Genomic DNA, 224328 nt, shown 5'->3' with positions numbered 1-224328 from the left:
AGATATGATTATATATGAATATCATTAATCATTAGTTTGTAGCAATTACTCTTTATCCCAATATTATAATAATCCTCGCTCTATAATCATAACCTAGGGAAAACCAGGCCATACAGAGATAGGAGCTGAGGAGACATAGTGAGAAGTGACCACAAGACAAGAGTGCGAGGCTTCTGTTATGCCCGGACAGGGCCAGCAGAAGGGCTCCTTGGTCTAGCGGTAACGCCAGCATCTGGGAAGACGCCCGTTGCCAAGTGGACCATGGTCTAGCGGTAGCCTCAGTGTCAAGGAAAAACACCCGCTACTTAGCGGACCAGGAAAGGGAGTCTCCCTTTCCCTGGGGGAGTTTAGAGATGACTCTGCTCCTCTACCTCTTGTGGAGGGCCTGACATTAGTCAAGCTGGCCCGCAGTTATCCGGAGGCCTAACCGTCTCCCTGTGATGCTGTGCTTCAGCGGTCATGCTCCTGTTTCACTTTCCTGTTCCACTCTGTACACCTGGCTCCGCCCTCTAGATAGCAGTAGCAAAATCAGTAAAAGTACTAAAAGTCTCTGAAATGCAGAAATAATGGCATAAGCTGTCTCCTCTCTCTCTCCACCTGGGCTGCCAAACAGGGAGGGGCCCCCTGTCCGGTGGAAACGTGACTCGTGTGACCTTATCAATCATTGGAGATGACTCACACTCCTTACCCTGCCCCTTTTGCTTTGTATCCAGTAAATATCAGCGCACCCAGACATTCGGGGCCACTACTGGTCTTCGCGCATTGGTGGTAGTGGTCCCCCGGGCCCAGCTGTCTTTTCTTTTATCTCTTTGTCTTGTGTCTTTATTTCTACACTCTCTCGTCGCCGCACACAGGGAGAAGCCCACCGACCCTGTGGGGCTGGTCCCTGCACTGTTAGGTTCAAAAGAAGCCTCAGGATGAGTGGTAGCAAATTTGAGGAAAAGCAGTTTATCTGCCATTGAAGTGCTTTGTTTTATGCTATTCTCTTCCCAGCTCCCTCAGGGACCTGTAAGTAGAATCCTGTCAGTTTCTGACACATACAGACGCTGCTCGCTACAAATCAAAAGGCTTTATTCCTTATATAAACCCACACTTAGAAAAAATAAATAGTTAATAAATTATAGGCAAACCAGTTGGTCTCAGCCACGCCTCCCACTGAGGTCCAGGGCAGCCGCTGCAGCAGCAGACGAGCGGGAAGGCGTGGCCACAGCTTGGCTCAAGGGCGTGGTCTGGACTGGGGACGTAGGGACAGAGGAGGAAGGCGAGGTCTGGGTGAGGGCAGGGATGGGGGCTAAAGGTGGGTTCCTGAGGCGTGCCCAGGCTCTGGCCCGGGCAGCAGGGGTGAGGCAGGGGTTCAGCTCCTCCTGGGCCTGGGCGATGCGGCGTGCGAAGCGGCTGCGATCCCGAGCAAGCTGCTCCCAGGGGCCCTGGCGGGCGGCCTGGGCCGGCCCTGCCCAGACAGCCAGGAAATGGACAGTGACCTTCTCGGAGAAGTGCACCTGCGGGCAGACATGGGGACACAGGCAGGAGATGCACACAGCCACGGGAATCCGGATGGGGAGGGCGGGGAAGAGAGAGAGAGAAGCAAACAAAAATTAGTTATGACACAAAAATGCTTTCTATCTGGCTAGTCACTTGCCTGTCACTGTCACGGGATTCTCTATCTGACTCACTGAAGGAAGAGGTGGTTTCCTGGGGCTGCTGTGAGCCACAGCTGCTCCCTCCTCCCCCAGGGGCCTGGCCTCTTACAAGGGATTGCGTGACAGCGTACACAGCCTTCTCCATGGAGATGACATGCAACCCTCTGCAACATACAGGGACCCAGAAGTCTCGGCCCCCAGCCCCCTTCCTCTCTAAGACTCAAGAATCTGGGCTGTCAGCCAGATGTGGTAGCTCACGCCTGTAATCCCAGCACTTTGGGAGGCTGAGATGGGTGGATCACGTGATGTCAGGAGTTCGAGACCAGCCTGGCCAACATGGCAAAACCCCCGTCTCTACTAAAAATACAAAAAAAATTAGCTGGGTGTGGTGTCATGCGCCTGTAATCCCAGATACTCCAGAGGCTGAGGCACGAGAATCGCCTGAACTTGAGCGGCAGAGGTTGGCAGTGAGCCAAGATCGTGCCGCTGCACTCCAGCCTGGGTGACAGCCCAAGACTCCAACTCAATTAAAAAAAAAAAAAAAAAAGAATCTGGGCTCTCAGCACCTACCTTTCTGGCCTTTAGGGGAGTCTCAGGGTCTGGATCATGAGTAGGGGTTTCTGGGCGCTTGAGCCGCCTTTGCAGTCGGAGGGGCAGCCTAGGAGGAGCCCAGGGAGGTGGTGGCTTCTCTCCAGGTACATAGATGGCCACTCGGAAGGGGCAGGGCTCAGCTTCTCCCCAGTCCTCAGCAGCTTCCTCTTCCTCTGTCTCTTTTCCAGGTCGATATCCCCAGCCCCTGAAGTGGGCACTCTGGTCCGGGTGGGAGGGATGTGGGTCTGACTCAGCTTCTCCCAAGGCTGCTTCTGAATCATCTTCCTTATCCTCACTATCCACATCCTCATGTTCCTCCTCCTCCGTGTCCTCTCCTGGCCGATACACCCAGGCCTTCAAGAAAGCACTTGCAGGGGGTATGGAAGCAGAAGTCTCAGCTTCTCTTTCATCCTCGGCTGATCCTGTATCACTGTCCTCATCTTCCTCCTCCTCTGTGTCCTCTCCTGGCTGATACACCCAGGACTTCAAGAAAGCACTTGCAAGGGGCGTGGAAGTGGAAATCTCAGCTTCTCTTTCATCCTCAGCTGATCCTGTATCACTGTCCTCATCTTCCTCCTCCTCTGTGTCCTCTCCTGGCTGATAGACCCAGGACTTCAAGAAGACACCTGTAGCAGGAGTGGAAGAGGAAGCCTCAGCTTCTCCCTCTTCCTCATCTGATCCAGAGTCACTGTCCTCATCTTCTTCCTCATCTTCCTCTTCCTCTGTGTCCTCTCCTGGCCAATACACCCAGGCCTTCAGGAAGGCGCTTGGTGGGGGGATGCAGGGAGGACACTCAGCTTCTCCATCCTTCTCAGCTGCCCCCAAAGCCTTGACCTCACCCTCCTCTTCATCACTGGGTTGGCACCACCAGGACTTGAGCTGGGGCCTCTGGGCTGGGGCTGAGGATTGCGGCCCTGGGGCAGCTTCTCCTTTCCCAGTTTCTTCGTGTGCCTTTTCCTCCTTCTCCTCGAACGCCTCTCCTGAACGATACTCCCAGGACCTGGGGTCGGAGCCTGAAGATGGGGGGGACACGGAGGTCTTCCTGGCTCCTTTACTTCTTTCTGTTCTTTTATCCTCCGTGGCTTGATTCTCTTCCTCCCCTGGGCAAGACACCCAAGTGCTGGGCTTGGATCCTGGAGACAAGGCAGAAGTAGCGGTTCTGCAAGCTTCTTTCTTTACAGCTTCTTCATTGTCCTCCTCCTCCACGGCTGGACAACACTCCCGGTGTGATGGTGGATAAGAGAACTTGTTAACTCCCTCCTCTTCAGCAACTCCCTCTTCCTCGGCTTTCTCCTCCCCTGGGTTCTTATCAGAACCTTGCAGTGTCCTTATCAGAAGGCTGGGAGACAGGGGAGCACACTGGCCATCTGCAAATTGACTTCCCTGCCCTCTAGGGACACTGGTTGCCTCTCGCTCACTATACATGTCATCATCATCATCCAAAAGTCCCCAGGCTTCAGGAAGGGAACTGCTGGTTTTCAGCCCCAGTGTTTCTCTGTCCTCTCCAGGGCCTCCACTGTCTTCAGCCTCCTCTTCAGGGCATCTGCCCCAAGGGGTATGGGGGATTGCCAGAGGAGTCCTAGCTTCTCCCTCCAGGCCAGCTTCTACCAGAGCTGCTCCTTTTACTGCTTCCACCAGCCAGTGCTCTAGAGGTCCCAGGCCCCTCAGGCGGCTCCAGGCCCGGCTGAGGAGGCCCATCACTGGGGACAGGAGGAAGAAAGGGTGGGCATCCCTCCATGGGGTAGCCTGATGGGGTGCTTGGCCTGGGGCCATGTGTCTGGGCTGGAAAAGGGGGAGAAAAAAATAAAGTTTAGGGGCCATTTAGAGGATGGCATCTGGGCATGACTATGAGTCATAGCAACGGAAATAGTAACACAACTATTGTAAATAGCAACGCGAGAGTCCCAAATTCCTTTCTGATCTCAGCCACGCCCATCTCTGTCCCTTGGCTCTGTTCTTATCTCTCAATAGCCAGGAGTCTGAGCCCCTAGTTCTGCCTTAGATCCAAGGGTCCAAGCCCCCAGCCCTCTCTTTCTTCAGACGCAGAAGTCCCAGTCCCAAGAACCAAGAACAAAAGTCTTTACTTGCTTCCCTTGGCGACAAAGTCATAGTCCCTAGCTCTCTCATTCTGCTGAAGATTGACAAATCAAACCCTCACACCCTCCTCCCTCGCAGACTGAAACATTCTGACCCGACCCCCAACTTGGCAGATGATTCCTTCACGGGGGACCCAAGAATCTGGCTTCCAGATCCCTCCTCCCTCAGGCTCAGGACTCCAGGCTCCCAACCCCTTCTCCTTTCTAAATCCGGGTCCCCAGCCCCGTGGGGACCCAGGCGTTCCGACCCCTTACTCACCGGCTGGGGGCTGCGCGTCACCCCGGGGGCAGGAGCGCCGGCTCGGTCTGCCAGAAGCGATCACAGGTCCGGACGGTTAGGGAGGCCAGCGCGTTCATCTCACCCTCAGGCGTCGGGCTCCGGGTAACTCAGAGTATCTCCGGCTGCCTCAAGTGCAGTGGCGACAAGCGGGCGCGGGGTCGTGCAGCGTCTTGCATAAGATCAACAACTGGGATGGGAACCGATAAGAGCAGCGAACACAATGGCCACTAGGCTTTTATAGCCTACCGCGCCCGGCGTGCTGACGTCACGAAGAGAGGCGGGGTTTCGAGACCGCAACCCGAAGGGTGGGAAGTGGAAGTAAGACAGGACTTCTCGCGGAGATTCCAGCTTTTGCAACGTCACGGCGGAGTTTCCGAGCGTGACCACGCCCCTCCAACAAGCGAACTGTCAATCAAATGCGTGGCCCTGCTTCAACAGCGAGCCAGTTCTCTCTCAGCTCAGGGCCAATGCCTTCCCACCCCAATTTATTTATTTAGTTAGTTAGTTATTTTGAGGCGGAGTTTTGCTCTTGTTGCTCAGGCTGGAATGCAAAGGGGCGATCTCGGCTCACCGCAACCTCCGCCTCCGGGGTTCAAGCGATTCTCCTGCCTCAGCATCCCGAGTATCTGGGATCGCAGGCATGTGCCGCCACGCCCGGCTAATTTTGTATTTGTTTAGTAGAGACGTAGTTTCTCCATGTTGGTCAGGCTGGTCTGGAACTCCCGACGTCAGGGGATCCTCCCGCCTTGGCCTCCCAAAGTGCTGGGATTACAGGCGTGAGTCACCGCGCCCGGCCTATTTATTTATTTATTTATTCATTATTTATTTTTCTGAGACGGGATTTCACCATGTTTGCTAGGCTGGTCTCGAACTCCTGACCTCAGATGTTCTGCCTGCCTTGGTCTCCCAAAGTGCTGGGATTACAGGCGTGAGCCACCACTCCAGGCCTATTTATTTATTTGTTATTATTACTTTTTATTTTTTTATTTTTTTTTGAGATGGAGTCTCGCTCTGTCACCGAGGCTGGAGTGCAATGGCGTGATCTCGGCTCACTGCCACCTCCATCTTCCGGGTTCAAGCGATTCTCCCTCTTCAGCCTCCGAATAGCTGGGATTACAGGCACGCACTACCACACTCAGCTAATTTTTTGTATTTTTAGTAGAGACAGTGTTTCGCCATGTTGCCCAGGCTGTTCTCGAACTCCTGAGCTCAGGCAATCTGCCTGCCTGGGCTTCCCAAAGTGTTAGGATTATAGGCGTGAGCTACTGCACCCAGCCTATTTATTTTTTGAGTAGGCGTCTCACTCTGTCGCCCAGGCTGGAGTTCAGTGGCGCCATCTTGGTTCACTGCAACCTCCACCTCCTGGGTTCCAGCGATTCTCCTGCCTGAGCTTCTGGAGTAGCTGGGATTACAGGCATGTGCCACAATGCCTGGGTAATTTTTGTATTTTTAGTAGAGACAGTGTTTCGCCATGTTGACCAGGCAGGTCTTTTTTTTTTTTTTTTTTTTGAGACGGAGTCTTGCTCTGTCGCCCAGGCTGGAGTGCAGTGGCACGATCTTGGCTCACTGCAAGCTCCTCCTCCCTGGTTCTCGCCATTCTCCTGCCTCAGCCTCCCGAGTAGCTGGGACTACAGGCGCCCACCACCACGCCCGGCTAATTTTTTTTGTATTTTTAGTAGAGACGGGGTTTCACCGTGTTAGCCAGGATGGTCTCGATCTCCTGACCTTGTGATCCACCCGCCTCGGCCTCCCAAAGTGCTGGGATTACAGGTGTGAGCCACCGCACCCGGCCGACCAGGCTGGTCTTGAACTCCTGACCTCAGGTGATCTGCCCGCCTTGGCTTCCCAAAGTGCTGGAATTAGAGTTGTGATCCACTGTGCCCGGCCTCCTACCCCAATTTAGCCCACAGGCCCCAGCCTAGAGTCTCCCATTTTCTTTTTTTTTTTCTTTTTTTTTTTTTGAGACGGTGTCTCACTCTGTCACCCAGGCTGGAGTGCAATGGTGCGATCTTGGCTCACTGCAACCTCCACCTCCCGGGTTCAAGCAATTCTCCTGCCTCAGCCTCCTGAGTAGTTGGGAGTACAGGAGCTCGCCACCACGCCCGGCTAGAGTCTCCTATTTTCACATGTGGTTGGTTTCCTCCCCGAGTGCGAGGGTGTCATTGTTCCCATTTCACAGATGGGGAAACAGGCTTGGAAATGAAGCCACTTGACCAAGATAGTCACAGCAGGGTCCAGATTCCTTGCAAATGAGAATGAGGATGTAAGCACTATGAGATCAGGCACTTTGCTGGGCTCAATGCTTTTCAAAAAAAAGTAATTAGGCTGAGCGCGGTGGCTCACGCCTGTAATCCTAGCACTTTGGGACGCTGAGGCAGGTGGATCACGAGGTCAGGAGATCAAGACCATCCTGGCTAACACGGTGAAACCCCGCCTCCACTAAAAATACAAAATAAATTAGCCGGGCGTGGTGGTGGGCACCTGTAGTCCCAGCTACTCGGGAGGCTGAGGCAGGAGAATGGCGTGAACCTGGGAGGCAGAGCTTGCAGTGAGCTGAGATCGTGCCACTGTACTCCAGCCTGGGCGACAGAGCGAGACTCTGTCTCAAAAAAATAATAATAATAATTAATTTAGGCCCGGTGCAGCGGCATGTGCCTGTAGTTCCAGCTACTCAGGAGGCTGAGTCAGGAGAATCGCTTGAACCCGGGAGGCGGAGGTTGCAGTGAGCCGAGATCACGCCACTGCACTCCAGCCTGGCGACAGAGCAAAACACCGCCTCAAAAAAAAAAAAAAAGAAATTCATTTTCTAAATAGAGACAAGGTCTCGCTATGATGCCCAGGCTGGTGTTGAACTCCTGGTCTCAAGCGATCCTCCTGCCTTGGCCTCCCAAAGTGCTGGGATTACAGGCGTGAGCCATTGCACCCAGCCAGGGCTCACTGCTTTCTTCTCAGTGGCTGCAACAGACAGTGCCTGCACACAGTAGGTGCTCAACAGGTGCATGGTGAATGGCAGTTAAACCGAAAGCTCGGATTCCTTCCCGGTCACAGGCACAAGGCTCCACTCCTGGGTGTCATCTGCTTCAGACTTAGGCAGTAGCTCTGCCCCCACAAGCCGCGATTCTGCCTGGGTGGCACTCTTCGTGCGGGTGGGGGCGCTTCTGCTACAAGTTCCAGGCCCTGGGTGACAGTTCCAGCCCCCCGCTCTCCTCCCCTGCCTACGGATGCATAATCTTGTTCCTCAAAATATACCAAGGAATCATGTCTCTCTCCTGAGGGAGTTGTCCTCAGTCTAGAAGAGAATTCTCACCTGGATCTGAGGTGGAGGCTTGGAACTCTCCATTTCACCCTGCCCTACTGGGACCATCCCCTTTTCTCCCTAGGGGACCTGGACAAACCGTCCCTGGCCCCTTCCAAGCACAGCCATGTTTCCAAACCCCCAGCTCTTTCATGACTCAGGAGTCCTGACTCCTAGCTCAGACCTTCTCGGGCACCCAGGAGTCTGGATCCCTAACCCATTCCCTCCAGGGCTTTGGAAATCTGAGTCCCCACCCCTTGCAAGACACAAGCCTCCTCCGTTTAGGACACCAGTGGCCCAGGCCCCCAACCACAGCAGCAAACCCACGGGGGCCCTGGAGTGCAGGCCTCAAGTCCAACTCTCCAAACGCTGAGAAGTCCCAACCTTGGTCCTTCGGGGACCCGGGAATTGGGGGGCCCAAGCCCCTCCCTTCAGCTATGGGGGCAGCTGAGCCAGAGGTCAGGCTGTAGTTGGGAGGCCAGAAGGGGCGGGGACAGCCGGGATTGGGAGGGGAGAACAGCAGCGTGGGCGGCTGGCAGAGGCAGGGAAAGACCAGCAGAGAGGAAAGAGAAACTGGGAGAGGGAGGAAGGGAGAAAGTGAGAAGGGAAATCGGAAAGAGAAAAGGGAGGAAACGGCAGAGCCAGAGAGAAAGAGGAAGAGACTGAGTGTGAAGGAGAGAGGACACAGGGGATGACTGACAGACAGAGAGAGAGAGAGAGAATGAGACAGAGACTTAAGGAAGAGACCCTGTGAGTCTGACAATAAAAGATTTGGACAGAAACAGAAAGATTGGAGAGAGAGAGAGAGGGAGAGAATGAGTGAGAGAGAGACTGGAAGAGACAGAGATCAGAGGGAGACACAGAAAGTGAGAGTGGGGAGAGAGGTAGTGTAAAAGGAAGAGAGAGAGGGAGAGACCGTAAGAGACGGGAGACAAAGAGACAAAAAGTGTGAGTGAGCAGGTGAGGAGAGAGATTGACAACTATGAGAGACAGCAGCTAAGAGACAAAGGAGGCGGGAGACTGCCTGGGTGCCGCAGCACCCACACTGTCCTCTTGCCTCCTGTCATTGGGACCCCAGAGCTGGGTAAGTTCCCTGGCAGGGCTGGGAGGGGCTCTCTGGGTTCACATTCCTGGTGCCGCAGGGCTTGGCTTGGGGAGTTGGCAGGGGTGGTTTGGGGGTGCGTGTGGGAGGGCAGGAGACAGGTAGCCTGGGGCAGCCGGAAGGAGGCAGGGAATGGGGGGTCCCTAAGCACAGAGAGGGTCAAATTCCTGGCCTGAGTGCAGTGGGCAGGAATAAAGAAGCCCCTATTCTCTGGCCCGGGCTGCAGACAGCTGCCCCCTCCCGCAGCTGCCAGGGCCGCCTACCTCTCTTGGCACCACTCTTGGTATGTGGTCACGGGCCATGGCCTCCCCCAGCCCCCCAGTCCCGAAACAACAGGCTCTTTCTCTGCAGCCTCCTCCGACCTCCAAGCCCCTGACCCCATCTCTGTCTCGCACCCGTCACTGCAGAGACACAGCCCCTTTCTTTTCTCTCCCCCAGCCCTTGATGGAGGGGAGCCGACCTCGCAGCAGCCTGAGCCTGGCCAGCAGCGCCTCCACCATCTCCTCGCTCAGCAGCCTGAGCCCCAAGGTTTGAGCTTCCCGGCGGGGATGGGGAGGAAGGTGGGGCTCTGGGCCGCCCATCCTTCTGTTTCCCCAAAGACTCTGGTTGTTAAGGACAAAGATCCTTAGCAACGGGGTCTGCCAGACATAGTAAGGTCCCAAATTGCCTACCAGCCGCAGCTAGGAATTCAGAGGCACTCCCAGCTCTGTCCCCACCCTTTGTATTTTCCTAATTCTAAACCAGAGTAACAACCTCCCTTGACCCTGGTTGCTAAGATAAAGCCGCTCCCCAGCTATGAGGCCCCTCGAGTTCTGAGAAGTAGTGGCTGCTCTTGATTAGTGCCAGAACTTGCTGTCCTATCTCTCGCCATCCAATCTACCCACTAATGAAATCCTATAAGGAGAGACCCTTCTCTGACAATAAGACCCAAGGGGCCTCCAGATACTTGAATCCCAAATCGGCATCCCAGCCAAAAGCTTAGGGAGACACTCATTTCTTTTTCCTCCTGCCATTCCACACATATTGTTTCTCAAGTTCAGAGCCCAGAGATCTGATCTCAGCCTTGGTCAGTACCACCGCTTCCAAGGAAGGGCATATTGTCGGGACCTGGCTAAGGATGCCTGAGATATCTGTGGGCATCAGGAGATGGGGCTCCATCTGGGCAGGATGGAGGGATTTGAGGCTTCCTCTCCTTGGACTTGGTTGCTAAGGGGTGTGACCGCAGGGCACCAGGGCATCCTTTGATTCACTGGAGACTCAGCGTGAGAGTTCCCCCTGATTATGGGGACCTCCCAGCCCATAGTCCCAGTTCAGATCCCAAAGGACCTACTACAGCTCTGGCTCTGGTGGCCAAGGGCATCTGCTTCTTGGCAGTGGACCCTTGATCCCCAAATTGCTTCCCTACAGCCTCTTCCTTGCCTCTGAACACCTCCCTCTGCCCATCAAAAAAAGAGTCTCGGCCCGGCGCAGTGGCTCACGCCTATAATCCCAGCACTTTAAGAGGCTGAGGCAGGTGGATCACCTGAGGTCAGGAGTTCAAGACCAGCCTGACTGACATGGCGAAACCGCGTCTCTGCTAAAAATACAAAAATTAGCCAGGCGTGGTGGCACGTGCCTGCAATCTCAGCTACTCAGGAGGCTGAGGCAGGAGAATCACTTGAACCTGAGAGGCAGGGGTTGCAGTGAGCCAAGATGGTGCCACTGTGCTCCAGCCTGGGGGACAGAGCGAGACTCTGTCTCAAAAGAAAAAAAAAAAAAGAGTCTCTCCCAGCCTGGGCAACAAAGTGAGACCCCTGTCCCCTACAAAAAGTAAAAAAATTAGCTGGGCATGGTGGGACATGCCTGTGGTCCCAGCTACATGGGAGGCTGAGGCTGGAGGATCACCTGAGTCCAGGAGGTAAAGGCTGCAGTGTTTAGGCTACTGCACTCCAAAGAGCCTGTCAAAAAAAAAAAGTCTCTTAACTCTGCAATAAGAACACCTCCCAATTCTGATCTCCAACTTCAGCCCCCACCTTGACCCTTTTCTTTCTTTCTTTCTTTCTTTTTTTTGAGACGGAGTCTCGCTCTGTCTCCTGGGCTGGAGTGCAGTGGCGCGATCTCGGCTCACTGCAAGCCCCGCCTCCTGGGTTCACGCCATTCTTCTGCCTCAGCCTCCCAAGTAGCTGGGACTACAGGCGCCCGCCACCACGCCCGGCTAATTTTTTGTATTTTTAGTAGAGACGGGGTTTCACCGTGTTAGCCAGGATGGTCTCGATCTCCTGACCTCATGATCCACCCGTCTCAGCCTCCGAAAGTGCTGGGATTACAGGTGTGAGCCACTGCGCCCGGCTGGTCCTTGACCCATTTCTCAGGGCAGCCAAGCGAGAGCCTACGGTTGCCTGTGTCAACCCTCACCCCCTCCCAGGACCATCCTAGGCTCTCCCTGTTCACTTCTGTCCCCTTCTCTCCTCAGAAGCCCACCCGGGCAGTAAACAAGGTCCACGCCTTTGGGAAGAGAGGCAATGCGCTCAGGAGGGATCCCAACCTTCCCGTGCACATCCGAGGCTGGCTTCATAAGCAGGTGGGGTCAGTAGGAGAAGGAAAAGGACACTGAAGTCTGTGCCCCGGCTGTCCTCTGTCTCTCTCCTTGCAAGTCCCCAAATAGGCTTTCTTTTTCTTGCTATCACTGCCCCTCCCCTTAGTCTGTCATTGTTTGTTTGTTTATTTATTTATTTATTTTTAAGACAGAGTCTCTTTCTGTCGCCCAGGCTGGAGGGCAGTGGTATGATCTCGGCTCAATGCAACCTCTGGCCTCCAGTTCAAGCAATTCTCGTGCCTCAGCCTCCCGAGTAGCTGGGCTTACAGGCATGCACCATCATGCCTAGCTAATATTTGTATTTTTAGTAGAGATGGGGTTTTATCATGTTGGCCAGGGTGGTCTCAAACTCCCGACCTCAAGTGATCCACCCGCCTCGGCTCCCTAAAATGCTGGGATTACAGGCGTGAGCCACCGTGCCTGGCCCGTTCATTCATTCTTTCTTGACTACTTCTTGAACACTTACAGTGTTCCCAATCCCAGGGCACACACCATGCAAATAACACAAAAGTATTTATATTACATTCCAGATTGGGTGGAGCATGGGTGGATAATAAATTAGTAAATAAATAAATGGACTTGGTAATTTCAGATCGCAGGATGGGCTATGAAGAAGTAACATAGGGGCCAGGTTCAGTGGCGGAACCCCAGCATTTTGGGAGGCCAAGACAGGAAGATCGCTCGAGCTTAGGAATTCTAGACCAGCCTGGGCAACATGAAGAAACCTCATCTCTACAACAAATACACACACACACAAAACCTAGCTGAGCGTGGTGGTGTGCGCCTATAGTCCCAGCTACTCGGGAGGCTAAGGCAGGAGGATTGCTGAAGCCCAGGAGGCTGAGGCTGCAGTGAACTGTGTTCATATCACTGCACACCAGCCTGGGTGACAGAGTGAGACCCTGTCTCAAAAACAAAAACAAAAAAACGGAATATGATGTGCTTGAACGTGGCTGAGAGAGGAGAACTTCAATTTGACATTTGGTCAGGGAAAATTATCTCTGAGGTGACATTTGAGCTGGCTGAGCATAGTGGGTCATGCCGGTAATTCAAACGCTTTGGGAGGCTGAGGCAGGCGGATCACCTGAGGTCAGGAGTTCAAGACCAGCCTGGTCAACATGGCGAAACCCTGGCTCTACTAAAAAATACAAAAATTAGCCGGGCCCAGCTTGGGGGTGCTTGTAATCCCAATTACTTGGGAGGCTGAGACAAGGAAAATTTGAATCTGGGAGGTGGAGGTTGCAGTGAGCCGAGGTTGCGCCATTGCACTCCAGCCTGGAAGATAGAGTGAGACTCCATGTCAAAAAAGGAAAAAAAAAAAAGATCTGGAGGCAGATCGCATCCAAAAGGAAAAGGCCTGCAGCAGGCAAAACCTTGGTGTCGAGTGAGGCCAGGGGAAAAAGCCAGGAGGAGCAGCAGAGCAGTGGTTCTCAAAGTGTGGTCCCAGACCAGCAGCATCAGTGTCATCTGGGGACTTGCTAGAAATGCAAATGATGAGGTACCATCATAGATTTGCCAAATCAGGAACTCTGGGGATGGGGCCCCAGAATCTGTGCTTTAACACACCTTCCTGGTGATTCTTATGCACCTTCAAACTCAAAACTCCCTGCAAAGCAGTACATGGGCTGGGCGCGATGGCTGACGCCTGTAATCCCAGCACTTCGGGAGGTCGAGGCAGGTGGATCACAAGGTCAAGAGTTCGAGACAAGCCTGGCCAATATGGTGAAACCCCGTCTCTACTAAAAATACAAAAATTAGGCTGGGCGTGGTGGCTCACGCCTGTAATCTCAGCACTTTGGGAGGTCGAGGTGGGCGGATCATGAGGTCAGGAGATCGAGACCATCCTGGCTAACACGGTGAACCCCCATCTCTACTAAAAAATACAAAAAAAAAAATTAGCTGGGCGTAGTGGTGGTCGCCTGTAGTCCCAGCTACTTGGGAGGCTGAGGCAGGAGAATGGCGTGAACCCGGGAGGTGGAGCTTGCAGCGAGCCAAGATCATGCCACTGCACTCCAGCCTGGGTGACAGAGTGAAGAGTCTGTCTCAAAAAAAAAAAAAAAACAAAAAAAAACCCTAAATTCGCCTGCATGGTGGCAGGCACCTGTAGTCCCAGCTACTCAGGAGGCTGAGCCAGGAGAATCGCTTGAACCCGGGAGGCAGAGATTGCAGTCAGCCGAGATTGTGCCACTGCACTCCAGCCTGGGTGACAGAGCGAGACTCCATCTCAAAACAAAACAAAACAAACAAACAAACAAAAAACAGTAAGTGATGGTAAGAAATTTGAGACTGAATTTTAAGTGTTCTTAATTCTCTGTTTTGAAAAGGGGACACATGTGATCTAACTTATAATTTTAAAAGATCATGTGGGCTTCTATGGGAATGGGTTGAGGAGAAGAGGCACACGAGGTTGGAGATAGTTAGTGGAGTAGTTCAGGCAGAGGCGATGAGTAGTTCAGGCAGGTGGAGACGCTGCATTTGGGTCATGGCTCATTGCCACCTTCCTGGCCTCTCTGTGTCTCAGGCTCCAGAATAATTGGACTAAGTCTCTGCAGCTAAAGTCTGCCCATATGTGGTCCATGTCTCATCCAAACCTCCCTAAAACTTCTCAATCTCCAGCGGATAGACGAGAAAACATGAAGGTGGATTCTAGGCGGAAATGACTTGTTCCAGAGCATAGTTTGAAAGTGGGGGCTGGGTGCGGTGGCTCACGCCTGTAATCCCAGCACTTTGGGAGGCCGAGGCAGGCGGATCACAAGGTCAGGAGATCGAGACCATCCTGGCTAACACGGTGAAACCCCGTCTCTACTAAAAATACAAAAACAAAATTAGCCGGGTGTGGTGGCGGGCGCCTGTAGTCCCAGCTACTCGGGAGGCTGAGGCAGGAGAATGGCGTGAACCCGGGAGGCGGAGCTTGCAGTGAGCTGAGATCGTGCCACTGCACTCCAGCCTGGGCGACAGAGCGAGAGTCCACCTCAAAAAACAAAAAAAGAAAGTGGGGGAGGCCAGACGCAGTGGCTCACGCCTGTAACCCCAGCACTTTGGGAGGCCGAGGTGGGTAGATCATTTGAGGTCAGGAGTTCAAGACCAGCCTGGCCAACATAGTGAAACCCTGTCTCTACTAAAAATACAAAAATTAGCCGGGTGTGGTGGTGCGTGCCTGTAATCCCAGCTACTCGGGAGGCTGAGGCAGGAGAATCATTTGAACCTGGGAGGCAGAGGTTGCCGTGAGCCGAGATCATGCCACTGCTCTCCAGCTTAAGCTACAGAGCAAGACTCTGTCAAAAAAAAAAAAAAAAAAAAAAAAGAGAGAGAGAGAAAAGAAAAGAAGTGGGGCTACTATTCTATTCTATCACGTTCAGAGGGCTTCCAGCTCTCCTTCTTATCCACTCCATTGCCCCAAACATGTGTCTCTGTCTCTTCTGTCTCTCTGGGTCTTTCTCCTGTGCCTCCACCCCACTCCCAGGCTCAAGTGATCCTCCCTCCTCAGCCTCCCGAGTAGCTGGGGCTACAGGCACGCGCCACCACACCCGGCTAATTTTTTTTTTTAGTAGTAGAGATGGGGTTTCGCCATGTTACCCAAGCTGGTCTCAAACTCCTGGAATTGAGTGATCCGTCTGCCTTGGCCTCTCTAAGTGCTGGGATTACAGGCGTGAGCCATTGTGTTCGGCCTCACCCCACTCTCTTGATCCCTACTTTATGTCTCTGTTCTCCTCTCTCCAAGTTTCTTTCTCTCTCTGGCTCTCTGTCCCCATCGTCACTGCCTTCATCCCCTTTTTCTGTTTCCCTTTACTCAGGCCCCTCCTCCCATCTCTCTCCCCAGGACAGCTCGGGGCTCCGTCTCTGGAAACGCCGCTGGTTCGTCCTCTCCGGCCATTGCCTCTTTTATTACAAGGGTCAGTGGCTGGCTGGCTGGCTTGGGGTGGGAGGGCCCCCCCGCCCAGTCTGCCCTTCTCTCTAGCATCTTGGCCTTCTGATCCCTATGTGATCCTTGACCCCAGCCCCTCTTTGCAGACAGCCGCGAGGAGAGTGTCCTAGGCAGCGTTCTGCTCCCCAGCTACAATATTAGACCAGATGGGCCGGGAGCCCCCCGAGGGCGGCGCTTCACCTTCACCGTGAGTCCATCCATCCATGTTGTGCACCAGGCGATGGGAACTGGAGATGAGGGCGGGTAGATATCTGTCGAGGAAACTCCAAGTCCTAGCAAGCACTGGAATATCCATTACTGGAGATAAAAGGTCTTGACAAGCGTCAATTGCATCCTCATTTTGTTTTGTTTTGGTTTGTTTTTTTGTTTTGTTGTTTTTTGAGACAGAGTCTCACTCTGTCACCCAGGCTGGAGTGCAGTGGTGCGATCTTGGCTCACTGCAACCTCCGCCTCCTGGGTTCAACGGATTCTCCTGCCTCAGCCTCTGGAGTAGCTGGGATTACAGGCGCACGCCACCACGCCCGGCTAATTTTTTGTATTTTTAGTAGAGATGGGGTTTCGCCATGCTGGCCAGGCTGGTCTCAAACTCCTGGCCTCAGGTGATCCGCCTACCTCAGCCTCCCAAAGTGCTGGGATTACAGGCATGAGCCACCGCGTCTGTCCAGTCCTTTCCTTTCCTTTCCTTTTTCCTTTCCTTTCCTTTCCTTTCCTTTTTCCTTTCCTTTCCTTTCCTTTTTCCTTTCCTTTCCTTTTTTTCTTTCTCTCTCTCTCTTTCTTTCTCTTTCTCTCTTTCTTTCTCTCCCTTCCCTTCCCTCTTTCCTTTCTTTCTTGACGGTCTTGCTCTGTCACCCAGGCTGGCGTGCAGCGACGCAAAGTGCAGTCTTCCTGCCTCAGTCTCCCCGGTAGCTGGGACTACAGGTGCGCTCCACCACGTCCGGCTAATTTTTTGATTTTTTTGTAGAGACGGGGGCGGAAGGAGGTGGAAGGGGGTGTCTCATTATGTTGCCTAGGCTGGTCTCAAGCCATCCTCCCGCATCGGCCTCCCAAAGCACTGGGTTTAGGTGAATGAGTCACCGGCCCGGCCTGTCCTCCTTTTTACAAGGCCCGGGAGTCCGGATTCCAAGCCTTCTCTTCCCGCAGGCAGAGCACCCGGGCATGAGGACCTACGTTTTGGCCGCTGACACCTTAGAAGACCTGCGGGGCTGGCTACGGGCGCTGGGCCGGGCCTCCCGTGCGGAGGGGGACGACTAGTGAGTAGAGGTCCAAGCCATGCTCCTGACCCTACACCCTGAGTCAGTCTCGTCATCCCAACTCCTCCCCTTTGGGGCCCTGCCCCCTTGAGTGTCCAATCACCAGTCTTCTAGCTAAGGCGCCTCGTCTTCTAGGCCCCACCTCTAGGGAACTTTTCCAATCAGCAAAAGTCTTTCTCCCTTAAGTTCCGCCCACCACCTTGTCCGTCCCCGCCCCCAAGCTGACCCTTCAGGCACGCACTCAGCTCTGCTCCAGGAATGATCAATATTGCACACTCTCTGATTGGCTCCTTCTGAAGTCCCCTGAGCTGCCACCTAAACAATGCCAGGTAAAAGATAGTATCAGATTTTTAAAAAATGTCAGACTATCTCTTAGGCTCTGACATGGCCTGCGCCAATTATCAGGCTGGAAACTGGACTACCTGGCTGAGTCTATCCCATATTCCGGGGCATTGGGTCCAGCAACCTGGATAGACGTTGTGGCCTGGCGCACAGGTCAGTTTCACATTGGAGGCCTCAGTTTCCCCGTCTGAAGAAGGGGGACGATGATTTATAGTGCACAACTTTCCTTTTTTGGGTGCATCCTTGTGTTCTCACCTGTGACAAGAGAATAGGGCTGTTATGAAGTTCGAAGGAGTGATATCTTGTCTATGTCCACTCGCTAGTGGGCAACCCAGGTCACCTGCACGACCCCAGCCCGGGGAGGGCCCCGGCGGCCCCGGTGGTCCCCCGGAGGTGAGCAGAGGGGAAGAGGGGCGCATCTCAGAATCACCGGAAGTGGCTCGACTCTCCAGAGGTCGTGGTAGACCCAGGCTGCTCACTCCCAGTCCCACAACCGACCTCCACTCTGGACTCCAGATGCGGAGGGCGAGGAGCCCCGAGTGAGTAGGGAGGACATGGTTGGGGGCGTGGCCTAAGAGAAGGGCAGGGCCGGAAACTGGTTGGGGGCGGGCCTTAGCGCTTTCTGCTTGAGTGTGTGTGACTTGCTGGGGCTCCCGTGGGGTTCACAGCCTGTCGGGGAAAAGAGTGGAGGGGAAGATGCCACAAAGCGGACATTACTGAGGATTTGGACAGTAGAGGAGGATTCTAACCCAGTGGGACAGTAAGACACAGTGAAGTGAGACATGTCCTTGAGGCTGACTTGATGGGTAAGGAGGTGGATGGAGAGGGCTCTAGTTGACTCAGTTCCCCGATTCTCTCTTCCCACAGCCTGTTCACCCCCCTCTCTCGCCCTCCCTCGCCTCTGAGCCTCCCCCGTCCCCGTTCTGCCCCTGCGCGGCGACCCCCTGCCCCCTCAGGAGACACAGCACCCCCTGCCCGACCTCACACCCCGTTGAGTCGCATTGATGTCCGACCTCCTCTGGATTGGGGCCCCCAACGCCAGACCCTCTCCCGACCCCCTACTCCCCGCCGAGGACCTCCCTCTGAGGCTGGGGGAGGAAAGCCCCCCAGGAGTCCCCAGCACTGGAGTCAGGAGCCCAGAACACAGGTGAGCAGAGAGGTGAGAAGGAGGGGACTACGTCTCCCACAGGCCTCAGGGCTGTCTTTCCGTATTCTCAAGGCCATTGCTCCCTGGGTGTCATGGGTATTGTAGTCCGTAATGATTTCAGCTGGGCTCAGGTGAGAGAGAGCTTGAACCTATCAGGTGTCCAGCTCCTATCAGGTGTCTGGGCTGTCTTTCTAGGCTGGTCTTCAGCCATTGCTTTTTTTTTATTTATTTATTTTTATTTTTATTTTGAGACAGAGGTCTTGCTCTGTCGCCAAAGTTAGAGGGCAGTGGCACGATCTCGGCTCACTACAACCTCTATCTCCCGGGTTCAAGCGATTCTCCTGCCTCAGCCTCCCGAGTAGCTAGGATTACAGGCACCTGCCACCACGTCTGGCTGATTTTTATATTTTTGGTAGAGATGAGGTTTCACCATGTTGACCAAGCTGGTCTCGAACTCCTGACCAGCTGACAGGTGATCTGCCCATCTCAGCCTCCCAAAGTACTGGGATTACAGGCGTGAGCCACCGCGCCTGGCCCAGCCATTGCTCTTTAAGCATCATGGGGATTGTAGTCCTGGATACTCTGTGCCAAGACAGTGCGGTGAGAGGTTTGCATCTCCCTTGTGTCCCCAGTTCACCTTGCAAGTTGGTTGCCTGCTGTTTTGTCTGAGCATCATGGGACGGTAGCTCAGAATATCCACAGCTGACTGCAAATCTGAGAATGAGAGTAGCAAATTCCATCATCTCGTGGGGCTGTTTTGCCAGGCTGGTGCATTTATTATCACCCTCTGTGTCCCCACAGTGGCACACAGCTGGAGAGCAGGTAGTTGAGGAAGTTGAGAGGGCCCAGTTCTGAACCTCAAAATATCTCCTAAAGCACTTCAATTATGGACACGCCCACTCTACTATTTGTCACTAAGACATGCTAGTTTCTTTTTTTTTTTTTTTAATTATTATTATTATTTTTTATTGATCATTCTTGGGTGTTTCTCGCAGAGGGGGATTTGGCAGGGTCATAGGACAATAGTGGAGGGAAGGTCAGCAGATAAACAAGTGAACAAAGGTCTCTGGTTTTCCTAGGCAGAGGGCCCTGCGGCCTTCCGCAGTGTTTGTGTCCCTGGGTACTTGAGATTAGGGAGTGGTGATGACTCTTAACGAGCTTGCTGCCTTCAAGCATCTGTTTAACAAAGCACATCTTGCACCGCCCTTAATCCATTTAACCCTGAGTGGACACAGCACATGTTTCAGAGAGCACAGGGTTGGGGGTAAGGTCATAGATCAACAGGATCCCAAGGCAGAAGAATTTTTCTTAGTACAGAACAAAATGAAAAGTCTCCCAGACATGCCAATTTCTAAACATCTCCATTTCAACGTTCCTCCCAGGCACCCTCTGGCGCCTCCACTTATCTCCAGCTCCCCCCACGGCCCCCTGGGACCCGGGCCTCCATGGTTTTATTGGTAGGTATCCGGGAGTACCCCATATCTACCGGAGCCCCCTCCCTTCCTTTCTTCTCTATGAGGAATGTCATCTCCTGGCCTAGGGTGCCTAGAGAACTGTAGATATTTCAAAGCCCCTGGGTAGGTATTAGATTCATGTGGTTGCTGTAACAAAGCACATGGCCGAAAACAACAGAAATGGATTATCTTGCGGTTCTGGAGGCCAGAGGCCTGGAGTCAAGGGATTGGCAGGGCTATACTTCCACTGAAGGTTCTAAGGAGGAGCTTTTATTGACTCTCTCTTAGCTTCTGGTGGTTGCCAGCAATTCCTGAGGTTCTGTGGGTTTTTTTATGGCTACATCTTTGCCTCCATCATCCCATGATGATCTTCCTTTGTGTTTTTGTTGCTGTCCGTCTCCTCCTATTAGGACACCCCATGACATCGTCGTAACTTAACTTAAATCCACAAAAACCTCTTTCTTTCTTTCTCTTTCTCTTTCTTTTCTCTTCTTTCTTTTTTTTTTTTTTTTTGAGACGGGGGTCTCACTCTGTCGCCCAGGCTGGAGTGCAGTGGTGCGATCTCAGCTCACTGCAAGCTCTGCCTCCCAGGTTCATGCCATTCTCCTGCCTCAGCCTCCTGAATAGCTGGGACTACAGGCGCCCGCCACCACGCCCGGCTAATTTTTTTGTATTTTTTTCTTTGTTTTTTTCTTGAGACAGAGTCTCGCTCTGTCGCCCAGGCTGGAGTGCAGTGGCGTGATCTCGGCTCACTGCAACCTTCGCCTCCCTGGTTCAAGCAATTCTCCTGCCTCAACCTCCTGAATAGCTGGGATTACAGGCACGTGCTACCATGCCTGTAGAGACGGGGTTTCACCATGTTGGTCAGGCTGGTCTCGAACTCCTAACCTCGTGATCCTCCTGCCTCGGCCTCCCAAAGTGCTGGGATTACAGGCGTAAGCCACTGCGCCTGGCCCAATTTTTTTGTATTTTTAGTAGAGATGGGGTTTCACTGTGTTAGCCAGGATGGTCTCGATCTCCTGACCTTGTGATCTGCCCGCCTCGGCCTCCCAAAGTGCTGGGATTACAGGCGTGAGCTACCGCGACTGGCCTGCCTTCCTTCCTTTCTTTCCCCCTTCCCCTTCCCCTTCCCTCCCCTTTCTTTCCTTTCCTTTCTCTCTCTCTCTCTGTTTCTTTCTTTCCTTTCTTTTTCTTTCTTTTTTTTTTTTTTTGAGAAGGAGTTTCACTCTTGTTGCCCAGGCTGGAGTGCAATGGTGTGATCTCGGCTCACCGCAACCTCCGCCTCCTGGGTTCAAGTGATTCTCCTGCCTCAGCCGCCCGAGTAGCTGGGATTACAGGCACCCACCACCATGCCCTGCTAATTTTGTATTTTTAGTAAAGACAGGGTTTCTCCATGTTGGTCAGGCTGGTCTTGAACTCCCGACCTCAGGTGATCTGCCTGCCTCGGCCTCCCAAAATGCTGGGATTACAGGCATGAGCCACTGCGCCTGGCCGCCTAGCTAACTTTTCCTACTTTTTGTAGAGACAGGGTTTTGCCATGTTACCCAGGCTGTTTTTTTTTTTTTAATTAAAAAAATTATTTATTTTCTTGAGACAGAGTCTCGCTCTGTCACCCAGGCTGGAGTGCAGTGGTGCAATCATGGCTCACTGCAGCCTCAGTCTCCTGGGCCCAAGCGATACTCCCACCTCAGCCTCCCTAGTAGCTGAGACTACAGGTGTGTACCACCATGCTCAGCTTATTTTATTTATTTATTTATTTGAGACGAAATCTCACTCTGTCACCCGGGCTGGAGTGCAATGGCATGATCTCGGCTCGCTGCAACCTCTGCCTCCCGGGTTCAAGTGATTCTCCTTCCTCAGCCTCCCAAGTAGCTGGGATTACAGGCGCCCGTCACTACGCCTGGCTAATTTTTGTATTTTTAGTAGAGACAGGGTTTCACCATGTTGGTCAGGCTGGTCTCGAACTCCTGACCTCAGGTGATCCACCCGCCTCAGCCTCCCAAAGTGTTGGGATTACAGGCATGAGCCACCGCACCCGGTCCTATTTTTCTATTTTTATTTTTTTTGCAGACACAAGGTTTCCCTGTGTTGCCCAGACTGGTCTTGAACTCCTGGGCTCAAGTGATCTTCCCTCTTTGGCCTCCCAAAGCTTTAGGATTACAGGAGTGAGTCACTGTGCCCTGCACTTTGTTTTATTCTTAGTCATAAATGTCTAAATTTCTCCATTAATTATAATATTTGCCATGGCTATTTGATCAAGAGCCCATTATTGATCTTTCTGAAGCCAAGAATGTGGAAGTTGGTCTACTGAAATTTGCTAATGCTTAGAAGGAAGCTGATAAGGAGAGGGGTCGCTAGGCTTGGTGGCTCATGCCTGTAATCCCGGGACTTCAGGAGGCCAAGGCAGGAGGATCATTTGAGATCAGGAGTTCAAGACTGGTCTGGGTGACACAGTGAGACCCCAGCCCTAAACACAAACAACCAACCAACCTTAGCTGGCACCGGTGGCTGGCATCTGTTGTCCCACCTACTTGGGAGGCTGAGGTGGGAGGATCCTTTGAGCCTAAGAGTTCAAGGCTGCAGTGAGCCATGATCATGCCACTGCACCCCAGCCTGGGTGACAGACCTTGACTCAAAAAAAAAAAAGGCCAGGCATGATATGATGGTGCATGCCTATAATCCCAGCACTTTGGGAGGCTGAGGCAGGACGATTGCTTGAGCCCGGGAGTTTGAGATCAGCCTGGGCAACATGGCAAAACCCCATCGCTACCAAAACCAATAACAACAAAAATTTTAAAACTACAAAAATTAGCCGGGCATGATGTGTGCACCTGTGGTCCCAGCTACTCAGGAGACTGAAGTAGGAGGATTGCTTGAGCCCAGGAGGTTGAGCCTGCAGCGAACCATGATCGCACGACTACACGCCAGCCTGGGTGACAGAGCAAGATCCTATCTCTAAATAAATAAATAAATAAATAAATAAATAGTGCAGTACCTATCAGTAGAGACAGGGCATGGCTCAGCACTGAGTTACAAGAATGACCAGCCTGTCCCCTTTGACCCCTGACGTTTTTCCTTCTCTTCAGCCGGGTCCTCCCCTGGAGTCAACTTTCCACCAAAGCTTGGAGACAGATGTAAGTTCTCACTGATCTAATCCTTGCTGAGTTCCCAGAGTTGGGGAGAGAATGTTCTAGATGATGGGAGGAGCGGCAGGGGAAGAGCCAGATCTGGACCATCAGTAGCTCCCGCTCTCCTTTCTCCAGACGCTGCTGACCAAGTTGTGCGGGCAGGACCGGCTTCTGCGGAGGCTGCAGGAGGAGATAGACCAGAAGCAGGAGGAGAAGGTGCGGGGCCCTGGGCCGAGGACAGGGCGCCTGGCCTCTCTGCCTGCCCTGAGCCCTTCCTGACTGCGGAAGTCAGGATGCTGACTGGACGTCCAGGACGTGAAAGGACATCTTTTCTTTCTTCTTGGGGCTAGGCATGGCTTCTGAAGTCTAACCACCTTCTGTCTTGGTGCAGGAGCAACTAGAAGCAGCTCTGGAGTTGACCCGGCAACAGCTGGGCCAAGCCACCAGGGAGGCTGGGGCTCCCGGCAGGGCCTGGGGTCGCCAGCGCCTCCTGCAGGACCGGCTGGTCAGTGTGAGGGCCACCCTCTGTCACTTGACTCAGGTGAGCACCTGGGAAGGGGTCTGCCCTCCTAGGAGGGCTATGCAAGTCGTTACGAAGGGGACCTGCCCCAGAGGGCTCATAGGAAGATCGTTCTTCAGAAGTCTACACTCCAAATTTTATTATTTTTTCTCTCTCCTCATTGTCTTGTAACCACTCTAATTTTTTTTTGGGGGGGGGGGACAGAGTCTTGCTCTGTCGCCCAGGCTGGAGTATAGTGGTGCCATCTCAGCTCACTGCAACCTCAGCCTCCTGAGTAACTGGGATTACAGGCATGTGCCACCACACCTGGCTAATTTTTATATTTTTAGTAGAGATGGGGTTTTACCATGTTGGCCAGGCTGGTCTCGAACTCCTAACCTCAGGTGATCAGACTGCCTCAGCCTCCCAAAGTGCTGGGATTACAGGCATGAGCCACTGCGCCCGGCCTTAAGTAACTCTGAGAATTATTATATGTGATATGTGAAAATGAGTGAATGAATGAATGAATGAATGAATGGATATTTAACACTTAAGGTACTTGGTACTTGGTAAAGCAATACTTAAGTGTCAGTTATAATTATTATCTGTAAAATGGAGACAATAATAGTAACTACCTCATAGGAATTAAATGAGAGCTGAGAACAATGCCTAGCACATGGTCAGTGCCCAATAAGTGTTAGCTGATATTATCACTGTTATTGTTGGTATTGGCAAGGAAGTTTCTGCTGCCCCAGGGTGAGTAGGTGCTGTGGTTATTTTTTTTGAGACGGATTCTTGCTCTGTTGCTCAGGCTGGAGTGCAGTGCCTGGATCCAGGCTCACTGCAACTTCTGTCTCCCTGGTTCAAGTGATCCTCCTGCCTCAGCCTCCTGAATACCTGGGATTACAGGCCCTTGCCACCATTCCTGGCTAATTTTTGTATTTTTAGTAGGGACGGGGTTTCACCATGTTGGCCAGGCTGGTCTCGAACTCCTGACCTCAAGTGATCCGCCCACCTTGGCCTCCCAAATTGTTGGGATTAAAGGCCTGAACCACTGCGTCTGGCTGGGTGCTGTGGTCTTTTAACTGTCTAATGAAATTCATTAGATCTGTAGACTCTGCTACTTAGGAGAGAGCAGAAGTAATCCTGGGGATTCAGGGAATGCTGTTATTTGTCTACACTAGCAGTGCACTGGAATTGCAGGTTCCATACAGACTTTGGGGTTCCCAGTAGTCCAAGCAAAGAGGCCCATGGGAATTGTAGTCCATATGCCTGCAGGGCTCCAGGGACCAAACTCCCTTATCTCCTCCTTAGCTGACAAATGATGGGGTGGGGAAGGATCTGGTGGGAGAGGGACCTAACCTATGTCTCCCCCTTTATGCAACCTGAGGAGCGAGAGAGGGTTTGGGACACGTACAGTGGCCTGGAGCAGGAGCTGGGCACCTTAAGAGAGACGCTGGAGTACCTGCTGCACCTCGGTTCTCCCCAGGTAAATCGCTGCTTGGAGACCCCAAGACCCACCCCCAACTCCAAGTTCTGCCTGGAAATCCTTTCAGCATTTAATCTTCGCCCACAGAATCGAGGCCCCGCCCAGTTGACCCTTAGCCTCCTTTCTGTCCTTTCAATCTAAGCCCCTTATTTTAGTTAAGACCATGCCCTTTAGGGTTTTTTTTTTTAATTCTCTCATTAAAATTTTAATTAAGCTTCAATTTTGAATGCCGTTTTCTCGAGCTGTTATTTAATTTCTGCTGTAAAGTTGTTTATTTGTTTGTTTTTAAGCCAGTCTCACTCTGTCGCCCAGGCTGGAGTGCAGTAGCGCAATCTTGGCGCACTGCAACCTCTGCCTCCCAGGTTCAAGTGATTCTCCCACCTCAGCCTCCCAAGTAGCTAGGATTTCAGGCACATGCCACCATGCCCAGCTACTTTTTATATTTTTAGTAGAGACATGTTGGTCAGGCTGGTCTTGAACTCCTGACCTCAAGTGATCTGCCTGCCACGGCCTCCCAAAGTGCTGGGATTACAAGCATGAGCCACTGTGCCAGACCTAATTTCTGCTGTAAAGTTGGCTATAATTTTACAACATTTTTTTTTTGGGGGGAGGGGGACAGAGTTTAACTCTTGTTGCCCGGGCTGGAGTGCAGTGGCACGATCTCAGCTCACCACAACCTCTGCCTCCCGGGCTCAAGCGATTCACCCACCTCAGCCTCCCGAGTAACTGGGATTACAGGTGCCCGCCACCACGCCCAGCTAATTTTGTATTTTTAGTAGAGACGGGGTTTCTCTATGTTGGTCAGGCTGGTCTTGAACTCCCGACCTCAGGTGATCTGCCTGCCTCGGCCTCCCAAAGTGCTGGGATTACAGGCGTGAGCCACTGCGCCCGGCCTACAACATTCTTTTTAAAAAATGTATTGTGGGTACATAGCAGATGAATATATTTATGAAGTGCATAAGATATTTTGGTACAGGCATGCAATGTATAATAATCCCATCATGGAAAATGGGGTGTCCATCCCCTCAAGCATTTATCTTTTGTGTTACAAACAATCCATTATACTCTTTTATTTTTTATTTTTATTTTTATTTTTGAGACAGTGTCGCTCTATTGCCCAAGCTGGAGTGCAGTGGCACAGTCTTGGCTCACTGCAACCTCCGCCTCCCAGGTTCAAACGATTCTCCTCCCTCAGCCTCCCAAGTAGCTGGGATTACAGATGACCGCCACCATGCCCGGTTAATTTTTCTATTTTCGGTAGAGAGGGGGTTTCACCATGTTGGTCAGGCTGGTCTCGAACTCCTGACCTCAGGTGATCCACCAGCCTCGGCCTCCCAAAGTTCTGGGATTACCGGTGTGAGCCACTGTGCCCGGCATACTCTTTTATTTTTATTTTATTTATTTTATTATATTTTTTGAGATAGAGTCTCGTTCTGTTGCCCAGACCGGAGTGCAATGGTGCAATCTCGGTTCACCGCAACATCCGCCTCCCAGGTTCAAGCAATTCTCCTGCCTCAGCCTCCTGAGTAGCTGGGATTACAGGCATGCGCCACCATGTCTGGCTAATTTTGTAGTTTTATGAGAGACGGGGTTTCTCCATGTTGGTCCGGCTGGTCTTGAACTCCCGACCTCAGGAGATCCACCCGCCTCAGCTTCCCAAAGTGCTGAGATTACAGGTGTGAGCCACTGCACACAGCCCTTCTATTTTTTATTTTCTTTTTTTTTTTTGTGAGACGGAGTCTTGCTCTGTTGCCAGGCTGCAGTGCAGTGGCACAATCTCGACTCACTGCAACCTCCACCTCCCAGGCTCAAGCAATTCTCCTGCTACAGCTTCCCCAGTAGCTGAGACTACAGGTGTGTGCCACCATGCCCAGCTAATTTTTGTATTTTTAGTAGAGACGGGGTTTCACCATGTTGGCCAGGATGGTCTAGATCTCTTGACCTCATGATCCGCCCGCCTCGGCCTCCCAAAGTGCTGGGATTACAGGCATGAGTCACGGCGCCTGGCCGCCCTCTTATTTATTTATTTATGAGATGGAGTCTCGCTCTATTGCCCAGGCTGGAGTGCAGTGGTGCGATCTCGGCTCACCGCAACCTCTGCCTCCTGGGTTCAAGTGATTCTCCTGCCTCAGCCTCTAGCTGGGACTACAGGCGTGTGCCACCACGCCCGGCTAATTTTTGTATTTTTAGTAGAGACGGGGTTTCACCATGTTGATTAGGCTGGTCTTGAACTCCTGACCTTCTGATCCGCCTGCCTCGGCCTCCCAAAGTGCTGGGATTATAGGCATGAGCTACTGCGCCCGGCCAATGCCTTTCGTTTTAATACCTACTTCAGATCCAGAGCTGCTCTCTCCCCTCGTTCTAAATCTCTCCTCTTGTTGAAGACATGCTCTCACCAGCAAAACTCCAACCCTCAGCCTTTTTTCCATCTTGCAAGTTCATCTCTTGCATCCTGCATCCTGACTTTTGCTGTTAAATTTATCCTCTGGAGTTCCAGTTCTGAACCCATTCCCTTAGTGCAAGCTCTGCTCCTAAAATATAAACCTCATTGCTTAGCCTCAGACCTGCTTTTTCACTCTAAATCTAGCCATCAAGTTCTAAATCATGTATCTTTAAAAACATTGACACGGCCGGGCGTGTTGGCTCACGCCTGTAGTCCCAGCACTTTGGGAGACCAAGGCAGGTGGATCACTTGAGGTCAGGAGTTGGAGACCAACCTGACGAACATGGTGAAACCCTGTCTCTACTAAAAATAGAAAAATTTGCTGGGCGTGCTGGTGCACGCCTGTAGTCCCAGCTACTCAAGAGGCTGAGGCAGGAGAATCGCTTGAACCCGGGAGGCGGAGGTTGCAGTGAGCTGAGATCGTGCCACTGCACTCCAGCCTGGGTGATAGGGAGAGACTCCATCTTAAAAAACAACAACAACAACCCCAAAAAACAAAAAACCATTGATGCCTAGTTTTAAATGCATCTTCTCAGTCTAAGCTGCTCCCACTAGATCTACAATCCAGACTTGGCAAAAGCAGACCCATGCCAGCTGCAGTGGCTCACACCTGTAATCCCAGCACTTTGGGAGGATGAGGCAGGTGGATCATCTGAGCCCAGGAGTTTGAGGCTAGCCTGGGCAACATGGTGAAACTCTGTCTCTACTAAAAATAAAAGTGAAAAAATTAGCTGGGCCTGGTTGTGCACGCCTGTGGTCCCAGTTACTCAGGAGGCTGAGGTGGAAGGATCGCTTAAGCCCAAGAGTTCGAGGATGCAGTGAGCTATGATCAAGCCATTGCACGCCAGCCTGGGTGACAGAGGGAGGGACTGTCTCCAAAAACAAACAAAAAGAACAGACTCTCATATTCGTATGGTCACCTATTTATAATAGATGTAACACAGTAAAACAACATAGAAAGAAAAGACAGTTTTTTCTTTTTCTTTTTTTTTTTTTTTGAGACAGTGTCTCGCTCTGTTGCACAGGCTGGAGTGCAGTGGCATGATCTCAGCTCACTGCAACCTCCACCTCCTGGGTTCAAGCAATTCTCCTGCCTCAGCCTTCCGAGTGGCTGGGATCACAGGCATGCACCACCACCCCCGGCTAATTTTTTTTTGTATTTTTAGTAGACACGAGGGTTCACCATGTTGGCCAGGCTGGTCTTGAACTTCTGACCTCTGGTGATCCACCCGCCTCGGCTTCCCAAAATGCTGGGATTACAGGTGTGAGCCACCACGCCTGGCCAAAAGACAGTTTTTTTCAATTCAACTGGATAACCACATGGGAAAAAAAATAAATCCCAACTCCATAAATATAGCCCAGCTGATTTCAGACCTTTGCAGGGGCCTATTAGCTGAAACCCTCCTGCGTTTTCCCACCTTTAAGTAACAAATTCCTTTCCTCCCTGCAGGACAGAGTGTCTGCTCAGCAGCAGCTGTGGATGGTGGAAGACACGCTGGCAGGTCTGGGTGGCCCCCAGAAACCGCCCCCACACACTGAGCCTGACTCCCCATCTCCCGTGCTCCAGGGCGAGGAGTCCTCAGAGAGGGAGGTAAGACGCACATAATTCCTCCCCACCCCAAGCTTCATGTCCCACCTGTCCTTGACTCGGTCTATTCCCCACCCACCTCTTTAATTCTTCCTTGATCAGCTAACCCACCTGGTGCAAGTGTCCTAACCTCTGGAAGCCTTTGTTTTCTTTTTTTTCGGGGGGTTTTTTTGAGACATAGTCTCACTCTGTCATCCAGGCTGGAGTCCAGTGGTGCAATCTTGGCTCACTGCAACCTCCACCTCCTGGGTTCAAGTGGTTCTCCTGCCTCAGCCTCCGAAGTAGCTGTGATTACAGGCGCCCACAACCAAGCCTGGCTAAGTTTTGTATTTTTAGTAGAAACGGAGTTTCACCTTGTTGGCCAGGCTGGTCATGTACTCCTGGCCTTGAGTAATCCGCCTGCCTCGGCCTCCCAAAGTGTTGGGATTACAGGCGTGAGCCACCTCGCCCAACCAGGATTTTTTTTAAAAGATGGGATCTCATTCTGTCGCCCAGGCTGGACTGCAGTGGTGTGATCATGGCTCACTGCAGCCTCGAATTCTTGGGCTCAAGCAATCCTCCTGCTTCAGCTTCCTGAGTAGCTGGGACCGCAGGCTCGTGCCATCATGCCTGGCTAATTTTTGGTTGTTTGTTTATTGTGGAGATGGAACCTCACTTTGCTGCCAAGTCTGGTCTTAAACTCCTGGCTTAAAATGATCCTCCAGTCTCAGTATTCCAAAATGCCAGGATTACAGGAGTGAGGCACGGCACGCAGCCCTAATATGATTATATATATAATGCACTTAGACACCAGGCAGTGTTCTAAGTGCCACATATATATGGACTCAATCCTAATATCAAAAAGTAAAATGTTAATGAGCCAGGCACAGTGGTGCACACCTGTAATCCCAGCTACTTGGGAGACTGAGGCAGGAGAATCGCTTGAACCAGGGAGGCAGAGGTTGCAGTAAGCTGAGCCAAGATTGCACCACTGTACTCCAGCCTGGCTGAAAGAGCGAGACTGTGTCTCAAATAAAATAAAATATGGCTCAGGGAGGTAAAGCAGCTTGCCGAAGGTCACACAGCTAATAAATGGCACAGTTGGGATTTGAAGCCAGGACATCTGGCTCCTGGTTTACAGTTTTTTTGTTTTTTTGGAGACAGGGTCTTGCTCTGTCACCCAGGCTGGAGTGCAGTGGTGCCATCACAGCTCACTGGAACCTCCATCTCTGGGGCTTAAGTGATTCTCTCACCTCAGCTTCCCAAGTAGTTAGGACTACAGGTGTCTGCCACCATGCCCGGCTAATTCTTTAACTTTTTTGTAGAGACGGGGTCTCCCTATGTTGCCTAGGCTGGTCTTGACCTCCTGGTCTCAAGTCATCCTCCCATCTCGGCCTCCTAAAATGCTGGGATTACAGACGTGAACCCACTGTGCCCAGCCTAAAACGTTTGTTTTGTTTTGCTTTGTTTTTTGAGATGGAGTCTCTCTCTGTTGCTCAGGCTGGAGTGCAAGTGGCTCGATCTTGGCTCACTGCAAGCTCTACCTCCCGGGTTCACGCCATTCTCCTGCCTCAGCCTCCCGAGTAGCTGGGACTACAGGCACCTGCCACCACGCCCGGCTAATGTTTTTTTTTGTATTTTTAGTAGAGATGGGGTTTCACCATTTTAGCCAGGATGGTCTCCTGACCTTGTGATCCGCCTGCCTCGGCCTCCCAAAGTGCTGGGATTACAGGCATGAGCCACCGCGCCCAGCCTTAAAAAGTTTTTAAGGGAAGGGGTCTTGCTATGTTGCCCAGCTGGTCTCTAGCTCCTGGCCTCAAGTGAGCCTCCTACCTTGGCCTCTCAAAGGGCTGAGATTACAAGCACAAGCCTCCATGCTCAGATCTGGTTTATAGTCTTTTTTTTTTTTTTTTGAGGCAGAGTCTTGCTCTGTCGCCCAGGCTGGAGTGCAGTGGTGCGATCTCGGCTCACTGCAACCTCCAACTCCCGAGTTCAAGCGATTCTTCTGCCTCAGCCTCCTAAGTAGCTGGGATTACAGGCGCCTGCCACCACGCCCAGCTAATTTTTGTATTTTTAGTAGAGACCGGTTTTCACTACGTTGGACTAAGCTGGTCTGGAACTCCTCAGGTGGTCTGCCTGCCTCGGCCTCCCAAAGCGCTGGGATTACAGGTGTGAGCCACTGCGCCCGGCCTGGTTTATGGTCTGAATCCTATTCAGACTGTATTCCAATGCCTAAATGCTTGCCAAATGTTAATAATAATTATTATTATAATGATCATCATTATCCCCCTTTTCTAATCCCCGCAGAGCCTGCCAGAGTCCTTGGAACTGAGCTCCCCTAGGTCCCCCGAGACTGACTGGGGGCGGCCTCCTGGAGGCGACAAAGACCTCGCCAGCCCTCACTTAGGTGAGCATCCTGGTTGGGTGGGACTTTACGGAAATTCCCGTCCTCACCAAGTCCCGTTCTGTCTTTCCAGGTCTTGGGTCTCCGAGGGTCTCCCGGGCTTCCAGCCCTGAGGGTCGCCACCTCCCTTCCCCACAGCTGGGAACCAAGGTAAGCTGTAGGTCCATCCTGTAATCCTTGCATCTGACCATCAGGGACCCCCACACTTCTGGGAAACAGCTAGGAGTAGAGCGTTCTAAGGCCATACTCAGAGCAGAGAGAGCACTGCTTGTTAAGAGCATTGAGATTGATTTTTGTCTCTGTCGCTTCTAAGCTGTGTGACTTTGGGTCAGTTATTAAACCTCTCTGTGCCTTCATTTTTTCTTCTCTAAAATGGGGCTAATAGCAGAACCTACCACCTAGAGCTGACATCAAGATGAAAACTAGATGAATGAGGCCAGGCACGGTGGCTCACGCCTGTAATCCCAGCACTTTGTCAGGAGTTCCAGATCAGCCTGGCTAACATGGTGAAACCCCGTCTCTACTAAAAGTACAAAAATTAGCCAGGCGTGGTGGTGGGCGCCTGTAATCTCAGCCACTCGGGAGGCTGAGGCAGGAGAATCGCTTGAACTCGGGAGGCAGAGGTTGCAGTGAGCTGAGATCGCACCATTGCACTCCAGCTTGTGCGACAAGAGCAAAAATCTGTCTCAAAAAAAAAAAAAAAAAAAAAAAAAAGACACCCTGAGTGGAGCAGAATGCTGATCTCATGTGGCCCTGGAGTTCAGAAACTGGTTGACTTCTAGCGGCAGGAATGTTTAGGAATTGGTTGACTTTAAGCTGTGGAAGCTCTGTGCTCTGTGTCTGTTGCTGATTGGCTGGTTTTCAGAAGCATGGAGCTATCAATGATTGGCTGATTTTCAGAAGTACGGATCCATCACTGATTGGCCAGCTCTCAGAAGCATGTGACCATCACTGATTGGCTGATTTTCAGAAGCTTGGCTCCATCACTGATTGGCTGGCTTTCAGAAGTCTTTGGGGTACCTGTTGGGATTACTTGATCAAATAGATTTAAAAGCACTTCTTGGGGCCGGGAACCGTGGCTCGTACCTGTAATCCCAGCACTTTGGGAGGCCGAGGCAGGCAGATCACTTGAGGTCAGGAGTTTGAGACCAGATTGACCAACATGGTGAAAACCCTGTCTCTACAAAAATACAAAAATTATCCGAGCGTGATGGCGGGTGCCTGTAATCCCAGCTACTCGGGAGGCTGAGGCAGGAGAATCGCTTGAACCCAGGAGGCAGAGGTGGCAAAGACCCAAGATTGCACCGTTGCACTCCAGCCTGGGCAACAGAGCGAGACTCTGTCTCGAAAATAATAATAATAATAATAATAATAATAAAATAAATAAGGCATTTCTTGGCCAGTGGTGTTGGCTCATGCCTGTAATCCCAACACTTTGAGAGGCCAAGGTAGGTGGATCAGTTGAGTCCAGGCGTTCAAGAGCAGCCTGGCTAACGTAGCAAGACCCATCTCTACAAAAAAATAATAAAAAGTTAGCTGTGGCCGGGTGCAGTGGCTCACACCTGTAATCCCAGCACTTTGGGAGGCCGAGGCGGGTGGATCACCTGAGGTCAGGAGTTCAAGAGCACCCTGGCCAACGTGGCAAAAACCCATCTCTACTAAAAATACAAAAATTAGCCGCGTGTAGCAGCACGCACCTGTAATCCCAGCTACTTAGGAGGCTGAGACAGGAGAATCGCTTGAACCTGGGTGGCTGAGATTGCAGTGAGCTGATACTGCGCCACTGCACTCCAGCCTGGGTGACAGAGCAAGACTCCATCTCAAAAAATAAAAAAATAAAAAATAAAAAGTTAGCTGTGCGTGGTGGTGCCCACCTGTGGTCCCAGCTGCTTGGGAGGTTGAGACGTGAGGATTGCTTGAGTCCAGGAGGTCAAGCCTGCACTGAGCCATGATTGCACCACTGCACTCCATCCTGGGCAACAGAGGGAATCCATGTCTTTAAAAAAAAAAAAAAAGAAAAAAGACTGCGTGCGGTGGCTAACGCCTGTAATCCCAGCACTTTGGGAGGCCAAGGTAGGCGGATCACAAGGTCAGGAGTTCGAATCCAGCCTGACCAACATAGTGTAACCCCGTCTCTACTAAAAATACAAAAAAATTAGCCAGGCGTGGTGGCACATACCTGTAATCCCAGCTACTCGGGAGGCTGAGGCAGGAGAATCGCTTGAACCTGGGAGGCAGAGGTTGCAGTGAGCCAAGATTGTGCCATTGCACTCCAGCCTGGGCAATAAGAGTGAAACTCCATCTCAAAAATAAAATAAAATAAAATAAAATAAAATAATTAAAAAAAAAGAAGGCATTTCTTGTGCTTACTTGTTATCATGGATACAAAAGCAATCGAGCCTTTCCTAGGAAGAGAGGAGAGGCACTTTTTGATTCTCAGTGGTGTGTCATGGGCATGGGTGATTGGAGCCTGCTGGGAACATCACTTATCTTGGGACATGCTCCTCCCTCACCCCAACCGGGTGGTTTCAGGGGCTGCCAAGGTCCAGAGCACAGGGGTGGTCTAGTGAGTTCCAGGGATTTCAGGGTTTAGCAAAGAAAAAGCTATGACCACCAGATGGCAGTAGCACACAGGAGCTTTATTTGGTGGACACTGACAGATTTGTCTATGGGGGAGTCACACCCAGTGTGAGACCCTCCAGAGGTTACTGTGTGAGGGTGAGGACCACTGCACAGGAAGGGAGGAAGGCAAGGGAGCTCCCAAGAGAAAGGGACTGGAGAAGGGGCTTACGTCTGGGTGATGCCAGCCACCAGCATGTGGAGGGTTCTCTGGATCAGAGAGGTCCAAAGAGCAGCAGGGGCTTGGGGCTCATCTTATCTATGGGTAGCAGATGTTGGGCACAGTTTCAGGGTATACAAAGCAGGCAGACTGCATGGCTAAAAATACCTGCTTATTAAGACTATGTTTAAAACAATTGGATGTGTAGAAATCTGAGTGTGCTGCTACCAAGCTTTTAGGCCAATGGTCTGGCCTGCTGTGAAGAAATTAACAACATTGGCTGGGCGCGGTGGCTCACGCCTGTAATCCCAGCACTTTGGGAGGCCGAGGCAGGTGGATCATGAGATCAGGAGTTCAAGACCAGCCTGGCCAAGATGGTGAAACCCTGTCTGTACTAAAAATACAAAAAAATTAGCTGGGCGTGGTGGCGGGTGCCACCTACTTAATCCCAGCTACTTGAGAGGCCGAGGCAGAGAATTGCTTGAACCCAGGAGGCGGAGGTTGCAGTGAGCAGAGATTGCGCCACTGCACTCCAGCCTAGGTGACAAAGCGAGACTCTGTCTCAAAAAAAAAAAAAAAAAGAAAAGAAATTAACAACATAGGGTAATATACAGTGGCCACTGGCCATTTATATAAACAGGACTCAGGATTGGTCAAAGCAGAGGAAACTGCAGGGACTGGTTCTACAATAAGCACAGATCCATGCTATCTCACTGGGATGTTTAACTGGAAGCTTCAGCAATGAGTGCTCTCTCTGTCTTTACTTTTTACTTTTAGATACGGGATCTTGCCCTGTCGCCCCGAGTGAGGTGCAGTGGCACGATCATAGCTCCCTGAAGCCTTGAACTCCTGGGCTTAAGTGATCCCCCTGCCTCAGCCTCTTGAGTAGCTGACAGGCATCCACCACCACATCTAACAAGTTTATTTTTTGTAGAGATGGGGTCTTGTTATGTTGCCCAGGCTGGTCTCAAACTCTTGGCCACAAGTGATCCTCCCACCTCAGCCTCCCAAAGCTCTGGGATTACAGTCACCCACCACTGCACCCGGCCTTCTCCCTCTCTCCTTGTTTAAGCAATATATATATATATATATATATATATATATTTGAGACAGAGTCTTGCTCTGTTGTGCAGGCTGGAGTGCAGTGGCGTGATCTCTGCTCACTGCAACCTCCACCTCCGGGGTTCAAACAATTCTCCTGCCTCAGCCTCCTGAGTAATTAGGATTACAGGTGCCTGCCACCACGTCCAGCTAATTTTTGTATTTTTAGTAGAGATGGTATTTCGCCAAGTTGGCCAGGCTGGTCTTCAACTCCTGACCTCAAGTGATCCTCTCTACTCAGCCTCCCAAAAGTGCTGGGATTACACGAGCCACTGTGCCTGGCCTAAAGGTTGGGTCTTGGGACGTTTCTCGCCTCCCTAGGCCCCGGTGGCCCGGCCCCGGATGAGTGCCCAGGAGCAGCTGGAGCGGATGCGCAGAAACCAGGAATGTGGACGGCCCTTTCCTCGCCCGACCTCCCCCGGGCTTCTCACCCTGGGAAGGACACTGTCCCCAGCCAGACGCCAGCCTGACGTGGAGCAAAGGGTGAGGGGAGGAGGGCTGGGGCTGGGCGGTGGGGTGGTAGTAGGTCCTCTTCGCCTACTTTGAGTCCCTTTCTGTAAAATGGAGATAATCTCTACCTCCTTCCTCCAAACTGGATTTCTGAATTTACCCCAGTTTGTACTTGTGCTAGAGTCAGCTTCCTCGCCTGGATAGTGGTGGGTGGACAGGAGTGGCAGTGAGGGGAGGACAGTGGGTGGGGGTGGGGGTCACACATCTGGATTGGAAGCCTAGTTTTTCTTCTCAGTTGCTATGTGTTGTCAATAGCAAGAAAGCAAAAAAGAAAATGTAAGCCAGGAAGAAAATTGATTTTATTCATGCCCTTTCAATAGGAAGAACGTCCCAGATCTGAACATCAGAGTGTCTCAGATATCTCAGGATGGTTTCCCCTTAGACGTTTTCCTTTTTCGGCCGGGCATGGTGGCTCACGCCTGTAATCCCAGCAATTTGGGAGGCCAAGGAGGGCGGATCACCTGAGGTCGGGAGTTCAAGACCAGCCTGACCAACATGGAGAAACCCCGTCTCTACTAAAAATACAAAATTAGCTGGGCATGGTAGCGCATGTCTGTAATCCCAGCTCCTTGGGAGGCTGAGGTAGGAGAATCGCTTGAACCCAGGAGGTGGAGGTTGTGGTGAGCTAAGATTTTGCCATTGCACTCCAGCTTGCGCAACAAGAGTGAAACTCTGTCTCAAAAAAAAAAAAAAAAAAAGATGTTTTCTTTTTTTTTCAGGGACAAGGTCGCCCAGGCTAGAGTGCAGTGGTGCGATCTCCACTCACTGCAACCTCTACCTCCTGGGTTCAAGTGATTTTCATGCCTCAGCCTCCCGAGTAGCTAGGACTACAGGGATATGCCACTACATCCAGCCAATTTTTGTATTTTTAGTAGAGACAGATTTTTACCACGTTGGCCAGGCTAGTGTCAAGCTCCTGAGCTCAAGTGATCCTCCTGCCTTGGAAGGAGGTGCTAAGAATATAGGTGTAAGCTACTGCACCTAACCTCCCCTTAGATTTTTTTTTCCTTTTTTTGAGACAGAGTCTCCCTTTGTTGCCCATGAGGGAGTGTAGTGGTGGAATCTCGACTCACTGCGACCCCTGTCTCCCGGGTTCAAACGATTCTCCTTCCTTAGCCTCCCAAGTGGCTGGGATTACAGGCCCATGCCACCACACCCTGCTAATTTTTTTTTTTTTGTATTTTTAGTAGAGACGGGGTTTACACCATATTGACCAGGCTGTTCTTAAACTCCTGACCTCAAGTGATCTGCTCACCTCGGCCTCCCAAAGTGCTGGGATTACAGGTGTAAGCCACCAGACCCGGCCCCTTAGACTTTTATAGAAAGGATTTAGACAAGTCACAGGTGGTGGTGGTGGAGGTGGGATTTCTGAACTCATGTGCTGCTTTATAGGAACACAGGTAAAGTTAAACATTGTCAGTCACTGGGTGCTATGGCTCACCCCTGTAATACCAGTACTTTGGGAGGCCGAGGCAGGAGTAAGAGACCAGCCTGGGCAACATAGCAAGACCTTGTCTCTACTAAAAATAAAAATAAAAATAATTAGCCAGGCATGGTGGTGCGAGCCTGTAGTTCTATTTACTCAGAAGGCTGAAGCAGGATTAGTCCAAGCCTGGGAAGTCGAGACTACAGTGAGTTATGATCACACCACTGTACTCCATCCTTTCTAAAAAATGAATAAATAAAATAAATTAATTTTTAAAAATTCAGTGCCTACAGAAGCATAGGAAAAACAAAACAAAACATTGCCAGTGTTTTTGGGCAATTTCATTCTCTTTTGGAGCCCCCTTCACTTCACCCTCAAAATGAGAACGTGGGGCTTCCAGGTGAGGAGTTCTAATGCCCCAATTCCTTTCCAGCCTGTCGTAGGACACTCGGGAGCCCAGAAATGGCTCAGAAGCTCTGGGTCCTGGAGTAGGTAAGGAACTGGAGGGCGTATCAAGGGAGCAGGAAAAAAAAATTTGCAAAAGCAAAGGGGAGTAGCATTATTATTAAAGTCTCCTGAATATGGAACTACAAATCGCAACCCTTCTAGAGATGCTTAAGTTCCCGGGGCATCTGCAACAAAACCAGAAAGCCCTAGATCCGTAGTGATATCTTTAGTTCCCCAAATTCCCTTGGTCAATAGCAGATCCTACTTCTGCGTCAAGGAAATTGGGTGATAGTGACGCGCGAATGGACTACAAATCCCATAATGCATGTGGGCGGTATGAGGGCGGTGCCATGTTTAACATCTTTTAGAGACACGTGCTAGGAACTACAACTCCCAGAAAGGCACGTGCGGTACCCGGGTCCCCACTGTGCCAGCTGTTTATTTTTTATTTTTATTTTTATTTTTTACTTTTTTTTTTTTTTTTGAGACGGAGTCTTGCTCTGTCTCCCAGGCTGGAGTGCAATGGCGTGATCTCAGTTCACTGCAACCTCTGCCTTCTGGGTTCAAATGATTCTCCTTCCTCAGCCTCCCTAGTAGCTGGAATTACAGGCACCCACCACCATGCCTGGCTAACTTTTTTGTATTTTTTGGTAGAGACTGGGTTTCACCATGTTGGCCAGGGTGGTCTCGAACTCCTGACCTCAAGTGATCTGCCCGCCTCGGCCTCCCAAGGTGCTGGGATTACAGGGATAAGCTGTCGCACCTGGCCTGCTTTTTTTTTTTTTTAATTTTTCATTTTTGTTGGTACATACTAGGTATACATATATTTACGAGATAATTGAGATGTTTTGATACAGGCAGGCAATGTGAAATAAGCACATCATCGGGAATAGGGTATCCATCCCCTTTCAAGGATTTACCCTTTGATGTATAAACAATCTAGTTACACCCTTTAATTTATTTTAAAATGTACAATTAAATTATTATTGACTATAGTCATTCTGTTGTGCTATCTAATAGTAGGTCTTATTCATCCTTTTCTTTTTGTACCAATTAACCATCCCCCACCTCTCCCCCATGTACACACCCCCACCCCCAATCTTCTTTTTTTTTCTAGTCCAAGGAACACCACCCCTTACTTGCCGACTTCCGAAGGTCACCGGGAGCGGGTTCTCAGCCTCTCCCAAGCCCTGGCTACTGAGGCGTCGCAGTGGCACAGAATGATGACAGGTGACTGGCTGGGGATGTTGGACTTCTGGGTTTTAGGGAGGAGAGAGCTGGAGACCTGGAATCCCAGGTCCTGGAGAGGAGGGGTCTGGGGGCCGGTGGGAATTTTTTATCTTGGTGAGTAAAGAGTTGGGCAGGGTTTGGGAGTTTTAGGTCTCAGGCAAGAGGTGACTGGGGTCCGGGACACTTGGGAGGAGGGGAGGAAGAGGTCAGGGGGCGGGGAGAGGGCCGACAACTGAGTCTCAAAGAGGACTGGACTGGGGTATCCAGACTCCTGGGTCTGAGGGAGGAGGGGCTGGGGGCCTGGACTCCTGGGTCTGAGGGAGGAGGGGCTGGGAATCCGAAGTCCTGGGTCTGAGGGAGGAGGGGCTGGGAATCCGGAGTCCTAGCGCTGAGGTTTGCCATTCTCATGTCCCACTCATCCTCTCCAGGTGGAAATTTGGACTCCCAGGGAGACCCTCTTCCCGGTGTGCCGCTGCCTCCTTCGGACCCCACGTGCCAGGAGACCCCTCCCCCCAGATCTCCCCCGGTGGGTAATTCAGGTTCCACGGGGTTCTCTCGCCGAGGGAGTGGGCGTGGAGGAGGTCCCACCCCCTGGGGGCCCGCGTGGGATGCCGGGATCGCCCCTCCGGTCCTGCCACAAGACGAGGGGGCATGGCCTCTGCGAGTCACTCTGCTACAGTCCAGCTTCTAATCCGCCCAAAAGCGGCAGCCAATCGGAGCGCGAGGACGTGGTCTGGAGGTACCGCCGGAGATCTGGGACCACTCAGGGCATCAGGGGGCGTGGTCTGGTCCCCATTGCGGGCCCGGGAGGGGAATGGTTTCTATGGCCAAAGTTTGGTTTTCTCAACACTGTCTAAATTTGGATTAAAACTTTGAACTTTTAGTCAATAGCTTTGTTTCTGTCTGTTTGGGGTTGTGGCACTGGGGTCTCTGAGGGGCAGAGCTGGAGTCGTGGACTCCTGGGTCCTGAGAGAGGAAGGGACAGGGGGCTTGGACTTATAGGTCTCTGGGAAGAAGGGATAGAGAACCTGATCCCGCGGTCTGAGAGTGGAGGGGGCTGGGCCAGGATTCCCGGGTCTGAGGGAGGAGGGGCTGGGACCCTGACTCTTGGGTCTGAGGGAGGAGGGGCTGGGAGGCTGGACTCCTGGGTCTGAGGGAGGAGGGGCTGGGACCCTGACTCCTGGGTCTGAGGGAGGAGGGGCTGGGAGGCTGGACTCCCGGGTCTGAGGGAGGAGGGGCTGGGAGGCTGGACTCCCGGGTCTGAGGGAGGAGGGGCTGGGAGGCTGGACTCCCGGGTCTGAGGGAGGAGGGGCTGGGGGCCTGGACTCCCGAGTCTGAGGGAGGAGGGACTGGGGCTTCTGGATTCCCGGGTCTGTGGGAGGAGGGACTGGGGCTCCTGGATTCCTGGGTCTGTGAGAAGAGAGGAGTGTCTGAGGGAGGAGGGGCTGGGGACAAACTTCCAGGTCTCTAGCCTTCCTGGCAACGCCCCCCGAGGCCGGACTTCCAGGATCCAGCCTCTATTGAGGATTTGATGCGACGGCCTCACGGGGCTTTGGAGGTGAAAGAGGCCCAGAGTAGAGAGAGAGAGAGACCGACGTACACGGGATGGCTACGGGAACGCGCTATGCCGGGAAGGTGGTGGTCGTGACCGGGGGCGGGCGCGGCATCGGAGCTGGGATCGTGCGCGCCTTCGGTGAGCCGGGTCTGACTGCTGGGAGCTGTGGAGTGTGAGAAAGGAAGGATGGGGGCGGGGTGATGGGGGCGGAAAATAGGGACTCCAGTACTGCAGCCAGGATTCTGATATTATAAAAGCCAATTTGCCGGCTAAAGTAAGTGTGTGGCGCTGTAGGCTAGGGCTGAGTCTGACAGGGTCTCCGAAGGCAGTGGCCCCTTTCTCTGGGTCTGTTGGTGTAGCTACAAAACCAGTGGTTTGAGGAATGGCTCTGTCAGTCGTGGAGTTTGCTCTGGAAGCCACGAACGGGGGTTCAGGAGCCTCAGCAGAAACAAGGCAAGGAGAGTATGTGTCAAGGCGTCTGCCCTCTGTCCTATGGGTGATCATGAGACTGGGGTCACGAGGGGAGAGGGAGATCAGCCCCAATCCAGGTGGCCACAAGAGGGCGGCAGAGGCTTTAACCAAGGCTCGGAGAGTAACCTGTTCCCTTCCTATTCTCAGTGGACAGCGGGGCCCGAGTGGTTATCTGCGACAAGGATGGTGAGTGACGGTCCCTCAGCCCTCACCCTGGCCCTTCCTCCCTCAGACCCAGAGGTCCAGACCCCCAGCACCTCCTCCCTCAGACCCCGGAGTCCAGGCCCCCAGGCCCTACTTCCTCAGACCCAGGAGTCCAGACCTCAGCCCCTCCTCCCTCAGACCTAGGAGTCCAGGCCCCCAGCCCCTCTGCCCTCAGACCCAGGAGTCCAGGTCCCCAGCCCCTCCTCCCTCAGACCCAGAAGTCCAGGCTCCGGCACCTCCTCCCTCAGACCCAGGAATCCAAGTCCCCAACCCCTCCTCCTTCAGACCCAGGGGTCCAGGCTCCCAGCCCCTCTTCCCTCAGACCCAGGAGTCCAGGCTCTGGCACCTCCTCCCTCAGACCCAGGAGTCCAGGCCCCCAGGCCCTACTTTCTCAGACCCAGGAGTCCAGACCTCAGCCCCTCCTCCCTCAGACCCAGGAGTCCAGGCTCCCAGCCCCTCCTCCCTCAGACCCAGGAGTCCAGGCCCCCAGCACCTCCTCCCTCAGACCCAGGAGTCCAGGCCCCCAGCACCTCCTCCCTCAGACCCAGGAGTCCAGGCCCCCAGCCCCTCCTCCCTCAGACCCAGGAGTCCAGGCTCCCAGCCCCTCCTCCCTCAGACTCAGGAGTCCAGGCCCCCAGCACCTCCTCCCTCAGACCCAGGAATCAAGTCCCCAACCCCTCCTCCCTCAGACCCAGGGGTCCAGGCTCCCAGCCCCTCTTCCCTCAGACCCAGGAGTCCAGGCTCTGGCACCTCCTCCCTCAGACCCAGGAGTCCAGGCCCCCAGCCCCTCCTCCCTCAGACCCAGGAGTCCAGGCTCCCAGCCCTTCCTCCCTCAGACCCAGGAGTCCAGGCCCCCAGGCCCTACTTCCTTGGACCCAGGAGTCCAGACCTCAGCCCCTCCTCCCTCAGACCCAGGGGTCCAGGCCCCCAGCCCCTCCTCCCTCAGACCCAGGAGTCCAGGCTCCCAGCCCTTCCTCCCTCAGACCCAGGAGTCCAGGCCCCCAGGCCCTACTTCCTCAGACCCAGGAGTCCAGACCTCAGCCCCTCCTCCCTCAGACCCAGGAGTCCAGGCCCCCAGCACCTCCTCCCTCAGACCCAGGAATCCAAGTCCCCAACCCCTCCTCCCTCAGACCCAGGGGTCCAGGCTTCCAGCTCTTCTCTCCCTGCAGAGTCTGGGGGCCGGGCCCTGGAGCAGGAGCTCCCTGGAGCTGTCTTTATCCTCTGTGATGTGACTCAGGAAGATGATGTGAAGGTAAGCCGAGTTCCTGTTCCTACCCCCATCTCCGCTAATGACCAGTTCTTTGTTCTCCTCCAGCCATTTGCATATGCCTTTCCCTCTACTTTTCCTTCCTCTCCTGGCTCCGCTGGACTCGTCAAAGGTTTCCACCCAGTGTCACTCCACACACAAGGTCTTCTGTGACTGATGGGCAGGTCACATGTTCCATCTGTCACACCTCTCCAAGGCTCTTAGCACATTTAACATGTGGATGGAAATGAATAAGTCCCTCAAAGTGGGTCAACTGGAACTGATTTTTCTGTCTCTTTTTTTTTAAGTGTCACTGAGGCTGGAGTGCAGTGGTGTGATCTCGGCTCACTGCAACCTCAGCCTACCGGGTTCAAGCCATTCTCCTATCTCAGCCTCCCGAGTAGCTGGGATTACAAGTGTGCGCCACCATGCCCGGCTAATTTTTTTTTAAGAGAGTTTTGCTCCTGTTGCCCAGGCTGGAGTGCAATGGTGCAATCTCAGCTCACCGCAACCTCTGCCTCCCAGCTTCAAGTGATTCTCCTCTCTCAGCCTCCCGAGTAGCTGAGATTTCAGGCATGTGCCACCACACCTGGCTAATTTTGTATTTTTAGTAGAGACGGTGTTTCTCCATGTTGGTCAGGCTGGTCTCGAACTCCCAACCTCAGGTGATCCGCCCGCCTCAGCCTCCCAAGGTGCTGGGATTACAAGCATGAGCCACCGTGTCTGGCTAATTTTTGTAGTTTTAGTAGAGACAGGGTTTCACCATGTTGGCCAGGCTGGTCTCGAACTCCTGACCTCAGGTGATCCGCCCACCTCAGCCTCCCAAAGTGTTGGGATTACAGGTGTGAGCCACTGCACGTGGCCTGTAACTGATTTTTTCTCCATTATTTCTGGGTTCCTATTTCTTCCTTTTAATCAGTATCTCTCTGTTATCTGCCCCCCTTGGGCAACTGTCCCCTACGCTCTCTCTGAATCCTTGTCACCCCCCTGCCCCACCCCCGACCCTGGGTGTGACGACTGCAGTGTGGCTCTGACCAGCCCCCTGTCTCCTTCCTGTCTCCTGCTTGCCTGCTGTGTCTGCTGATCTCGGAGTCCCCTCTTCCTCTAGCTCTTGTCCCCTGACCTGGGAGTTCAGCTTCCCCCTCCTGCCTTGCATTTGGGAGCCCTGTCTTCTTTATGGCTGGACACCCCATCTACTGCTCATTCAAAGGACATTTCCTGGGCTGGGCGTGGTACCTGTAATTCCAGCACTTTGGGAGGCTGAGGCGGGTGGATCACTTGAGCTCAGGAGTTTGAGACCAGCCTGGCCAACATAGTGAATCCCTGTCTCTACTAAAAAGTACAAAAATTAGCCGGGCGTGGTGGCAGTCGCCTGTAATCCCAGCTACTTGGGAGGCTGAGGTAGGAGAGTTGCTTGAACGCAGGAGGCTGAAGTTGCAGTGAGCCAAGATCGTGCCAATGCACTCCAGCCTGAGTGACAAGAGGGAGACACCGTCTCCAAAAAAAAAAACAAAGGACATTTCCTTTCTCCTCAGATCCTGGTTTCTGAGACCATCCGCCGATTTGGCCGCCTGGATTGTGTTGTCAACAACGCTGGCCACCGTGAGTTGTGAGACCCCAGGGCCATTTTCCACCTCCTGCCCCCCAACTCTGTTTCCTGCACCTCAGTTTCCCCACTCCCTGCCCCTGATTCCCTCATCCTGCCTCATACCTCTTTCTAGCCACTTGGACAGGAGAGTAAAGCAATGGAAGCCCCCCAGGCCTGTGCTGAAACTGTGGCCCTGTTCCATCCCTCCTGTGTGTCCCCAGGGCTGTGCCCTCACTTGGCCATGTCTCTCTTCTTTTCTTTTCTTTTTTCTTCTCTTCTCTTCTCTTCTTTCTTTTCTTTTTTTTTCAGATGGAGTCGCACTCTGTTGTCCAGGCTGGAGTGCAGTGGTGTGATCTCAGCTCACTGCAACCTCTGCCTCTTGGGTTCAAGCGATTCTCCTGCCTCAGTCTCCCAAGTAGCTGGGATTACAGGCGCCCACCAGCACGCCAGGCTAATTTTTATATTTTTAGTAGAGATGGGGTTCATCATGTTAGCCAGGCTGGTCTTGAACTCCTGACCTCAGATGATCTGCCCACCTCGGCCTCCCCAAATGCTGGGATTACAGGCATGAGCCACTGCACCTGGCTTTTTTTTTTTTTTTCTGAGATGGGGTCTCATTCTGTCGCCCAGGCTGGAGTGCAGTGGCTCGATCTAGGCTCACTGCAACCTACACCTCCCAGGTTCAAGCAATTCTCCTGCCTCAGCCTCCTGAGTAGCTGGGAATATAGGCACCCGCCACCACACCCAGCTAATTTTTGTATTTTTAGTAGAGACAGGGTTTCGCCCTGTCAGCCAGGTTGGTCTTGAACTCCTGACCTCATGATCCGCCTGCCTCAGCCTCCCAAAGTGCTGGGATTACAGGCGTGGGCAACTGTGTCCAGCCCCCGTCACTTTTCCTCTCTCTCTCACCCCCCACTTTAGACCCACCCCCACAGAGGCCTGAGGAGACCTCTGCCCAGGGATTCCGCCAGCTGCTGGAGCTGAACCTACTGGGGACGTACACCTTGACCAAGGTGAGGGCTGGCGACCCTGCCGCCAGGCCCGAGCAGCCTCCTGATAGGTGGATTGTGTGATGCATTTTGTCTAAGAGCAAAATGTTTTCCGTTCTTTTCATTTGTTTGTTTGTCGGAGACAGGGTCTCTCTCTGTCGCCCAGGCTGGAGGACAGTGGTGTGATCTCGGCTCACTGCAACCTCCACCTCCTGGGTTCAAGCGATTCTCGTGCCTCAGCCTCCCGAGTAGCTGGGATTACAGGTGCGGGCCACAAAACCAGCTAAATTTCATAATTTTTGGTAGCTATGCTTCTGACTGCAAGTGATCTGCCTGCCTTGGCCTTCCAAAGTGCTGGGATTACAGACTTGAGTCACCACGCCTGGCCATCTATTTTCTGTTCTTTAGTTTAATCTCCTTATTCCAAAAGGAAGATAAATGACTGCGAATCTCTACATCCAGCAAAAGCTACCTTTGTAGCTACATAGCCCAGTCTTAGGAACCTTCTAGAACCTTCCAGACTGGTGGTGGTAGGAGGGGATGTTAAGAACATATTGGGGCCAGACACAGTGGCTCACACCTTTAATCCCAGTGCTTTGGGAGGTCCTTGTGGGAGGTTCACTTGAGGTCAGGAGTTCAAGACAGCTGGGGCAATACAGCTAAACCCCCCATCTCTACAAAAAGTTTTAAAAATTAGGCGTGGTGGTGCCCTTGTAGTCCCAGCTACTCAGGTGGCTGAGGTGGGAGGATCGTTTGAGCCCAGGAAGTCAAGGCTGCCATGAGCTATGTACACACCACTGCACTACAGCCTGGGCAACATTGCAAGATGCTGTCTCAAAAATAAATAAATAAATAAATAGGCCAGGTCTGGTAGCTCACATCTGTAATCCCAGCACTTTGGGAGGCCGAGGCAAGAGGATCCCTTAAGCCCAGGAATTCGAGACTAGCCTGGGCAACATAGTGAAACCCTCGTCTCTACAAAAAATACGGAAATTACCTGAGCATGGTGGTGCGCCTCAGGTACTTGGGAGGCTGAGGCGGGAGGATTGCTTTGTTGTAACCGAGCGAGTTATAGAGAAACGCCACACTCTGAGACAAGATCAGGAGTCCTTTATTAGCCGGCAGCTGAGAGACGGCTAGCGCTTAAAATTCTCTCGGCCCCGAAGAAGGGGCTAGATTTTCTTTTATACTTTGGTTTAGAAAGGGGAGGGGGGGAGTCTAGTTAAAACAATCTTACAGAAGTAAAGCAGGCAAAAAAAGTTAGAAAGATAAATGTTTACAGGAAAGCAGACAGTTCCAGGTGCAGGGGCTTTAAACACATCACAAGGTGATAGACGCTGGACGTTGGGCGCTATCAACCAGACAGAAACGCGGGGGCTTAGGGTACTATTAATCGGGCGACTGCCTGGGAACTGCGGATATAACTTGCCACAGTATCTTATCAGTAATTGCATTCTTTGATGTGCTGGGAGTCAGCTTGCACAAGTTAAGTCCTTGAAGAAAGGGGGGTGGGTAAGGGGCTGCAAGTGAAAGAGCCAGGATGGAGTCTGTCTGGCTCGCTCACCTAAGGGAGAGTCAATTCATGTTAAAACAAGGTTAGGGTATCACAGCTTGAGCCCAGGAGGCGGAGGTTGCAGTGAGCTGAGATCGTGCACCTGCACTCCAGCCTAGGTGACAGAGTGAGACCTTGTCTCAAAAAAAAAAAAATTCATTAATTAATTTTTAAAAAGAGCATGGAGTCCAGGCATGGTGGCTTAAGCCTGTAATCCCAGTACTTTGGGAGGCCGAGGCAGGCGGATCACCTGAGGTCGGGAGTTTGAGACCAGCCTGACCAACATGGAGAAACCCCATCTCTACTAAAAATACAAAATTAGCCGGGTGTGGTGGCACATGCCTATAATCCCAGCTACTCAGGAGGCTGAGGCAGGAGAATCACTTGAACCTGGGAGGCAGAGGTTGCAGTGAGCTGAGATCGTGCCATTGCACTCCAGCCTGGGCAACAAGAGTGGAAACTCCGTCTCACACACACACAAAAAAGCCAGGCCTGGTAGCTCATGCCTGTAATCCCGGCACTTTGGGAGGCCAAGGCAGACAGATCACTTGAGGTCAGGAGTCCAACATGGTGAAACCCCATCTCTACTAAAAATACAAAAATTAGCTGTGCGTGGTGGCAGGTGCCTGTAATCCCAGCTACTCAAGAGGCTGAGGCGGTAGAATTGCTTGAACCTGGGAGGCGGAGGTTGCAGTGAGCTGAGATTGCGCCACTGCCCTCCAGCCTGGGTGACAGAGTGAAACTCTTTCTCAGAAAAAAAAAAAATTAGCTGAGTATGGTGGTGCTCCTGTAATCCCAGCTACACGGGAGGCTGAGGTGAGAGGATCGCTTCAACCTGGGAGCTGGAGGTTGCAGTGAGCCGTGATTGTGCCACTGCACTCCAGCCTGGGCAACAGAGCGAGACCTTGTCTTAAACAAGAACTGGGGGAGAGCTGGGGAGGGAATGAGAAAGAAAACAAACCTTTTTATCTGAGAAAGGAGAGCCCCTTTAGATGATCAGGATCAGGCCCAGAGGGGCTTTTTAACAACTTTTTAAAAAATTTATTTATTTATTTTTTGAGACAGAGTCTTTTTTTTTTTTTTTTTTTTTTTTTGAGACGGAGTCTCGCTCTGTCACCCAGGCTAGAGTGCAGTGGCGCGATCTCGGCTCACTGCAACCTCCGCCTCCCAGGTTTAAGCAATTCTCTGCCTCAGCCTCCCTAGTGGCTGGGATTATAGGCACTCACCACCACGCCTGGCTAATTTTTTTGTATTTTTAGTAGAGACGAGGTTTCACCATGTTGGCCAGGCTGGTCTTGAACTCCTGACCCCGTGATCCACCCACCTCAGCCTCCCAAAGTGCTGGGATTACAGGCATGAGCCACTGTGCCTGGCCTTTTTATTTTTTAATAGAGGTGGGGTTTCACTATGTTGTCCAGGCTGGTCTCAAACTCTTGGGCTCAAGTGATTCTCCTGCCTCAGCCTTTCAAACTCCTGGGATTACAGGTGTGAGCCACCGCGCCTGGCTCAGAGGGACTTTATAAAAATGTATTTTAATTACTTTTTGAGACAGGGACTCACTCTGTTGCCCAGGCTGGAGTACCATTATAGCTCACAGCAGCCTCGAACCCCTGGGCTCAAGTGATCCTCTTGTATCAGCCTCCTGAGCAGCTGGGACCACAGGGGTGCACCACTATGACTGACTAATTTTTAACTTTTTTGTAGAGACAGGGTCTTTCTGTGCTGCTCAGGCTGGTCTCGAACTCCTTGCCTCAAGCTGGGATTACAGGCATGAGCTACTGCACCCGTCCAATAATTACCTTTTGAGGCTACTTGGTTTCCGGACTCTAGACGACCTGATACCAAGTAGCTCTAGAGTGTCACACACTCTATAGTTCAACCATGTATAGCCAATCACTAATCAATGTGATGTCTGTAAACCAATGACAATTCCTGATGAACAACTTTTGTAATCACCGCCTCTCTTGATTCGTCCTTTTTTCTTTAAAAAGTTGAGCCTTTGGCCAGGCGCGGCACCTCATGCCTGTAATCCCAGCACTTTGGGAGGCCGAGGCGGGCGGATCACGAGGTCAGCAGATCGAGACCATCTTGGCTAACGCGGTGAAACCCCATCTCTACTAAAAGATAAAAAAAATTAGCCGGGCATGGTGGCAGGTGCCTGTAGTCCCAGCTACTTGGGAGGCTGAGGCAGGAGAATGGCGTGAACCCAGGAGGCGGAGCTTGCAGTGAGCCGAGATTGCGTCACTGCACTCCAGCCTGGGCAACAGAGCAAGACTCCGCCTCAAAAACAAAAAAAAAAGTTGAGCCTTTTTTTTTATTATTATAGAGTTGGGGTCTTGCTCTGTTGCCCAGGCTGGTCTGGAACTCCTGGCCTCGAGCCATCCTTCTACCTAGGCCTCCCGAAGTTCTGGGATTACAGACATGAGCCACTGTGCCTGGCCTGAGCCATTTTTTTTTCTTTTGCTCTCTGGAGCACTCCCCAGTACAACCTGGAAGTGTGTCCCAGGCGGCAGGGGACACACTTCTATATTAATAATCTCCTATATTAAAAAGGAAGAAGGTTCTCAGCCTGCCGCCCGGGACACACTCCTGTATTAAATAAATTCTTTGTTGGGCGCAGTGGCTCACGCCTGTAATCCCAGAACTTTGGGAGGCCGAGGCAGGCGGATCACTTGAGGTCAGGAGTTTGGCCAACATGGTGAAACCCCATCTCTACTAAAAATACAAAAATTAGCCAGACGTTGTGGCACACACTTGTAATTCCAGCACTCAGGAGGCTGAGGCAGGAGGATCACTTAACCCTGGGAGGTGGAGGTTCCAGCGAGCTGACATGGTGCCGCTGCACTCCACCCTGAGTGACAGAACAAGACTCTGTCTCAAAAAACAAAAATAAATAAATAAATAGGTAGATAAACTCAGTCCTATATTAAAAAGGAAGAAGGTCTTGAACCTGCAGCCCAGAATACATTCCTATGTTAATCATCTCTTCTTATATAATCTCCTATATTAAAAAGGAAGGAGGCCAGGTGTGGTGGCTCACACCTGTAATCCCAGCACTTTGGGAGGCCGAGGCGGGCAGACCACAAGGTCAGGAGATCGAGACCATCTTGGCTAACATGGTGAAACCCCGTCTCTACTAAAAATACAAAAAATTAGCTGGGCGCAGTGGCGGGCTCCTGTAGTCCCAGCTACTTGGGAGGCTGAGGCAGGAGAATGGCATGAACCCGGGAGGCGGAGGTTGCAGTGAGCCGAGATGGCACCACTGCACTCCAGCCTGGGCAATAGAGTGAGACTCCGTCTCAAAAAAAAAAAAGAAAAAAAAAAAAGGAAGGAGAAGGGTTGGTCACGGTGGCTCACACCTGTAATCCCAGCACTTTGGGATGCCAAGGGGGGTGGATCACTCATCAGGAGTTCAAGACCAGCCTGTCCAATATGGTGAGACCCCGTCTCTACTAAAAATACACAAAAAATTAGCCGGGCATGGTGGTGAGCGCCTGTAATCCCAATTCCTCGTGAGGCTGAGGCAGGAGAATTGCTGGAACCTGGGAGATGGAGGTTGCAGTGAGCCGAGATTGCACCACTGCACTCCAGCCTGGGCAACAGAGCAAGACTCTATCTAAAAAAAAGGAAGGAGAAGAACACACATCAAAGCCTTTCCCTACACCCTTGCTTATGCAACAGCTGCACACAAACATCCACTCTCCATAACATCTTTATTCTCCGCATAGCACTTTTTAATTAATTAACTCAACAAATAGTTATATAGCACCAGCAACGTGCGGAGCCCTGCGCATACAGCTATGAACACACAACAGAAGAAAATCCCTGTCCTTGCCAGGCACGGTGGCTCATGTCTTTGTAATCCCAGCACTTTGGGAGGCTGAGGCGGGCAGATCATGAGGTCAGGAGTTCGAGACCAGCCTGGCCAACATGGTGAAACTCCGTCTCTACTAAAAATACAAAAATTAGCCAGGCGTGGTGGTGGGCGCCTGTAATCCCAGCTTCTTATGAGGCTGAGGCAGGACAATCTCATGAACCCAGGAGGCAGAGGTTGAGGTGAGCTGAGATCACACCACTGCACTCCAGCCTGGGTGACAGAGCGAGACTCCATCTCAAAAAAAAAAAAAAAAGTGGGGTTTTAGGTTTGTTCTCCCCACCTCCAGCAACTGAGCAACTGACTGGACAGAGCTGCCATTCACTGTGGCAGGAAAGCCTGGGGAGGGCGCTGTTGAGCATGAACTGCCTGGTGGACGTCCTGGTGGGAATGGGCATTGGGCATGAGATCGTGGAGGTGGGGCTCTGGAGATACCAGCTTGCAGCTGACCAGTTTGAGGCTGGAGGAACTCAGGGGAGCAAGAGTAGACAAAGAGGGGAGAGGCCTGGGGGCGGGCCCAGTGTCCAGGAAGCTTCAGGTGCTGACTCTGAGGTGGCATCCAAGATCCAGGTGAAATGTTCCTGGGACATTGGGCAATCCCCTGCTCAACCAGTGAACCCTGGCTCCTGTTCCAAATTTGTGTTGACTTTCTAGGATTAACCCAACACTAAAAACACCTCCACACATAAAACACACCTACACCTCAGCCCATGAAGAGTTAATATATGTATATATATAATATATATATATATATTTTTTTTTCTTTTTCTTCTTTTCTTTTACTTTTTTTTTGAGACAATCTTGCTCCATCACCCAGGCTGGAGTGCAGTGGCAGGATCTCGGCTCACCGCAACCTTGACTACCTGGGCTCAAGAAATTCTCCTGCCTCAACCTCCCGAGGGCCTGAGACTACAGGTGCCCACCACTACGCCCAGCTGATTTTTGTATTTTTTGTAGAGTTGGGGGTCTCACTATGTTGTTCAGGCAGGTCTCAAACTCCTGAGCTATAGCGGTCTGCCTGCCTCGGCCACCCAAAGTGCTAGGATTACAGGCGTAAGCCACCATGTCCGGCCTATCTTTTTTCATTCATTGCCAACATTTCACAAGACAGATTTCACATAAACCACCACATTTCTTGTTTCTCTTAGAAAGTTGGTCAAGTTGGGCCAGGCACGGTGGCTCACACCTGTAATCCCAGCACTTTGGGAGGCTGAGGCGGGCGGATCCCGAGGTCAGGAGATCGAGACCATCCTGGCTAACACGGTGAAACCCCATCTCTACTAAAAATACAAAAAATTAGCTGTGCGCGGTGGCGGGTGCCTGTAGTCCCAGCTACTCGGGAGGCTGAGGTGGGAGAATGGCGTGAACCCAGGAGGCAGAGCTTGCAGTGAGCCGAGATCACGCCACTGCACTCCAGCCTGGGTGACAGAGCAAGACTCCATCTCAAAATAAATAAATAAATAAAGTTGGTTAAGTTGGTCAACAGGACCTGCGGGGCAGAGAGGCAGAAATAACAAGTGGCTTGTTTGCCTAAATTCTCTGCCACTTCTTACCTGCAACGTCATGCAAGTTACTCAGCATTTCTGCTCCTCTGTTTTCTCACCTGTGAAATGGGGCCAATTGTGACAGAGTTGTTCTGAGGATTTAATGAGATTAGATTAAATACCCATGAAACCCTTATCAATATTTATCATGCTGCAATCTCAGCACTTCGGGAGGCTGAGGTGGGAAAATCACTTGAGCTCAGGAGCTCAAGACCAGCCTGGGCAACATAGCACCAGACCCCATCTCAACCAAAAATAAACAAAATTAGCCAGACAGGGTGGCACACATCTGTAGTCGCAGCTACTCAAGAGGCTGAGGAGGATCACTTGAGCCCAGGAGGTTGAGGCTGTAGTGAGCTATGATTGCGCCGCTGCATTCCAGCCTGGGCAACAGAGTAAGAACTTGTCTCAAACAAAACAAAGCAAGAATAACTTGCTCCACCCATTGACTCCTGCCCCCGCCCACCACCCAGATCATACAATTTTTTTTTTTTTTTTTTTTTTGCGACGGAGTCTCGCTCTATCGCCCAGGCTGGAGTGCAGTGGCACCATCTCAGCTTATGGCAACCTCCACCTGCTGGGTTCAAGTGATTCTCCTGCCTCACCCTCCCAAGTAGCTGGGACTACAGGCACACGCCACCACACCTGGCTAATTTTTGTATTTTTAGTAGAGATGGGGTTTCATCATGTTGGCCAGGCTGGTCTGGAACTCCTGACCTCAAGTGATCCGCCTGCCTCGGCCTCCCAAAGTGCTGGGAGGCGTGAGCCACCGCACCCAGCCCAGATCATACAATTTTATCAGTAGGAACTTCATGCGTACCATACCACCAGTGTATTAGAATGCTTTTTATTTTTATTTTGACATAATTTAAGACTTACAAAATATTCCTAGAATAGTACAGATAATTCATGTATACTGAAACTCCCCATTGTTCTTTTCTTTTCTTTCTTTCCTTTTTTTTCTTTTTTTTTGTCTTTTTTTTAGACAGAGTCTTGCTCTGTCGCCAGGCTGGCATGCAATGACACGATCTCAGCTCACTGCAATCTCTGCCTCCCGGGTTCAAGCTATTCTCCTGCCTCAGTCTCCCGAGTAGCTGGGATTACAGGCACCCACCACTACACCCGGCTAATTTTTTTTTAGTAGAGGCAGGGTTTCAGCATGTTGGCCAGGATGATCTCAATCTCCTGACCTTGTGATCCGCCTGCCTCAGCCTCCCAAAGTGCTGGGATTACAGGTGTGAGCCACTGCGCCCGGCCCTTTCTTTCTTTCTCTCTCTTTCTTCCTTCTTTCCTTCCTTCCTTCCTTCCTTCCTTCCTTCCTTCCTTCCTTCCTTCCTTCCTTCCTTCCTTCCTTCCTCCCTCCCTTCCTTTTTTCTTTCCTTCTTTCCTCCTTTCCTTGTCTTCCCAGCTGGTGAGCAGTGGTGCCATCACAGCTCACTGCAGCCTTGAACTCTTGGGCTCAAGGGATCCTCCCACCTCAGCCTCTCAGCCCTCTGAGTAGCTGGGACTACAGATACATGCCACAGCACCCGACTAATTTTTTTTTTTTTTTTAGTTTCAGTAGAGAGGAGGTCTTGCTATGTTGCCCAGGCTGTTCTTGAACTCCTGAGTTCAAACTGTCTTCCTGCCTTGGCCTCCTAAAGTGTTAGGATGACAGGCGTGAGCCACCATACCTGGCCTTCTTTCTTTTTTTCTTGACTTTTACTTGTGGTTCAATGTTTAACTTTTATTTATTTATTTATTTATTTATTTGATGGAATCTCGCTCTGTTGCCCAGGCTGGAGTGCAATGGCATGATCTTGGCTCACTGCAACCTCTGCCTTCCTGGGTTCAAGCCATTCTCCTGCCTCAGCCTACCAAGTAGCTGGACTACAGAAATGTACCACCATGCCCGGCTAATTTTTGTATTTTTAGGAGAGACAGGGTTTCACCATGTTGGCCAGGCTGGTCTTGAACTCTTGACCTCAAGTGATCTGCCCGCCTTGGCCTCCCAAAGTGCTGGGATTACAGGTGTGACCCACCATGCCTGGCCTCAATGTTTAACATTTTTAAAAAAGAAAAATAGGCCGGATGCAGTGGCTCATGCCTGTAATCCCAGCACTTTGGGAGGCCTAGGCGGGCGGATTGCCTGAGGTCAGGAGTTCAAGACCAGCCTGGCTAACATGGTGAAACCGCGTCTCTACTGAAAATACAAAAAAAATTAGCTGGGCAGGGTGGCGCATACCTGTAATCCCAGCTACTCGGGAGGCTGAGGCAGGAGAATCACTTGGACCCAGGGAGGCGGAGGTTGCAGTGGGCTGAAATTGCGCCACTGTACTCCAGCCTGGGCAACAGGGCAAGACTCAGTCTCAAAAAAAAAAAAAAAAAGAAAGAAAAAAGAAAAGAAAAATATAGTAGTATAATAAATACCTATATGCCCATCATTTGTATTAGCATTTATTCACATTTTGTACACCATATATATGTGTCTGTATATACATAAATGTATATATTTCTTTTTGTCAAAGTATTATAAAGTATATTACGACACAATGACAGTTCATTTCCAAACACGTTAGTAAGCATCTCCTAAAAATAAAGCGTTATTATTATTATTATTTTGAGATAGTGTCTTGCTCTGTCACCCAGGCTGGAGTGCAGTGAAATGATCATGGCTCACTGCAGTCCCGACTTCCTAGGCTCAAGTGATCCTCCTACCTCAGCCTCTCAGGTTGCTGGGACAACAGACATGCACCACCACGCCCAGCCAATCTTTTATTTTTTTGTAGAGACAGAGTCTCACCATTTTGTCCAGGCTCAGGCCTTTTTTACATAACAAAAATACCATTATATCACCTAATACAATTAACAGAAATGTCTTAATACCATCTCATATTTAACTCTATTTAAATACACCCAGAAGTTCCCAAATGTTTTATTACAGCTAATTTGTTCACACCAGGATCCCGACAACATTTGCATATTGCCTTTGTTTTCCCTGAGGGCAAAGACTTTTGTCTGCTTGTTCATGCACTTGTTGCAAAGAAATCTTGTGAACACTTGTGTCGCTGCCATTATCACCATCGTTATTTCCATCACCATCATTACCATTGTTACCACCCTCACCATCATTCTCACCGTCATCCTCACCATCACCATTTTCACCATCACCACCATCACCATCAACACCATCTTCACCACCATCACCATCCCCAACCTCACCATCATCATCACCATCATTACCACCATCATCACCATCAACACTGTCATTACCACAATCATCACCATCACCATCAACAACATCAGCATCACCATCATTGCCACCATCATCACCACCATCATCACCATCACCATCATTACCACAATCATCATCACCATCACCACCACCATCATTACCACAATCATCACCATCACCATCCTCATCATCATCACCACCGTCATTACTAAAATTTACCATCACCAACATCACCACCATCATTACCACAATCATCGCCATCACCATCGTCATTACCACAATCATCACCATCACCATTACCACCGTCATCACCATCGTCATCATCATCACCACCATCACTACAAATACCATCGCCATCATCACCACCATCACTACAATTACCATCACCATCATCACCACCATCACTACAATTACCATCACCATCATCACCACCATCATTACCACAATCATCACCATCACCATCAACAACATCAGCATCACCATCATTGCCACCATCGTCACCATCATCACCATCACCGTCATTGCCACAATCATCACCATCACCACCATCACCATCCTCATCATCATCACCACCGTCATTACTAAAATTTACCATCACCAACATCACCACCATCATCACCATCCCCAACCTCACCATCATCATCGTCACCATCATTACCACCATCATCACCATCAACACTGTCATTACCACAATCATCACCATCACCATCAACAACATCAGCATCACCATCATGGCCACCATCATCACCACCATCATCACCATCACCATCACCATCATTACCACAATCATCATCACCATCACCACCATCACCATCCTCACCAGTATCACCATTATCATCACCATTACCACAATCATCACCATCATAACCACAACTGTAACCATCATTACCACCGTCACCATCCTCACCAACATCACCATTATCATCATCACCATCATCATTACCAAAATCACCATCATGATCATCACTATCATTATCATCATCATCCTCACCATCTTCACCATCACCGTCACCATCATCATCACTACCATCATCAGCATCTTCACCATCATCCTTATCATCATCCTCATCACCATCCTCACCATCACCATCCTCATCATCACCATTATCACCATCATCTCACCATCACCATCATGACCACCATTATCATCACCATCATCACCGTTATCACTATCATCACCATCATCACCATCACCATCAAAATCCCATAGAAGCTCTCTTTTTTTCTCTTCTCTCTCAGCCATGTGACTTTGGAAGCTCTTTAAATGTTGATTCTGGGGCCCCTGCCCAGATCCCTTGAATTAGAATCTCCAGGTCTTTGGCCTTCCTGGTGGATTCTGATACAAGCCAAAGTTTGTGACTCCCTAGGCTAGGGAAAACAAGGGCAGGATTAAGGATATTTAGATAGTCAAGGAAATTATATTTTGTGGGCAGTAGGGATCCACAGAAGGTGTTGGAACACAGGGGTTTCAGTTGTAGTCTCTCAGAGCTGGATTGTTCCTTAAAGATCTATCCATTCTGAGGCCAGGCGCGGTGGCTCATGCCTGTAATCCCAGCACTTTGGGAGGCGGGTGGATCACGAGGTTGGGAGATTGAGACCATCCTGGCTAACATGGTGAAACCCCGTCTCTACTAAAAAATACAAAAAATTAGCTGGGCGTGGTGGCGGGCGCCTGTAGTCCCAGCTACTCAGGAGGCTGAGATGGGAGAATAGAGTGAACCTGGGAGGCAGAGGTTGCAGTGAGCTGAGATCGCGCCACTGCACTCCAGCCTGGGTGACAGAGTGAGACTCTGTCAAAAAAAAAAAAAAAAAAATCTATCCATCCTGGCTGGGTGGGGTGGCTCACGCCTGTAATCCTAGCATTTTGGGAGGCCCAAGCAGGCAGATCACAAGGTCAGGGGTTTGAGACCAGCCTGGCCAATATGGTGAAACCCTGTCTCTACTTATTTATTTATTTTTTTATTTTTGTCTTTTTTTTTCTTACTTTTTGTGGAGAATGGGGTCTCGCTATATTGCCCAGGCAGGTCTCGAACTCCTGGGCTCAAGCCATCCTCCCACCTCTGCCTCCCTGAGAGCTGGGATTACAGATGTGAGCCACCGCGCCCAGCCGAAACCCTGTCTATACTAAAAAATTACAAAACTTAGCCGGGCGTGGTGGTAGTCCCAGCTACTCGGGAGGCTGAGGCAGGAGAATTGCTTGAACCTGGGAGGCAGAGGTAGCAGTGAGCCGAGATTGCGCCGCTGCACTCCAGCCTGGGCAAGACAGAGTGAGACTCCATCTCAAAAAAAAAAAAATAATAATCTATCCATTCAGTCCTCTATTTAGTCAAGTATTGACCAAGCCAGGCAACATTCTTTTATTTTGGAGATGGCGTCTCACTCTTTCACCCAGGCTGGAGTGCAGTGGTGCAATCTCGGCTCACTGCAACCTCCACCTCCCAGGTTCAAGCAATTCTCATGTCTCAGCCTCCCAAGTAGCTGGGATTACAGGTATGTGCCACCATGCCTGGCTAATGTATTTTTAGCAGAGACAGGGTTTCACCATATTGGTCAGGCCGGTCTCGAACTCTTGACCTTAGGTGATCCACCTGCCTTGGCCTCCCAAAATGCTGGGATTACAGGCAGGAGCCACTGCACCCAGCCTCAGGCAACGTTCTTTTTCGGTTTGTTTTTTGTTAGAGATCGGGTCTTGCTGTGTTGCCCACGCTGGAGTGCCATGGTGTGATCATAGCTCATTGAAGCCCTGACCTCCCAGGCTCAAGTAATCCTCCCACCTCAGCCTCCCGAAAACCTGGGACCACAAACGCACACCACTATGCCTGGCTAATTTTTGTATTTTTGTTGAGATGGCTGCGAGGGAGTCTCACCATGTTGTCCAGACTGGTCTCAAACTCCTTGGGCTCAAGTGATCCTCCCACTTCAGCCTCCCCAGATGCTGGGATTACAGGCGTGAGCCACTGCACCTGGCCCTGGCAGTGTTATAGGTGCTGGAGATATGGCAGGGAGCCAGGTACACGTAGGCTCTGTCCTTGGGGAGTTTACAGTCCTGGGCAGCCAGGTCTTCCTAAACAGAGACATGAGTTCAGAAGAGTATGTTTTGCTTTATGAGGGGGATGGGTGTGGTTCTGGGAGAGTGTGACCTGGAGGCTGGCCCGTTCAGGGAATGTAGCCAAACTTACTGGAAGTAATGAAATCTGAGCAGCATTGACCAGTGGAGGAGGTGGAGAAAGAGATGGCAGGGCGAGGGCCTGGCAGCGAGACAGGGTTTGGTGCTGCTGCCAGCTGGGCCCAGTGAGAGAACGGGATGTTGCAAGAAGAGATTGGGGTGGGAACCAGATCAGGCAGGGCCTTGAAGGGCATGCTGAATCATCTGGTCTTTATGTCAAGAGCAATAGGGAGCTGTGGCAGGTATTTGAGCAAGGGAGTGATGTGATCCTGTTAATATTATTAACAGATCATAGGCTCTGGCTCCTGTAGGTATGAGGGACAAATCTGAGGGTTAAGCGTGAGAGTGGGAGAACCAGTATTAGGAGTTGATTGCATTTGAGCTGGGCATGGTGGCTCATGCCTGTAATCCCAGCACTTTGGGAGGCCGAGGTGGGCAGGCTGCCTGAGATCAGGAGTTTGAAACCAGCCTGGCCAACATGGAGAAACCCTGTTGCTACTAAAAATACAAAAATTAGCCAGGTGTGGTGGTGGGCGCCTGTAATCCCAGCTACTCGGGAGGCTGAGGCAGGAGAATTGCTTGAACCTGGGAGGTGGAGGTTGCAGTGAGCCGAGATCGTGCCACTGCACTCAAGCGTGGGTGACAGAGCAATACTCTGTCTCTAAAGCAAACAAACAAAAAAAGGAGTTGATTGCATTTGTCCAAGGGAGAAGTGGGGGCCTTCAAGGCCTCGTGATCTGGCCCCTGTTCTTCTCTGACCTCACCTCCGGCCACACTGGCCTCATTGCTCCCAAACACAACAGGCCTGCTCCTGTCTCAGAACCTTGGCACTTAAGAACTGGGGGTCTCAGTATGTTGCCCAGGCTGGCCTTGAACTTCTGGGCTGAAGCGATCCTCCCACCTCGGTCTCCCAAAGCACTGACATTACAGGTACCTGCCACTGCACCTGGCCCCCAGCGGGTCCTTGATATAGAGCAGGTGCTTAGCAACCTTGAGGGGTGCGGGGAGAAGGACACTCAGGGAGTGTGGGACAAATATTTACTGAGCTCCAGCTGTGTGCCTCGTGCTGGGGTGAGGGTGGCAAGATCCGTTTCTCAGCCCTGGTGAGACTCACGTTTGCAGGGTCAGGTGGGGGAGGAGATTAAACAGCAGGGCAGGTGCACAGACTGAGAGAGAAATGGAGCAAGGCGGGTGGGGTGGGCACTGGGAGGGAGGGAGGGTGTCACGGCTGGTGGGAGTGAGAGGAGGCGAGGATGAGAGGTTCCCTGAGGAGGAGGGCAGAGGCTGGTCAATGCCCACATCATTCACGTTCATATTAGAGCATGGTTTCTCTTTTTCTTTTTCTTTCTTTTCTTTTTTTTTTTTTTTTTGAGACAGTCTTTATCTGCTGCCTAGGCTGGAGTGCAGTGGTGCGATTGTGGCTCACTGCAACCTCTGCCTCCCGGGATCAAGAGATTCTCCTGCCTCAGCCTCCCAAGTAGCTGGGATTACACGCACCACCACACCCGGCTAATTTTTGTATTTTTAGTAGAGATGGGGTTTTGCCATGTTGACCAGTCTGGTCTTGAACTCCTGACCTCAGGTGACTGCCCGCCTCAGCCTCCCAAAGTTCTAGGATTACAGGTGTGAGCCACCGTGCCTGGCCTAAAGTTCTTAATACTTAGAATTGTGAGAAATTGTTGTTTGTTTATGGGTTTGGGTCTCAGCCTGTCCAGCAGCAAATGCTGGTGCTGTCAGGTGTCACGTGATGCCCTGTGGGCGTCAATCATCCCTCCATTCCTTAGTCTCCTCGCTTGTGAAATGGGACTCTCAGCTGTACCTCCTTCTTGTAGGTACAGGAGAATGTTAGAGGGATGAAATGAGCTAATCCATGTAAATTGCTGAGGACAGGGCTGGACACATACCAGGTCCTCCATTCATTCATTAATTCACCCATTCATTCATTCAAAGGATATTTATGAAGCATGTGCTATGTGCCAGGCACCTTTAGTGCTGGGGAAGAAACAAAAGAAATCTTGACCATCCCTCATAGGTTTCTGCATGCTGGTGGGAGAGACAGAACATGAACAAACAAGTAAAATATATATGGCCTGTCAGAAGGGAGTGTGTGACACAGAGAAAAGACATCTGAAAGAGGGAAGGGGACCCAGGGGTGTGGGAACTGCAGTTTTATTTTATTGTTTTATTTTTGGGCCAGGCGTGGTGGCTGACGCCTGTAATCCCAGCACTTTGGGAGGCGGAAGCAGGCAGATTACTTGACCTCAGGAGTTCAAGACCAGCCTGGCTAACATGGTGAAACCCCATCTCTACTAAAAAAATACAAAAATTAGCCAGGCATGGTGACACATGCCTGTAGTCCCAGCTACTCAGGAGACTGAGGCAGGAGAAGGGCTTGAACCTGGGGGGAGGAGGTTGCAGTGAGCCAAGATGACATCACTGCACTCCAGCCTGGGCAACAGAGTGAGACTCTGTCTCAAAAAATAAAACAAAACAAAAAATATTTTTTTGTTGTTAAAAAAAATAAAGACAGGCCAGGCACGGTGGCTCAAGCCTGGAATCCCAGCACTTTGGGAGGCCGAGCCAGGCAGATCATGTGAGATCAGGAGTTCGAGACCAGCCTGGCTAATATAGTGAAACCCTGTCTCCACTAAAAAAAAAAAAAAAAAAAAAAAAAAAAATTATCCTGGTGTGGGGGCACATGCCTGTAGTCCCAGCTACTCGGGTGGCCGAGGGAGGAGAATCGCTTGAACCTGGGAAGTGGAGGTTGCAATGAGCTGAGATTGCACCACTGCATTCCAGCCTAGACAACAGAGCGATACCCTATCTGAAAGAAAGAGAGAGAGAGAGAGAAAGAAAAGAAAGAAAGAAAGAGAAAGAAAGAAAGAAAGAAAGAAAGAAAGAAAGAAAGAAAGAAAGAGAAAGGAAGGGTCTTGCTAAGTTGCCCAGGCTGGCCTCAAACACCTGGGTTCAAGCAATCCTCCCTCCTCGGCTTCCCAAAGTGCAAGGATTACAGGTGTGAGCTAGTGATCCTGGCTTGCAGCTTTAAACAGTATAGCCAGGGAAGGCCTCACTGAGGAGGTGACCTCGGATCAGGGTTTGAGGGAGCTGAGGGAGTGTTTACCCAGGACCGTCCCCGTTTAGCATTGACACTGTGGACTGAAAATACCATGTCCCCAAAAACCCTTCAGTCCTGGGCAAACTGGGATGGCTGGCCACCCTAAGAGTGGGTCATGTGGCTCTCTTAGGAAAAGGCAATCCAGGCAGAGGGAACAGCAAGTTCAAAGGCCCTGAGGTTGGAACACGCAGGGTGTGTCGAAGATACAGCACAGAAAAGGGTGGAGGTCGTTTTGGAGGGGAGCAGAAATGGCTTGAAAGAGTCGGTGGGGGGAACCGGGCAGGGAGCTCATTTAGATTCCCACTCGGAGAGCCTGCTAGGGGTGCCGCCTTGTACCAATTAGTCTTAAGTGGCAGGAACAGGCCTTGCCTGGCCAGCTCAGCTTTCTAAGGCAAGCGAGATCAAAGATAGAATTTGAGTTTATCCAAGGTCATGTGTAGTCAACGAACACACACGCACACACACAGAGAGAGTATTTAGGGACTTCCCAGGTGGCCAGGGAGTTGAATTGCAGGAGAAATGGTGGCAGGAAACAGTGCATTTCTTTTTTTTTTTTTTTCCTGAAACGGAGTCTCGCTCTGTTGCCCAGGCTCTAGTGCAGTAGCGCGATCTTGGCTCACTGCAACCTCCACCTCCCGGGTTCAAGTAGTTCTCCTGCCTCAGCCTCCCAAGTAGCTGAGATTACAGGAATGCACCACCATGCCTGGCTAATTTTGTATTTTTAGTAGAGATGGGGTTTCATCATGTTGGCCAGGCTGGTCTCAAAATTCTGACCTCAGATGATCCACCCACCTCAGCCTCCCAAAGTGCTGGGATTACAGGTGTGAGACACTGTGCCTGGTCTAGAGTGCCTTTCATGAAGGCCTCATAGAAACCATCTTCCCCTCCATGGATAAAAGAACTTCCTGGCTGGGTGTGATGCCTCACGCCTGTAATCCCAACACTTTGGGAGGCCGAGCGGGGAGGATTGCTTGAGCCCAGGAGTTCAAGGCTGCAGTGAGCTACGATCGTGCTACTGCAGTCCAGCCTGGGCCACAGAGACTTCACCGGAAAATAACTTCATCCCATTTTTGAAAAATATGCAGCCTTCTGGATCTCTCATCCATTTTCCTGTCTTGATATGGACAGGAATTTGAGTAACATACAAAGACCAAGGGAGAAGGGAACAGAGATAGAGACGAAGAAAGAGAGTCAGAGACTGAGGAGAAGAGAGAGAAATCCCTTCCCGCCAAGGAGAGACTCCTTGAGTGCTGAGACCCAGCGACCCCAGGGCAAACCAGAGAGGGTGTTATGTTAGATGCCGTCTCTAGCAGTCACTGAGATCAACTAGGAACACGCCAGGGAGGTGGCCGTCATCCCAGATGTCAGGATGGCTGTAGCTGTGTTTCAGTGGTCTGGGAAGATGCAGGGCTTGTGTAGCTTACTTGGCCTCTTGTCTCCCTAGCTCGCCCTCCCCTACCTGCGGAAGAGTCAAGGGAATGTCATCAACATCTCCAGCCTGGTGGGGGCAATCGGCCAGGCCCAGGCAGTTCCCTATGTGGCCACCAAGGTATGGCAGCCCCTACCCCTTCCTTCCCTCCCTACTCCTTCCCATGGGCCTTGGCTTTGAGTCCAGACAACTTAGGAGCTAGACCTAGCAAGATCTTGGCCCTAGAGAGTCTCACACCTAACTCCCAGATTCAGCACCCAGGCATAACTGCCTGTGACAGATTTCTGTTTTTTCTTTTCTTTTTTTTTTTTTTTAAAGATGGAGTCTCGCTCTGTCACCAGGCTGGAGTTCAGTGGTGCAATCTCAGCTGCAACCTCTGCCTCCTGGGTTCAAGGGATTCTCCTGACTCAGCCTCCCGAGTAGCTGGGACTACAGGCGCACGCCACCGCACCCAGCTAATATTTTTTGTATTTTTTAGTAGAGACGGGGTTTCACCATGTTAGCCAGGATGGTCTCGATCTTCCGACCTCATGATCCGCCTGCCTTGACCTCCCAAAGTGCTGGGATTATAGGCATGAGCCACCGCACCCAGCAGATTTCTGTTTTTTCTTTTCTTTCTTTCTTTTTTTTTGAGATGGAGTTTCGCTCTTATTGCCCAGGTTGGAGTGCAATGGTGTGATCTTGGCTCACTGCAACCTCCGCCTCCCGAGTTCAAGTGATTCTCCTGCCTCAGCCTCCCAAGTAGCTGAGATTACAGGTGGCTGCCACCACGCCCAGCTAGATTTTTGTATTTTTTAGTAGAGACGAGATTTCACCATGTTGGTCAGGCTGGTCTCGAACTCCCGACCTCAGGTGATCCACCCGCCTCGGCCTCCCAAAGTGCTGGGATTACAGGCGTGAGCCACTGCGCCCGGCTTTCTTTTTTTCTTTTCTTTCTTTCTTTTTTTTAGATAGGGTCTCACTCTGTCACCCAGGTTGCAGTGTGGTGGCATGATCTCAGCTCACTGCAACCCCTGCCTCATAGGTTCAAGCAATTCTCACGCCTCAGCCTCCCCAGTAGCTGGGATTACAGGCGTGCACCACCATGTCCGGTTAATTTTTGTATTTTTAGCAGAGATGGGGTTTTGCCATGTTGGCCAGGCTGGTCTTGAACTCCTGGCCGCAAGTGATCCACCCATCCCGGCCTCCCAAAGTGCTGGGATTACAGGTGTGAGCCACCGCACCTGGCCTTCCTGTGACAGATTTCTATGCCAAGTTTCTCCCAAGAAACCAAGCCTGGTGCCTCTGAAGGCAGCCTTCAAGGAGGGCATGACTTCCCCATTCTGATGCCCCCCTGGCTGGCAGGAGACAATGGATGGCAGGGACCCCATGTCCCGGGGACTGAACTTTCTTCCCCGCTCCATTTTCTGCAGGGGGCAGTAACAGCCATGACCAAAGCTTTGGCCCTGGATGAAAGTCCATATGGTGTCCGAGTCAACTGGTGAGCTGCTCTGAGCAGGCAGAGAGCCTCCTGGGGGAACTGGGGTGACTGGGAGTGATCCCAAGTGATTCGAGACAGATTGCTTTGATCCCCCCTCTCCCTTCCTCTAGTATCTCCCCAGGAAACATCTGGACCCCACTGTGGGAGGAGCTGGCAGCCTTAACGCCAGACCCTAGGGCCACAATCCGAGAGGGCATGCTGGCCCAGGTAGGAGTGGGGTTCAGATCCAGGTGGTAGAAGGTGGCATGGGGGTGGGGGGCATGGCGATCAAGTGGGGCTCCTCTTGACCTCCTTCCCCCCTCTTTTCTCCCCAGCCACTGGGCCGCATGGGCCAGCCCGCTGAGGTCGGGGCTGCGGCAGTGTTCCTGGCCTCCGAAGCCAACTTCTGCACGGGCATTGAACTGCTCGTGACGGGGGGTGCAGAGCTGGGGTACGGGCGCAAGGCCAGTCGGAGCACCCCCGTGGACACCCCCGATATCCCTTCCTGATTTCTCTCATTTCTACTTGGGGCCCCCTTCCTAGGACTCTCCCACCCCAAACTCCAACCTGTATCAGATGCAGCCCCCAAGCCCTTAGACTCTAAGCCCAGTTAGCAAGGTGCCGGGTCACCCTGCAGGTTCCCATAAAAACGATTTGCAGCCAGAAGGAGGAGGATATCGTTATTATTTATTTCCCATCCTTTAGACGAGTCCTTCTGCCCCACTTAGCCCTTGCACCCCAGACACACAAGTTGCCTCGACCCTGAAGGACTGCAGCTCCCCCCGCCCCCCAACCCCAGGCCTTGCAGCAAGCAGGTGCCTGATGTTGCTAGCCCTGTCGCTGTCGCCAGGGGCTCCTGGGAAGGGTAGAGCGGTTTGGCTTCACCAGCGCGCTAACTAAAGGCCCGCAGGGGAGAGTAAATTAAGCGCTAATTAGGAGGTAATGGAGGGGGAGACGCAGAAGGCCCTCTTACTCTTGGCCCTCAGGGAAAAGGAGTTTTCCTCTCACTGCCTGTAGAATAGGAAGGTGGCTGGCAAGAAAAGTCCAAAGGGAAGAGAAAGTAGGGGGTTGAGACATCTGGATCAGAGGGAGGAGGGGCTGAAACTCCTGGGTTTTGGTCCGCAGGGCACTGGGGGACGCAGACTCCCCAGCTGGACCCAGGAGGGGCGCAGGGCCCGGGTGCGCTGGCGTCCCCCAGGTGAGGGGTGGAGCTGCAGGGCTGCTGCGGATTGGCTGTGGCCGGGGGGGCGTGTGCACCAACCGCTGATTGGCCGCGGCGGGGGCGGGAGCTGTCAGTGGGCCCCGACCCTACAGCCCGGGGCTGGCGGGTGGGGCAGGAGGACTGGGGCGGAGCGCAGAAAAACAGGGCGACGCCCTGTGAGGGAAGGGTCCCGCGGTTTGGCTGTTTGGGCCTGTGGCTGTTAGGGGTGGCAGGATAGTGACCCGGGGACAGGACTTGGGGGCACTGTGGGGGTAGAATTTGGAGACAGAGTGTCCCAGGGTAGGATTGCCGAGACACAATGGCCGAGGGATACGATTTTTTTTTTTTTTTTTTTTTTTAAATTTGAGACGGAGTCTCACTCTGTCGCCCAGGCTGGAGTGCTGTGGTGCAATGTCGGCTCACTGCAACCTCCGCCTCCCGGGTTCAAGCGATTCTCCTGCCTCAGCCTCCCGAATAGCTGGGATTACAGGCCCCCGGCACCACGCCCAACTAATTTTTGTATTTTTATTTATTTATTTTTATTTATTTATTTTTTTTGAGACGGAGTCTCGCCCTGTCACCCAGGCTGGAATGCAGTGGCGCGATCTCGGCTCACCGCAACCTCCGCCTCCAGGGTTCAAATGATTCTCCTGCCTCAGCCTCCCTAGTAGCTGGGATTACAGGCGCACGCCACCACACCCGGCTAATTTTTGTATCTTTAGTAGAGATGGGGTTTCACCATGTTGGTCAGGCGGGTCTTGAACTCCTGACCTTGTGATCCGCCCACCTCGGCCTCCCAAAGTGCTGGGATTACAGGCGTGAGCCACCGTGCCTGGCCTTAATTTTTGTATTTTTAGTACAGACGGGGTTTCACCATGTTAGCCAGGATGGTCTTGAACTCCTGACCTCAGGTGATCCACCCGCCTTGGCCCCCAAAGTGCTGGGATTACAGGCGTGAGCCACCGCGCCCAGCCGGGGACCTGATTTGAGTGCCACAGTAACCCGCAGGTTTTGGGGGCACAGTAACAGAGGAGCACAATTTAGGGGCCGGTGCCGCAGCTTTGAGTTGCTAGAGGTCAGAGGCATCCTGAAGGGCAGTGATTGGCTAACTCTGGGGTCCTGATGCTGTGGAGACACTCCTGGAGGGATAATCAGGAAGCCCTGCGCTGGGGACTATTCACCGATGAGTGCAGGATTGACAGTTTTCAGGCTTCTCAGATGATAAGGGACTGGAAGGAGCCCTGGTGAACCGTGTGTGTTTTTACCTCTTAAAGAGTCAAGCCAGGCGTGGTGGCTCACGCCTGTAATCCCAGCACTTTGGGAGGCTGAGGCGGGGGGATCACGAGGTCAGGAGTTCCAGACCAGCCATGGCCAACATGGTGAAACCCCAGTCTCTACTAAAAATACAAAAATTAGCCAGGCGTGGTGGCAGGCGCCTGTAATCCCAGCTACTCAGGAGGCTGAGGCAGGAGAACTGCTTGAACCCGGGAGGCGGAGGTTGCAGTGAGCCGAGATCGCGCCACTGCCCTCCAGCCTGGGCTACACATACATCTTTTTCGTTGATAGGAAAAAATATTGGAACAGGGCAGTATCCAGGCTGCAAAGTGAGGCTGCCCTTTATCCCTACCTGCGGCCCTCTTCAGAAGCCCTTCTCCAAAGCACCATTCCCGTTCCTGTGCATTGACGTGGTGTCCGCGTCGCTGATATTTAAGATGTGCTTTTCCCTTTCACGAAGGGATCGTGATACACGGAATGTCCTGCTCCTTGCCTTTCCCTTTCTTTACCTCGTGCTGCTTATGCTTGCCAGCGCTCCGCGACAAAAAATGCATTTTTGCTCCCAAGGAAATGCTTTTTTGAAAACCGTTGCATGCACGTTAGTACCTGGCTTGAGTGTGGCTGGAACACAGCCTGGGTGGGGATCGTATTTCTTTTTTTTTTTTTCTTTTTTTCTTTTCTTTTTTTTTTCTTTGAGACGGAGTTCTGCTCTTGTTGCTCAGGCTGGAGTGCAATGGCGCCATCTCGGCTCACCGCAACCTCGGCCTCCCGGGTTCAAGCAATTCTTCTACCTCAGCCTCCCGAGTAGCTGGGACTACAGGCGTCTACCACCACTCCCAGCTAATTTTTGTATTTTTAGTAGGGCGGGGTTTCACCATGTTGGTCAGGCTGGTCTCGAACTCTTGACCTCAGGTGATCCGCCCGCCTCGGCCTCCCAAAATGCTAGGATTACAGGTGTGAGCCACCAAGCCAGGCCTTTTTTTTTTTTTTTTTGAGACGGAGTCTCACTCTGTCGCCCAGGCTGGAGTGCAGTGGCATCATCTCGGCTCACTGCAACCTCTGCCTCCCCGATTCAAGCAATTCTCCTGCCTCAGCTTTCCGAGTAGCTAAGATTACAGGCGCCCGCCACCACGCCCGGCTAATTTTTTGTATTTTTAGTAGAGACGGGGTTTCATCATGTTGGACCAGGCTGGTCTCTAACTCCTGACCTCAGGTAATCCGCCCGCTTCGGCCTCCCAAAGTGCTAAGATTACAGACCTGAGCCACTTCGCCTGGCAGGGACCGTATTTCAAGTCCTGCCCTCCCACCAGCGCCTGCGCCCCGCAGCAGTGTCTGGCTCCCTGCCGACGCCCTGGAGCTGGGACGGCCTGGGGCGCTGGTCGGCCGCCTTCCCCCAGAAGGAGGCGTGAGCGGGGCGTGGCCGGAACGTCTCTCTTCGGGGCCGCGCCCCGGGCGGGCGCAGTTACGCGCCGCACGGATCATGGCCGCAGCCGCTCTGGGGCAGGTGGGTTCGCAGCCCCGCGCCGGGGTCTGTGAAATAACCGGGGGAGGCGCACTTCCGGGAAGACCACTGGCCTGCAGCCGGTCCGACTCGGCGCCGCTCTTCCCGCCCTGGGGTTCCGCTGCAGGGCGCGGAGGAGGATGGCGCCCTTTGGAAAGGAGCACGAGGCTTTAATGGGGTGAGGGGGAGCAGGTAGACGCGGATGAGGTGGGGCAAGTAATTGGTGGGGAGGTTAAAAAAAAAAAAAAGGGAAACATGGTGGGGGACCCTGTAATGAGGGAGGCGTGGGGGTGGGGAGGTTGTGATTTGGGGAGCGGAGCCCTGGGGTGCGGTGGGGCATCAGCCTGTGCGGGAGCTGGAATAAAGGGGCCCAGACCTCCAGGGCCGGGTGCAGGTGAGGGCAGAGTTGGACCTCAAGTCTCAGCTCTGGGAATTGGACTCAAGGTCCTATTTTCTTGGAATGAAAGTTGAAAAAAATAGAGATGGGGATTGCTGTGCTTCCCAAACTCCTATCTGAAGCTTTGCACCTGGATTGGAAATCGAGGCAGCGTCTCATGGTCAAAGTGACAGATGCTGCAGGCTGGCTGAGACGATCCCTTCTGACTGTGCGATGTCAAACAGCAGCAGCGTTTCCCAGAGTCTATGATTTCAGAGAACAAGGTTTCTCAGTGAGGAAGGAAACAGCCAAAGAAAGGGGTCATTACAAGCCTTCACAGCTGCGGTGTAACCTTGGGAGAACTGTCTGTTAACTTTACACCTGACTTTATTTGAGTCTCTTATCCTAGCTGATGAATGTCAGGGCAGAATTTCACTTTTTTCGGCTCTTAGTGACTGATAGGGATAGTCCTGGGATACCTGGGGTATGTGGGCAATCTGGGCTTTAGTGGTGACATTCCTGGACTGTGGTGGGGCAGTACTGGGCTTTGACAGGTCCACTTGGGACTGATGTGGACCGTCTCATCATGGCACAGTTCTGGTGTCATAGAATGGCCCTGAACTCATGATGGGACATTCCTAGGCTCTGATGAAGATAGAGATATCCTGTAATGGAGATAATTGGGCTGAGTCCTCAGCTGTGATGGGGACAGTCCCGGGGTGTGGAGGGGACAGTGCTGGACCATGGTAGGGACAGTCTGGAAGGTACTGGCCTAGACAGCAACATAGGGATAGTCCTGGGGATTGAAAAAGACAACAATGGGATTTTTTTTTTTTAATTTCAGACCTGGTGAATAGGAAATAAGCCCTGATATTTGGCAGAGACAATGCTGGTTATAATGGGGAAAAGTGCTGGGCTTTGGATGGGGGACATTCCTGAGCTGTTTGGGACAGTACTCGGCTCTGGTGGGGACCAGTTCTGATAAGTTACAGGCACAATCTGGACTTGTGATGTGGAGCATCTTGGGCCGTCATAGAACAGCCCTGGTCTGTGATGGGGGAGAGTCCTGGGCTATAAAGGGGGCAGTTCTAGACGTGATGGAGTCATGTGTGGGCTGTGACAAGGGCAGACTGCAGTATGATGGGGTCTCTCCGGGGCCGTGATATGGGGACAGTCCTGGAGTATGGAGGGCATTGCTGGGCTTTGACAGTGACACTCCTGGTCTTTGATGGTGATACTCCTGGGCTGTATGGGACATAATGGAGGTTCTATCACATTATAGAGACCTGCCCTGTGAACCCCCAAACGTACTTTATTTCTTTGTCTCGTCTTTTCTTTTTGACCGAGTCTTGCTCTGTTGCTCAGGCTGGAGTGCCGTGGCACGATCTCGGCTCACTGTAACCTCCGCCTCATGGGTTCAAGCGACTGTCGTGCCTCAGCCTCCTGAGTAGATGGGCTCAAGCGATCCACCTGCCTCAGATTACAGGCGTGAGCCACCATGCTGGTCTTTTTTTTTTTTTTTTTAGAGAGACACTCTATCACTCATGCTGGAGTGTAGCAGTGTGATCATAGCTCACCACAGCCTTGACCTACTGGGCTCAGGTGATCCTCCCACCTTAGCCTTCTGAGTAACTGGAATTACAGGTGTGTGCCACCATACCTGGCTAATTTTTAAATTGTTTGTAGAGACAGGGTCTTGCTATATTGCCCAGGCTGATCTTGAACTCCTGGCCTCATGCAGTCCTCCCACCTCTGTCTCCCAAAGTGCCGTGATTACAGGCATGAGCTACTGAGCCAGCTGCCTACTTTCTTTCTTTGTTTTTTTTTTTTTTAATTGAGACAGAGAGTCTTGCTCTGTCGCCCAGGCTGGAGTGCAGTGGCACCATCTCGACTCACTGCAACCTCCGCCTCCTGGGTTTAAGCAATTCTCCTGCCTCAGCTTCCCAAGTTGCTGGGACTACAGGCGCCCGCCACCACGCCCAGTTAACTTGTATTTTCTGTAGAGACAGGGTCTCCCTATGTTGCCCAGGCTGGTCTTGAACACCTGGCCTCAAGCTATCCTCCTGCCTCGGCCTCCCACAGCGCTGGGATTACAGGCGCGAGCCACTGCGTGTGGCCTCTTTCTATGATTAGATCTATTTTGGCATCTCTTGTTTCTTGGCGTCAATTTCTGGTTTTGTTTTTTGTTTTTTTTTCTGTTTGTGCGCCCCTTTCTGTGTTTCTTTTTCTCATCCTTCCTCTTCCATCTCTTACTCTCTTTTTTTCATCTTGGCTCTGAGGGCAGCTCTCCTGCCCACAGGCTGGCTGTCGCACTGTGTTTGTCTCTCTCGTACTGTGGGTGTCCTATCCCTCTGGGCAGAAGCATGGCTGCAAGGCTGAGCAGTCTAGATGTCGCCACCCAAAGGCAATCCGGGGACCCACGCTCTGATCACCCCGGAATCCCTGGAGCCTCACACCAGCAAGACCATGCTGCAGGCCCATCTCCCAGCAACTCACCTAGCGACAAGTGACCACGCCCATTCACGTCCATCTTCCAGAATCAGTACCAACTCACCCAGCTCACAGGGCAGGCCAGGCCAGGCCACTCTGTCTCTCTCAACCTCACGCCCCAACGCCTCCCCACAGGGCTGGGGAAAGAGGCCTTGTGAGGTCAAAGGTCACCAGAGAGGGCCCAACCTGCTGGACACAGCCAGACCTGCTCTTCCTACTCCCCTCTGGGAGGACCCGCCTGAGCCTCATGCAGTGAGGACTGCAGTGGCTCCCCAGGCCCCTGTAGCTGCCCCTCAGCCCCAGGGGCTGAAGGGAATTGGAGTCACTGCCAAAATGGGTTTGGGTTTCAGGTAATCAGAGCCCAGTTGATCGAATACCTTCAGACAATAAGCACCTGTACTCTTGGGTCTGGCGGAGGAGGGGCTGGGGACCTGGACTCCTGGGTCTGAGGGAGGAGGGGCTGGGGGCCCAGACTTCGGGTCTGAGGGAGGAGGCAGCTAGAGTCTGGACTCTTACTTAGGTCTGAGGGAGGCGGGCCTGGGGTCTGCACCCCTGAGCTCTGGGGGAGCAGGACCTGTCGGTCCCTTGGTCTTCTAAGGCCTGTCAGCACTTGAGTACCCGGAGGCCTTCACTTACCTGTGTGCCTTCCCTGGTCGTTTTCTTGTCTGAGCTGATCTCCAGGCTGCGACCAAAGGTCTCTGGGGTGGGAGGCGCTTGCGTTTGACTTTGCCCCAGCATGGAGGAGGGGGCGGGAGCTGACTCAGCTCTTTCCAGGGAGTCCTCGTCAGGGCAGGGAGGGGACTTGGCCTCCTTCAGGACCACCTGCCCCTATCTAGAATGGACTGAAACTGGGACAGAACAGGCAGGCCAGTGGGACCTCCAAGTGCAGGAGGTGGTGAGCGGGCTGCCAGGGCCCCTGCTGTGCCCCACTCACCCCCTCTCTCACTTCTTTCTCCACCCAGATCTGGGCACGAAAGCTTCTCTCTGTCCCTTGGCTTCTGTGTGGTCCCAGAAGATATGCCTCCTCCAGTTTCAAGGTGAAAGGAGGGAACTCGATGCTTGGCTCTGAGAGAGGAGGGGGCTGGCAGCTGGTTTTGGGCATCTCCAAAAGGTCCACAGCCCAGAGATGGCAGTGAGTGGTGGTAGCTTAACACCTGCCATTGGGCCACTGACAAGGGATGAAACTGCATGTCCCAGAATCCTCCAGGGTGACAGTTCCTTCTTCTCTATGGGTCTGAGGCCCAGGGCTTCATGGGAGTTGTAGTTTTTCAGCTGGGAGGTTGTGGCCAGATTCTAGGATACCCCTGTCTTTCCTCAGGCTGCAGACCTGCAGCTGGAAATGACACAGAAGCCTCATAAGAAGCCTGGCCCCGGTGAGCCCCTGGTGTTTGGGAAGACATTTACCGACCACATGCTGATGGTGGAATGGAATGACAAGGGCTGGGGCCAGCCCCGAATCCAGCCCTTCCAGAACCTCACGCTGCACCCAGCCTCCTCCAGCCTCCACTACTCCCTGCAGGTGGCATGGCGGCCGGCCTCTCTCCCTGTCCCTGTCTGCATCTCCTCCTCCTTGCTGTGTCTCTTGCCAGGTGCACCTCTCTTGGTTTGTTTGTTGTGTGTTTCTCCTTTCTGTGCATTCACCATTTGTTTTCTGAGGCCTTCCATGTTCCAGGCTCATGCTTGGTGATGTTGGGTTCCCCGAGATGAGCAGACCCGGTTCCTTCACTTGGAAAACCCCATGCTGTGGGCATAACTCAGTATGATCTGTGCTCTGATGGAGGCCCTGTGGAGGCCAGTAGAGACCCCCAGCCTCACTTGAAAGAAAGCATGGCTTCTTCTGGCATAGAGGGAAGCTTAGGGCGGGATGGTGGGAGAGGTGACAGGGTGATGGTAGGAAAGGGGACAGCCGGGGGGCTGGCGGGAGAGGGACAGCCAGGATGATGGCGGGAGAGGGGACAGCCATTGTGGGGGGAGATGGTGGGGGAGGGCACAGCCAGGGGGATGGCGGGAGAGGGGACAGCCAGGGGAGGGATGGCGGGAGAGGAACAGCCAGGGGAGGGATGGCGGGAGAGGGGACAGCCAGGGGAGGGATGGTGGGAGAGGGGACAGCCAGGGGAGGGATGGCGGGAGACAGACAGCCGGGGGAGGGATGGCGGGAGAGGGACAGCCGGGGGAGGGATGGCGGGAGAGGGACAGCCGGGGAAGTGATGGTGGGAGAGGGACAGCCGGGGGAGGGATGGCGGGAGAGGGACAGCCGGGGAAGTGATGGTGGGAGAGGGCCAGCCGGGGGAGGGATGGCGGGAGAGGAGACAGCCCAGGGGGGATGGCGGGAGAGGGGACAGTTGGAGATGGTGGGAAGGGGGACAGTCGGGGGGTGATGGCAGGAGTGGAGACAGCCAATCCAAACCCCAAACGGGAGTAGAGCCTGGTACATGTGGGAGAAATTGCGGTGTTGGAGCATGGTTAAGGAGGCTGAAAATGTCAGGGCCATGGAGGAGCTGAGGGGCTGGGGCCTTGTCCAAGGGTGCTGGGAGCCACTGAGGGCTCTGAGGAAGGGAGGGGCAGGGCCATGTCTGGGTATAGTAAGAGCCCTCTCAGGCCATGTAGAGGGCAAGAGTTGCAGGCTAGGAAGCCGGGCTGGTGACCAGGTAGACCTTGGGCCTGTCCCCACATGGGGACCCAGGAGGAGGAGCGGCTTTGTGGCACCTGGTGAGCCTGAGATACTGTGAAGTTTCTAGGAGACAGATCCAGGAGGCATTTGGTTTTAGGACTTATAGCTGCGGCTGAAAGCAAAGTCTTCAGGAGGAAACTTTGGTTGAGACAAGATTTAAGTGAGCATCTTACAGCTCCAGTAACTGGTTAGCAGGTTGGCTGATTTTAGTCCTCCAGGGCACAGTTCTGTGGCATGAAGACTTTTATTCCATTCCTTTCTTTCCTTTCCCTCCCTCCCTCTGTTTTTTCCTTTCTTCCTTCCTTTCCAGAATTTTAAGGTTTTGTTTTTTCCCCTCTCCCCTCCCACTCTGGACATCTAAGCAACACCAGTCGATTCTGTACAGAGCACACACACCTCCAATCGCAGCCAGACACTCCTGCCAGGACATAAGCGTGATGGGCAGGATTCCGCCTGCTGAGCCCCCAGGAAGCTGGTTACTTGGAGACCACCACACACTTCTCCCTTCAGCCCAGCACAGCAGTTGTCCTCTGGCTGGGGACCCAGTACTTTTTCTTCAGTTGAGTGAGAGCAGAGGAAGCCTGTGGCCCTGGCAGACAGAACGCACTGCTGTGATCCCGCGGGTCCAGGGGGCGGAAGGGGGAGGATGAGGGAGTAGGACAATGCCGTCCCTATGTCACCCACACTCCAGGGCATGTGTGGATTGCAGGCCGACCACGTGTATTATTTTTTATTTTATTTTTTCTTATTTATTTATTTAGAGACAGAGTCTCACTCTGTCCCCCAGGTTGGAGTGCAATGATACAATCTCGCTCACTGCAACCTCCGCCTCCCGGGTTCAAGTGATTCTCCTGCCTCAGCCTCCCCAGTAGCTGGGATTACAGGCGCCCGCCACCACACCCGGCTAATTTTTGTATTTTTAGTAAAGCCAGGGTTTCACCATGTTGGCCAGGCTGTTTTCGAACTCCTGACCTCAAGTGATCTGCCCACCTCAGCCTCCCAAAGTGCTGGGATTGCAGGCGTGAGCCACCATGCCTGGCCTTATTTTTTATTATTGTGGTACTAATACACATACATAATAACACACAGCATCAAATGTGGGATTCCAACCATTTTATTTGTTTATTTATTTATTTATTTATTTATGAGATAGAGTTTCACTCTTGTTGCCCAGGCTGGAGTGCAGTGGCACAATCTTGGCTCACTGCAACCTCTGCCTCCCAGGTTCAAGTGATTCTCCTGCCTCAGCCTCCTGAGTAGCTGGGATTATAGACATGCACCACTATTGGCTAATTTTTGTATATTTAGTAGAGACATGGTTTCACCACGTTGGCCAGGCTGGTCTCAAACTCCCGACCTCAGATGGTCCACCGCCTCATCCTCCTGAAGGGCTGGGATTACTGGCGTGAGCCACGGCGCCCAGCCTCCAACCATTTTAAAGCCCATAATTCAGTGGCAGGCAATGTTATGCAACCATCAGCACCATCAAGGTTCAGAACTGTTTAATCCCCCATACCTATTAATCAGTACCCATTGTCCCTCACCTCAGCCCATGACAACCATTAGTCTGCTTTCTGTCTTTGTCTACCTGTATTTGTTTATTTATTATTTTTAAATAATAGGGATGGGGTTTCACCATGTTACCCAGGCTGGTCTTGAACTCCTGAGCTCAAGTGATCCACCTGCTTCGGCCTCCCAAAGTGCTGGGATTACAGGCGTGAGTCACCAAGCCCGGCCACCTGCATTTTTGTTGTTGTTATGACTCTTTTTTTGAGAAAGGGTCTTGCTTTGTAGCCCAGGCTGGAGTGCAGTGGCATGATCTTGGCTCACTGCAGCCTTGACCTCCCAGGCTCCAGCGATCCACCTGCGTCAGCCTTCCCAGTAGCTGGGACCGCAGGTGTGCACCACCATGCCCAGCTAATTTTTTTTTTTTTTTTTTTTTTAGGGATGGGGTCTTGTTATGCTGCCCAGGGTGATCTCAGATTTCTAAGCTCAAGTGATCCTCCTGCCTCAGCCTCCCAAAGTCCTGGGATTGCAGGCATGAGCCACTATATCCGGTGTATCCGGGCTCTATTTACCTGGGTTTTGTTTTGTTTTGTTTTTGAGACGGTGTCTTGCTCTGTTTCCCAGGCTGGAGTGCAGTGGCATGGTCTCAGCTCACTGCAACCTCCGCCTCCTAGGCTCAAGTGATCCTCCTGCCTCTGCCTCCCGAGTGGCTAGGACTACAGGCACACACCACCTTGCCCAGTTAATTTTTAAATCTTGTGCAAAGACAGGATCTCACTTTGTTGCCCAGGCTGGTCTCGAACTCCTGGCTTCAAGCAATTCTCCCACCTTAGCCTCCCAGTTCTGGGGTTACAGGTATGAGCCATCATACTGGGCCTGGAAATTCTTCTCTATACCTTAAAGCTTAAAGAGCTTTTTCCATCTTTCTTGCAGCCTCATGCTGTATCATCCTAACAATGCACCTCCTTAGGCAATCCCCTACTGTTGGACACTTAGGTTGTTTCCAGTCTATTATAAACAATTTTGCAATAAAGAATCTAGTACAAGGCCAGCTGTGGTGGCTCACCTGTAATCCCAGCACTTTGGGAGGCCGAGGCAGGTGGGTCACCTGAGGTCAGGAGTTCAAGACCAGCTTTGCCAACATGGTGAAACCCCATCTCTACTAAATATACAAAAATTAGCTGGGTGTGGTGGCGGGTGCCTGTAATCCCAGGTACTCAGGAGGCTGAGGCAGGAGAATTGCTTGAACCCGGGAGGCGGAGGTTGCAGTGAGCCGAGATTGCGCCACTGCACTCCAGCCTGGGCGGCAGAGCGAGACTCCATCTCAAAAAAACAAAAAAAAAGGAATCCAGTACACACGTCCCTTCTTTAGTCACTTGTTTAAGTGCAAATGTATCTAGAGGCTCAATTTCGGGAACTGTAGGTCAAAGGATATGTATGCTTGTAATCTTGATACGTATCGCCACATCTACATCTACAGGGTGTGTCAGTTTCCACACCCACCAGCAGAGCCTGTTTCCATACCTTGGACAACCCTTGTCCAAGTTTTAGATCTTTTCCAATCTCCCATGTGGTTTTAAAGGTATCTCAAACTAATTTTAATTTGCATTTTTCTCCCTAGTGATTAATGAAATTGACTATCTTCTCACGAGCTTAAGGGCCACCTGTATTTTCTCTTGTCTGAACTGTCCATTTGCTAGGCTGATTTTTCTATCAGGTTAGGTTTTAAAAAATTCATCTGGGGCTGGGAAGAAGAGGCAGGGGGATTGCTTGAGCTCAGGAGTTCAAGACCAGCCTGGGCAACATAGTAAGACCCTATCTGTACAAGAAATTGGAAAAAAAAAAAAAAAAGTCCAGTCGTGGTGGCTCACGCCTGTAATCCCAGCACTTTGGGAGGCCGAGGTGGGCGGATCACCTGAGGTCAGGAGTTCAAGACCAGCCTGGCCAACATGGTGAAACCCCGTCTCTACCAAAAACACAAAAATTAGCCGGGCGTGGTTGTAGGCACCTGTAATCCCAGCTACTTGGGAGGTTGAGGCAAAAGAATCACTTGAACCTGGGAGGTAGAGGTTGCAGTGAGCCAAGATAGAGCACTTCAGCCTGGGCAACAGAGTGAGACTCCATCTCAAATAAAATAAAAAATAAAATTCCCAATTCAAGATATAAAACAGTTATTTTTGTTTCCTTCTATAGCTTTTATGGTGTAATATATATATTTTTTTTGTTTAGACTTTTAATGCACCTGGAATTTTTTCTGGTGTGAGGTGTGAAATCGAGATTCAACATAGTTTTTCTCTAGATGGATATTTGGTTATCTATTCCATTATTCAGTCTGCCCACTCATATAGCAGTGTCACTCTGTTTTAAGTATTGTAGATTTATAATCTGTTTTACTACCTGATATGGCTACTCCCTGCCCCTGCCCCATCTTGCCCCTCATTTTTGTGGTGGTGGTTTTTATCCCCCCAAAATATTGTAGCTAGTTTTGCTTGTCTTCCATTCATTTATCTATTCATTCATCAAAAACCCACTATGGGGAAAAAAAAAAAGTCTGGCTGGGCGCAGTGGCTCACGCCTGTAATCCTAGCACTTTGGGAGGCCGAGCCGGGTGGTGGATCAACTAAAAATACAAAAATTAGCTGGGCGTGGTGGCGGGCGCCTGTAATCCCAGCTACCCAGGAGGCCGAGGCACGAGAATCACTTGGACCTGGGAGGCGGAGGTTGCAATGAGCAGAGATCATGCCACTGCACTCCAGCCTGGGCGACAGAGTGAGACCCTGTCTCAAAACAAAACAAAACAAAACAAACACTCTGTGCCAAGCACTGCCTACCCTGGTGCATGGGACTGCAGGAGAGGCTGTCTGGTAAACGTGTCAAGGGTAATCCCTGCCTTCCAGGCTCTTCCACTCTGCAGTGGAGCAGATGCTGAACAAGCAAACTTGGAACCATGGGGCAGTGATCAGGGACAGAGTCTCCAGAAAAAAAAAAACCAGGTCCCAGGCTGGAGTGCAGTGGCATGATCGTGGTTCACTGCAGTCTCAAACTCCCAGGCTCAAGTGATCCTCCCACCACCTTCCAAATACCTGGGACTCCAGTCACGTGCTACCACGTCTGGCTAATTTTCGTATTTTTGGGTGGAGATGGGGTCTTGCTATAATGCCTGGGCTGGTCACGAACTCCTACACTCAAGTGATCCTCCTGCCTCGGCCTCCCAAAGTGCTGGGATTACAGGCGTGAGCCACTGAGCCCGGTCGTGTCCTTTGCTGTCTTGAGTCTCCGTGTGTCTCTGCCTGTTTGTCTCTCTGTCTATATCTGTCTCTTTCTCCATCTCTCTGACCCAGCTGCTAAATCTCCCCGGTGCTCTCCTCTTGGCCTCCATCTTTCAGTTGTCTGTGTCTTTGTGTATCTGTCTCTGTCTGTCTTGGTGTCTCTCATGACTGTCTGGAGAAGTCTCTGAGCCTCCCCGCCCGCGTGTCCCCGCAGCTGTTTGAGGGCATGAAGGCGTTCAAAGGCAAAGACCAGCAGGTGCGCCTCTTCCGCCCCTGGCTCAACATGGACCGGATGCTGCGCTCAGCCATGCGCATGTGCCTGCCGGTGAGGGGTCCCGGTCCACCGGGGTGGGGAGGAGGGCTGGGGCCGGGGCAGCAAGGGCCCCTTGACTCATTCAGAATCCCACCCAGAGTTTCGACAAGCTGGAGTTGCTGGAGTGCATCCGCCGGCTCATTGAAGTGGACAAGGACTGGGTCCCCGATGCCGCCGGCACCAGCCTCTATGTGCGGCCTGTGCTCATTGGGAATGAGGTGGGCCCAACTCCAGGGCTGGGAAGCTGGGCTGCGGGGGTTGGATTCCGCAGGGCAGGGGTGGGGTCCTGGAGGCCTGGGCCTGGGGACGGGAAGGGACTGGGGGCCTGGACTCCTGACGCTGCCCCTTTGCCCGTCGCAGCCCTCGCTGGGTGTCAGCCAGCCCACGCGCGCGCTCCTGTTCGTCATTCTCTGCCCAGTGGGTGCCTACTTCCCTGGAGGCTCCGTGACCCCGGTCTCCCTCCTGGCCGACCCAGCCTTCATCCGGGCCTGGGTGGGCGGAGTCGGCAACTACAAGTTAGGTGGGTAAGTAGCACCCCCATCCCCAAAACGACTGGCGCACTGGGCGTTGGAGACACAGGGACCAGCGTGCGTGCTTTCGGCCATGCCTCTGGATGTCACACGAAGGTGACATCATCAGCACCGTGCAGGGCTCAGTGCTAAGTGACCTCCCTGGTCCCTGAAAACAAACCATGGAAGGAAGGAGGAGGGGATTATTTTTCAGATGGACAAAAAGGCCCACAGATGGGAAGGCATTGGGTGGAGGTCAGTGGGGAAACCAGGACTGGTCCCTGGAAGCCTCCAGGAGTGAAGCTTACACTCAGCTCATTGGCTTCTCGCCCCAGAAGCCTCCCCTGATCCCCCAGGCTGGGCTGTGCTCCCCATACCCAGCTCCCACAGTCGTTTGAGCCTCCAAAGCCCCTCACCCCCGTGTGGACTTTCTGTGTAAATCTGTCTCCCAGTGGCCTCAGCTCAGCAGGGCAGGAAGGAGACAGCTGGGTCTCCTGGGCAACCAAGGCAGAGGGTGGGCACTGGCGTGTTGGGACAGGAATGTGGCCCCAGCTGGGGGTGCATTCAGGTCCTTTCAGCCACATCGTGTGAGGTCTCCTGAGGGCCAGGCCCTGTGCTGGCAGAAGCTGGGGACACAGATAAGTCAGCCCCGAGCCCTGCCCTCCTGGGTCTCCCAGGCTGGTGGGAACCCCAGTATTCGGAGCTGCATGTTCTCTGGTGAGGTGACCCAGGGCATTGTGAAAGCCTTCACAGAGGCCAGAGGCGGTGGCTCACGCCTGTAATCCCAGCACTTTGGGAGGCTGAGGCGGGCGGATCACGAGGTCAGGAGATCGAGACCATCCTGATTAACACAGTGAAACCCCATCTCTACTAAAAATACAAAAAAAAAAAAAAAAAAAAATTAGCCGGGCTTGGTGGCAGGCGCCTGTAGTTGCAGCTACTCAGGAGGCTGAGGCAGGAGAATGGCGAGAACCCAGGAGACAGAGCTTGCAGTGAGCCGAGATCGCGCCACTGCACTCCAGCCTGGGCGACAGAGTGAAACTCCATCTCAAAAAAAAAAAAAGAAAGGTTTCACAGAGGAGGCGACCCTTCAACTTCTGATGAGGAGGGAGGAGGGGGTTTCCTGGGTACAAAAGTCAGCAAACTGTTTCCAGTCCTGGGAACCATGTGTACAGGGACAGAAGGAATAGGATCACAGAAGATGTTCAGGTTACAAAAATAAGTCTGGGTTTTGAAAAATGCTTAGCAGGTATTCATTAGACCCAGGCAGGCCTGGAACACCGGAAGGAGGCTAGGGTCTTGTCTTGGGGCACTGGGGAGCCATGGGAGGCTTGTTAGCAGCTGAGGGGAGAGGCTATCTCTGGGAGAGAGATTCAGAAAGTCATCCAGGTAGCCCAATTCACTGGGGGAGTCCAGGGAAGGTCCAGCACCCAGCCTGGAGGTCTGGAAACACCTCTCGAGGAGGTGACAACAGAAATGGTTATGGAGCCAGGCGCGGTAGCCCACGCCTGTAATCCCAGCACTTTGGGAGGCCGAGGTGGGCGGATCACTCGAGGTCAGGAGTTTGAGACCAGCCTGGCCAACATGGTGAAACCCTGTCTCTACTAAAAATATAAAAATTAAGGCCGGGCGCTGTGGCTCACTCCTGTAATCCCAGCACTTTGGGAGGCTGAGGCGGGCATATAAATATAAATGTAAATATAAATTAGCCGGAAATGGTGCTGCATGCCCCAGTTACTCCAGTTACTCAGGAGGCTGAGGCACGAGAATCGCTTGGACCTGAGAGGCGGAGGTTGCAGTGAGCTGAGATCGCACCACTGCACTCTAGCCCCAGCCTGGGCGACAGAGCAAGACTCTGTCTCAAAAAAAAAAAAAAAAAAAATAGGGTTTTGAATGACAGCTGAGGATTTGGTCAGTATGAAATGGGTGAGGGCTGGGCGCGGTGGCTCACGCCTGTAATCCCAGCACTTTGGGAGGCTGAGGCGGGCAGATCACCAGGTCAAGAGAGGCTGAGGCAGGAGAATCTCTTGAACCTGGGAGGCGGAGTTTGCAGTGAGCCAAGATCGCACCACTGCACTCCAGCCTGGGTGACAGAGCGAGACTCCGTCTTAAAAAAAAAAAAAGAAAAGAAAAGAAAGAAAAGTGGGAAGAGACAGGAGAGAGGGGACATAACCATTTAGGGTCCTGATGCCAAATGAAAAGTCAAGGATTCCATCTCAGGGGAACTGGGGAGCCCTGCGAGAGCTGTGAGCAGGGAGACGGGAGAGAGTAGGATGAGCCTCCTCTGGGGCTGGGCTGGGGAAGGATGGGGCTCCCTTGCCCCACCCAACCAGGCTGCCCTCCACCAGGAATTATGGGCCCACCGTGTTAGTGCAACAGGAGGCACTCAAGCGGGGCTGTGAACAGGTCCTCTGGCTGTATGGGCCCGACCACCAGCTCACCGAGGTGGGAACCATGAACATCTTTGTCTACTGGACCCACGAAGATGGGGGTAAGCCCACCCATGACCCAGCCCGAACCCTGGTGGAAGTGGGTGGCACCATCATTCCTGGCAGGTTACAGGCCCCAGGGATTCTGGGATGGGGGAAGGGGGTGGCTCTTAAGATCGGGGTGCTAGGGGGTGAGAGGTAACATCTTCCACCCCTTACACCTGCTCTAGTGCTGGAGCTGGTGACGCCCCCGCTGAATGGTGTTATCCTGCCTGGAGTGGTCAGACAGAGTCTACTGGACATGGCTCAGACCTGGGTGAGGACATGGCATCTTCTGGTGATGGGCGCCATGTGCCAGGGGCCAGGGCATCAGAGGGCTGGGACTGGGGCACACTGGCATGTCTCTGCCCCTTCTCCTGGGTCTGTCTCTCCCGTTAGGCCTCTGTCTTTCTCACTATCCTCAGGGAGGGAGAGGTGGAAGTCTGCAGCAGGGCAACCCTCTGGGGACACATGTGTCTCTGCCAACTGCCCTGCAGGGTGAGTTCCGGGTGGTGGAGCGCACGATCACCATGAAGCAGTTGCTGCGGGCCCTGGAGGAGGGCCGCGTGCGGGAAGTCTTTGGCTCGGGCACCGCTTGCCAGGTCTGCCCAGTGCACCGAATCCTGTACAAAGACAGGGTGAGGCGGGGCTGCCATTGTGGGTGGGACGGAAGGAGGGGAGGGGCTTGGTCCTCACCGCACCTTCTGTCCCAGAACCTCCACATTCCCACCATGGAAAATGGGCCTGAGCTGATCCTCCGCTTCCAGAAGGAGCTGAAGGAGATCCAGGTGAGCTGCAGGGAGCTGGGGAATGGGCTGGGAGCTTGTTCCCTGGAGAAGTTGGTGTCCCATGAGCCCCTGGGCTAACAGCCAGCCTCCTTCAGTAGTACCAGGAACAGATAATGGCCTTTCTTATTGAGGCCCTGGAGAGTGGGCTTTCCGTGCTGCTCTGTGGCCTGGAAAACCCCTTGGGGCTAAATCACCCTTTCCTGGGAGCTCCCGGAGCCCTGGATATGTCTTCAGCTTTGGAAACCCCTTCCTGTGATCCTCTGCGGCTCCTGGGTGCCCTGGTAGGAGAAACCCCCTCTCCGTGGGCCTCTGAGGCCCCTGAGTGCCCTGGTGGGAGAAACTCCCTCCCTGTGATCCTCTGCTGCCCCGGGTGCCCTGGTGGGAGAAAGGCCCTTTCCATGAATCACTGAGACCTTAGCCAGCCCTCTGGCCATCTCAGAGGTTGGCCTCCCAAGATTCCCTGGAGCCCTGGGCTATCCCTTTGGCCGGAGAAAGCTTCCTCCCATGAGCCTCTGGACCTTGGCCCCTCTCTGGCACCAGACTGTTTAATCCCATAAATCTCTGGGGGTATTCCTGTCTTCTGGGCCAAGATCTCTTTCCCAAGAATCTCTGGGCTCCTTTCCCAGACCTAGAGCTACATTTCTGTAAACTTTTGTGCATCAGGACCTAGAACTACACATCCTCTGACTATCTGGGCTTTCTGAGCTGAAAGTGACTTTTTCCAAGAGCCTTAGAGGCCTGGCCATAATTCCTGTCTTCAGAACTACATCTCCCGGAAGCCTCTGCGCCGCCTTAGCCTTGATTCCCCGTTCCCATCATTGTTGGGGGCCCTCTGGGAAGTGGACTACATTTCCCGTGAGCCGCTGGGGCACAGCTCCGTAGGCACTCGGCCTGGAACACCCCAGGGCCTACTGGGAGTTGTAGTGCAGCTTCCACTTCACGCACTGCCTCCGTTGTTCCGCAGTACGGAATCAGAGCCCACGAGTGGATGTTCCCGGTGTGAAGCTGCAGGCTGTGCTCCAGATCCACCGACCCGTAGCATCTCGTCACGCCAGCACTCGCCTCCCTACCAATGACTCACCTGAAGTGCAATATGAAATAAAAGGCCAGCGGGCGGCGTCTGGGTCTCTGGCGCCCCCATGTGGTTGCGACACTCCCAAAGCCGTAAGGGCCGACCCAGGCATCTTGGCCCCCAGCCCCTAGTCGCGGGTTCAGGTCCTCCCATTACTCCTTGTCGTAAGGTCAAGGATACACCTTGGCCCCGATTCCGGATCTCTCCGTTCTCAGGCCAGACCCCTGGTGCTGCCGTTGATTTTTTTTTCTCTGTCTTTGCTGCAATTTTGAAATAAAATGCCAAAGAACACACATTGTCGGGCTTCTTCAGTGACGTGACTCTGGGGCTTTAACCCAGGAATCCTGCTTCCTCAGCCCATTTTATTCTGAAGGACTCAGTCATCCGAGCCCCCAGTGTTCTGATGGTTTCTCTAACCTGGGGGAGCATTTCATGTCTCCGACACTGAACTTACTATCTGCCCCCCACCAACCAGCTCCTCCCCTACTTTCCTGTCTCCCAGTCTCTAGGCCAGACCCCTAGGTGCTGCATCCTTTTCTCTCAAAGCCCACGAGGCCCCGATCCCTGTTCCTCCTGCCCCCGACTCTGCTGTCCGTTCCCCCGCCTCTTTGTCCCCTAGGCCCTGGCCTCAGCTCAGCTGTTGTCTTCTACTGGCACCCTTGTTCCAGCCTACAGTCTGCTACCTGGCCCAAAGGGTCTTTTCTACACCCAGACGTGGCCCAGTGCCCTCAGCCAGGACTGTAGTCACGGGACCCTAGTGGGTGTGGAGTGAGGCACGATACTCTCACCTGCTGGAGGGATTAAACGTGGAAGAGTTTAGACTGGGTGTGGTGACTCCCACCTGCAATTCCAGCACTGTGGGAGGCTGAGGCGGGAGGATTGCTTGAGACCAGGCTGGGCAACACAGTGAGATCCCATCTGTACAGAAAATACAAAAAATTAACCAGGTGAGGTGGCATGTGAGTATAGTCCCAGCTACTCCAGAGGCTGAAGTGGGAGGATTGCCTGAGCCCGGGAGGTTGAGGCTGCAGTGAGCTGTGATTGTGCCACTACACTCCAGCCTGGGTGACAGAGCAAGACTGTCTTGAAAAAAAGGCCAGGCACTGTGGCTCATGCCCGTAATCCCAGCACTTTGGGAGGCCAAGGTGGGCGGATCACCTGAAGTCAGGAGTTCAAGAGCAGCCTGGCCAACATGGTGAAACCCCATCTCTACTAAAAATACAAAAAAACCAGCTGGACGTGGTGGAGGGTGCCTGTAATCCCATCTACTTGAGAGGCTGAGGCAGGAGAATCACTTGAACCTAGGAGGCAGAGGTTGCAGTGAGCAGAGATCATGCCACTGCACTCCAACACACACACACACACACACACTTTATTTTTTTCTTGAGACAGAGTCTCGCTCTGTCGCTCAGGCTGGAGTGCAGTGGCATGATCTCGACTCACTGCAACCTCTGCCTCCTGGGTTCAAGCGATTGTCCTGCCTCAGCCTCCCCAGTAGCTGGGACTACAGGCGTGCACTACCATGCCCAGCTAATTTTTGTATTTTTAGTAAAGATGGGAGTTTTGCCATGTTGGCCAGGCTGGTCTCAAACTGCTGACCTCAGGTGATCCACCTGCCTCGGCCTCTCAACATGCTGGGATGATAGGCATGAGCTACCCAACCTGGCCCACATATACCTTTTCATATTATAATTGTTATGTGGAGGTGTAGAGAAAGCCAGGCATTCAGATGGACGAGGCACATCCTCTTGCAGATTCAAATTCACAGACTGCCTTGGTTATCGGCTGGCTGTGTGACCTCGGGTGGGTGTGGTGCTTAATCTCCTTGATCCAATTTGCTGGAGGGACACCCTGTGGGACTATTCTGGCAAACATGATCTGTGGCCTATCCAGCAGCCATCGGCGTTGACACTGAAAGTCCAGTTTTTTACGGCGTCAGCAGACCCATTACCACATCCTCTCATTTCCCTTTGTCAATGATCCCTCAAGGAAAGGTTAGAGGCCAAGGGGATCCTAAGGGAAACTTGCCTGGAGGCCTCTGGGAAGCTTTCTTCCCTTGATAAAACAATCCATGTGCTCACTTCGGCAGCACATATACTAAAATTGGAATGATACAGGGAAGACTAGGATGGCCCCTGTGCGAGGATGACACACAAATTCGCAAAGCATTCCATATTTTTTTGTCCTCAGTAAACTAACACAGGAACAGAAAACCAAACACCGGTCTGAGCACAGTGGCTCACGCCTATAATCCCAGCACTTTCGGAGGCCGAGGTGGGCAGATCACTTGAGGTCTGGAGTTCGAGACCAGCCTGGCCAACGTGGTGAAACCCCATTTCTACTAAAAATATGAAAATTAGCCAGGCATAGTGGCACACACCTGTACTCTCAGTTACTCGGGAGGCTGAGGCACAAGAATTGCTTGAATCTGGGAAATGGAGGTTGCAGTGAGCCAAGATCACACCACTACACTCCAGCCTGGGTGACAGAGTGAGACCCTGTCTCAAAAAAATAAAGAAGCCGGGCGCGGTGGCTCACACCTGTACTCCCAGCACTTTGGGAGGCTGAGGCAGGTGGATCACGAGGTCAGGAGATCAAGACCATCCTGGCTACCACGGTGAAACCCTGTCTCTACTAAAAATACAAAAAAAATTAACCGGGCATGGTGGTGGGCGCCTGTAGTCCCAGCTACTCGGGAGGCTGAGGCAGGAGAATGGCGTGAACCTGAGAGGCGGAGCTTGCAGTGAGCCGAGATTGCGCCACTGCACTCCAGCCTGGGCGACAGAGCGAGACTCCATCTAAAAAAAAAAAAAAGAAAAAAAGAAAACCAACCAAACACCGCATGTTCTCATTTATAAGTGGGAGCTGAACAATGGGAACACAAGGACACGGGGAGGGGAACAACATACACTGGGGCCTGTTGCAGGGTGGTGGGGAGGGAAAGCATCAGGATAAATAGCTAATGCATGCGGGGCTTAATACCAGGTGATGGGTTAACAGGTGCAGCAAACCACCATGGCACACGTTTACCCATGTAACAAACCTGCATGTCCTGCACATGTACCCCAGAACTTAAAATAAAATTAAGGCTGGGCTTGGTGGCTCATGCCTGTAATCCTAGCACTTTGGGAGGCCAAGGCAGGCTCGTCACTTGAGGTCAGGGGTTCCAGACCAGCTTGGCCAACATGGGGAAACACTGTCTCTACTAAAAATACAAAAAATAGACTGGGTGAGGTGGCTCACGCCTGTAATCCCAGCACTTTGGGAAGCCGAGATCAGGAGATCGAGACCAGCCTAGCCAAAGTGGTGAAACCCCATCTCTACTAAAAATACAAAAATTATCCGGGCGTGGTGGTGGGTGCCTGTAATCCCAGCTACTCGGGAGGCTAAGAAAGGAGAATCGTTTGAATCCGGGAGGTAGAGGTTGCAGTGAGCCGAGATCACGCCATTGCACTCCAGCCTGGGCAACAAGAGCAAAACTCCGTCTCTAAATAAATACATAAATGAAATAAAAATACAGAAAATCGCCAGGCATCATGGCGCATGCCTGTAATCCCAGCTACTTGGAAGGCTGAGGCAGGAGAATCACTTGAACCCAGGAGGCAGAGGTTGTAATGAGATGAGATTGTGCCACTGCACTCCAGCCAGTGTGACAGAGCAAGACTCTGTCTCAAAAAGAAAATAAAAATAATAAAATTAAAAAAGAATTCACAAGCGTCACCTCTACATATATATATACACACGTATATCTATAGGCTGGAGTACAGTGACGCATTCAGTGTACTGCAGTAATCACTGCAGCCTCGACCTCCCAGACTCAAACGATTCTCTCACCTCAGCCTCCCAAGCAGCTGGAATCACAGGCATGTGCCACTATGCCTGCCTAATTTTTTATTTTTATTTTTGTAGAGACAAGGTCTCAATATAATGCCCAGGCTGGTCTCAAACTCCTGCGCTCAAGTGATCCGCCCATCTTATCCCCCCAAAGTGCTGGGATTACAGTCATGAGCCACTGCACTGAGCCTAATTTTATTATTTTTTATTTTTTGTAGAAACAAGGTCCCACTAGGCTGATCTCAAACGATCCTTCCACCTTGGTCTCCCAGTGTTGAGGTTACAGGCACGAGCCACCACCCCCAGCCTAAGAGACTATCATCAATGATTCTTTTTTCTTTTCTAGAGCAGGTACAATGTAATCAATTATTATTATTATTATTAAGACCGAGTCTTGCTCTGTCGCCAGGCTGGAGTGCAGAGGCATGATCTTGGCTCACTGCAACCTCTGCCTCCTGGGTTCAAGCAATTGTCCTGTCTCAGCCTCCCGAGTAGCTAGGACTACAGTTGTGTGTCACCACACTCAGCTAATTTTTTTTTTTTTTTTTTTTTTTTGTATTTTTAGTAGAGAAGGGGTTTTACCATGTTGGCCAGGATGGTCTCTATCGCTTGACCTCACGATTCACCTGCCTCGGCCTCCCAAAGTGCTGGGATTATAGGCGTGAGCCACCGTGCCTGGCCATCAATTTATTATGATGATGATGATGATTTTTGAGATGGAGTCTCACTCTGTCACCCAGGCCAGAGTGCAGTGGCGCAATCTTAGCTCACTGCAATCTCTGCCTCCTGGGTTCAAGCGATTCTTTTGCCTCAGCCTCTCGAGTAGCTGGGATTACAGGTGCCTGCCACCAAGCCCGGCTAATTTCTTTCTTTTTTTTTTTTTTGAGATGGAGTCTCACTCTGTCACCCAGGCTGCAGTGCAGTGGCGCCATCTCGGCTCACTGTAAGCTCCGCCTCCAGGGTTCACGCCATTCTCCTGCCTCAGCCTCCCGAGTAGTTGGGACTACAGGCGCCCGCCACCACGCCCAGCTAAATTTTTTGTATTTTTAGTAGAGACGGGGTTTCACTGTGTTAGCCAGGATGGTCTCGATCTCCTGACCTCGTGATCCACCCACCTCGGCCTCCCAAAGTGCTGGGATTACAGGCGTGAGTCACCGCGCCTGGCCTTTTTTTTTGTATTTTTAGTAGAGATGGGGTTTCACCATGTTGGCCAGGCTGGTCTGGAACTCCTGACCTCAGGTGATCTGCCCGCCTCAGCCTCCCAAAGTGCTGGGATTACAGGCGTGAGCCACCATGCTCAGCCTCAGTGATTTTTGAGAATGTGAAGGGGTCTTGGGACCAAAGGGTTCAAGAACTGCTGTCCATGAGCAGTGCTGGGCACACAGTGAGTAGGTGTGAGTGTTGGTGCTGCAGCTCACTTTGGAAAATAACTTTGTGTTGGTGCCTCATGCCTGTAATCCCAGCTTTCTGGGAGGCCAAGGCAGGAGGATTACTTGAGCCCAGGAGTTCGAGACCACCCTGGGCAACATAGTGAGACCCCCCCCTCCTCTACAAAAAATAAAAAAATTAGCTGCATGTGGTGGCGTGTGCCTATGGTCCCAGCTATTCGGTAGGCTGAGATAGGAGGATGGGTTTAGGCCAAGAATTCAAGGTTGCAGTGAGCTGTGTTCATGCCACTGCACTCCAGCCTGGGTAACAGAGCAAGACCCTGTCTCAAAAAACAAAAAACAAAAAAAAAAAGAAAGAAAGAAAAAGAAAAAAAAGAGTCCAATTCTGTGAGAAAATGAATATCTGCAAATAATTTTTTTTTTTTTTTTGAGATGGAGTCTCGCTCTGTCACCCAGGCTGCAGTGCAGTGGCGCCATCTCGGTTCACTGCAAGCTCCACCTCCCGGGTTCATGCCGTTCTCCTGCCTCAGCCTCCCCAGTAGCTGGGACTATAGGCGCCCGCCACGATGCCTGCCTAATTTTTTGTATTTTTAGTAGAGACGGGGTTTCACCATGTTAGCCAGGATGGTCTCGATCTCCTGACCTTGTGATCCTCCCGCCTCGGCCTCTTAAAGTGCTGGGATTACAGGTGTGAGCCACCGTGCCCAGCCAGATTAAATCTTTAATTATAATTTAATTATATAAGACTTAGGGTACTATAGGCCTTCATGGCTTTAGAAAACTTTTTTCAAAATATTTAAAGACATTTTCATGCTTAAGGATGTCTTCATTTTAAAATAACAAACAGGACTGGGCACCGTGGCTCACGCCAGTAATCCCAGCATTTTGGGAGGCCGAGGTGGGTGGATCACCTGAGGCCAGGAGTTTGAGACCAGCCTGGCGAACATGGCGAGACCCCTGTCTCTACTAAAAATAGAAAAATTAGCCGGGTGTGGTGGCGGGCACCTGTAATCTCAGCTACTCTGGAAGCTGAGGCAGGAGAATCACTTGAACCTGGGAGGTGGAGGCTGCAATGAGCTGAGATCACAACGCTGCACTCCAGCCTAGGCAACAGAACAATACTCTGTCTCAAGAAAAGTAAATAAGTGTGTGTGTGTGTGTGTGTGTGTGTGTGCCCAAGATTAGGACACAGAGAATCACACAGAGGCATAATGGGGCCTAAAAACTGTTTTTTTTTTTTTAACTGTTTTTTCTTTTTTTTTTTTGAGATGGAGTCTCGCTCTGCCGCCCAGGCTAGAGTGCAATGGCGTGATCTCGGCTCACTGCAACCTCTGCCTCCCAGGTTCAAGCAATTCTCCTGCTTCAGACTCCCGAGTAGCTGGGACTACAGGTGTGAGCCACCACACCGGGCTAATTTATGTATTTTTAGTAGAGACGGGGTTTCACCATGTTGGCCAGGCTGATCTTGAAGTCCTGACCTCAGGTCATCCTCCCGCCTCAGCCTCCTAAAATGCTGGGATTAAGCCATGAGCCACTGTGCCCGGCCGTTAAACTGTTTTATAAGCTGTGTGTGTGTGTGTGTGTGTGTGTGTGTGTGTGTGTGTGTGTGTGTGTTTAAGACAGTCTTTCTCTGTCACTTAAAAAAAAAAAACCTGGTAAATAGCGGGCCCTACCTTTCCTACTGAAAAATAAATAAATAAATAAAATAATAAATCCAGGTAAATACATCTCAGCTGTAATAACCCAGCCACAGCGTGCTGTGCTTCAGGCCACGCTGTGATGTGCCTGCAGCACCATCTGGTGGTCAGTGTTGAGTATAAAGTCAAAGGCCAAAAGAGGAGAAGGCCGGGCGCAGTGGCTCACACCTGTGATCCCAGCACTTTCTGAGGCCGAGGCGGGAAGATCACTTGAGGTCCGGAGTTTGAGACCAGCCTGGCCAACACAGTGAAACCAGCCTGGCAGGAGAATCCCTTGAACCCGGGAGGCGGAGTTTGCAATGAGCTAAGATTGAGCCACTGCACTCCAGCCTGGGTGACAGAGTGACACTGTGTCTCAAAATAAATAAATAAGCAAACTAAAAATAAAAAAATGGAAAACTAAGGAAAGAGGCAATTTACAGAGTGAGTCTCCAGATACAATTTCATCAGTTAGCCATGTGTAAAAATTAAAGTAGAGCTTCCTCTTCAAAGAGACTTTACTCCTCGTCTACTTAGGAATAAATAGTAACTTCTCTTAGACGCAAAATGTATTCAAAGACCTGTGCTAACATTCTTAAATATCTGCTAGCCGTAATAAAGAAATCAGTGTACTTTATGTTTTTAGCTCCCACAATTTACCCTAAATATTTGCCCTGGCATGCTTATACTGGTCCAAGCAAGCATTAGGTCACAGCCTGTTCCTCTTCCTTATTTGAAGGTGTTTTTACCTTTCTCAGCATTCCACAAGTCACTTCCCCCTTCCTTTGTTCTCTTCTGCCTTTGCCTCTTTTAAAAAGTTCCAAGTTGCTAGCCAGTTGGGACAAATACAGAATGTGAGGTCCCGTTCCAGCCAATGGAAACCCGACACGGCAGTAGGGTGGATGCGTCAGGTTATAAATGACCCTGTCTCCTTTGTTCGTTGTACTCTTGTGGCAAAACTGCTGGCGAGTGTACCTTTTCTGCAGAAAGTAAAAATGGCCTTACTGGCCGGGCTCGGTGGCTCATGCCTGTAATCCCAGCACTTTGGGAGGTCAAGGCGGGTGGATCACCTGAGGTCAGGAGTTTGAGACCAGCCTGACCAACATGGAGAAACCCCGTCTCTACTAAAAATACAATATTAGCCGGGCGTGGTGGTGCATGCCTGTAATCCCAGCTACTCGGGAGGCTGAGACAGGAGAATTGCTTGAACCTCGGAAGCCGAGGGTGCAGTGAGCTGAGATTGTGCCATTGCACTCCAGCCTGGGCAACAAGAGTGAAACTCCATCTCAAAAAATAAAAATAAAAATAAAAATGGCCTTGCTGAGGAAATTAATGTTCAAGTGCTATGTCTTTTTTTTTTTTTTTTTTTTGAGGCGGAGTCTCACTCCATTGCCCAGGCTGGAGTGCAGTGGCGCGATCTCGGCTCACTGCAAGCTCCGCCTCCCAGGTTCACGCCATTCTCCTGCCTCAGCCTCCCAAGTAGCTGGGATTACAGGCACCTGCCACCACGCCTGGCTAATTTTTTTTTGTATTTTTATTAGAGACGGGGTTTCAACGTGTTAGCCAGGATGGTCTCGATCTCCTGACCTTGTGATCCACCCGCCTCGGCCTCCCAAAGTGCTGGGATTACAGGCGTGAGCCACCGCGCCTGGCCTCAAGTGCTATTTCTTTATGGCACCAAGGAACAAGCATTTCTAACAAATGTGTGAGTGGTTAAAACCATTTTTAGGGCATTATACAAGTTTACAAACATCTCAAGGGATGAGTGTTTGGAAAGACTCCCCTGAGGCGATGTAACACTGGCTGGCTGATGACGGTGGCTCAAGTTTGTAATCCTAGCACTTTGGGAGGCCGAGGTGGGTAGATCACCTGAGGTCAGGAGTTGGAGACCAGCCTGGCCAACATGGTGAAACCCTGTCTCTACTAAAAGTACAAAAATTGGCCCACTGTGGTGGTGGCAGTAATCCCAGGTACTCAGGAGGCTGAGGCAGGAGAATCACTTGAACCCCGGAGGCACAGATTGCAGCGAGCCGAGAATGTGCCATTGCACTCCAGCCTGGGCGACAGAGTGAGACTCCATCTCAAAAAAAAAAAAAGAAAGAAAAAAAGGAACACTGGCTTAGGCAGGGCGCGGTGGCTCACATGTGTATTCCCAGCTTTTTGGGAGACCGAGGCAGACAGATCACTTGAGGTCAGGGGTTCGAGTCCGGCCTGGCCAACATGGGGAAACCCTGCCTCCACTAAAAACACAAAAATTAGCCAGGCTTGGTGGCAGGTGTCTGTAATCCCAGCTATTTGGGAGGCTGAGGTGGGAGAATCGCTTGAACCCAGGAGGCAGAGTTTGCAGTGAGCCAAGATCACACCACTGCACTCCAGCCTGAGTTAGACTCCATCTCAAAAAAGAAGAAAACAAAACAAAACAGAAACACTGGCTTAGGCATTTATGAAAAACCCACAGCAAACATCCTACTCAATGGTGAAAGACTGACAATCAATACACAAAAGAAAGAAAGAAATTCGTAACAGACATAAATGGAAAGACATCCTAAGTTTATAGACTGGAAGACAATAGTATTAAGATGACGATGCAGCTGGGCACGGTAGCTCATGCCTATAATCCCAGCACTTTGGGAGGCTGAGGCAGGAGGATTGCTGGAGCCCAGGAGTTTAAGATCAGCCTTGGCAACTGATATGGTTTGGCTCTGTGTCCCCACTGAAGTCTCATTATGAATTATAATCTCAGCGGGTCCAGGGAGGGACATGGTGGGAGGTAACTGGATCGTGGGGGCAGTTTCCCCCATGCTGTTCTCGTAATCATGAGTGAGTTCGCACAAGATCCGATGGTTTGAAACTGTGGTGGTTCCCTCCTCTAGCTCTTTCTCCCTCCTGCCACTATATAAGACGTGCCTTGCTTCCCCTTCCCCTTTTGCTACGATTGTAAGTCTCCTGAGGACTCCCCAGCCCTGTGGAACTGTGAGTCAATTAAACCTCTTTTCTTTATAAATTACCCAGTCTCGGGTAGTTAGTTTTAACAGCATGGACCTGGTCTCTACAACAACAACAACAAAAACTTAGCTGGGTATGGTGGCACCTGCCTGCAGTCCCAACTACTGAGAAGGCTGAGGTGGGAGGATTGCTTGAGCACGAGGTCGAGGTTGCAGTGAGCCATGGGGTCGTGCCACCACACTCCAGCCTGGGCAACACAGTAAGACCCTGTCTCAAAAAAAAAAAAAAAAAAAAGATGATGCTTTTGAAAGTGATCTAGTAACTCAATTTAATCCATATCAAAATTTGAACATCTGGCTGGGCGGGGTGGCTCACAACTGTAAATCCCAGCACTTTGGGAGGCTGAGGTGGGTGGATCACCTGAGGTCAGGAGTTCAAGACCAGCCTGGCCGACATGATGAAACCCCGTCTCTACTAAAAATACAAAAATTAGCCAGGCATGATGATGCCTGTAATTCCAGCTACTTGGGAGGCTGAGGCACGAGAATCACTTGAACCCGGGAGGTGGAGGTAGCAGTGAGCTGAGATCGCACCACTGCACTCTAGCCTGGGTGACAGAGAGAGACTCCATCTCAAACAAACAAACAAACAAAACGTGCAGAATGCTAAAGACTAAGCAAATAAGTAATAGCTACCATGTCCAGAGGCTTCCTCTAAGCCCGCTAGAAGGCACTGCCCTACAGTATTTCTCTCGTTTCCACTTGTGCAGATAAGAATACTGAAATTCAGAAGTCTCCTGCCCCTGGTTACTCCAGTAGTAAGAGGTGGGGGAACTCAGGCTCTCTCTCTTCATTGCCCACATCCTGAACCACTGCTCATGTTATATGCCCATATTTTGCATGTAAATTCAAAAGATTTAGGCGTCAGACCCCGATCCTTTAACCCCTGGTTACCAGTCCCTGTTCTAGTCCACCCCTCAGGAGGAGGCAGCTGGAGTATCTGAGGTTCAGTCACACGTGCAGTCTGCCATGCTTACATGACCAACACTTGTTTAAAATTTTGTTCCCTGGACTGCGCACGGTGCCTCACGAATGTAATCCCAGCACTTTGAGAGGCTGAGGCGGGCAGATTCCTTGAGCCCAGGAGTTCGGGACTAGCCTGGGCAACATGGCAAAACCCCGTCTCTACTAAAAATACAAAAATTAGGCCCGGCATGGTGGTGGCTCACGCCTGTAATCCTAGAACTTTGGGAGGCCGAGGCGGGCGGATCACAAGGTCCAAGAGTTTGAGAACAGCCTGGCCAACATGATGAAACCCCATCTCTACTAAAAATACAAAAAGTAGCCTGGCATGGTGGCGGGTGCCTGTAATCCCAGCTACCCAGGAGGCTGAGGCAGGAGAATCGCTTGAACCCAGAAGGCAGAGGTTGCAGTGAGCCGAGACTGCGCCATTGCTCTCCAGCCTGGGCAACAGGGCGAGACTCTGTCTCAAAACAAAAAACAAAAAACAAAAAACAAAAATTAGCCAGGCGTAGTGGCGGGCACCTATAGTCCCAGCTACTTGGGAGGCTGAAGCAGGAGAATCACTTGAACCCAGGAGGCGGAAGCTGCAATGAGCCGAGATCACGCTGCTGCACTCCAGCCTGGGTGATAGAGCAAGACTTCGTCTCAAAAATAAATAAATACATAAATAAATAAAAATTAAAAAATTAGCCAGGTGTGGTGGCGTACCCTTGTAATCCCAGCTACTCGTGAGGCATGAGAATAGCTTGAACCTGGGAGGTTGAGTCTGCAGTGAGCCGAAATCATGACACTGCATTTCAGCCTGGGTGACAAAGCAAGACTCAAAAAAAAAAAAATTTTTTTTTTTTCATCCTAAGATCTGGGGCGAGACTCCCTGGTTGGCAATACTGCATGCGTTTTGGCACACGTCATTACTGGGAGAATTGAGCACTGTCTAGAACTCCACTGGGTGAGGACATCTGAAAGCTCACGCCTGGTGTCTCCTGGACTCTACCCCATCCATGTTTTCCCTTGGCTGATGATGATGATGATGATGATGATGATGATGATGATGATTATTTTGAGACGGAGTCTCGCTCTGTCGCCCAGGCTGGAGTGCAGTGGTGCGATCTTGGCTCACTGCATCCTCCGCCTCCTGGGTTCATGCCATTCTCCTGCCTCAGCCTCCCAAGTAGCTGGGTTTACAGGCGTGTGCCACCACGCCCAGCTAATTTTTTGTATTTTTTAGTAGAGACGGGGTTTCACCATGTTGGTCAGCTGGTCTTGAACTCCTGACCTCAGGTGATCCACCTGCCTTGGACTCCCAAAGTGCTGGGATTACAGGCGTGAGCCACCACGCCCGGCGTACAGTTTAAATTTATAAACATAAAAGAATTTGGGGGCCAGGCGCGGTGGCTCACGCCTGTAATCCTAGCCCTTTGGGAGAACGAGGCGGGCAGATCGCTTGAGCTCAGAAGCTCGAGACCAGCCTGGGCAACATGGCAAAACCCCATCTCTACAAAAAATTTAAAAATTAGCTGAGCGTGGTAGCGAGTACCTGTAATCCCAGATACTCGGGAGGCTGAGGTGGGGGATCGCTAGAGTCCAGGAGTTCCAGGTTGCAGTGAGCAGAGATCGCGCCACTGCCCTCCATCCTGGGCGACAGAGTCAGACCTTGTTTCAATAAATAAATAAATAAATAAATAAATAAATAAATAAATAAGGTGAGGGGGGTATTTCTGAAATGACGTGGAAGCTCGGATTCTTTTTTCCAGAAGCCTCCGTTCAGAGTCTTTTCCAAGGGCCGGTTGCGGAGTTTGAGGATAGAGCACTAAGACCACCCAATAGGAATGACTGAAAGCCCATGACGTCACTAGTGGCTGGGCAACAGCTCCAGAGTGCCTCTTGCTGACCTGCTTCGGGAAGTGGCCCCCGGTTCGCGTCACATGCCAGCCCCTGGCCTGCGTCACAGACCAGGATACACACCCAAATCCCAGGGGCCAGGAAATGTGTTCCCCGTGAAACCAAATTTAGCAAAGGAAAGAATGCATCAACTTTTAAACTCATTAAAGGCTTCCTGGCCGGGCGCGGTGGCTCACGCCTGTAATCCCAGCACTTTGGGAGGCCGAGGCGGGAGGATCACAGGGTCAGGAGATCGAGACCATCTTGGCTAACACGGTGAAAGCCCGTCTCTACTAAAAATACAAAAAATTAGCCGGGCGTGGTGGTGGGCGCCTGGAGTCCCCACTACTCGGGAGGCGGGAGGCTGAGGCAGGAGAATGGCGTGAACCCGAGGCGGAGCTTGCAGAGTCGAGATCACGCCACTGCACTCCAGCCTGGGCGACAGAGCGAGATCTGTCTCAAAAAAAAAAAAAAAAAAAAAAATTGTGTTCCCCTTCCATGGATCTTATCTAGAAAAAACCACCTGTTTTTCTCAGGCTCACACTCAACACTTCTGTGACCAGCTGTGTGGGGTTTTTCCCACGCTGACAAATTCTCCTACCCAAGCTGGGTGTCCCACAATTCAGTCCAACTCTGACATTATCTACCTGGAGATAGCATCGGATCCCACAGGTGAAAGGCTCAGTACCACGAGGCTGCCCCTTGGGAGATGCCAATCACAAGTCCACGTGGTCTCACCCAAGCTTCTGACTGACTGGCTAGGAATGGGGGTTCCCGTGACTCCCTCCTTAGGCTCAGAAATTTGCTACAATGCTTCACAGAACTAAGGAAAACACATTTATCAGTTTATCATATAATAAAATAAAACCTGTCAGATAAAGAGGTGCAAAGGGCAACATCTGAACGCCTCCCGAGCACGGGAGCACAGGATGGGTTTGGGGGAGCTTCCAGGTTGGGCGTCTCCATGAAGTTGGGGTGCTTCCCCACCCGGAACTGTGGGCAGAGAGCCACCCAGGTGCTGAGGCAAGAGATTGAAGGCACATACTGTTTCAATATAATAAAGAAAATACTTAGAATAAGAAAAGTTATACTAGCAATAGGATATAGAGATGATTATATATGGATATTATCAATTATTAGTTTTAGTATTAATCTCTGTTTTATTATTATAACTGAGGAAAAACCAGGCGATACAGAGTCAGGAGCTGAAGGGACATGGTGAGAAGTGACCAGAAGACAAGAGTGAAAGTCCTCTGCCACACCCAGATAAGGGCTTAAGGACGCCTTGGTCTAGTGGTAGCGCCAGTGCCTAGGAAGGCACCCGTTACTTAGCAGACCGGGAAAGGGAGTTTCCCGTTCCTTGGGGGAATTAGAGAACACTCTGCCTCACCAGCCTCTTGTGGGAGGCCGGACATTAGCCAGGCCTGCCCACAGTCATCTGGAGGCTTAAACATCTCCCTGTGGTGCTGTGCTTCAGCGGTCATGATCCTTGTCCACTTTCATGTTCCGCCTGTACACCTGGTTCCTGTTTTAAGTTCCTAGGAGATAGCAGTAGCAGAAATAGTGAAAATATTAAAGTCTTTGACCTCTCTGATAAGTACATAGAAAAAATGCTGACGTATGCTGTCTTCCCTCTCTGCTTCGTCTACCAAAAAGGGAAAGGCCCCCTGTCACATGGACACATGACTTGCTTGACCTTATTAATCATTTGAGATGACTCACACTCCTTACCCTGCCCCCTTGCCTTGTATACAATAAATAGCAGCAGTCCAGGCATTCGAGGCCACTAATGGACTCCATGCACTGGTGGTAGTGGCCCCCTGGGCCCAGCTGTCTTTCATACTCTCTCTTAGTCTCATGTCTTTCTTTCTACAATCTCTCATCTCCACACACGAAGAGAAAACCCACAAGGCCCTGTAGGGCTGGACGCTACAAGGAACCTCTCCCACCCCCATACTTTAGGGACTTTTATGGAGACTTCAGCGCATAAGTAGGATAGATTAGTAATTCCAGCTCCAGTTCCCTCTTCTTCCGGAAAGATGTGGAGTGGGATGGGGCTACAGGTTCCATGCTTCTAATATTGACTGAGTCTTGCTGGTGATCAGCCCCCATCAGGAGCCCACCAAGAGTCACCTCATCACCTCATTAGAAAAAAAGGTGCTCTCAGCTGGGTGTGGTGGCTCACGCCTGTAATCCCAGCACTTTGGGAGGCCAAGGGGGTAGATCACCTGAAGTCAGGAGTTCCAGACCAACCTTGCCAACATGGTGAAACCCCCGTCTCTACTAAAAATACAAAAATTAGCTAGGCATGGTGGCGGGCACCTGTAGTCCCAGCTACTTGGGAGGCTGAAGCAGGAGACTTGCTTGAACCCAGGAGGCAGAGGTTGCAGTGTGTGGAGATTGCACCACTGCACTCCCACCTGGCAACAGAGCCAGATGCTGTCTCAAACAAAAAAAAAAAAAAAAAAAAAGGAAGAAGAAAATAAAAAGAAAAAAGAAAAAATGATGCTCCCATTACTCAGGAAATTCCAAGGGATTTAGGAGCCCTTTGTTGGGAACTGGGGTCAAAGATCAAATATTAGAACAAAAGATGCTACTGGCATCCCTAACATTGGGGAAATTATAAGGGGTTTCAGAGCTCTGTCCCAGAAACTGGGGGGACAGAGACCAAATATATATTTGTTATCGTGTGACAGTGCCCCTGGGGGGATTATATCTCCCAGCACCCCTTGCAAGTCACTGGGGTTATGTGAGTGGTTCTGGCCAATGAGAAGAGCCCTGCCTCACTTCCAGCCACACCCATTAGGGAACTTCTAATGTGCCCTCTCTCTCTTCTCCACCTGCCGGTTGGATGCAGATAGCAGTGTAGTAGTCATCTATTGCTGTCTAACAAATTACCCCTGAGTTAATTCCTCACAGCTTAAACAACAAATATTTATTGTATCACATAGTTTTTTTTTTCCCTTCTCTCTCTCTCTCTTTTTTTTTAGTAGCTGGGATTACAGGCACCTACCACCACACCTGGCTAATTTTTTTTTTTTTTTTGAGACGGAGTCTCGCTCTGTCACCAGGCTGGAGTGCAGTGGCATGATCTCTGTTCACTGCAAGCTCTGTCTCCTGGGTTCACACCATTTTCCTGCCTCAGCCTCCCAAGTAGCTGGGACCACAGGCACCCACTGCCACGCCTGGCTAATTTTTTGTATTTTTAGTAGAGATGGGGTTTCACCGTTTTAGCCAGGATGGTCTTGATCTCCTGACCTCGTGATCCACCTGCCTCGGCCTCCCAATTTTTGTATTTTTAGTAGAGATGGCCCTGAACTCCTGACCTCAAGTGGTCTGCCTGCCTCGGCCTCCCAAAGTTCTGGGATTACAGGTGTCAGCCATGGCGCCTGGCCTTCTCACATAGTTTCTGGAGGGTCAGGAATCCAAAGCAGCTTGGCTGGGTGTTCCTGGTTCAGGTTTCAGTCAAGCTTGTCAGCCAGGACTGCAGTCATGTGAAGGCTCGACAGAGGCTGGAGAACCCTCTTTTTTTTTTTTTTCTCTCGAGACAGAGTCTCAGAGTCTCACTCTGTTGCCCAGGCTGGAGTGCAGTGGCACAGTCTCCACTCACTGAAACCTTTGCCTCCCAGGTTCAAGTGATTCTCCTGCGTCAGCCTCCCGAGTAGCTGGGATTACAGGCACGTGCCACCACACCCAGCTAATTTTTTGTATTTTTAAGTAGAGACGGGATTTCACCATGTTGGCCAGGCTGGTTCTCGAACACCTGGCTTCAAGTTATCCACTTGCTTTGGCCTCCCAAAATGCTGGTATTACAGGTGTGAGCCACTGAGCCTGGCCTATAGAACCCTCTTCTGAGCTCACTCACAGGGCTGTTGGCTGGAGGCCTTAGTTCCTCGCTGGCTGTTGATGTCTGCATGGGCTGCTTGGGCATTCCTCGTGTCTTGGCCACTAGCTTCTCCCAGAGCAAGTGATGAAAGAGAGAGTGAGTGAGAGACCACGATGGAAGCCGCAGTCTTTGTAGCCTAGTCTCAGATGTCACATCCCACCATTCCTTTTTTTTTTTTTTTTTCTTGAGACAGGGTCCCCCTCTGTCATCAAGGCTGGAGTGCAGTGGTGCGATCATGGCTCACTGTAGCCTCAACTTCCTAGGCTCAAGTGATACTCCTGCCTCAGCCTGCCAAGTAGCTGGGACCATGGGCACACGCCACCACACCCAGCCAATTAAAAAATTTTTTTTTTATTTTTTGAGACGGAGTTTTGCTCTTATTGCCCAGGCTGGAGTGCAATGGTGCGATCTCAACTCACCACAACCTCCACCTCCTGGGTTTAAGCGATTCTCCTGCCTCAGCCTCCCAAGTAGCTGGGATTACATCCCACTATGCCCGGCTAATTTTGTATTTTTTTAGTAGAGACAGAGTTTCTCCATGTTGGTCAGGCTGGTCTCAAACTCCCGACCTCAGGTGATCCGCCCACCTCTGCCTCCCAAAGTGCTGGGATTACAGGCATGAGCCACTGCGCCCGGCCTAATTTTTAAATTTTTTTGTAGAGATGGGGGCCTCAGGCTGGTCTTGACCTCTTGGGCTCAAGTGATCCTCCTGCCTCGGCCTCCTAAAGTGCTGGGATTATAGGTGTGAGCCACTGCCTGGCCCATCCCACCACTTCTGCCCTGTGATATCCATCACAAAGGCCAACCCTAGTGCAATGTGGGAAAGGAATGCACATGGCATAGATACCAAGAGGTGGGGATCATTGCGGTTCACCTGGGAGCCTGCGTCCCACATCCAGAGAGACCTTGGAGGCCACGTGTGAAAATGGCAAAGCTGGCCGGGCGCAGTGGCTCATGCCTGTAATCCCAGCACTTTGGGAGGCCGAGGCGGGCGGATTACCTGAGGTCAGGAGTTCGAGATCAGCCTGGGCAACACGGTGAAACCCCGTCTCTACTAAAAATACAAAATTAGCCGGGCGTGGTGACACATGCCTGTAATCCCAGCTACTCGGGAGGCTGAGGCAGGAGAATCGCTTGAACCCGGGAGGCGGAGGATGCGGTGAGCCGAGATCGCGCCATTGCACTCCAGCCTGGGCAACAAGAGTAAATCTCCATCTCACCAAAAAAAAAAGAAGAAGGGAAAAAAAAAAAAAGAAAATGACAGAGCTGCTATCAGCCTGAGTCCTTGACCCTCTGTCTTTCTACTAATTCGACTTTACATGAATAGAAACAAAAATCAACTGTAGGGCCAGGTGCAGTGGCTCACACCTGTAATCCCAGTGCTTTGGGAGGCCAAGGCAAGAGGGTTGCTTGAACCCAGGAGTTTGAGACTACTGGGCAACATAGTGAGACCCCCATCTCTCTGTAAAAAAAAAAAAAAAAAAAAATCAATTAGGCCAGGCACGGTGGCTCACGGCCACTCAGCACTTTGGGAGGCCAAGGCCGGCAAACCACGAGATCAGGAGTTCCAGACCAGCCTGGCCAACATGGTGAAACCCTGTTTCTACTAAAAATACAAAAAATTAGCTGGGCGTAGTGGCAGGTGCCTGTAATCCCACCTACCCCGGAGACTGAGGCAGGAGAATCGCTTGAACCCGGGAGGCAGAGGTTGCAGTGATCGCACCACTGCACTCCAGCCCGGATGAAAGAGTGAGACTCCGTCTCAAAAAAAAAAAAAAAAAATTGTTCAAACCACTGATATTTTAGTGTGGGTCCGTCCCAGTGTTTCACATTGCTATAACTAATTCAGAGATCAATTACCAATGGGACAGCATGGGGAAGGTTAAACTGAACACGTAGCACTGTGTGACTTTACTGTGTACATATATAACTTTGATAAAAAAAGTAAATATGAAAAAGCGGGAATACAGAAAACCCATTCAATCCAAGTGAAGGAAGGAATAAAAAAATAAAAATAACCCACTGAATAAACTCCAGATGGATCAAAGTCTTCAGTATCAGATAGGAAACCATAACGAGTGAGAAGTAAGCATTGGAAAATTATTTTATAACATGGGCATGACCGTGACTCAAACTTCAGAGGCCAGAAAAGAAAACATTGATATGGTCAAATACATTAAATAGAAATCGGCATTCTTCCCCTTCCCTAAATTTGTCTTCCTGAACGATAAAGTTCTAAGGTTTGAGGTGGGGCAGGCAAGGCCAGCTTGGGGTGTTGGGGGCACAGTGGCCCAGAAGTGGGGTGTCAGGGCCTTAGTGGGGTGAAGGAGGCATTTACTGATGTGAGCAGCTCAGCACAGTGGGGGGCACCCAAGTAGGAAACATAAGTCCCCCAGGCTAATAGGATGGGGGGCTGTAGCTCAGGGAGTCAGCCCAAGCTGGGTGCAGAGGGCACAGGGGAGGTGGAAGGAGGGGACAGCTGTGGAGATGAGAGATGGCTAACATAGAGGAGAACTGACCAATAAGGAAATTAAGAAAATGAAGTCATATTTCTCACTGTCAGAAAAGGCAGATATAAATATGGAAAGGGAGAGAACTAGAGGTATTGAATTTGTCTTTATTTATTTATTTTTTTGAGACAGAGTCTCACTCTGTTGTCCAGGCTGGAGTGAAGTGGCATAATCTTGGCTCACTGCAACCTCCACCTCCTGGATTCAAGCGATTCTCCTGCCTCAGCCACCCGAGTAGCTAGGATTAGAGGCCTCCAGCACCACGCCCAGCAAATTTTTGTATTTTTAGTGGAGACAGTGTTTCACCATGTTGGCCAGGTTGGTCTCAAACTCCTGACCTCTAGTGATCTGCCCGCCTTGGCCTCCCAAAGTGCTGGGATTACAGGTGTGAGCCACGGCACCCGGTCTAGGTGTTGGATTTCTTTTTTTTTTTTTTTTGAGATGGAGTCTCACTCTGTCTTCCAGGCTGAAGTGCAGTGGCACCATCTTGGCTCACTGCAGCCTCTGCCTCCCAGGTTCAAGTGATTCTTCCACCTCAGCCTCCTGAGTAGCTGGGATTGTGGGCGCCTGCCACCACACTCAGCTAATTTTTGTATTTTTAGTAGAGATGGGGTTTTGCCATGTTGGCCGGGCTGGTCTCAAACTCCTGACCTTAAGTGATCCACCCACCTCGGCCTTCCAAAGTGTTGGTATTACAGGCATCAGCCACCATGCCTGGCCAGATATTGGATTTGAATTGGATGTGTCGTTCTCAATATGCAGAAATAGATATGGAAATATACAAATGTATACATACCTAATATATGTGTGTCTATGTATACACACCTCCTATGTAGATATATATACACATATATACATAACATGCACAAAATAGATATAATAGATATATTACATGGTGGATATATAATATACAATGTGATATCTGTAGTATATAATGTAATATATGATGTACAATGTGATATATACAATATACTACACACATACATGTATATATTTGTTCGTTGAGACGGAGTGTCTCTCTGTTGCTCAGGCTGGAATGCAGTGGCACGATCATGCGTCACTGCAGACTCTGCCTCATGGGCTCAAGCGATCCTCCATCCTCACCCTTCTGAGTAGCTGGGACCACAGGTGTGCACCACCACGCCCGGCTAATTTTTTAATTATTAGTAGAGACTGGGCCTCACTATGTTGCCTAGGCTGGTCTCGAACTCTTGGGCTCAAGCAGTCCTCCTGCCTCAGCCTCCCAAAGTACTGAGATTACAGGTGTGAGCCACTGTGCCTGGCCCCACATATGTGCATGGTGTGTGTGTGTGTGTGTGTGTGTTGTGTGTATGTATATATATATATATGTAATCCGTCCCCTGAGAGGATCCATTAGCAGACAAAATTCAAAAACAAAAGCAACGAGCCCTGTTAGTGTTTGGATCTTGGCTTCCCATTCTAAAAGGAACCAGGGCTCCTTGGAGAAATGGCTGATTCTAGAGCTGGTTTAGAGAAAGAAAAAAAATGAGCCTAGAACATTTTGCTGTACCAGAAATCAGGAATGACTCAAGTGTGACTAATGGAGGCCTGTCAAAAATGCATACTTTCCAAGCCCTTGAGAGCTGATTAAAACAAACAAACAGGCTGGGCGCGGTGGCTCACATCTGCAATCTCAGCACTTTGCGAGGCTGAGGAAGGCAGATCACTTGAGGCCAGGAGTTCAAGACCAGCCTGGGGAACATGGTGAAACCCCATCTCTACTAAAAATACAAAAATTAGCCAGGCGTAGTGGCGCATGCCTGGTAATCCCAGCTACTTGGGGGGCTGAAGTGGGAGGAAGGCTTGAGCCTGGGAGGCGGAGGTAGCAGTGAGCCGAATCACACCACTGCACTCCAGCCTGGGTGACAGAGCAAGACCCTGTCTCAAAAATAAACAAACAAACAAACAAAGCACATAGCCACCAGCTTGAGGGGGCTCCCATTGGGAAAATAGAGGACTAAATACAGAGTACCCCAAAAAGTAAATAAAGAGCCGGGTACGGTGGCTCACGCCTATAATCCCAGCACTTTGGGAGGCTGAGGCAGGCAGATCACGAGGTCAGGGATTTGAGACCAGCCTGACCAACATGGTGAAACCTCGTCTCTACTAAAAATACAAAAAAATTAGCCGAGTGTGGTGGTGCACGCCTGTAGTCCCAGCTACTCAGGAGGCTGAGGCGGGAGAATCACTTGAACCCAGGAGGTGAAGGTTGCAGTGAGCCGAGATCGCGCCACTGCACTCTAGGCTGGGTGACAGATGGAGACTCTGTCTTGAAAGAAAAAAAAAGTAAATAAAAAGAGCATCAAAATAAATAAGTTTGAACACCAAAAATAGAGAATGATATAACTGATTATAACTCATGGAATAAAATAGGAAACCATGAGTCCATACAGACATAAATAAATCCATTAATAACTGGAAGGGCCAGGCATGGCATCCTGCAGTGATGTCATTCTGTTCCCAGCTACTCAGGAGGCTGAGGTGGAAGGATCACTGAGTCCAGTGAGGTCAAGGCTGCAGTGAGCTGTGATTGCATCACTGCATTCCAGCCTGGGCAATAGAGCAAGACCCTGTCTCTAAAAAATATAATTAAAAAAATAATAACTTGGGTCAGGCACGGTGGTTCACACCTGTAATCCCAGCACTTTGGGAGGCTGAGGTGGTGGATCACTTGAGGTCAGGAGTTCGAGACCAGCCTGGGCAACATGATGAAACCCCGTCTCAACCAAAAATACAAACAATTAGCTGGGTGTCATAGCGTGTGCCTGTGGTCCTAGCTACTTGGGAGGCTGAGGTGGGAGTCACTTGAGGCTGGGATACTGAAGTTGTAGTGAGCCAAATTGTACCACTGCACTCCAGCCTGGGCGACACAGCAAGACTCCATCTCAAAAAAAAAAAAAAAAAAAAAGGGCCAGGCGCAGTGGGTCACGCCTGTAATCTCAGCACTTTGAGAGGCCAAGGCAGGTGGATCACGAGGTCAGGAGTTCGAGACCAGCCTGACCAACATGGTGAAACCCCATCTTTACTAAAAATACAAAAATTAGCTGGCTGTGGTGGCATGCGCCTGTAATCCCAGCTACTCAGAAGGCTGAGGCAGGAGAATTGCTTGAACCCGGGAGGCAGAGGTTGCAGTGAGCCAAGATCGCGCCATTGCACTCCAGCCTGGGTGACAGAGTGAGACTCTGTCTCAAAAAAAAAAAAAAAAAGAAAAGAAAACAAAAAATCCTGAAGATTTCCTGAGGAATGTGATATTAGTATAGTTTCAAAGCTCTCATTGCTTGGCAAGGACAAGTCCGACTGATGCCACTTGCATCATGTGACTGAAGCAAATGTCATCAGAAACTGGAGAGGTGGACGCCGCGAGTGACCTGACTTCCAGTGAGAAACACACATGATCTCAGTCGTTGTGCTGCCAAAGAATCTGATCACGAGGAAACATCAAATAAATCCACACGGAGGGAGAGACGACTCGATAACCGGCCTGTAATGTTCCAAATGCCAAGGTCATGAACACCAGGGAAGACTGAGGAACTGTCCTTCCTGACTTTCAAAGAGACCTGCCCTCAGAAGCAGTGCATGACCCTGAACTGCATTCTTTTTTTGGCGGTGGGGAGAGCAGAGTCTCGCTTTGTTGCCCAGGCTGGAGTGCGGTGGTGCAATCATGGCTCACTACAACCTCCACCTCCCGGGTTCAAGAGATTCTCCTGCCTCAGCCTCCTGAGTAGCTGGGATTACAGATGCCTGCCACCACGCCCGGCTATTTTATTATTATTATTATTGTTATTATTATTATTTTTGAGACAGAGTTTCACTCTTGTCATCTGGGCTGGAGTGCAGTGGCACGATCTCGGCTCACTGCAACCTCCTCCTCCAGGGTTCAAGTGATTCTCCTGCCTCAGCCTTCCGAGTAGCTGGGGTTACAGGCATCCATTTTTGGTAATTTTTGCATTTTTAGTAGAGACGGGGTTTTGCCATGTTGGCCAGACTGGTCTCGAACTCCTGACTTCAGGTGATCCGCCCACCTTGGCCTCCCAAAGTGTCGGGATTACAGGCGTGAGCCACCGCGCCCGGCTCTGAACTGCATTCTTTTGCCATAAAAAGCATCACTGGGACATGTGGCAAACATGAAGGAGGTCTGATGATTCCAGAGTAGTCGTGGGTCAAGGCTACTTTCCTGATTTTGGCAGCCCTGCTTTGGTTGTGTAGGAGAATGTCCTTGTTTGCAGAAAGTACACACTGGAGTATGTGTTAATGTAGTGATGGGGTTTCAAGGGCACATGTGACTTTCAAATGGTTCTGGAAAATAAGAATTGCTTGTACTGTACTTCCAAATTTTTAAATGTTTGTGACTGTTTCCAAGTTAAGAAAATTTATTTATTTATTTTTAGAGACAGGGTCTTGCTCTGTCACCTAGGCTGGAGTGCAATGGTGCAATCATAGCTCACTGCAGCCTCAAACTCCTGAATTCAGGCGACCCACCCACTTCAGCCTCCCAAGTAGCTGGGACTGTAGGTGTGTGCCACCATGCCCGGCACATTTTTGTATGTTTTTTTAGAGACGGTGTTTCACCATGTTACCCAGGCTGGTCTCGAACTCCTGGGCTCAGGGAATCGATCCTCCTGCCTCGGTCTCCCAAAGTGCTCGGATCACAGGGGTGTGCCACAGCGCCTGGCCCACTCTTGAAATTTTAACATGCATCCTTAAAGTGACCAAATGTAAATATAATCATTCTGTCATATTCCAGAATAACAAAAGATTTCAAAGCATTCTAATCCTGATCACCTGCCACCTGTTTTACAGGTTTTAATTGGTCTTTTTTTTTTTTTTTTAAGTTTTATTATGAAAAAACGGCGACTATGCAAACCAAATAGACCTCTAGGGAGTGGGCTGCAGGCAGCGGGTCTCTGACCTCCAAGAGGGCGTGGCCTAATGGAGGCTGGGACCTCTCTCTGAGGGGCCTGGAAATCTACTTCCGGAAGAGCAGAAAGTAACAGGAAGCTGCAGCCATTGCTGTCCCTGGCTCCTGGCAAGACGCCGTGTGGAACTAGGGGCTGGTGAGAAATCCCTACAGCCCTCCTCCTGCCAGCCAGCGCCCTGCCAGGGCCCCGTGCTGCTGGTGCCAGCTGCCAAGGGGGTCACAGAGCTGGAGGGTCAGCTTTGTGGCAGAGACAGCGGCGAAGCTTCACCCAAACAAGTAGAGGAAAAATGGGCTCACCCTGAGTGTGTAACAAAGAGGAAACGCCCCACACGTTTCCCGAAGAAGGTCCTGGAACAAACAGCCGTGAAATAATCTCATGTCCCAACCTATTACAATACTATGACTTAGAACAAGTTTTTCAGGCTGTATTATAAAAATAAGACACTGAGTCGACTGGGCGCGGTGGCTCGCGCCTGAAATCCCAACACTTTGGGACGCCGAGGCGGACAGATCACCTGAGGTCAGGAGTTTGAGACCAGCCAGGCCAACATAGTGAAACCCCGTCTCTACTAAAAATACAAAAAAATTAGCTGGGCGTGGTGGCGGGTGCCTGTAATCCCAGCTACTCGGGAGCCTGAGGCGGGAGAATCATTTGAATCTAGGAGGGGGAGGTTGCAGTGAACCGAGATCTTGCCATTGCACTCCAGCCTGGGTGACAAGAGCAAAACTGCGTCTCATAAATAAATTAATAAATAACCCAATTCATGTGGTTATGACAAACTCTAACATAACACGGGCTTTGCCCTGGAATGTCGGCTTGGTGAGAATTGACTTGGAAGAGGGCATTCAGGCTGTTGTAACAAAAATACCACAGACTGTGTAGCTTAAGGAACAAATATGTATCTCTCATAGTTCTGGAGGGTGTGGAGTCCAACATCAAGGCAGCAGCATATTCTGTGTCTGGTGTGGGCCGGTTTCCTGGTTCATTGCTGGCACCTTCTTGCTGTGTTTCCACTTGGTGAAAGGGTAAGGGAGCTCTCTGGGAGGGTATTTTTTGGGACAGAGTTTCGCTTTTGTTGCCCAGGCTGGAGTGCAATGGCGTGATCTCAGCTCACTGCAACCTCCGCCTCCCAGGTTCAAGTGATTCTCCTGCCTCAGCCACTTAATTAGCTGGGATTACAGGCATGCGCCACCATACTGGGCTACTTTCGGCTAATTTTTGTATTTTTAGTAGGGACGGGGTTTCACTATGACTTCAGGTGATCTGCCCACCTCGGCCTCCCAAAGTGCTGGGATTACAGGCGTGAACCACCACGCCGGCCATATTTATTTATTTTTGAGACAGGGTCTCTCTCTATCACCCAGGTTGGAGTGCAGTGGTGTGATCACCGCTCACTGTAGCCTTGACCTCCCCAGCTCAAGTGATCCTCCCACCTCAGCCTCTTAACTAGCTGGGACTACAGGTGCGCTTCACCACACTTGGCTAATTTTTTTTTTTTTTTTTTTGGTAGAGATGGGCTTTTGCTATGTTGCCCAGTCTGGTTTAGAACTCCTGGGCTCAGGTGATCCTTCTACCTTGGCCTCTCAAAGTGCTGAGATTACAGGTGTAAGCCACCTTGCCCAGCCTTCTCGAAAATATTTAAAGCATTTGTAAGAATCTGGTATATCAGACTTGTGAAAAGTATGACAGAGTATATTACTGTTTTTCTCCTATTCATGGCATTTAAAGGAAACCACAATATCAGATTTGTGAAAAGTTCACTGATTAAATGTGCAATCACTGTTCAAATATTTAGGTGAAATCTACAATTGTGAAATTTGTGGCTTGTTATTTTTAGCTGTAGAAGTAGTCTGTGAATGTTTAAAGGAAAGATAATTGTTTAAAAATTCATTGATCATTAACAAAAAAACAAATTGTTGTGAATTTTCCTGTCCATGTACAAAAGCTTCTCAGTCATTCAAGGAGCTCACCACCATGTTTTCAACAAATGGGGCTGGAAAAAGTGGCCAGGAGCTGAAGGGAGGAGAATTGGGGAAGTGGGATTTAATTGTGGTAGAGAGTTTCAATTTTATAAGATGAAAAAATTCTGAAGATTGGTTGTGCAACAATGTGAATATACTTAACGCGACTTAACTGTACACTTAGAAATGATTCAGGTGCCGTGGGGTTATGATACAGATTGGTTTTCGGCCAGGTGCAATGGCTTACGCTTGTAATCCAACACTTTGGGTGGCCGAGGCGAGCAGATCACTTGAGGTCAGGAGTTCGAGAGCCACCTGGCCAACATGGTGAAACCCTGTCTCTACTAAAAATACAAAAATTAGCCGGGCATGGTAGCACAAACCTGAAGTCCCAACTACTTGGGAGGCTGAAGCACGAGAATCTCTTGAACCTGGGAGGCGGAGGTTCCAGTGAGCCCACTGCACTCCAGCCCGGGCAACAGAGCGAGATTCTTTCTCTAAAAAAAAAAAAAAAAACTCCAAAAAATTAGCCAGGTGGAGGCACCTGTAATCTGAGCCACTTAGGAGGCTGAGGCAGGAGAATTGCTTGAACCTGGGAGGCAGAGGTTGCAGAGAGCTGAGATTGTGCCACTGCACTCCAGCCTGGGCGACAGTGACCCTGTCCCCCTCCACCCCCCCCAAAAAAAGAAAAGAAAACAAGAACAGTAGTCAAATCTCTAGGGGCTCCAGTGAGTAGGTGAGGATAGGGTGCGGTGGAGAAGCTGAAAGATGCTAAATAGCCTGGCTCCCCAGGGATCTGGGAAGTGCTCATTCAGTAGAACCTCCCTCTTGGAAGGACGAAGCTCCACACGGGTGAAAACTAATAGAGAAACAAAACCCAAACTGATCTTGGCAGACGCTCAGAGAGTAAAGCAGAGGGAAGGTTCTGATAATGGTGGGGGCAAGAACCAAGGAGATAGAGTTTGCTCCTGAACACTGGAGAGGTGGCTGTGCTGAGTGGTTATATATTGCATACAATACTGTGGGGAAACAGCAAAGAGTCAGCCTATTTATTTATTGTGTGTGTATATATATATATAGACAGAGAGAGAGAGAGAGACAGGGGCTCGCTCTGTCGCCCAGGCTGAAGTGCAGTGGCATGATCTTGGCTCACTGCAACCTCCGCCTCCTGGGTTCAAGCGATTCTCCTTCCTCAGCCTCCTGAGTAGCTGGGACCTCAGGTGCCCACCACCATGCCCAGAGAGTTTTCTTTTTCTTTTCTTTTCTTTTTTTTTTTAGACAGAGTCTTGCTCTGTCGCCCAGGTTGGAGTGCAGTGGCACGATCTCAGCTCCCTACAGCCTCTGCCTCCTGGGTTCAAGAGATTCCTGTGCCTCGACCTCCCGAGTAGCTGGGACCTCAGGTGCACACCACTGCACCCAGCTAATTTTTGTAATTTTAGTAGAGGCAGGTTTCACCATGTTGGCCAGATTGGTCTTGAACTCCTAACCTCAGGGGATTCACCTGCCTCAGCCTCCCAAACTGCTGGGATTACAGGCGTGAGCCACTGTGCCTGGCCAAACTTAAAAAAAAATTTTTTTTTAATTTTGTGAGATGGAGTTTACCTCTTGTTGCCCAGGCTGGAGTGCAGTGGCGCAATCTTGGCTCACCACAACCTACCTCTGCCTCCCAGGTTCAAGCGATTCTACTGCCCCAGCCTCCCGAGTAGCTGGGATTATAGGCATGCACCACCACACCAAGCTACTTTTGTATTTTTAGTAGAGACGGGGTTTCTCCATGTTCGTCAGGCTAGTCTCAGCCAAACTTTAAGATTTTTAAGGCTCAGAAAGCTATCCTGGCCCACCCTAGTGCTAACTGTGCAACTTTCTCCTAAGGGTACAGCTCACTTAAATGTGAGAAAAAGAAGAGGAGTGTGAGGCTGGCCGTGGTGGTTCACACCTGTAATCCCAACACTTTGAGAGGCCGAGGCAGGCGGATCTCCTGAGGTCGGGAGTTCGAGACCAGCCTGACCAACATGGTGAAACCCCATCTCTACTAAAAATACAAAATTAGCCAGGCTTGGTGGTACGCGCCTGTAATCCCAGCCACTCCGGAGGCTGAGGCAGGAGAATCGCTTGAACCTGGGCAGCGGAGGTTGCGGTGAACCAAAATTGTGTCATTGCACCCCCGCCTGGGCAACAAGAGTGAAACTCTGTCTGCAAAAAAGAAGAAGAAGAAGAAGAAGAGTGTGACCAAATTTATGTAGAGCTGTGCACTGAGGGAAAATAGTGTTCTGGAAGCTTCAGGTCTACCTGAAACCTCTGAATGTGATCTTCCTGGGAAATAGGGTCTTTGTAGATGGAATCAAGTTAAGGTGAGTTCATACTGGGTTGGGGTGTGTGCTAAATCCTATGTGACTGGCGTCCTTGTAGGAAGAGGGAAATCAAGACCAAGAGTCAGGCGCAGTAGCTCACACCTATAATCCCAGCACTGTGGGAGGCCGAGGTGGGAGGATGGCTTGAGCCCAGGAGTTCAAGACCAGCCTGGCCAACATAGTGAGACCCTGTCTGTACAAAAGTAAAAGTTAAACTAGCCAGGGCCAAGCACAGTGGCTCACTGTGCCAGTGAGCCCCTGTAATCCCAGCACTTTGGGAGGCTGAGGTGGACGGATCCCCTGAGGCCAGGAGTTGAAGAACAACCTGGTCAATAAGCAAAACCCCGTCACTACTAAAAATACAAAAATTAGCCAGGTGTGGTGGTGCGCGCCTGTAGTCCCAGCTACCTGGGAGGCTGAGGCAGGAGAATTGCTTGATCCTGGGAGGCGGCGGTTGCAGTGAGCCGAGATCATGCCACTGCACTCCAGCCTGGGCGACAGAGTGAGACTCCGTCTCAAAAAAAAAAAAAAGAAAAAAAAATCATGAGCGAAGGCTCTATTAGAAAGAGCACGAGAGGAAATAGACACAACAGAGGAAAAAAAATTTTTTTTTAGGTGGAGTCTTGCTCTGTAGCCTGCTTGTTCTGGGGTGCAGTGGAGCCGTAATACCTCATGCAGCCTTGACCTCCTGGGCCCAAGTGAACCTCCCACCTGAGCCCCACGAGTAGCTGGGATTACACCTGGCTAATTTTTCTATTTTTTGTAGAGACGGGAATCTCGCTATGTTACCCAGGCTGGTCTCAAACTCCTGGTCTCGAACAATCCTCCCCACTCAGCCTCCCAAAGTGCTGGGATTACAGGTGTAAGCCACCATGCCTGGTCTAATTTTTTATTTTTTAGAGACAGATCTCACTGTGTCGTGCAGGCTGTAGTGCTGTGGCACAGCCACCATCAATCTTCCAGGCTCAGGTGATCCTCACACCTCAGGCTCCAGGGTAGTTGAATTTCTTTCTTTTTTTTTTTTTAAATAGACGGAGTCTCGCTGTGTCGCCAGGCTGGAGTGCAGTGGCATGATCTCGGCTGACTGCAACCTTTGCCTCCTGGGTTCAAGTGATTCTCATGCCTCAGCCTCCCAAGTAGCTGGGATTACAGGCACACGCGACCACACCCAGCTAATTTTTGTATTTTTAGTAGAGACGGGGTTTCACCATGTTGACCAGGATGGTCTCCATCTCCTGACCTTGTGATCCGCCCACCCTGGCCTTACAAAGTGCTGGGATTACAGGCGTGAACCACCGTGCCTGGCCCGAAATTTTAATTTTTGTAGAGATGGTGTCTCGTTATGTTGTCCAGGCTGGTCTCAAATTCCTGGCCTTAAGTTATCCTCCTGCCTCAGCCTCCCAAAGTGCTGGGATTACAAGCGTGAGCCGCTGCACCTGGCCAACCTTTACAAAGGATTTGGGATCCAGATTTCACTCAACCAAAGAGCGAACTAGAGTCACTCCCAGCCCCTATAGCCAATGCTTGAGTGTGGAATCTCTGTCAATAAATTCATCCCAATTCAACATTCAATTGCTTCCATCATGCCCCATCATTCCCCAGCGATCCCGTCCCAGACCGGCTTCTCAGTGTGGGTTCTGTCAATATCAGTGAGCAAGGTCTTGCAGTTCTCTGGGTGCATATGGCAGCCCCTCACCGCCCACACCCTGCAGCTCATCCTGTGCAACCTGCTGGGAGCTGAGTCTGGATGCAGGTCTAGAAGCATCAAGAGCTGGTGGGCTTGACCCTGCGGAGGATCCGTGGTTCCCTGCGAGACAGCAACCTAGGACAGGCTTTGCAGACAGGGGACCCCAGACTGTCCAGATGAGGAAAGGGGCTCCTTCTACAGGAAGTGGGTACAACAGGGTTGGGAGTTCAAGGTCCTCAGGTACAGTGAAGTGTCCCCATTTGAACACATTTCTCAGCTTCCCTGCCTGCCTTTCCTCTCTCTGGGTCTCTGTCCCCCTCTGTCTGTGGGTCTCTGTTCCTCTCTCTCTGAGTCTCTGTCCTACTCTCTCAGTCTCTGTCCTACTCTCTCTCTGGGTCTCTGTCTCCCTTTTCCCTGGGTCTTCTCCTCCCTCTAGGTCTCTGTCCTCTCTCTGGGTCTCTGTCCCCCTCTCTCTGGGCCTCTGTTCCCCTTTCTCTCTGGGTCTCTGTCCCCCTCCCTCTCTGGGTCTCTGTCCCCTCTCTCTCTGGGTCTCTGTCACCCCCCCCCCGGGTCTCTGTCCCCCTCTCTCTAGGCCTCTGTCCCCCTCTCTCTCTGGGCCTCTGTCACCCCCTGGGTCTCTGTCCCCCTCTCTCTGGGCCTCTGTCCCCCCTCTCTCTGGGCCTATGTGCCCCTCTCTCTCTGGGTCTCTGTCCCTCTCTCTCTGTGTCTCTGTCCCCCTCTCTGTGGGTCTCTGTCCCCCTCTCTCTCTGGGTCTCTGTCCTCCTCTCTCTGGGTCTCTGTCCCTCTCTCTCTGTGTCTCTGTCCCCCTCTCTGTGGGTCTCTGTCCCCCTCTCTCTCTGGGTCTCTGTCCTCCTCTCTCTGGGTCTCTGTCCCCCCTCTCTGTGGGTCTCTGTCCCCCTCTCTCTCTGGGTCTCTGTCCCCCTCTCTCTCTGGGTCTCTGTCTCCCTCTCTCTGGGACTCTCCCTCTCTCTCTGGGTCTCTGTCCCCCTCTCTCTCTGAGTCTCTGTCTTCCTTTTTCCCTGGGTCTCTGTCCCCCTCTCTCTCTGGGTCTCTGTCCCTCTCTCTGAGTCTCTGTCTTCCTTTTTCCCTGGGTCTCTGCCCCCCCCCCTCTGGATCTCTGTCCCCCTCTCTCTCTGGGTCTCTGTCCCCCTCTCTCTCTGGGTCTCTGTCCCCCTCTCTCTCTGGGTCTCTGTCCCCCTCTCTCTCTGGGTCTCTGTCCCCCTCTCTCTCTGGGTCTCTGTCCCCCTCTCTCTCTGGGTCTCTGTCCCCCTCTCTCTCTGGGTCTCTGTCCCCCCCCTCTCTGGGTCTCTGTCCCTCTCTCTGAGTCTCTGTCTTCCTTTTTCCCTGGGTCTCTGCCCCCCCTCTCTCTGGGTCTCTGTCCCCCTCTCTCTCTGGGTCTCTGTCTCCCTCTCTCTGGGACTCTCCCTCTCTCTCTGGGTCTCTGTCCCCTTCTCTCTCTGAGTCTCTGTCCCCCTCTCTCTCTGGGTCTCTGTCCCCCTCTCTCTCTGGGTCTCTGTCCCCCTCTCTCTCTGGGTCTCTGTCCCCCTCTCTCTCTGGGTCTCTGTCTCCCTATCTCTGGGTCTCTGACCCCCCCATCAGGTCCCTGTCCCCCCTTCTCTCTGGATGTTGGGCTCTTACCTTCCCTCTGGGTCTGTGTCTCCTGGTCTCCGGCCTGGCATGGCAGGCGGATGGGAACCGGGTCAGGATGGTGCCCAGTGCTCCCTCCTCTTTCCACACTGGCCACCTCGCCTTTCCTTGACAGCAGTATGTGGTCTCTTCTGACAAAGAACTTAAGTCTCACCTGAGTCACCCCCAGGACCTAAACCACTTCTCGGGAGCTTTGGGTAATTTCAAATTCTGTTTCCTTCCCTTGACTGAGCCAGGCTTGTGTGATCAGAGTTGAAAACTGCACTTTCTACAAATGGTGACTTTCATTTTTTCTGGGCATCGAGTCCCTCCAGTGACCCTCGGCCACCCACAGTTAGGGCCTTTTGACTGTGATGTTTCTCTCACTTGAACTTTGAACTTAAAATGAAGGGTCCAGGATGACAGCTCCCACCGGGCTGCAGCAACCGGGGCTGGCCCAGGCCAGCTTCCTTCCTACCAGGAAGTGGCTTGAAGAACAATATGGAAATCTCGGTTGTGTGAGGGGAGCGAGACTGGGCAACTTGCTTGCCGGGACTGGAATCTATGACGCTCATTACATAAGGACCCCCATGGAAGGAGTCCCAGCTGAAGTCCAAGCCGGGAGGGGTGGCACACACCTGTAATCCCAGCTCCTCGGGAGGCTGAGACAGGAGAATCGCTTGAATGCAGGAGGTGGAGGTTGCAGTGAGCTGAGATCGCACCACTGCACTCCAGCCTGGGTGGCAGAAAGAGACTCTGTCTCAAAAACAAACAAACAAACAAATAAATAAATAAAAGTAAACGCCGGGTGCAGTGTCTCACGCCTGTAATCCCAGCACTTTGAGAGGCCAAGGTGGGCAGATCACTTGAGGTCAAGAGTTTGAGACCAGCCTGACCAACATGGTGAAACCCTGTCTCTACTAAAAACACAAAAATTAGATGGGTGTAAAAATTAGCTGGTGCTGCCTGTAATCCCAGCTACTCCAGAGCTGAGAATCGCTTAAGCCCAGGAGACAGAGGTGGCAGTGAACCAAGATTGTGCCACTGCACTCCAGCCTGGGCAACAGAGCGAGACTCTGTCTCAAAAAACAAGCAGCCAGGCGCGGTGGCTCACACCTATAACCCCAGCACTTTGGGAGGCTGAGGCGGGCGGATCACCTGAGGTGGGGAGTTCGAGACCAGCCTGACCAACATGGAGAAACCCCATCTCTACTAAAAATACAAAATTATCCGGGCATGGTGGCACATGCCCATAATCCCAGCTACTCGGGAGGCTGAGGCAGGAGAATCACTTGAACCCAGGAGGCGGAGATTGTGGTGAGCTGAGATTGTGCCATTGCACTCCAGCCTTGGCAACAAGAGTGAAACTCCGTCTCAAAACAAACAAACAAACAAGCAATCAAACAAACAAACGGGCGTGGTGGCGCTTGTCTGTAGTCCCAGCTACTCGGGAGGCTGGGGCAGGAGAATCGCTTGAACCCAGGAGACGGAGGTTGCAGGGAGCCGAGATTGTGCCACTGTACTCGGGCCTGGTGACAGAGCGAGACTCCATCTCAGAAAAAAAAAAAAAAAAAAAAAGATAAATAAATAAATATTAAAAAGTTCATAAGGACCCAGATGGAAGAATTCCAGGTTTCAGCTCCTTTTTCTGAGAACCCAAACTCCCACCCTCCAGCCCCTTTTTTCTCAGACCAGGATACCTAAGTCTGCAGTCCCCAGTTCGCCTGTGATCCAGGTGTCCAGATGTCCAGCCCACTGATTCCCCAGAACTTGGGTGTTACACTAGCCCCAAACCTACTCCAGGACCCAGGAGTCCTTGTCCCAGATTTAAGGCCCAACAGATCTCATTCCTGCTGCTAAATGATGCCAGAAAACTACATCTCCCATGAGGATGTGAGTGTGCTGTGTCATCTCGTAAAAGCTCCCCTGTTATTGAGGTAGCTCTATGAAATAGTTACACAATGCTCACACAAGTTGAGGGGTTGTAGAAAGAAGTCCTGCTCTTTCATTTTATTTTTATATTTATTTATTTATTTATTTTTGAGACGGAATCTCGCTCTGTGGCCTGGGCTGGAGTGCAGTGGCGCGATCTCGGCTCACTGCAAGCTCCGCCTCCCGCATTCACGCCATTCTGCCTCAGCCTCCGGAGTAGCTGGGACTACAGGCGCCCGCCACCACGCCCAGCTAATTTTGTTTTTGTATTTTTAGTAGAGACGGGGTTTCATCGTATTAGCCAGGATAGTCTCAATCTCCTGACCTCGTGATCCACCTGCCTCGGCCTCCCAAAGTGCTGGGTTTACAGGCGTGAGCCACCACGCCTGGCTATTTGTATTTTTTAAATTAACTTATTATTTTTTTGAAACAGAGTCTTGCTGTACTACTCAGGCTGGAGGACAGTAGCACGATCTCGGCTCCCTGCAACCTCCACCTCCCAGGTTCAAGTGATTCTTCTGCCTCAGCCCCCCCGAGTAGCTGGGACAACAGACGCCCACCACCACGTCTGGCTAGTTTTTGTATTTTTAGTAGAGATGGGGTTTCACCGTGTTGGCCAGGCTGGTCTAACTCCTGACCTCAGGCAATCCACCTGCCTTGGCTTCCCAAAGTGCTGGGATTACAGGCGTAAGCCATGGTGCCTGGTCTCATTTTATTTGTTTACTTATTTATTTATTTTGAGACTTTTTGAGTCTTGCTCTGTCGCCCAGGCTGGAGTGCAATGGCTCAATCTCAGCTCACTGCAACCTCCACCTCCGGGATTCAAGCGATTCTCCTGCCTCAGCCTCCCAAGTAGCTGGGATTACAGGCATGTGCTACCACGCCTGGCTAATTTTTGTATTTTTGGTAGAGATGGGGTTTCACCATGTTGGCCAGGCTGGTCTCGAACTCCTGACCTCAGGTGATTTGCCCGCCTGGGTCTCCCAAAGTGCTGGGATTACAGGTGTGAGCCACCACTCCCGGCCAGTCTTGTCCTTTCAGAGAGCAGGGATAGTCCACAGTCCCTGGGGACACTTAGCAGAGTAGAAAAGTGAGGCTGGGCTGGGCACAGTGACTCAAGCCTGTAATCCCAGCACTTTGGGAGGCCAAGGCAGGCAGGTCATGAGGTCAAGAGATGGAGAGCATCCTGGCCAACATGGCGGAACCCTATCTCTACTAAAATTACAAAATTAGCTGGGTGTGGTGGCACACGACTGTAATCACAGCTACTCGGGTGGCTGAGGCAGGAGAATTGCTTGAACCTGGGAGGTGGAGGTTGGAGTGAGCCAAGATCGCGCCACTGCACTCCAGCCTGGGTGACAGAGCGAGACTCCGTCTCAAAAAAAAAAAAAGAAAAGAAAGGAAAAAAGAAAAGAAAAAAGTGAGGCCCAGTGGGAAGCCAGGACCCTAGGACCATGTGAGGGGAGGTGTAAAGGGGGTTGTCCGGGGCAAGGGAGACAAAACAGCTGCCATGTCTTCCCTCAAACACTCACACATGCTCATTCTTATCCTCCTCTGGAACTCTTTATTATCTCAAGTAAGAAAAATAAAAAAATAAATAAGATAAATAACCTAATAAATAAAGAGGAGATGTCATAGTAAACAGCCTCTGGCTTCAGGAAGCGTAGCTGGGGCTTCGGCCCTGGGAAGGTCCCACCATGCTCAGAGGGTCCGAGGAGCCCACATCGGGGGGCTGGGGGGCCAGGATTCCGGGTGGCTCCGGGGGTGCGGGGGGCAGGCCTGGTAGTGGCAGGAAGCGAGCTGGTCCTCGGGGTGCAGGGTCCCGGTGTGGGGACTTGTTCCCCGGCAGGTGCAGCGGGAGGCCGTGGGCCTCGGACTGGTAAACATTGTATCCGTCCTCAAGAAGCAGCTCCCGGAAGCTGCAGGCCTCAGGGTCAAAGTGGAGCTAGCGGACAAAAACAGGATCAGAGACAGGGTTCCTCTATGTTTTCCTGATGTAAGACCCAGGATCCAGGCCCCAGAGCCTCCTCCCTCAGACCCAGGATCCAGGCCCCAGAGCCTCCTCCCTCAGACCCAGGATCCAGGCCCCAGCCCTGCCTCCCTCAGACCCAGGATCCAGGCCCCAGCCCTGCCTCCCTCAGACCCAGGATCCAGGCCCCAGCCCTGCCTCCCTCAGACCCAGGGGTCCAGACCCTAGTCTCTCCTCCATCCGACCCAGGAGTCCAGGCCCCCAGCGCCTCCTCCCTCAGACCTGGGGTTCCAGGCCCCAGCCCTGCCTCCCTCAGACCCAGGATCCAGGCCCCCAGAGCCTCCTCCCTCAGACCCAGGGGTCCAGACCCCCAGCCTCTCCTCCCTCAGACCCAGGGGTTCCAGGCCCCAGCCCTGCCTCCCTCAGACCCAGGATCCAGGCCCCAGCCCTGCCTCCCTCAGACCCAGGGGTCCAGGCCCCAGCCCTGCCTCCCTCAGACCCAGGATCCAGGCCCCAGCCCTGCCTCCCTCAGACCCAGGATCCAGGCCCCAGCCCTGCCTCCCTCACACCCAGGATCCAGGCCCCAGAGCCTCCTCCCTCAGACCCAGGATCCAGGCCCCCAGAGCCTCCTCCCTCAGACCCAGGATCCAGGCCCCAGCCCTGCCTCCCTCAGACCCAGGATCCAGGCCCCAGCCCTGCCTCCCTCAGACCCAGGATCCAGGCCCCAGCCCTGCCTCCCTCAGACCCAGGGGTCCAGACCCTAGTCTCTCCTCCATCCGACCCAGGAGTCCAGGCCCCCAGCGCCTCCTCCCTCAGACCTGGGGTTCCAGGCCCCAGCCCTGCCTCCCTCAGACCCAGGATCCAGGCCCCCAGAGCCTCCTCCCTCAGACCCAGGGGTCCAGACCCCCAGCCTCTCCTCCCTCAGACCCAGGGGTTCCAGGCCCCAGCCCTGCCTCCCTCAGACCCAGGATCCAGGCCCCAGCCCTGCCTCCCTCAGACCCAGGGGTCCAGGCCCCAGCCCTGCCTCCCTCAGACCCAGGATCCAGGCCCCAGAGCCTCCTCCCTCAGACCCAGGATCCAGGCCCCAGCCCTGCCTCCCTCAGACCCAGGGGTCCAGACCCCAGCCCTGCCTCCCTCAGACCCAGGATCCAGGCCCCAGCCCTGCCTCCCTCAGACCCAGGATCCAGGCCCCCAGCCCCTCCTCCCTCAGACCCAGGAGTCCAGGCCCCCAGCCCCTCCTCTAGGAAACAAAACAGCGAAGGCAGGTTTTGTTTTTACCCCAGGGCTCTCCTGCAGGGACCTGCCTCTCAGTTCAGACTTCACAGAGAACATTCCAGCCCTCGGAGCCATCAGTGCTCTCTCAGGCCAGGCGGGGGGTCTCCCTAGCACTCAAGGTCCTGGTCACTTTACTGGCCATGGCTTCCCCGAGTGTCCCTGTGCCCAGCATGAGCCGTGCACACAGGGGCCGTGTGGGCAGGAGCAGGGGTTACTGAATCACGAGACTCCCAATAACCTGAGCCTCAGGCCGCTCCAGCATCCACACATCACATGATTGAGGTCAGTGGTGCCCCGGCCTGGGCCTCAGTTTCCTCATCTTGCAAACATTGATGACAACAACTTCAACCTCCAAAGGTTGCAACTGGGGGCGTGCAGAGCAAATAGAATCAAGTCTGGCTCCGGGGGGGATGAGCAAGACACGGCACCCCAGGCTGTGAGGGCGACATATAGGAGGAGCATGGTGGGTGGTGAGGAGGGTCCTGGAAACTCACCGATCCATACAGGGCCCCATCTGGCCTCTGGCACAGGAACCTGGATGTCTTGACTCCCAAGATTTGAATAACTCCCGGCTTCAAGGCTTTCAGCTGCAGGAGACCTAAGGGGAGAAAGCGATAAGGTGGTTCGAGGACCTCTCCCACCCGGGACTGTCCCACCACCCGGCTCTGTCCCACCATCCAGCTCTGTCCCAGCCCTGGGAGTCCAAGCCCACAGCCCACCTCCTCCCTCAGACCCAGGAGAAGTCCAAGCCAAAGCCCCCTCCCCACTCAGACCCAAGAGTCCAGGACCCCAGCCCTTCCTCCTTCAAACCCAAGAGTCCAGACCCCCAGCCCCTCCTCCCTCAGACCCAGGGGTCCAGACCCAGCCCCTCCTCCCTCAGACCCAGGGGTCCAGACCCAGCCCCTCCTCCCTCAGACCCAGGGGCCCAGATCCCCAGCCCTCCTCCCTCAGACCCAGGGGCCCAGGCCCCCAGCCCCTCCTCCCTCAGACCCAGGGGCCCAGGCCCCCAGCCCCTCCTCCCTCAGACCCAGGAATCCAGACCCACAGCCCCTCCTCCCTCAGACCCAGGCTCTGGCCCACACTCACTTTCGGGGCTCTGGTCAGCAGCGCCCCCCACCGTCCCATCCTCCCTGATCTCCAGGTGGGCTTCTGTCTGCTGGGCATCATCTGTGTAGAGGTACCGCTGCCGGACTTGGCCCCCGAATTGCAGGAGAGGACTGGAGTCAGGGATGGGGTGTGCCTGGCAGGCTCCCAGCAGAAGACCAGCCAGCACAGAAACCCACAGTCCTGAGTGCTCGAACCCGGTCTCGTCCGAGTCCATCAATGGCTCGGGTCCTCAGGTGATCTCCGGGGTGTGAGCTTGGAGAAGCTGAGTGGTTTAGAATTGGTGCCAGATTCCGGTTGTCCAGGTGAGTAGACTCAGGTGGCCTGAGTGCCTGGGTCCTCTTTCGGCTGGATCCTCAGCTGACAGAACACCCCTGTTTTTTGGGATAGATGCAGAAGCTCCAGAATTTATACCCAGACAGGCCCGCCCAATCACCCTCCCTGCGCCTGAACCATGATATTTGACCCACTTGGCAGGAGCTACAGAATTCCATCGTGGCAAGGGCAGCCTGAATGGATGATGTAACCTGGGGTCCTTTCAATGGAGGGCCAGACTCCTGGGTCTAGGGGATGAGGGAGGGGAGGATCGGGTTAGCTGGGACCCAGGTGAAAGGGGCTGGGGGCCCACATTCCTGAGTCTCAGAGAGAAGGATCTGGGGTCTCAAGCACCTGAGTCGGAGGGAGGAGGGGTGCTGGGCTCCTGGAAGAACCACCTCTTGGACCATTTATGCAGATCACGCAGAACAAGAGAAATTTCTGCACCCCATCTGAATTTCTAAGTTTGGGGGGAGGGCGTGATCTGACACTGAGGTTCCTTGATCCTCAGCAAGGCGGCAATTGCTGTACGAAAGAAGCGACCGCATCTGAGACACAAGTGTCCTGCCTTGGAAGCCTCTCACCTGGCCGTGGGCCAACCTCAACTTCATCTGTCCCTGCTCAGATGCTCAGACCCTGGACATCCCAGCCTCCTCCTCCCTGATGCAATCCTGGTGTTTCTTTCACCAGAGAAGCCATCCCAGGCCCAGGCAGGTGCTCCTGAAATAACCTGGGGGGAGGGGTGGCTGAAAGTCCCTGACTGGAGTTGGCAGCCAAGCCAGGCCCTGGAGTGGGCACCCAGAGGGAAGACAGGTTGGCTAATTTCCTGGAGCCCCTAAGGGTGCAAGGATAGGCCTTCTGTGTCTGAGGGAGGAGGGCTGGGGCTCTGGACTCCTGGGTCTGAGGGAGGAGGGGTGGGGGGCCTGGACTCCTGGGTCTGAGGGAGGAGGGTCTGGGCCTGTACTCCTGGATCTGAGGGAGGAGGGGCTGGGGAACTTGGGCTCTGGGGTCTGAGGGAGGAGGGGGCTTTGGTCTGGACTCCTGGGTCTGAGGGAGTAGGGGCTAGGGATCTGGACTCGTGGGTGTGAGGGAGGAGGGGCTGGGGGCCTGGACTCCTGGATCTGAGGAAGGAGGGGCGGGGGGCTTGGACTCCTGGGTCTGAGGAAGGAGGGGCGGGGGGCCTGGACTCCTGGGTCTGAGGGAGGAGGGGCCGGGGGCCTGGACTCCTGGGTCTGAGGGAGGAGGGGCCGGGAGCCTGGACTCCTAAGTCTGAGGGAGGAGGGTCTGGGGGCCTGGACTGCTGGGTGTGAGCAGAAGGGTCTGGGTGCTGGGAGTCCTGAGCCTGGAGAGATGATGGTTAAACTTCTGGGAATCAAGTCAAACTCCTGCGTCCTTGACATTGATGTATCTTGAATGCGAGGGTCAGTCTGTGGGGAAGGATTACCCAGGTGCCGAGGCAAGAGACTGAAGGCACAAACTGTTTCAGTATAATAAAGAAAATAGTTAGAATAAGAATAGTTATAATACAAATTAGATATAGAGATGATCATGGACAGTATCAATCATTAGTGTAAACATTATTAATCATTAGCTGTTACTTTTATTCTTTGTTGTATAACTAATATAACCAGGAAACAACGGGTGGGTATAGGGTCAGGTACTGAAGGGACATTGTGAGAAGTGACCTAGAAGGCAAGAGGTGAGCCTTCTGTCACACCGGCATAAGGGCCGCTTGAGGGCTCCTTGGTCAAGCGGGAACGCCAGTGTCTGGGAAGGCACCCGTTACTCAGCAGACCACGAAAGGGAATCTCCTTTTCTTGGAGGAGTCAGGGAACACTCTGCTCCACCAGCTTCTTGTGGGAGGCTGGGTATTATCCAGGCCTGCCCGCAGTCATCCTGCTGTGCTGTGCTGTGCTTCAATGGTCACGCTCCTTGTCCTCTTGCATTTTCCTCCCGTACTCCTGGTTCCTCTTTGAAGTTCGTAGTAGATAGCGGTAGAAGAGATAGTGAAAGTCTTTTTTTTTTTTTTTTTTTGAGGCGGAGTCTCGCTCTGTCCCCCAGGCTGGAGTGCAGTGGCGTGATCTCGGCTCACTGCAATCTCCGCCTCCTGGGTTCACACCATTCTCCTGCCTCACCCTCCCAAATAGCTAGGACTACAGGCGCCCTCCACCACGCGCCCGGATAATTTTTTGTATTTTTAGTAGAGACAGGGTTTCACCGTGTTAGCCAGGATGGTCTCCACCTCCTGACCTTGTGATCCGCCCGCCTCAGCCTCCCAAAGTGCTGGGATTACAGGCGTGAGCCACCGCGCCCGCCCGAAATAGTGAAAGTCTTAAAGTCTTTGATCTTTCTTATAAGTGCAGAGAAGAAAACGCTGACGTATGCTGCCTTCTCTTTCAGCTTCGGCTGCCTAAAAGGGAAGGGCCCCCTGTCCCATGATCACGTGACTTGCTTGACCTTATCAGTCATTTGGACGACTCACCCTCCTTATCCTGCCCCCCTTGTCTTGTATACAGTAAATATCAGCGCGCCCAGCCATTCGGGGCCACTACCGGTCTCTGCGTCTTGGTGGTAGTGGTCCCCCGGGCCCAGCTGTTTTCTCTTTATCTCTTTGTCTTGTGTCTTTATTTCTTACAATCTCTCCTCTCCGCACAGGGGAAGAACACCCACCCGCAAAGCCCCGTAGGGCTGGACCCTACGTTAGCCTGCCCTGCTCGGGGTTGGCGATGCTGGAGGTGGGCCTTGGACCAGAGAAAATGCTTTAATTAGGTGACAAGCGGGCAGAGGCCTTTGTCTCTGGCGCCGGCAGCCACGGCCCCCGCTGACGGCGTGGGAAACAGACCCTGTTCCACTCCGGTCTCCAGCCTTGGAATGGTTGCCTTCGTGCAATGCAGGTCTGGAAAGTAGCAGTTTGGCACGGGACCCTAGAATTCCCCAAAAGGAGTGACTAGGGGCTGGGATTCTGGAATTTGAGTGTGGACGGTGAGGCGGGGGGTGTGGGAGATCGGAGACCCTGGTGGGCGCGGGGGCACCTGCAGGCTGGAGGCCCTCGCGCGCTCCGGCGGCAGCCTGGCAAACAGGTTCTCCATCCCCCAGGAGGACGCGGCAGAGGGCGGACGATCGCTCCACTCGCCGGGACCAGGTGCGGGGGCCCTGCCCAGCCGCTGGGGTGTGGCCAGGCTCGAAGCACCCAGGTGTCGGGGGCCGACTCTAAGCCCTGGCACCGGAAGAGAGAGGGCGGCGGATTGGACCTCCCGGCTCCAGCATTGCAACTGGGCGCTCCGTCTCCTGGTCCACGCAATGATGCCGCGGCTGCTCAGAAGCCAGGTAGCCTGCCCCGGGTGAAGCCTTCGCGCAGGTCAATGACGGGGCGGAGGGGCAGGGCGCGGTCCCCTGCATCCCTGATCTGGGGAGCGGTGGGCCCAGGGGCCATCGCCTTAGCCCCTGGCGCTGGGGCTCGGCGCCAAGTGACGGGCGGGGCTCCACCTTCCAGCCATCCGCCCGGCCCGGGAGGGCGGACGCCGCGAGACTCCCGGCCGCGCCCTCTCCTTCCTCTCCTCCCCAAGCCCTCGCTGCCAGTCCGGACAGGCTGCGCGAAGGGGAGGGCTGCCGGGCCGGATAGCCGGACGCCTGGCGTTCCAGGGGCGGCCGGATGTGGCCTGCCTTTGCGGAGGGTGCGCTCCGGCCACGAAAAGCGGACTGTGGATCTGCCACCTGCAAGCAGCTCGGGTAAGTGGGGACTGCCCCACTCAGTTGTTCCTGGGACCCAGGAACAACTCCTTCAGAACCAGGAGGTGCACCCCCAACCTCCTCTCCAGGTCTTCCTAAGGCCCTAGGAATCTCCGCCACCTCCCCAGCCATTACTCCTCCAGCAACCAAGATGCTCCTTCCGCTCCTGACCCTCCAGCCTCTCTTGTTTTACTTGAACTATCGTTTCCCATCATCACCTCTGTGGTGGATTTTGCACCTCTCAGACAGGTACTCCTGAGAAACAGGCTGGTGGAAGAGTCCAGTATCAGCGGAACTTACAGGAGGGGAGACTCGAGATTCCTTCAGGAAAGGTGTAGGAACCTGGACCACTTTTTTTTTTTTTTTCTTTTTTTAAGACAGGGTCCCTCTCTGTCGCGCAAGCTGGAGTGCAGTCAGCGGTGCTATCGCGGCTCATTGTGAGCTCCGGGGATCCTCCCGCCTTAGCATCCGGTGTAGCTGAGACCACAGACATGTGCCACCATGCCAAGCTAATTTTATTTATTTTTTTTGGAGACGGAGTTTCACTCTTGTTGCCCAGGCTGGAGTGTAATGGCATGATCTCAGCTCACCGCAACCCCCGCCCCCCGGGTTCAGGCGATTCTCCTGCCTCAGCCTCCCGAGTGGCTGGGATTACAGGCATGCGCCACCATGCCCGGCTAATTTTGTATTTTAAGTAGAGACAGGGTTTCTCCACATTGGTCAGGCTGGTCTCGAACTCCCAACCTCAGGTGATCCACCCACCTTGGCCTCCCAAAGTGCTGGGATTACAGGTGTGAGCCACCGCGCCGGGCCCATGCCAAGCTAATTTTAAAATTTTTTTGTAAGAGTGCTCTGTTGCCCAGGCTGATCTTGAACTCCTAGGCTCAAGGGATCCTCCCATCTCAGCCTCCCAATATGCTGGGATTACAGGTGTGAGCCACAGTGCCCAGCCAAACCATGGCTATCTTGAAAACCACTTGTCTTCCAGTCCCCATGCCCCGAAATTCCAAGGCTCTCATCCCTGAAACCTAGGAATCAGGCTCTCCCTACCTCAGCCCCAGGAGTCTAAACCTTTAACTTCCTCTTTCCCTGGGACTAAGGAGTGCTGCACCCCAGGCGCCTCCCTTACCCCACATCCCTCCTCAGCCTCCCCTCCTCAGCCTCAGTGCATTTGCTAATTCGCCTTTCCTCCCCTGCAGCCATGTGGCCCCCGAGCCATCGTCAGCTCTGCCTGGCCTTCCTGCTAGTCTGTGTCCTCTCTGTAATCTCCTTCTTCCTCCATATCCATCAAGACAGCTTTCCACATGGCCTAGGCCTGTCGATCCTGTGTCCAGACCGCGGCCTGGTGACACCCCCAGTGGCCATCTTCTGCCTGCCGGGTACTGCGATGGGCCCCAACGCCTCCTCTTCCTGTCCCCAGCACCCTGCTTCCCTCTCCGGCACCTGGACTGTCTACCCCAATGGCCGGTTTGGTAATCAGATGGGACAGTATGCCACGCTGCTGGCTCTGGCCCAGCTCAACGGCCGCCGGGCCTTTATCCTGCCTGCCATGCATGCCGCCCTGGCCCCGGTATTCCGCATCACCCTGCCCGTGCTGGCCCCAGAAGTGGACAGCCGCACGCCGTGGCGGGAGCTGCAGCTTCACGACTGGATGTCGGAGGAGTACGCGGACTTGAGAGATCCTTTCCTGAAGCTCTCTGGCTTCCCCTGCTCTTGGACTTTCTTCCACCATCTCCGGGAACAGATCCGCAGAGAGTTCACCCTGCACGACCACCTTCGGGAAGAGGCACAGAGTGTGCTGGGTCAGCTCCGCCTGGGCCGCACAGGGGACCGCCCGCGCACCTTTGTCGGCGTCCACGTGCGCCGTGGGGACTATCTGCAGGTTATGCCTCAGCGCTGGAAGGGTGTGGTGGGCGACAGCGCCTACCTCCGGCAGGCCATGGACTGGTTCCGGGCACGGCACGAAGCCCCCGTTTTCGTGGTCACCAGCAACGGCATGGAGTGGTGTAAAGAAAACATCGACACCTCCCAGGGCGATGTGACGTTTGCTGGCGATGGACAGGAGGCTACACCGTGGAAAGACTTTGCCCTGCTCACACAGTGCAACCACACCATTATGACCATTGGCACCTTCGGCTTCTGGGCTGCTTACCTGGCTGGCGGAGACACTGTCTACCTGGCCAACTTCACCTTGCCAGACTCTGAGTTCCTGAAGATCTTTAAGCCGGAGGCCGCCTTCCTGCCCGAGTGGGTGGGCATTAATGCAGACTTGTCTCCACTCTGGACATTGGCTAAGCCTTGAGAGCCAGGGAGACTTTCTGAAGTAGCCTGATCTTTCTAGAGCCAGCGGTACATGGCTCCAGAGGCCTGGCATCTTCTGGAGAAGCTTGTGGTGTTCCTAAAGCGAATGGGTGCCTGTATCCAGAGTGATTCTAGTTGGGAGAGTTGGAGAGAAGGGGGACGTTTCTGGAAATGTCTGAACATTCTAGAACTAGCAAAACATCTTGTCCTGATGGCTGGCAGGCAGTTCTAGAAGCCACAGTGCCCACCTGCTCTTCCCAGCCCATATCTACAGTACTTCCAGATGGCTGCCCCCAGGAATGGGGAACTCTCCCTCTGGTCTACTCTAGAAGAGGGGTTACTTCTCCCCTGGGTCCTCCAAAGACTGAAGGAACATATGATTGGTCCAGAGCAAGCAGTCACCAAGTCCCCTTCTGTGTTTCTGGAGCGATTCTAGAGGGAGACTTGTTCTAGAGAGGACCAGGTTTGATGCCTGTGAAGAACCCTGCAGGGCCCTTATGGACAGGATGGGGTTCTGGAAATCCAGATAACTAAGGTGAAGAATCTTTTTAGTTTTTTTTTTTTTTTTTTTTGGAGACAGGGTCTCGCTCTGTTGCCCAGGCTGGAGTGCAGTGGCGTGATCTTGGCTCACTGCAACTTCCGCCTTCTGGGTTCAAGCGATTCTCCTGTCTCAGCCTCCTGAGTAGCTGGGACTACAGGCACAGGCCATTATGCCCGGCTAATTTTTGTATTTTTAGTAGAGACGGGGTTTCACCACGTTGGCCAGGATGGTCTCGACCTCCTGACCTTGTGATCCACCTGCCTTGGCCTCCCAAAGTGCTGGGATTACTGGCATGAGCCACTGTGCCCAGCCCGGATAATTTTGTTTTAATTATTTATTTATTTATTTATGTTTTGAGAGGGAGTCTTGCTCTGTAGCCCAGGCCAGAGTGCAGTGGCGCGATCTCAGCTCACTGCAAGCTCCGCCTCCCGGATTCATGCCATTCTGCCTCAGCCTCCTGAGTAGCTGGGACTACAGGCGCCCGCCACCATGCCCGGCTAATTTTTTTTGTATTTTTAGTAGAGACGGGGTTTCATCGTGTTAACCAGGATGGTCTCGATCTCCTGACCTCGTGATCCGCCCACCTCGGCCTCCCACAGTGCTGGGATTACCGGCGTGAGCCACCATGCCTGGCCCGGATAATTTTTTTTAATTTTTGTAGAGATGAGGTCTTGTGATATTGCCCAGGCTGTTCTTGAACTCCTGGGCTCAAGCAATCCTCCCACCTTGGCCTCCCAGAATGCTGGGTTTACAGATGTGAGCCAGCACACCGGGCCAAGTGAAGAATCTAATGAATGTGCAACCTAATTGTAGCATCTAATGAATGTTCCACCATTGCTGGAAAAATTGAGATGGAAAACAAACAATCTCTAGTTGGCCAGCGTCTTGCTCTGTTCACAGTCTCTGGAAAAGCTGGGGTAGTTGGTGAGCAGAGCAGGACTCTGTCCAACAAGCCCCACAGCCCCTCAAAGACTTTTTTTTGTTTGTTTTGAGCAGACAGGCTAAAATGTGAACATGGGGTGAGGGATCACTGCCAAAATGGTACAGCTTCTGGAGCAGAACTTTCCAGGGATCCAGGGACACTTTTTTTTAAGCTCATAAACTGCCAAGAGCTCCATATATTGGGTGTGAGTTCAGGTTGCCTGTCACAATGAAGGAAGTTGGTCTTTGTCTGCAGGTGGGCTGCTGAGGGTCTGGGATCTGTTTTCTGGAAGTGTGCAGGTATAAACACACCCTCTGTGCTTGTGACAAACTGTCAGGTACTGTGCTCATTGCTAACCACTGTCTGTCCCTGAACTCCCAGAACCACTACATCTGACTTTGGGCAGGTCTGAGATAAAACGATCTAAAGGTAGGCAGACCCTGGACCCAGCCTCAGATCCAGGCAGGAGCATGAGGTCTGGCCAAGGTGGACAGGGTTGTCGAGATCTCAGGAGCCCCTTGCTGTTTTTTGGAGGGTGAAAGAAGAAACCTTAAACATAGTCAGCTCTGATCACATCCCCTGTCTACTCATCCAGACCCCATGCCTGTAGGCTTATCAGGGAGTTACAGTTACAATTGTTACAGTACTGTTCCCAACTCAGCTGCCACGGGTGAGAGAGCAGGAGGTATGAATTAAAAGTCTACAGCACTAACCCGTGTCTCTGTAGCTTTTTTTGGAGCCAGAGCCACTGTGTATGTGTGTGTGGGTTTGTGTGTGTGTGTGTGTGTGTGTGTGTGTAAGAGAGTGGAGGAAAAGGTGGGGTACTTCTGAAGACTTTTATTTTTTTTTAATTAATTTATTTTTTTTCGGAGATTGAGTCTTGCTCTGTGGCCCAGGCTGGAGTGCAGTAGTGTGATCTCGGCTCACTGCAAACTCCCACCTCTCGGATTCTGGTGCCTCAGCCTCCCAAGTAGCTGGGACTACAGACGTTCGCCACCATGCCCAGCTAATTTTTGTATTTTTAGTAGAGACGGGGTTTCACCATGTTAGCCAGGCTGGCCTCGAACTCCTGACCTCAGACAATCTGCCCGCCTCGGCCTCCCAAAGCGCTGGAATTACAAGCGTGAGCCACCGCGCCCGGCCCTGAGGATTTTTATTACTCGTGATTGGGAGTACTGTCCCTACTTAGATCTGACAGCCCCTTGTTGCTGGACTTGTGTGAGTTGTGGTCCCTGTTTTTCTGGTTCCCTGTTTCTATCACACAGGAGAGAGAGACCTTCCAGGACCCTAACGTCTGAGCCCCCAGTTGCTCACTCCTGGACTCTCAGTATTGGCCCCCAGTCCTCTCCTCCCACTGGGACCTCCGCGTGGGCAGAAGAGGCGGAGGAGGGAGCGGATTATCACTGAACTACATTTCCCGGAAAGCTATGAGGTTGGCAGCGCCAGTCAGCTACAGAGAAAGAGGCCCCAGGGCATTTTGGGAGTTGTAGTCTTAGGGCTAAAATGTCCACTTCGTGGCTCGACAGCCGTTTCCAAGGACCGCGGTCGGGGCGGCAGCGGCCTGGGGGGCCGGATCTAGCCCAAAGCCTGGGTCCTGGGGCAAGGGGAGGGGAGGAAACTGAAGGCCTGAGTCCGGTCCTTGACTCTGGAAGCCAGAGCAGTCAGGAGGCTTCCTCTTCCCTAGATGCTGGGAAAGTTCTAGTCCAAAAAGGCTGCAGCCTCTGTGACGTCATGGAGCGATAGGCGGGACCTCCCTTTGTTGCAGTCCAATCAGACAGAGTTGGGTTTCTGGGTGGGGCCGAGGAAACCCCCAAGGAATATCTATAAAGGAATTCGGGCCCCTACGTGAGAAGCTAGGAGGGGGTGGTTCCAGGAGTTCCTTGTGGAGAGGGGATCGTCCGTGACTCACACCCCGTCGAAAAGCTCTCGATTTCACGCAACCAACCTTACCCTCGTCCCCAACACAATCCTTGATTTTACCCCTGGGAAAATTAGCGTAGGTGGTCATGACCCCGGCTTCCTCTTTAAAAGCCCTCAGAACCTGGACCGGGCTCCTCAATGAACCCTAGTGTTAGAGGCCACAAATCAGGAATCAAGGTCGGGGAGCGGCTGTTTAGGGTGCATCACTGTTCAGGATGCATCGGGGCTCCTTTTTCTAAGCGGAAGGGTGCGCCCTGCAAATTGGGAGCCCGTTAGTTTTGGGGAAGGGTGAACAAGGGCCCCCTAGGTCTAGAGGACCGCATGGAGTCTCGCTTAAGTGTTAGTGGGGTCCTCAGTTCTAGGAATCTGGTATGTGTTTTGGTTTTGAAGGAGTTCCGAGTTTGATAATATCGTGGTTGGGTCTGTGTTAGATGTTTATTGGTTTGGGCATTGAATCTTCAGCTTGAGGTTCAACAGGTTTTGGGGGGCTGGCGGGGGAGTGCCTCAGTGTTGCTCTTAAGGGTTGGAGTTCAGGCTCACGTCAATGTGGGGACTTGGAAAATTCCACAGTTTGGGATTTTGGGAAGGGGCGCATGGGGTTGGGAGATTCCAGGTTCTGAGTTTGGGGACTTATGAGTGATTCCTGTTTAATGGTTTTTCTGATCTCTCAGTTGGGGGATTCAGTGAGAACCCTAAATTTTGGGTCCCCTGGATTGGGGCTCAGCTTCACACTTCGGAGGCATTTGATGAAGGACATAGGTCCTCTTTATTTGGAGATTTCCTGAAGATCCTCTTTTCGAGGTTTGCGGACCCCATGGATAGGCGGCCCAGTGGGATTTCTTAAGATGGATTTTGGCTTTTCTCCGTTTAGCGTTCTCCTGCTCTCGGTTTGGGGTGAGAGCACCCTTCCTAACGGTCTTCGGGAACTGTGCGCGCCGGCTGCAATGGGGCCGCATTTTACCCTCCTGTGTGCGGCGCTGGCCGGTTGCTTGCTTCCTGCCGAGGGGTGTGTTATATGTGACCCGTCTGTCGTGCTGGCGCTAAAGTCCCTGGAGAAAGATTACCTGCCTGGCCACCTGGATGCGAAGCATCACAAAGCCATGATGGAAAGGGTAGAGAACGCCGTGAAGGATTTCCAGGAACTGTCGCTTAATGAGGATGCCTATATGGGGGTCGTTGGTGAGGGCAGGGGGGACCACGGACCCCTGGGTCCTGGGAAAGGAGGGAGATAAGACCAGGGAAAGGAAGAGGCTGACAGCAGGGTCTCCGGGATTCGGGAATGGAGAAGGCTGAGATGCAGATTCCGAGGTTCCCCGGGGCTAGTAAATACTGTTTTCCCTATCCTCGGCTGGCAATTTTATGTAATAAAACTACAACTCCCAGAAGGCAACGGGCGGCTGAGTCCTTAACCAGGCCTATCCTTGCCCAGTGGCCTCATGGGTATTGTAGTTTCTAAGATTAGGCGCGCCAATGAGACAGTAAGGCTGGAATCTGGGGTTATATCTCCTCTGACAGATGAGGCCACACTGCAAAAGGGGTCCTGGAGTTTGCTGAAGGATCTGAAACGCATCACAGACAGTGATGTAAAAGGTAAATGCATCAAGGGGGTGGGAGTCCCGAATCTCTCAGAGAAGCCAGCGTTAGTGATGCCTGGTCTCTTGGTCAGATACTAGGCTGTGGACCCAGACCGCCTAGATTCCAATGCCTGCTCTGCCACTTCCTAGCTGTATGGCCTTGAGCAAAGGACTTTGAAGCTCCCTTGGCTCTAAAATGCTTCCTCAGTTGTTCAGTTTAAATGTGTATTGCTGGCCGGGCACGGTAGCTCAGGCCTGTAATCCTGGCACTTTGGAAGGCTGAGGCAGGCAGATTACTTGAGCTCAGTAGTTCAAGACCAGCCTGGCCAACATGGTGAAACCTTGTCTCTACAAAAAATAGACATACGTATACATATTAGCTGGGCATGGTGGTGTGTGCCTGTAGTCCTAGCTACTTGGGGGGTTGAGGCGGGAGGATTGCTTGAGTCCAGGAGTTTGAGGCTGCAGTGAGCCACGATTACACCACTGCACTCCAGCCTGGGTGGCAGGGTAAGACCCTCCCCCATCCCCCAAAATATGCATTGCCTAGCCCAGCAGCTGGCATTATGTTAGACGGTCAATTGTAGTGCCCTTTCCTGAGAAGGCCAGGAAGTAGACTGCCAGACTCTGCAGGCAGAAGTAAACTTCCAACACCTCACATGTGGGATTGGGGGTTCCTGTGTCTTCCCAGGCGATCTGTTCGTGAAGGAGCTATTTTGGATGTTGCACTTGCAAAAGGAAACCTTTGCCACCTATGTTGCTCGATTCCAAAAAGAGGGTGAGAGAAGATGGGAGTCGGTGTCCCCCAGCTCCTCTTTCCACTATCTAAGAGTCCTTGTCTCCTGCCCCTTACTTCTCCAAGCCCAGTTCCTCAGCTTCCCCAACTGCCTCCTCCTTCAGACCCAAGTCTTTTCTCCCTCGAACCCAAAAGCCCAAAGCCCAGCTCTTCCCCCAACCCCCTCTTCCATCATCTTTCATTTAGAAATCTGACTCTGTCATCTCTTTCTTGCTCTCTTTTTTTCTCTTTTGACACAGCTTATTGTCCCAACAAATGTGGTGAGTCTGGATTACAGAAGTTAACCCTCATCCTGCCCTCTGAATAGTCAACCTCCCCACTCGCCTTTTTGGATCCTGGTGGTTTTGTCATTCTCTGCCTTGGAGAGGTTCCTGGGTCTCCAGTATTCTTTCTGCACCATGGATTTCTTGGGGAACAGGTCATATTCTACTTACACTCTTTTTTTTGAGACAGTCTCACCCTGTCGCCCAGGCTGGAGTGCAGTGGCACGATCACGGCTCACTGCAACCTCCACCTCCCAGGTTCAAACTATTCTCCTGCCTCAGCCCCCTGAGTAGCTGGGATTACAGGTGCCCGCCATCACACCCAGCTAATTTTTGTATTTTTAGCAGAGACGGGGTTTCACCATGTTGGTCAGGCTAGTCTTGAACTCTTGACCTTGTGATCCGCCCGCCTCGGCCTCCCAAAGTGCTGGGATTACAGGAGTAAGCCACCGCACCCGGCCTCTACTTACACTCTTTACTGAGGCTTGCTGGAGCCCACTTACTACTTACCTGCGTCCTGGTCCTGTCCCTTTGTCTGACCATCGAGGAATGTCATAGATGACCTGGCCCCAGCCCTTAGCCCTGACCTCTCCTTTTAGCCATGCCCCTTAGTGGGCAAATACAAGCCTTGACCCTGCCCCTCCAGGTGTGATGTTGCAAACTCTGATCTGGTGCAAGAACTGCAAAAAGGAGGTTCACGCTTGTCGAAAGTCCTACGATTGCGGAGGTGAGAGAACTGGACCCAGCAGGAGGAATTGGTGCAGGTGGGGTGGGGCGAGAGGAGAGGCAGTCTAGAGAGAGCCTAGATGGGGGTGTGGGGGCAGTAGACAAGAAAAGGTAGGGTTTAGGCCAGGTGCAGTGGCTCACACCTATAATCCCGCACTTCGAGAGGCTGAGACGGGAGGATCGGGAAGCCAGGAGTTTGAGACCAGCCTGGGCAACATAGCGACACTCCATCTCTACAAAAAAATTTAAAAATTAGTCAGGTGTGGTGTTGCGTTCCTATAGTCCCAGCTACTTGGAAGGCTGAGGCAGGAGGATTGCTTGGACCCAGGAGTTGGAGACTACAGTAAGCTATGATCATACCACTGCACTCCAGCCCAGGCAAAAGAGTGAGACCTTGTCTAAAAAGAAAAAAAAGAGGCTGGGTGCGCTGGCTCACGCCTGTAATCCCAGCACTTTGGGAGGCCGAGGCAGGCGGATCACAAGGTCAGGAGTTCAAGACCAGCCTGGCCAAGATGGTGAAACCATCGTTTTTGTACTAAAAATACAAAAAAATTAGCCAGACATGGTGGTGGGCACCTGTAATCCCAGCTACTCAGGAGGCTGAGGCAGAGAATTGCTTGAACTCGGGAGGCGAAGGTTGTAGTGAGATAAGATCGCGCCACTGCACTCCAGCCTGGGTGACAGAGCGAGACTTCATCTAAAAAAAAAAAAAAAAAAAAGAGAGAGAGCGAGAGAGAAAGAAAAGAGAAAAGACGAGGTTACAACAAATGTAAAGGATTAGGGGAGGGTAAAGAACCGTGAAGGAGGCCCGGCGCAGTGGCTCATGCCTGTAATCCCAGCACTTTGGGATGCTGAGGCAGGCAGATCACCTGAGGTCAGGAGTTCGAGACCAGCCTGTCCAATATGGTGAAACCCCGTCTCTACTAAAAATACAAAAATTAGCCAGGCGTGGTGGCAAGCGCCTGTAGTCCCAGATACTCAGGAGGCTGAGGCAAGAGAATCGCTTGAACCCAGGAAGCGGAGGTTGCAGTGAGCCGAGATCGCGCCAATGCATTCCAGCCTGGGCGACAGAGCGAGTCTCCATCTCAAAAACAAAAACAAAAACAGAATCATGAGTGTCCCATGGTCATCCCCCACCCCCAGAGCGGAATGTGGAAGTTCCTCAAATGGAAGACATGATCCTGGACTGTGAGTTAAACTGGCATCAGGCTTCCGAAGGCCTCACTGATTACAGCTTTTACAGGGTGAGGGCCTCAACTTCTGTAACCCTTGAACTCCCTAGACTACAATACTTGTGTTCTGGATCTATGGGCCTGCACCCACGATTCTCATGACCCAGGAGGGTGGTCTATTACGTGTGGTCTCTACAGACCTCTGGGGACCCCGTGCCCTGACCAGTGACACCCTGGACACTCACCTCCCACACTGAGGCCCTGTGATCTTCTCACCCCTGTACTCCCCCAACCCCTGAATTCCTCAGGCCTCAGTGACCCCTTGAGCTTGGGTCTAGGTTTGGGGGAACAATACGGAGACCTTGGTGTCCAAGGGGAAAGAGGCCACCCTGACCAAGCCCATGGTGGGTCCAGAGGATGCAGGCAGCTACCGCTGCGAGCTGGGCTCTGTGAATTCCAGCCCAGCCACGATCATCAATTTTCACGTCACAGGTCAGTGCTGTGGGGCTGAGAGAAGTGTAGGATTCAGGGCCCAGGAAAGCTGGGGTCCGCGGAGGGGGCGTGGCCTTGGCGATGGGGGCGTGACTTCCTGTTGGGTGTGGTTTCGGGGCACGGGGTGTGGCTTCCTGCCGGGGGCGTGGCCTCTGGCCCCGAGGACAGGGGTTCCCTTGGGTGTGTTCAGGCTTGACACTGTTTAAGGCGTGATTATCTCTGGGATGGCCGGCTACTGGGACGGGCTTGTCTTTGCCAGGGCAGGAACTCCACGCCCTGCCAGGACTGCTCTTTACGCTTTCTCTAACAGTGTTGCCCAAAATGATCAAGGAGGAAAAACCTTCTCCAAATATCGTAACCCCGGGGGAGGCGACCACGGAGTCGTCCATAACCCTCCAGCCTCTGAAGCCCGAGAAAATGCTGGCAAGCCGCCTTCTGGGGCTGCTGATCTGCGGCTCCCTAGCACTGATAACCGGCCTTACCTTTGCGTGAGCAACCCATTGAAGAAGGCAGGCTTGGCTTGGAGTAAGGGGCGGGGCTTCCAGGAATCCAACACAGAAGCTGGTCTGGGGGCTACTGAGGCCTGAGAGCAGGACTTTCCTGGGGATGGAGTGCGGGGGGCTTGAATAGGAGGACTTCGAAGGGCGAGGCTTAGATAATTGCTAGAATAAGGTCACAAAGGGGGAGGTTGGGAGGGGTGTCCCCCACACAATTAGTACCCAAACCGGTTCCATGATCTGCACCCCACTCCCACCCCTAGGATATTTCGTCGAAGGAAGGTGATCGATTTCATCAAATCCTCACTGTTTGGCCTTGGCAGTGGAGCGGCCGAGCAAACCCAGGTCCCAAAAGAAAAGGCCACAGATTCGAGGCAACAATAAAGATTTATCTTGTTGTCTAAGCATCTGACTTACTCCCCGGGACGGGACTGATTCTAGCCTTTGGTTCCCCGAGAGGAGAGGTCTGGGGATGGGCTCCGCTCAGGGAGGAAGGGCAGGAAACCGGGACCCTTGGGTCCTGGAGGGGACCAACTGAGTGCGATGTAATTCCAGAATCAAGGAATGGGGCAGGGCCAACCCTACCCAGATCTCCTCCCCCAGGCCTGGTCTCCTCACAGGACGCCCCCTCCCCGCTCTTCCTGCCGGGTTTCCTCTTGCCTTTTCCTGTCCCCCACCCAGTGCTGGGAGCCGTGGCAGAGGCAAGAGCAGTGGAACTGACCCAGGCCAGTGGAGCCAGGGCCTCCGGGTGTGCCGGACCCGAAGCAGGGTAAGAGCCAGGGACCCAGCAGCCCAAACCCCTCCTCCCTGGGCCCCAAGACTCAGTCCCCCAGCCATCTTCCATCCCAGGACCCAGGAATCCAGGGTACCATCCCTCTCCTCCCCTGGACTCGCAAGTCTGAGCCCCAGCCCCCTCCTCCCTCTGACTCGGAGTCCAGGTTCCCTCCACCCCATCCCCACAAGAATGCCTTAGGAGTTGGGGCCTTACCCGCCTTCCCTTAGGGCCATGCTATCTGGTGAACGGAAGGAGGGCGGAAGCCCCCGCTTCGGGAAGCTTCATCTCCCCGTGGGCCTGTGGATCAATTCCCCCAGGAAGCAGCTGGCGAAGCTGGGGCGGCGCTGGCCCAGCGCAGCCTCTGTCAAGTGAGTGCCATCTCTGCAGGACTCCTGCCCCTGCACACCTGCTTCCCATCTGTCCCTGTTCACTGCCCAGTCCCTGCAAAGGGTTGGCTCCGGTCCTCATCCTGAATTGGGCAAGCGAGCTGATGGGCAGGGGGAGACGGTGGGGCACAGTGATACCAGGGCGCGGTGGGAGTAAGAGCTAGGCCAGGAGGTGGAGTGAGGCCGGATGGGCACGGGGATGGGGACAGAAGGAACAGGGGGATTGATTCACCTTCCTTCCTCCCCTCCCTGCTCACCTCTTGGAATTTCCTACTGTGGGACTTGCCTTTATTTATTTTTTTTTTCTCTCTCTCTTTGCCTCGCGTCTGTCCCCACCCTCACCCCCGCCCCGTCCATCCACCCTGGGTCCCTGTCCTCCCTCTGGGTCTCTGCCCACTTCCCTCCTAATATGCCCCCACCCCCGTCTTGGCGTGTCGTCCTGGGTCTCTCTCCCGCGACTCTGTTCCCCGGCGGACTCCCAGGTCTTCTTCGTCGGACACGGGGAGCCGCAGCAGCGAGCCGCTACCTCCGCCCCCGCCGCACGTGGAGCTGCGGCGAGTGGGCGCTGTCAAGGCGGCCGGGGGAGCCTCCGGTAGCCGCGCCAAGCGCATCTCCCAGCTCTTCCGGGGCTCGGGGACCGGGACCACGGGGTCCGGCGGCGCAGGAGGCCCTGGGACCCCGGGGGGCGCGCAGCGCTGGGCCAGCGAGAAGAAGCTGCCGGAGCTGGCGGCGGGCGTGGCCCCCGAGCCCCCGCTGGCTACCCGCGCCACGGCGCCCCCGGGGGTCCTCAAGATCTTCGGCGCCGGACTGGCATCGGGCGCCAACTACAAGAGCGTGCTGGCCACGGCGCGCTCCACGGCGCGCGAGCTCGTGGCCGAGGCGCTAGAGCGCTACGGCCTAGCAGGCAGCCCCGGCGGTGGCCCCGGCGAGAGCAGCTGCGTGGACGCCTTCGCTTTGTGCGACGCGCTGGGCCGGCCCGCGGCGGCGGGCGTGGGAAGCGGCGAGTGGCGGGCGGAGCACCTGCGCGTGCTGGGCGACTCCGAGCGCCCGCTGCTGGTGCAGGAGCTGTGGCGGGCGCGGCCTGGCTGGGCGCGGCGCTTCGAGTTGCGCGGCCGCGAGGAGGCGCGGCGCCTGGAGCAGGAGGCCTTCGGGGCCGTGGACAGCGAAGGTGAGCGGCGGGCGGGGCTCTGGGGCGGGGACTCGGTGCCAGAGAGGCGGGGTCCGTGGGGCGGGGCCTGGGCGGGGCTTGTGGGACTCGCGGGCTGGCTGGGGGCGGGGCCCGCGGGAGGGGACTGGACGGTGCGTGTTGGACTCTAGGCAGAGCTAGAGCAGGGCCGGGGGCGGCCAGATGGGCGGGCCTGAGAGTTGGGTGGGGCTTGTTGATTGAGCAGGAGTTTTACAGGGGCCAAGCTTGGGGCTTAGGCAGGACGGGGGCTGGTTGCTGGTGGTGGCTTGGAGCGGCCTGAAGTGGCTCCGAATTGGGGTTAGGGCCTTCTGCAGGCATTTCAGACTGCCTTGGAGGAGGTGGGGTGTGTAGCGGGGTCTGCGGAGTAGTAGATCCTGAGGAGCGGTTGTGGAGTCCAGTGGAATGGGCAGGAGTCCGCAGGGGCCTAAGGGATTCGCCCTGTGTGGTAGGTTAGAGGACACTAGCAATTTGCTGATCTTTGAAAGTTCCTTTGTCTAACCAATCCCCACTTTCTGGTAAGGTTTCTGCGAGGTCTGTTAGGTGTACATCCTGCAGCTTAATGGCTTAAAATGTACTCTCCTTTGATGTGGTCTCTTGGGGCCAATTAGGAGAAAGAGAAATCAATAGTGCAACTGTTTTGATACTGAATACTGACAAGGGTCTTTTTGAATTAAAGAACTAGTCCTGGCCGGGCGTGGTGGCTCAGGCCTGTAATCCCAGCACTTTGAGAGGCTGAGGCGGGCGGATCACCTGAGGTTGGGAGTTCGAGACCAGTCTGGCCAACATGGTGAAACCCTGTCTCTTCTAAAAATACAAAAATTAGCCGAGCGTGGTGACGCATGCCTGTAATCCCAGCTACTCGGGAGGCCGAGACATGAGAATAATTTGAACCCAGGAGGCAGAGGCTGCAGTGAGCCAAGATCGCGCCACTGAACTCCATCCAGCCTGGGGGACAGAGCGAGACTTCGTCTCTAAAAAACAAACAAACAAAAAAACTGTCCTCCAGAAAAAGAAAAAGGAATTGGAGACCTAGGAGCCGGAAGAGCAAGCACCGACAATGTTCTTGGGAGCGATGCAGAGCAGATGGGCGGGTCATGTTGTGGGGCGGGGCCTGTGGCGGGGCGGGGCGGGGCTTCTGGAAAAGCGTGGTCTGGCGCAAAAACTGTTGGGTCCCGCGAGGAGTGGTGGCATGTGGTGAGCATGGGTCTCTGTGGTAGGAGGCAGCTCTGCCAAGTAGGTTGAGGTGGCTATTGAGCAGGGCCTATGTGGGTGGAGCATAGAAGGGGGCGACACCTGCAGAGTGAGTGAATACAGGTTCCTCGATCAGGCCTGCTGGGACTAAGATGGGCGGAGCCGCTGAGGGGCCGGCCTTGGATAAGACGGCCTTAGGCTGGGTTGGCTGCCAAGTGGGATCACATGGGAAAGGAAGGGGCTGAAGGAAGATATCACTGTAGAGGCGAAGGAAGGCCTGGAACATAGAGTCAATGGTCAAATAGCTGGTGGTGGACCGCGCCTGGCAGGGGTGGGGCCTGGCGCACTGAGAGCACGGGTCTGCTCAGGGAGCCTTCTAAACGCTTTTCTGTATCTGAGCTTCCCTTTGGGAGATAGAATGTTGTAGCAATTCAACTGATGGGCTTTGAACTGGGGTTTGAATTCCAACCCATTCTGTGCCAGTTAATCTCAGTAAAATCCTAGGTGAGGATTCAATGGGATAATATATTCAATGTATATAAAGGGCCTAGCACAGGGCTTGGCACAGAGTAGGTGCTTAATAAAGAATGACGATTATAAGCATTGTCTCCGCCACCCCCTCGACAAAGTATCCATTGAGCACCTGGTGTAGGCCACACATTTTCCTTTTTGTTTTTTTGTTGTTGTTGTTGTTGTCGTTGTTGTTGTTCGAGATGGAGTCTTGCTCTGTTGCCCAGGCTGGAGTGCAGTGGCACGATCATGGCTCACTGCGACCTCCACCTCCCGGTTCAAGCAATTCTCCTGCCTCAGCCTCCCGAATAGCTGGGATTACAGGTGCCCACTACCACGCCTGGCTGATTTTTTGTATTTTGAGTAGAGATGGGGGTTTCGCCATGTTGGTCAGGCTGGTCTCGAATTCCTGACCTCAAGTGATCCACCCACCTCAGCCTCCCAAAGTACTGGGATTACAGGTGTGAGCCACCGCGCCCAGCCTGGCCACACAGTTTTCGGGGCACTGGGGAATACAGTGGGGACGTTGACAGATGAGGTTTCCACCCTCCCATATCTCACAAGCCTAGTGGGAAACACATCAGTCCAGTCATTCAGCTCATTTCCCCTTGGTGCCTACTGTGTGCCAGGGTTCCTGCTGGGTCCAGAAAAAGCTCAGAGTACCCGGTGGTGCAGTCACCTGCTTCAACTTGGACTGTCAGGGAAGGGTGTTTAGGAAGAGGTGGTTTCAGTCTCCTGGAGGGCAGGGTCTTCTCTGTTATCCAGTGACTTGAACAGTCCTAAGCATGTAGTAGGTAGTCAATAAATACTTGTTTTGTTTTGTTTTGTTTTTTGAGACGGAGTCTTGCTCTGTCGCCCAGGCTAGAGTGCAGTGGCGCGATCTCGGCTCACTGCAAGCTCCGCCTCCCGGGTTCATGCCATTCTCCTGCCTCAGCCTCCCGAGTAGCTGGGACTACAGGCGCCTGCCACATTTTTTGTATTTTTAGTAGAGACGGGGTTTCACCGTGTTAGCCATGATGGTCTCCTGACCTTGTGATCCGCCCGCCTCAGCCTCCCAAAGTGCTGGGATTACACGCGTGAGCCACCGCACCCGGCCTAAATACTTGTTAAAAGAACAAATGGGCTGGGCGCTGTGGCTCATGCCTGTAATCCCAGCACTTTGGGAGGCTGAGACGGGCGGATCACAAGGTCAGGAGTTCGAGACCGACCAGTTCGAGACCAGCCTGGCCAACATAGTGAAAACCCATCTATACTAAAAATACAAAAATTAACCGGGCGTTGTGGTGCGCGCCTGTAATCCCAGCTACTTGGGAGGCTGAGGCAGGAGAATTGCTTGAACCTGGGAGGCAGAGGTTGCAGTGAGCCGAGATCGTGCCACTGCACTCCAGCCTGGGCGACAGAGCGAGACTACATATTGAAATTAAAAAAAAAAAAAAAAAGAACAAATGATTCAATGGAAAAGAATGAATGAAATTCCTGAGCTGAAAACTGCAAGATGGGTATTAATCAGGACAGAAAGGTGTTCCACGCACAGGGAACAGAATATGCAAAAGCCTAAATCCTAAATGTGGGAAGCAGCCTCACCTCTCTGCAACCAGTTCTTTGTCTCATAATCTGCAGCTCTGTGTCTATCCCTGTCTTTCCAGGCTCAGCCTCACTGTTCTCCATCTCTCCGCAGGCACCGGCGCCCCTTCGTGGCGGCCACAGAAGAACCGCTCCCGGGCGGCGTCGGGTGGGGCAGCGCTGGCCAGTCCTGGCCCGGGGACCGGATCAGGGGCCCCAGCTGGGTCTGGAGGCAAGGAGCGCTCAGAAAACTTGTCTTTGCGGCGCAGTGTGTCGGAGCTTAGCCTTCAGGGGCGGCGGCGGCGGCAGCAGGAGCGGAGACAGCAGGCACTTAGCATGGCCCCAGGGGCAGCCGACGCCCAAATCGGACCTGCAGACCCCGGGGACTTCGATCAGTTGACTCAGTGCCTCATCCAGGCCCCCAGCAACCGCCCCTACTTCCTGCTGCTCCAGGGCTACCAGGACGCCCAGGTAACCGCCGCCCCAGCCCCGCACGCCCAGAGCCCTATACCCCATCTGTTGGTGGGTGAGCAACAAAACTACAACTCCCAGAAGGCCCGGGGCGCGCTAGCCTCAAGTACTCTAGTGGGGCGTGGTCCCTCAAGGTTCCAGAGTAGAGATTCACAGGAGAGGGAGAGGAGATGGCTGAGAAAGAGTCCAATGGAGGAGGAAATAGGGAATAGTTCACTTTATTCAAAGTTGGAGGAAAGCACTGTCTTCATTAAGGAGATTCCATTGTAGAAAGAAGATCCCCGCCAGGCGTGCGGCTCACTCTCATAATCGCAGCACTTTGGGAGGTCAAGGTGGAAGAATTGCTTGAGGCCAAAAGTTCGAGACCAGCCTGGACAACATAGTGAGATCCTGTCTCTACCAAAAATTAGGCCTGGCGCAGTGGCTCACGCCTGTTATCCCAGCACTTTGGGAGGCCTCGGTGGGTGGATCACCTGAGGTTGGGAGTTCAAGACCAACCAGACCAACATGGAGAAACCCTGTCTGTACTAAAAATACAAAATTAGCCGGGTGTGGTGGCGCACGCCTGTAATCCCAGCTACTCAGGAGGCTGAGGCAGGGGAATCGTTTGAACCCGGAAGGCAGAGGTTGCGGTGAGCCAAGATCGTTCCATTGCACTCCAGCCACGGAGACAGAGCAAGACTCTGTCTCAAAAAAAAAAAAAAAAAAAAAAAGCCGGGCGTGGTGGTGTGCACCTGTGGTCCCAGCTACTCGGGAGACTGAGGCAGGAGGATCTCTTGAGCTCAGGAGGTCGAGGCTTCCGTGAGCTATGATGGCACCACTGTACCATCACCAGCCTGGGTGACACACAGAGGCCCTGTCTCCAAAATAAATTTTTTTAATAAACTGTTTGTTTTTTTTTTGTCGGAGTCTCTCTCTGTCGCCCAGGCTGGACTCCAGTGGCGCGATCTCGGCTCACTGCAAGCTCTGCCTCCTAGATTCACGCCATTCTCCTGCCTCAGCCTCCCGAGTAGCTGGGACTACAGGCGCCCGCCACCATGCCCAGCTAATTTTTTTGTATTTTTAGTAGAGACGAGGTTTCACCGTTTAGCCAGGATGGTCTCAATCTCTTGACCTCGTGATCCGCCCACCTTGGCCTCCCAAAGTGCTGGGATTACTGGCGTAAGCCACTGTGCCTGGCCTAAAAATTTTTTTTAATAAAAATTTTTTTAAAAGAAAGATCCCCTTGGAAATATCTATTTCTTGAATCTATTTCTTGAGAGGGAGTAACAGGGGAGTCCACCTTCTAGGGCAGGGAAGTCATATGTTGCCTGGGATCACGTTCTGGATAAGCCTGTGTTTTCTTCGTAGGAGTGCACTGCCCCCTCCCCCCCCCCCTTTTTTTTTTTGAGACGGATTCTCAGTCTGTCACCCAGCCGGACTGCAGTGGTGCGATCTTGGCTCACTACAACCTCTGCCTCCCAGGTTCAAGCAATTCTCCTGCCTCGGCCTCCTGAGTAGCTGGGATTATAGGCGCCTGCCATGATGCCCAGCTAAATTTTGCATTTTTAGTAGGGACAGGGTGTTGCCATGTTGGCCAGGCTGGTCTCTGAACTCCTGACCTCAAGTGATCCACCTGCCTTGGCCTCCCAAAGTGCTGGGATTACAGGCGTGAGCCACCGCGCCCGGCCAGCACTGACCCATTTTTAGAAAGTGATGCTTTACATTGGAACAATTTGACCACTATTGATGGAGGCAGGTGGTATTGATCCTTCTATCTATTTTACATAGCTGGGTACCAATAGAACTTGATTGGTACAAAAGAGGAAGAAAGGATTGGTGGTTGAGGATCAGTGGGAAGTTACTGCACTAATAGAAATGTAGCATGTTGTCTGGGCACAGTGGCTCACTCCTGTAATCCCAGCACTTTGGGAAGCCAAAGCAGGAGGAACACTTGAGACCAGAAGTTTGGGACCAGCCTGGGCAACAGTGAAATCTTGTCTCTACAAAAAAGGACAAAAAATTACCCAGATGTAGTGGCACTTATCTGTAGTCTCAGCTACCCAGGAGGCTGAGGCAGGAGAATCCCCTGAGCCCAGGGAGGTCTAGGCTGCAGTAAGCTGTGATTGCACCACTGCACTCCAGCAAGGAGAGTGAGTAATGTGTTATTGGAAATATTCATTTATGTGCAGTGATCGGGTGAATTATCCTTATGGTGTGGCCAACTGATGGTTAACAATGGTACAGCCAAGCTAAACAAGTACAGCTGGGACCAATGGCAAAACCTTGTCTCTGTAAAAAATGAAAAACAAAAAGAAGGTGGTGTAGCTTATTCGACAGTTCCATTTTTACGGTCACAGAAAGATCCAATTGGGTTAGGCAGCTTGACTGTGTATATGGGTGAGAAGGTAAGACTCTCTTCAGGAAAGAGCTTGTATGGAAGAATTCATTCCTCCTTGTGGGGGCAAGGAGATGGGGAGAGCTCACTGTAGTAAGAGGATTGCATATATCATAACAGCCATTCCTCTGGACAAGGCTGGAGAACACGAGGGTCTCTTTTGGGAATGTGGTCAAATTGGAAGGACATATTCTTCCAGGTGGCAGCTCAAAGTAAGCCTGGGGAACATAGTGAGACCTCATCTGTATAAAAAACGGAAAACAGGCCGGGCGCGGTGGCTCATGCCTGTAATCTCAGCACTTTGGGAGGCTGAGGCAGGTGGATCACGAGGTCATGAGATCGAGACCATCCTGGCTAACAAGGTGAAACCCTATGTCTACTAAAAATATAAAAATTACCTGGGCGTGGTGGCGGGCACCTGTAGTCCCAGCTACTCAAGAGGCTAAGGCAGGAGAATGACGTGAACCCAGGAGGCGGAGCTTGTAGTGAGCCAAGATCGCGCCACTGCACTCCAGCCTGGGCGACAGAGAGAGACTCCGTCTTAAAAAAAAAAAAAAAGAAAAACAAAAACAAAAATTAGCCAGGTGTGGTGGTGTATGCCTGTCATTCTAGCTACTTGAGAGGCTGAGGTAGGAGGATCACTTGAGCCCAGGAGGTGGAGTCCGCAAGTCTGCAGTGAACCAAGATAATGCCACTGCACTCCAGTCTGATGACAGAGTGAGAGACCCTGTCTCAAAAAAGAAAAAAAAAAAAAAGAGATAAAAAAAAAGGTTTCATTTGAATTGTTCATTCCTTGGAGGCAGGAATACCAGGTGAATCTATTGTAGGAATTCATTTGGTTTGCCGATTCATGGAGTAGCTGTGAAGTGAAAGTTCACTGTAGGTGCCAAGAAAGCATCCCTTCCTGGGTTAGGGAGCAGGAGAGCCCATTGTAGAAAGGCGGCTTTTATTTTGGGTCATCCCATTCCTTCAGACAGGAATGAAGAACAGGAGATTCTACCTTCAGAAGGTGGTAAGACTGGAAAGGCCCATTTTTCTACAAGGGTAGATGAGCAAATCTTTTGGAGGTAGGAGTCTTTTTGGAAACACCCATTCATGGGGTAGGGGTAATGGTAGAATTTAGTGTAGAAGGGGGATCTATGCATATCAAGATGCCTGTTGTCTCAGTAATGGTTGGCGAATGGAAGGGGGTCAGATTGAGTGGTTCTACATTTATGGAATGGAGATGAGAGTCCATTTTTTAGGACGAGGTCTTCTGGAATGCCTGTCTTCATTTGATAAATGAGATGGAACACTCCATGGTTAGAGGTTGTCCGTGAAGGCATTTATTTATCCGTGGAGTGACCAGAAGAGCCCACTGTATGGAGATCTTTTTGGAGATGCCCTTTTTGGGGATTGGAATATTGAGAACGTCCATTGATGGAAGGGGGGTTATCTCTTTGAAATCCTCCGTTAGGGGAGTGGGAATAATAGGTGAGTCCATTGCAGGACTTAACTCCTGCAACCTCCACCTCCCAGGTTCAAGCGATATTCCTGCCTCAGTCTCCCGAGTAGCTGGGATTACAGGCATGAGCCACCTCACCTGGCTAATTTTGTATTTTTAGTAGAGAGAGGGTTTCTCCACATTGGTCAGGCTGGTCTCGAACTCCCTACCTCAGGTGATCTGCCGGCCTTGGTCTCCACTGCGCCCGGCCTCTTTTTTTTGAGTCTCACTCTGTTGCCCAGGCTGGAGTGCAGTAGCATGATCTTGGCTCATTGCAACCTCTGCCTCCTGGGTTCAAGCGATTCTTGTGCCTCAGCCTCCCAAGTAGCTGGGACTACAGTCATGCGCCACCATACCTGGCTAATTTTTGTATTTTTAGTAGAGACAGGTTTCACCATGTCTGGTCTTGAACTCTTGACCTCAGGTGATTCACCTGCCTCGGCCTCCCAAAGTGCTGGGATTGCAGGTGTCAGCCACTATGCCCAGTCCAAGGGAATCTCTTTAAAAGTACCCATTCATTGCTTTAGGAATATTGAGAAAAACTATTATTGGAAGGGGAAATATATCTGGAAGCCTTTACCATGGTGGGGTGGGGGTGAAATAATGGACAGGTGGGACCAGGGATGGGGAAAAGGAGATTTCCTTGGAAAGGTCCATTCTTTGAGGGTGAGGGTAGTTGGACAGTTCATTTTAGAAATGGGGATCTCCTTGAAAGCATCTAATGCTTGAGGGAAAGAAATGGTAGAACCCACGTTAAGAAATGGGTCTCTGGCCGGGTGTGGTGGCTCACACCTGTAATCTCAGCACTTTAGGAGGCCAAGGCAGGCGGATCACAAGGTCAAGAGATCAAGACCATCCTGGCCAACATGGTGACCCTGTCCCTACTAAAAATACAAAAATTAGCTGGGCGTGATGGTGCGCGCCTGTAGTCTCAACTACTCGGGAGGTTGAGGCAGGGGAATCGCTTGAACCCGGGAGGCGGAGGTTGGAGTGAGCCGAGATCGTGCCACTGCACTCCAGCCTGGCAACAGAGCGTGACTCTGTCTCAAAAAAAAAAAAAGGGGGGGTCTCCTTGTACATAGCCGGTCTTCGGGATGGGTGTTATGGGACCATCCACCATACAAAGTGCCTGGGAAGAGTCCACTCAGTGGCGTTGTGGGTGCTTAGAGAGTCCTTTGAGATCCAGATCTCCTTGGAGTGTCTATTCAAAGTCGGTGGGGGGCCGGGCGCGATAGTTCACGCCTGTAATCCCAGCACTTTGGGAGGCCGAGGTAGGTGGATCACCTGAGATCAGGAGTTTAAGACCAGCCTGGCCAACATGGTGAAACCCTTTCCCTACTAAAAATACAAAAATTAGCCGGGTGTGGTGGCGGGCGCCTGTACTCCCAGCTACTCAACAGACTGAGGCAGGAGAATTGCTTGAACTCAGGAGGCAGAGGTTGCAGTGAGCCGAGATCGTGCCACTGGACTCCAGTCTGGAGGACAGAGCGAGACTCCATCTCAAAAAAAAAAAAAAAAAAAAAAAAAAAAAAAAGAAGGAAAAAGAAGGTTGGTGGGAATAGAAAAGTTGTTGTAGAAAACAGAGAGAACAGATCTGAAGATATGTATTGAAGTGATGTCCTTAGTGCATCCTCGTTTCCCCTCCAGGACTTTGTGGTGTATGTGATGACGCGAGAGCAGCACGTGTTTGGGCGAGGTGGGAACTCGTCGGGCCGCGGCGGGTCCCCGGCTCCCTATGTGGACACCTTCCTCAACGCCCCGGACATCCTGCCGCGTCACTGCACAGTGCGCGCGGGCCCTGAGCACCCGGCCATGGTGCGCCCGTCCCGGGGCGCCCCAGTCACGCACAACGGGTGCCTCCTGCTGCGGGAGGCTGAGCTGCACCCGGGCGACCTCCTGGGGCTGGGCGAGCACTTCCTGTTCATGTACAAGGACCCCCGCACTGGGGGCTCCGGGCCTGCGAGGCCGCCGTGGCTGCCCGCGCGCCCCGGGGCCACGCCGCCGGGCCCTGGCTGGGCCTTCTCCTGTCGCCTGTGCGGCCGCGGGCTGCAGGAGCGCGGCGAGGCACTGGCCGCCTACCTGGACGGCCGTGAGCCAGTCCTGCGCTTCCGGCCACGCGAGGAGGAGGCGCTGCTGGGCGAGATCGTGCGCGCCGCAGCCGCCGGCGCGGGAGACCTGCCGCCCCTCGGGCCCGCCACGCTGCTGGCGCTGTGCGTGCAGCATTCCGCCCGTGAGCTGGAGCTGGGCCACCTGCCACGACTGCTGGGCCGCCTGGCCCGGCTCATCAAGGAGGCCGTCTGGGTGAGCGCCCCCCATTCGCCGTCCAGCCCCACCAGCGCCCCAAGTCCCTTCTCCAGCCTCCCCTCCCTACCTTCAACCCTTTTCATAGCTGGGCTGGGTGAAACTACTGTTCCCATGACGCCTCGGGAAGGATTTGGGGTTTGGGGTTTTGTTTGTTTGTTTGTTTGCTTGCTTGCTTTTGTTTTTGAGACGGAGTCTCGCTCTGTTACCCAGGCTGGAGTGCAGTGGCGGTCTTGGTTCACTGCAACCTCTACCTCCGGGGTTCAAATGATTCTTCTGCCTCAGCCTCCCGAGTAGCTGGGATTGCAGGCGCCTGCCAGCACGCCCGGCTAATTTTTTGTATTTTTAGTAAGACGGGGTTTCACCATATTGGCCAGGCTTGTCTGGAACTCCTGACCTCGTGGTTCGCCCGCCTCGGCCTCCCAAAGCGCTGGGATTACAGGTGTGAGCCACCACACCCAGCGTTTTGGGGTTATTAAGCAAGGGGCCCCCCATAGAACGCTGGGAGATGTAGATCCACTGCACTTAGAGGGAAGCCCAAACTCACCTTAGGAGAGCTCACCTAAGCACGAACTCACCTTAGGAAGAAACCACTATGGGAGATGGTGGGGGAGAGATCCCATTGGATGAGAAGTTGACAGAGATCAGTGTGAGAATTCACCGCAGCCCATTGGGCTTGGAGCTTGGATAGCAGTGAGCGAGTTCATTCCTGGAGGCGAGGAAGCACAAAGCCACTGGACCTACAGATGGAAGTTCCAGAAAGAAACCATTCAGAGTGGGGGAAACGTTCCATCCTATTGAGCTAGGGCCTAACCAGAGAGGTTTAAGGAGTTTCTTGGGGGTAAAAATTGGAGAAGAGGACCTGAAGGAGCTAGACCACTCATAATCATAGGGTGTGTATGTTTTTAAAAGTAAGGAGAGACCATTCTAAAGCTTGTGGGATTAGAATTTGTCTCAAGAGCCAGGCGTGGTGGCTCATGCCTGTAATCCCAGCACTTTGGGAGGCCGAGGCGGGCAGATCACCTGAAGTCGGGAGATCGAGACCATCCTGGCTAACATGGTGAAACCCCGTCTCTACTAAAAATGCAAAAAATTAGCCAGGCATGGTGGCACATGCCTGTAATCCCAGCTACTTGGGAGGCTGAGGCAGGAGAATCACTTGAACCTGGGAGGCAGAGGTTGCAGTGAGCTGAAATTGAGCCATTGCACCCCAGCCTGGGCAACAACAGGGTAACTCCATCTCAAAAAAAAAAAAAAAAAAAGAATCCGTATGAAGAGTGAAGGCCAGTTGCAGTGGCTCATGCCTATAATCCTAGTTCTTTGGGAGGCCAAGGTGGGAGGATCATTTGAGCTCAGGAGTTGGAGACCACCGGTGGCAACATAGTAAGACCCCATCTCTAAGAAAAGTAGGACCAGTCTCTATGAGAGCTGTGCTTCTATAAAAACCAGGGTATTAACTCTTAAGCCCCTCAGTGGATCCCCCTCACCTTGATTCTGATCTTACTGTTCCACAGGAAAAGATTAAGGAAATTGGAGACCGTCAGCCAGAAAAGTAAGAGAAATTCTGAGCAGAGTGGTCTGGAGGGATGCAGGGGTCGGGTTTTGCGTCTAGTTCTGTGTTCACCCCATGCATGCCCCAGTGCAAGTTTCTGCTTCTCCTTGCGCTCAACTTTTCCAGCTGCGCAATGGGAGTTGGTCTTGCTCTCCCACTTAGACTTAGATCTTGGGGTTTGTAAACTATGATGAGGGTTGGGCAGGGATCACAAATTTCTTCCTCTTTTTCAAGCCACCCTGAGGGGGTCCCCGAGGTGCCCCTGACTCCTGAAGCTGTGTCTGTGGAGCTGCGGCCACTCATGCTGTGGATGGCCAACACCACGGAGCTGCTTAGCTTTGTGCAGGAGAAGGTGCTGGAAATGGAGAAGGAGGCTGACCAAGAGGGTGAGCTCTGACTCAGGCTCAGGCTTGTCCAAGTCTCCCATCATGCCCTGCACCTGGGGACCTGGGCTCCTGGCTGCCGACTTCTGGTTCTCCCTCTTAACCCCAAGCCTGTCCTCAGACCCACAGCTCTGCAATGACTTGGAATTATGTGATGAGGCCATGGCCCTCCTGGATGAGGTCATCATGTGTACCTTCCAGCAGTCTGTCTACTACCTCACCAAGGTTGGCCCTTGCCTCTTACTTCCTGTTTGACATAGCATCATTTCCTGTTTCACGTAATATCACTTCCTGTTTGTGGTAACATCACTTCTTGTTTGAACTACACTGTGTGGCTCTGATGTCACTATTTGACTCAAGATTTTCTGCTTCTCTGCCATGACATCCCATCTCACCCAAGGACTTTGCTGTTCTGACATCACTTGTTAGAGCTTACATCACTTCCTGCCTTTCTGGCTTCTTTTCCTTTGTAATCATCACCTGGGCAAACGCGGTGGCTCACATCTGTAATCCCAGCACTTTGGGAGGTCAAGGCGGGTGGATCACTTGAGGTCAGGAGTTTGAGAGCAGCCTGGCCAACATGGTGAAACCCCATCTCTACTAAAAATACAAAATTAGCCAGGCATGGTGGCCTGCGCCTATAATTCCAGCTATTGGAGAGGCTGAGGCACAAGAATCACTTGAACCTGGGAGGCGGATGTTGCAGTGAACCAAGATTACTTCATGCCACTGCACTCCAGCCCGGGAGATGGAGCGAGACTCTGTCTCAAAAAAGTAATATAAAGCCAGATGCAGTGGCTCACGCCTGTAATCCCAGCATTTTGGGAGGCCAAGGTGGGCAGACCGCGAGGTCAGGAGTTTGAGACCAGACTGACCAACATGGTAAAACCCCGTCTCTACTAAAAATACAAAAATTAGCTGGGTATGGTAGCGCGTGCCTGTAATCCCAGCTACTCAGGAGGCTGAGGGAGGAGAATCGCTTGAACCCGGGAGGCGGAGGTTGCAGTGAGCTGAAATCGCACCACTGCACTCCAGGGCGACAGTGACAGACTCCATCTCAAAAAAGTAAAATAAAATAAAACGAAATAAAAAAAAAAGTAATCATCACCACTTTTGACAGGCTGACCTCACTACTTGGTAACATCACCATTACCACCTTCTGAATCTCCCACTTTCTAAGTCTACTCTTCAGTCACTGTTAAGTTTCATATATAATAGATAGATAAATGATTGATAGATAGCTAGAGATCAAATAGTGCCAGGAACTGTGATTTAAACTGAAGATCCTCTTTCATCAGGCCCCACTTCTTTCGCTTGCTGACCTCACTTCCTACAGCTCTGAATTCACTTCCCTTTCAGAACGACAGATCTTTTTCTCTGAGTGCCCTTCCTGGAAGGGCCTGCTTTCTGCCCCAGTTTCCCCACCATTACCCTTGACCTTAACACCACTTCTTGGCATTCTCAGGGTTTCTGGCTTATGGTGGGCTTGATGCCCTATGTGCAAGAATGAGAGAGGATCTTTTGGGACAGCTAACTATCAGTCTCTAAGTTCCTCTAGCAGCCTGGATTGTGAAGCCCTTTCCTCCTTCACTTCCTGTACATTCCTGCCAAGTGTGCGTTTATTTCTTCTGTTTCTGACCTCATTTCCTGTCCTTGGCCTGATCTCATTTTCCACTGGCAGACTGCCATCCCACTCCCACTTCCTGACTCTCCATTCTTTTTCTTTCCTTTGGGAATTCAGGATGAATAATTCTTTGACTGAAAGGGAACTCTTTGTCCAGTATCCTTTGTCCTCCTTGAGCTGTCTCTGCTGAGAACTACGAGTCCCACAATGCACAAGAGGTGATCTTAAAATACTCGAGAAACTTGTATACCCTTCTATCAAGTAGGGATTTGCTCACGGAGACCCTTTGGGTGTTGACTGTAGAATGGACCACAACTCCCAGAAGACTTTGGTGGCGCTCCCCACTATCTTCATGCTCTATTACCCTGAAGCTTCCTGGGAGTTGTAGTCCAATCACTTGTTTCCACTTCTCTATTTTCTCAGACTCTGTATTCAACGCTGCCTGCTCTCCTGGATAGTAACCCTTTCACAGCTGGTGCAGAGCTGCCGGGGCCTGGCGCGGAGCTGGGGGCCATGCCTCCAGGATTGAGACCTACCCTGGGCGTGTTCCAGGCAGCCTTGGAGCTGACCAGCCAGTGCGAGCTGCACCCTGACCTCGTGTCTCAGACTTTTGGCTACTTGTTCTTCTTCTCCAACGCATCCCTTCTCAACTCGCTGATGGAACGAGGTGAAGGTTGGCTGGGAGCTGTCAGGGAGGCAAAGACAGGAGCCACTGAGACTCAGGTCATATTAGACACACCACGGGCTCAAGCCTCACCTTTGGGTACCCTGGAGAACAAGCTCCAGATCCCAGGCTGAAGGATAGGAAGAGTCTGGGAGGCAGGAGCACAGAGTCCAGCCGACCAACTGCCTCTTATACCTTTAACACCCACAGGTCAAGGCCGGCCTTTCTATCAATGGTCCCGAGCTGTTCAAATCCGAACCAACCTGGACCTCGTCTTGGACTGGCTACAGGGAGCTGGGCTGGGCGACATTGCTACTGAGTTCTTCCGGAAACTCTCCATGGCTGTGAACCTGCTCTGTGTGCCCCGCACTTCCCTGCTCAAGGTGACTCCTGGTCAGCTATACCTGACCCCTGACCTCTGACTCCTCAACCCCCCTCAGCCACCTTCTATATTCAGCTCACCGTCGGAGCTCCCCTTGAACCCCATGCCATCCCCAGCCCCAGCTCAGACACTGTGGGTAACACATTGGCAGGTAGAAGGAAGCCAGCACCAACAATGACTAAACTCGGCTGTGTCTGAATCCTGGTGGAACTTATTAAAAATAGTTTCCAGGCCAGGAGCAGTGGCTCGCGCCTATAATCCCAACACTTTGGGAGGCCTAAGTAGGTGGATCACTTGAGGCCAGGAGTTTGAGACCAGCCTGGCCAACATGGCGAAACGCTGTCTCTACTAAAAATACAAAAATTAGCCAGGCTTGATGGCGTACGCCTGTAATCCCAGTTACTCTGGAGGCTGAGGGAGGAGAATCGCTGGAACCTGGGAGGCAGAAGCTGCAGTGAGCCAAGATTGCACCATTGCACTCCAGCCGGGGCGACAGAGCGAGACCCTGTCTCCAGAAAAAAAAAAAAAAAAAGTTTCCAGGGTCCCTCACTCAGACATGCTGAGTCAGAAAGTGTGGTATGAGACAAAGGAACATGATGATTAAAACATTCATTGAACATGAACTACCTACCAGGCACCCTGTTTAGCACTTCTAGTTTAATGCTGACAAAGCCCCATCGAAGTAGGTGACTGACTGTTTTTTGGAAGAGGAAACAGAATCACAGAATCAGGTAGGACAGGTCGCTTGATTTCACTTATTTTTCCTTTTTTTTTTTTTTTTTTTTGAGACGGAGTCTCACTCTGTCACCCAGGCTGGAGTGCAATGGCATGATCTCGGCTCACTCCAACCTCCGCCTCCCGAGTTCAAGCGATTCTCCTGCCACAGCCTCCTGAGTAGCCGGGATAACAGGCACGCGCCACCACACCCGGCTAATTTTTGTAATTTTGGTAGAGACAGGGTTTCACCTTGTTGGGCAGACTGGTCTTGAACTCCTGACCTCAGGGGATTCGCCTGCCTCGGCCTCCCAAAGTGCTGGGATTACAGGCGTGAGCCACCATGGCCGGCCAATTTCAATTATTTTATTTTCCTTTCTTCTTAAATATCTTACAAAAACTGTTCCCCATAGACATTTATTTATTTATATCAAATGTTTATAATGGGCTGGGCGTAGTGGCTAATGCCTGTAATGCCAGCATTTTGGGAGGCCGAGGTGGAAGGACCGCTTGAGCCCAGGAGTTTGACACCAGTTGGCAACATAGGGGAGACACCATCTCTACCAAAAATTTTAAAAATTAGCCAGGTGTGGGGGCACACGTCTGTGGTCCCAGCCACTCCAGAAGCAGAGGTGGAAGGACTGCTTGAGCCCAGGAGGTTGAGGCTGCAGTGAGCCACAGTCATGCCACTGCACTCCAGCATGGGTGACAAAGCAAGACCCTGTCTCAAAACAATAAGAAAGTTTACCATGCATTTAATAAGCCCCAGGCAGTGTTCCAAGCACTTTACAATTTTGCCATATTGCATCCTCATACCAACTCTATTAGATAGTTCCTGTTCTCCAAATTTATGGATGAGGAGACTAGGGGACGGTGACCTGCCAGAAGGTAATAAGTGACCCACCTGGGATTTTTGAACTCAGGCAGTCTAGGTGGAGTCTCTGATGTTAAGCACATTGATGGTTCTGACGTCAGCTACATCAGGTGTAGACATTGTCAAACAGATATAGAGTGGCCACCACAGAATAATGAATCCCAACTGGGCGCAGTGGCTCATGCCTGTAATCCTAGAACTTTGAGAAGCTTGAGACCAGCCTGGGCAGCATAGTGAGATCCCATCTCTACAAAAACTTAACCAGGTGTGGTGGCGTGTGCCTGTAGTCCCAGCTACTCTGGAGGCTGGGGCCAAGGATCACTTGAGCCCAGGATCACTTGAGCCGGGAGTTTGAGGCTGCAGCAAGCCACGATCGCGCCACTGCACTCCAGCCTGGGCGACGGAGTGAGACCCTGTCTCTTTAAGGACAAAAAAAAAAAAAAAAAATCCCCAAGTACCATCGCCAGATTCAATAATATAAACGAATGGCCAATCTTATTTATTTCCACCCTACTCATTTCCTGTATCCTCAATTATCCTGAGGCACATCACATTTTTACAAATTGCTGGGAGCACACCCTTCCCCACCATCACTTTGGTGATAAACAGAATTCACAGTGCCCGGAAGACACTGCAGAGATGCCATTATCTTCCCACCACACCCACTCCCCTTATGGAAGCCCTTCCATTTCATTTCTCAACTGCCCCGTAATGACCATCAACCTCTCACCTGGTCTTCCCACCAGGCTTCATGGAGCAGCCTAAGAACCGACCACCCCACCTTGACCCCCGCCCAGCTGCACCATCTGCTCAGCCACTATCAGCTGGGCCCTGGCCGCGGGCCGCCAGCCGCGTGGGACCCTCCCCCTGCAGAGCGGGAGGCTGTGGACACAGGTGAGGAGCAATGGGATACAGCATTGGGGCTGTCAGCTTTCTTCTTCTTCTTCTTTTGAGACGGAGTCTCGCCCTGTCACTCAGGCTGGAGTGCAATGGCGCGATCTTGGCTCACTGCAACCTCTGCCTCCCGGGTTCAAGCGATTCTCCTGCCTCAGCCTCCCGAGTAGCTGGGATTACAGGCATGCGCCACCACGCCTGGCTAATTTTTTGTATCTTTAGTAGAGACGGGGGTTTCACCGTGTTGGCCAGGCTGGTCTCGAACTCCTGACCTCGTGATCCGCCCGCCTCGGCCTCCCAAAGTGCTGGGATTACAGGCGTGAACCACCTCACCTTTCTTCTTTTCTCAGGATCTTGGAGTCCAGATCCCCAGTCTCCTTCTAACCCCAGATTCTGGACCCCTGTCCCTCCCCACCAGGACATAAGTGCAGGACCCAGCCCCTTCCCCCGTCAAGATACAGGAGTTCAAGCCCCCAGCTCCCTTTATTCTCTGGGGTTCGCATCCCTAGTCCATTCCCTCCACCAGCCACCCACCCACCACCCCTAGGAGTCCAGGTCTCGGGACTTTCACTCCCCTGAACTTGACTCCTCCACCTTTAGGAATCTGTAAGGCAAGTTCCCAGCCCTTTCTCAGGGATTTGGGAAGCCGTTTCCCAGGCAACGGTGGCCTTCCATCGTCTGAACTACAACTTCCATCATGCCCAGGGGCTCCTAGAGTAGCGTGTGAACGGACCCCGCCCCAGGAGTTGCTGGGGTTTGTAGTTTTTTTCTTCCTTTGGGTGTGACGCAGCCTCGGCTCTCCCCGATGGAACTACCTCACTCCCACTTTCAGACTCTAACCGCGCCGCCTTCGGCCTCACAGGGGACATCTTCGAAAGCTTCTCCTCGCACCCGCCCCTCATCCTCCCCCTGGGGAGCTCGCGCCTGCGCCTCACTGGTCCAGTGACGGACGATGCCTTGCACCGTGAACTCCGTAGGCTCCGCCGCCTCCTCTGGGATCTTGAGCAGCAGGAGCTGCCAGCCAATTATCGCCATGGGCCTCCCGTGGCCACGTCTCCTTGAGAACCAATACCAAACGAGCGCGCGAACCTTGAAATGTCACGGGCTTCTACTGACAGGAGCCCGCCTGAGCGCAGAGCTTTCTGGGAGTTGTAGTTCTTATCCCGCGTGGAATGTTGGGAGATTGAGTTTTCGGGAAGTAGCGGATGGGACGGTGGGAGCATGGGCTTAGGATGTGAATGCCAGGGAGCAATAAAGGTATCCGTGGTATCGGCAGCGCCTCGATTGTTAAGACTCAGGGGCGCTAATGATGATTTTCTGCAGAACAAGGTTGCAGGGCCCTTGTCTGGGCCCCTGCCGAGTCTGAGGAGGTATTTATAGCCACGGCCTTGGCTCGCCCTTTTGCATGTAATCCAACCCAAGAGCAGAGGAGCCTCCCACACCCCTCAGAACACGGCCCTAAGCTTGCTCTGCCGATTATAAGGCCCTCAGTCCTGCCAGTGGGAACCAGCGATTCTCCCTTCGACACCCCCCCAAATCCATACTCCAGCCCCCTCCTCCCTCAGACCCAGGAATCTGAGTCCCCAGCCCCCTCTGGACCTTTCTGCCTGCCGGACACACCGCCGAATCCCAACACCTCTGTCCCTGTTCCCAACACCCCAGAGGCCCCTGCCTCTTTTTCTTCAAACCCAGGACTCCAGGTCCCCATCCCTCTCCTTTCTTGGATCCAGGAATCTGGGCCCCCCGTTTGAACTTTTCACTCCCCTGAACTTGACTCCAGTTGCTGCGTCAGGGAAAAAGTAGGCAACAGGTGGCACCTGCCGGTAGGGCCGGGACACGACCACCTGCCGCTGCTGCTCACCCGGCGCCCCTCTCCGGGCACCTGCTTCTGTCAGTCCGCCTGCCACCGTTCCCCCCAACCCCACAACCCCAGGACGTGCAGGAGGAGCGAGCCGGGGAACCCTGACGTCCCCGCTCTCACCCCCCAGCATCCCCCAAGGCCCGCACAGGCCCTCCCAGCGGGTGCTCCCACCCCTTCTCAGGGTCCCCGGCGGGGCTCCCGTCACACCCCAGGAAGGTGGGTTGGAGGCGGTCCCAGGCTGGTGGGGCGGAGCCTGTGGTGTCCAGCCTCGGCCTCTAGACTCAACCCGCCCCAGAGCACAGCTTCGCCGAGCCCACCTGGTGAGAAGCCCCTGGGGTGGACGGGGGGGCGCACTCCTCAACGGTTCTATCCTCTCTCTGGTCCCAGTCCCTTCCCCAGAGACCCTAGTGGCTGACACCCTACTCACTCCTTCTCAGATGCAGGTCACAGGGACCCTTCTATTCCTCAGAAACCTGTCAGGGCCCCGTTCCCCTCTCCACCCAGGATCTTGGATTCTCATCTCCTAAGAGTATTGAGTTCCAGCCCTTAACCTCCTTCTCCTTCAAGATTCCAGACTCCAGGCCCCTCTGCTTCCTCCCTTTCCTAGACACAGGGGTCCCAACCCGCAACCCTTCCTCCTCAGGACCCAGGAGTCCCAGATTGCAGGTCCCTCCCCTCCCAGGATCCCAGGGTTGAGACCCTCAGCCCCTGTCTTTCAGACCAGGTGTCTGGGTCCCCAGCTTCCTCCTTCCTCAGAGCAAGGTGTCCGGGTCTGCAGCCCCCTCCTCTACAGCCCCTGGGATCCGGAAGTTATGGCCCAAGGCTGCTCCTATTCCCACCTCCTTCGGGCCCTTTCCCTGCTGAATTCACTCTCAGGGGCAGCCTCCTGACCTCCACTCTGAGTCAGCCCTCTATGGGGCCCCTGCCCTGCCCCCTCTCCGTCCAGGTCCCCATCCTGGCCTTGGCAATGACCCTGGCGGCTTCCTCCCAGCGTTCCCAAATCATTCGCTCCAAGTTCCGATCTGGTGAGAGAGGGCTCTCTTTATGTGTGGGGGATGGGATCCTGAGAATGCTGTACTCTGGGGTGGGAAGGGAGGGGTGGTAGGTCCCATGAGGCCTGTGTTTTTTGTGCAAAAGGTCATGTTACATAAAGGAGGCCCAAGCACAGGGGTCCGGCTGTGGTGGATCAACGAGTGTGCAAATGGCTAGTAGCATGCTCACGGGGGGAGCAATGGGGATTGGAGGCCAGGGGTAGGCGTGCAGAGGGTTCAAGCACTGAAGAGAAACAAAGGCTTATACTGGCACACATGCAGGGGCAGAAGAGCAGAGGAGGGACTTCAGAGGACCAGTGTGGGAGTTTGGGTGAGGGGACAATGAGCTGTCAAGCTGTGAAAGTGTCAAAGGTCTTGTTTTAGGTCCCAGGGCAGGCAAAAAGTCTGCAAGTATAGCCGGGCATGGTGGCGCATGCCTGTAATCCCAGCTACTTGGGAGGTTGAGGCGGGAGAATAGCTTGAACCCGGGAGGAGGAGGTTGTGGTGAGCCGAGATCACGCCATTGCACTCCAGCCTGGGCAACAAGAGCGAAACTCCATCTCAAAAAAAAAAAAAAAAAAGAAGTGTGCAAGTGTTTCGAACTACAGATCAGTTCCTGAGAAGGCAAAGGGTACTTGAGTGTGCACGTGAGCGTGCCTATGTGGTTGGATGGGTACAAAGACACCAGCAATCAAAGAGCAAGGAGTATACAAAAAGGCGCATATGTCCAGAGAAAAGCAGAAATGTGCAGAGAGATCCTTGCTCCCAAATTGGGGGACAAACCCTGACTGTGCACATAAGAAAGTGAACATTCATCCAGGCGGGGCGCAGTGGCTCTTACCTGTAATCCCAGCGCTTTGGGAGGCCAAGGCAGGTGGATCACCTGAGGTCAGGAGTTCAAGATCAGCCTGGCCAACATGGCGAAACCCTGTCTCTACTAAAAATAGAAAAATATGACGCCGGGCAAGGTGGCCTGATGCCTGTAGTCCTAGCACTTTGGGAGGCTGAGGTGGGCAGATTGCCTGAGCTCAGGAGTTCGAGACCAGCCTGGGAAACACGGTGAAACCCCATCTCTACTAAAATACAGAAAATTAGCCGGGCGTGGCGGCGTGCGCCTGTAGTCCCAGCTACTGGGGAGGCTGAGGCAGGAGAATTGCTTGCACCCGGGAGGTGGAGGTTGCAGTGAGCTGAGATCGCGCCACTGCACTCCAGCCTGGGTGACAGAGCGATACTCTGTCTCAAATAATAATAATAATAATAATAATAGTAATAATTAGCCGGGTGTGGTGGTGAGCACCTGTAATCCCAGCTACTTGGGAGGCTAAGGCAGGAGAATCGCTTGAACCTGGGAGGCAGAGGTTGCAGTGAGCCGAGATTGTGACATTGTCCTCAAGCCTGGGTGACAGAGCGAGACTTTGTCTCAAAAAAAAAAAAAGATAGTTAACATTCATTCTGGGCAACACAGCAAGACCCTGTCTCTACAAAAAATTAAAAAACAAAACAAAAAAATTTAGCTAGGTGTGGTGGTGCATGCCTGTAGTCCCAGGTACTCAGGAGACTGAGGTGGGAGGATGGGTTGAGCCCAGGAGTTCAAGGCTGCAGTGAGCTATGATCGCACCCCTGCACTCCAGCCTGGGCTACAGAGCGAGACCTTGTCTCTAAAAAAATAAAACAAATTTTAAAAAGGAAAAAAAAACAGTGTTAACATGGATGCTGAGGCAGAGTGAGTCAAGGATGAAGAGTGTGCAAAAACATGCAAGTGCGTAAAAATGGCATGTGTGCAAAACTAGAGTCCAGAGAGATGCATACTGAAAATGTGGATATGCGGAGAGTGTTGACTGTGGGAAGGCCCCGAGATAGCACAGAAAGTAGCAGGAGTGCATGGATAAAGGGAGGCGAGGTGCAAAGGGGCCAGGCTGCCAAGATGGCGATTGCGCAGGGGGTGGGGTGGGCACACGCTTGCTCATGGAGGGGGCAGGTGGAGCCGGGGGCAGGGCTGCCTCCAGCCTGCACGCTGGCTGGCTCGTAGCCCCAGAATGGCGCTGGCCCGCGGCGCTGCGCTGGCAGGGAGCAGGCGGGAGGCCCGAGGAAGGGAGCCTGCTGCCCGCCCACCCGCCTGCACAGGCTGTGTAAGGGGGCTGGGCACGAATATCCCGCCAACAACTGCAGCTCCCACCAGCCTGCCAGGCCAGGCTCCTGGACACTCCCTTCCCGCCTTCCTCCTCCCACCTCCCTCCTCCCTCCACAGTCCTCCAGCTTCGGATCCACAGACGGAATCAGGAGCAGAGTAAGTGTGGGCCCCAAAAGGGAGGGGATGGTGACCCCCCCCTCCCCACTGGGATATCCTGGAATACAGCTGCCAGATACCCCTCATTGGTTCCTGCAGCTCAGTCTCCATCCCCTGGGACAGACCAAAATCCCATCCTGTCCTTTCCCAAGGATCCAGAGGTCCAGGTCTCTGGCCACCCCACCCCTAGGAGCTCTGCTTCCTGCTTCTCCACCCTAATGAGATGCTTGAGCTTGGATCCTGCTTCTTTGGAGAAGACAGGCATCCTGGTCTCCACATTTGGTATACATGAGAAGCTCTGGATATAGCTTTTTTTTTTTTTTTTTTTTTTTTTTTGAGATGGAGTCTTGCTCTGTCGCCAGGCTGGAGTGTCATGGCTCAATCTAAGCTCACTGAAACCTCTACCTCCCAGGTTCAAGCGATTCTCCTGCCTCAGCCTCCTGAGTAGCTGAGATTACAGGCACGCGCCACCATGCCTGGCTAATTTTTGTATTGTTAGTAGAGACGGGGTTTCACCATGTTGGCCAGGCTGGTCTTGAACTCCTGATCCCAAGTGATCCGCCCGCCTCAGTCTCCCAAAGTGCTGGGATTACAGGCGTGAGCCACTGCGGCCGGCCTGGATGTAGCTTTCAGCCTCTCCCTCTCCCCAAGAACCAGGAGTGCAGGCCCCACCCCTGTCCTAGCAAAACCTCAGACATCTGTGATCCTCAGCTACCACACCCCTTTGTGATAGAAAATTCCTGCTTTACTTGAGAATGTAGCAACCGGAGCCCCCCCACACCTCCGCCCTCAGATCCAGTTCAGGAGCCCATCTCCCAGCAATCAAATCTTGCTCCCTGGCCTGCCCTCCCGCACCCTGGGGCCCCACTTTCCACACAGCCTTGCTCCTCCCGGCCTGGCTTGCTGCCTGCAGGCCTCTCAGGGTCCTTCACCGTCTCTCCAGTCTCGGATCCGGACCCGTGGATCTCAGCCTCAGACCCTCCTCTGGCCCCGGCCTTGCCCTCGGGCACGGCCCCTTTCCTCTTCAGCCCTGGGGTCCTGCTCCCCGAGCCAGAATATTGTCCTCCTTGGAGGTCCCCAAAGAAGGTGAGTCTCGACTGGAGGGAGAGGTCCCTCTGAGAGCCTGGCCTTTGTCTCCCTTGTTGCTGCTGCCATTTTTGCTCCTCTTCGGTGGCACCGAGCTGACCCCATACTTTGCATGTAGCCCTGGGGCCGGAAGGTGGGAGCCGCGCTGAAGCCTAAAACATCACACCTGCTCTTTCAGGAGTCTCCCAAGATCTCCCAACGCTGGAGGGAGTCCAAGCCCAGGGGGAACTTGACATACCACCAGTACATGCCCCCAGAGCCGAGACAGGGATCCAGGGCAGACCCCCAAGCCGAGGGGTCCGCCCTGGGTCCTCCTGGGCCATCTCTGTGGGAAGGGACAGACTCGCAGCAGCCACATCCTAGGTATGACACCCACTTCTGTTCTCCCGGGACCCAGAAATTCAGGTCCCAGCATCCTCCTCCCTCAAACCTCGAGTCCAAGATTAGGGGATTGGGGCCCCCAACCCTCTCTTCTCCCAGGGTTTAAGAGTCCAGGATCCCAGCCCCTCCCTTCGCCCTTCAGACCCGAGTCTGAACGCCTAGTTCCTCCTCCCCCATGCACAGAAATCTAGCCCCATGTTTGCGCCCTTGGAGACCCAGAATTCTGGACCCTCACTTTTCTGCATCTTCCCCAGCTCCCCGTCTTTGAGGACCCCAGAACGCCTTTTCCCCCTCTACCTCTCTAACCTTTGTTCGCCCCTCACGATTATCACCAGGATGAAGCCCTCTCCCCTCACTCCCTGCCCACCAGGAGTCCCTAGCCCCTCGCCCCCCCCACACAAGTTGGAACTTCAGACCCTTAAACTGGAGGAGCTGACGGTGAGTTTGGGGTGTAACTTTCCAGGCCTTCTCTCTCCTTCGGTGGGGTCCCAGAATTCCAACCCCGCAGCCTCTGCCCTCTGGAAATCCAGGAGATCGGGTACCCAGTCCCAGGAGTCCGGACCCCCAGTGCCTCCTTTCTCGGTTTCCAAATATCCTGTCCAGCTCCTGCCTGCGCCCGGGAGCCCGCCCAGCACTGCCTCTTCCCACGCCCCCCCTCCCCAGGTCTCAGAGCTCCGGCAGCAGCTGCGCCTGCGGGGCCTCCCAGTGTCGGGGACCAAGTCTATGCTCCTGGAGCGCATGCGCGGCGGCGCGCCGCCCCGCGAGCGGCCGAAGCCGCGGCGCGAGGACAGTCCCGCGGGTGCTCCCTGGCCGCGCCTCAAGCCCAAGGCCCTGGCAGCCGCCCGGCGTCAGGGCTCGGTGAGGGCGGGGCTATGCGCTTGCGGACCAATGAAGAGAAAGCAAAGTGGGCCGGGGCGGGGTGTCGAAAAAACTAGCCAATGAAGTGTGGGGGCGAGGACCAGCGGTAGGAAGCCTTGAAGGCGAGGGGACGTGGTTCAGACTAACAGGGGGCGGATCTTTAGAGAAGAGGAGCCAATGAAAGAATAGGGGGCGAGGCCAAAGGGGTTGATGAGCGAGGGGTCGCGAGAGGATCAAGGGGTGGAGCCACACGTTGCGAGTGGGTGGGGTTGCGCCCTGTGGGCATGGCTTATGGGCGCTCGCCCTCTTGGCTGCTCTAGGTCAAGCCCAGCGCAGCATCTCACAGGCCACCTCTTCCACGTGCCGCGGATACCCCGGGGACGGCTCCGGCTCCAACTCCCACTCCGGCTCCTGCTGCAGCTCCAGCCCTGACCCCTTCCTCAGCGCCGGGCTCAGCGGCTCTGACTCTGGAGGAGGAGCTGCAGGAAGCGATCCGGAGGGCGCAGGTAAGAGGGTGTGGGTTGAATCCGGCTAGGATTCTCCAGTCAGGTCCAGGTCGCAGTTCCGAGTTCACGCCAAATTTCTCCATCCTTAGTTGCTTCCTAACCGGGGCATCGATGACATCCTGGAGGATCAGGTGGAGCCTGATGGTAGGATCCAAACTGCTAGATTTAGGGGAGGTGGGGGCTGAGGTTCCGGACTCCTGCGTCCAAGGGAGGCGTGAGCTGGGGAGCTGGATCCTGGAAATGGGGTATGGGGGGCTGGCGCCCGGACCCCTGACTTTCCAAGCTCATGTACCATTCTTTATCCCGCAGACCCCCTGCCCCCTATTCCCCTGGACTTCCCTGGCTCCTTCGACGTGCTGTCCCCCTCCCCGGACTCTGAAGGCCTCTCATCTGTTTTCTCCTCTTCACTCCCGTCTCCCACGAACTCCTCCTCCCCTTCTCCCAGGGACCCCACGGACTCCCTGGACTGGCTGGAGGCCCTGAGCGGGGGTCCTCCTCTGGGTTCTGGTCCCCCACCCCCCAGCATCTTCTCCGCTGACTTATCTGACTCCAGCAGCAGCCGGCTGTGGGACCTGCTGGAGGATCCGTGGTGATGGATTCTAGGATTTACAGAGACAGAGAACTGGTGGGGGTGGAGAGAAGCTCCTTGTGGGAGGAGAGGGAACTACCAGCAGAGCCCCTCCTACCGCAGACACAGGATCGGAGACAACCTCCAACCCCACCTGCCTCCTGAAGTGCTGCTGACATGCAACTGCCTTAACTTTGCCTACCTGGCCTTCTTATGATCCCCCTCCGGCGTGGTATGGTTGGGGGGCTTCTTTTGCTGCTGGCCACGGCAAACAAGCTGCTTGCTGCTTCCTTCAGAGACCTCATGGATGTTCTTACATGCCCCCGACCCCGGTAGATGGCTCCCTGTTGTTTGGGGAGCCTGGAAGGTGGTTATGCCTTTTGGATGCAGGAGAGGAGCAAGAAAGAGTGGAGAGGGAGAATGGGGGAGCCAGACCCTGACCTCCCTGGGTGCTGGTTGGAGATGAAAAAATTAGAAGCATCAGGTCTAAGATCAGCTTCTCTTGGAAGCAGAGCCTGAGACAAGATATAAATGCCAGTCATTTATTAAAGAAGTGTTCTGGCTGGGTGCGGTGGCTCACGCCTGCAGTCCCAGCACTTTGGGAGGCTGAAGCAAGTGGATCACCTGAGGTCAGGAGTTCGAGACCAGCCTGGCCAACATGGTGAAACCCTGTCTCTACCACAAACACACACACACACACAAAAATTAGCTGGGCATGGTGGCACATGCCTGGAATCCCAGCTACTTGGGAGGTTGAGGCAGGAGAATCGCTTGAGCCCGGGAGGCGGAGGTTGTGGTGAGCTAAGATCGCTCCATTGCACTCCAGCCTGGGCAACAAGAGCAAAACTCCATCTTAAAAAAAAAGAGAGAGAGAGAAAAAGAAAGAAATGTTCCCAGGAGAAACCAGTAGAAGACTGGGGAAAACAGGACAGCAAAGGGGAAGAGGAGCAAGAGGTGACTTCAGGTGAAGTTCCAACCTCAGCCTAATCCTGCAGGGAGTTCCAGAGCACAAATTAAGTGTGGAGTCTTTCCTGTCTTAGGACACATGGAACTGGGCCTTTGTATCTCCCTGTTTGAGCTTATTATAGCCAAACAACAAACCAGGCTCAGTGGCAAACGCCTGTAATCCCAGCACTTTGGGAAGCTGAGGCAGGCAGATCACTTGAGGCCAAGAATTCAAGACCAGCCTGGCCAACATGGTGAAACCCGTCTCTACTTAAAAATACATAAAAACTGGGCCGGGCACGGTGGCTCACGCCTGTAATCCCAGCACTTTGGGAGGCCAAGGCGGGCGGATCACAAGGTCAGGAGATCGAGACCATCCTGGCTAACACGGTGAAACCCGGTGAAACCCTGTCTCTACTAAAAATACAAAAAAATTAGCTGGGCATGGTGGCATGTGCCTGTAGTCCCAGCTACTCGGGAGGCTGAGGCAGGAGAATGGCGTGAACCCGGGAGGCGGAGCTTGCAGTGATCTGAGATTGTGCCACCACACTCCAGCCTGGGCAACAGAGCGAGACTCCGTCTCAAAAAAAAAAAAAAAAAAAAAAAAAAAACTAGCCAGGTATGGTGGTGGGAGCCTGTAATCCCAGCTACTTGAGAGACCGAGGCAGGAGAATCACTTGAAACCAGGAGGTGGAGGCTGCAGTGAGCTGAGATCATGCCACTTCACTCCAGCCTGGGCAACAGAGTGCTACTCCATCTCAAAACAAACAAACAAACAAACAAACAACAAAAACCCACACCACCCCAAAACTTAGAGTTGTAAAACAATAACTATCTATGACTGCTCACAAATGCATGGGTTGACTGGGCTCAGCAGGGCAGTTCTTCAGTTCCATGTGATGTTGGCTAGAGCTGCAGTCATCTCAGGGCCCACCTGGGCTAGCACATACAAGATGGCACATCAGATGTGTGTGGCACCGTGGTGGGGATAGCATGAAGGCTGGGCCCAGCTGGGTTGTGCAGTGTGACACTCCATGCAGTGTCAGCACTATTCCTCTGTGGCCTCTCCCCCAGGGTAACTAGATTTCTTGCATGATAGCTCAGGGCTCCCAAGAGTGAGTATTCTGAGAGCAGGGAGCAGAAGCTACCAGTCTCTTAAAGACTAGGCTTGAAACTGGCACAATTTCTCTTCCACTGTATTTTATAATTAATGCAAGTCAGGCAAGCCCACGTTAAATACGGGAGGGCACTATACAAATCTGTGAATATCAGGGACGTGCTCACTAGTGGCTACATCTGGAGACTTGCCACTATACCACCCCTAGTCAGTCATGAGCCATGGGTCACAGAGGGAGGGAGGAATGACATAAACTCCCAGGAACCTCCAGCCCAAGGGCAGTCCTGGGAAGAACGTCATAGGGTAAGTTGTTAGCAGCAAAATGTTTTAAAATGTAGGTTTTGGCCGGGCGCGGTGGCTCATGCCTGTAATGCCAGCACTTTGGGAGGCCGAGGCGGGTGGATCATGAGGTCAGGAGTTCGAGACTAGCCTGACCAATATGGTGAAACCCAGTCTCCAGTAAAAATACAAATATTAGCTGGGCATGGTGGCGTGCGCCTTTAATCCCAGCTACTCAGGAGGCTGAGGCAGGAGAATTGCTTGAATCTGGGAGGTGGAGGTTGCAGTGAGCCGAGATCACGCCACTGCACTCCAGCCTGGGTGACAGAGTGAGACTCCATCTCAAAAAAAAAAAAAAAAAAAAAAATAGGTTTCAGGGCCAAACACTGTGGTTCATACCTGTAGTACCAGCTACTCTGGAGGCTGAGGCAGGAGGATCACTTGAGCTTTGAAGTTTGAGGTTGCAGTGAGCTATGATTGCACCAGTGCACTCCAGCCTGGGCAACAGATCAAGATCCTGTGTTTCAAAAAAAAAAAAAAAAAAGATTGGGCCCAGTGATTCACGCCTGTAATCCTGGCACTTTGGGAGGCCGAGGCGGGTGGAGCACCTGAGGTCAGAAGTTCGAGACCAGCCTGGCCAATGTGCTAAAACCCCATATCTACTAAAAATACAAAAAAAAAAAAAAAAAAAAAAACTAGCCAGGTGTGGTGGTGCACGCCTGTAGTTCCAGCTACTTGGGAGGCTGAGGCAGGAGAATCACTTGCAGTGAGATGAGATCATGCCTGCACTCCAGCCTGGGCAACACAGTGAGACTCCATCTTAAAAAAACAAAAGTAGTCCCAGCACTTTGGGAGTCCGAGGCAGGTGGATCACGAGGTCCGGAGATCAAGACCACGGTGAAACCCCATTTCTACTAAAAATACAAAAAATTAGCCAGGCGCAGTGGTGGGCGCCTGTAGTCCCAGCTACTGGGGAGGCTGAGGCAGGAGAATGGCCTGAACCCGGGAGGTGGAGCTTGCAGTGAGCCGAGATCACGCCACTGCACTCCAGCCTGGGCGAAAGAGTGAGACTCTGTCTCAAAGAAATAATAATAAAAATAAACAAAACAAAACAAAACAAAACAAAAAAGACCAGAAGAGGCAAGGTAAGTGGGTTTGAGATTACCTAGTTTGAATTTCAGCAGGCTCTGGAGCATAGAGGCTGTCCTGAGTTTTTGGTGCCTGGCTCAGGGAGCCTGTGCTCATAAAGGTGTGGATGGAGTGTGGGCTCTGGATTGGCTGGTTTACATAGGAAAGGTGAGTAGTTAACTATCTCTAGCGTTTGGCTATCCCTGGGAGGGTCAGTCCCTCCAGAGTCATCGAGGCCCCCACTTGTCAAAGCAGCAGAAGTTCAGAAAATACAAAGGCATGATTAATACGCCAAGCACACAAGCTGGGGGCTGGGTGCACAGACCTGGTAAGAGGAATCTGAAGGCACCTGGGTGCGCCACCAGCACTGTCCACTGCAGGTGGAAAAGAACAGTAGACCAGGCTGGGCGCAGTGACTCATGCCTGTAATCCCAGCACTTTGGGAGGCTGAGGCGGGCGGATCACCTGAGGTTGGGAGTTTGAGACCAGCCTGACCAACATGGAGAAAACCCGCCTCTACTAAAAATACAAAATTAGCCGGGTGTGGTGGTGCATGCCTGTAATCCCAGCTACTCGGGAGGCTGAGGCAGGAGAATCACTTGAATCCGGGAGGCGGAGGTTGTGGTTAGCCGAGATCACGCCGCTGCATTCCAGTCTCGGCCTCCCAAAGTACTGGGATTACAGGCATGCACCACCATGCCCAGCCATTTCTGCATTTTTTTATAGAGACAGGGTTTCACCATGTTGCTCAGGCTGGTCTTGAACTCCTGACCCCAAGTGCTCCTCCCACCTCAGCCTCCCAAAGTGCAGGGATTACAGGCGTGAGCCACCACACCTGGCCCAGAGACTTTTCCGACTGTATCACTCTCCATATCAATGTGTCCCCATCTCTGCCTGACTCAGGTCACTCTGTCCTGGTTCTGTCTTCATATCTCTTCTCTGTTCTCTGTCTGATTTGCCCTCTGGCTGTTCTCTCCTCCCTATCTCTGTCTCCAACTCCCTCCTGCCCTTTATCCCTGCTGCATCCGTCATCCCCGTCAGTCTCTGCGCTCATCTCTCTGTGTCTCGGGCACTCGTCTTTCAGCTTCTGCCAGGCCCCCCACCTGCCTCCATTGCACCTTCCCCATCTCACCTGCGTCCAGAGTGGGCTCTGTTGAGCTGAGGGTGCACGTGGTCCCTGCACTGCCCCAAGGAGTCAGGGCCAGGAAGCCGGCTTGGTGGGGTGCCTGTCTGAACCTTCAGCCTAACTGAAAGGCTTGCCTCCTGCACTGCCGGCACTGCCGGCACTGCCGAGCGCCCAACACCTAACTCTTCTCCAAAGGCTTCATCCTTCCCTCCTGCCTCAGGAAAACCAGGGCTGGACCAAGGGGGATCAGATGGGGAACCCCAGGCAGCACCTTCCTGCTTTCCTCTTATCTCAACAGAAGGTGGATATTTACATCATGAGGCCTGAAAAAGACCACCAACATCAAAATACCAAAAATTACTAATTTATATTATAAACGTACTCCCTCCCCAAAAGGATATAGTCATGTTCATTGTGTAGACTGGAAAAAATATTTCTCCTCCTCCTTCCTCTCTTTTTCCTTCTTTCCTTCTTTTTTTTTTTTTTTGACGGAGTTCACTCTTGTTGCCCAGGCTGGAGTGCAATGGCACGATCTCAGCTCACCGCAACCTCTGCCTCCTGGGTTCAAGCGATTCTCCTGCCTCAGCCTCCTGAGTAGCTGGGATTACAGGCATGCGCCACTACACCTGGCTAATTTTGTATTTTTAGTAGAGACAGGGTTTCTCCATGTTGGTCAGGCTGGTCTTGAACTCCCAACCTTAGGTGATCCACTGGTCTTGGCCTCCCACAGTGCTGGGATTACAGGCGTGAGTCACCACACCTGGCCTCCTTCCCCTCCCCTCCCCTTCTTTCTCTTTCTTTCTTTCTTTCTTTGTTTTTCTTTCTTTCCTTCCTTCCTTCTTTGTTTCTTTCTTTTCTTTCTTTCTTTCCTCTATTTTCTTTCTTTCTTTCTCTTTTCTTTCTCTCTTTCTCTCTCTCTCTCTCTCTCTCTCTCTCTCTCTCGAGTTTCGCTTTTTTGCCCAGGCTGGAGTACAGTGGCGATATCTCAGTTCATTGCAACCTTCACCTCCTGGGTTCAAGTGATTCTACTGACTCAGCCTCCTGAGTAGCTGGGATTATGGGTGCGTACCACCACGCCTGGCTAATTTTTGTATTTTTAGTACAGAGTTTCACCATGTCGGCCAGGCTGGTCTCGAACTCCTGATCTGAAGTGATCCACCCACCTCGGCCTCCCAAAGTGCTGGGATTACAGATGTGAGCCATAGCATCTGCTTGCCTCAGGATCTAATTGTATCTTTTCAATTATCTTTTTTTTTTTTTAGACAGAGTCTCGCGCTATTGGCAGGCTGGAGTGCAGTGGCACAATCTCGGCTCACTGCAACCTCCACCTCCCGGATTCAAGCAGTTCTCCTGCCTCAGCCTCCCGAGTAGCTGGGACTACAGGTGCGTGCCACCAAGCTGACTAATTTTTGTATTTTTAGTAGAGACGGGGTTTCACCATGTTGGCCAGGATGGTCTTGATCTCTTGACTTTGTGATCCACCTGCCTCAGCCTCCCAAAGTGCTGGGATTACAGGCGTGAGCCACCACGCCTGGCCTGTAGCTTTTGGATTTTTAAAAATTTTGTTAGTGATGGTGTCTTGCTATGTTGTGACTTTGGAGTGCAGTGGCTATGCACAGGTGTGATTGTGGCTCACTGAAGCCCCAAACTCCTGGGCTCAATTGATCCTCCCACTTCAGCCTTCCGAGTAGCTGGTCCTACAGTTGTATTCCACTATACCCAGTTAGTTTTTTATTTTTTGTAGAGACAGGATCTCCCTATGTTGCCTAAGCTGGTCTTGAACTCTTGATCTCAAGTGACCCTCCCACCTTGGCCTCCCAAAGTGTTGGGATTACAGGCGTGAGCCACTGCACCTGGCCTGTACCAACTATATTTTGAAGTGATTTGTTAATGCCGTCTTGAGAGCAGGGATCGTATCTCCTAGATTGCTTTCTGATACATGATAGGTGCACAGTATGTATTTGTGGGTAGTCTGGAGAAAATACTGTAATATTGAGATCTAAAAAATCGTTGTAAAAGTTGCCTTGTTCTTTTTTTTTTTTTTTGACCAAGTTTCGCTCTTGTTGCCCAGGCTGCAGTGCAATGGCGTGATCTCAGCTCACTGCAACCTCCATCTCCCAGGTTCAAGCGATTCTTCTGCCTCAGCCTCCCTAGCAGCTGGGATTATAGGCATGCACCACCACGCCTAGCTAATTTTGTATTTTTAGTAGAGACAGGGTTTCACTATGTTGGCCAGGCTGGTCTCAAACTCCTAACTTCAAGTGATCCATCTGCCTCAGCTTCCCAAAGTGCTGGGATTACAGGTGTGAGCCACTGCACCCAGCCAAAGCTGCCTTTTTGATCCAGACTTGTAATAGGATTCCATCTACTCCTAAGATTTTTTTTTTTTTTTTTTTTTGAGATGGAGTCTCACTCTGTTGTCCAGGCTAGAGTGCAATGGTGTGATCCTGGCTCACTGCAACCTCTGCCTCCCTGGTTCAAACGATTCTCCTGCTTAAGCCTGCCAAGTAGCTGGGACTACAGGCCTGCACCACCACCCCTGGCTAATGTTTTGTATGTTTAGTAGAGACAGGGTTTCACTATGTTGCCCAGGCTAGTCTCGAACTCCTGACCTCAGGTGATCCGCCTGCCTTACCCTCCCAAAGTGCTGGGATTACAGCCACCATGCCTGGCCTAAGATGTATTTTGGAGTTCATGTGATACTTATGTAATACGCTCTCAGAGAACCTTTTCTCCCATCCGCAAAGTCATAATTGTGTTTATTCATTTATTTATTTATAAGAGTCAGGGTATCACTACGTTGTCCAGGCCACAGTGCAGTGGCTATTCGCAAGTCCAATCACGGTGCACTATATTCCCTAACTCCTGGCATCAAGCAATCCTCCCACCTCAGCCTCCCTGGTAGCTGGGAATACCCAACTCCATGACTGTGTGCACACTGGTGATTAAAAAAAATTATTCCTTTGATGACTGTGTAATGGTTACAAATGTATCCTCTGAGAGGGAAGGCTGCTGTGGGGGTTTTACTGCCTGACATGTAACACACGTGCTGCAAACATTTACTGAAAGAATGAATGGAACGCCCTGAAGTTCACTGAGCCAGGCTGGTCTCTCAGTTCTAGCAATGATCAACCCAGGCCCTAGAAAGCCAGGATTGAAGAGGCAGGACCTATGGACTTGGATGCACGCCAGCTACAAGCCAATATGGCACATTTGTGCAAACTGGAAAAAGGCTCCACTTCCAGATGGACTAACTAGAAAACAGTGAGCTCTAGGGCCGGGCGCAGTGGCTCACACCTGGAATCCCAGCACTTTGGGAGGCCGAGGAAGGCGGATCATGAGGTCAGGAGTTTGAGACCAGCCTGATCAACATGGTGAAACTCCATTTCCACTAAACATACAAAAATTAGCTGGGCATGGTGGCACGCACCTGTAATCCCAGCTACTCGGGAGGCTGAGGCAGGAGAATCGCTTGAACCTGGGAGGCGGAGGTTGCACTGAGCCAAGATCATGCCACTGCACTCCAGCCTGGGGGATGCAGCAAGACTCCATCTCAAAAAAAAGAAAAAGAAAAGAAAACAGTGAGCTCTCTGGGTGGACACAATGCCAAGGACACCTGGTTTGATGAGTAGACTGTGGGTCTGTTTAAACCCCACTTGCCTTCTTCACCAGGGGACTTCCTGCAGTGAACAACCTACACAACCCCTCAGGGCATCCCTGTTGTCTACTCTAAAGCCATTTCCCCTTTTCTCCTTGGTAACACCACCCTAATTTTCTGCAAGCTGCATGCATGTCCTTCAGAGGTGGCTGATCAACTTCTCAGCTGCAGAATCTGAGGCTAAACTAATCCCAGAAGTCTCATTTCTTTTGCCTCCTATCGGGTCACATGGGTATGTGACAATTCCTACCCATTGGAGTTGGGGGGAAATTGCTGGAAGGCTTAGGAAGGTTTCATTCATTCTTCAAAAGGGACCAAGACAAGAACGAGCCTCTTTCTGCTGTTTTTGAAAGGAATTATCTGCATGTGATGGCTGGATGTGTAGCAGCCCTTTTGGGACCATGGGATGATACAGCTAAGAAATGGCAGCATAGCATATGAAGATGGATGGAGCTCAGGTGACTGATGACTTTGTGGAGCCGTGAAATTAACTGACCCTGGACCTGGGCCACTTCTGGTCTTATGTGATATGCATGATTATGGTCTTTGAACCCGTTCATTTCTTTTTCTTTTCTTTTTTTTTTTTTTTTTTTTTTGAGATGGAGTCTTGCTGTGTCACCCAGGCTGGAGTGCAGCAGCACCATCTCGGCTCACTGCAACCTCCGCCTCCTGGGTTCAAAAGTGATTCTCTTGCCTCAGCCTCCCGAGTAGCTGGGATTACAAGTGTGCACCACCACGCCTGGCTAATTTTTGTATTTTTAGTCGAGATGGGGTTTCACCATGTTGGCCAGGCTAGTCTTGAACTCCTGACCTCAAGTGATCCACCCACCCTGGCCTCCCAAAGTGCAAGCATTACAGGCATGAGCCACCACGCCAGGCCACTGTTCACTGAGATTTCTGTTACTTGCAGCCCAACGCATCTTCACAGAAGAGAGATGGGTCCTGCTCATGGAACCATGTGCTTCTCATGCCCGGGCACTCATCTTGAGGGAGGCAGAGAAGGAGAAAAGGTCTCAAAGGACGGGCCAGCATTAGTGCTTGAGTAAGGGGGACAGGTCTGCGGCAATCCCCATCCACTCCGGCAGGAAGGCTGCCTCTGGCTTAAAGATTTTGAGGAAAGGGGAGTCGGGGAGGGTGTAATTGGCCAGGTAGATGGTGTCTCCGCCCGTGAGGTATGCGGCCCAGATCCCGAACGTCCCAATGGTCATGATGGTGTGGTTACACTGTGTGAGTAGAGCAAAATCTTTGGCAGGTGAGCCCTCAATGCCATCGCCAGCAAACACCACATCACCGTGGGAGGTGTCAATGTTCTCCCGACACCAGGCCATGCCATTACTGGTGACCACGAAGATGGGGGAGCTGTAGCGAGCTCGGAACCAGTCCAGGGCCTGCTGTAGGTATCGCCGGTCGGCCACCACCCCCTTCCACACTTTTGGCATGACATGGACATAGTCCCCTCGGCGAACATGGACCCCTACAAAGGTGCCCGGCCGGCTCCCGTTCACCTGCAGGCCCCGCAGGAACTTCTGGGCCTCCTCCCGCACGTGGTCGTGCAGGGTGAACTCCTGGAGGATCTCCTGGCGGAGGTGGTGGTAGAAGGTCCAGGAGCAGGGGTAGCCGGTGAAACGGACGTACTCCCCCGGGATGTGGCGGTACTCCTCCTCCATCCAGTCGTTCAGGTGGTAGTTCTGCCAGGGGATCCTGCTGGCCGTGGCGCTGTGCAGCACCGGCAGGGTGATTCTGAAGATGGGGGCCAGGGTGCTGTGCATCTGTGCCGGGATGAAGGCGGGCCGCCCGTTCATCTTGGCCAGGGCGTACAGCGTGGCGTACTCGCCCATCTGGTTCCCCAGGCGGCCTATCGCATTGATCGTCCACATCCCCCTGAGCTGGCTGGGTCCCAGTGCCTTTGATGTTGAGGCTAGCACTGGTATCTGCACCGGTAACTCCCACATGGCTTGAATCTTCGCTAGCCGCTGCTGAACGTGAAATATAGTGGAAACCGTAAAGACAAAGAGGATGAAGTGGGCCACGGGAAAGGAGAAAGGCATCTGAACGACCAGCATGGCTGTCAGGGGAGGAAAACGGGACATGTTAGCTGGGAGATGGAGGCCCGGGACGCTGGTGAACGTGGCCATGTGGTGGTGTGCAGGCACAGTGTGGGTGTGTGTGTGTGCTTCTACTTCAGGTGTGTAAATACTTGGCACATACTTGCCTATGTGCACAGGCATGTATCTCAAGTGTGTTTATACAGATGTGTCTACATTGTGTTCATAGGTGGGTGTGTGTACACAGGTAGATGCGTACACATTGTGTGTAATGTGGATATGGGGATCCATACATTGTATACATATACAGGTGTGTGCAAAATTGTGTGTGTACATATACAGCTGTGTACAAATGGACATGTGTACATGGTAGTGTATGGGTAGAGATATATCGTGTACATGTAAGGGTATATGTGTAAGTATGTATACACATACATATGTCCTCTAGGTGATTGTGAACACAGCATGTGTGTATATGTGAATGTGTATACATAGGAGTATATATATATATATACACTTTGTGTATCTATACATTGTATGCATTTTTTGTTTATTAATTTTTTATTTATTTTTTGAGACAGGATCTTGCTCTGCCACCTGGGCTGGAGTGCAGTGGTGAGAACGTGGCTCACGGTAGCCTTGACCTCCTAGGCTCAAGCAATCCTCCTGCCTTAGCCTTCCGAGTAGTTGGGACTACAGGTGCACCTCACCACGCCCAGCTAACTAAAAACAAATTCTCTTTTGCAGAGATAAGGTCTCAGTATGTTGGTCAGGCTGGTCTCAAACTCCTAGGCCCAAGTGATCTTCCCACCTTGGCCTCCCAAAGTGCTCAGATTATAGGCGTGAGCCACTGTACCTGGCCCACATGGTATGTTTAAATGTGGGTGTTTATCGACTGAGTGTACATATGTGGGTGTCCACATATGGTGAGTACAAGTATATGTAGCTATTATTTACTGGTGATCCAGTTTGTAGAGATGTTCTTTTTTTTTGAAATGGAATCTCTGTCACCCAGGCTGGAGTGCAATGGCACGCTCTCTGCTCACTGCAACCTCTGCCTCCCAGGTTCAAGCTATACTCCTGTCTCAGCCTCCTGAGTAGCTGGGATTACAGGCGCCCGCCACCACGCCTGGCTAACTTTTGTATTTTTAGTAGAGACGGGGTTTCACCATGTTGGTCAGGCTAGTCTCGAACTCCTGACCTCGTGATCTGCCTGCCTCAGCCTTGCAAAGTGCTGGGATTACAGACGTGAGCCACCACGCCCGGCCCAAGATGTTCATCTTTTGTTTTTATTTTCCTACTTGCCAGAGTTCAGTGCCAGAGATATTCATCTTTGCATGTCCTGCCTGTATCCACTTTGAAGGGAAATTGTCCACCTGGCCTGCCTGCCCTCCTGGCCGCAGCCAGTTGAACTTGAGAGGAACACCCAGCTCCACCGTGGACTTCCCATTCATCGGCCACGGCCTATGACAAGTGTAGGCTGGCTCTAAAAGATGAGTTGTGGCCGGGCGCGGTGGCTCACGCCTGTAATCCCAGCACTTTGGGAGGCCGAGGTGGGCAGATCACCTGAGGTCAGGAGCTGGAGACCAACCTGGCCAACATGACAAGGCCCTGTCTCTACTAAAAATACAAAAATTAGCCAGGTGTGGTGGCGGATGCCCGTAATCCCAGCTACTCGGGAGGCTGAGGCAGGAGAATTGCTTGAACTCAGGAGGCTGAGGCAGGAGAATTGCTTGAACCCGGGAGGCGGAGGCTGCAGTGAGCCAAGATCATGCCACTGCACTCCAGCCTGGGGGACACAGCAAGACTCCATCTCAAAAAAAAAAAAAAAAAAAGAAAAGAAAAGAAAATAGTGAGCTCTCTGGGTGGACACAATGCCAAGGACACCTGGTTTGATGAGTAGACTGTGGGTCTGTTTAAACCCCACTTGCCTTCTTAACGAGGGGACTTCCTGCAGTGAACAACCTACACAACCCCTCAGGGCATCCCTGTTGTCTACTCTAAAGCCATTTCCCCTTTTCTCCTTGGTAACACCACCCTAATTTTCTGCAAGCTGCATGTCCTTCAGAGGTGGCTGATCAACTTCTCAGCTGCAGAATCTGAGGCTAAACTAATCCCAGAAATCTCATTTCTTTTGCCTCCTATCGGGCCACATGGTTATGTGACAATTCCTACCCATCGGAGTTGGGGGGAAGTTGCTGGAAGGCTTAGGAAGGTTTCATTCATTCTTCAAAAGGGACCAAGACAAGAACGAGCTTCTTTCTGCTGTTTTTGAAAGAAATTATCTGTATGTGATGGCTGGATGTGTAGCAGCCCTTTTGGGACCGTGAGATGATACAGCTAAGAAATGGTAGCTGGCTGGGCGCAGTGGCTCACGCCTGTAATCCCAGCACTTTGGGAGGCCGAGGCGGGCGGATCATGAGGTCAGGAGATCGAGACCATCCTGGCTAACACGGTGAAACCCCATCTCTACTAAAAATATATAAAAAAAAATTAGCCGGGTGTGGTGGTGGGGGCCTATAGTCCCAGCTACTCAGGAGGTTGAGGCAGGAGAATGGCATGAACCTGGGAGGCGCAACTTGCAGTGAGCCGAGATTGCGCCACTGCACTCCAGCCTGGGAGACAGAGCGAGACTCCGTCTCAAAAAAAAAAAAATAAAAGAAATGGTAGCACAGCATGTGAAGATGGATGGAGCTCAGGTGACTGATGACTTTGTGGAGCTGCTAAATCAACTGACCCTGGTCCACTTCCAGTCTTGTGTGATATGTATGATTATGGTCTTTGAACCGGTTCACTTCTTTTCCTTTTCTTTTTTTTTTTTTTTTTGAGATGGAGTCTTGCTCTGTCACCCAGGCTGGAGTGCAGTGGCACCATCTTGGCTTACTGCAACCTCCGCCTCCTGGGTTCAAGCAATTCTCTTGCCTCAGCCTCCTGAGTAGCTGGGATTACAGGTGTGCACCACCAAACCTGGCTAATTTTTGTATTTTTAGTCGGATGGGGTTTTACCATGTTGACCAGGCTGGTCTCGAACTCCTGACCTCAAGTGATCCACCCACCTCAGCCTCCCAAAGTGCTGGGGTTACAGGCGTGAGCCACCATGCCTGGCCACACAAATTCTAGATAAAGCTCCTTTCTCATCACTACAAAAGTATATCCTTTCACTAAGTCCAACACAGAATGCTGGACTCGATGACTCAAAGACACATCACCACCAGTGGCTAGGTACACAAGCTCTGGCCAGTTTCAGACTCACAGTCACGAGCTGTGTGATTTTGGGCAAGTGACATCACCTCTCTGAGGATTAAAACAGTGTCTGGCACATATACACAGGCGGTAAGTGTTTGCTATTGTCACCCACAAGGCAAAGAATGCTGTTCGTTATAGGCTCTGGGTGAAGAACCCAGGTTTCCCAGTTTTGATACTGGGAGTATTGATAGTGGTCAAATGTAGCATTTAAACCATAGATCATAGAACGGGAGGGTAGCCGGGCACAGTGGCTCACGCCTGTAATGCCAGAACTTCCAGAAGCCAAAGTGGGTGGATCACCTGAGGTCAGCAGTTCGAGACCAGTCTGTCCAACATAGTGAAACCCCTTCTCTACTAAAAATACAAAAATTAGCTGGGCATGGTGGCGCGCACCTGTAATCCCAGCTACTGGGGAGGTTGAGGCAGGAGAATCACTTGATCATGGAAGGCAAAGATTGCAGTCAGTAAGCCAAGATCGCGCCACTGCACTCCAGCCTGGGCGACAGAGTAAAACTCCATCTAAAAACAAAACAAAACAAAAAACCCACCCAGGTTTCCCTGTTTCTTTAGGCCTTCATTTCTGAAGGCTCCCATGTCAACACTTGCCTTAAATACATTTGTTATGCTTGTGTCTGTTAACCTTTTACTGTAGGTGCCCCAGCTGCAAACTTTGTGATAGGTGAGGAAAAGATGCTACTTTTTCTCACCTATGGAAGGAAGGAAGGAAGGGAGGGAGGGAGGGGACAGAGATGATAAAAGGGACAGAGGAAGAGACAAATAGAGAAAAAGACCAGAAGACACAGACAGAGGAAGAGACAAATAGAGAAAAAGACCAGAAGACACAGAGAGAGGCAGGACTAGAGAGACAGGGAGAATGAAACAGACAGGGACCAGGCATGATGGCTCACACATGTAATGCTAGCACTTTGGGAGGCCGAGCTGGGAGGATTGCTTGAGTTCAGGAGTTCGAGATCAGCCTGGACCACATAGTGAGAACTTGTCTCTATTTTAGAGAAAATTAGGCCAGGCGCAGTGGCTCACGCCTGTAATTCCAGCACTTTGGGAGGCCAAGGGGGGCGGATCACCTGAGGTCAGGAGTTCAAAAGCAGCCTGACCAACATGGAGAAACCCCATCGCTACTAAAAATACAAAAATTAGCCAGGCGTGGTAGCACATGCCTGTAATCCCAGCTACTCAGGAGGCTGAGGCAGGAGAACCACTTGAACCTGGGAGATGGAGGTTGTGGTGAGCTGCGATTGTGCCATTAAACTACAGCTGCACTCCAGCCTGGGCGACAGAGTCAGGCTCTATCTTAAAAAAAAGAAAAAAGAAAAGCAGAATGTTCTACACGGATGTCCCTGCCTCCTTGGTAGCTCCCTACCTCCTTACCCAGGAAGGAGGAAGGTGGCTGCTGAGTGGCCCAGAGCAGGAAGCTGGGCACTGACCTTGACTCGAGCCTGCAGGGAGAGAAGGAACAGGTGGGGAGGCCTCACAGAGCAAGCTGTGCTATGAGATTGTGAATTTTTGAGGTTTGGCAAGATGCCCTGCACGGCATGATCAGGAACCGCTTATGTGCTGTGTGACTTTAACCCAGGGCTTTTACCTCTCTGTGTTTCGTTGTCCTTGTCTGTCCATCAACAGGGGGTTGTGGGGAGGGATAAAAACAACACCTCCTCAGAGGTTGCAGTGAGCTGAGATCACACCATTGCACTCCAGCCTGCGCAACACAGCGAGACTCCGTCTCAAAAAAAAAAAAAAAAAAAAGCCAGTGCAGTGGCTCATGCCAGTAATCCCAGCACTTTGGTAGGCTGAGGCGGGTGGATCACCTGAGGTCAGGAGTTCGAGACCAGCCTGACTAATATGGTGAAACCCCATTTCTACTAAATACAAAAAATTAGCCAGGCATGGTAGCTCATGGCTGTAATCTCAGCTACTTGGGAGGCTGAGGAAGGAGAATCGCTTGAACCTGGGAGGTGGAGGTTGCAGTGAGCCAAGATTGTACCATTGCATGCCAGCCTGGGCAACAAGAGCAAATGTCCGTCTCAAAAAGATACAACAACAGCAACAAACCACACCTCCCTTAGGGCTGTGTGGGCGCAAAGGGAAATGCTGCATTACATGGGCTGTCCCTGGTATTCAGAGCAGAATTTGTGCCCCAAACTCACACTTATGTCAGGCTTGAACCAAGCACCACTCCCATTCTGCCTGAAGGCACTATTTTTTTTGAGTTGCTTTTTTTGTAGGGATGGTGGGGAGGGGGGTCTTGCTATGTGGCCCACACTGATCTCAAACTCCTGGCCTCAGGAGGTCCTCTGTTCTCCTTCCTCAGCCTCCCAAAGTGCTGGGATTACAGGCATGAGCCACCACACCTGGTCTATCTTACTGAGTTTTTTTTTTTTTTTTTTTTTTTTTTGAGACGGAGTTTTGCTCGTTCCCCAGGCTGGAGTGCAATGGCACAATCTTGGCTCACCACAACCTCCGCCTCCCGGGTTCAAACGATTCTCCTGCCTCAGCCTCCCGAGTAGCTGGGATTACAGGCATGCACCACCACGCCTGGCTAATTTTGTATTTTTAGTAGAGACGGGGTGTCTCCATGTTGGCCAGACTGGTCTCGAACTCCTGACCTCAAGTGATCCGCCTGTCTCGGCCTCCCAAAGTGCTGGGATTACAGGCGTCAGCCACCACGTCCAGCCCCACCCACGTCTTTCTATTGCAGCCCGGCTTCCTCCTCTCCCCTCTGTCCCGTACACCCAGCGCCGGCCCTGCCCCTTCCCAGCTCGCAGCCCCTTCAGGGCTCCCTATGCCTCTTAAGACACAATCCCAGTCTCTCGCCGGCCCCGCACACCCCTCCGGCTTTGTCACCAGCTGTTCCCGTGAAATAACCCAGCTCTCCGCTCACCCGGGGCCCCGTCCTGTCCCCCAGCTCCGAAAGCCTTTCTCTACCCCAACCGCCCCGTGCCCCGGGCAGCTCAGCACATCCGGCTCAGTCGCACCCCACTGCCTCGAGCTCGCTGTCTTCCTGCACCTCCCCGGGATTCCCGGATTCCCGGCATTATCACTTCCACTCTGGGGAGGAGAAGGGAGCTTCAGACAATAACGTAGGGCCATCACTTGGAAACCCCACCTTTATTCTCCGACCCAGAACAGAAGCGGTGATTCGGAGCGGGATTAGGGAGTGCAGGAGGGACGGAGCCGCCCTCCCTGGGCGAGGGCAGGGCTCGGAGGTGAGACCAGCAGTTTGGGTTCCATGAAGCCTCTGAGGAGCCCCAGGGTCTGAGGGAGCAAGCCCCAGGGTGGAGACAGGAAAGTCGGGTCACCACCAGCTGTGCGCGAGCCATCTGCACCATTACTGCCAGGGTGGTTCATAGAAACTGCTGAGGGGAAGGAGACAAGGAAGGACCTGGTGGCCCGGGGTGGAGAAGGGGAGGGAGCTGGTGGTTGGAGCTCTAGAAACAGATCCACCTGGAAGGAAGTGGGGAGGGAGCTAAGGAGGGCGGCTGGCTGGGGAGGAGGTCCTGGCTGCCGAGGGAGGGACCCTCCTCTCCTGGAGGTCCTGAGTTGGGGGTGCATCCCAGAGGGCACCAGGGACCCACGAGGGCACGCGGGTCCACGTCCCAAATCCCTGCTCTCCGCCTGGGCGTGTGTGCAGAGGTGTGCGTGTTGTAGGGTGGGAGAGGAGCCCCCTCACCTTCTCTCACCTGGTCCTGCTGAAGGAAACCGGGACAGAGTGGTTGGGCAGGCCCCTCAGTGTTCCCTCTGGGTCTCTCTTCACTCAGGGCCAAAGAAACCCTTCCAGCATCGGTGACTGGCAAACCCCGCCCAGGAGCTACAGGGCTTTCCAGAGCAGGTGTGGCTGGGCTGCGGGAGGAAGGTGAGCCCGTAGCCCCTCCTCCCTCCCCAGTGCCGGCCACGAAGTCCATCTTGTTATCTACCCTTAGCTCCTCCACCTGCACCAGGCTGCACCCAAGCCTGTCCATAGGGTGGGGGAGAGAGGCAGGACAAGGTCGCATCCCCCATCCGGGTCCCCGGGGGTCTTCCTTGGGGAACTGTTGTGATGCCCCAACAGAAAGGGGCCCCCACTCTGCTCCCCTCCTCCAGGCAGCCAGGAAGGCCTCCAGAAGGCAGCATGGAGGCGGGGGACAGAGTCCTGCTAGGCCAGGCTCTCGCTGACTCTGAGTCCCCTCAGAGTCTTATATTTATTTATTAATTAATTATTAGTAGTATTACTTTTTGAGAGAGTTTTGCTCTTGTTGCCCAGGCTGGAGTGCAATGGCGTGATCTCAGCTCACTGCAACCACCGCCTCACAAGTTCAAGGGATTCTCCTGCCTCAGCTTCCCAAAGTGCTGGGATTACAGACGTGAGCCACCTCGCCCTGCCTATTTCAAAAAAATTTTTAAATAGAAATGGGCCCGGTGTGGTGACTCACACCTGTAATTCTAGCACTTTGGGAGGCCGAGGCAGGCGGATCAACTGAGGTCAGGAGTCAGAGACCAGCCTGGCCAATAAGGTGAAACCCCGTCCTTATAAGAATACAGAAATTAGCCATGGCCCAGCACAGTGGCTCACGCCTGTAATCCCAACACTTTGGGAGGCCGAGGCAGGTGGATCACCTGAGGTCAGGAGTTTGAGACCAGCCTAGCCAACATTTTTTTTTAGTGAAACTCCATCTCTACTAAAAATACAAAATTAGCTGGGCATGGTGGTGCACGCCTGTAATCCCAGCTACTCAGGAGGCTAGGGGAGGAGAATTCCTTGAACCTGGGAGGCAGAGGTTGCAGTGAGCCGAGATGGTACCACTGCACTCCAGCCTGGGTGACAGAGCAAGACTCTGTCTCAAAAATAAAACAAAGTCCTGAGAATGCAGGACAAACCTTCATTGCGTAACTTTTATTGTCGCTGACCCCAGCCGCATAAACGCTGTGGTAGCATCCTAGGACCTCCACTGTGACAACTAAAAACAACCCCCACAGATTCCCATAACTCCCCCAGGGGGACAGCACTCCGGAATTCAGGACTGTTGCCCTAAACCCTCTGTTTTCCATTTCAGCTTTCCCTTACTGGTGCACGCCCCCATGCTTGGCCACCACGGCCAATTTCAAGCTACCAATAAGAGATCATTGAACATGGAATTGGAAAGAAACACACAGTAATACATTGTTCTATAGTAAGTCTTCTTACTATGGTAAACACTTACCAGCCAGTTCTCTGGAGAAAAAAACACACTGTATGGTAGTATCTGCCAATTTGTGTGCCAGTGTATGTGCTCACTGCAACCTCCGCCTCCTGGGCTCAAATGAGTCTCCTGCCTTGGCCTCCTGAGTAGCTGGGACTACAGGTGCCCGTCACCACACTCAGTTAATTTTGTGTTTTTTTGTAGAGATGGGGTCTCACTATGTTACCCAGGCTGGCCTCGAACTCCTGAGCTCAAAGCGATCCTCCTGCCTCAGCCTCCCAAAGTGCTGGGATTACAGGTATGAACCATCTTGCCTGGCCTATTTACATTTATTATGTCTGTGTAATAGGCTTGCTATAGAACAATGTAATACTGTGCATTTCTTTCCAATTGCATGTTCAATGATCTCATATTGGTAGCTTGAAATTGGCCGTGGTGGCCAGGCATGGGGGCATGCACCTGTAATCCCAGCTACTCAGGAGGCTGAGGCAGGAGCATAGCTTGAAGCCAGAAGTTAAAGACCAGCCTGGGCAACATAGCAAGACCTTGTCTCTCTACAAAAAATAAAGAAAATTAGCCAGACATGGTTGCACATGTCTGTAGTCCCAGCTACTTGAGAGGCTGAGGCAAGAGGAGCCCAGGAGGTCCAGCGTCAGCTATGATCCTGACGCTGCACTCCAGCCTGAGTGACAGAGAAAGACCCTGCCTCTGAAAAATTAAAAAAGAAATCTGGGCACAGTTGTTCACGCCTGTAATCTCAGCACTTTGGGAAGCTGAGGCAGGCAGATTGCTTGAGACCAGGAGTTCGAGACTAGCCTGGCTAACATGCTGTAACCCAGTCTCTACTAAAAATACAAAAATTACCTGGGTGTGGTGGTGCACACCTGTAGTCCCAGCTACTCGGGAAGCTGAGGCACGAGAATCGCTTGAACCTGGGAGGTGGAGGTTGCAGTGAGCTGAGATCACACCACTGCACTCCAGCCTGGGTGACAGAACGAGACTCCATCTCAAGAAAAAAATTAAAAAAGTTTTTTTAAACACAAGTGTGTGAGGGTGGCTGTCCAGGGACACAAGGACACCGAAGAATGGTGATCAGTGCTTCCAGTACGGGGAAAAGTGGAACTCATTTATACAGGTAAAAATGGAGAGGTCAAACGCAGTGGCTAATGCCTGTAATCCCAGCACTTTGGGAGGCCAAGGCAGGTGGATCATTTGAGGTCACGAGTTTGAGACCAGCCTGGTCAACATAGTGAAGCCCTGTCTCTACTAAAAAAAAAAAATACAAAATTTAGCTGGCTGTGTGGTGGTGAGCACCTGTAATCTCAGCTACCTGGGAGGCTGAGGCAGAAGAATTGCTTGAACCTGGGAGGCAGAGGCGGGGTAGGGTGGAGGTTTCAGTGTTCCGAGATCGCACCACTGCACTCCAGCCTGGGCAAAAGAGCAAGACTCTGTCTAAAACAAACAAACAAAACAAACGAAAAACCAACAACAACAAAAAATGGAGATCGTGAGCAGAATGACAGCATTTTGCATACAAAGGCTAACATACAGTTATAAGATTAGATTGACAGTTATAAGATTAGATTAGGTGCAGTGGCTCACACCTGTAATCCCAGCACTTTGAGAGGGTGGCGGGCTGATCACCAGGTCAGGAGAACAGCCTGGCCAACCCTGGTGAAACCCTGTCTCTACTAGATACAAAAAATTAGCCGGGCATGGTGGCTGTGCCTGTAATCCCAGCTACTCGGGAGGCTGAAGCAGAATTGCTTGAACCTGGGAGGCAGAGGTTGCACTGAGCCAATATCGTGCCATTGCACTCCAGCCTGGGTGACAGGGTGAGACTCCGTCTCAAAAAAAGGCCGGGCGCGGTGGCTGTAATCCCACCCAGCACTTTGGGAGGCTGAGGTGGGCGGATCATGAGGTCAAGAGATCGAGACCATCCTGGCTAACATGGTGAAACCCCCATCTCTACTAAAAATTTAAAAAAATTTTTTTAAATTAGCTGGGCATGGTGGCGGGCACCTGTAGTCCCAGCTACTCGGGAGGCTGAGGCAGGAGAATGGCGTGAACCCGGGAGGCAGAGCTTTCAGTGAGCTGAGATCACGCCACTGCACTCCAGCCTGGGCGGCAGAGTGAGACTCCGTCTCAAAAAGAAAAAAAATTGTAGGCCGGGCACAGTGGCTCATGCCTGTAATCCCAGCACTTTGGAAGGCCGAAGTGGGCGGATCATGAAGTCAGGAGATCGAGACCATCCTGGCTAACATGGTGAAACCCCGTCTCTACTAAAACTACAAAAAGTAGCCAGGCGTGGTGGTGGGCGCCTGTAGTCCCACCTACTCAGGAGGCTGAGGCAGAAGAATGGTGTGAACCCAGGAGGTAGAGCTTGCAGTGAGCCAAGATCGAGCCACTTGCACTCCAGCCTGGGCTACAGAGCGAGACTTGTCTCAAAAAAAAAAAAAAGAAAAAGAAAAAAGAAAGAAATTTACTCTTTCTGGACGGGCGGGGTGAGGTGGCTCACACCTATAATCCCAGCACTTTAGGAGGCCGAGGCAGGTGAATCATTTGAGGGCTGAAGTTCGAGAGCAGCCTGGGCAACATAGTGAAACCCTGTGTCTACAAAAAATGCAAAAATTAGCTGGGCATGGTGGTGCACATCTGTAATCCCACCTATTCAGAAGGCTGAGGAATGAGAATCACTTGAGCCCAGGAGGCAGAGGTTGCAGTGAGCTGAGATCGCACCACTGCACTCCAGCCTGGGTGACAGGGCAAGACTTGGTCTCAAAAAAAATGTTTTTAAAGGCCTGGCACGGTGGCTCATGCCTGTAATCCCAGCACTTTGGGAGGCCGAGGCAGGCGGATCACCTGAGGTCAGGAGTTCAAGACCAGCCTGGCTAATGTGGTGAAACTCTGTCTTCCACTAAAAATACAAAAAATTAACCGGGCTTGGTGGCATGCGCCTGTAATACCAGCTGCTTGGGAGGGTGAGGCAGGAGAATCGCTTGAACTCAGAAGGGGTGGCTGCAGTGAGCTGAAATCATGCCACTGTACTTCAGCTTGGGCAACAGGAGGGAAACTCCATCTCAAAAAAAAAAAGAAAAGAAAATTTATTCTTTCTGAGAGCCCCTACCCATCAGGGTTTCATCTACATTAAAAGACTGCCCTCCATAGCCAGGCCTTTCTTCTCTCTCTTCCATAACCTGTCTCACCAGTCTCCAAGTCCTGATTCTTCTTTAACCTCAGAGTGATATAAAAACTTCATCGGGCACGGTGGCTCAGCCAGGCATGGTGGTTCACGCCTGTAATCCCAGCACTTTGGGAGGCTGAGGCGGGCGGATCACTTGAGGTCGGCAGTTCGAAACCAGCCTGACCAACATGGAGAAATCCCGTCTCTACTAAAAATACAAAATTAGCCGGGCATGGTGGCGCATGCCTGTAATCTCAGCTATTCAGGAGGCTGAGGAGGGAGAATCACTTGAACCCGGGAGGCAGGGGTTGTGGTGAGCCAAGATCGCACCATTGCACTCCAGCCTGGGGAACAAGAGTGAAACTCTGTCTCAAAAAACAACTTCAGCTATCTGGCCCTTTCTCTGAGTTTGCGTATTTTCTGTGAGTCCTGTGTGCACATAATAAAATGTGTATTCCTTTCTCCTGCTACCTGGCTATTATTAGTTTGATTTATATAGACTCAAATGTTTTAACCTCCAGGGGAAACATTTTAACTTCCCCGCAGTTCTGGCACTGTGAGCAGGATGCAAATCAAATCACTCTGTTTCGGAGCCTACAGATGGTTTTCTGGGACAAATGATAAATAGCTGGCAGAAAAAGGTGAGATTTCTTACCAGCTCCTTGGATCTCTGCCTGTGGGACCCGGTCCAGTAAAGGTGGTAAAAGTCTTGGTTTTTTTCCCTTTCCAAAACTGGATTAACAGGAAAAAACGTATGTGAACCAGTTTGCTTATAAAATAAATTGGTGGGCCGGGTGTGGTGACTCATGCCTGTAATCCCAGCACTGTGGGAGGCTGAGGCTGAAGGATCGCTTGAGGCCAGGAGTTCAAGAGCACCCTGGACAACACAGCAAGAGCCATCTCTGCCAAAATTTTATTTATTATTATTTTATTTATTTTTATTTATTTATTTATTCCAAGACAGAGTTTCCCTCTTGTTGCCCAGGCTGGAGTACAATGGCACAATCTCGGCTCACTGCAACCTCTGCCACCCAGGTTCTAGCGATTCTCCTGCCTCAGCCTCCTGAGTAGCTGGGATTACAGGCGTGCGCCACCACGCCCGGCTAATTTTTGCATTTTTAGTAGAGACGGGGGTTTCACCAAGTTGGTCAGGCTGATCTCAGGTGATCCACCTGTCCTGGCCTCCCAAAGTGCTGGGATTACAGGCATGAGCCACCACGCCAAGCCTTCTAAAAATGTGGAAAATAGCCGGGCATGGTGGTGTATGCCTGTGGTCCCAGCTACTTTGGAGGCTGAGGTGGGAAGATCACTTGAGCCCAGGAGATAGAGGCTGCAGTGAGTCACGATGGTGGCACTGCACTCCAGCCTGAGCGACAGAGCAAGACCTTGTCTCAAAAAAAGAAAAAAAAGACTTGTTTCCCCATCTACCTCCACTCTTTCTTCCTTTTGTCTCCTTCAATAGCACATGAAGCGATTTAAAAGAGACGAGTTAATGGGTGCAGCACACCAACATGGCACACGTATGCATATGTAACAAACCTGCACGTTGTGCACATGTACCCTAGAACTTAAAGTATAATAATAAAAAATATATATAAAATAAAAAAGAGACTTTTAGTGATTCTGAGACTCCTTGAGGAGCCCAGCCAAAGCACCACAGACTTCCTTTTTGGGGTCTTCTGTCTTCCTCACGGAGCCCCAAGAGTCGAGGGCGAGGTCTAATCCTCTGCTCTCTTTTGCACTAAACTCCCTGATCTCTTTGGCTTTTGAAGGTCCAAGGGTTACTTTCTTCTCTTTTTTTTGAGAGAGAGTCTTGCTCTTGTTGCCCAGGCTGGAGTGCAATGGCACAATCTCGGCTCACCACAACCTCCGCCTCCCGGGTTCAAGCGATTCTCCTGCCTCAGCCCACCGAGTAGTTAGGATTACAGGCATGTGCCACCACGCCCGGCTAATTTTGTATTTTTAGTAGAGACGGGGTTTCTCCATGTTGGTCAGGCTGGTTCTGAACTCCCGACCTCAGGTGATCCACTCGCCTCGGTCTCCCAAAGTGCTGGGATTACAGACATGAGCCACCACGCCGGGCCCAGGAGGGTTACTTTCTAAGGTAAGAAAACACTTGACCTTCGGTCATGGGATAACTAAGTAGTTACTGTCAATAGCTACAATTTTGAAGATAACTGACAAGGTTGGAATGAATGGTTATTACCACAGTGGGCAAATTTTATCCTCCTCATTTCTTCATGCATTTAGATAAGAAAAAACTCAGATTTCTGACTGAGCCAAGCAGAACTGACAGTAAAGTGTGCCTTGCAGCCCAGGCTGAGTGTGGGAGCTTTTGACAGCCTGTCCCTGGGCATTTCCCTCTTGGGCTTTGCCACTGGTCTAGGGGATCAGGGATTCAGCCTAGGAATGGGATCCTTGATTTCTGGGATCCAGGAGCTCTGCCTTCCAGCTATGCCTGCTTTTTCTATGGGTGAGGCTTAGGCCAGTCCTGGAAACTCCACGTGCTTTCTCGGCTTTATCTGTAAATGGACTCAGTAATCCAGTTAAAAAACAGAAAGTAGGGCCGGGAGCAGTGGCTCACACCTGTAATCGCAACACTTTGGGAGACCGAGGCAGGCGGATCATCTGAGTTCGGGAGTTCCAGACCAGCCTGACCAACATGGAGAAACACCCCCTGCCCCCCCACCACCCCATCTCTACTAAAAATGCAAAATTAGCCGGGCATGGTGGTGGGTGATTGTAATCCCAGCTACTCAGGAGGCTGAGGCAGGAGAATCACCTGAACCCAGGAGGCGGAGGTGGTGGTGAGCCGAGATCGTGCCATTGCACTCCAGCCTGGGCAAAAAGAGCGAAACTCTGTCTCAAAAAAAAGGAAAAAAAGAAAAGAAAAGAAAGAAAACCAGAACAGAAAGTGGGCCAGCACGCCTACAATCGCAACACTTTGGGGGCTGGAGGTGGGAGGCTCTCTTGAGGTCAGGTGTTTGAGATCAGACTGGGCAACAGAGGGAGAACCAATCTCAAAAACAACAAAAGAACTTACATTCTTTCTCTTTGCCTTGAGATATAAATTGATATCCTGTTTTCTTTAAAATTTGGCTGGGCCCGGTGGCTTACGCCTGTCATCCCAGCGCTTTGGGAGGCAGAGGAGGGTGGATCACTTGAGGCCAGGAATTTGAGACTAGCCTGGGAAACATGGCAAACCCCATCTCTACTAAAAATACAAAAATTAGCCAGGCATGGTGGAGCACGCCTGTATATCCCAGCTACTCAGATGGCTGAGGCACAAGAATCTCTTGAGCCCAGGAGGCAGAGGTTGCAGTGAGCTGAGATCGAGCCACTGCACTCCAGCTTGGGTGACAGAGCAAGACTGTCTCAAAAATAAATGAATAGGCTGGGTGCGGTGGTTCACGCCTATAACTCAGCACTTTGGGAGGCTGAGGCAAGAGGATCCCTTAAACCCAGGAGTTCAAGACCAGCCTGGGCAACATAGTGAGACCCCATCTTTAAAAAAAAAATGCAAAAATTAGCCAAGTGTGGTGGTGAGTGCCTGTGGTCCCAGCTACTCGGGAGGCTGAGGCAGGAGGAGCACTTGAGCCCGGGAGGCAGAGGTTGCAGTGAGTTGTGTTTGCACCACTGCACACCAACCTGGGTGACAGAGCGAGACTGTGTCTCAAAAATAAACAAATAAAATATTATAATAGAGCATATATAGAAACCTCATCTCTGGCACTTTGTATTGGCATTGCAGATGAAGTACAGGAGATGACTGATATTCAATAATGGTGCTCGGAGATTTGGTTTTCCATATTAAAAAAATATGAATTTAATATATATATACACACACACACCCCATCTGGGTTTGTGTAAATATACTCTATGATGTTCATACAACATGAAATTGCCTAATAATACATTTCTCAGAACACATCCCTATTGTTAAGTGACCCATGACCATATTGTTGAATGAATGAAAGTATTTCCAGAATTTTACTTCCTGGGACAGTGTCCATGAAATCATCTCCAGGACTACTGGCCCTGTGCCAAGGATACTGAAACCTTTCATCTCTAAGCTGCTTTCCTGCTAAGCCATGGGGTTCTCTTTTCGCTCTGTTTGTACAATCCATTCAATTAATATGCATTAGACGCTGTATGTGTTTTCCTGGTTGCTCTAAGAAGGTAACACACAACTGGGTCCCTCAAAGCAAAAGAAAATCATTCTCCTTTAGTTTTTCTTTTTTTTTTTTTGAGACAGGGTCTCGCTCTGTCTCCCAGGTTGGAGTGATCTTGGCTCACTGCAGCCTCCGCCTCCTGTTTAAGCAATTCTCCCACCTCAGCCTCCCAAGCAGCTGCGATTACAGGCATACACCATCACGCCCGGCGAATTTTTGTGTTTTTAGTAGAGATGGGGTTTTGCCATGTTAGGCAGGCTGGCCTCAAACTTCTGACCTCAGGTGACCCACCTGCCTCGGCCTCCCAAAGTGCTGGGATTACAGGTGTGAGTCATCACGCCCAGCCCATTCTCCCTTAGTTCTGGAGGCCCAGAGTTAATCTCTGCCTTTGTCATCATGTGGCTTTCCTTTCTTTGGTGTCTGTGTGGTCACCCATCATAACGGATTAGGGACACCACACACCCTACTCCAGTATAACCTGGACTTAACCAGTTACACCTACAATTATCTTACTGTAAACCACAGATAAAATTCTCAGTCCCCCAGGTAACTGAATGGACCCTCCCTCTAGACCAAGGGCATTCTAAAGTAAACCTGAAACACTAGTTCAGCCCAGGATGGGACTGGGTGGCTGGACATGCCTCATTATACCCTCCTGCCATTGTAATTCAGGCTCAGCTGACCAGTGTTTAACATCAACACAGACCTCAAGACTGACCAGGGCTGGGCACGGTGGCTCACGCCTGTAATCCCCGCAATTTGGGAGGCCGAGGTGGGCGGATCACTTGAGGTCAGGAGTTCCAGACCAGCCTGGACAACATGGTGAAACCCCATCTCTACTAAACATACAAAAAATTAGCCAGGCATGGTGGTGTGCTCCTGTTATCTCAGCTACTCAGGAGGCTGAGGCAGGAGAATCACTTGAACCTGGGAGGCAGAGGTTGCAGTGAACCGAGATTGTGCCACTGCACTCCAGCCTGGGTGACGGACTGAGGTCCTACTTGGGGCTAGGACTTTAATATATGAACTTGGCCAAGGGAGGCTGGGTGCAGTGACTCACGCCTGTAATCCCAGCACTTTGGGAGGCTGAGGCAGGAGGATAACCTATGGTCAGGAGTTCGAGACCAGCCTGGCCAACATGGTGAGACCGCGTCTCTACTAAAAATACAAAAATTAGCAGGGAGTGGTGGCAGGTGCCTGTAGGCCAAGCTACTCAGGAAGCTGAGGCAACAGAATCACTTGAACCTGGGAGGCGGAGGTTGCAGTGGGCTGAGATCGCACCACTGCTCTCTAGCCTGGGTGACAGAGAGAGTCTCTGTCTCAAAAAAATAAGACAAGGAAACTTGGCCGGGGACTTGTCACAAGTGAAACCATAAGGAACATGTGCTGTGCACTGGATACTGTCTGAGGTGCTGGGGTATGCAATCCCCTTCTTTAGGGGACTTAAGTGGCCCCTGTCCTGCTCAGCTTCCTTTTGTCCCCTTCTGGTGAGGGACAGGGCGGGCTTTTAGGTGTCTGTCCAACTTCTGCTTTGGAATTTGCAAACGCAGTAAGAAACTCAGTAAATATTTATTGATGAATTAGTGCAGCTTGTTGGCAGCTTGCCAGCTTCTGCTTGGGCTTTTGTAATGTGAAAGCTGTTGGCTGGGCACAGTGGCTCACGCCTGTCATCTCAGAAGTTTGGGAGGCCGAGGTGGAAGGATCACTTGAGGTCAGACCAGCCTGGCCAAAATGGCAAAACCCCATCTCTACTAAAAATACAAAAATTAGCTGGATGTGGCAGCGGGTGCCTATAATCCCACTTGGGAGGCTGAGGTGGGAGGACTGCTTGAACCCAGGAGGCGGAGGTTGCAGTGAGCTGAGATGGCGCCACTGCACTCCAGCCTGGGCGAAAGAGCCATCGCACTCAGCCCTCCTCCTGAGTTTTTTTTTTTTTTTCTTTGAGACGGAGTCTCACTCTGTCACCAGGCTGGAGTGCAGTGGCGCGATCTCAGCTCACAGCAACCTCTGCCTCCTGGGTTCAAGCGATTCTCCTGCCTCAGTCTCCTGAGTAGCTGGGATTACAGGCACCTGCCACCATGCCCAGCTAATTTTTGTATTTTTAGTAGAGACGGGGTTTCACCGTGTTGGCCAGGATGGTCTCGATCTCTCGACCTGGTGATCCACCCGCCTGGGCCTCCCAAAGTGCTGGGATTACAGGCATGAGCCACCGTGCCTGGTCCCTCCTGTGTTCTTTAACACCTCCCAAGCCCAAACCCTGTTACTGGCAGCAAATCCATATGGGTCTGCAGCAACCTCAATTCTTGTCTCCTTAGAAGAAAGAATTCGACTGAGGGGAATAGGCAGAAGGAAAGACCAAGGCAGCCTGGGCAATAGGCTCTCCTTTAGAGCAGGAGAGAAAGTTTATTGAAAAGCTTTAGAGCAGGGACAAAAGGAATGAAAGTACACTTGGAAGAGGGCTAAGCGGGCGACATGAAAGACAAGTGTGCAGTTTGACCTTTTGAGTTGGGGTTTTATATGTTGGCACACTTCTGGGGTCTTGCGTCCCTTCTCCCCAGTTTCTCCCTTGGGGTGGGCTGTCCACTTAGGCGGTGGCCTACCAGCGCCTGGGTGGGGAGCATGCGCAGTGTGTTTACTGAAGTTGTACGCGTGCTCACTTGAGGCGTTCTTCCCTTACCCACCGAATGTCCCCAGGAGGTCATGTACCAATTAAACTCTGCTATTTTGCCTCTTAGTGCACATGCTTGTGCCCACTCGCCGAACTCCCAAGATCTTATTGGGAAGCTGCTGATCACCAGCTTCGGGTGTTGTCTTTTCTTTTTCTTTTTTTGAGATGGAGTTTCTCTCTTGTTGCCCAGGCTGGAGTGCAATGGCGCGATCTCAGCTTGCTGCAACCTCCACCTCCCAAGTTCAAGCGATTCTCCTGCCTCAGCCTCCCAGATAGCTGGGATTACAGGCGCGCATCACCACACCAGCTAATTTTTTTTTTTTTTTTTTTTTTTTTTTGAGACGGAGTCTCACTCTGTCGCCCAGGCTGGAGTGCAGTGGCGCGATCTCTGCTCACTGCAAGCTCTGCCTCCTGGGTTCACGCCATTCTCCTGCCTCAGCCTCCTGAGTAGCTGGGACTACAGGCGCCCGCCCGCCACCACGCCCGGCTAATTTTTTTGTATTTTTTCTTTTTTTTAGTAGAGATGGGGTTTCACCTTGTTAGCCAGTATGGTCTCGATCTCCTGAATTCGTGATCCGCCAGCCTCGGCTTCCCAAAGTGCTGGGATTACAGGCATGAGCCACCGTGCCCGGCCTAATTTTTGTATTTTTATTAGAGACAGGGTTTCGCCACTTTGGCCAGGCTGGTCTTGAACTCCTGACCTCAGGTGATCCGCCCACCTCGGGCCCCCAAGTGCTGGGATTATAGGCGTGAGCCACCACACCTGGCCAGCTTCGGGTGTTTTCTATCTACTGGGAGACTACCATTCCTTGGCACCAGCTGCAAGCAATTTATTTATTTATTTATTTAATTTTATTGAGACAGGGTCTTACTCTGTTGCCCAGGCTGGAGTACAGTGGTGTGATCATGGCTCACTGCAGCCTCAACCTCCCAAGCTCAGGTGATCCTCCCACCTCAGCCTCCTGATTATCTGGGACCATGGGTGTGTGCCACCAGGCACAGCTAATTTTTGTAGAGATGAGGTTTCAATATGTTTCCCAGGCTGGTCTCGAACTCCTGGGCTCAAGGGATGCCCCTCCAACTCAGTTCTCAAAGCGCTGGGATTACAGGCATGAGCCACTGCACCCAACCTTGAAAAGGTTTCAAATGGGAAAGAGATGTGATTGGAATGTTTTCTAAACCACTGTACCTACATTTGGTGGAAATGTTTAATGCATGTAAATGATCATTGTATATGTCAAGTTTTTTTAATGTCCAAAAGGAGCATTACACCAATAAAACAGGAAAACTTGCACTGCAATTACTTAATCCAACTTGCACCCGTACTGAGCTTTCTCAGAGTGGCATTAGGTTCTCGGGGGTTAGGCAGTGCCAGGTGTGAGGTATCTTTTTCCAGTAACTGTCACACACGCTGCTGCTGAGATGGCCATGATTTGGTCTTAGTGGCCCCTGGGGGTCAGGTTGCTGCTTCCAGGATCTGAGGAGTCTTTTCTGCCCTCACTGTGACGCCTTCTTCCCCGCGCCCAGGGTGCCACCTGCACCTAAACCCCTCCCCTGTCCATTGCAGGGGAATCCCTCCTCATGGGTGTGTCCCTGCAAATCCTGTCTTCCCTGGAATTCTTTTTTTTTGAGATGGAGTCTCGCTCTGTGGCCCAGGCTGGAGTGCAGTGGTATGATCTCGGTTTACTGCAAACTCTGCTTCCCAATTCAAGCTATCCTCCTGCTTCAGCCTCCGGAGTAGCTGGGATTAGGGGCGCGCACCACCGTGCCTGGCTACTTTTTGTATTTTTAGTGGAGACTGGGTTTCGCCATGTTGGCCAGGCTGGTCTCGAACTCCTGACCTCAAGTGATCCACCAGCCTTGGCTTCCCAAAGTGCTGGGATTACAGGCGTGCCACCGCACCCGGCCCTTCCCTCACATTCTTTTGTGATAAGGCCCACTAACTCCAAAGCCAAAATTTCTAGTTGCCCAGAAAATCGAGTTCCCCTATCCTTCAGGGCAGGGATGGCTTCGTCCTGGGACATGAGTGCAAAATATCTGGGCTCTGTGATACCAGTGCTGCCAGGAAGGAGAGGGCAAAACTGCGTTTCCATTGGAAAGCAATGCCAGTGTTCCTGACGTGCTGCATACATGTGAGCAGCCGACGCCTCCCACACGGTCACAAGGCACTGGCTCTAAGCGAATTTGCTCAGCTCCCACCAGCTGCTACTGGTGTTTAGTTCTGTGGTTTGTGCATTTTGTGGTTGACATACTAAGGCACAGAGGTTGAGTCAGTTGTCCAAACTCACTCAGCTATGAAGTAGATAAGCCTGGATCCAAACTGCGTGAGGGACCGTGAGTCCATGCCCCGCACGCCCCACTCACTGCCCCTTGGGTCACAGGATGAGGACCAGGCACATGCAGGGCTGGCTAGAGGCTGTTCTGTCCAGCCTGTCCAAGGTCAGCCGCAAGGCCCACCCACTCTGGCAGGAAGGCTGCTTACGGCCTAAAGACCACGTTGAAAGGGGAGCTGGGCAGGGTGAAGTTGGCCAGGTAGACAGTGTCCCCGCCCGCGAGGTACGCGGCCCAGACCCCGAAGGTGCCCACGGTGATGATGGTGTGGTTGCACTGTGTGAGCAGTGCAAAGTCCTTGGCAGGTGAGCCCTGGAGGCCATTGCCAGCGAACACCACGTCCCCAAGGGAGCTGTTGATGCTCTCCCGGCACCAGGCCACGTCATCGCTGGTGACCACAAAGACCGGGAGGCGGCAGCAGGCCCGGAACCAGTCCAGGGCCCGCTGCAGGTAGCCCCTGTCGGCCAGCACCCCCTTCCATACGCGCGGCATGACACGGACATAGTCCCCCCGGCGCACATGGACCCCCATGAAGGTCGCCTGCCCTGCCCACTTGGCCTGCAGGCCCCGCAGGAACTTCTGGGCCTCCTCGCGCACGTGGTCGTGCAGGGTGAACTCCTGGAGGATCTCCTGGCGGAGGTGGTGGTAGAAGGTCCAGGAGCAGGGGTAGCCCGTGAGGCGGACATAGCGCCCCGGGATGTGGCGGTACTCCTCCTCCATCCAGTCGTTCAGGTGGTAGTTCTGCCAGGGGATCCTGCTGGCCGTGGCGCTGTGCAGCACTGGCAGGGTGATTCTGAAGATGGGGGCCAGGGTGCTGTGCATCTGTGCCGGGATGAAGGCGGGCCGCCCGTTCATCTTGGCCAGGGCATACAGCGTGGCGTACTCGCCCATCTGGTTCCCCAGGCGGCCCTTGGAGTTGATAGTGAACAGGCCCTCCCGGGGCAGGTGTCTGGGGGCCAGGACCACATGGGCGGAGTATGCCCAGGGCGCAGGCACCAGAGCCAGGCGCTGGTGGCAGTGAAAGATGGTGGACACCACAAAAATGGCAAAGACGAAGTAGAAGGTGGAGAAGGAAGGGTGGGTGGCCCAGAATCCCTTGACGGCTGTGGGGAGGAGAGAGGACATGGTCAGGAGGGAGGGCTGGGGGGACAGGAGTCTCTTCACCCACCCCCTGCCAAAGTCATTCATTCACTCACTCAATCCATCCAAGCCTCTGTCCTGAGCACCACAGTGCATGGGAGAGGTCTCAGAGCACAGACCCTGGGGTCTTTCCACCTGAGGCTGAGTACCTGCTGGAAGTCCCAGCCTCACCAGCACCTTGTGACTTCAGTCAAGTTACTGCACCTCGCTGAGCACAGCGGCTTGTGCCTGTAATCCTGGCACTTTGGGAGGCTGAGATGGGAGGATCACTTGAGCCCAAGTTCAAGACCAGCTTGAGCAAAAAAAGTGAGACCCTATCTTTACAAAAAAAAAAAAGTTTTTAAAATTAGTCAAGCATGGTGGCATGCACCTGTGGTCCCAGCTACTTGGGAGGCTGAGGTGGGAGGATTGCTTGAGCCCAGGAGGTTGAGGCTGCAGTCAACTGTGATTGTGCCCCCGCACTCCAGCCTGGGCAACAGAGCAAGACCCTGTCTCAAAAACAACAAGAAGTTACTGAGTCTCTCTGAGTCTGTTTCCTCACCTGCTAAATGGGGATAAGTAGATGGAACCGTTTGAAAGTGCCAATATTTAACCCAATTTTACCTACACTCATGGCCATTTCTTTTTTTTTTTTTTTTTTTTGGCGATGGAGTCTTGCTTTGTCACCCAGGCTGAAGTGCAGTGGCACGATCTTGGCTCACTGCAACCTCCGCCTCCCGGGTTCAAGCAATTCTCCTGCCTCAGCCTCCTGAGTAGTTGGGATTACATGCATGCACTGCCACCCCTGGCTAATTTTTGTATTTTTAGTAGAGACGGGGTTTCACCATGGTGGCCAGGCTGGTCTCGAACTCTTGACCTCGTGATCCACCCGCCTCAGCCTCCCAAAGTGGTGGGATTACAGGCATGAGCCACCGTGCCTGGCCTACTCACGGCCATTTCTATGGTTCTACCTCACAGAACTACCTCATGGGGTTGCTTGAAGATTAAATGTGATGATTTTGTAAAGCAGTGCCTCGCACACAGGAAATGCCCTGTATGTGTTGGAAAATCAATACCTGCAGTGGCTGGGCACGGTGGTTCACACCTGTAATCCCAGCACTTCGGGAGGCCGAGGTGGGCAGATCACCTGAGGTCAGGATCTTGAGACCAGCCTGGCCAACATGGCAAAACCCCATCTCCACTAAAAATACAAAAATTAGCCGGGCATGGTGGCGGGTGCCTGTAATCCCAGCTACTCAGGAGGCTGAGGCAGGAGAATCGCTTGAACCCAGGAGGTGGAGTTTGCAGTGAGCCGAGATTGCGCCACTGCACTCCAGCCTGGGTGACAGAACGAGACTGTCTCAAAAAAAATAAAAATAACATAAATAAAATCAATACTTGCAGAGTATTTATTACAATGCCAGGCACGGTGCTCAGGGCCAGGAAGCCAGCAGAGAACAAAACAGATAAGAATCTTTGGTGCCCGTGCAGAGGGAAAGAGCACAGGTGGGCCCAAGTTCATGGACAGGCTCTGCCTTCTGCAGGCTGGTGACCTGGAGGTGTTATTTAACTCCTCCTCTCCTCCTCCCAGAAATGGGGCTGCCACACCCCTGCACTGATAAGTGCTAAGCGTTTCCTGATACTATTAGTGGGTGTGGTGGGTTCAAGCCACCACAGACTCCTGGACTCCCTTTCCCTTGGATCTGGGTGGGCCCATTACTGCCTTGACCACTTTAATATAGTGCAAGTGAAGTTGTGTCCATTTCTGGCCCAGGACTTAAAGAACTAACAGCTTTCATGTCTTGCCTTGAGAATGTTCCCTCTGCACTATCGTGTCAAGCTGGAGAGTTCAGCTTTTGTTTTTTGAGACAGGTTCTCACTCTGTCACCTAGGATGGAGTGCCAGTGGTCTGATCACAGCTGGGCTCAAGAGATCCTTCCACCTCAGCCTCCCCAGTAGCTGGGACCACAGGCATGTGCCACCATGCCCCACTAATTCTTACATTTTTTGTAGAGATGGGGGTCTCACTATGTTTCCCAGGCTGGTCTTGAACTCCTGGGCTCAAGCAATCCTCCTGCCTTGGCCTCCCAAAGTGCTGGGATTATAGGCATGGGCCAGTTTTAGCTTTTGTATGTAGGGTTATGATTATTAATTTTTTTCTTTTCTTTTTTTTATGATAGAGTTTTTGCTCTGTTGCCCTTGCTGGAGTGCAGTGGTGTGATCTCGGCTCACTGCAACCTCTGCCTCCTGGGTTCAAGCGATTCTCCTGCATCAGCCTCCCAAGTAGGTGGGACTACAGGCACCCGCCACCACGCCCAGCTAATTTTTGTATTTTTAGTAGAGAGAAAGTTTCACCATGTTGGCCAGGCTGGTCTGGAACACTTGACCTCAGGTGATCCACCCACCTCAGCCTCCCAAAGTGCTGAGATTACAGGCGTGAGCCACCACGTCCAGCCAGCTCTTTTTTGGCAACCACTTTGAGATATAATTAATATACCATACCACTCACCCACTTAAAGTGTGCGATTTAATGGCTTTTAGTATATTTACTGAGCTGTGCAACCAGCACAATCAATTTTTGAATATTTGCATAGCCCCCCCCAAAAAACCCCACACCCTTTAACCACTCCCCACAATCTTCCCTGTTCCTTGTCCCCCCACCAAGTAATCTCCTTTCTGTCTTTATGGATTTGCCTATTCTCAATTTTTCATGTGACTGCAATCACACACTCCATGGCCTTCCGAGTCTGGCTTCCTCACTCGGCACCGTGTTTTCAAGGTCCATCCACACTATAGCACGTGTCACAGCCTCACGCCTTTCTTTTCTTTTTCTTTTTTTGAGATGGTGTCTCACTCTGTCGCTCAGGCTGGAGTGCAATGGCGCGATCTCGGCTCACTGCAACTTCCACCTCCTGGGTTCAAGCGATTCTCCTGCGTCAGCCTCCCGAGTAGCTGGGACTACAGGTAGGACTACAGGTACAGCCACCACGCCCGGATAATTGCCTCACTCCTTTCAAGACTGAAAGTCCCATTGTCCAGGTAGACCACAATGTATTCACTCATCAGGTGATAGGCACTGGAGTTGTTTCCAGTTTTCGGCTGTTGCAAATAGTGCTGCCACGAACCTGTGTGCCGGGTCACAGGGTGAACTCCACGTTGAATCGTTTTGGGAGCTGCCAGGTGGCTGCCCCAGTTTCCGTTTCCACCAGCAGTACAGGAAGGCCCCATTTCCCAGCCTCGCTCGCCATCGTGTTTGTTTGTGGTGGGTGTGCAGGGCCATGTCACTGTGGGGCCCGCACCTATTCACCTCCAGGTCCAGCCCTGACCACTGGGCCTGACTGGGCTCCAAGGACCTCGGTCCCGGTCCTCGCCATGGGATGGATGGTCCCTTCTCCGGGGGCTGCTCTTTCCGAGTCTCCTCCAGCTCTCCCCAGGGCTCCCAGAAGGTCCTCTGCGCCCAGCCTCTACCATGTCCTGATCGGCTTTCTCTTCTCCCCTTGTCCACTCCTCTGACCAATGGCCACAGGTTTCCCTGTGGCCACTCCAATGGCTACAGCTCAGCAGTCATCCCTTCACCCCCTCCCTCCCACCCCATTCTTGCTGAAGCCCTGGTTGGCATGGGCTCACCCCTAAAACTTCTGGCTTCTGCCTCACCCCTCCCGGCTCCCCATCTCTCCCTCCGCCTGTCCTCTTAAACATCGGGGGCCTCCAGGCCTCTTCAGCTGTCATCCTCCTCTATTCCAGGGCTCCTCATTTGGTTCATCTGACTCTTCTGAGAAGCCTGAACACTCTGGGGCCCTCCTTGAAAGTCTCGCGTGGGTCCCCAGCAAGGCCAGCTGGCCTAAGGCCTAAGAAAAATGCCCCTGGTGCTGCTTTAGTTTCCAAAAAGTGAATTAAATCTGCCCAAGCCTTTTTTCACTGAGCTGGTGAAAACTGTGTCCCAAACATGATCTTGCCATCCACTCAACTCAGGGTCCTGCCCCACGGAGAAGGAGCTGAGCTCTGAGCCCAGCTGGAGCCCCCAGGCAGGTCCCAAGGCTAGGGCTGGGGTCAGTGGGGGTGCAGGGCAGGGACAGGAGCCTGGGCCACTGGCCAAGGGAAACCAGCTCAGGACAAGGGTGCCGCCCGCGGAGTCCACCTTCATTTTGTGTGACTCGTGCAGTTGCGCTGAGACAGGCCCCACGCTTGCTTTAATGATCTGGTGTTGCCGTCTTAAAATCCTTCATAAATTCTAAACAAGGGGTCCCGTGTCTGCATTTTGCCCCAGGCCCTGCAGATCAAGCAGTGGGTACCGCGGCTGCTCTGGCTTTTCCTGGAATCTCAGGTGCTCCCTCTTGTGGCTGTTCTCAGCCTAGACAACCAGAAAGCCGCAGAAAAGCACCAGCCAAGGCCGAGGCTGCGAGGGTGCTGGGGGGCCAGGCCCATCACGGGGCTGGCTGTCCTGGTCCGCGATTCCTTGTCAGCCATTTTCCTCAGGGGGAGCGGCAAATGCCAACCTGGACCGAACTCATCTGGGGACAACCCTGGCTTGGAGGAGGGTCATGTGGCTATTTGCAGACTTTACTTCTCTTACTGTGAACACCCATGTGCTTTGCTGCCTAAAACATAACATGTTTGACAATGTGATGCGGCCCAGACCTACCATGGATGCCATGTCACATATGTACTATGCATCCGACAACAGGGCCAGGAAGCAGAAGGTTCCGGAACACGACTTTCCCAGAGAGCTCAGATAAGAACCCGTGGGCATGTCAGCTCATTCAGTCCTCACAACCCCCTCCGCCCACCATGAGGAAGGTCCATTCTTTCTTCCTCATTTAACAGATGAGGAAACGAAGGCACAGAGAGGTTAAGAAGCTTGTTCTCGGTCACACAGCTAGGACAGAGGTGGATTTGAACCCAGGCAGTACGGCTGGGGTTACCATCCTGGCCTTTTTGAACATGTCCGGGAGGGCAGGCCCTACCCAGCCACACAATGCCCAGTAACTCCTGCGGGTGACCTGCCCTGCCTCGTGGGGCCTCCGTTATGTCTGGGTCACCAAGGCAGGGGTTAGAGGTCTGTGCGAGCCCAGCACTGAGGTTCTCTCTGGGTTGAACCCACCTCAGAGCTGTGCCTTGGGCAGGCCTGGCCTTCTGTAGAAGCTGTGAGGGTGAAGGTCTCCAGCCCTTAAAGAACTCTCCCCAACAAAAAAACAGTCTCCTTCCCAGCTTGGGGCACTATGTGCTTGGCTGTGGCAGCTCCGTCTGTTCTTCCCCGCCTGCCCCCGGGCACCCGCAGGGGCGCCCATCAACTCAGGCAGCTCAAGCTGCGAGGAACAAAAGCTTCCCTCCGGGAGCCGGAGCAGGTGGGGAGGAGGACGCAGCGAGACCTAAGGCTTCTTCCTCAGTTTTGTGTGGCAGCAAAGCTGGGTTCTGTGCTGGCGGTGGGCTCAGCACAAATGCCCCTCCGCATCACCCCACTTACATCTGCAACCCCCGGGCCCCCGTGGCCGCCCCCACCACTTGCTTTGCTCCAAGGCACTTGGCACCTTCCAACAATCTAGAGCACAGAAGGACCTGCGCTGCTGGGGTCTCCCCCTCCCTCTCTGGACACTGAGCCTGATGGGGCAGGGGTCTGTGTTCCCAGCGTGAACCCCCGGCAAAGTCCCATACAGGGGGAGCTCAGGCAGGGTCAGTGGAGGGACCCGCGCCTGAATCCCGAAGTTCCACTCTGACTCACACAGCCTGGGCCCCCAGCTCTGACATGCCCCCTCTGATGGGGGGCGTCTCAGCCCCATTCCATCCTCCTGCAGTTGATGCACCTCCCAGCTTTCGGAGTGACTCCCTTCTTTCAAATCCGATGTCCCTGTCCTGCTCCTGCCAAATCTGGCCCCCTCCAACGTGGTACCTAAGGGTCCAGAGTCGAGGGTCGCCTTGGCTGTGCCCTCGCACCCCCTGGGGCGGGCCTGGGGCAGTGGGTCCCAAGCCTGTCAGGATGGGCCCACGCTACACCACGATAAACGCTGGGGCCACCCAGGGCAGCAGGTGCCGCGCCCCAACTCCATGAGGCCCTTGCATTTCTCAGCGGGAAGTGACAGAAAACATTATTTTTCTAGTCAACCCATTCGGAGATGGAATAGAACAGACAGCAACATTTGCATGAAAATGTCACGATGAAAGCACTGAGGACTCGCAGGACACCAGCGGCACTGGGGAGGTGCTTTTGAGCTTGGTCCCCCGCATCCCGGGGGTCCCCGCCTTCTCCCTCTGCCGCACGAGAAACACTGGGGCCCAGGTGTTCTCAGCTCCTTTGTCGCCTTCCCCACCATCTTAGAAAGCGACTGAGGTCTTTTGAATTCCAGGGGCTGGTCTGAACCTTCCAAGAGCACAGATTTTACTGACCTTAAGGCTCGGTGAACCCACAGCTGACAGAAGGTTCCAGAGGGGAGGAGGAGGGGCTGGCTTGGGGTCACGCAGCCAGAGGCAGGGGCTGAGCAAAGTTTCCAACAGTGATTGTCTCCCAAAGGTCAGCCCCTGCCCGATCGCGATGGCGGCCACCACAAGGCGGGGCTGAGCCAGTGGGCAGGGGTGGAGTGGGATGGAGCGGGACCCCCGACTGACAGCCTCCCGTCCTACCTGCGGTGAGCGTCCTAGGCCAGGCTGCTCGGGGCTGTCCTGCTGCTGGACCGCCGGGGGCAACGGCACTCACGTCCCACACCGTTGCGGGTGGCCTGGCTGGCAGGGGTCCCTGTGGGGATAGCGTGGCTGCGGTTGGTGAGGGATTGGGGTGGGAGGGGGGTGGCGGTGTTAGATTCTGCGGGCTCTGCTCTGAGCCCCCGCCCAGCCCAGAAACCCCACTAGCCTGGGGCCTGAGAACAGCCACGCCACTCCCTCCTGAGAGCCCACCGCGCCACAGCTTGGAGGAAGAGCCTGCGGGGAACTGGCTGCAGGACGCTCTCTTCTTGAGTGCAGGTTTGGCCAATGTCGGGGCCTCAGGGCTCGGGTTGGGGGGTGCATGCCAAGAGCCAGGGAAAGGAAGCCTGGGTCCCAGATGGACCCCAGGCCGCCCAGGCAGGCCTCCTATGAGTCTGCTGGGGGCATGGCTAGACTCTTTCTTAAAGAGGGGTATGGGCTCTCTGTGGGCCACGACTGGTTTCTGGATCCCCCAGGAACACTAGGGAACTCACAGCCTGGTTCCTCAAAGTGCTAAGGGCCAGAGGGTGCCACCCCCTGAACTATCCAGCAACTATCCAGACATGGGGGACTGGGGGACTGGCCCTTAACAGGATGCTGCTGAGGGCCAGGCAGGCGGCTGCCACCTGAGTGGGTGCAAAATGGCGCCAGGCTCCTTGGGAGGGCGGAGGGTGAGGCCTGTCATCTGGGCCAGGGGAGGCAGCGTCTGCATGTGGCCAACAGCAGTGGGGACGTGGGCAGTGAGGCCAGGCTGGGGCAGGTGTGGCCCACCTCAACCGCCAGGGTGCCCCAGAGATGCCCAGCCCAGGGGCATTCCTGGGCGCAGATTCAGAGCCAAGGGCCTGGAAAGGCTCCGAGGCCCCTAGTCCACAGTGAGCTCCTCACCAGAGGCTGCTGGCCCTGGAAGGGGAAAGTGGGGGCATTTCAGAGTCCAGTCCTTCCCGGCTCCTGCCATTCCTAGGGTCTGGGCTTCTGCCCCCACGGGCGCCCTGGCATCTGGCACCCCACCCTGTCCCAGCTCCTGCCTTCCTGCCTCTCTCCTCCTCATTACCCACCACCCCCAACATCTGTTCCCCCATCTGCTCTGGGGAACTCTGGATGGGTGGAGAATGTGGGGACTCTGGTCTCCAGGCCCTGAGGCCCAGAATAGAGGGCAGGGTTGAGGTGAGCAGAAAGTCCCAGAACGCTAACTTCCGGTCCCCACACCCTGAGTTCTGAAGGGAACCCAGGTGTCTGCTTCCCCTGACCCCATGGGGATCCCACTGTCCCGCTCCCAAGCCCCAGAGCCACCCAGGTTCCAGCTCCCAGCATCCCTTTCCTCAGCTCAGCTCTCTGGGCTTTGCACTCGGGTGGGAAAGGGTTAAGGGTGGGGCGCTGGGGGTGGGTGGGTGGGTGGCAGGGAGGCTGGGTTGTTTGGTGATAATCCCCTTCCGTGCCCAGGGTGTGGAGAACAAGGTTAGGGCCCCATGTGGGAAAGGCAATGGCTCTGATCCCTGCAGGCCTGGGCCTCGGTCTCTCACTTCTGATCCCCCGCCAGACACCCCTAGCGTGTCCCCTTCCCTCCCCTCCCCAGGGCCTGCCAGGCTGGGTGTCTCTGAGCCCACCTGCCCACCTATCCCAGCCCCCAGGCAGTCCGAGCCTCAGTCTCCCGGCTCCCTGTGGCCTCTGGGTGCCTGGCCTCTGTCTCAGCCTCTCAGCCTCCTATCTGTTCCTCTGTCTTTGCAGCAACTTCTCTGTGCTGAGCCCCTCCCCTAGGCTGACTGTCCTCTCTCTGCCTCTGTCCTGTCCTCTATTTCTTTGTGACTGAGTCTTCATCTGTCCCTAAGCCCCCTCTCCTGCCCAGCCCTGCTTGTCTCTGTGTCCCTCTCTAGGTTTCCACGTCTGCTGGCCTTGGCCAGCCCCTCTGCTCCAGCCGCTCACCGCTCCCCAGGGCCCCCTGCCCCTCGACACTGACGGATAACTCTGGGGTGTTAAGCTACGGATTAGTTCAGGCAAAATTCTCGATTTTGTCTGCGTTCTTTCCCCTTTGGGTTATGTAAACAGTAATTCTCCCCAGATGGAACTATTTTCCTCGCTTCCATGCAGCCGGGGAGGGGGCCTGGACGGGTTGGGGGTGGAATGCCTCAGTTCCACAGGACACCTCCAGGAGGGGTAGAGGCTGCGGCTGAGATCCCCAGCCCAGCCACCTCTCTTCCCTCCAGGTGCTGGCTCTGCTGTGACCATGCCCGTGACCTTTGCCCTCCTGCTCCTCCTGGGCCAGGCCACTGCGGACCCATGCTACGATCCACAGGGCCGCCCCCAATTCTGCCTCCCGCCAGTGACACAGCTGGCTGCCGTGGCGGCCTCCTGCCCTCAGGCCTGTGCCCTGTCCCCAGGAAACCACCTTGGCGCCAGGGAAACCTGCAATGGCAGCCTGACTTTGGCCCTGGGTGGCCCCTTCCTCCTGACATCTGTCAGCTTGCGCTTCTGCACCCCAGGACCCCCAGCCCTCATCCTGTCTGCTGCCTGGGCCTCAGGGGGTCCCTGGAGGCTGCTGTGGCACAGACCCGCCTGGCCTGGGGCCTTGGGGGGCCCTGAAAGGGTGACCTTCCACTCCACACCAGGTCCTAAGGCCACTGTGGCGGCCAGCCACCTCCGTGTGGAGTTTGGGGGCCAGGCCGGGCTAGCGGCAGCTGGGCTGAGAGGCCGCTGCCAGTGTCATGGCCACGCTGCCCGCTGTGCCGCCCGTGCCCGGCCCCCCCGCTGCCACTGCCGCCACCATACCACTGGCCCGGGGTGCGAGAGCTGCCGCCCGTCCCATCGAGACTGGCCCTGGCGGCCTGCCACGCCCCGGCACCCCCACCCTTGCCTACGTGAGTCCTGCGCCCCTCACTCTCCCTGCCTTTGCCTGCCTGCCACTGGGTCCTTTGTCCCTACGGGAACAGGATGTTCCCTTCCCTCGCTGGAACTGGGTGCTCCTTGCCTCTCACCCCAGTCTCAGACTCGGTCCCCTCATACCTCCTCCCTGCAGCCAGTCCTGTATCTCAGCCACACATGGGCCTGTCTGCTCATGAGGGGCTCAGCCTCTCCCCAACACTCATCAGCCTGTGATGATGGTGATGATGATGATGATGGTGTGATGGTGGTAATGGTGATGATGGTGGTGATGGTGGTGGTGATAATGGTGATGACTGTGGTGGTGATGGTGGTAGTGATGGTGGTGGTGGTGATGGTGGTGGTGTGATGGTGATGGTGGTGATGATGGTGATGGTGGTGGTGATGGTGATGGTAGTGGTGATGATGGTGATGGTGGTGGTGATGGTGGTAGTGGTGGCGATGGTGATGGTGGTGGTGGTGGTGATGGTGATGATGGTGGTGGTAATGGTGGTGATGATGGTGGTGGTGGTGGTGGTGGTGATGGTGATGATGGTGATGGTGATGGTGGTGATGGTGATGGTGGTGGTGGTGATGGTGGTGGTGGTGGTGGTGATGGTGATGGTGGTGATGGTGATGGTGGTGATGATGGTGGTCGTGGTGGTGATGATGGTGATAGTGATGATGATGGTGGTGGTGCTGATGATGGTGATAGTGGTGATGGTGGTGGTGATGATGGTGATAGTGGTGGTGGTGGTGATGGTGATGGTGGTGATGATAGTGATAGTGGTGATGGTGGTGATAGTGGTGATGATGGTGATGGTGATAGTGGTGATGATGGTGGTGATAGTGGTGATGATGATGGTGGTGGTGATGATGATGTAATAACAGTTTCTGAGCACCCATCCCAGGGCCTGGCTGGATGCAGGTACTTGGGTAATATTTATTGAACAGTTGTAGGGGAACAGGACAGCTGGACGGTACCTGACTCCTCAAACCAACCACAGGGGGAAAGTATTCGGTCATTAAACACATATTTATCAATCACCTATGTGTGCCAGGCAGGGATGTCATCAGGCCCATTTTACAGATGAGGAGACTCAGGGCTAGAGTTCAGAAGTCCCCTGCACAAGGACACACAGTGGCTGCATGTGGCAGGGCCAGGATCTGAGCTCAGGAAGCCAAGTTCTGGGGTCTCAGCCTGTCCCTGCCAAGCTCCTGCTGGGTACTGTCACACCACGTGGCAGACAAGAGGCAACAGACAGGAGCACGGCCTTGGTGGCCTGGCAGCCAGACTATTTGGGCTTGAATCCCAGCTCCTCTGCTTACCTGCTGTGAGACCTTGGGCAAGTGACCTAATCTTTTGGTGCCCCAGTTTCCTCCACCATAGATTGGGGATAGTAACAGCACATCCTTTACAGGCTGTAGTGAAAATTAAATGCATTAATACACATAAAGCCTTTAAATAAAGCCCAATGTGGTACCTGGCACAAAGGAACAGCTTCCTGAGCACCTGCCAAAGTCGCCACTCCCCAGCTGAGGAAGGTGAGGCTCAAAGAGAGGTCACTTGCCCTAAGTCTCATTGCCAGCAAGGGATTGAACCCAGGGAGCCCTGAGTTCCTAGATGCTGCGACAATCCGCTGCTCCATCCAGCTGGACAGGGGCCCCCCAGGAATGTCCCATGCGATGCCCTCTTTCCCACAGGTGCTTCCAGACCAGGCCTTCCCTACCTCCCTCCAACAGCCCCTCCTCAGAGACAGCCGGTGTCAGCTCCTTCCGGCCCTGACCCCCTCCCTCCTCCAGCCTGAGACACTTGGTACAGGGTCTGAGGTCCTGGGAGGTAACTCTACCAACAGACACAGACACATACACACGTGTGCAAGTGTACCCTGGCCTTCCCTCTCCACCTCCCATGCGCTTTGCCTCCCGGCCCTCTATTTCTTTTTTTTTTTCTTTTGAGATGGAGTCTTGCTCTGTCACCCAGGCTGGAGTGCAGTGGCGCCATCTCGGCTCACTGTAACCTCTGCCTCTGGGGTTCAAGCCATTCTCTTATCTCAGCCTCCCGAGTAGCTGGGATTACAGGTGTGTGCCACCACGCCCGGCTAATTTTGTATTTCTAGTAGAGATGAGGTTTCGCCATGTTAGCCAGGTTGGTCTCAAACTCCTGACCTCAGGTGATCCGCCAGCCTCGGCCTCCCAAAATGTTGGGATTACAGGCGTGAGCCACCGCGCCCGGCCTCTGCCCCTCTATTTCTTCATACATGAAGATCACATGGGCTAACTTACAGACCATCCCCATTCTTTGGCCAAATCTTTTACCTAAGCAGGGGAGTGAGGGGTGAGACTCACCAGGCCTGAGGATGAGGCAGCCTTCATCCTGGGCCTGGACAGGGCCTGGGCGCTGGGGAGGCTGTCCTGAGGGTCACCACATCCCCCCAGACTGAGCAGGGCAGTGCCCTCCAAACCCGGGTAAGAGACTGACAATGCTGCAGTGGAGAAAGGTCAGGGTGGCCAGGTGAGACTAATGCCTGTGGCAGAGCTATGGGCTTCACAGACATCCTGGTCTGCATCTCCTCTCCCTCATCTGAGTTCTCCACAGGGGAAGTGAGGCAAAACGATTACCCTTGGGTCAGAAAGAATCCAAAACCTGACTCAACTCACTGATCATCTGAATAGCTTTGCCACTTTGAATGCCCACAAAAACCCTGGGAGAGAGGGATCTGGATTCTCTCTAGACAGGGAGAAAACAGAGGCTGGGAGAGGGGGAGTTGTTTTTCTAAGAACATGCAGCTGTCTGAGCTCCCTGATTATCCCACAACTCTTCCGGACTCTCAGGGACCTGCCAGTCCAGGGCTCTCAAACCTCTTAGTGTCAAAACACCCTGCAGTCCAAGTCTCTTCAAAGAGTGTCCATGAGCCTGGGAGACATAATGAGTCCCCGTCTTTAAAAAAAAAATTTTTAAGTAGCCTGGTGTGGTGGTGCATGCCTGTGGACCCAGCTACCGAGGAGGCTGAGGTGGGAAGATCCCTTGAGCCCAGGAGTTGGAGGCTGTGGTGAGTTATGATCGTGCCACTGCACTCCAGCCTGGGCGAGAGTGAGACCCTGTCTCAAAAAAAAAAAAAAAGAGTGGTCTGTGAACCCCCTGTATCAGCATCTCACTCTGCAGTGCTTGCTGGAAATACAGATCCCTGGGCCCATCAGAAAGCCTAGGGAGGAGCCTTGCAATCTGGCTTTTGTTGTTGTTTTGGATTTTTGCTTCTTTTTTAAAGACAAGGTCTCACTCTGTTGCCCAGGCTGGAGTGCAGTGGTACAATCATAACTCACTGCAGCCTCCAACTCCCAGGCTCAAGTGATCCTCCCACCTCAGCCTCTAGAGTAGCTGGGACTTACAGGTGTGGGCCACTATGCCCTGTTAATGTATTTTTAATAAAAACAACAACAAAACATTTCCCTGGTAATTCTGATGAGCAGTAAGGTTTGAGAGCCACCTTAAAAAACCTGACAAACGCTCCCAGGATAATGCACATGCTAAATAATCCTCACGTGAGCTGTGTATTACTGGAGTGAGCTAAGAGCTCAGACTGTCAAGCTAGAAGACCTGTGTTTAAGTCCTGCCTCCAACTACCCGCTAGCTGTACCTCTCTGTGCCTCAGTTTTCTCCCTCTGTAAAATGGGGATGATAATAGTGCCAGCCTCACAGAGCCCTTGTGGAGATGAAATACATCAAACACAGTGCAGGGCGTCCTGCACGTACGAATGCTAGACAGCCAAGTACTTGCTCTCCGCCAGGCCTGGGCTATGCACTTTTTATCCACTTTATCTCATTTAAGCCTCAAGTAAACATTATAAATGCCATTTCACAGCCAATCAAACTACAGAAGGGAGAAATTACCTGTCCAGGGAATACAGTCAGAGAGACCGACAAGGCTAAAAGGGTCTGATTCCACAGGCCATAGCCCACTCTTTTTGTTTTGTTTTTTTTCTGAGATGGAGTCTTGCTCTGTCACCCAGGCTGGAGTGCAGTGGCGTGATCTCGGCTCACTGCAACCTCCACCTCCTGGGTTCGAGCAATTCTCCTGCCTCAGCCTCCTGAGTACCTGGGATTACAGACGCGTGCCACCACGCCCAGCTAATTTTTGTATTTTTAGTAGAGACGGTTTCACCACGCTGGCCAGGCTGGTTTTGAACTCCTAACCTCAGGTGATTTGCCCACCTTGGCCTCCCAAAGTGCTAGGATTACAGGCACCAACCATCGTGCCCGGATGCAGCCTACTCTTTAGAGGCCCAGTTTCACAGATGTTCAGGAGGTTCATGAGTCCCCCCGGACTTACCAGCTCCAGTCCAATGTACCTTTTTTTTTTTTTTTGAGATGGAGTCTTGCTCCATTGCCCAGGCTGGAGTGCAGTGGTGCGATCTTGGCTCACTGCAACCTCCACCTCCCGGGTTCAGGAGATTCTCCTGCCTCAGCCTCCCGAGTAGCTGGGACTACAGGCACAAGCCACCACAGCCAGCTAATTTTTTTATTTTTAGTAGAGATGGGTTTTCGCCACGTTGGCCATGTGGGTCTCGAACTCCTGACCTCAGGTGATCCACCTACCTTGGCCTCCCAAAGTGCTGGGATTACAGGCATGAGCCCGGCCTACTCATTTAAAAGATGTGAGACCATCCTGGCTAACACGGTGAAACCCCGTCTCTACTAAAAATACAAAAAAAAAAAAAAATTAGCTGGGTGTGGTGGCATGTGCCTGTAGTTCCAGCTACTTGGGAGGCTGAGGCAGGAGAATCGCTTGAACCTGGGAAGTGGAGGTTGCAGTGAGCTGAGGTCGCGCCACTGCACTCCAGCCTGGGTGACAGAGCGAGTCTCCGTCTCAAAAAAAAAAAAAGATAATAATAGAGATGTCCTGGGACCCAGGCATTCTCTTCTACCTTGGACACTCACGGCTTCCTTTCATGAGGGCAGGGCCATGGGAAGAAAGCTGAGGACTGGGGAGCAGCACACTCGGCCCTGATGCGCCCCCACCCCATTTTGCTCCTAGCCTGCTCCTGCAACCAGCACGCCCGACGCTGCCGGTTCAACTCTGAGCTGTTCAGACTGTCAGGCGGCCGGAGTGGGGGTGTTTGTGAGCGGTGCCGCCACCACACAGCTGGGCGGCACTGCCACTACTGCCAACCTGGGTTCTGGAGGGACCCTAGTCAGCCTATCTCCAGCCGCAGGGCCTGCAAAGGTGAGTGTGGACTGCAGACAGGCCTGGGGGGAACAGAGGTAGGGCTGGACTCCTGGGGCTGAGGGAGGAGGGGCTGGGGGCCTGGATTCCTGGATCTGAGGGAGGAGGGGCTGGGGGCCTGGACTCTGGGCCTGAGGGAGGAGGGGCTGGGGGCCTGGACTCCTGGGTCTGAGGGAAGAGGGGCTGGGGGCCTGGACTCCCCAGGCTGAGGGAGGAGGCACTGTGGAATTGGGAGGGGCATCTGGGGCCCCGATACCCCATGCCCCCAGCTCCTCTGCTCATGTAGCCTGCCAGTGCCACCCTATTGGGGCAACAGGAGGAACCTGCAACCAGACCAGTGGGCAGTGCACCTGCAAGTTAGGGGTCACAGGCCTGACCTGCAACCGCTGTGGCCCTGGCTACCAGCAGAGCCGCTCCCCCAGGATGCCCTGCCAGCGTAAGTCTTGAGGGGCCAGGCCACAAGCCTGAGTAGAGCGGGAAGGAGACATCCCAGGTCTCCAGTGCACAGCTGCAGTGAGGGCTGGGGCCTTGGGAACTGGGAGCCCAAGGCTGGAGGCTGGACCTCGGATAAGCAGGGACTGAAATTCTGGACTCTTGAGGAAAAGGAGGCTTGGGGCCTGGACGCCTGCGTCCCGGGAGAGGAAGGCAAGGGATGCTTGCACTCTTGAGTCCTAAAGGAATAAACACTTAAGAGTTTGGGTGCCTGGATTCCCGGGGCAGGGGCAAGGGGATCCTGGGGGAAATGACTAAGAGGTTAATTTCTCCTTTGGTCTCACAGGAATTCCAGAGGCAACAACCACCCTTGCCACTACTCCTGGTGCTTATAGCTCTGGTAAGACAGTCTGGCATGGAGGTCCCTGAGTGGCAAGTGGGAATGGGGATGGGCTGACTGGGTCCCCAGATGGGGATACACGGGTCACCCATTGAGCCCAGTCCCAAAGGTTTGGGTACCCCAGCTGGCCATCAAGATGGAACGGAGGGAAGGGCAGGGGCAGAAGGCTGTGGTCTAGGCCCCAGGAGCCCACTGCAGACAGCCTGACCCTCCCCAGACCCTCAGTGTCAAAACTACTGCAATATGTCGGACACCAGGGTACACATGAGCCTTCGGAGGTACTGCCAGCAGGACCATGGTGAGTGCTGGGGAGACAGACAGCTGAAGGCTACACAGCTGGTTCTGATGACTGCTTCTAAGCCACCCCCTTTCTGGCCTTCCACTTTCTCATCTTAAATGGGAAGGAGTGTTGGATTCCAAAGCCCCTTCCTGATCTAGAAATTGATGGGGCAGAAGACAAATGGGGAGGGGGAGTGGGGAGGGGGCATTCACTACCTTCCTGTGTCTCCTCTTTCCCCATGTTCTTGGGCTTACAGAGTTTCATCATCTCCTTCAGCCTGACATCTCTGAGGGATGGAAGACATAGGGGAACTGATTGAGTGGAATGAACTCTTGCCCTGTCCTCCCTATCTCAGAGACCCTTTCTGCTTCCCTTCATGGTCCCAGATATTTGAGTCTTAGCCCCACTTCCCATAAAGACTTGTCCCACGGTTCCCTAATCCCCAGTCCACACCTGCTTCATGACCTTGGGGTCTATGACCTCAGGCTATTCAGCTCTCTTAAGACACTCAGGAGTTCGGCCCAGCCAACAAATCTAGACCAACGCCAGCTATTTCTCTCAATGTATAGGACCGCAGACTTCTCCCTCAGGAACCTCATCTGGTCACTAGTGTTCTAGGCCTTCACAGGTGGAAAGATTTTCCCCACCTTCCACAGGGATCTCCTGCCCCGCAGACCCAGCTGGCTAGTCAGAGTCCTACCCAGCCTCTCAGAAAGTGCATTTTTCTGGCCGGGCGCGGTGGCTCATGCTGATAATCCCAGCACTTTGTGGGGGCCGAGGTGGGCGGATCACTTGAGGTCAGGAGTTCGAGACCAGCCTGGCCAACATGGTGAAATTCCATCTCTACTAAAAATACAAAAATTAGCCAGGCGTGGTGGCAGGATCCTGTAAACCCAGCTGAGGCACAAGAATCACTTCAACCTGGGAGGCAGAGGCTGCAGTGAGTTGAGATCACACCACTGCACTCCAGACTGGGCAATAGAGTAAGATTCCGTCTCAAAAAAAAAATTTATGTTTTTCTGAATCACTATCAGTATGACCTCAGCCCTCACATTCCAGGAACCAGTCTCTTCCTTCTTCTGGTCCTCCAAATTTATCCCAGAGCCCCTCCCCTGGCAATGTGACCCCTCCTTCCCAAGAATTCCACCATTGATACCTTCTGACTCCACTGCATTAGAGACCCTGGACCTGCCTCTTCTGCCCTGTCCCCAGCCCCACCTACTATAGTTTAACTCCTTATCTCAAAGATGTTTCCTCCAGCAGGCTCTGCCCCTCACGATTTAGGGTCAAACTCTCCAAGGTTCAAGGTTTCTCTCCCCACTGCGATACCAGAAGCCCACCCACCGGTCTCGGGCTCCTGCCCACTGTGACTGACCCCACGGGACCCAGAGGTACCCTGGAAGCTCCCCACGACCTGGGCTGACATCTCCCCTCCCCACAGTTCTCCGCGCGCAGGTGCTAGCGTCCGAGGCGGCGGGCCCGGCATGGCAGCGGCTGGCCGTGCGCGTGCTCGCCGTGTACAAGCAGCGGGCGCAGCCCGTGCGACGCGGCGACCAGGACGCCTGGGTGCCCCGCGCCGACCTGGCCTGCGGCTGCCTGCGCCTGCAGCCAGGCACCGACTACCTGCTGCTGGGCAGCGCCGTGGGCGACCCCGACCCCACGCGCCTCATCCTCGACCGCCACGGCCTCGCGCTGCCATGGAGGCCGCGCTGGGCCCGGCCCCTGAAGCGGCTGCAGCAGGAGGACCGCGCCGGAGGCTGCCGCGGCGTGCGGGCACCCACACCCAGCCCCAGGCCGGAGCACTAGACGTGAGATGGGGCTGCCTCGAGCACCAACAAAGTAATTTGGGAGCGACTAGGAGCTGAGCCTTCTACCTCGACGGTGCACTGCAGAGAGCCAATCAGACGTCGCAGAGCCCCGACGACACTATGCATGCGCCCACGCCGAACAGGCGTGCGGAACTTCTAGCAAAAGGCGGCAAGCGGGACTTCTGGTTCTAACATTTCCTCCTTTGGCCTGTGGCTTATTCCCCGCCAGTGATCTGTTTCCCCCAATAAAGTCTCAAATCTTCGGGAATTTTTGTCTACAGACCCCTGATCGATGCTGGCACACTCTCTAGAGGGAAGCGAACAAGGCCTTGAATCAATACGCGGAGCTGAAGTTAGGACCACAGCACAACGGGACCCTGACAAAGTGGCCAATCCAATAAGAACGCTCTTATGACGTCATTGGGTGCTAGTCAGATTGGTGTTGCCTGACGATAGGCCGAAGGCCAATGGGCGGGGCTTGGTTGGAAAAGGCGGGAAATCTCACAAAGGGAGGGACAGTAGTTCCAGATTTCTAGAAAATTCCAGACGTAGGAACTGTTGGTTTCTGATGGGCCTCAGGATAGGCTCTGAGAAAGGAATTGAGATACTTTGAGTGACTCATTTTTGAAAGAATAGCCAATCGGAAGCCACAGAGTGGTATCACATAACTTGGTGCTAAGCGGGATTGTATTCCCACTCGACAATGGGCCTGCACGCCAGAGGGGAGGGGCTCAAAAGGCAGGAAGCGGTAAGTACCACGGAATGGAAGGTTGCCACAGCCTGGGACCTTCCTGGCCACCCTGACCCCTGCCCCTGCACCCACAGCAAACAACATAATCTCAAATTTGGGTGATCTTTTCAGGAGAGTCACTGAGGGGGTACTCAGGGAGTCTTAGAGGAAGGAATGTGATTTAAGGTCCATTTGTTTGTTTCTAACTCTTTTTTAAAAAAATTATTTTATTTATAGTTATATTTACTTACTTATTTTTTTGAGATGGAATTTTGCTCTTGTTGCCCAGGCTGGAGTGCAATGGCATGATCTCGGCTCACTGCAACCTCCACCTCCCCGGTTCAAGCAGTTCTCCTGCCTCAGCCTCCCAAATAGCTGGGACTACAGGTGTGTGCCACCACGCCTGGCTAATTTTGTATTTTTAGTAGAGATGGGGTTTCACCACATTGCTCAGGCTGGTCTCGAACTCCTGACCTCAGGTGATCCGCCCACCTAGGCCTCCCAAAGTGCTGGGATTACAGGCATAAGCCACTGTGCCCAGCCAAAATTTTTTATTTTATTTTATTTTAATTATTTAGTTTTTTGAGACTGGGTCTCACTCTGTTGCCCAGGCTGGAGTGCAGTGGCTCTATGGTAGCTCACTGCAGCCTTGACCTACTGGGCTCAAGCAATCCTCCCACCTCAGCCTCTCAAGTAGCCGGGACCACAGGCGCAGGCCACCATGCCTGGCTAATTTTGTTGTTGTTGGTAGAGACGAGGTCTCGCTATGTTGCCCAGGCTGGTCTCGAACTCCTGGGCTCAAGTGATCCTTCCACCTTGGCCTGCCAAAGTGGTGGGTTTATAGGCATGAGCCACCGCGCTGTCCTGAGGTCCATTTGGACCTGGAACAAAGTGGCCAATACAATAAGCACACTCCTATGATGTAACTGGGTGCTAGTCAGATTTGTGTTGCTTAATAATTTCCTTCCCTGAGAGAAAGCTGGGCCTCTCAGCCAATGGGGAGTCAGGATATGCCATGATGTCACAGGATACCAGGTAGGGAGAAAGGTGCCTTCCAGCAAACATTCTGGGTTTGCTCTTGGTTAGATGGAAAAAGGCAAGAAATTGCCTCCAGGGAGACCATTTGACCCCCATGCCACCAATAAAATGTTACATAATCTGGGAGAACCTGCCCTTAGCCTCCTGATGAACCCAGGGTGGGGGCATCTCTGAAGTAGGAGTCTTTTAAGGGATTTTCTTTTCTTTTCTTTTTCAGTAGAGATGGGGTCTCACTATGATGCCCAGGCTGGTCTCGACCCCCTGAGCTCAAGCAATCCTCCTGCCTCCGCCTCCCAAAGCGTTGGGATTATAGGTGTGAGCAACTGCGACCAGTCTTAAGGGATTTTCTTTTCTTTTCTTTTCTCTCTTTCTTTTTTTTTTTTTTCTGAGATGGAGTCTCATGTGTCACCCAGGCTGGAGTGCAGTGGAGTGATCTTGGCTCACTGCAGTCTCCGCCTCCCAGGTTCAAGCGATTCTCCTGCCTCAGTCTCCTGAGTAGCTGGGATCACAGGCACGAGCCACCATGCTCGGCTAATTTTTGTATTTTTAGTAGAGACGGGTTTCCCCATGTTGGCCAGGCTGGTCTCGAACTCCTGACCTCAGGTGATCCACCCGCCTCAGCCTCCCAAAGTGCTGGGATTACAGGCGTGAGCCGCCGCGCCCGGCCAAGGAATTTTCTAAGAAGGGTCCTCTGTTCCAGAAAAACTATATTCCTTATCTTTGTTATTTTCATCCTTTCTTGAAGCCAATTCAGTTGGGCATTCACTGCCCCCATACTCCACCTTCATATCCAATCCATGAGCAAATCCTGTCCACATCCACAAAATATCTCCCATAATTCAACCATTTTTACCATCTCTGTTGCTACCACCTTTGTCCAAGCCACCATCACTGCTCGTCTGGATTATTACAGTAGTCCCCACACTGCTCTCATCACTACCCCCTGAAAGTCTTCTTCACATGGAAGCCAGGATGATCACTTTAAATCATGTCAGGACAGACATGGTGGCTCATGCTGGTAACCCCAGCACTTTGGGAAGCTGAGGTGGGAATCACTTGAAGCCAGGAGTTCAAGACCAGCAAACTTGGTAACATAGCAAAACCCCATCTCTACAAAAAAAAAAAAAAAATTAGCTGGACATGGTGGTGCACACCTGTAGTCCCAGCTACTTGGGAGGCTAAGGCAGAGGATTGCTTGAATCCAGGAGTCGGAGGCTGCAGTGAGCTATGATCGTGGCACTGCACTCCAACCTGGGCAATAGAGTGAGACCCCATCGCTAAAAATAAACTCTTTTTTTTTCCTGCATTTTTTAATGCAGAAAAAACCAAAAAACAAAACACAAAAAATAAACTCTTGAATGGCTTCCCATCACTCTCAAAATAAAACCCAAAGTCCCTGCCCTGCCCCACAAAGTCCTGCATGATCTACCTCCACCACATCACCGACCTCACCTCTTATAAGTCTTCCTCATTCACATCACTGCAGCCATACTGGTCTTCTTCCTATTCCTTTAAAAACAAAGCACACTTGCTGGGCACGGTGGCTCACGCCTGTAATCCCAGCACTTTGGGAGGTCGAGGCGGGCAGATCATGAGGTCAGGAGATCGAGACCATCCTGGCTAACACGGTGAAACCCCGTCTCTACTAAAAATACAAAAAAATTAGCTGGGTGTGGTGATGGGCGCCTGTAGTCCCAGCTACTCTGGAGGCTGAGGCAGGAGAATGGCGTGAACCAGGGAGGTGGGGCTTGCAGTGAGCTGAGATCACACCACTGCACTCCAGCCTGGGCAATAGAGCAAGACTCCGTCTCAAAGGAAAAAAAAAAGCACACTCTGCTCCAGGACCTTTGCACTTGCTGTTCTCTTCCTGGAACACACCTTTTCATGTTATGGCAAGCCAGTTTCCTTACTTCATTGAGACCTTCCATTAGGCAGCTTAGGCTAGCTCTGTTGGCTCTACGGAGTTTATTGAGTTCTGGCTGGGTGTGGTGGCTCATGCCTGTAATCTCAGCACTTTAGGAGGCTGAGGCTGGTGATCACTTGAGCCCAGGTCTAGACCAGCGTGGGCACCATGGTGATACTCCATCTCTACAAAAAAGTACAAAAATTAGCTGGGCATTGTGGTGTGTGCCTGCCTGTAGTCCTCATACTTGGGAGGCTGAGGCAGGAGAATTGTTTGAGCCCGCAGGGAACTATGATTGGGCCACAATACTCCAAACTGGTTGACAGAGCAAGACCTTGTCTCAAAAAAAAAAAAAGTAGAAGAAGAAAGAAAGAAAAGAAAAAGAAAACACAATGTCTCTTTCTTGTTCATATACATGTTCCATGCAAGTTGGCAAAGGTTGGTTTTCCACACAGTCAAGGACCCAGGCTGAGAGATGTTCACCACCTTGTAGCACCAGCCGTAACCCAGGGCATCCTTGATCACTGAGACGAGGAAAGAGGAAAAGCACTGAATGGTCTTATGCAAGCAAAACAGCTTTGGCCCAGGAACGACTCCCGGCCCTTCCAATCACAGCTCATTCATCGGGATTACTCATGTGGTTCCACTCAGTTGTATGAAGGTGGGGATGTAGAATTCCCTCACGTGCTCAGTAACAGAGAAGAACTGTCGAATTCCTTTCCTGTTACTGCCATAACAAATTACCATAAACTCAGCAGCTGAAACGACACAAATTTATCATCTTACAGCGCTGCAGATCAAAAGCCTCACATGGGTTTCACTGGGCTAAAATCAAGGTGCTAACGAGGCTGCATTCCATCTGGAGCCTCTAAGAGAGAATCTGTTTCCTTTCTATTCCCAGTTTCTAGAGGCCACCCACATTGCCTGATTCATGACCCCTTTTTCCATCTTCACAGCCAACCACGACAGGTCGAGTCCCTTTCACATTTCAGATTTTTCCTGCCTCTTCTATCCTCACATCTCTTTCTGACCATGGCTGGGAAAGGTTCTCTGCTTTTAAGGACTCCTGTAATTAGACGAGGGGCACCCGGTCTACCGCCATACCACCCTGAATGAACCCGATCTTGTCTGATCTCAGAAGCTAAGCAGGGTCAGACCCTGTTAGTTCTTGGACGGGAGATGGGGCCACCCAGATAATCCAGAATAATCTCTTCCCCATCTCAAGGTCTCTTTTGTTTGTTTGTTTTGAGACATTCTCGCTCTGTTGCCCAGGCTGGAGTATAGTGGCATGATCTCGGCTCACTGCAACCTCCGCTAGACAGAAAAAAACAAACAAAAAGCCAAAACAAACAAAAAACAGAAAAAAACAAAACAAAACCAAAAAATCCCCCCAAAATTAGCCAGGCCCGGTGGTGCACACCTGTAATCCCAGCTACTCGGGAGGCTGAGGCAGGAGAATCGCTTGGATCGAGGAGGTGGAGGTTGCAGTGAGCCGAGATCATGCCACTGCTCTCCAGCTTGGGCAACACAGCAAGACTCCATCTCAAAAAACAAACAAACAAACAAACAAACAACAAACCCACAAATCCCAGCCCTGCTGAGCCACATCGCTCAGTTTTCTCATCTGTAATATGAGGATGATAATAATAATAGAAAATAATCTACAGGGTACGTTTTTAGGATTAAATGAGTTAATATATATAATGGGCTTAGAACAGTGCCTAGCACAGACTGACAGCTGTATGAGTTTATTATTTATTTATTTATTTTGAGATAGGGTCTCACTCTGTCTTCCAGGCAGAAATGCAGTGACACAATTGCAGCCCAATGCAGCCTCAACCTCCCAGGCTCAAGGGATCCTCCTGCCTCAGCCTCCCAAGTAGCTAGGACTACAGGCGCAAGCCACCAGGCTAGGGTTTTTTTGTTTTTATTTTTTTTTAAAATAGAGGCAAGGTTTTGCTGTTGCCCAGGCTGGCTTTGAACTCCTGAGCTCAAGCAATCCTCCCGCCTCAGCCTCCCAAAGTGCTGGGTAATCCCATCACCAGGCGTGAGCCACTGCTCAGGGCCTTGAGTTTGTTATTAATATTATTTAGGCTGGGCGTGGTCTTTCACGCCTGTAATCCCAGCACTTTGGGAGGCCAAGGCAGGCAGATCACTTGAGGTCAGGAGTTCGAGACCATCCTGGCCAACATGGTGAAACCCTGTCTCTACTAAACACAGAAAAAATAGGCTGGGCACGGTGGTTCATGCCTGTAATCCTAGCACTTTGGAGGGCCGAGGTGGATAGATCACCTGAGGTCAGGAGTTCGAGACCAGCCTCACCAACATGGTGAAACCCCGTCTCTACTAAAAATACAAAAAGTAGCTGGGTGTGGTGGCGTGCGCCTGTAGTCCCAGCTCCTCGGGAGGCTGAGAGAGGAGAATTGCTTGAACCCGGGAGGTGGGTTGCAGTGAGCCGAGATCACACCACTGCACTCCAGCCTGGGCGACAGAGCAAGACTTCTTCTCAACAACAACAAAAAAAAAAAAAAAAAAAGAAAGAAAGAAAAGAAAAATTAGCTAGGCATTGTGGTGCACAGCTGTAGTCCCAGCTACTCTAGAGGCTGAGGCAGGAGAATCGCTTGAACCCAGGAGGTGGAGGTTGCAGTGAGCCAAAATCGCGCCACTGCACTCCAGCCTGGCAACAGAGCAAGACTCTTCTCTCTCTCTCTCTCTCTCTCTCTCTCTCTATATATATATATATATAATTTAAACACCCAGAGTCCACAGTCCACACCTCCTCCAGGAGACTGGAACCCAGAAGGCGAGAGTATAGATCAGGGAGGATTTTTCTAGGCTCCCAGGGGCAGTGGGAGTTGAAGGCAGGGAGATAGCAGTGAGGAGGCCAAGAGGGGCTGTGGGAACCACCCAGGCCTGTAGAGGCCTGGCGCTGCCGCCTCCCACTCAGGGGCTGGGGAGATAGGAGATGAAAGCATGGTGCAGAGCAGGCCCCATATGTTCCTCATGACCCAAACTTTGTTCCCAGCACCCGAGACGAATAGGCATGAAATCCACATCTGGGACCCACCTCCGGCCTGGTCGTTCCCTCCCCCTCTGGGCACCGAGCCCAGTCTGTCTTTGTGCTATAATGGAGGCAGCACAGGTGGCTTCCAGAGCTCTGAGGAGGCCCCTGCCCACCTCGTGGCATTGCCAGATGGCTTCTTGGAGGAGGGGACTCCTGAAGTGTGCAGAAGTCTGAGTAGGAATTTGCCCAGCAGAGAAGGGAGAAAGGGAGCCCAGTTAGAGGAAACAGTTTGGCAAAGATCCCAGGGCAGGAGGTCTGTGTGGTGAGAGAAGAGGTGAGGCTGGGGACTGGGGGTGGCCAGGGCATGTGGGTTCTCTCAGACCAGGCTGAGGACCTGGGTTTTTTTCCCCCAGGGCACTGAGGAGCCATGGGAGGTCTGTGAGCAGGGGAGGGGCAGAATCAGCTTTGTGTGAGAGACAAACCGTGTTAAAACAGAGTGATACGGGCAATCATCATCATTGAGGTGGCTCAGCTCACTGGGGGAGCCCAGAGAGTACCCCAAACCCAGCCTACAGGTCAGAAAACTTCTCTCAGAGGTGGATCTTCAAGGACATTAGAAGAATCTGGTCACGACAAGAAAGGCTGAGGAGGGGGACTCTGTCCAGAGGTGCAGGGGTGCCGTGGGAGAGGCAGGGTCCACTCTGAATGTAACACAACCACTCAGGGTGGCTCTCGCCTGTAATCCCAGCACTTTGGGAGGCCAAGGTGGGAGGACTGCTTGAGGCCAGGAGTTCAAGACCAGCCCAGCCAGCATAGTGAGACCTTTATCGCTACAAAAAAATAAAAAATGACTAGTGTGTTGGCCTGGCGCGGTGGCTCACGCCTATAATCCTAGCACTTTGGAAGGCCAAGGCGGGCGGATCACCTGAGGTCAGGAGTTCGAGACCAGCCTGACCAACATGGAGAAATCCTGTCTCTACTAAAAATACGAAATCAGCCGGGCGTGGTGGCGCATGTCTGTAATCCCAGCTACTCGGGAGGCTGAGGCAGGAGAATCGCTTGAACCCAGAAGGCGGAGGTTGCGGCAAGCCGATATCGCACCATTGCACTCCAGCCTGGGCAACAAGATCGAAACCCTGTCTCAAAAAAAAAAAATTACTAGTGTGGGCAATACGGTGAAACCTTGTCTCTACAAAAACAAAAACAAAACAAAACAAAAAAACAGAAATTAGCTGGGTGTGTGATATGCACCTGTGGCCCCAGCTACTTGGGAGGCTGAGGCAAGAGGATCCCTGGAGCCTGGGAGTGAGCTATGATCACATCACTGCACTCCAGCCTGGGTGACAGAGCAAGACCCCGTTTAAATAAATAAATAAGTAAATACAGTTTAAAAAGAAAAATTAAAAAATAGCTGGGTGTGGTGGCACACACCTGTAGTCCCAGCTACTTGGGAGGTTGAGATGAGAGGATCACTTGAACCCAGGAAGTTGAGGTTGCAGTGAGCTGTGATCACGCCATTGCATTCCAGCCTGGGTGACAAAGCAAAACCCCATCTCAAAAAAAAATAAAAATAAAAATAAAACCCTCTGGGATCTGTGGGGCATGGATTGCAAGGGGAGGGAAACTGGAAGGGGGAGAAGCTGAGAAGGAGGCTGTGGGGAGGACTTGAGGGGAAAAGATGCATCCTGAGCACTGGTTAGGATTATGGAGATAGTCAGAAAGTTAAATGTTGGCCAGGCACGGTGACTCACACCTGTAATCCCAGCACTTTGGGAGGCCAAGGTGGGCAGATAACCTGAGGTCAGGAGTTCAAGACCAGCGACCAGCCTGGCCAACATGGTGAAACTCCGTCTCTACTAAAAATACAAAGATTAGCTGGGCGTGGTGGTGGGCCCCTGTAATCCCAGCTACTTGGGAGACTGAGGCAGGCGAATCGCTTGAACCCTGAGGTGGAGGTTACAGTGAGCCGAGATCATGAGACTCTGCCACCACTGTGCTCCAGCCTGGGTGACAGAATGACTCTGCCTCACACACACACACACACACACACACACACACACAAAAGTTAAATGTTCTATCACATCAGGACCAGGAAGCCTTCCTCTTTTTTTTTTTTTTTTTTTTAAAGACAAAATCTCGCTCTGTCACCCAGGCTGGAGTGCAGTGGCGCTATCTCGGCTCACTGCAAGCTCTGCCTCACAGGTTCTCCTGCCTCAGCCTCCTGAGTAGCTGGGACCACAGCAGGCGCCCGCCACAATGCCCGGCTAATTTTTTGTATTTTTAGTAGAGACGGGGTTTCACCGTGTTAGCCAGGATGGTCTCGATCTCCTGAGCTCGTGATCTGCCCGCCTCAGCCTCCCAAAGTGCTGGGATTACAGGCGGGAGCCACCGCGCCCGGCCGAAGCCTTCCTCTTAAGCCCTATACAAAAACATTATTTTCTCACCTGTCTCTCAGTGCCACAGTCCCTGTGTTTTTATTTCATTCACTCACTTATTTATTCATTCAACATATTCTCCTGTGGTCTCCCTGGAAAATTCTGACACCCTGACCTGAGTCGGACTAGGGACTTGCCTAGTCTGGGAGGGTGGGGTAGGAGAGAGACCTTGGTACAATGAGATTTGGTAGGATATTCAACAATGGAGGCAGCGCAGGGCACTGTGGGAGCCTAGAAGAGGCACCTGGCCATGACTTGCAGTTCAGGGAAGACGTCCTGGAGGAGGCAAGGCCCTCCATGGGCACTGCAGAAAACCCGAGTGTCACCCAGGCACATGGGAACTGGCAGACTCTCCAGGGAAAGACATCATGAGCATGGTTTCATTCAATAATGCCTGAGTTCTCTCCTGAGGACCCCGTACGCCAGGCTCTGTGTGCAGTGAGGCTGGGGACTCAGAGACGGGTCAGGCTTGGGCCCTCCGGTGGAACACATGGGGACACAGTCCCTTTCTAACAAGATGTATGCTCTCATGGAGGTAGCACAGGACATTGTGAATGTTCACAGCAAGCACTGACCCAGCCTGGGGGGGGAGCGGTCAGGGAAGGCTTCCTGGAGGAGGAAAGCCC

At 52.6% G+C, this 224328-nt stretch overlaps 12 protein-coding genes, 1 non-coding gene and 1 pseudogene across 33 annotated transcripts; 10 read left to right on the top strand and 4 right to left on the bottom strand.

Annotated features, from left to right (window-relative positions):
* Window positions 1-1054: 1054 nt before the first annotated feature.
* On the bottom strand, window positions 1055-4987 carry PPP1R15A (protein phosphatase 1 regulatory subunit 15A). Its single transcript, XM_003814300.6, has 3 exons — window positions 4587-4987; window positions 2211-4013; window positions 1055-1499 (listed from the first exon to the last, which is right to left on the bottom strand). Exons 2-3 carry the CDS (start codon window positions 4002-4004, stop codon window positions 1140-1142), a joined length of 2154 nt encoding a protein of 717 aa, XP_003814348.3. The 5' UTR covers window positions 4005-4013; window positions 4587-4987; the 3' UTR covers window positions 1055-1139.
* A 3200-nt stretch (window positions 4988-8187) lies between these two features.
* Window positions 8188-39608, top strand: PLEKHA4 (pleckstrin homology domain containing A4). Of its 11 annotated transcripts, none has more exons than XM_003814301.6 (20): window positions 8188-8986; window positions 9443-9532; window positions 11457-11564; window positions 15400-15472; window positions 15591-15691; window positions 16645-16754; window positions 17420-17635; window positions 17964-18243; window positions 19626-19700; window positions 22784-22831; window positions 22961-23041; window positions 23217-23366; window positions 24715-24813; window positions 28707-28847; window positions 31131-31230; window positions 31301-31377; window positions 35429-35590; window positions 37477-37535; window positions 38608-38720; window positions 39149-39608. In XM_003814301.6, exons 2-20 carry the CDS (start codon window positions 9449-9451, stop codon window positions 39409-39411), a joined length of 2340 nt encoding a protein of 779 aa, XP_003814349.1. In that variant the 5' UTR covers window positions 8188-8986; window positions 9443-9448; the 3' UTR covers window positions 39412-39608. The 11 variants fall into 11 exon arrangements, with proteins under 11 accessions (XP_003814349.1, XP_034800854.1, XP_054959502.1 ...); XM_034944963.3 differs by having other exon boundaries at window positions 8221-8986; window positions 17964-18255; XM_055103527.2 differs by lacking the exon at window positions 11457-11564 and having other exon boundaries at window positions 8221-8986.
* Window positions 39609-39941: 333 nt separating this feature from the next.
* HSD17B14 (hydroxysteroid 17-beta dehydrogenase 14) lies at window positions 39942-64792 on the top strand. The gene is made up of 9 exons (XM_003814303.6): window positions 39942-40413; window positions 40894-40932; window positions 42120-42202; window positions 43732-43798; window positions 44706-44797; window positions 62683-62787; window positions 64080-64147; window positions 64258-64354; window positions 64462-64792. Exons 1-9 carry the CDS (start codon window positions 40326-40328, stop codon window positions 64633-64635), a joined length of 813 nt encoding a protein of 270 aa, XP_003814351.1. The 5' UTR covers window positions 39942-40325; the 3' UTR covers window positions 64636-64792.
* A 1981-nt stretch (window positions 64793-66773) lies between these two features.
* Window positions 66774-83858, top strand: BCAT2 (branched chain amino acid transaminase 2). Of its 4 annotated transcripts, none has more exons than XM_003814304.7 (11): window positions 66774-68106; window positions 71932-72006; window positions 72288-72488; window positions 78630-78740; window positions 78827-78946; window positions 79089-79252; window positions 81586-81728; window positions 81897-81982; window positions 82203-82343; window positions 82419-82493; window positions 83458-83858. In XM_003814304.7, exons 1-11 carry the CDS (start codon window positions 68083-68085, stop codon window positions 83494-83496), a joined length of 1179 nt encoding a protein of 392 aa, XP_003814352.1. In that variant the 5' UTR covers window positions 66774-68082; the 3' UTR covers window positions 83497-83858. The 4 variants fall into 4 exon arrangements, with proteins under 4 accessions (XP_003814352.1, XP_008965168.1, XP_054959501.1 ...); XM_055103526.3 differs by lacking the exon at window positions 66774-68106 and adding an exon at window positions 68113-68281; XM_055103525.2 differs by lacking the exon at window positions 66774-68106 and having other exon boundaries at window positions 72288-72558.
* A 1780-nt stretch (window positions 83859-85638) lies between these two features.
* LOC112437936 (U6 spliceosomal RNA) lies at window positions 85639-85745 on the top strand. The gene has a single exon (XR_003026438.1). It is a non-coding gene; the product is annotated as a U6 spliceosomal RNA (small nuclear RNA).
* A 32435-nt stretch (window positions 85746-118180) lies between these two features.
* Window positions 118181-122595, bottom strand: FGF21 (fibroblast growth factor 21). The gene is made up of 4 exons (XM_034945163.4): window positions 122244-122595; window positions 121557-122137; window positions 120965-121068; window positions 118181-119171 (listed from the first exon to the last, which is right to left on the bottom strand). Exons 2-4 carry the CDS (start codon window positions 121789-121791, stop codon window positions 118881-118883), a joined length of 630 nt encoding a protein of 209 aa, XP_034801054.1. The 5' UTR covers window positions 121792-122137; window positions 122244-122595; the 3' UTR covers window positions 118181-118880.
* Window positions 122596-123014: 419 nt separating this feature from the next.
* FUT1 (fucosyltransferase 1 (H blood group)) lies at window positions 123015-130605 on the top strand. Of its 3 annotated transcripts, none has more exons than XM_008966693.6 (3): window positions 123015-124783; window positions 124986-125618; window positions 126818-130605. In XM_008966693.6, the coding sequence occupies exons 2-3, from the start codon at window positions 125252-125254 to the stop codon at window positions 127918-127920; spliced, it is 1470 nt and encodes a 489-aa protein (XP_008964941.2). In that variant the 5' UTR covers window positions 123015-124783; window positions 124986-125251; the 3' UTR covers window positions 127921-130605. The 3 variants fall into 3 exon arrangements, with proteins under 3 accessions (XP_008964941.2, XP_054959497.1, XP_063456545.1); XM_055103522.2 differs by having other exon boundaries at window positions 123015-125216; window positions 125383-125618; XM_063600475.1 differs by having other exon boundaries at window positions 123015-125618.
* Window positions 130606-130963: 358 nt separating this feature from the next.
* IZUMO1 (izumo sperm-oocyte fusion 1) lies at window positions 130964-137224 on the top strand. Of its 3 annotated transcripts, none has more exons than XM_034946828.3 (10): window positions 130964-131378; window positions 132174-132481; window positions 132818-132892; window positions 133568-133654; window positions 133912-133932; window positions 134582-134662; window positions 135805-135905; window positions 136172-136325; window positions 136636-136813; window positions 137086-137224. In XM_034946828.3, the coding sequence occupies exons 2-10, from the start codon at window positions 132247-132249 to the stop codon at window positions 137204-137206; spliced, it is 1053 nt and encodes a 350-aa protein (XP_034802719.1). In that variant the 5' UTR covers window positions 130964-131378; window positions 132174-132246; the 3' UTR covers window positions 137207-137224. The 3 variants fall into 3 exon arrangements, with proteins under 3 accessions (XP_034802719.1, XP_003814124.1, XP_034802718.1); XM_003814076.4 differs by having other exon boundaries at window positions 130964-131671; window positions 137086-137223; XM_034946827.3 differs by having other exon boundaries at window positions 130964-132481.
* A 247-nt stretch (window positions 137225-137471) lies between these two features.
* On the top strand, window positions 137472-157427 carry RASIP1 (Ras interacting protein 1). Of its 2 annotated transcripts, XM_034946821.4 has the most exons (12): window positions 137472-137591; window positions 137825-137965; window positions 138466-139151; window positions 142549-142904; window positions 148412-149065; window positions 150580-150617; window positions 150852-151003; window positions 151122-151225; window positions 153048-153291; window positions 153499-153671; window positions 156005-156152; window positions 157015-157427. In XM_034946821.4, exons 2-12 carry the CDS (start codon window positions 137829-137831, stop codon window positions 157212-157214), a joined length of 2892 nt encoding a protein of 963 aa, XP_034802712.1. In that variant the 5' UTR covers window positions 137472-137591; window positions 137825-137828; the 3' UTR covers window positions 157215-157427. The 2 variants fall into 2 exon arrangements, with proteins under 2 accessions (XP_034802712.1, XP_034802713.1); XM_034946822.3 differs by lacking the exons at window positions 150580-150617; window positions 150852-151003; window positions 151122-151225.
* Window positions 157428-159186: 1759 nt separating this feature from the next.
* Window positions 159187-165025, top strand: MAMSTR (MEF2 activating motif and SAP domain containing transcriptional regulator). Of its 3 annotated transcripts, XM_034946825.2 has the most exons (8): window positions 159194-161331; window positions 162275-162417; window positions 162596-162780; window positions 163134-163236; window positions 163462-163656; window positions 163977-164162; window positions 164252-164306; window positions 164472-165025. In XM_034946825.2, the coding sequence occupies exons 3-8, from the start codon at window positions 162665-162667 to the stop codon at window positions 164753-164755; spliced, it is 939 nt and encodes a 312-aa protein (XP_034802716.2). In that variant the 5' UTR covers window positions 159194-161331; window positions 162275-162417; window positions 162596-162664; the 3' UTR covers window positions 164756-165025. The 3 variants fall into 3 exon arrangements, with proteins under 3 accessions (XP_063456547.1, XP_034802716.2, XP_063456548.1); XM_063600477.1 differs by lacking the exon at window positions 164252-164306 and having other exon boundaries at window positions 159187-161331; XM_063600478.1 differs by lacking the exon at window positions 163462-163656 and having other exon boundaries at window positions 159198-161331.
* A 41-nt stretch (window positions 165026-165066) lies between these two features.
* LOC134729637 (uncharacterized) lies at window positions 165067-203683 on the top strand (annotated as a pseudogene).
* Window positions 173048-183637, bottom strand: LOC100991035 (galactoside alpha-(1,2)-fucosyltransferase 2). Its single transcript, XM_008966698.5, has 2 exons — window positions 181973-183637; window positions 173048-175048 (listed from the first exon to the last, which is right to left on the bottom strand). Exon 2 carries the CDS (start codon window positions 175044-175046, stop codon window positions 174015-174017), a length of 1032 nt encoding a protein of 343 aa, XP_008964946.1. The 5' UTR covers window positions 175047-175048; window positions 181973-183637; the 3' UTR covers window positions 173048-174014.
* Window positions 195090-199094, bottom strand: LOC103785330 (galactoside alpha-(1,2)-fucosyltransferase 2-like). Its single transcript, XM_063600476.1, has one exon. The coding sequence runs from the start codon at window positions 196989-196991 to the stop codon at window positions 195951-195953; it is 1041 nt and encodes a 346-aa protein (XP_063456546.1). The 5' UTR covers window positions 196992-199094; the 3' UTR covers window positions 195090-195950.
* An 8-nt stretch (window positions 203684-203691) lies between the features above and the next one.
* NTN5 (netrin 5) lies at window positions 203692-214860 on the top strand. The gene is made up of 7 exons (XM_034946824.4): window positions 203692-203873; window positions 205796-206446; window positions 211484-211672; window positions 211959-212108; window positions 212451-212504; window positions 212722-212802; window positions 214226-214860. Exons 2-7 carry the CDS (start codon window positions 205816-205818, stop codon window positions 214588-214590), a joined length of 1470 nt encoding a protein of 489 aa, XP_034802715.1. The 5' UTR covers window positions 203692-203873; window positions 205796-205815; the 3' UTR covers window positions 214591-214860.
* The last annotated feature ends 9468 nt before the right edge of the window (window positions 214861-224328 follow it).

Source organism: Pan paniscus, chromosome 20 (assembly GCF_029289425.2).
Source record: "Pan paniscus chromosome 20, NHGRI_mPanPan1-v2.0_pri, whole genome shotgun sequence".
NCBI classification, from domain to species: Eukaryota; Metazoa; Chordata; class Mammalia; order Primates; family Hominidae; genus Pan; species Pan paniscus.
Note: the sequence above shows the minus strand (reverse complement) of the source record. Positions and strands in the feature narration are given on the sequence as shown.

Excerpts from the sequence above, each read along its gene's own strand:
- PPP1R15A (XM_003814300.6), bottom strand. The coding sequence starts at position 4,004 with ATGGCCCCAGGCCAAGCACCCCATCAGGCTACCCCATGGAGGGATGCC. Across the intron at positions 1,500-2,210 it reads CTCCCCTAAAGGCCAGAAAG|GTGCACTTCTCCGAGAAGGT; the intron begins GTAGGTGCTGAG and ends GTCTGCCCGCAG.
- PLEKHA4 (XM_034944963.3), top strand. The coding sequence starts at position 9,449 with ATGGAGGGGAGCCGACCTCGCAGCAGCCTGAGCCTGGCCAGCAGCGCC. Across the intron at positions 28,848-31,130 it reads AGGAGTCCTCAGAGAGGGAG|AGCCTGCCAGAGTCCTTGGA; the intron begins GTAAGACGCACA and ends TAATCCCCGCAG. Across the intron at positions 35,591-37,476 it reads AGCCTGACGTGGAGCAAAGG|CCTGTCGTAGGACACTCGGG; the intron begins GTGAGGGGAGGA and ends ATTCCTTTCCAG.
- HSD17B14 (XM_003814303.6), top strand. The coding sequence starts at position 40,326 with ATGGCTACGGGAACGCGCTATGCCGGGAAGGTGGTGGTCGTGACCGGG. Across the intron at positions 64,148-64,257 it reads TATGGTGTCCGAGTCAACTG|TATCTCCCCAGGAAACATCT; the intron begins GTGAGCTGCTCT and ends CCCTTCCTCTAG. Across the intron at positions 64,355-64,461 it reads GAGAGGGCATGCTGGCCCAG|CCACTGGGCCGCATGGGCCA; the intron begins GTAGGAGTGGGG and ends TTTTCTCCCCAG.
- BCAT2 (XM_003814304.7), top strand. The coding sequence starts at position 68,083 with ATGGCCGCAGCCGCTCTGGGGCAG. Across the intron at positions 78,947-79,088 it reads CTGTGCTCATTGGGAATGAG|CCCTCGCTGGGTGTCAGCCA; the intron begins GTGGGCCCAACT and ends TGCCCGTCGCAG. Across the intron at positions 81,983-82,202 it reads TGGACATGGCTCAGACCTGG|GGTGAGTTCCGGGTGGTGGA; the intron begins GTGAGGACATGG and ends ACTGCCCTGCAG.
- FGF21 (XM_034945163.4), bottom strand. The coding sequence starts at position 121,791 with ATGGACTCGGACGAGACCGGGTTCGAGCACTCAGGACTGTGGGTTTCT. Across the intron at positions 121,069-121,556 it reads TGCTGACCAGAGCCCCGAAA|GTCTCCTGCAGCTGAAAGCC; the intron begins GTGAGTGTGGGC and ends TTCTCCCCTTAG. Across the intron at positions 119,172-120,964 it reads ATGGGGCCCTGTATGGATCG|CTCCACTTTGACCCTGAGGC; the intron begins GTGAGTTTCCAG and ends TTTGTCCGCTAG.
- FUT1 (XM_008966693.6), top strand. The coding sequence starts at position 125,252 with ATGACGGGGCGGAGGGGCAGGGCGCGGTCCCCTGCATCCCTGATCTGG. Across the intron at positions 125,619-126,817 it reads GCCACCTGCAAGCAGCTCGG|CCATGTGGCCCCCGAGCCAT; the intron begins GTAAGTGGGGAC and ends CCTCCCCTGCAG.
- IZUMO1 (XM_034946827.3), top strand. The coding sequence starts at position 132,148 with ATGGATTTTGGCTTTTCTCCGTTTAGCGTTCTCCTGCTCTCGGTTTGG. Across the intron at positions 132,482-132,817 it reads TGCCTATATGGGGGTCGTTG|ATGAGGCCACACTGCAAAAG; the intron begins GTGAGGGCAGGG and ends CTCCTCTGACAG. Across the intron at positions 136,814-137,085 it reads ATAACCGGCCTTACCTTTGC|GATATTTCGTCGAAGGAAGG; the intron begins GTGAGCAACCCA and ends TCCCACCCCTAG.
- RASIP1 (XM_034946821.4), top strand. The coding sequence starts at position 137,829 with ATGCTATCTGGTGAACGGAAGGAGGGCGGAAGCCCCCGCTTCGGGAAG. Across the intron at positions 149,066-150,579 it reads TCATCAAGGAGGCCGTCTGG|GAAAAGATTAAGGAAATTGG; the intron begins GTGAGCGCCCCC and ends ACTGTTCCACAG. Across the intron at positions 156,153-157,014 it reads GCGGGAGGCTGTGGACACAG|GGGACATCTTCGAAAGCTTC; the intron begins GTGAGGAGCAAT and ends TCGGCCTCACAG.
- MAMSTR (XM_034946825.2), top strand. The coding sequence starts at position 162,665 with ATGCCCCCAGAGCCGAGACAGGGATCCAGGGCAGACCCCCAAGCCGAG. Across the intron at positions 163,237-163,461 it reads TTAAACTGGAGGAGCTGACG|GTCTCAGAGCTCCGGCAGCA; the intron begins GTGAGTTTGGGG and ends CCCCCTCCCCAG. Across the intron at positions 164,163-164,251 it reads AAGCGATCCGGAGGGCGCAG|TTGCTTCCTAACCGGGGCAT; the intron begins GTAAGAGGGTGT and ends CTCCATCCTTAG.
- LOC100991035 (XM_008966698.5), bottom strand. The coding sequence starts at position 175,046 with ATGCTGGTCGTTCAGATGCCTTTCTCCTTTCCCGTGGCCCACTTCATC.
- LOC103785330 (XM_063600476.1), bottom strand. The coding sequence starts at position 196,991 with ATGAATGACTTTGGCAGGGGGTGGGTGAAGAGACTCCTGTCCCCCCAG.
- NTN5 (XM_034946824.4), top strand. The coding sequence starts at position 205,816 with ATGCCCGTGACCTTTGCCCTCCTGCTCCTCCTGGGCCAGGCCACTGCG. Across the intron at positions 212,109-212,450 it reads CCCCAGGATGCCCTGCCAGC|GAATTCCAGAGGCAACAACC; the intron begins GTAAGTCTTGAG and ends TTGGTCTCACAG. Across the intron at positions 212,803-214,225 it reads GTACTGCCAGCAGGACCATG|TTCTCCGCGCGCAGGTGCTA; the intron begins GTGAGTGCTGGG and ends CCCTCCCCACAG.